At 34.8% G+C, this 247,500-nt stretch overlaps 15 protein-coding genes across 40 annotated transcripts in view; 8 read left to right on the top strand and 7 right to left on the bottom strand.

Moving 5' to 3' along the window:
• Positions 1-18,955: 18,955 nt before the first annotated feature.
• On the bottom strand, positions 18,956-20,439 carry ier5 (immediate early response 5). Its single transcript, NM_001007197.1, has one exon. The coding sequence runs from the start codon at positions 20,243-20,245 to the stop codon at positions 19,433-19,435; it is 813 nt and encodes a 270-aa protein (NP_001007198.1). The 5' UTR covers positions 20,246-20,439; the 3' UTR covers positions 18,956-19,432.
• A 3,116-nt stretch (positions 20,440-23,555) lies between these two features.
• On the top strand, positions 23,556-32,517 carry stx6 (syntaxin 6). The gene is given in 8 exon segments (NM_001017879.1): positions 23,556-23,737; positions 26,207-26,376; positions 26,455-26,549; positions 27,709-27,771; positions 27,849-27,977; positions 28,102-28,208; positions 29,235-29,329; positions 32,008-32,517. Coding segments are annotated over 8 exon segments (771 nt in total). The 5' UTR covers positions 23,556-23,702; the 3' UTR covers positions 32,085-32,517.
• Positions 32,518-40,321: 7,804 nt separating this feature from the next.
• si:dkey-121a11.3 lies at positions 40,322-72,228 on the bottom strand. Of its 11 annotated transcripts, none has more exons than XR_012397533.1 (12): positions 72,008-72,228; positions 68,445-68,834; positions 63,426-64,340; positions 57,850-57,919; positions 56,101-56,241; positions 53,479-54,671; positions 52,220-52,367; positions 49,924-50,182; positions 49,686-49,810; positions 44,316-44,488; positions 41,319-41,979; positions 40,322-41,169 (listed from the first exon to the last, which is right to left on the bottom strand). XR_012397533.1 is itself a non-coding variant. In XM_009296331.5 (11 exons), the coding sequence occupies exons 3-11, from the start codon at positions 64,303-64,305 to the stop codon at positions 41,786-41,788; spliced, it is 3,183 nt and encodes a 1,060-aa protein (XP_009294606.1). In that variant the 5' UTR covers positions 64,306-64,340; positions 68,445-68,834; positions 72,008-72,228; the 3' UTR covers positions 40,322-41,785. The 11 variants fall into 11 exon arrangements, 5 of the variants coding, with proteins under 5 accessions (XP_009294606.1, XP_009294607.1, XP_073792901.1 ...); XR_012397535.1 differs by having other exon boundaries at positions 63,432-64,340; XR_012397534.1 differs by having other exon boundaries at positions 68,725-68,834; positions 72,008-72,211.
• A 2,835-nt stretch (positions 72,229-75,063) lies between these two features.
• Positions 75,064-85,283, top strand: plekhb2 (pleckstrin homology domain containing, family B (evectins) member 2). The gene is given in 8 exon segments (NM_201002.1): positions 75,064-75,124; positions 75,415-75,470; positions 76,669-76,821; positions 78,126-78,228; positions 78,312-78,351; positions 80,077-80,163; positions 81,016-81,133; positions 83,706-85,283. Coding segments are annotated over 7 exon segments (672 nt in total). The 5' UTR covers positions 75,064-75,124; positions 75,415-75,433; the 3' UTR covers positions 83,840-85,283.
• Positions 85,284-87,080: 1,797 nt separating this feature from the next.
• On the bottom strand, positions 87,081-99,540 carry ankrd29 (ankyrin repeat domain 29). Of its 2 annotated transcripts, none has more exon segments than NM_001020760.1 (10): positions 87,081-87,653; positions 89,098-89,196; positions 89,283-89,378; positions 90,164-90,262; positions 90,353-90,451; positions 91,899-91,997; positions 93,593-93,691; positions 95,154-95,252; positions 95,976-96,086; positions 99,249-99,522. In NM_001020760.1, coding segments are annotated over 10 exon segments (897 nt in total). In that variant the 5' UTR covers positions 99,261-99,522; the 3' UTR covers positions 87,081-87,569.
• On the top strand, positions 99,145-111,301 carry cts12 (cathepsin 12). 2 transcript variants are annotated; one of them, XM_690333.7, is made up of 9 exons: positions 99,145-99,385; positions 101,670-101,790; positions 105,612-105,769; positions 106,049-106,171; positions 106,926-107,090; positions 107,576-107,797; positions 109,921-110,089; positions 110,626-110,731; positions 110,927-111,301. In XM_690333.7, the coding sequence occupies exons 2-9, from the start codon at positions 101,784-101,786 to the stop codon at positions 111,024-111,026; spliced, it is 1,050 nt and encodes a 349-aa protein (XP_695425.1). In that variant the 5' UTR covers positions 99,145-99,385; positions 101,670-101,783; the 3' UTR covers positions 111,027-111,301. The 2 variants fall into 2 exon arrangements, with proteins under 2 accessions (XP_695425.1, XP_068075084.1); XM_068218983.2 differs by having other exon boundaries at positions 105,612-105,801.
• A 3,181-nt stretch (positions 111,302-114,482) lies between these two features.
• Positions 114,483-135,679, top strand: lama3 (laminin, alpha 3). Of its 2 annotated transcripts, XM_005161726.6 has the most exons (38): positions 114,483-115,004; positions 117,738-117,851; positions 119,664-119,782; positions 119,881-119,961; positions 120,065-120,162; positions 120,236-120,277; positions 120,362-120,513; positions 120,609-120,719; positions 120,796-120,907; positions 120,998-121,159; positions 122,262-122,458; positions 122,724-122,840; positions 122,910-123,064; positions 123,146-123,287; positions 123,464-123,563; positions 123,685-123,801; positions 123,894-124,064; positions 125,018-125,169; positions 125,244-125,435; positions 127,273-127,421; positions 127,746-127,908; positions 128,076-128,203; positions 128,271-128,409; positions 128,490-128,594; positions 128,673-128,821; positions 128,978-129,092; positions 129,175-129,318; positions 129,953-130,083; positions 130,159-130,290; positions 130,365-130,512; positions 132,410-132,519; positions 132,588-132,765; positions 132,859-133,002; positions 133,084-133,246; positions 133,329-133,459; positions 133,923-134,013; positions 134,103-134,219; positions 134,929-135,679. In XM_005161726.6, the coding sequence occupies exons 1-38, from the start codon at positions 114,780-114,782 to the stop codon at positions 135,066-135,068; spliced, it is 5,136 nt and encodes a 1,711-aa protein (XP_005161783.1). In that variant the 5' UTR covers positions 114,483-114,779; the 3' UTR covers positions 135,069-135,679. The 2 variants fall into 2 exon arrangements, with proteins under 2 accessions (XP_005161783.1, XP_073792900.1); XM_073936799.1 differs by lacking the exons at positions 114,483-115,004; positions 117,738-117,851; positions 119,664-119,782; ... (4 more) ...; positions 120,609-120,719; positions 120,796-120,907 and having other exon boundaries at positions 121,116-121,159; positions 122,336-122,458; positions 134,929-135,447.
• Positions 135,680-140,329: 4,650 nt separating this feature from the next.
• On the top strand, positions 140,330-166,426 carry ttc39c (tetratricopeptide repeat domain 39C). Its single transcript, NM_001020568.3, has 15 exons — positions 140,330-140,667; positions 140,774-140,958; positions 146,510-146,558; positions 149,313-149,441; positions 149,521-149,635; positions 151,169-151,535; positions 157,169-157,337; positions 158,666-158,759; positions 160,185-160,292; positions 160,373-160,482; positions 162,636-162,759; positions 162,841-162,938; positions 163,187-163,291; positions 163,438-163,476; positions 165,459-166,426. Exons 2-15 carry the CDS (start codon positions 140,816-140,818, stop codon positions 165,546-165,548), a joined length of 1,740 nt encoding a protein of 579 aa, NP_001018404.3. The 5' UTR covers positions 140,330-140,667; positions 140,774-140,815; the 3' UTR covers positions 165,549-166,426.
• A 3,113-nt stretch (positions 166,427-169,539) lies between these two features.
• osbpl1a (oxysterol binding protein-like 1A) lies at positions 169,540-198,265 on the bottom strand. Of its 3 annotated transcripts, XM_021473457.3 has the most exons (30): positions 198,111-198,265; positions 197,930-197,997; positions 193,445-193,570; positions 193,273-193,358; positions 193,088-193,162; positions 192,134-192,245; positions 191,969-192,054; positions 190,711-190,855; positions 190,156-190,223; positions 189,937-189,981; positions 189,769-189,842; positions 188,879-188,942; positions 188,680-188,781; positions 187,560-187,682; positions 185,136-185,217; positions 184,937-185,043; positions 182,715-182,877; positions 180,064-180,256; positions 177,513-177,588; positions 177,281-177,415; positions 176,708-176,805; positions 176,036-176,218; positions 175,704-175,811; positions 175,532-175,621; positions 175,313-175,439; positions 175,109-175,222; positions 172,770-172,893; positions 172,598-172,688; positions 172,244-172,264; positions 169,540-169,951 (listed from the first exon to the last, which is right to left on the bottom strand). In XM_021473457.3, the coding sequence occupies exons 3-30, from the start codon at positions 193,566-193,568 to the stop codon at positions 169,849-169,851; spliced, it is 2,919 nt and encodes a 972-aa protein (XP_021329132.1). In that variant the 5' UTR covers positions 193,569-193,570; positions 197,930-197,997; positions 198,111-198,265; the 3' UTR covers positions 169,540-169,848. The 3 variants fall into 3 exon arrangements, with proteins under 3 accessions (XP_021329132.1, XP_021329131.1, XP_073792899.1); XM_021473456.3 differs by having other exon boundaries at positions 197,930-198,265; XM_073936798.1 differs by lacking the exon at positions 172,244-172,264.
• Positions 198,266-200,398: 2,133 nt separating this feature from the next.
• Positions 200,399-206,554, top strand: trmt13 (tRNA methyltransferase 13 homolog). Of its 2 annotated transcripts, none has more exons than XR_012397365.1 (11): positions 200,399-200,549; positions 200,676-200,725; positions 202,792-202,858; positions 202,995-203,054; positions 203,140-203,209; positions 203,305-203,411; positions 204,613-204,780; positions 204,877-204,945; positions 205,026-205,100; positions 205,185-205,581; positions 205,861-206,554. XR_012397365.1 is itself a non-coding variant. In NM_001014309.2 (11 exon segments), coding segments are annotated over 11 exon segments (1,374 nt in total). In that variant the 5' UTR covers positions 200,403-200,417; the 3' UTR covers positions 206,036-206,545.
• On the bottom strand, positions 206,072-209,840 carry lrrc39 (leucine rich repeat containing 39). Of its 2 annotated transcripts, none has more exons than XM_073936495.1 (9): positions 209,620-209,830; positions 209,318-209,483; positions 208,844-208,949; positions 207,458-207,614; positions 207,234-207,370; positions 206,998-207,143; positions 206,734-206,886; positions 206,502-206,644; positions 206,072-206,360 (listed from the first exon to the last, which is right to left on the bottom strand). In XM_073936495.1, the coding sequence occupies exons 5-9, from the start codon at positions 207,264-207,266 to the stop codon at positions 206,299-206,301; spliced, it is 537 nt and encodes a 178-aa protein (XP_073792596.1). In that variant the 5' UTR covers positions 207,267-207,370; positions 207,458-207,614; positions 208,844-208,949; positions 209,318-209,483; positions 209,620-209,830; the 3' UTR covers positions 206,072-206,298.
• A 905-nt stretch (positions 209,841-210,745) lies between these two features.
• On the bottom strand, positions 210,746-212,252 carry LOC110438299 (dynein light chain Tctex-type 5-A). The gene is made up of 2 exons (XM_068216443.2): positions 212,203-212,252; positions 210,746-211,273 (listed from the first exon to the last, which is right to left on the bottom strand). Exons 1-2 carry the CDS (start codon positions 212,206-212,208, stop codon positions 210,746-210,748), a joined length of 534 nt encoding a protein of 177 aa, XP_068072544.1. The 5' UTR covers positions 212,209-212,252.
• Positions 212,253-212,468: 216 nt separating this feature from the next.
• dbt (dihydrolipoamide branched chain transacylase E2) lies at positions 212,469-225,132 on the bottom strand. Of its 2 annotated transcripts, none has more exons than XM_073936487.1 (11): positions 225,054-225,132; positions 221,924-223,420; positions 219,742-220,417; positions 219,474-219,655; positions 219,272-219,399; positions 215,754-216,000; positions 215,501-215,667; positions 215,344-215,421; positions 215,079-215,270; positions 214,928-214,999; positions 212,469-213,413 (listed from the first exon to the last, which is right to left on the bottom strand). In XM_073936487.1, exons 3-11 carry the CDS (start codon positions 219,831-219,833, stop codon positions 213,246-213,248), a joined length of 1,326 nt encoding a protein of 441 aa, XP_073792588.1. In that variant the 5' UTR covers positions 219,834-220,417; positions 221,924-223,420; positions 225,054-225,132; the 3' UTR covers positions 212,469-213,245.
• Positions 225,133-227,137: 2,005 nt separating this feature from the next.
• On the top strand, positions 227,138-236,247 carry rtca (RNA 3'-terminal phosphate cyclase). Its single transcript, NM_199536.2, is given in 11 exon segments — positions 227,138-227,499; positions 227,646-227,746; positions 230,259-230,402; positions 230,512-230,635; positions 230,715-230,773; positions 230,862-231,003; positions 232,856-232,977; positions 233,068-233,126; positions 233,323-233,417; positions 235,183-235,287; positions 235,399-236,247. Coding segments are annotated over 11 exon segments (1,092 nt in total). The 5' UTR covers positions 227,138-227,454; the 3' UTR covers positions 235,495-236,247.
• Positions 236,248-244,302: 8,055 nt separating this feature from the next.
• The window catches only part of cdc14ab (cell division cycle 14Ab), a 73,897-nt gene continuing 70,699 nt past the window's right edge, over positions 244,303-247,500 (top strand). For 7 of the 8 annotated variants that reach the window (XR_012397457.1, XR_012397454.1, XR_012397455.1 and 4 more), the window contains exon 1: positions 244,342-244,613. Coding sequence is in view for 3 of the 8 variants with exons in the window: in XM_073936656.1 (XP_073792757.1) it covers positions 244,475-244,613 (139 nt within the window). In the remaining 5 variants the exon portion in view is untranslated. Of the gene's footprint in view, positions 244,614-247,500 lie in introns of all 8 variants that reach the window. The other variant, XM_073936655.1, reaches the window with a different exon arrangement.

Below are 247,500 nucleotides of genomic sequence, written 5' to 3'. Positions count from 1 at the left end.
AAACCAAGCAAGACAGTGGCGAGGAACAAACATCACCAATTGACGAAAGTGAAGGAAAAACTTTGAGAGAATCCAGGCTCAGTTTGGAACCACCATTTCTCCTCCGTCCAACCTTCCTATGCAGATTTGCAGTCTAGGAAACAGAGGGTGGAGAACGCTGGGCGTCTATCGTAGAGAAGCGGAATAGGTCATCAACGGGTGATCAAGATGGCTCACAGGATCAATGCGAAGACTCGTCTGTCACTGAGGTCTTTCAGGAATCAGTCTCATGCTCTCCACTCCTCCATGACCGCCACAGCATCTGCTCAGGATACGGTATGGTCCAGGATTATGGATACCTTGGCCTCATCTCTTTACAGTTCTTATAATGGTACTGAATTATAAGAGTTGTCATTGTTCTTATAATGGTCCTGAATGACTATACTATATGAATTTACGTTGTACTTAAAGAAATAGCCTAGTTCCATGTCCAACACACTACTGTAGTACTAGGGTGAAATTTAAGCAATTACTTTGAATATACCATGGTAATACCAAGGTAATTAGGACACTGTATTGTTGTTGTATTTCGGGCATGATAGCCTACAATGGTACTGTCTTAATTTATTTATTTTTTAAATAGAAGTATTAGCATATTATTTACCATAGTATCATTATGGTATTATTACTATGGCATTTTGCACATGGTACGTTAGTAATATCTTAGTGTTTTCCTAGCATGGTACCATAGTATGTTGTACATTTTTGTTTTTGTATTTTAAATGTACCATGGTATAAACGTTTGGACATGATAACATGTTTCTGTATAGTGTTTAATATGTGTCCTATGATATATTTTGAAGATGGTACCATTTTATTACAACATAGGTTTAATGGTATGTTTAGCATAGTGCTAGCATGGTATTATGGGCACATTACTATCATATTTTTCACTTGATATCATGGCACCTTCCACATATACCATTTTACTACCATGTAATTTGTACTAACATGAATCATCATGATATATTCTTAGAACTGCCATAGTACTTGCAACATTTTGTTTCGCCATGTGATACAATGAATGTACCATCGTACCTTCACATTACTTTTTGTAAGGGATTGACATGTTGCCATGTCTGAAATACCATGGTATCATTGTAATAATCCTGAAATTTGTTTTTGGTACATATAGAATGTACAAAATAACATATTATCTGTAGAGACAGGGAAAATTGTTTTTTTTTTTAAGGGATAGTTCAACCAAAACTGAAATTTCTGTCATCGTTTACTCAAAGTTTCTTCTGTCGAACACAAAAGAAGATATTTTGAAAATATTGGAAACCTGTAACCATTGACTTCCATAGTATTTGTTTTTCCTATGCCATGGAAGTCTTACATTTATCAAAAAATCTACAATTTGTGTCAGACAGTAGAAAGAAACTCATGTATTGAACCACTTACGGGTGGTAAATGTTCATTTTAGTGAATTATCCCTTTAATGACTCAACAGTATACCTTGCTATTACTATAGTACTAATCTAAAAACAAGCTAAAACCATGTGATCTTTTTAAAGTGTATGCTATCTTATGCCAGGCGATCGCTCCATACTCCTGCTTTTTCACGGTGCTCAGCAGCTGTTCTTTGTTCTCGATCTAACACACACACACACACACATCTCTATTTTTAAAGTGGCACCTTCCCATCAGCCCTAGTGGGTGGTCCAGGATTTCCTAATTGTGATCAACTTTCAGCCTGAGCTCTTGCTGGAAGCTTCTGCTCTCTGGCTCAGTCTGGGTCTTGCGTCTGAAATCCGCTAGTCTCCTTAGGCATCTGTTGACTTGGCATGTAGCAGGACATCGCAGCGAGCCGAGCCGCATAACCATAATCTGCAGGCCTCCTGTGGGTCACTAGAGCAGGAGGCTAATGTAAGGGATTGTGTGACCTGATGGACTGCCAAGCACTGTGGGAAAACACGTTTAAGAGGGGTTAAAGTTGGTGTTGGATTTAATGTCTGTGTCCTGCGTCAGTGCTGTAAGGACACATATGTTCAGGTGGACAAAGTGTGTATGAGTAATAACATTATCTCCGCAATGTTTTTTATATAAATATTTCGAGTAGTTAACAGGGCGTTGCTCGGTTTGAGAAGGTGTCCAATGAGATAAGAATATTTTGGTCTATGTTGGGAGATATAGGAGACGTCATGTCCACTCATTAGTGTGCATTTTTCTCTTATGCTATAAAGTATAATTGGGCTATAACATACAGTAAAAATGAATCAGAATGGATACTGTAGAAGAGTTACAGAGCTCTGTAAATGTATCTTACTTGTAGATCAAGTAGGGCTGCATGATATTGGAAAAATCTCATATTGCAATGTTTTATTTTTCTGCAATTAAATTTTGCGATACGAATACAGTTTCACAAGAATAGCTCTATTTGACCATTTTCTGTGGAGTCTAGCAGTATTCAAGTACAGAAATGGAATAATCACAATGTTTTTCTTACTTTACTTTGTCTCGTCTTACTGTTTTCTTTTCAAATTCAGAAGAAATGTCAAAATTAAGAGTTTTTATCCTTAAAACAGGCAAAATTATCTGACAGAAGTAAAACAATATTGTTTTCGCTATGAAATGTAGATAGACTAGTAACAAGACTAAAATACTAAGTAAAAGCATTTTCTTACAATTAAACTTTGTTACACCTCCAAAGACAAATTTTAAACATCTTGAAATGCTCAGTCGCAGGCCTTAAAAACACATGCAATACCTGACAAAAGTCTTGTCGCCTATCCAAGTTTTAGGAAGAGCAAATAATAACTTGACTTCTAGTTGATTATTTGGTATCAGAAGTGGCTTATATAAAAGGCAAAGGCCTCTAGATTACACCAAAATAAAATATGATCATGTCTTGATTTTTAATTATTTAGGACAGTGAGGTCTGACTTTGTGTAACTCCGCCGGTCCTACACCACCGAGCCCTCTCCGTGCTGGTGTCAAACCGGCAACCTTCCGCATGGGAGTCGGATGCTCTAACAAGGAGGCTAAAGACCATGGCCCCTAGCGTCTGTCGCTAGAGCACCTTTAGAGGTCAGAGGAGTGAGGTTTACCTGCACAGCACTTACTAGCTGGCCTCCGCTACACTTGCTTAGACAAAAGTTTTGTCACTAAACAGAAATAATGTACAGTAAAGAATCTCTGCAGTGACTCAAATAACTTATTAATAAAGTCAACTGGAATGGCAAAAGTGTTCTTGCAGGATTCCCAAAGTTCATCAAGATTTTTTTTGATTCATCTTCAATGCCTCCTTCTCCATCTTACCCCAGAGATGCTCAATAATGTTCATATCTGGTGACTGGGCTGGCCAATCCTGGAGCATCTTGACCTTCTTTGCTTTCGGCAACTTTCATGTGGAGGCTGAAGTATGAGAAGGAGCGCTATCCTGCTCAAGAATTTGCCCTCTCCTGTGGTTTGTAATGTAATGGGCAGCACAAATGTCTTGATAGGTCAGGCTGTTGATGTTGCCATCCACTCTGCAGATCTCTTGCATGCCCCCATACTGAATATAACCCCAAACCATGATTTTTCTCCACCAAAATTGATTGATATCTGTAAGAATCTTGGGTCCATGCAGGTTCCACTTGGTCCTCTGCAGTTTTGGTGAAAAATCTGCCAATTTTCCAAATGATCAACTAGAAGTTTAATATTTGTTACTCTTACAACTGGGACTGACGACATGACTTCTGTCATGTAGTGAACAAATGATAAACTTTTACTCTATTACGATAAAGCTTAGCAGTGACTCTACTTTTCACCTGGTATTAATGTGTGTTTTCAGTCATCTGAAAACAGGTAGTTAGCCAAAACACATGCTGTTTTGCCTGTACAGTATTGAAACATATTTAATTTAAAAAAGGCTTTTTTTTGGTGATGGCCGCTCAAAGACGTCTCTCATTTGGAGAAAGAATCCCATGAATTGCTCAGATGTGCTTTTCACAGACTTCAACAGAGTTTAAAAATCTTAATGGATCATGCATCTCGTCAATCAAATCTGATCTTTATTATGTATTTTATATTGGATTTAAGTCAGGTGATTGTTCGGGCCATTCTACACCTTGATTTTCTTTCACTGAAAGCATTTGAGAGTTTCCTTTGTTGTCTTGCTGAATTGTTTACCTTGGTTTCATCTTCATCATCCTGCTAATGTAGATGTTGGACTTAGGCCCCGTTTACACTAGTGCGTTTTAGTTTTAAAACGGCGTTGTAGAATGAAAACGATCCGCGTCCACACTCGCGTTTTACCCAGCGTTTCTAAACTGCTCTCCGTCCACACCAAAACGCTGAAAACGCACATCACGTGACCACACACACACTCTCGGGCAAGCGCTCCAGCATTTCTACCCAGATGAGAGCTCTGCTTGTCGGACTGCTCATCACGCATCTCCCGCTGGATCTAATCTCACTATATTTGCTAAACGTGATATTTCATTCATGTTGTTGTCTTTATCTAACGACATAGGCCAATTCCCTGACTTTGGTCATTGGAATCTATTAAGTTACTTGTTCACGGGTAACATGTTTTGGTTAGGCGCAAAGATAAGTTAATGATTAATCCAGGTACATTGACTGATCGCTTGCCTTTATTTCCTACAATGTATAAACTTATTGTATGTTATACTTTTATAATTATCGATTATTAAAACTGATATTCAGCAAAAGAGAGGGTGCGTTTCGTATTTTCACTGAAATTGAAAGGAGGCAGTTGTTATAGGCTCCGTTTTGTTATAAATATCCACACAGTGAAGATGACGCCCATATATGCAGCACGACGCCTCAACATTTCTGCTGTCTGTTAAGTTGCTAATATTAAAATGAAAATAGGCAGTTCCTTAAATCATGTTTACGTTTTATTGTTGAGAAAGTGAAACAACGTAGCCAAGGTGATGTGAATGAAGTTATAAAGTACACTGTTCCCTTTGAAGATTTACCCGTGTCCTCGGTATGTTTTCCATATCAAACTGAGAAAAGAGACTGCAGCCTTGATCAAACTTGCGAAGTCTGAACTTACAAGAAGAGGATGCGAGACTGAACTGTGTGTGTGGGCTACTTAATATTGAGGAAAAGCCCCAATCAGATAGGCGAACGTTTGCAGCCCCGCCTCCGTTTTCAGATGTCTCCGTCTTTCCCCATCCACACTGAGACGGAGCAGCAGCGTTTTAGAATGAAAACGGCCTCTCCAGCGTTTTCAAAAAGCTCCGTTTTCGGCGCTCGAGAACTCCGGCGTAGTGTGGACGGATGGCGTAACCGTAGCAAAACTTGTGCGTTTTCAAACTAAAACGCACTAGTGTAAACGGGGCCTTAAGCAGCTAATATTCATTTTCAATGACGAAAGGCAGAGGGTTGCTGAAGAACTACTGAGAGATTTCAGCTGCTGTCTTCGCCTTTCTACACCTTCCTTTCTTCATGTGTTCAGTACTTTTTCCCTGCATCATTTAATTTTATTACACAACTTCATTCATTTATTCATTCATTTTCTTGTCAGCTTAGTCTCTTTATTAATCCGGGGTGCCACAGCGGAATGAACCGCCAACTTATCCAGCAAGTTTTTACGCAGCGGATGCCCTTCCAGCCGCAACCCATTCCTGGGAAAACAACTTAATTTGTAATCAAATTAATTTAGTTTTCTTTGCATATATTAGTTTGTTTTGTTGTTACCAACATCCGCACCTTTATAAATATATTTTACTGAGAAAAATGATGTGTTCAATACTTATGTTCCCCACTGTATAGTTTATGATACACATGTACTATTCTGGACAAAATTTTACCCTTGCACATGAATAAAAAGTGAAGTGTGTTTTAAAAATGAGCAGAGAAAGCAAGTCAGAGGAAACAATGTTAATGGCAAATATCCTAGATTTTCAGGCACAAATGTTGGCAGGTATGCATAAAACTATAAATGCTTATTTTTGGTGGTCTTTCTTACATCATGTAAGGTTTAGGCAGAGAGTTGGTGGCCTTTTAGGACTGAATGGTTTCAACCACATGAGTAATTAATTACACTATAAAGGCAATTCAATCAAATGCGTTTGCGTCAAATATGGTGCTGTTTACACTCAAGCGTTTTTTTTAAAGCACATTTTGTTATGGTTTCGTCTGGCATCCATCCACAGTACTCCGATATCTTTGACCCATAAAAACTGAGCGCTTTGAAAACACCAAGATATATCAACAAAATATATAAGACTATTGCATATCCTTATATCCTTGCATATCCAACATAATTGTTTAGTTCAACCTACTTGAATTAGCAAAAACAACTAGGTTAAGTTCATTGATTTGTGTTTCGACAACATGAAGGAATTGTGTGGAACCCAGCGTTTTTTACAGTGTACGGATGCGAGCAAAATATGCACATGCCCGGTGAGCATGAATAGTCATGTATCATGCGTTTTAGGGTGAATAATGTGGAAGGAGATTGTTTTTCTGAAATGTAATAAAAACACTATTATTAATACCATTTTAAAACAAAAATGGATAGAGTAAATGGTACTTAAACTTTTTTTTTTTTTTTGCTGCTTGTTCAAAATACATATTTAAAATGAGCTGAATCAACACAATTCCTGAGTTTTTTTAGGGTCAGCTAAATTATTTTATATTTAATCTACTTAAATTGGCAAAAACAATTAAATTAACTCAATCGATTTGTGTTGGTATAACATGAAGGAATTGTGTGCATTTTTTAATGTCTGGAAGTTGTTTACACTTGTTTTTAACATCACCCAGAGGCGATTGATCGAAACAAATCTTAATAGCTGGATTAAACAGGACAGAACCTGCTCAGCTGTTTTTAAAATCAGTGTTTTGTTATCTGTCTTTAAAAGCGTCTATAACCAGACAACCGTTTTTGTCTGTAAAACCCATCTAACCTTAATTCCCCAAAAGATCACATCGTATCATGTTTCTGTTATGTTTGGTCCACTTTAGAAACAGTCGCCAAGTCAGAAGCAAAAGCTGTCTGCTCCCAAATGACTCCAAATGTTTGGAGTTTCCTCAGCAGCGGGCCAGAGAGAGAAAAAGGTGTCCTTTATAACCTCACTGTTTCCATACGGCATATGGCCTTATAAAAGCTGCTTGCTTTCTGGACAGAGATCACTTTACTGTATTGTTGCTAAGCACTATGGTTCAATGTTTTCTTTGTGCTGTCTCCCAAAAGTTTAAAGAACTAACTATAGTCATAATTACTCCCCCCGACAAAAAAAATATATATATCACCAACTACAAAAGTTTTATGAATGTTTAAAAGGATAAAAAAGAGCATTATTTTTATTCCCTAACAAATTCAGATAAGTGTTTTCATTTAGCAAATGCATGAATGGAATGAATTACTGTAAAAGTATGCGCAGTGTTCTAGCGAGCGCCGTTGTGTTTATTGTTGTGGCAGCTGCTGTTGGTTACTAAGCCACTTTGACTCTCCGGCGCAAAGCTTGTTTTGTCTCCCCGGTAACATTTGCCACAGTAGAATACTACAGTTACGTCAAAAGCCACATAACCGGAGGCTCTAACCTTGATTTTTGGACTCCTTTAGATAAGGATAAATGTGTGACGTCATTAAAATCCAGCGGCAACATTCTCATCGAGGAATCTTTATATTAGTGATTCCTTTTAGGGACAAACGGATCTGTAGATGTGAGATTGAGTCTCTGAAAAACAACAACAACAAAAATCACAGTGGCTTCATATCACTGTAGGAGTTTTTGTGGACTTTCATCTGTGAGTTGAGTCATGATGAGCAAAAATAAAAAGAAACTTTCCCTCAGCCTTTAAAATGAACTTTGACCATTTCAAGGAATTAACCTAGATAAGTACAAATATACTTCCTCTTTTTCGACACAAGTGTGAGGTCAGTCCAGAGCTTTTAATGCTCACAAGCCTCAAACCTTAGTTATGATTCCTATACATAGTTAAAAATAAGGTAAATATCACCTCATAACTGTCTTTATTTCTAAAATATGGCTTTTTTTCTAGCACTTTATCTCACAAGTAAAAATAAATAAACTTAGCACCCACGTAGCAAGATTCTAGCAACCATTAACTTCTCTGGAACCGTTAGAAACACCTTGGCAATGACCAGTGTTGGGGGTAACATGTTATAAGTAACGTGTTATATAATAATATTACTTTTCCAAAGTAACAAGTAATGCATTAAAATAAAATAAATAGTATTATTTAAGTTACTTTTTAAAAATGTAACTTGAGTTACTTTTTACCTTGTTTAATTGGCTTTAAACAACATATTGTAAAATAAAAATGATCATAGTCAGGTTGAATCACACACTCAAGGAGAGGGCGTACTGCGAAAGAACAGACAGTCAACTCGCGCTCATTATCATCATCAGGTCATGTTTTTCCACAACAGATGAGTCAGTTTACTGTTCTAGTAACTGAATAACTCAGGATATTGGTTTATTTTGGGTCAGGAAGTATCCAGTATGATAGTCCTTATTGAAGACGCAAACTGTTTTATGACAGCTGTGTTCAATTTAATGAACTCGATCAACCGGCTCAATTAAAAGACCTGGTTAAAACAAACGATTCATTCGCGACTCGCCTGTCATCACTGCCGACAGAAGGGCAGGCAGGAGACTCACATTTTTGCAATAGATTCTTGTTATTTTGAACTCATCGCAGAAAATAAGTGGACTGTCGTTAAGTGTAGATCGTGTAAGTAAAACTCTTGACAACTACAAGAAACAAAAAAAAAAAAAAAACTTGATGCGAAGCACTACAGTACACCCGCAACCCACCTTCAGCTTAACAACAAATGATTGACATCAGTTCACTTACTCCAGGTAAAACAATTAATTTGACTAAACTAAAAAATGATTATTGCTTTTATTGTAGAGGTGATGCAAAAATTATGTTTTGTAATATAGTAAGATATTTTATCTTTTGGGAAACGATTTACACATTTGTTAAGGCCATGTGAGGCAATTTATTTAAAGTATAAAGCTGAAAGATTTATTTTGATTTGGGGATGTTTTTATTGTCTTTCTGTCTATCTTGTTATTAAACATTGTAAAGGTTTAAAATCTGTTTTTGCCTAAATAAATTATTTATTGATGGTACTCTTAGGCTTTATTGCAATCTTTATCTCAACGGACAGGAAATTTACTTAATAACACAAAACATTGTAAGTAAAGTAGCAAACACGTTACTTTACATGCTTTCATTAATCTGTATGTACAGCATGTATATCTCAGGGCTCAGGAAGTTCTCAAAATATAGTTTTATCCTACATTTTTTGAAATAAAGGTGTAGGTTATTTAGGTGGTTATTAAATGCTGAGCTTCTCTATAAAAAGTAAGTAAAAAATAACTAAGTAATGCAGTTAGTTACATTTTGGGGTAAGTAACTTAATACTGTAATGTTCTAGTTTCAAAGGCAACTGAAAAAGTAAGATAACGCATTACTTTCCATAAAACGTGGCTAAGTAATGCAGTTAGTTACTTTTTTGGGGAAGTAACTCAATATTGTAATGCACTACTTTCAAAAGAAGCTTTCCCCAACACTGGCATCAACATCTTAAAACCTTAGCAACTGATCCTCACCAAAAACAAAGGAGCCCTTTAGCAACTAAGCAGATACAATCATTTAGAAAATGTTAGCAACTGCACAGTAGTGTCCTGACAAAAGATTAACCACATGTTAAAATAATAACTGGTAACATTCTACTTGAAGGGGATGTTCATAAGACTGACGTGACTCATGTGATGAATATGGAGGAAACTTTAAGCATTCTTATGATTACTCATTCACTCATTTTGTGTCATGTCTTTTTCTTTATAATGACTTGAATTGAAATTTTTGAAATAACCTTAAATTTCCAAGACAACAAAACTTGTCATAAATCGGTCATAAACATGACTGTCTTTAGCAGTGTGCGAATTGTGTAATACATCCTTCAGTCATTTATGTATTTATTTAAATTACATTAAATTTATTAAGTTTTAAGTGTTTTGTGGGATATTTAGGATATATTCTGACCTACAGTATTCTGTGATTAGCTATTTTAAAGGTTTCTGTAGGTCAGACTACAAACTTTATGTCTAACTTTACTTTTAGGCTATATGTAGAAACAAACATCTATTTTTTGAGAAAACAGTCTTGTGAACACTTACCGTGTCTATCGGTGCTATAGATTTGCAGTTTCAGCTTTCTGTTGAATGAATTTTCTTTCCTCGCATAGCGCAATTATGCATTTACAATGGAATGAACCATAATAGGGGTGGTCAAATGTATATTTATATTACCTATTAATTTAAATATTACTATTATTATTTAAAATACAGAACAGAGCGAACCATTTCTCATTATTAAAGGGCTGACCTCCCATACATCTTGTTTTCATGTCCTTCACTGGGGATAAAGCGTTAATTAGGAGGTGAATTCCCGCCAAACCCCCCTGTAATTCGCACCCTGGTCAAGAGGCCAATAGAACAGTGTTTTCAATAGTTTTCTTCACTCTTATTTAGTGGAAAAAATGTATTTCTCATTCATATTTCCCAGTGAAAGTGTCAATACTCTGTCAAATATTTTTAAAACAGCGTCAATAATATAAACAGATACAATAAATAAAATTGTATCACTGTAATTGAGGTCAATAAATATAGCAATGAGACTGCAATAAAATTCATGACAATTATAATGGCCTCGTGACAATCATGTTTATGACAGATTTATGACAGATTTTTTTTAAGTTATAGTGTCCTGATAATGTCAAGTTGTAATGACAAAGATAAAGACAGGTTGTGATGTATTTGGCTATGTCAAGTTGCCATAACAAAGCTAATTTAAACAATGTCATCTTTGCATTTTAAAAAACTGAGTGAATGTCGCTTAATATACATGTCGCTTGTCATAAACATGGATAAAATCTCATTCATATTTATTACATTTTAATAAAGGTGTCATATAAACACCCTTCAAGTAAAGTGTAAGCATAATAGCCATCCCAACTACCAAGAACATCCTATAGGAACTGCATAGCAAAATCCACTCAGAACACCCTATATAGCAAGGTCCAAGCTAAAACCCAACTGTATGGCATTCTATTACAATCATTTGGAGCACCACACCAATGCATAGAAATTTAGAAAATGGCTACAAGTTGTCCATGGATAAAACAGAAGTTGGGATATTTTAAAAGTACTTAGTGTGTGTGTTCATGTCTAACTAACACTGAATTTCTCAGTATTTTCAGATCTGGTTCCTGTTTGAACATATGACCCTCCTGTAACAACAAAACTTGCGAAAGGTATACCAAGCTTCTATATATTTTTTTTTTTTTTTTTTTTACACATGGCGACCATCTGTCTGCTCTAATTGCCCCAAGCTTCCTTTGCTCTTAACATGCCCTGACTTGCAGCGTTTGAGAAGACACCTAAACATCCACACAACAAGGCTTGTTGTCAATGCCGAAGCCTCACAGATCCATCCCGACTGTTTGCTATCAGTTTGCCGAGTCTATAAAGCTTTCGGAACTGTAATTAAACATGACCCCACGCCCCAACAGGAAACATACATCAATCTGACGTTTTGCGCGTGCACTTCGTCTTTTCTGGCCTGGTCCTACAAGGTGAACCCTTCCCCCCGATCTCCCACCCTCCTTCGCCATCCCAGGCTGCTCCTGTTTCAGGAAGCCCGGCCCTGTCACTGATCCCATGCTGGCATTTTTCCCAGGATACCCCTCCCCCGATCCCATTTTCCCTCCAACCACCTCCTCCTCCAAACCTCGGCACCCTCCCCCTCCCCCAACCCTCTTCCCTCTCCTGTCCTCTGCCAGTTTCCCAAGATAAACAAAGACTTTAGTTTGTCTGGGCTCCGGCAGGGGTCAAACGGAATGAATAGCGGGGCCACGACGAGGGCTCTTTTTCTCTCCCCTCCTTGAAAAGATCACTGGCGAATTGTCTTTGTGATCGTGTGCTCTTGTGCGGGGGGAAGGGCGTTGAGTCATTGTAGACCAGTTTCAAAGTTTGCGGTTACGACTTTCGGTTCCCTGTTTGGTTTTATTGCACACTAGAGCTGTAGTTTCCCTGTTTATTTTTGCAGTCTCACGTGAACAGCCTAATCTGAGGTGAATTTGGCATTACCTGCAAACTGATCTCAAATACAAAGTGATCATTTTGTTCACAACAAGAACCACGTCTGATCTTTTGGCAGATGACAGATGGTACCAAAGGTGTTTTGAAGGCTCCGGTAATTCCTACGTGTACAAAGCTGATTTGAATGGACAATGACTCCTTTAATCCGTCGTGTGAATATGGGAGATTTTACGTATTGGTTTGTGAGATTATTCTCACTCTCATTGCTCATCCTTTTGCTGGAGTTGTGTAAAAATATTTAATGAATATATCAGTTAGCCCTAAATAATGGGAGGATGAGTAACTCATTGTGGAGATTGACGAGATCATTGAGGAATTGCTTTGAGGGTCAATCAATGCAGAGATATCCATCTCGCTGAAAAGTTTTCCCGACTTTCTGTTTGCTTGGAACAAAAGAACTGCTGGGCTAGATCTTGTCTCTACTTGTTACCCAGACTGGTGTTTTGTTCAGACATCTCTCCACCCTGCTCTTTGGGACTGACCATGTTAAGACAGGGACAAGGCATGGCTCTCAGCGCACAATAAATCACTTAAACACCCCAAACAGTCCTTGACATCTTATCTTTATTGCTTGATAGTCTCTTTTTGTGCTCTAACGCTCCCCTACAAGCCTTGTTAATTGGCAAATATCATTAATATTGCTACACTGTCAAAAAGTCCTGGTTGCCTTAAAATTTTTAAGCTGAATTAAATTAACCTTATGAGTCCATTGAAGTTATTTCATGTTAAACTGACTTAAACCAGCTCGCGTAACTTATAAATTCAGTTAGAACATGATTAACTTACTTTAATAAGTTACAAAGACCTTAAAACATATGCTGTCAGGACTAATTTATCGTATAATATTTTACAGTGTAGCACATAAAATTATTTGGGGATTTGAAGCACAGACTTCAGTAATATGGATTTGGAATTCTTTTTTTGATAAAATGATAAACTTTTCATAATCAAATGAACAAGAAATACCTTTATATTTTATTTAGGTAATATTAAAGGATCAGAATATGTTTAAAATGATTTATGGACACTGTAAAAAATAGTTGCTTCTTTATTTTTTATTATTAAATCAAATGAACTTTACTAGTCATTTCAACTTACAATAATTAAACCAGTGTTGGCAGTAGCGTCACGACAAGTAGGGACACTACTAGCTTAACTACATTTCTCAGTAACGCAGCGATAGTGTAGCCTCTTTCTAAATCAAATAGCTTTTAGTAGCGAAGCTATTTTTTAGCCAAGTAGCGCAGTCAGTAGCGTCCACACAAGCTACATTATGCCGAGTTCAGACTGCATGATTTTCATAGATGCGTGTCACAGACGTTTTCACACTGCATGACTATCTGGGCTAGCGTTTCATCGCTGCTTTGTTTACACTGCAAGATGGATCGGCGACAGGGACATTCACATTGCATGACTTTACTATAGGAAGAATCGCCGACAACTTCGTCCAAACTACATCTCACAGCCTATAACACGTAGTATATCTTTTGTTATTAACTACATAATGAGAAAGAAGCCTTTAATGGGGTAGAACATGTACATGTTTGCTCACCTGGGTTTAAAGGGAATAAGCCATTTCTCCTCAACGTTGATAATAAACTAATTTCTTTCTGTATGAAACGTCAAACAGACACGGGTGCTCCTGAGTCCTGTCAAACCTCCACTAGTTTTCCTCCATTTCGTGGGTCCAAATAAACCGAAAAAGAGCGCTTTTAACCTCTCCCCCAGCCCCCGCTGGCCTGCAGCAGGTATACACACATGCAGACACAAGTGAAAGCTGCTCTCTCATTGGCTGTAGGCGATGGCTGATGTTATTTTCAGTCAAAACACAATTCACACGGCATGATTTGAATCGCCGACAGCTCCAGATATTTAGCATGCCAAATATCTCACAGGCATCGGCGACTCATCGGCAATTCTCTCAGATCGCGTCTTTGAAAGTTCATACTGTGTGATTGTCACTCACGTGCATGAGCAGCGATTTGCCTGTGATTTCAAGCATTTGTCGGCGATTTCTCAAAACCTGTCGGCGAGCCAAAATCGGGGCTAAAATCACGCAGTCTGAACTAGGCATTACCTATCGTGGCTCAATATGTAATGGCACCAACATTCACAGAGCTGTGAGGACATTGTCTAGCCTATATAAGTAAATCTATATGATGGCGAGAATGACGATTTCTTCTTTTTCCTGTTTTTCGGTGGTTGACAACAAACTTTTTGGTGCGTTACTGTCATCTCTCGCTTTGGTCAGTGATGTCACCAACCAATTAGGCTAACACGAGAATACTAACCCTCGGTAAACAGCGATGAGTTTGGTGAACTGATGACCTTCACGGCAAATCACAGTCATTTCTGGTGAGCACTGGTGAATACTATGGCAAATCAACAGTGTGTAAGAATGCACTCAGCTGTGCTTAAATGTTAGCGAGAAATGGACGATTTTAACTTCAGTACCATGAAAACACTGTTACAGACAACACGAGGGTCCACTACAGAGGACTGCATTGTTTTAGCGCTCACCAGGTTACATGGGCTGAAGCAGGGAAGAATCCCCACTGTGTTTACCTGGTGCCATGAACTGAAGCCTAGGAGGACACTGAAACGTATTTCTCTTAAAAAGATTGTGAATTAGTTTGATGCCTAATATGCTTTTAATTGTTTAAATTAAACTGAACTGAATGATATTAAAGTGATGTTTAAACCATATCTGCATTTTGAAATCACGGCAACAGCTGGAGGTTTGTAGTCCACAGCATGTTGTTGCAATGTTTACAGTGATGATCCTATACTTCCGGGTGTCTTCACTTTCATTTTTTAAAATGGCGGCCATGTGAAATAAGCGTATTGTTGTGATAGTTTTTGTTGACATGGTATTAGCCCCGCCCCTATGCAGCTGTGGTTGGACAGCTGCTGCATACAGCGTTTTTAACTGTTTTCGCACAATCATTTAAAACATGGATTGTTTTGACGACACTTTGTCGACTGTATGCATAACTTTTGGGGGCTGCAATAACTAGAGTAGTTTAATTTCAACACTAAGCAATTACATGACATTTAAAAAAATACAAATGTTGTTTTATTCATTCATTTTCTTTTCGGTTTAGTCCCTTTATTAAACTGGGGCCGCCACAGCGGAATGAACCACCAATTTGTCCAGCATATGTTTCACACGGCAGATGCCCTTCCAGCTTCAACCCATACACACTCATTTACACACATACACTACGGCCAATTTTGCTTACCTAATTCACCAAAACCACATGTTTTTAGATTTGTGGGGGAAACCGGAGCACCCGGAGGAAACCCACGCAAACACGGGGAGAACATGCAAACTCCACACAGAAATGCCAACTGACCTAGCCGAGGCTCAAACCAGTGACCTTCTTGCTGTGAGGCGATCATGCTACTCACTGCGCCACCTTGACTCTATATAGTCTAATTGATAATTGAAACCAACTTGCTATTACGTTTTTTTTCTTGTCTATCCTGGCATCCCATTACCTGATCATCAACCAAGACTATATGCGATTCCTGCTACATTTCTCTACTTTCTTTGACTCCACATTCCAGCCCCTCATGCTTTTCTACTGCACATCGGCAGGAAACGTCTTCACAACTTTGCTCTTTTCCTCCCACCCCCCTTTCCTTCCAGGACAGAGGAATGCAGGAGCGAGAGGCCAGTCAGGAGAGGACAGCTGCATGTGTTTAAGCACGGTTTGTGAAACAGCCAGCGACGTTGCATGACATGCCACAAACAGTTTTACATCTATATATGCTCATTTCATAAAAGGAACTGCAGAAATTCGAGGAAATGTCCAGTGCGGCCAGGAGTTTAACAGACATCAAACCCTGGCCTTGTCATCTGGCTGATCTGTGCTGCTTTGGTCAGCTGACTTGGCCGTGGCCGGGATTTGAATGACCCACATTTCTGAAACGAGCAGGGCAGGAGAGAGCAGCTTTACTCATGCCTTCTGGTCTTTCTCGGGGGAATGTGTCTATCTATAGCCGGCCATGTCTCTGTGAAAGAATGCAGCCGCACCGGGCACCAAGCTGGTTCTGCTGGAGCTCACGTCAGCTTTTGACGTAGAGGAAAAGTTATATATATATATATATAAAAGTTAAATATAGTATTTATAAATATAGCTTGATTTAAAACCTGAATATAATGTTGAAGGAGCTTTTTTATGTGGCTTGATCTTTAAAATCGTTTTGATATCAATATTAAGCTTGTGCTATAGATTATGCATGTCAATTATATTCGCTATTATATTATTTTCAAAATGTGTATTTGATATTTTTCTATAACATAAATTTGGATGTACTAGATTTTAGACCGTTATCATAAGTTATTTTGTTTGATAAACTCCAGATTTGGCTTCAGTACTGACTAATCTAATGTATATGCACAAATATATTATTGTAGAGCTTTCTATTAAAAATAGCTTCCTTTAAACCTGAATATAATGTTGAGGGAGCTTTGAAATGACCTTTAAAATGTGTTTATATTAAGCTTGTGATATAGATTTTTCTGATATAATATTAAAGTTACGTATAAGTATGTGAAGTATATTATTGTTTAAAAGATTTTAAAGATATTCTATAAAGGGTTCAGTTTTTGAAATATTAGGGACTATAATTTAAGTTGTTTTTGTTGTTAACTACTATTGCTGCTTATGTTAATTATATAATTTTATATATAACATAAAATAACTGAAAGTTATATGTAAAGTATACATAGATTAGTGTCATGCTCCACCCGCTATATTTTCGTTTTTCTCCTATTTTAGTGTAGGTATGATATATTTTTCTTTTTGGATAGTAAGGGTAGAGATTGGGCCAGTAGAATAGCTTGTTTTGTTTTGTTCATTTCTATTGTTTGGACGCCGCCCACGTCTCATCTCTCCAACTTTCCCATCTACCTGTTTGTTGTCTGTAATTTTCAATATATTTTGTAAATATTTAACATTCTTTATATATACATATTTTCACTTATTCACTATCTTTTGTAAATAAAACACACTTTATTGCATTTAGTTAGTCGTGGTTAACTTTGTCCCTCACTCGTTGATATTGAGTGTTTGCTCATGTGTTTCACCCAAAATGAATGTTACTCTCCCTCCCCTTGACTGACTATCTTTAAAATTTTTACTTTGTACTTAAAAGAAAAACTAATTTCCCATGTCTTTTAAACAAATTTTTCCAAAGGGTCATTTAAAAAAAAATATATATGTTTATATTATAGATTTATATTACTATTACTAATTGTTATATACTAAATAATAATCGATTTAAAATAACAACAGACAGGGAAGGGCATCCACTGTCTATATAACATATGCTGGATAAGTTGTCGGTTCATTCCGCTGTGGCCACTAAAAAATCTGATTATCGAAACAGAATTTGAAAATATTTGTATGAAGTTTTTTTTAAACCTTAAATGTTGTAGCTTCAACAATTGTTTATTATTGTAAATATTTTGCTAAATTGCAGGCTTATATTATAGATTTATACATGTAAATTATTATTTTTGTGTTTAATATATTAAATATCCAGTTCTAACCATATTTAATCATATTAACTCACTAAAGAATAATAATTATTTCCAAAACTTTGACTTTCTGTACATTTTATGACTTCACCTGGCATGGAAATGACACTTTTACCATTTTTGCTTTACAGGTTTTCTGTGACCATGGAAAAGCTTAAAGTAATTGCTTTGACAGAATACTAATTATTTCATTTAAATTGACATAACCAGCCATTTCTGTGAATATTACAAAACAAACTCATATTCAACTTTCCAAATTCCTGCGTTCTTTTCTAGTGAATGAAACAGATTTCTCTGTAATTGCTCATAAAATGAAACATTGTTGAGCATAAAGCTTGTCCTCATTGAAAATCATGAATCACATCTCCTCTATTAATAATGCAACACTGCTCAAGTGGTGTTGCAGCATGAATAAAGGTTTCGAAGTCAATGATTCTATTATGACTGTTCTCTCTTGCAGGAAAAGGCATGTCATGTTGAATAGCTGGGACTAAACACAGGCCCTGAGAGAAGAGACTGCAGTCTGCGCTGAAACTCAACCCTGCATACCACACATGCTTCAGGGGCACAATAGCGCTCTTTACAACACGCTGTAAAAATGGCTTGGAAGTATCACAGAGAGGAACAGCAGCTGAACATTCTTGTTCTTCTCAAACTTGTTGATCCAGCTAAATTAGTTTGTTTGGGGAAGCAGTGGTTGACATTTTCGTACTAATCCTCAATTTATAGTTGTTAGATTCAAATTAACCCCAAAAGATTAGATTATCTGTTAGATCTGCAGGTGATGGATACAAAATTATATTAAGCTTTGTTCAGTGGGAACCTGGAGTAGGGCTGGGCGATATGGCAAAAATGTAATCTTGACAATTATTTTCCATATTTAACGATAACGAGATATATATTTTGATAGAAGTTGGTAATACTTGCAGATTTAAAACAATGACAGAAGCCACAACAATTAGAAGGTCCAAATTGCATAACATTTTCGTCCGATAAATATTCGGTGGCCAAAAATTTGGTACATCTCAATTTTAGATTCCCATTGTAGGACGTTTCTGCTGTGTGATTGGCTCTTAGATCAATATAGAGTAAAAAAGTCCAGAGTTTATCGGTTACTGATGTAAATTTTATCACGATTTGATATATCATCAATTATCGGCCTACCCCTAAGCTGGAATTTTTTTATATTTAAATATAAATTAAAAGCTGACATCATTACATTAGTTTTGAATATTCATGAACATAAAGGACAGAAACAATATGGTAATTTCACATTTTTTTAATACGTGAGCTCCACGTAAATTGTCATGATACCAAAATACATAGATTCAGAATGCGACATTGGCGACAATATATACACACACTCGGATATTACAAAATGTACAGGTCTTTATAAAACAAAGACGTTAAAAACAGTGGCCTGACCCTCGTACAGTCAAGTTGATCGACCCTGAATTGTTTCAGCGACAATGTAATATTGACCCTTCATGACACGTTTGCATATTGTTGTAATACCATTCGCTCACATGGCTTTTGAGAGTTCAACACTTCAAGAACTGTTAATCCCAAAGAGTAGCACCAGCATTCAAATAGTTCCTTCACTAGAAGAAAGGCAAGTCCAGGCCAAAACGAGCTTGTGCTTCTGGTGGCACCACCACGCATGCTTTCTGGGAAGTCCCCCATAGTACGTTGTTGAAGCCCAGGCCTGACCACGTGTTATGAGAAGTACAGTACGATACAGTTAGAAAGCTACAATTGCTGTACTCCATGGGTTTAGGTTTTTCAACATTTGGTCGCAGCAGATTTGACCGCTTTCCTCTGCCTCGGCCTCAGGTTTGGTGCCATCTTTGCTGAGAAGTCCTGAGAAACTGGAACCAAATATTGTTATGAGGTTGGAGACGTTCCCCGTGTCCATCTCCTCGGCTTCTTCCTCGTCTTCCTTCGTGTTTGAGGAAGCAACTTTGGTCCTTTTTTGAGGCGCATCGCCACTTTCTGACTCCTCTGCGCTTCTTTTCCTGTTTGAAGAACAAACATGCGTTTTGGGTGGTTGATGTGATTCCCCGTTCACCACCACAGGCGTTGAGTCGCGTTCCGCTACTGTAGTGTCTGAGGGACTCTCCGTAGTGGTTTCCGTTGAAACCGAGTCTAAAGAAGAGTTTTGGTTGCTTTCTTGCTCAGAAGTGGAAGTACAATCCACTCGTTCTGATTTCTCAGCGTCGTTTTCGCGATATTCCCGCTCTTTCTCGCTCGCCTCGGGCTGTTCGGTGAGTTGAGGTTCCTCAGGGCTCTCTACTCGGTCACATTCCGTTGTAGAGGGAGGGAATTTCTCCCGCTCGGAGTCGGTGATGTCCCACTCGTTCCCTTCGCGTTCACTCTGAGCGTTCAGGCACGCGCCGCTGTAGTAGTCACTCAGATAGACCTGGCGCGCGCTTCGGAGGACCAGTGAAACCAGTAGGTTTTTATGCAGTTTAATGCCGCCTCGCTGAACGCGTGAGTTGTAGATCTTCCCTAAGGAGATACTCATAATCCGATGGGCCTCCACTTTGTATTCCATAGCTGGAATCGATACGTTTAAAGTTCACAAACGGTGCAAAGTTCGCCGGGCGTTTCGCCTTTGATTTCCTCTCTCTTCAAAACGTTAACGCGAAAGCCGTTAGTAAACAACAACGTCCAAGTGCTTTTCCGTTCCTCCTGTAGATCAAATCCCGTGTTTTGTTGGCTTCATTCTCATATACAAAATACAAGATCTTGTTATTGGGTGAGTGTAGGAGATTTTATTACCTCACACATTCTCTTCAGCACCCAACAATGGTCTAGGGAGGAATGAGACCGTTTCTATTTTTAACTCGCATTTATACTCCGGCGTCAGCGGCTACACTAGCCAATCGCGTTGCGAGTTGCGCTCTGCCACAGTTGTGAATCACACCCCGCCAAACAGGCGATAGCCAATGAAAGGGCGCTTCAGCTATGAGTCATATTTAAATACTAACGTGGGAGAACTGCTTAAAGGGAAAGAATTGTTTTCAAGCTAAAATAGACGGATATTTTTATATTTCTCAGTGTTTTTCAGGCTGTATTTGTTTAGAAAGTTAAAAATAAACTATATTTGAAACACAACACCGTTTTCACAAGTAAACAGAAGCTAAAACAAGCCAAATGTGACCCTATACACGTATACCAAAACATGATTTACATTTAACGTTGTTTTCCAGAATTATCCCTTTATGTAATATGTTTTGTTTCAAAATATTAACATTTCAGATATATCCATCGCTACATAATAACCATCACACGGTTTCCGCATAGTGTATCGTTGTGTTTTCTGGTAAAAGGGAAAGAAGGCTACTTCCCCTTTAATTTTTTTCAACTGACTTCCTCGACTGATGTAATGGTTTGTCTGCTACAGTCGTGTCACATGACTCTATTGTGCAAATCCACTGCGGTGTCTGGGCAAATGTGAATGGAGCTGCCCGTGGGGGGAAGGGCAATGTTTTGTTTGAAGAAACAGTTAGCAGCTACTCACGAACAGTGTGGGAGATTTTACCCTCAATTGAAGATTAAGATCACGTCGATGCTTTCGTTTTGCGTGTGTATGTCTGGTTCTTAAATGAATAATCCGTGCGTGTTGGTTTGTGAGTCTGCCTGCATTAAGATGTGGGTCATAAACAAACCTGACAGGAAGAGCAGGCTGTGACGTAAGACTGTTTATCTATATATAAACGATTACAGCCATGACTACCGCACAATTTATTCTGCAATGCTTTGTTTGAAGTAGCTCACACAGATAAATGAAAATGAAAGCATTATTATTTACTATCAGTCATAAATCAGCACCCTGTTGTTGTGTTAAGCTCCTGTTTTTAAAGGGGCGATTAAATTGTTGTTCATTAAAAAAAACAACGTCCATATAGACCATTTTGAGGGATGTAAACAAAAACAATTGTCCCAATGTATTTTCTGTTTCACATATTTATTCCTATAGCCTTTGAGAATCTAAAAAGATCCACACATTGATAAATAATGTCGTGAGAGCTGTTTTAATGTATGATTAAATCGCCTCTTGTTACAGTAATAGTTTGATAAGGACATGAACACATTGAAATGCTCTATAAAATAATCATGTATCCCGCTATCTCATCTAGTGCTGATTCTACAGTTGCAGTTCTGCGCGTTGATGGGAAACTGGCAACTGATACTATAAATAAAACCGGGAGTTGATTAATAATTTATGCAGCTTTACTTTCTAAGCCGACCGAGCTCAAGTGTTTCCAGCTGCTTTGCTGCTTTTACATCATACACGTCCTCTAACCAGTGGACAGCAGCACTGGTGTAGATAGTCAACTAATGAGCAGGCGGCGCGCTGTGATGAATAATGGATGAAGAACTGTGTTTCAGTACACAGACGAGCTGCAGATACAAGGATGAAGAGAAAGCAGTGGGAAACCCATAGTTTTGACCCCTATTATTTTAGATTATCTGTAATAAAATGTATAATTGTATTAATATTAATACACACTTATTACATAAGTGTTTAATATACTTAAATAAAGTATATGTTTAAATAAATAATAAATAAAAAATACCGGTGGCACCATAATACACACAATGGTATCAGATTGTAGCTCATTCATTCATACATTTTCATTCATTTTTCTTCAGCTTAGTCACTTTATTAATCAGTGGTCACCACAGAGGAATGAACCACCAACTTATCCAGCATATGTTTTGGAACAGCTGTTGGCATTAGAGCTGCAACCCAGTACTGGGAACCCTCCATACACACTCATTCACACACATTCATTCATTTTCTTTTTGGCTTAGTCCCTTTATTAATCTGTGGTCGCCACAGCGACTGAATCACCAACTTTTCCAGCATATGTTTTACACAGCGGATGCATTTCCAGCTGCAACCCAGTACTGGGAAACATCCATACAATCTTACATTCACACACATACACTACAAACAATTTAGTTTATGAAATTCACCTAGCGCATGCCTTTGGACTTGTGGGGGAAACCGGAGTACCCGGAGGAAACCCACACGGCATGGAGAACATGTAAACTGCACACAGAAATGTCAACTGGCCCAGCAGGGACTCGAACCAGTGACCTTCTTGCTGTGAGGCAACAGAGCTAACCACTGAGCCACCATGTCGCCTGTTACATTTTTATGTTACTATACAATTATTGTACACATACGTAAAAGGCTACACACACATATATAAATGTTAGGAGGACTATATGTATGTGTGCTTTTACAATAGTTCAAAATATCTAAGATCTGAAAACATGGATTTTATTTTTTATTTACTGTGAATTTTCTGTGAATAATAATATTCTTATTTTATGTTAATTTTGGTGGCAAATCAAAAGGTAATCATTTTGAAGTCGGTGTATAATGATTCAGTTAAATTTAATTTTGAGGACGTAGGTTCAATATTTTAGTATGTTATAAATTCCTTTATTCATTTTCCTTCGACTTAGTCCCCTTATTTATTAGAGGTCACCACAGTGGAATGAACCACCAACTATACCAGCATATGTTTAACGCATAAACTATAAATTAGCTTTCAATTACGTAAACATTTACATATAGTAGATTTATTATAATAATAATGGTAAGCTACTTTACATAATATTGCCTGGATGATGAATAGACAGAATGCTGACTACCAACATATATTTAAAGCATTATCTAAATTAAACTAATATCTCGTAAGTATATTTTATATTTAGGCATTTTGCATATTAGTGGCAACGCTTTGTTCTTTTACTTCAACAAACCAAAACAACCCGTGCTGCTGTTTATCTGCCCAGGCGCGTGCGTGTGTCTAGACGCTCGAGGACCCGGATGTGATTCCGCCGGGCAATGGCGGCTGAGCGGATCCGGGCTCTGTCCCGCATGTAAACAACACGTAAAGCGCTCTCCTTTGTCCAAGTAAAGCTAAACCAGCCGCGGTCAGGAGCATGAGATTATCGCACCCCACTCATCGACTCATCTGAGCAGCAAAATGTCGATGGAAGATCCGTTTTTCGTGGTGAAAGGGTGAGTTTCAGGGCTTAGATCGGAGACTAGGGGCGAATATAAGATGTCGAATTAGACACTTTCAGGAATCAGATTGGAGTAACGTTAATTATTTTAAACTTTACGTACATTAGCTATTTGACTTGTCCTACGTTGATACTCGGCACCATTTAAAGCAGCTGTTTCGGTAAGATCGTTATCGTGTTGTCATGGCAACCATAATTATCGATTTTTTTCTCAAACGCTTCATAGCGTTAATCGATATTTGTGTCGTCTTCCCTTTAAAGTGGTATTGTTTTGGGTTGCCAGACATCTGCGTTTTGCTATAAGTTAGGATTTACAAATATGTAACGTTACCATGTTTGTCACTTTTTGGGGATACATATTATGGTATGCTTTTGGATAGTAACGTAATAGCATAGTTTTTTCCATGTCAGACATCCAAAAGCATTGCATTATCATAGTAAAACCTTTCAATTCAGTTCATCTTTTATTTCTATAGCGCTTTTACAATCTAGATTGTGTCAAAGCAGCTTCACATAGAAGATTATAGTAAATTGAAACAGTGTCAGCTTATTTTTGTGTTGAAGTTCAGTTTAGTTCAGTCCATTCAGTTCAGTGTGGTTTAATTTTTACTGCTGAGAGTTTAAACACTGAAAAGCAAATCCATCGATGCGCAGCTCCACTGCTCCCAAACCATGCAAGCCAGTGGCAAGGGAAAAAAACTTCACCAATTGGCGAAAGTGAAGAATTAAAAAAACTTGAGCGAAACCAGGCTCAGTTGAGCACGACCGTTTCTCCTGTGGCCAAACGTCTTGTGCAGAACTGCAGTCTAGGCGCTGTAATAAAGTGCGTGCATAATTATTGTTTAATTGTACCGATTTCACACTTCTTAAGTGTTGATTGTATGATATTGGAAAAATCTAACATTGCGATATTTAGTTATTCTGCGATATAATTATCTGATTCAGATGATTCTGCAGAAAAGTGCATCTGCAATAATTATAATAAACTATCCACAAGCATAGATCAAACAATAAAAAAAGATAAATAAACAGTGTTTTATCATTTTTACGTCTAACGTTAACTTACAAATGGTAAAATTTTTTATGCCTCTGGTTTTAAAATCCTACTGTCCAAAAAAACATGAAAATGATAGATTATACTACAGACTCAACATTGCACAACCTGCGATGTGACTATTGCGAATGACTACATTGCGATATTGATGCTGAAACGATATATTGTGCAGCCCTAGTATTGATATTGTGTATAATCATTAATAAGTTACGTGTAATTTTTTAACAAGCACTGGGGGTGTAAGATAATTATATTTAGATGTGCATATTTATGAAGCAGGTTTATTTTGACATGTCAAAACGAAGGGACCAAAAGGAGGTGTAACATTGGGGAGGAAAAAAAAAAAAAAAAATATATATATATATATATATATATATATATATATATATATATATATATATATATATATATATATATATATGTATGTATGTATGTATGTATGTATATATATATATATATATATATATATATATATATATATATATATATATATATATATATATATATATATATATATATTTTCCCAATGTTACACCTCCTTTTTGGGCCCTTCGTTTTGTATATATATTAAACGACCAAAAGAAGATCACAGCATTAATAAACCTGTAAAATTAAGGTATTACTATTGAACGACAAATACTAACTAGGGCAGGAGGAAGACAGATACATAAGCTGTCCTTAAAAGAAATCAGTATTGTATAACACTTCAGCTATTGGTTTTTATAAAGTGGGGATTTATATTATTGGGGGTTATCTATTGTAGTTTCTCATCAAATATTCTGACCAATCAAATACTCTCTAGTGTCTGACATACCCACCCCCCTCAAGATGCTTTTCATTTGCTTTATCCATTGATGCATCTTTTTTGAGATCAACCACTCTCACTGGCAGAGCTGTGATTAAAAACGAAACACTCTTGGATGTTTTTTATAAAGGAGAGGGGCTACTCTATGTCCCACCCTGTCTTCATGAATTTTATTTCAGATTACAACGAAGAAATCAAATTCAAAATGCTAATTTTAAAGCACTTCACAGCACCTTTAATTTATCACATTTTTTATAGGATCGCATCCATTATTTTTGACTTTTTAGTGAGAGTTGCATCTTTTTTATGGGCTATTTTCCTGCTTAATGATTATACACATCAGACAGTCTATTAATTTTCAATTTAATAATAATTATTCTAAATAATAATACTAATAACACTTATTAATAATAAATTACAAGTAAAATATTTTAGTATTTGGCTAAGAACGATGTATTTGAGAACTGGTCAAATTCTCTTTGGAAAAAAACAATTATGATCATATGTTTATAATTTTCATAATTATCTGCACACTCTGTAGTATTCTTGTCTACATTGTAGTAGGTCAATTAACCTTGAGGCTTAATTGAATGTATTTGTCTTAGAGAGGTGCAGAAGGCTGTAAACACAGCTCAAGGTCTTCATCAGAGATGGATAGAGCTGCTACAGGACGCGGGTGGAGCCAGCAAGGAGGAAGTGGACTGGACCACCAACGAATTACGAAACAGTTTGAGGTCCATTGAATGGGACTTGGAGGACTTGGATGAGACTATCAATATCCTTTTAGCTTAGTCGTCATTGTTTGGTCTTGATGCTGTTTATATGTTGGTTGTAGCCTTAACCTTGTGTTTAAGTATTGTGGAGGCCAATCCGAAGAAGTTCAATCTCGACGCAATGGAACTGGCCAAGAGGAAAGCCTTCATCACTAGCACACGGCAGACAGTCAGGGTGAGCTGATCTGACCGACTGAAAGCACATTTACAACTAATGTTTTAGCATCCACAGTAAAGCCTCATGTTTTAAGTCAAAATAAAGAACAGGTTATATTTTTATTATGACGTCTAAGCCTATGATAAAAACTAAAATGTACTTTTCATTTAAAAATCTTGGTATGGATTTGGATTTTAAATTTGAATGGACATAAAGGTCAACGGTCAAACCCAAAATAAATGTTTCTGTGTCTATGAAAGCCTGTAGATTCATTTTAACTCTACAGACGTAGAATGTTTTGGTTGGAAAAATCTCATTTGACAATTATATATACTTATAATATACAATCATAATTTTAATGACCTCATCTGGCGACATGAACTGCAAATATATATACATTGCTATTATCAGATGCCCTCTTGATGACTGTTTTCTCAATGTTTTTTTTTTCTTTTGGCGTTTATTTTGTTGTTCGTATTCCTTTCATGTATGTGAAGAATGAATTCAATCTAAGAATAAATAATTTTTTAATTAAAAGTTATTGACTGCAGTTCACTTATTAAGAATAGCAGTTTTCAAAGCAGGATATATTCTGATAAAAATGCTGGAAATAAAGTGATCGTGAAGTTTATCATTGCTATTAGTCATGATTGTGGGTTGATTTAAAAAAATAAAATAAAATAAAAAACATTTAGAATAAAAAAAAAAACATCATCATGGTGTTTGTCCTTAATATTATAGGCCTGGACACTATGGAGTTATTTTGTTTCTTTATTATTCAATCAAAAATATTTAGTTTTAGGGAAAAATTAAATACACAGTGATTAAAAAATAAAAGTAAATAAACATTTTAAACAAGAACGTTAATAAACAATAAACAAGAAAAGATTCTAGATGTGCAATACATGACAGCAGATCAGAGAGCACAATGAATAAGTGTGCAATGGAAAGTGTGGTAACTGCATAATAAGTCAATAGTGTATGTTTTTCAATCCAAAATATTTTATCATCATTTACAAGTTTTTTAATTAAACGTTTTTAATTTATTTGCAATCTTTTACTTTTTTATTGGTGTATTACATTATTCCCTAAAACTAAATATTTTGATTGAATAATAAAGAAACAAAAATAAGTCCATAGTACACCGGCATTTATAATAGATTAATTTATTTTGCAGGAGATGAAAGACCACATGACCAGTCCGATGGCCATTACAGTGCCTGAGAAGAAAAATCGACAGGTTTGATATTAAAACCGGATTTAGCTCTGACCGTTTTTGTTGTATTTTTAAATTGACAATTTATGTTCCCTTATCAGACTTTAATGGGCGAAGGTGGATCCCGGGGCCCAATCTGGCAACCGAGTGGTGAAAAGTACACTAGACTTGACAATGAGCTGCAGACGGCAAATTCACAGTTCATTGAAGAACAACAGACGCAGCAACAGGTACTCAATAAAGCGGTTCACAACACTATAAACTGGTTATTAGTGCACAATTAGCATTTTTGGCAATATTGATGAGCATTTATCAAGAGAGTAAACTGTTTGTAATTGTGTGTTCACATGGCAGCTCATAGCAGAAAAGCAGGATGAGCATTTGGAGTTGGTGTCAGGAACTATTGGTGTATTGAAGAACATGTCTCAGAGAATCGGACAGGAGCTGGATGAGCAAGCTGTGTGAGTTATATTAATATTGATGAAGCAGGAATTTATATATTAATATATAATCTTATTTGAAATATTGTTAAAATTATATTTGTATATTATATATAAATGAAAAATGATTTCTAAAGAACAGTGTTTAATGTAACTGTGATATGTAAAGTATTACATACTCTTCACAGTATATATGGATAAATAAATAAATAAATATATATAGTATTTTTATTTATAATGTTTAGTGTGTGTGTGTGTATCTCCCTCTCTCTCTATTTATATATACTTTTATTTAGGAATTAAACATTACATTTCTATGGTTTACAAAATATGCAATATTTGAGAAAATCTAGTATATAAAAATTTTTGATAGGTCATTTTTATCACATTTTTTTATTTTTACTTGTATATTGTTTAAAATAGTAAATGTTTATTTCAATAATTCATATAAACGATTTAATATATAGAATTTCGCAGATCTTTTTAGCTCACCAAGTCTTTTTGATTTTATGTGAATATGTAAAATGTATTTATTGTTTTTATATTATATTTTATATTTTAGTAATGTTATTGTATTATATGCAAATGTTTATATGATTTATTTACAATAACCAAACAAGTGGATCTAATTGGCTAAAAATAAAAGTTAAAAAACATTTTTTATTTTATGATTTAGGTTTTTAGTTATCATTCTCCATTAATCCAAAGATTTATTTATTTTTTTTACAAAATATTTTATGCTGAAATAGCAACAAAAAATTTCTGCATATTCTGTAAAAAGCAAAAATGACTTGAATATAATCTTATATAAAATATATGCTGTGTAAAAATGACTTATACTTCATTTATATAGCAGAGCTATAGTAATGATATTTTAGACTTTACATGAATACAGTAAACTATTCTTGTTGTTAAAAACCTGAACACAACCTTTTAAAATGAACAAAACTGAGCTGTTCTGGCTGAACCCTGACAGATTTGTCTAGTCATTGCGGTTGAGTTAACAGACCTTTTCTTGAATGGACTGTGTGTCTGGACTGTTTTCAGAATGCTGGATGACTTTTCACATGAGATGGACAGCACTCAATCCAGACTGGACAACGTCATGAAGAAACTGGCTAAAGTTTCTCACATGACCAGCGGTGAGTAATACAGCACATACGCTTCATTTCACTCTTGCATGGTTAATACTGCACTTCAAATCATTCTCAAAATACATTCAGAAGTCATTGAGCTGAAACATCAGATTTTCATTTTTGACATCCTGTCTGACACACTATTTCACTTTTTTCTAAAATGTGACCCACAGTACTAGTCACTTATACATCATCTGAAAGCAGAGTAAATGCGTTTTGAATTGCTATATGCAAGGCTTGAAATGATCTTTTTTGATCACCGGCCACTGTGGCTAGTAGTTTTCCAACATTATTAGCCACTCTGCATATTCACTAGCCAAAATTTTGATGTTGCGAAAATAAATTTTATATGCATAAAATACTATTTAAATTTTAGACTATGTCCCCATGCCTCCTCATTCATTTCAGTTTTTGTGTGTCGTGTATGAGCTTGCTCAATGAGCATGATCAAAAGGGTCATGGTTTCTTAGTGTTATATTGCAATTAGTTTTTATTTCAGATGACTTTTCAGAGCTCAGAAATAAGGATTTACCAAATTTAACAATTATTATAATTATTTGGTAGCCACAAATTTTAAATGTGTCAAAACAAGCAAAATATAGCTGTATACTATACTTTTTATTGAACAAAACATTTCATTGCAAAAAGCAATTGATTTTTTTAACAAATAATTATTGTCATGTACCTAAAACTATGCACAGTAATCTGTCCTGGCTAAAGGTTTCTCGGATCACCAGTTAACTACACATAAATGGAGAGTTAATCTCCCATTAAAGCAATATTCTAAAAATGGTAATTAAACCATGTTAACAAAAAAAGAAGCAAATAAAACCGTAAGCAAATAAAAGCAGGTGAAAAACATATCGTGTGATAATGAAAGGATGATCACATGCACATGGTTAACTTTAGGCCAATAAATAATCTGTTTAAAGTGAAAGCAACCGAGAACTAGAGCAACGAGAATTGAGTTTTGGTTTGTTTACTGTATGAAATTTACTTAATGTTTTCATAGATCATGATTTTTCCTAATACACAAATGATTTTGGCATAAAAGAACAATTTGGCTTTGGCAGAATCTAAGGCTGGTGTTTGTGGTCCAGGGTCACACATTTAGTTGGTTATAGCAGTTTTAATATATGTAAAAGTGAAAACTGTGTCAATTCATAAAGTTGGCACTTTGCATAGAAAGAAATCCACCCTGCATTTCCTGTTCAGAGGACCCTTGGATTTCCTGTTGTAGCTAAAGGTGATTGGCTGCAGTGCCCCTTATAAGGCAAAGCATAAACAGGAAGTCCAACTTCCGGACCTTTTCAAAGGAAAGGTTTAAGGGTAAATTTCACCAGAAAACTGACACTTGTATGTCTCGATTACTATGTATGTGTTTTGGCAGTTCATTGAAATATTGGTGTCTTTATGACAAACCTTCAAATGGTATTTTTAAAGAATTTATCATAAGCGTAATTTTTTGGGGGGAGGGTATTTTTCCTAGTTATAAAGTAATGAATAAATAATTCAGTCCTCTTCTCTGTTATCTTTCCAATTAATTTTCTTGTTTTAGTTTATTCAAGCTGTTGTGTGTTTTTATTGTTGTTTTATTACTGATAGTGCCAGATTTAACAAACAGGGCAAATTTGCAGCAATGCAGAAAATGTATTTACTTTTATTCATCACAATAAATTGTTCAAGAATGAAAGTAAATACATTTATAATAAAAAAACGATTATTTTAAAAACTATTAACTTTCCTTTTCATCAAAGAATCTTTTGTAAAATGTATAAAAGATTCCACGATACTGTGAAGCAAGACAAAAAAAAATTCAGCACTGATCATTGTGAGAATCATTATTAGTGATTTTGTACCAATAATGACTGATCATAATATTATTATGATTTCTGAAGGGTCATGTGAACCTGTAGTAATGATGATGATAAATTCAGCTAAGAATCATAGGAATGATATAAATGAAATTTCAAACCACATTTAATAAGAAAACGCTTACTTAAAATTGTAATAAAAATTCACAATTTACCAGTTTTTACCGTAATTTACTGTAACTTCAAACCAATGGCTGGTGCCAAATGACGTGTGGAAAATCTACATGTTTTCTGTGGTCCTTCTCCAGCAACAACAACTGCAGCCGTTTTAAGCTCAACGTTTAAAGACAAGTTTTTTAGGCATTAAATAATGGTGCAAAAAAATTAAGATTCGAGCAGCGCAAACGTTAGTAAATTGCATTGCGCAATCTCCTCCGATGCAATTTGCGACTTCTACCAATGCATTCAGTAAGGTTGGTCGCAAAAACAGCTGCGTCCACACCGTTAAGTAGATACAACGAGGCAAATAAGGATTAAACGTGTCATCATTTTTCTCCATATATTTTCTCCATAAAGAAATCCATATATGCCAAAAAACACATCGAATTAGTTTACAAATGAAGTTATGCATAATAAAATGGAATGACACAGGGAAAAAGTATTGAACACATGAAGGATGGGAGGTGTAGAAAGGCAGTGAACACACAGAAAGCTGCTGAAATCTCTCTCGAGTAATGAAAACATCATCTTGGATGTCCTCAGAGTGAATATTTTAATAGTATTTTATTATATATTTGTAGTACTGCTTTAAAAAAAATGACTATGTAAATAAAATCTAAGTTGAATTTTACCCTTTGCTGATCTTCGCAGATAAACGTCAGTGGTGTGCGATCGGCGTTCTGCTCGCCATCCTGTTTGTGGTGATCCTCCTCTTCATTATTCTGTGATCAAACCGTCCTCTCATGAATCTTCACTCCAACTGAGGTGCTTGGAAAGACAGAACAAACTTTCACAAACAAAACTCTTTCTTTCCATATCTACTTCATTATACAGTAGAGCCGTTTTTTTTTTTTGTTTTTTTTTGTTCCTATAAACAGCTCAGACTGAAAACGATGGGCTTTAAGCATGGGCTATTTTTCGCAAATGCATTTCGGTTTCGCAGTAATGCAGTCTGAATCATTTTATATGTCCTGTAGTGTCGTAATCCAGGGTAATCATTTCTTTAGAATGGACCATGAGTTTAAACACTTATCTAATGTATTGTTTTTCTTTCTCTAGTATTGAAATGTACAACATTTCCTGAGCACTGCTTTAATAGTCAGATTAAACTACTGTAAATAATCAACACTAACTACAAACTTACTAAACAATGGAGTTTAACCAACCTGACACTGTTTAAGCGGGTATGTTACTGATCATACTAATGCAAATTAGTTTGTTTTTTCGTCTAAGTGTTGCTTTCTGTGTACTTTGTTTACTTTTTTTACATTTGAGTTATCGATAATTCTAAAGTGTGGTTTACTCACACAATACTGCTTCAAATCGTGTTTTTAACAGAAATGTTTATGTAAAACACTAAATTCAAACATTAGCTGTGAAATAGTGTGCTTTTAGTAGGCATTGAATACGAAAATTGCACGACAATTGATTACTTCGTAAAATATCCGGATCACTTCAGATGAAAGTGGATTTTGGATTTATTTTAGTGTTAAATGAGAACTGAATGACTAATGTTTAGGTAGTTACGTTCTATGAGTTATGGGTCACTAACTAGTCAGTGCCTTAGCACAGAAAAAGGCGAAGTTACATTTCATTTCACAACGCCGGATACTCGTGAATTAACTTACTTTCACTGCTCGGCGATTCATTTCAATAAATGATTAGCTTTCATATTTTCACGCGCTGTCATTTTTATTTACATTACTAAGTTAAATGGAAACGTGTGAAGCAGCATTCAGTGATATAAAAAAAAAAACAGTGTTTTTGTTTGCTTTTTGACAGCGCAACACTACTTATTCTGTGTAAAACACAAGTGTGTTTGTTGAAATAGATATTTGTTTTGTTTGTGTTTGGTTTGACTGATTTCTTGGGTGAATCACACAAACAAGTGTTGTATTTTGCCACAAACTCAAAAGAAAATGTGACATTTGCACTAGAGAATTGTTTTCACGTGATATTGACATGTTTGACTGCTGTGAATTATGTTATAATGCAATATGCTGGTAATTACATTGCAATAACACTGTAACAATGAAGTAATAACAAAATAAGTTCATCTGGGCGGTTTAATTAATCAAACTTGACCTTTTATGTTTGTTTAATTGACAAAAAATGGTTAAATTGCCTGTAAAATACAAAAAAGTATGATCTTACAATTACTTTTCTTATGTTTTTAATGCAAAATATGACTTCAGTAGATTTGTGTGATTTACCCTTTTTACAAAGTAAATTTGGTTCGATCAATTATACTTTTCTTTCGAAGTCAAGATGAGAAATACAGCGAATCTGCAGTGTTTTTATCTCTCCAACATTTTTGTTGGCCCATATAATAGTGTTCCAGATGATTCCAGTCACATGACTGAGTACGCCAGCTCTGATTGGTTCGAAGTATGACTGATTCCATTATGCAATTTTACGATACAAATAAAGTGACACAATTGCACAATGCCGGCACTGTTGCTGAGGCGCAGTGACGGAGCGGAGAGATCAGGGTTGTTAATGGACTCATAAACGCTGTTCTTCCTGATCGCGTGAGTTGTACGTGTTTGTTTGCGGTGTTTGTTTACTCCTGTTTTTTTTTATTTTTTTTTTTTTACCCCTGATCATTTCACTTTATCCCTCAGAAAACTGTCAAGTCACCCATGTACCCAGAATCCCTTAGTCTGTCACTGTGTGAAACTCTGAGCCCCATTAAATAAATCAATTCAAAGTGATGCCTGGATTGATCCTTGAATATAAAAGAAATTAATTAAATCAAATAATTTATATTATTGCATTTATATTTCATGTTTTTATGTACATATACAATTCTATTCAGAATTATTAGCACCCCTTTGAATTGTTTTCTTTAAATATTTCCTAAATGACGTTCAACAGAGCAAGGACATTCTCACAGTATGTCTGATAATATTTTTTCTTCTGGAGAGAGTCTTATTTGTTTTATTTCGGCGACAATAAAAGCAGTTTTTAATTTTTTTAAAAACATTTTAAAGTCAAAATTTTTAGCCGCTTCAAACTGTATATTTTTTCTAAATTTACAGAACAAACCATTGCTATACAATAACTTGCCTAATTACCCTAACCTGCCTAGTTAACCTAATTAACCTAGTTAAGCCTTTAAATGACACTAAGCTGTATAGAAGTGTATTGAAAAACATCTAGTCAAATATTATTTACTGTCATCATGGCAAAGATAAAATAAATCAGTTATTAGAAATGTATTATTAAAACTATTATGTTTAGAAATGTGTTGAAAAAAATTATCTTTATTAAACAGAAATTGGGGGGGAAAATAACTTCAACTATACTTTAACTATATTGAATTATGTACAAACAAATGTGTGTCTGTATGTATATTTAACTATATAAATAATATATTAATAACTTAATTAAATATATCATATTTTGTTTATGAATATTATTCTTACACAACAAATACAACAGTTAAGCCTGTTTACTAAATATTTTAATGTATGTATGTAAATATTTGTTTACATAAATTCTTGGTAAATTGAAAATTTTTTTTAAAAATGTGAAATATGATAAATATGCAATTTATGCAAGTAAACATATATTAATCAATATTAAAGAAATAAAAAATATATTACACACACACACAGACACAGTTGATTAAAATAATAGGTTTATATAATGTAATATGTTTTGATGGTGACATGTTGCTCTGAGTGATCTGTTTCCTATATGCTGAGGAAGCTGCTGTCGACTGAGGTCTGTGAGAATATGAGTATTGATTATAGTGCTAACGGTGATGGAGAATCTACTATTGATCCAGTAATCCAGCAGGAGGAGCTGATGATGACAGGCCTCTTTCTGAATCACTGATTATTCCAGATCAGCACCTGAGACCCACAAACCATCAGCAGTGAGAAGCATTCAGCCCGCCTGCACACTCACATTATATTATAATAATAAATTACACCGCACAGTATACTTCTCATTTTGGTCCCAGTGTTTGTCTGTATCATGATGTGAACCATTAACAAGTGTATAATAAGCAGTGTTGTTTATTATTATATTTATATATATATTATTATTATTATTATATTATAATACATATAAAAAATGAACATCTATTAAAAAATTAAAAATGTTTTTAAAAAAATTTGATGTTTTGGTGTTATTGTACAAAATGTAATTAATTTATTCCAAAATCTGACATTTCATAATTATACATGAAACTTTTGTGTGTTTAATATGTATTTTGAAAGCATTTTTGAAAATGTCAATTTTATATTATAACATTTTTATAGATTTTACTTTTTTTTGTTCTTTGCCAATTATCACTATTAAAGTATTTGTATATTTATTATAAAATATAATATTTCAATAATGCTGTGAATATTATGTAATGTATCCATTTCTGCATATATTATCATCAATATACTTAAAGGACCAAATTAATATTCATACAAAAATGTAATCAAATTAATAAAAATAATTTGTAAAACGTAAAACTTCAAATAAGAAAGTGTACGCACAACATGTCAAACCTTGAGGCGGATGGGTTACAGCAGCAGAAGACCACACTGGGTGCCACTCCTGTCAGCTCAGAACAGGAAACTGAGGCTACAATTCACAAAAGCTCACCATAATTGGACAAAAGATTGAAAAAACGTTGCCTGGTCTGATGAGTCTCCATTTCTGCTTCAACATTCGGATGGTCGGGTCAGAATTTGGCATCAACAACATGAAAGCATGTATCCATCTTGCCTTGTATCAACAGATCAGGCTGGTGGTGGTGTAATGGTGTGGGGGATCTTTTCTTGACAGGTTTTGGGCTCATTAGTACCAATTGAATCAAATCATCTCACACTGGTTTCTTGAACATGACAATGAGTTTACTGTACTTTAATGGCCTCCACAGTCACCAGATGTCAATCCAATAGAGCACCTTTGGGATGTGGTGGAACAGAAGATTCGCATTATGGATATGCAGCCAATAATTCTGCAGCAACTGAATGATGCTATCATGTCAATATGGACCAAAACCTCTGAGGAATATTTCCAGTACCTTGTTGAATCTGTGCCATGATGGATTAAGGCAGTTCTGAAGGCAAAAGTGGGTCCAACCTGGTTCTAGTAAGGTGTACCTAATAAAGTGGCCGGTGAGTGGTTTTTTTTTAATTAATAAAATGTATTATTTTTCATGCTGCCTATTAAAATGTTTATATGTTGTTGGATGGATTTTGCATCATTTATCAATTTCATATTTTCAACTGAATTCAATATTTTTAGAATGTTTATTATTAATACTCCATATTTTATTTATGAATAATAATCAAGAAGATCTGTAACAAACTTAAAATGGTAATATTTGTTGAGACATTCATATCCCGGTGGATTATAATACTGGTAAACAAGTTTACATATCTTACAGAATTGAGTGGTTTTTGTAAGAGGTAAGTGGAAGGAGTATACAGAATGTACAGTGCCCAAAAGGATGGTAAACCAGACATGCGTGTGTGAGTACGTGGGTGTGCGTGCGTTTGTGTCTGCGTGCGTGCGTGCGTGCGTGCGTGTGTGTGTGTGTGTGAGAGTGAGAGAGAGAGAGAGGCAGCAGGTGCAGCAGGGTGCAGGTTTGTTCGGGACAGCTGAGCCCAGGCTTGTCCTGTGGGGATGGTGAGTTTGGGGGAGGACAGGGACAAACAGCTGAGCTCACGACACGAGCACCGCAACACACGACACAAACCCGCACTTGAGAGCCCCAGTCAAGGGTGTGAAGGCCTGTAAATCAAACTTACCCTATGTAACAGCATCCGTGACCATCCTGAGCTCTTCTTACTCCGTGTTTACACCGGCCGGTACTCATTCCTGTCAGAAAAAACCGCGAACGCTTAAATACGTCACAAACAGTCCAACAGCATCCCATGTGGACACTAGCCGGGCGGTCATCCTCACATCCTTCCTCAAATTAAATCTTTTTCGTGTTCATAAAAAATAAATAAACTCCAAATGCGAATCCATGACGTTCGGACTGACAGGTACTCGTAAGGGTGCGAATTACAGTGGGACTGAGGGGGATTGACCGCCCAATTAATGCTTGATTACCCCTGAAGGATGTCAAAACAAGATGTATGGGGGGTCAGCCCTTTAATACCGAGAAATAGTTCACTTTGATCTGTATTTTAAAAAATAATGTTAATACGTAACAGATAATATAAAAATACATTTGACCACCCCTATAACGGTACATACCATTGCGAACGACTAAATAGTTCAACAGTATGAAACTGGCAGATCTAGAGCACTGAGAGTCATCAAGTGTTCACAAGACAGAAATAGGTGTTTGTTTCTACATATAGCCTTAAAGTAAAGTCAAATTAGACGCAGTTTGTGTAGTTTGACCTACAATAACGTCTGATAGCTAATCAGAGGAGACTGTAGGTCAGGATACACTAAATATCCCAAAAACACTGAAAACTTCAGTTTTATTAATAAACTAGATGTAATAAAAAATAAATACATAAATGACTGAAGCATGTATTACACAAAATAACCAAAAAATGTTGACCCCCCCACCCCCCCTTCGGGTGTTCCGGTTTCCCCCACAGTCCAAAGACATGCGGTACAGGTGAATTGGGTAGGCTAAATTGTTCGTAGTGTATGAGTGTGTGTGTGTGTGTGTGTGTGTGTGAATGTGTGTGTGGATGTTTCCCAGAGATGGGTTGCGGCTGGAAGGGCATCCTACTGGATAAGTTGGCGGTTCATTCCGCTGTGGCGACCCCAGATTAATAAAGGGACTAAGCCGACGAGAAAATGAATGAATGCAAAGTGAATTAACTTAACTAAAAAGTAACTTGTTTTACAATTTTAAAAAGAAACTTTATTAACTAATAACCAATAGTAATTAATAGTAACAAGTAACTAATATTATTACGTAACTCACGTTACTTGTAATGTGACCCCAACGCTGTTTGTTTCTTCTGAAAGTCATGATAACGTTATTGTAGAGGTTTTCTTTTTTTATTTGAGCAAATTAGAATGTAAAAAAAAAAAACTGTAATCAATGACACCGCTATGAATAGTGTGTAATGAAGGATATAATTGCTTATATCCTAAGGGCATTTTCACACCTTTAGACCGTTTGCTTTGTACTGATCCAGGAATTAAAACTGTTCCATTGTTTCATTTTCCTCATGGTTTGTTTCACGCTTACAAGGCAATGTTTATAAATAGACCAAATGTGCCGTTAAAGTCATTATTTGATCTGGACTATTGTTCTAAAACATTTTTCTGGCCAAATTTTAATAAGGCACTTTACATCGTCTCCAGGTTAACCTATGATTCATTCTGAGAGGCATTAGAAACAGTAAAGCACTGCTATTTTTCCCACACAGAGTACATCATAACATTTGTTTGTTGGTCTGTTGTGTTTCTCACCACAAGTGAACTGATTCATAGTTAATTTTAAAACTGGCTGAAGACCAGCTCAAGTGGTATTGGGTGTTTTTATGATATGCGTTTGCGTATGTGAGTGTGTGTGTGTCTGTGTTAGTGTCCAGGTTGGAATCAATCATTGTCTAATCAATAAGAGTGGACAGGAGGGATATTGACCAGTACACACACCTCCTCCTTACCTCGCACAGACAGCTGGACAAACTAAGAGCTTCATAAGGCGCGGATCAACTGACGTATTTTCTTTTTCGCTCTCCACTAAGCAGTAAAGACATATGAAATCCTTGAGGTGTGATATGTGGTTAGCAAAACATCCATTCTACTGAGAAAGATGTTTAGATGAACGTAGATGTAGAAAATACACACAACTAAATTGACACCTTTGAGAAACTGAAGTTAATATAGTAACAATAGGGACCTTTAGCAATATAACACTTGCAATAAAATGAGTAAATTTAATAAAATATGTCAATGGATTTCAGCTTTAAAGGTTTCCTCGGTGCACAAAAACACAGAAACATTGTAACACACCACTAATAAGGGTGTTTGGACAAACCCTGCAGTTTACCATTTCAGTCCTCGCCCACTAAATTAATTGACAGTCAGATATTAACATGTCTCCGTAGAAATGCGTATTATAATATAAACAAGACAAAACATGCGCAAAGCAACTGGGATTAAAAGATCTGTTGAGCCTTCTGTGATCATCACTCATCATCAAATGTGATCAAGAAGGACTACTAAGTGTCACCACAGCCACTTGTCTGTAAAAAGAAGATGCTTTAATCCTAGTTTATGGACATTAAATCAGGTTTATTCTGTACATTAACATAACGGATATCCAAACAGCAGTGGATTTATCCTGTCACAGTTGGCGTGCAAAACCAGTGTAAAGTTAAACGCCCAAGCTGTGTGTGTCTGTGTGTGAAATTTGTAATGACAATGTGTGTAACTCATCGTTGCAGAAAGGTTTGAAATAACTCCACAACAAATACATCAAATAATCATTGGGAACGTTCTTACTGTAGTATTTCTCAGAAACGTTACAAGAGATCTGCTTCCTTCATGTCTGTCACTGTGCTGTTTATCTGAAGCAGCCAGAGAATGAGGCACACTCTAACAGGCACATGGGAATGATGGGCGGTGAGAACATTTAGCATTAAAGGCAAAGGCAACAAACAGCTACATTGTGTTCAGAGCAGCAAATCCAATATTCTGAAAGGTATAATAAATAATCTGATAGATGTTTTGAGCTGAAACTTTACAGACACATTGTGGAGACACAAAATCTTTCTGGAGACAAAAATTTTCTGGAGACTTAAATCTTAAAAAGGGGTAAAATAGGTACCACTTGAGATGTTTTCATCAACCCTACCACAAATAAAATGGTGTAAATGGAGTCTTAAACATCTCGAGCTAGTCAACTTTCAACCACTTCGAGAGGCAGTCTAAAACAGATTTTACCAGTTTGCTTTCAACAGCTCAGATTTGTCTAAAATCTGTAATACTTCGTAGTTCAGCATATACAGGAAGAAAAAAAAACATGCACTCCCACAAAAGCCAGTTGTTTTATTTGATAGGAACACATATAAATAAATGTAACAAAATACATTAGACTGGTAGCCTTTTGCGTAGCATGTACCGTAATACTGATCTCCTTTAGGGCAGCACGCTAATGGTGTGGGATTTCACTGTAGAGGCATGGCAATGTGCTGGCTCATGGAGAAATATCCAATCAATATACTAAAGAGCTTTTCAAGCGGATGATCAATGCAATGCAGCGTGCGCACTGAGCCGGTGCGCGCTCTAGGAGGAGTATATGAAGCTCTTTTGATCGTGTACAGTATAGATCTGTGTACTCGTCAGCAGCATAGAGAAGGTACTAGAACCCACTGTGAAAAGTCTTTGAATGAAACTGAATGTTCTGAAGAAGTTAAAAATCCTGCTTCATTATGATAATACTTGAGTTTAGCTTTTGGTGCATGAAATATTCTTGTCCTTCATACGTAGTTATGTGTCATATTCTTTTGTAACAATATAATTTAATAGTATAGAATTCTGGTCAGAAAACACTAAATAAATGTGACTAAATCAGGTTTTTGTTGTTGTTTGTTTTTCAATGTACGACTGTAAATTAAACATAAAGGCCACAACAAGAATGATAAATATATTAGCTTCAACACTAATGAATGAAAACGAAGTGAAAATTGTAACACGGACCATCGTGCAAAATGCTCCAAATGGCAGATTATGGTTATAGCTACGGCTGATATGATAAACTATGTTATATCAAACCATCATAAAAATGATGTCATTAATAATGATAAGCTCTGAACATTTTTACTTTTTTACTCTATATTGAATGGTCTCAAACTCAATTCATAGAGAGCCACAGCTCTGTATAGTTTAGCTCCAACCACCTCAAACTCACACCTGCTTAATAGTCTCTAGTAGTCTTGAACACCTTGATTAGTTGGATCAGCTGTGTTTGATTAGGGTTGGAGCAAACTGCAGAGCTGTGGCTCTCCAGGAATCGAGTTTGAGACCTATGTCGTAGACTGTTGTGCATCATTACGCAAACAAAAAAATAAAAATAATGCTGTAAATCAATATAAATTGTATCCTTCATATCACAGATCTCCTCTAAATGAGGAGTCAGGAGTTATGTAAAACATTCAATGTGACTGGAATTAAATGAATAGCATAACATTTTTAAAAATAATAATTTTTATGCAAACTTCGCATTTTTAAAGGATCTTAAGTGTGCAAAAAGTGCGGTAACTCATATAGTTATCATCCTTGGTGTAAACACACCCCAAACACTGATTCAGTGTTTGAGTTAGTCCAAAAAAAATACCAGAACAATATGAATGAAATAAAACCATGATTTTTTTGTGTAATATGTCCCCATAACACAGCTCTAAAGGGCGGTAAAAAGTAATACTGCCTTTCACAAAAACTCATCTGACCTTCTTTTGATTACATTGAGTGCAGTGAAACATCTGGTCTTCAGTTAGCGTTGCAGACGTCTGTGTCGTAGCACACGGATGGAAGCGGTGCTGTTTTGAGTCATTAAACGGGTCACCAGGTCCAGACTGAGTCCCGCCACCTTCTCGCCGTTCACCTCTAAAATCTCGTCCCCGACCCCCAGCAGCCCCGCGTACAGTTTCTCCATATTGCTGTCGCCCATTTCTTCAACATACACCCCTTAAACATAAAGAGAGTCAGTTATAAAGGGGTCATATCATGTTCCTAAAAATAACAATATTTTGTGTATCTGGTTAAAATGTGTATACAAGCTTTATAGCACATTATTTTTCACATACCATACATTGTTAATGCTTGTTTCGACCTATCCTTTCTGAAACTCGTCAATTTTTATAAAGCTTATGAGTATTGTGCTCTGATTGGCCAATAGAAATGTTACGCCCCTAACCATATATGGAATAACCGCTTTTTAAAAGCAATGTTGATTGATAGGTGGTAATATTTTCAATTTGAGGCTGAGTCTGATCCAGAAAATGCCAATGATCAAGCTGATTGATCAAACTTACAGTGTGACTTTAGCAGAATGTAACTGGTTTTATTTTTACAAATAAAGTAGTTTTGCTTTCGCCATGAAACACACAACATCTCCACAACATGTTCTAACAGCATCAATTATAAAGTGGTACCTTGTTAATCGCTAGAGTTACGTTTTGAAAATTAACCCGCAAGAGGCAAAATCCGCCAACTAGTCCGCTTTATTTACAATTATTATAGATGTTTTAGGCTGTAAAACCCCTCACTACACACTTTATTCACCTTCCGCAGACAGACATTAACATTTTACACTTTTCTCTTTTGTTTAAACACTCAAAGTTCAAACCTTCGTAGAAAAATAAGTCCAGTATTATAGAATGATACCAAAGGTCAAAACTATTTGATCTTTATTTATTTATTCTGTTATGGCGCCCTACAGCTCCATCACCTCTACCTTTCTTTTATCGTGTCCAGAAGTTTGCTACCGCAGGTGCCTTTGACAGTTCCGAACGTTTCGTCGCCATTGTAGGGAGATAATTTGCAAACATACAGTACAGCACTTTAGAGTCACACTGCTAGCGATCAAAGATTTATGTAAATTTGGCAAGCTGAGCGCATTCTTTACTGTACAGGAGGCACGGCACGAAGGAGACTGATTGACAATGGTCTACAGCCAGTCAGGACGCAGAGCACAATGCAGTAATGAGGGTCTGTGCTGTAGAAAAAATGCAAAAAAAAATCAGCAAAACTGTGAGGCCGCAAAAAGTGAACCGGGTTTTAGCGAGCTACCACTGTATAACGATAATACAAATTGCACCTTCTTTCTTTGTGCATACTTTTGTGTGTGTTTTAGAGATGCACTGAGTTTTCAGTTGCTAAAACGAATTTTGGTTTTCGACAAAACCAAAAATGTGAGCCAAAATAAAAGCCTATGCTGTCAGTAGTGTTCAGTGCTTTGTTTTTTTTTACAAATCAATATTATTTAAGATTAGTTAAATTCAGGAAGTCTTTTACCTTATATTATTTAATAAAAATAAATCACAAAGTGTTTTTTGTCTCAGAATTCTTAGTTTCGATTTTCATTTGGATCAGTTGGAACAGTCTGTGAGTTGATGCACCGTTCCCACACCGTGAACGTAGATTTGTGGGGGTGTGTTTGAAGGAGGACAAGTCTCTGGGTTTGAGTCTTTGCAAATTTATAGATCATATACCGGCAAACCAAAAACATTTTCAGACACCAAATATAATTAAATGTTTTTTTTTTTACCTAAACACTATAGTTCATTTGTGTAGATGAGTTTAACAAAATAAAGCAAACCCTGACATTTATACCCCAAAATTCCTTTTACAGTCATTAAACATCAACAGGAAGTGAAGTTTCAGCGAGTCTCGGAAAATATTTAATTTGAATAATTTTAAGATGATTGTAAGCCATTGTATATGGAACCTTTCTATTATTAAGTATGTGATATTATTAAGATGAATTTGTTTAATTTTGTCTATTTCATTCTGAGTTATTGTCATTTTTCATTTGCATTTTCTAAACTATCCACCTGTTAATTGTGACGTCACGCGAATCAGCTTCCGGGTCCAAGCGCTGTATCAAACTGTACGGGTATCAAACTGTATGACTTATCAAATGGTAATTATTATGTGTTTACAAAGAAATGTAATACTTTTGAAAATCACGATCGCAATATATATACATCCATGCCTAATATCCGATGGCCAGAAAATTATAAATTTTGTATAAATTGTTAACATTTTGGTGTTTGTGATGCAGCAAGTCCAGAGACTGTTGTGTACACCATGATTTTATATCAAATTACTTTAATGTGTGATACGTCATGACTTAACAAGCGGATTGCAAATAAATTGTGATAATGTAAAAAATGTATCGCCTATGTGCATGAACTTGTAACATACAAGTTCAAATACAATGGAAAACATGAAATCACACCTTTACCCCTTTACAAGTTTAGGCTGTCAGAGACGTGTTTAAACAAGAACGAGTCATTCACCTGAGTCTGGCCTGCCTTTTCCTCTTGAAATGAGAAAGCCGAAGGGTCCGTTCGGGGGTCTGGAGAGCTCCAGCAGGATGGTGCCATCAGGGAAAGCCTGAGCCACACGTCCCACCGGCCGAACCGCACTGGGACGTCCCACATCCTCCACACTCAAGGCACGCTGAAGATCCCTAAAACACACACCAAGAGACAAATGCAGTAGAAGTGTTCATCTGACAGATTATATGGTCTGTTCATTATTATTAGTTGATTATATAGTATTTGAATTATATTTTTACAAGAGTGGATCTTAATCCTGAAAAGCTGTATGGTGTTGTATGTATCAGTTGTTTTTTAAAATCTGCACTATGCAGTTTCCAGCCTGTTATAAGTGGTTATTAGGTGGATATATATTTATGTATTTACAGAATATATACAGGAATCACAGAGTAAATGCATTTTAAAACCTTTTTAAGACTCTTTCCATACATTTTAAGACCTTATAAACTACACAGCATCCTGATATTCGCAGATTAAATTCAGGAAACTTTAGCATACAGTCATACATTGCATAATCAAAAATGATATCATATTTAATACCTTGCAAAAAAGCATTTAAGATTTTTTAATACTTTTTAAGGGCCCTAAATTTCTCTACATTGATTTATCAACTATTAAAACTTTTTAAGACCCCACAGACACCCTGATTTAATCTTTTAATAAATCATTCATCAGATGCTTTAGCTTAAAAATATTTACATATTACATTTTTTAGATTACATTTGACCCATTTAGATTTATTTACAAATTGTATTTTGAAATGTCATTTACAGAATCCCAGACTTCCCTCTCCTAAGACACTTCCTCCAGCTCCTCCAGAGGGATCCCGAGGCATTTAATTTTTTTTTAATATTTGCCAAATTACATTTAAAAGAGCAAGAATCTTTTTCATAGTATTTCCTATAATATTTTTTTTTTTTCTGGAGAAAGTTTTATTTCGGCTAGAATATAAGCAGTTTAAAATGTGTATGTGTGTGTTTGTATATATATCTATAATATTTATATATATATATACACATTTACCGGTCACTTTATTAGGTACACCTTGCTAGTACTGGCTTGGACCCCCTTTTGCCTTCAGAACTGCCTTAATCCTTTGTGGCACAGATTCAACAAGGTACTGGAAATATTGCTCAGAGATTTTGGTCTATGTTGACATGATAGCATCACACAGTTGCTGCAGATTTGTCGGCTGCACATCCATGATGCGAATCTCCTGTTCCACCACATCCCAAATGTGCTCTATTGGATTGAGATCTGGTGACTGTAGAGGTCATTTGAGTACAGTGAACTCATTGTCATGGTGAAGAAACCAGTGTGAGCTGATTCGCCCTTTATGACATGACGCATAATTCTGCTAAAAGTAGCCATCAGAAGATGGGACTCATCAGACCAGGCAACATTTTTCCAATCCTATATTGTCCAATTTTGGTGAGCCTGTGCGAATTGTAGCCTTAGTTTCCTGCTCTCAGCTGACAGGAGTGGCACTCGGTGTGGTCTTCTGCTGCTGTTGCCCATCCGCCTTAAGTTTGGACGTGTTGTGCATTCATAGATGCTCTTCTGCATACCTCGGTTGTGACAAGTGCTTATTTGAGTTACTGTTGCCTTTCTAGCAGCTCAAGCCAGTCTGGCCATTCTCCTCTGACCTCTTGTATCAACAAGGCATTTGCACCCACAGAACTGCTGCTCACTGAATATTTTCTCTTTTTTTCACCATTCTCTGTAAACCCTAGAGATGGTTGTAAGTGAAAATCCCAGTAGATCAGCAGTTTCTGAAATACTCAGACAAGCCTGTTAACCATGCCACATTCAAAATCACTTCAATCAGCTTTCTTTCCCATTCTGATGCTCGGTTTGAACTGCAGAAGATCATCTTGACCATGTCTAAATAAATAAATGCATTGAGTTGCTACTATGCGATTGGATAATTAGAACATTTAACAAGCAGTTAGAAAGTTGGACCTAATAAAGTGGCCACTGAGTGTGTATATATATATATATATATATATATATATATATATATATATATATATATATATATATATATATATATATATATATTTTTTTTTTTTTTTTTTTTTTTTTCATTTATAATGTTTAGTAATTTTACACATGTATTTTCAAATGTAGAGCCTGAATATATTTATCACATTTACTTTATTTTTTTAAAATAAAATATTAAATATAATAACATAATATAATCGAATTTCACTCAGACCTGGAGGCAGAAAAACAAGACACAAGCAGAACAGTTTTTCTAATGGTAGAAGGTCAAAAAACATCAGTGTGCATTGATGTATCTCTCTCTGTTTTTTTTTCCTTTTATTCCAGCTTCTCTCTTTCTCAGCCAATCACAGCTGGTCTCTGAAGCGATGCTCTCTCTCCAATTGGCTCTCAATGAAGATGATGTAAGTTTTCTCTGTCTTTCTCTCCTTCACCTCAACACACATTCACACTCTCGAACACACATGCAATTGAATCCCCACACCATTGACAAACACACACTCTGCTAATGCCAACAACCCAAACACACACACTTAAAGGCCAGCGTTGAGTAAAACATTCAAGAGGCTCAATATAGCAGCAGACAGGCTGATCATTCCCAGCATTCCTTGTCTGTCTTTGGCAGACACACACACACACCTCTATTTTTATCCTCCGTCTCTCTGTGCTGCTGTTTCTGAGCCAGTCAATGGAAAATACTTATCCTGTTGCACAACGCGACAGCTGTCTGAACATTACAGGAACAGAACGCCTGCTTCGCTGAACATGTCAAGCTTAAAATTACTAGCGTTCAGAATGCTAGAAGGCTACAGTGGTAAACAGGGAGATTTATGGAGGGTGCTGTGACAGGGTAAATGTTATGATATAGGTCAGTGGTGAGATAAAAGCAGACAACATGCCTTTAGATTTAATTTAAAGTTTCTATATGTGCAGCTATTATATAAACACACTAGTGCTGCACAATACATAGTTTCAGCATTGAAATATCGCAATGTGATCATTCGCAGTAGTCACATCGCGTGTATATGCAGTGTTGAGGCTGGATTATAACTGATCATTTTGCAAGTGTTTTTTGAGTCCTGTGACTTTGTGAGAGATTTAAAAGCATTCAGGCATAGGAAAAAATGTACCATTGTAACTTAGAAAATTAATAATTCATTTTATTGAATTGTTTATAAAACGAAGACTGTTTTATATTTGATTATTCAATTCCTGAATACCCAAAAAAAATTTGAATCTTCCAAAAACAATTAAATGCAATGTTTATTTAATTAGCATTTTCTTTATTGAATTTATCTATGCTTGTTGATTGTTTTTAATATATTTTATACACTCCCATACAGAATTATCCCAATCAATCTAAAATTATAGATTCTTTACAAACATTTATTCAACTCATCTAGTGAAATTGTAGTCATATGCAATATATATATATCACAGAATAAAAAATATTGAAATGTGTAATTTTTCCAATATCATGCAGCCCATAATACAGTTGAAGGCAGAATTATTAGTCCCCCTTTGAATTTATTTTATTTTTTAAATATTTCCTAAATAATATTTAACAGAGCAAGGAAATTTTCACGGTGTGTCTGATAATATTTCTTCTTCTGGAGAAAGTCTTATTTGTTTTTATTTATATTCCGGCTAAAATATAGTTTTTAATTTTTTAAAAACCATTTTAGGGACAACATTATTAGCCCCTTTAAGCTATATTTCCTTCAATAGTCTACAGAACAAACCATCATTATACAGTAACTTGCCTAACTACCCTAACGTGCCTAGTTAACCTAATTAACCTAGTTAAGCCTTTAAATGTCACTTTAAGCTGTAAAGAAGTGTCTTGAAAAATAACTAGTAAAATATTATTTACAGTCATCATGGTAAAGATAAAATAAATCAGTTATTAGAAATGATTTATTAAAACTATTATGTTTAGACATGTGTTGAAAAAAAATCTTCAATTCATTAAACAGAAATTCGGGAAAAAATAAACAGGGGGGCTAATAATTCAGGGGGCTAATAATTCTGACTTCAACAATATATATATATATATATATATATATATATATATATATATATATATATATATATATATATATATATATATATATATATATTGACGCAGAAGTATAAATCAGCCCGGTCAGTACCTGAATCGGAGACCACATGCTAGGTCGCTGCTGCAAGTGGTGTTAGTGAAACCAGCGGGGGGCGCTCAACCTGCGGTCAGTGTGGGTCCTAACGCCCCAGTATATTGATGGGGACTCTATACTGCTCAGTGAGCACCGTCTTTCGGATGACACGTTAAACTGAGGTCCTGATTCTCTGTGGTCATTAGTTTATATAAAATAAATATTTATATAATAAAAATCTAAACATACTCAATTGCAAAATACAATAAGGCATGTTATTTATTATATTAACATATAAATTATAATATTTATTTTATTAATTGTTAATTTAATTTACATACAAGTTCATAACTAGTTCACATCAAACATCACCCTCACATCGCATCATCCTTATTCTTTTAAACATCTTTTTATTTAAAAAATCTTGAGCATCCAAAACAAATTATATGATATCACATTGGTAGTAAATAATCATATATTTATCAATCATTTATTAAGATATTTAAAAAAACAATGTTATTTTTATTATATTAATTTTATTGTCACTTCAAATAACATAACTCATAAAATATATCAAACATTGACATTATGATTATATTATATATTTAAATGTATTTTGTAAAATAAGTAGTGTATTATTTTATTCAAAATCTTTTTTTTGCTTTTATAACCTAATGTAACCCAAACATGGCAAAATGTTATATTATATTATATTATATTATATTATTAATTTTCATTCAGTTTAATCCCTTTATTCAGCGGAATGAACCGCCAACTCATTCAGCATATGTTTTACACAGCAGATACCCTTCCAGCGGCAACCCATTACTGGGAATCATACATACACACTCATTAACATAGACACTACGGCCAATTTAGTTTTATTCAATTTACCTGTACCACATGTCTTTGGATTGTGGGGGAAACCGGAGCACCCAGAGGAAACCCACTGGAACACGAGGAGAACATGCAAACTCCACACAGAAATACCAACTGACCCAGCGGGGACTTGTACCAGCTGTGATGCGACAGTGCTAACCACCATGTCACCCATTATATTATATTATATTATATTATATTATATTATATTATATTATATTATATTATATTATATTATATTATATTATATTATAAAAGTGATGAACCAAATCAAAGTGTTAATAATTTATATAATGTATAAAATATGTACCTGGTTAATACAGGACTACAAGGTTGTTCTCCTGGAGTGTATGCAGAAGAGCGATCCGTTTTTTTCCTAGGGATTTGGAGGTTTTGAGCAGAGGAAGATCTCCTCAGCTGGAGAAATGGAGACCCCTAGTGATAAGAAATGATACTGTCAGTTCAGCTCACATACTATCATCATGATCTACCAACAGTTCATTAGTAGCATGTAAACAGACATATCCAATTTTAAGGCAGATGCTAACCAGTCGTATCGTCTGCAGTGACGGGGCTTTCTTCAGCTGGTGGTGGTGTCTGTGTGTGGGGCTGGGGGAGGGCGAGGGCGACGTGGGCCTGGAGTTTTGGTTTAGGTTTGAGTTGGGTTTGGGGTGCAGGCTAAGCTGATCCATGCTGCTGGATCGACCCTTTCCCAGCAACCCCACACTGTTCAGCCCCATGGCAGAGAAAAACCTCCGCAGGGAGAGCTTGGGTCGACCTTCCCGTTGATCAGCATCTGTTACCGCTCTGGAAAAGCCATAACAGGTCATTTCAGTGTGCTTACTTTTCTTTTCACATTCAGTCCATTCAGTACATTGATGACAGTTTTTAGTTCTCTGACACGATTAAAGCTGCGGTCACACTAGAGTTTGAGTATTTTGCTTTGAGTGGTCAGGTTTTGATCCTCGATTGGTCTCACACATTCACGTGACGTGAATTCACAGGTCAGAGTTTAGCAAGCTTGAAATTTGGGATGCAGCGACATGCAAAACTTGTCACATGAGCATCCTTTTTCGGCCTGCTGGGTTCACATGCGAATGATTACACTCCGATTAAGAATCTACCATGTAAACAGTTGAAAGTGTGAAACTTTGCTTGGAACGTTGATTGAAGTTACATGGAGACATAATGACACCTTTACTTGATTTATGTGCAATAACATGTAAAACGGGAACATGGAATCTTCTAAAATCAACACATGTAAACACATTCCCATGTATATTTCGGCAGCTAGCTCTCTGCAACTCTCACATGGCTGCCAATGACGCTAAAGCCTGGTTTATACTTCTGCGTCAAGTGATCGGTGTGACCTGCGGTGCATGCAACGTGCGTAGCTGTGCATTCATACTTCTGTGTGCTGTTTCTGTTGCTCTGCAATAACACTTCTGAAATGCTAGCTAGCAGTAGGTGTTTATGTTCCTCTGTGTCGAATTCCTTTACTGGTGTTTTGTTTTTTCTGAACGCTTCCTTAATGTACAGGTGGTTCAAACCCGCTCATTTTGAGGCAGGAACTGGCGGACGTGCAACAACTTTAACCATAAGGTAAACACAAAGCAACATTCTCCATCCGGAGCTCCTTGTAAACAGTCGAGACGTGTAAACACTCACTCTAATGAACTCGCGCAGCTCTCGGTCCCCCCCACACTCGTCATCGCTTCCAAGCCGACCAATCACAGAGCTTGCGCTACGCATCGTTGCAACGTGTAGTTACATTTTTGAGAGGTGATGCCAACGGCCACGACGAGGGCTATGCGTCCACAAGTAGGCTGCGCCGTAGCATACGCGTGCGCTTGACGCAGAAGTATAAATCAGCCTCAAGCAGGGCTGCGCCCAGTCAGTACCTGAATCGGAGACCACATGCTAGGTCGCTGCTGCAAGTGGTGTTAGTGAGGTGCTCAACCTGGGGTCTGTGTGGGTCCTAATGCCCCAGTATATTGATGGGGACTCTATACTGCCCAGTGAGCACCGTCTTTCGCATGAGACGTTAAACTGAGGTCCTGATTCTCTGTGATCGTTAGTATGGGTTTAACCCCGGCATCCTGGACAAATCATGGCCTCCTAACCATCCCCATATGATAATTGGCTTTACAATCTGTCTCCTCTCCACCAATCAGCTGGTGTGTGTTGTGGGGTCTGGCACAATATGGCTGCCGTCGCATCATCCAGGTAGATGCTGCACACTGGTGGTGGATGAGGAGAATCCCCCCATTGTGTAAAGCGCTTTGAGTGTCGAGAAAAGTGCTATATAAATATAAAGTATAATTATTATTATTAATATTATCTTATCCTGAATAAACCGATGTCCATATAGATAACCGATGTCCATATAAACAAACCCACTGACAGCATTGCATGCTTTGGTGTCTTTTTAAAAAGAAGAGGTATAGTTAATAATTCTATCATGTCAATAAATAATACAGAGATTAAATTTAACCTCATATTGTTTTGTTCAGAACAACACAAAACCTATAATGTTAGTAAAAAAAAAACAAGAATATTTAAAAATTGTTTATGCGATTGTGATTCCTAATCAGCAGGTGGCAGTGTTGTAATAGACATAAAGATGTTTGGCCCACATCTATCCTGACCTACTTTGAGCCTGTCGTGCCAAAGCAATCTGTATGATTGTGGTCTGCGGAAATTAAATCATTCGATGAAAGGATTTAACATTTTAGTAAAGGATCTGGTTTGTAAAAGTCATGACCAAAAAAAAAAAAAAAAGATCACTGAAAAGCGTAATGACGTAATGACGTAACATTTATGAGTTCCACTCTCTTTACTCACTGTGAAAAGTTTGGGCTTGTTGCCCTGTTATGTACTGGTCTGATTGGCCCTCGGACGTGTCCGTCATTGAGACGAGACTGGGGTGATTCAGCACTGCTGGATGTTGCATCAGATGCTAGCTGTCCTGTTACCTGGTGCTGTTCCACATCTGAGGAAGAACAATGGATATCAAAGCATAATGGATGAAAGATATTGTGTAAACTTTAATTGTGATACTGAATCATTAAATTTTATGATAATGTGTGAATCTTAATAAGTAACATCTCATGTGACTGAAATGTAAGAGCCAGAATGTATTTCCAAGCTGCATCATACAAGATGCAAAGTTGTTGAAGAGGGTGGTTGCTGATCACACTAGCAAATGGCCCACTGTGGGATTACTTCACTAGGACAGAACAGATCTGCTGATCTGGACAATCCCCACTGGGACTGGAACGCAGTGAGGGGAAGCGGACATGCGCACACCCAAAGGTGACACCTTTCTGACTGGAGCAGGGCTCAGACAGCTACCTATTACTGCCGCTTGATTCTGGGAAAAGCTATGATTCATTTTTAGATTGCATTATGTAAGCTTGCGTTTAAAACTTAACCTTCACAATGCTAAATATTAGCTCAATCCTTTCCAGCGTGAAGCTCAGATGTGTATTAAAAATGAGTTTCAATTAGAGAAGACACTTGCGTAACACATTAATCCATTGTTAGTAATGCTTAATGAATTGCAGATTATTGATTATCTTCCTGAAAAACTCCTTTTCAGTCGCTCAGTGTTAGTAACCAGAAGGATGCTGGTATAGATCTGTCAGAAGGCAACCACCACTAATCACTACCACTTTTAGACAAGGCACTAAACTAAGGTTTATTTTGGGGGAATTGTCTCAGCAAGTGTATGACAGGGTGTCTTAATTCTGTTCCTGAAAGGCCATGGTCTTGAGGAGAGGCTCTCAATTCTGCCCTCAAGATCCACTTTCCTGCAGATTTCAGCTCTAACCCTAATCAAACAAACATGAACAAGCTAATTAATGTTTTCAGGATCACTAGAAAGCTACTGGGAGGTACGTTTGATCAGAGTTGGAGCTAAATTTAGTAGTAGGTGATTAAGGACTTGCTAAAAACAAGTAGGCAGGTGTGTTTGAATCCCAACTAAGTTGGGCCTAAGCTCTGCTGGCCCTCTAGAAGCAGGTTTCAACACCCCTGCTATATGGTTGCATGCTTTGGACTAAACATTCTATTCAGTAACTACTGTATGTAATGAAACTAACCTGTTGACCTTTCTTCCCCTTGTACAGGAAAATTTCGAGCACACAGAACTGGGCTCGTCCTGAGTAAGGCTCCAGGGGTGACCATTACAGATCTGTCCTCCCAGTAACCCAAAACAGGGGGAGTCTGCTCCTGAGGACAATTGTCCACAGTGCCCCCAGCGTCTGTGGAGTCCAGATGAACCATGTGGTACTCTGACGAAGGCATAATTGTGACAGTCCGCGGATCATTAGTGCGATTCTTGGAGCTGGATTTCAGGGCTGATTTTTTGGGTTGTAGAGGTGGAGGGGTTGGCTGGGCTGGCTGAGAACTGGGTGGCTCTGCTTTGGGGGGTAATGGAGGTGCCACGGGACCTTTGCTGGATGTGGCCGGGATTCTCTGTCCAAGTGTATCTGGGGCATAGGGATTGAGTGGCAATGCTACTCCATTCAAGAGATACATTTGAGTTCCGTTGGGTGTTGCAAGTTTGTTGCAGTCCAGAGGTGATGGAGTCCTGAGGCCATTTACATACAAAGATTCCCGCTTGCTGTCAAATTTTCGAACCTTCTTCTTTAGCTTCTGAAATGTTCCTCTACCATTACTGTTATCCGAAGGGCTGCAGTGTGTTCCATCGCTGTGCACAATAGCGGGACTTGTCCCAATGTATGTTTCCTTAATCTGTTCAATCCGGACAAGCCGGTTGGGAAGGGTGGGAGCAACCCAACATGGTATCTTCTTCCCTTCAACTTCCCCATTAGGTAAGGACAGAGTATTTGAGTTCAAGCTAGGTCCTTGAGGTTCATTTAAAAAGATCCCACAAGAGTTGCATGACCTGTTTAGTGCCTCAGGACTTTTGCCATTTAACAAACTCTTCTTGGCTTTTGTCTTCCAAAATATTGACTCATGTGACCCATGTCCAGTCTCTGCCTTTCCATTGATGTAAGAAGACAAGGTGGGTTTTGATACCAACAAGCCCTGCGCTCTTTCTCCAGCCCTGCGTCTTTGGCGTAGCCTCTCTAGGTAGCGCACCTCTGCATCCTTCTCTGATTCATCTTCAAAACGCACACGAGTTGGAGACTGCCCGTGTCTCCGGCGGGTCCCGCCAGCTGAGTCTCCACTGGAGGAGTCACTGAGGTTTCCCGAGACAACCGCCACGCCCTCCTTCCCCGCAAGAGGAGCCTGGTGTAGGGGTACACCAACCCAGGAGAGCAACTCCCTGTACACACATGCACATATATGAAATTAATTGCATTCCTTTGCACTGAGATACGCAAAGAAACAGATGCATGCCAGAGTAGTTGGCAGTCTATCTCTCAGCATGAAGACATGGGCAAATTCCTGAGGAAATTTTCCCTCTGCTTTGGCTCCTCTGTGCACATTCCTGACATGTTTTTACTCCGTTAAGGAAGGTCATCTTCAGCATGCCAGGGATTTAAAAAATATCAGCTCTTTTTCAAAGAAAAACCATAACTTGCATATTCTGTTTACTAAGATGTAGAATTGCAGGAATAGTAATCTACAGGTGTATTGTTGTGCACTGGGACTTTTTATGCCCATTAAGCTTTGTGCACTGTTCTGAAACCTATGGGACTTCATACAGCCGCGAGTTTGTTTTAAACAGTCAATCTCGAGAGGCCGTTAAGTGTTAAATTTAACCCCAGCAAGCTGACAGAAGTGTATTCAACATCACCAAGCTGTTTTTCCCATAAGGGAGAAGCAGGGAGGGAATTAGGGAGAATGAAAGTAACAGCTGGCAGACATGACAGGTGTAGCAGAGCAGCACGCAGAGCAGTTTCACCAAAGCACTCATTTAATTAAAAACAAAGGAAGAAATTGAATGTCTAATTTACTATGTTTTGCTTTCTTTCGAATAGATTCTTTATTTATTTAACACATTTTCATCTCTTTGCTCAGTGCATGTTAGGTTTGTTGTTGTGACCTAATCTGTTCCGGATGCTGTCATGCATTGCACGCCGCTTGTCTTCATACCAAACAAGGAGACAGCCGTTTGGGGCAGCTCACCCATCTGTCTTTGTGTGAAAATGCTGAGGTAGAGAACAGAGCGGTGGACAGGGAAGTAGGATTTAGAGGCACCAGCTGTGTGTTCACGTTGTATAATTCAGGTTGTCTTATATAACATGTGGCAGAAATAGAGAAGAAGAGTTTGGAGAAGGACGCTAGTGCACTTAGTTGAGAAGTTTAAATTCAGATTACCATTAGCATTGTGCTGTTTTACTGCTATCAATGAGAAAGCATCTATGATGTAACGATGAATACAATCTTAATAAATATCTTTATATGTAAGTTTTGTGCCCTGCAAAATGGCCTGACTGAAAAACGGAGCACCTGTTGCTTCTGAATAGAGATTTGCCAAACACTCCCCCCCTCTTTCTTTTTATCAGTTTCCCAGCGGACCAAAAGACAATTCATTCCATGACCGAATAATGCCGTTCAAGAACTACATCCTCCAAACAAATCCTCAAGTGTGAGCAGGCGAAGGTTTTTTTGTTTTGATATGAAGAGAGCCGTATTTAGTAGACACCCTCCCTTCCCATGATGCCTAAGCCTCTAAACCCCCACCCTCTCAGCTAAAACCCCAACAAGCCAGAAAACAAGCTAGAGAAATATCACTGAGGAAAACTTACGGGTTGTCCCTCTGGACGGGTAGGATGGTGTGGTCGGCTTTGAGAGGGTTGGACCGGGCCTTCATACGCGCTCTCTCCAGCAGTCGTTTGGCCTGCTCGTGGCGAGGGCTCAGCGGAAGGTCGTCGCCCAACACAAAGGCCCTGTGAGCCGGCCAAAGAGAGGCACAGAGAGAAAGAAACACGTCAGCTCCTGTGCGGAGTGGGGGGATTAAGTGGAGCAGGCCGTCATCACTAATTAGGCTGATGGACGTTGAGTGTGTGTGGGGCTTGTACCTGATTATGATGCACTAGCTGGGCTTATGCATATGTTTACATTTTCAAAGACTTGAATATTAACCTAAAAGAGGAATGTGGCCGTACCGTTGTCAAGAGTTAGAATGAATGTGTCAATCGTAGAAACCATTACACCTCAGGACAGATATAATTCAAAGGAAACTTTCATTACCTTTACCAATATATTTATAGTATATAATGTAAAGGATAAACACTAAAAAAATAATTGGATTAATTTTATATATTTATTAATATTTTTCTATTTGTTTGATTTTTATTTGTATTTTTTGCATTTCATTTAAAGTATACCCCATATAATAATTTATGTACAACCAAAAGTTCCTAGGAATATCTTTTGTTTTTTGTTTTCTTTGTAAAAACAATTTTGAATTCCTTTTGTAGGAATTTATGGCATCTTTTTTTAGTTTGGAGAAAGGGCTGGGCTATTTCCTTTATTATACATTGCTTAGGTGGAGATTAAAAGAGAGGCAGGAAAAGCCGATGATATGATCTCATGCCTTTGCTTATGAAAAGCATCAGCAGCTGTTTTCTCCTGAGCTCACATTCCCCATTTCTTTGTATATTCAACCAACTTTATGATGAAATTACGGAGTCTAAGGAAGCTGAAATAATACATCTTTAAAGGGTTAGGTCACTCAAAAATGAAATTTCCTCACCATTAACTCACATTGAAGTAGTTTTAAAGTTTATGAATTTCTTCTGTTAAACACAAAACAAGTTATCCTAGAAAATGTTGAAAAAAAAAAACAGCCATTGACATACACAGTAGGAACAAAAAATACTATGGAAGTCCCAACGCTTTTCAGTATGTCTTTCTTTAGGTTAAGTATATCGTCCTTGTAGCTTTGGAAGAAAGAAACGCAAACAAGTTTGAAACAAGTGAAAGATGAGTAAATGATTAACATTTAATTCTGAGGTGAACTACAGTTAAAGTCAAAAATATTAGCCCTCTTGTGGATTTTTCTTTCTTTTATTTTTTTTTCTTCTTCAAATATTTTCAGAATGATGTGTAACAAAACAAGAAGTTTTCCACAGTATTTCGGATAATATATTTTTCATTGGAAAAAGTCTTATTTGTTTTATTTTGTGTAAAATAAAAGCAGTAAAAAAAAAAGTTAAAAAAAAACATTTTAGGGTCAAAAATATTAGTCTCCTTAGGCAATATATTTTTTTGATTGTCTACAAACACTAACTAGCCTAGTAAACCGAATTAACCTCAAGCCTTTACATGCCACTTTAAGCTAAATTCTAGTATAAGGAAAAATATCTAATAAAATACTATGTACTGTCATCAAGGCAAAATAAAATAAATCAGTTTTAATAAATGAAAAATAAATATAGGGGGGCCAATAATTCTGACTTCAACTGTATCTCATTAATCAGCAATGAGAGATGCTACAGTAAATGTATGGTGAGAGTGACAGTAATGTGAGTGCATCAGTCTTTGCTGCCCACCTTTGGCTGTGTTCACTACCTTGCAACGATATCCCAGAATCCCAATCACTGTCATTCAAGCCACTGATCCCTGTGGAAACACATGCAGAGGCAATCAGGGTGCACATTACTGAGGCTTTGACCTGTTAAATTAAATATAGATAACATATTTAATTTAACTACCTAATGTGCCTTCTTTTCGAGGTAATTTCAGAACTTTAAGTTATAATTTGTAAAATCTGAACGATAATAACATTATTTCTGACCAAAATCAAGTGTCTCATCAATAGTTCGTCTTGATCTTTTTTTAATTAAAAGGCACAATATGTAATTTTCCCACTAGATTTTGCAAAGTTTGGCATAGATTAATGATGCTGTGGCTGAGTGTGGAATCATGGGAGTTGTCATCTTCATTACATCCATACTGGACTCCTGCTAAAATCATGTTCATGAATGAGCTAAAGTATTCAAAACTTATTATGAAGCACAGTGTGAGTGCTAAAGCAATAGAGACAGAGCGCAACGGTCATAATCTGAAGGCCACGCCTACAGAGGGTGGATACAATCCAAGCCTCTGTCATTTCTGACAAATAACAACAACAAAACAATGTCTAAAAACTGCTATGTGACAAGTTTAACAGTAAACAAGCTAAAAAAAAAAAAACAGAACTGCATTTTTATAAGTGGTCGACTTAAGAAACAAAAGAAATTAAATCACACCTGATATCAAAATAAACCATTTTGATTTTGTTTGCTCACATAGTTTTGTGGTGAACAAATCATCTGTGCATATCATTAAGAAAAAATATAATGTTTACCCTTGTAATCTTAAATTGAAATCTAAAAATGTGCATCCTATGTCGAATTGCGTCTGTCTGAGGTACTGGGCACGATTAACATGGCGAGGAGGAGGTGTCTGTTAGATTGCAATAACTCTCACGAAACCCTTTTCCAGATCTTTCTAAATGGCATGCATACTTTGCTACATCAAATCAGATCACAGTAGTAAACAAGCCACGCCCACTGTGTTGTTTGCATTTAATATTTTGTTTCTCAAAGAACTGCGTCACAACACGAAAAAAAATGCTCCCAGTTTCTCGTTCATACAAACTTTAGGGACACAAAAACACGGAGCAACGTGTATTAGATAACAATTTTGTGTTTAATAGATGTCTAATACACACCTAAATGTAGACAACTTAGCTAAAACAAGCCTAAACTTGGGCTGTCAGTGAAAATCGAATAGACATCTAAGAATAACCCAAAACTAGACTAGTCATCAAATAGACAGATTAGACAGACTTTATATGTGTAGTCATTCATTTCTGTTTATTTGATGACTAGTCTAGTTTCTGCCTATTCTTAAACGTCTATTAGATGTTCACTGACAGCCCACATTTAGCCTTGTTTTAGCCAAGACGACAATGTTAAGATGTCTATTAGACATCTATTAGACATATTTTAAAAGCAAAAAATTTTGGAAAAATTATCCAATTCAAGGGATTTAACTACTACCTATACCCACATTTCTCTCTGTAAAGGCTGGGTTTTACAGTTTGGTAGTTTAAAAACTTTATGTTTGCTGTACACTATGTCAGACTGTTCTGTATTTTGTAAGTCAGAAATTATAGGAAGGCAACCTTAACCAATAGAAAGCATTTCTTATGGCACAGTCCACTGCTTCAGTCTCTTCTGGTCATTATCACATGGAGAAGTACTGCTGTCTTGTCATACATCTATCGTGTTTCTGTATTCTATCAAACTAAACTGAAAAATTGAGGCTGTTTTAAATGTGAAATCGAGGCTGCGGTGGGAAGAAACTCTGAAGTTTTGCTTGAGTCATACAGGAACGTTGTGTACTTGGCTGTATATCTTATGAGCGAAGAGAAACTGACACCAATTTGTCACTTTACTGCCTTCCGAATGACCCGAAGGTCCATTCTGAATGGATAGTGAAAATAAAAAGGATATCGGACCTCATTTTCAGCTAAGTTAGGGAAATGGCACTAGTTAGCAAACGTTTTCTTTCCCAAACACACATTTTAGATGACATTTATGAAACTCAAGTAAATGAACTGAATCGTTCACTATATTAGACTTGTCATGATAATGAATTTCAGTACAGAAATTAATAAAAAATGGCAATTTCTCGCTAACCTTTCAGCAACGTTGAGCGCGTTCTTAAACACAACCGATTTGCCAATGTATTCACCAGTTCTCAACAGAAATGACTGTGATTGGCAGTGGAGGTCATCAGTTCACTGCACTTCACCAATGTTTACTGAGTGCAAACACAGACGAGCGATCCGCTAATGACTCGACTGATCTTTGCGACTTTTTAAACGCTCCAGTGTCCTTGTCTCTGAGTGTGCACTCGGTGAAGAACGGTGAACTAATGACCTTCATGGCCAATCACAGTCATTTCTGTTGAGCACTGGTGAACACTATGGCATATCAGCTCTGTTTAAGAACCCGCTTAAATGTTAGCGGGACAACACTATTACAGACAACATGAGGGTGCGCTACAGAGGACTGCATTGTTTTTTCGCTCACTGGATTATATAGACTAAGGTAGGGAAGCGCCCAGGTGTTTACCTGGTGGCATGAACTGAAGCCTAGGAGGACATTTAAGCGTATTACTCTTAAAGAGATTGTGATTTAGTTTGATGCCTAATATGCTTTCAATTGTTTAAATTAAACTGAACTGAATGAAATTAAAGTGATGTTTACACCATTTCTGCATTTTGAAATTGCAGAAAAAGCTGGAGGTTTGTGGTCCACAGCATGTTGTTGCAATGTTTACAGTGCTGATCCTATACTTCCGGGTTTCTTCCCACTGCAGCCTCTTTCGTGTTTTAAAATGGCAGCCGCGTGAAGTAAGCGTATTAGCATGGCCACACAATACATCGTTCATGTGTCTAGTTACAATGGTTTATTTCTCTGGATTCTTCAAAACATCTGGGCCAATGTAAGCATACAAGTCAGCAAAATATATAAAACTGTTCTAGTGGTTTTTGGATAATGCAATGAAATTTAATGGAATGCTTTCAGAACTGAGCAGACCTGCATTTCAAAAAGACCAAAACTCTACACCATCCACAATTTGACTACAGCGCATCATCCGTTTCAACTTGAATTAACTGTGTTTGCTGACAGCCAAGAAAGCAGTTGTTTATCTCTCTTGACAAGGTCATCTTGTTAGTGTCAGCATCTGGTGTTTCTATAGTGAGGGGAAAAATGCACCGCAGGGTCTCTACTTTTTTTCTCATCTCACAACCTTTATCGCGATAAGTTGTTTATAATCAGTGTAACTCTCATTCTTATCCTTCTGTGCCCTCATATCTGGATTATCCAGCTCTCTCGTCTCTATGACCTCTGCTTCATTAGAGAGGTCATGTGCGTCCATTGCATATAATCCTTAAACGTGCTAAAGGAGACAATGTCATCGCATCACATTTGTCTGATAGCTGTGGATTAACGCTGCTACGCATGAAATCGCACATGACGTTACATCAGTTAAGACTGATAACATCTCAGCCTCCAGAAAGAAGATAGTCAATTTTGGGCAGAGTTTGAAAAAACACGTGTGCCAGGTCTTAATGAAAGGCTTGTATTGATTTGATACAGTTCTGAAAACATTTTCAACCATTTTTAAAAAAGGTTTTATTTTGATTTTATTTAGATTTTTCCTGTAGTGTCACTATCCAGTAAAAATTAGTAATGTAGTCATCTTTAACCATTATTGGGGTTGTGCGATTTGGGGAAAATATCTAATTGCGATTTGTTTTTGTTTTTTCACCGATATTGTGATTTGATTTATGATTTAACCCAAGCTTTAAACTGATTTTAATTTAATTCAAGCTTCAGCTCAATAAACTGTAAGCATTGGCAACAATTCTGCGCAAAAATGAACTGTTTTTGTTCGATATCTGTGACTTTGAAACCAAAATATTCCCATATTATTATGCTGTTTGTCTTTGATATTACTTAGTCCATAAATGCCTCTAAAGCAGCAGGTCCCATAATCCCACTTGTCAGCCCTTTCCTGTTTGTTTTCTTTTTTTTATTGTGAGGATAGTTTAGTTCAAAACAAAAGTGTGCTCACTCAATTGGTTAGTTCTAAAGCCCCAGTAAGATCACACGATTTCAGCATGATTTCCTTGACGTAGGGTGTCCTGGGAGTCGTATATGATAAATGGATATCGTGACACAAGATTCAATTATTTCTTCTTATGTAATGTGGCATAGTTCACGACAACCACTATCATATCTGCGATGCCTCGCAGAAAGTCTAGCATGTTTCATTTTCTGAAGCATAGCGGACTGGTTTTGAAGCACTTCACTTCAGATGTTATTCATTATTCTTTTTTTACATATATACATATGTTTTATATTGCAGCGTCTTGCAATTAAATAATCGCAATCACAATTTTCGATTAATCGCACACCCCTAACCATTGTTATCTTTTATTTTTTTAAATATTTATTGTTGTGCCAATAGCCTTGCAGTTAGTGTCACATAGCGCTACAGTGCTTACAGTGACCTGAGTTTGAGTGCCCAAAAAAGTATTATTGTTTTTATTATATTATTATTTATTATTATTTTATCAAAATAAGTATTTATAATTAAGTTTATATATGATTTTAAAAATATATATATTTCGCAAGGCTACTTTAACTGGACAATATTTTTACTTTAACTGGACATACAATTTTTTTAAATTCCTTTTTATTTTTGAAAAGATTTATGTACAAAGGTCAGTGTTGTCAAAACTATCTTTATTCACCAAAATTGCAAATGTTGCTTTCAATACACAAGACTTTGCATTGTTTCCAAAAATTTATTTTAGCAATTAATTACATGTACATTACAATGTATTAATCATTGGAATTTTAGGATTTTTTTGTGGACGAAATTGTGAAAGTATCTATAGATTTTGTTTTTAGAAATATCCTGAATTATTAATATCTAAAATCTTTTTGAGGGGGAGTCGCACCTTCTTTCTCTCACACCTTCACACAATCTGAAATAGCTTTAAAAATAACAAGGTCTGCGGCACGGTGGCACAGTGGTTAGCACTGTCGCCTCACAGCAAGAAGGTCACTGGTTCGAGGCCCGTCTGGGCCAGTTGGCGACTCTGTGTAGTGTTTGCATGTTCTCCCCATGTTCATGTGGGTTTCCTCCTGGTGCTACGATTTTCCCCACAATCTAAAGACATATGAAATAGGTGAATTAAATACACTAAATTAGCTGTAGTGTATGCGTGTGAGTATATGTGAACGTGCATGGATGTTTCCTAGAACTGGGTTGCGAGTGGAAGGGCATCTGCTGCGTAAAACATATGCTGGAATGTTGGCGATTCATTCCACTGTGGCGACCCTTGATAAATTAGGGACTGAACCGAAGGAAAATGAAACAATCAAATTAATGACAAGGTCTATCTACCTGTATTTTTTGAGTCTATTTTATAGAGTAATTTGAATTTTAAACACAGCTCAACCAATCAGGACTGGAACTATCCATTTCATAACTGCAGTTTCGACATATTTCAGACAGACAAAAAACTGCATTGAACCAATGTGTTGCATTTCTTTACCTTTACCATTAATGTGTGCCTGGTCCTCGAGCCTCTGTCCTGGTATGTGATCTTTGTTCTGGGCTTTCTGCAGCATCTGTTTAAGAAGTCCACGGTTCATCTCGACTCTCTCGGCCAGAGACAGGGAGCTTCCATTGCTGCACATGCTCTCCAAGCTGTCGGCTCTCCACAGTCCACTCTGTCCCACCTCACCATGATTGTACTTGCGCAGGTGACTCTCCAGACTGTCAGACCTTTGAAGTTCCCTTGGAAACTTTTGCATTTTGGCTCCACCAGCCCAAGGTAAGCTTCCTCCATCTTTCCCCACCGGAACATCTCCATTTGGAACCGACTTCTCTTGTCTAATGGACCTCCAGAAATACTTTGGTGGCATCCAAGGTTTATGGGATGTTGAAGAGTCATCTTGTGCTCCGCAAGCATCATTCGAGAGGTTCTCCAGACTCGCTCCTTCTCCAAGGCCACGGGGAACTGCCAGGAAGGCTTCAGAAGAGATGGGATCATATTCAAGTTCTGGATTGGAGTCTCGGGTGAGGAACATCAAGGGTTTGCGAGGTTCACCGTCTTCATCGCTGCTGCTGGAGCCCCAAGCATCTGTGAGGGCGTATCCCAGCCTGAAGGTCCCAGGAACCACCCACTTGTCCTGGTTCTTGCTTCCAGGTTCTTTCCAGACAACTTTGCGCTCTGAGAGGGCCTTGACTTTGGACTGCAGGGCTGATACGGCAGAGCCATGAGTTTGCTGATTAGAGGGAAAGGATGTGGAGCCAGGCTCCGGGCTAGTGCTGGAAGGACGCCCATCCTCTGGCTCCGCATCATGGATGTCTGTGTTTTTGGAGGATGCAGTCAGAGGTTCAGCATCCTCAGAGGGCACTGCGTCCTCCATGGTTGAATCAGGGAGTCAGTTGAACATTATGGTGGCTGAGGGGAGGGATAGAGACTCCATTAAGAGACAATCATTGACTAATTACTGGGATTATTCATATGAACATATGTTCGAATGCTTGCAATGTGAGAATTTTCTGAGAGCTACAACTTTTTGGATATGACAACTGTACCATGTGAACCACCCTGCCAAGATTGTTTAGGCACTGATAGTGTCACGAAATGCATCATTTCTATTGCAAGAACGCAAGCAAGTAGAAAGTTTGTCATCTTGAAATTACAGTAAATGCTGCAGTTGTCACATAATACACAAGGCATCCACATGCACATGATTTTCTTCAAATCGTTAGTTTAATATTAACAGATTTGGAGTAGCATAATGAGATACTGCATTATGTTAGTAATTTGCATGAAAAAAATGGCCAAATTATCTCCAAACACCATAAAAAAGGCTGGGTTGTCATAACCCAATTTTGGGTCAAATATGGACAATCCCAACCATTGAGTTAAAATTTGTAACTTAAATTTAACGGAGAAAATTAATCAAATGCTGTCACAGTTTTGCAAAAATTTTGGTGAATAATAAATTGTTTCTAAAAAACTTATATATGCAGATTTTGTGCACATTGTGAATATACTTATAGTTGATATTTATTTATGAAAATTCCTTTTAACACCCTATATGGACGACTAATTTTCTATTAAACAAAATAGAAAGATAGACTTTCTTTAGCAGTAACAGTACATTAAATATAAGACCAATTTTTAAAGAAAATTTTGTATTTGTGCAATGATGATACAAATTAGACTTTTTAAATTACTATTATTGCTGCTGGATAAACTTATGAAAAAAAACTTGGTCTTGTAAAAGAAACTTGTTAACAACATCTGAGAAATGAGTCTTAAGTATTTCTTCTTAAGTATTTTTTCTTAAAGATTTTTCTTAAGTATTTTTAAGTAATATTTTCTTAAAGATTTTTAACTTGTCAAAAATGCTTATAAAGTATTTAATTGGTGCATTTGCATTTTTGAGAGACATTGAACATGAATTGAGAAAAATAGTGCACTGCAAACTAGTATCACTTACTGTATGATATACAGTATATGAAATCAAAGAATCTTTTTAAACCCATTAGTAACCACATAGGGTTTAACTGTCCTCAGATCAGTGGAAAGCACATTCTTCATTCAGCCAAATTTTGATAAATCACTTTCTGCTGACAAAAAGAGTTCTGCGTCTATCATTCTTTCCAAACGGCTTTGGCCAAAGCTTGACCACAGCTATACAAAATATGTTTTTAAGTCACAAGCAACTGCTTGCATGTCACTGTGGCATTAAAACTGGATTTTCCAAAGTCTGAGGGAAAGCAATGATTGTTAAAGTGTGTCACATAAGTTTCTACTCTACTAACGCCACTGATGTAGAACAAATAGTTTCACCAGTAACTGATACAACACACTAACCTGTTCTGAGAATAATGTAGGGCTTGTTGATACATTATCCACCTTTTAGCGTTCATGCACTATCATGCTTTTAAACCTGTAATCTTTGTTTCACAAAGCACGGTGTCATCAAACTAACATCTGAAAGCTTTCAACTTTTAATTAAATTCAATTTTATTTTTGTAACTGGACTGAACTTGGTTTATATATATATATATATATATATATATATATATATATATATATATATATATATATATATATATATATATATATAAATATATAAATAAATATAATATACAAAAATATTAATATAAAATTTATATTCCCCACCATATAATTAAAAAAAGCATTTCCTTCATTTTTTCCATGTTTTTTAAAATAACAAATTACAGTTATGCACCCAAAGATCATGTATTGGCAAATTAAATCTCTTATCATTGAGGGCGGAAAAGTTAAAATATTAAATTAAAAAAACAATTTCCCACAGCAATTTAGTCAAGCATAAAACTAAAAAATAAGAATTTTATATTACTATGAGTTTACTGTAACTTCAGCAGCTTCGTGCACTGAACAAAAGTGCCAATCTGATTGGTGGAGAAGGTTTTGATGCGGTGCGTTAAAAAAGAAAAAAAAAAACTAGCATGAGGCGTTTCTTTAAAAATTATGCTTTTAGGCCTGGCGTTTTGCGCGTTGGTGTGCACGACCACATTGGCGCCTTTTATTTAGTCACGAAGCGATAAACACTGATGGAAAATGCGAACAAAAAGCAGTGTGCATATGCCTTTAGTCTGTACAATCCAAATAAGTACTATAGCACAAGCATACAACTCTTTCTTGACATAAAACATATTTTCTCTTTTCTCTTTTAATTTTTTCTTTTCATTTTCCTTTTATTATTATAATCATTATTTATTTTACCTAATACACCATGCTGCCAACCTCAACTTTTGGTACCTGTTTATATGCTAAATTTGTGATATGAATGCACATCATAAATTGTTTATACACATTATATACCGTGTTGCACAATATGAGGGTTAAAATGTGGTTTATTTATCTATTTATTTTTATTAATTTTGTACTGTTATATATTATGTTTTCTACTTGTACTGTCATTTTATTTTACTTTTGTCTGATCACTGTCACAAAAATCTGATAAATAGATCCTTTAAAAAAATTTGCTAGAAAAGTTTTGATTGAATGAATAAATAAAATTATTATGCTCATGTAATGAAAACAAAACAACCGTAATGCTCAGTATGAACATGGGACGATAACCGTTTGTAAGGTATACAAGGAAAAGTTTCAAAACTGCAAAAAAAAAAAAAAAAAAAAAAATCTGCAATACCGTTCCAAAGGTATTTGTAAGATTTTTTATTCATGTTTTTTTTGTTTTTGTTTTTAGGGGAACAACCTCTCCAGCAGAAAAGATGCCGTTTCAAATTCTGTGTTTTTGAAACAAATGAAGACAGCAGAAGTCAATAATTCATTTAGCCTGACATGTTTACTGTTTCAAAATACTTTCAATGTTTCTCAAAATAAAACATTCTGTCTTTAAAAGGGAGAAAAGTGTTATATTTTACCCATACATTTAAGAAGAATATATTTTAGAGCAGTAATCACAATACCGTGATATTTTTATCCAAGGTTATCACAAAGTCAGCAACCCATGCCTAGCTCAGTATCCCAAATTCTTTTCTAGGTTATATTTTACAGTCTATGGGTTACACTCACAAAGAGCGTCAAAATATCTTAGAGTAAATCATATAAAAAAGAACAAAAAATATTCAAAAAATATTTTATAGAAATTTTTTATGATTATTTCTAAACAATATAACTTTTTTATTATAAAGAGCCTGAATATTCCAGTACATCTTAAATAACAAAATCTGTCATTGATGGAAAAAACTACAGGAAATGAGACTATTTGAAAGGAATGGCTAGCTTAAAAAGAAAAGAAAAAAAAACTCATCCCTGGTGCTTTCTTAATGTCTCACTTTGAGCTCAGGTCAATCACATCAGCCTAAAATCACTTGTCACCACATGGGGTTTTAAGTGTTGACCCTCAAATACACAGGGGTCCCAAAGCCCAACAAGCAATGAAAACAGTCATCTCGCGCGGGACCCCTTCTCTCTCATCCGACATTTATTTAACACCAAGGCTAACAGAAGCACAGGTCAGGAAAACAAAATGCCAACGAAAGCTTAGCAAACTACTTTTAAAGACGGCGAAAGCTGTTCGTTAAATCTGACAAATCACGCCACAGCTCTCAACTAACGTAAAACAAACAAAACTCTTCTTCAAAATCCTTACCTCCTTCGTCCTTCTGCTGTCTATCCTCCACAACATCCACATTAGCTCTTAGATTTACTTTTATTGTTGTAAAAATAATAATACTCGGTTACAAGGAGTCAGCAAAAACAGCCAGTCAAATCCCATTTTGCTCTAGATTCTGCTTTCAGTTTTGCGAGTCCCAAATCTTCCCTCTCCCTCTCCCTCTCTCTCTCCAGCTGTTTTGGCCCACTCAAACGTACAAACAGCACACTCCCACTTCAAATTTGGCCCACTAAACATCTGCATTTAAAACATACTGGCTCTCGCACACTCCTCCAGCTGTTAAACTGGATTGTACATGTGGAAAGATAGCGACGTTGCTATGAAGACAGTCGTGACCACCTTGGAGACGAACTGACCTGTCGAGCGCTCCTATTGGTGGAGAGGCGCGTTAGCTCCGCCCGCGAGTGCAAGTAGTTGTAATCCTACCCTTGAATTTGGGAGGAAAGGAGTTTTTAAACACTGAGGAGAGGAAGCTCGCGAGTCTCCAGACACATATTCCCGCTGCCAAGGAATTTCCTTTGTTGATTGTGCTGATTCCTGCACGTTTTAGGGTTTAATAAGCTAGACATCTCTCGAGTTTGATTTTGTTTTTTTAAAACATGTAGACACCATTTTGTAGTCAGTCAGACTTCATACGTGTTTATTTGTTCTGTTCTGGGGCCAGTTCTGAAGCAGAGCCAGATGTAATAGAGAGCACTGGGTTGGGTCTTGAACTTCATGCACGGTTGGGTCCAAGGACGCATTAACTGCAAGACAAAAAAAATATGAATAGACCTTTTTATTTGTGTTAACACACCCAGCTCTGCCTGCCTGTAGCGAGAAGTAACCCATAAAATGTATGCTTGGTCGCTGTTTTAAGGAAAAGTGCTTATCTGAGTTTTGAATCGTTTATCACGTTCACCGAGTCCTTGTATGCACCAAATCAACAACTGTTACTGGATGCTGAAGAGAGCCTGGAGGTTCACCAGGGCGAAATGATGATATATGAACGATATTTTTAGTACTTTCGTTTTGTCTGTTGCAGGGAACACCCATAGACATATTTTTATTATATTTTAAATGCAAAATAAATTTTTTTATAACTATGTAAAATATTATACAATATATTAAATAATAAATATATATATACTTTTATAACATTGAAATTATTGTATTATAATTAAAAATGCACAGTTAGTAACAAATTAATTGTACACACACACACACACAACAGTTCTGCCTGGATAATGCCATTCCCAATGGTTTAAAAACTTTATTGAAAGGACTACACACTTTTAATTTACCAAACAACCCAATCTCAATAGAAGGGATATCAATAGTTGATGATAATTTTTCTAATCGTATGATGCAGAATTTTAACCATCTGGCCAGATATAACATAAATCGGGACGTCACTTGGAATCTTCCACATAAATATTTGCTAACAAACAAAGTAAAATAAATGACAAATAAAATATTACATAGATGTTATCCTTGTAATAGCTTACTTAGTAAATATATGATAGATATTGAAAACAAATGTACTTTTTGTGATTTGGAAAAAAACATTCACCTTTTTTGTGAATGTACTTGTGTGAAATTATTTTGGACAGAACTATGTATCTATCTCTCAGAAAAGGGAAATGTTGATATTTGTTTAAATACTTTTGACATAATTTTCTTTTGTTACAACTCCAAATCTTGCATTCTGTACATTGTTAATCTTTTTATTGTAATGGGTAAGTTTTTAATTCACAAAAGTAAATTTTAGGGGAAAAAATCTAATTTTGGTTATTTTTTTATTATCATTTATTTTTTATTATATTTTTTTTAATTGACTATATGTCATATATTTTGTATTTAGTGGGCATAAAAAACAAAAAGTCTTTTAAAAGTAAAAAAATGGCTTGTATAACCTTATATAATTTCCCCTCTAGTCTCTGTTTTTTAATTTTATTTCTTTATTATTATTATTATTATTATTATTATTATTATTATTATTATTATTATTTTATTTGTTTATTTTTTTGTTTTTCTTTCGTATTTTTATTCTTTAAATTGTATAATGCAGACTCTAACAACATCTCAATTTTTTTCTAATGTTCCAAGTTTCTGCAATTTATTGTTAACTGTTATTGAAACCATTAAAAAAAAAGTTCTGCCTGGTTCTCGATTCTGATTGGCTGATAAGTGTGAGATACTAAAGAAATATCAGCACTTGTACATCCTCTTCGCTTTTGTGTATTACTCCACCCATACAAGAGGGACTAAACAACACACTACAGTTTGACAAATATTGCAGCTGTTGGACAACATAATATACTTTTGTTTTGATTTTTAGATAAGGATGTAGTTGTTAAGATTGCAACTATGCAATTTATTTATAAGAATGATGCCTATTTTAAATATTTATAATTTCAGAAATTCAGTGCATCGGCAGCCATTAGCATGTCATACTGAGCAGAGCACAGACGGTTGACATTCTGTCACAAGATGGCGACAGAGATCTCATAATAAGTCCTTAGAGAAGAAAAACTTGGTAAATTTCAAACTACAGCTGATAAAATCATTATAAAACATTTAAGTAACACTCTAAGTCTATCTCTCTCTTTTGTATTTTGTATTGCTGTTTTTATACAATGTTAATCTTGTAGTGTTTATTTGGCCTTGGCTTTTTCTGGTTTAATTATTGTGATATCCTGATTGCAACAGAGAAATACTGGGAAATCTCTCTAGACTGATGGCATTTCATGCTGTTCAGCCTTACAATCTGAAAATGTGAGCAAAATCACCTGTTTTGCCATCAATTTAGACATTATGCTAAAGAATCATTCAAACACTAGCTCTAAAGTGACGTGTGTGTGTGAAGTAGCAGTGGTTTCTGCTGTTCTGACGTCAGCTGCAAATTTTAAGGAATGGCGGAAGAAAGTAGTTCTTCATACAACAGAATTTTTAGACTCTTCTTTTTTGATATTCTTTTTTATATACTCGATTGTACCGTCAAACTGTTATATGAACCCAATATCACACTTGTAGCAGTGCAATATGGCTGAATATCGGCACTGGTGGGCACTCGGTCTGCAGCCTCAAGTCAACACACGCCTCCCACCAGTCTGATCTCACGAGGAAACATAAGTTTTTTATGTTTTGTCAGTTTAGGGGCTAATTCGTACAAATTCGTACGAGTCCAGTTGTTCAAAAATGTACGATTTTAAAAAGGAGGTGTGGCACCTAACCCCAACCCTCATTGGGTGATGAGCAAATCGTACTAAATTATATGAATTAGATCGTACAAATTCATACAAATCAGCCACTAAATCAAAAAGTGACAAATTGGCTTGAGATTGTGTTGGATATACAGCAATATATGGCACTATGTGATATTGCTCATATATAGATATAAAGTATATATTACACAAACTGTCCATATAATATAATATGATATAATATAATACACACCATTAGTTAGTTGTACATATGCAGAGTTATGTAAAAAGTAGATTTATAACATTTTAAATATTATCAGGTAAATTAGCTTGAGTATTTTATATTATATACCATATCATTTTGAACCATTTATCTATTCTGATAATTATTTATTCATTAATTTTTGCATTGAAACTTGCTACTTATTTCAAACTATTGAAACTTTGCAAACAAAATTGTACACGAAGACAAACATATCAAATATAAAAATGTTTAATTAAAATAAAATGTTATATTATAAATTGTACTAAATTATGAGCAGTGTACTAATTAGGTTTTATAAATAAACCGAAAAAACTGAATAAATAATAATCAAAAACTTGAATATAATTTAGGTAATATTTATTTGATCTACATAATACTGTAAAACATGCTACAGGACATTATCTACATTTGTTCACAATAATACTAAACAGCACAAGCACTAATGAATGTAATCTTCTGTGACATTTACCTGTCAGTGACTGCAGTCATGTGCACAGCCGACCATCATAATATCCATACAAAAATCAGTTTTCAGATGAGCAAATGTATTTACTGTATACTTCCTCGAGAGCAAGATGAAGTGTGCAGGGACTCAGTTTTGAGTTCACTAGTTCTCTAGTACTGTGCAGAAGCACAATTGGTTCGGTTGGTTAATCTGCACAAAGATTAAGACAAAACAAAATCCGCAACAGCCAACCACTGGCGGGATATTGTTGCGTAAATCACTCCAATCTGCCAGCCCACTGAGACTGAATGAGGCTCAGATGAGATTATTTCACCCAACTGACTTCCATTCAGTCTAGAAATGTATTTCAATATTTTTAAAATAAAACTTTTGTATTTTCATTTCTACAAATGTCATTTTTGTGCATTGTTTAAAAAAAACTACAAAATATATATACATTTTAAAAGACTAGCTGTAATATTGCACTTAACCCTTGATCTTCTGAAACCTAAACTGCATCACAAACCAGTATGCAAGTGTGAATGCAGAAATAATGTGAATTCAGTTTTGCTTCATTAACTATAAATAAACTGTGTTCTTCAGCAGTTCAGCAGTTGAGTATGAATTGGTTTGGATCATCATTCACTAAGCTGACAGTGGGAAAGGTCACTGGGGAACACATGAGCTGGATAAGGCTTATGCTCAATACAATACTGCATACATTACTATAGTAGATACTATAGTAGACACAGGTCCTCATATATATATATATGTATGTATATAGATATACATATCTTGTGTGTGTGTTATTTAATAGACAATAGACAATCTGTAAGGGTTTATGTGCATAAATTTTATAGTAATGCATGTTTTTTCTAATTGCAGGGTAAATGCACTCAGTTTCCAGTGAAACTGCTCTATCTAGTGGTGACATCGAACAATAACAAGTGAAATGTGTTCATGTGGTTGTTACTTTGAAATTATTGACACTACAATTGGATATTTCAACTGTTTGTTGCAACATTTCAGTCTGTTACAAATGTTAACAATTATGCTTTTAATAAAGCATGAAGATATGTAGCCTACTAATTATATTAAATTATAATAATAAAATATTTTATATAGACATACTCAGGGGCGATTTAGTGATTTTGGGGGCCTAAGCAAATCCAGCTATGAGGCCCAAAAGTATTAAAATGCAACTTTTGTACTAGATTTTTTATATATTTATATAAATTTTACTTTTTTAAAATAAGATTTATACTTATATCACTCAATCTACTTTTCTACATCCTTTTCTACATTCTACATATCTTAATGCAAAATAATAATAACATGTAAACAGGGGTGGATTTGGTGATTTGGGGGCCCTAAGCAACTCCAGCCCTGGGGCCCAGGTCCTGAAATGCACTCTTTCTACTTTTATTTAATTTTATTTATTTAGCGTTTTTTTTTTTTGTCACTCAATCTTCTTTTCTACGTTTTATCTTAATGCAAGCTCTACATTTTAAATGATGCGTTTTCTTAAAACGAATTTACAACAAAGAGTACTAAAAATATATATATTTTACAAATTTGAGAGCTGGATTGCTCCAGTGGTGGATATTTTATTTTAATTATAAATATTTTATATTATATCTACATAATATAACATTATTATAAAAATATTATGTGTAATTGTTAATTAAATTATATTTAATGATGTAAAAATTTTATTTGTTTGACTCATATACAAAATATGATAGAAAACGATGTTATATTTAGTTTATAGGTATAATTGACACTTCTAGATATTTTCTTGGGGCCCTCAGATGTCCTGGGCTTACCTTGCTTATTGGTTAAATCCGCCCCTGCATGTAAAGCATAACATCTTCTAAAACCTTTGAAATTATTTGTTTTCTTAACACGAATTCACAACTAAAACTTAAAAGAGCTATTTCGCTTTTAAAACTAAATCTTTACTGATTTGACTGCTGGACTGGTCCAAGATTGAAGGTGGGGGACACAAATTAAAATGTTTAGAGCCTCACTGTACAAAATATGATAGAAAACAATGCCATATATATAATTTAGTTATAATTTTTGCTTCTAGGTATTTATTTGGGGGCCCTCAGATTTCCTGGGGCCCTAAGCGGCTGCTTACCTTGCTTAGTGCTTCAATCCATCCCTGGAAAAACATGTAATATGTAATTATATATATATATATATATAACTATATCATAGATAAATGTGCACTAATATATTATATTATATTATATTATATTATATTATATTATATTATATTTTATTATATTATATTATATTATATTATATTATATTATATTATATTATATTATATTATATTATATTATACTATACTATATTATATTATATTATATTATATTATATTATATTATATTATATTATATTATATTATATTATATTATATTATATTATATTAGGGGCGAAGCATTGGCGCAGGTAGTGCTGTCGCCTCACTGCAAGAAGGTGTGTGTGTATGTCTATGTGTGTGTGTGTGTGTGTGTGTGGATGTTTTCCAGAGTTGGGTTGCGGCTGGAAGGGTATCCGCTGCGTAAAAACGTGCTGGATAAGTTGGCGGTTCATTCCGCTGTGGCTACCCCGGATTATTAAAGGGACTAAGCCGACAAGAAAATTAATTAATGAATATATTATATTATATTATATTATATTATATTATATTATATTATATTATATTATATTATATTATGCATTAAAGGTTTGTCAATGTTTATAATAGGTAAATAGATTATGTATTATAGTTTATAACAAAATAAACAATGTTAAATTTAATTTATTGTAAATTTTAATAATAATATATATGTATTTTATTTCTGTAACTTTTTAATAGCTGCATCATGTTTATTTCGAAAACACTATTGAAAAAATGATCAAAATAACCTTAAATGTTAATTTAAGATAACTTTCACGTTCACACCTTTTAACTCAATTTGTTTTGAAATCACATCAAAACGAGCTATATAAACTTAATAAAAGTCTTAGGAAAGCTTAATAAAAGTCGAGTTGATCATCTGATACAGTGACAAAAGCGTCAGCTGAGCGGAGATGCTGCTGATGTCACTCTGCTAGTCGCGCATACAAACGACAACACAGCGAAAGAGGGTACATTTACACTTGTAAACCAGCTAATGCAACATATTTGTTACAAGCTCAGTGTTTACATATGTTTAATGTTGTATTCAAAAGCCTTGGGGTGTTAATTGTGTCGGTTTGTCGTCATTTTTTTTAGCGTAAAGGCGCCGCAAACGCAAAGCTAACGTTAACTCTGAAACTAAGAGTCGAAGTTCGACCGTGAAATTAACATTAATGTAAAACATAGGCGATATTTACACATATATGAGTTTTAATATATATGTAGAGCATGTTTTAAGTGAATTGTTTTGTTGTTTTAGATTGTGAGTTTCCTAGAGGATGGCGTTTGTGAAGAGCGGGTGGCTGCACAGACAGAGTGAGTGTTTATTACATTTATTATTTACACCAAAGTCTTTCGTTTTAGTTGTTTTGTGCCTTTTAATGTTGTATTTGTGGGTTTAGTTAATCATATCAAAGATTAAGTAGCACTTTTATTATTTACAGTTGCTTTCTGGGAACTCATGAAATATAAATGAAGTGTAAGAAACCTTAGGTTGAAATGTTTTTCAAATGCACAAATACTTTCTTTTCCTCTTTCTTGGCGTGAGTTATCTTGGCATGACTTCTTTAAGGAAGTTAGTAAACAACTCTTAACTGAACTTGAGCTTACTATTTATCAACGTGGAAAAAAAACTACAATAAGTTATAGTAAGTAGGGTACTATTGTGTTTTTGAACCATACTGTATTAAAATATATGGTCAAACTGTACATATTATAGTATTTGCAACACATTGTTAACGACTGCTACAGCATAGCCTACTCTATTATTAACTATAGTGAACTGATAAACTGTAAAACAAACTGTGATGAATATTGTAGTGAAATTTACCCTATGGAAAACTGTAGCATTGCGTAACTTGTTTATATTACATATGCTGTATTTGCAATAGCAACTTTAAAATTACCAAAACATAATAATTTAAGTATTTTACAACAGTATTGCTAAAAAACACTTTTCTTTATGAAAATTTACTATTTTGTGTGCGTAAGTTGCAAATTTTTATAGGTCTTTCAATGTTTTTTTCATTGTTGTATAATTTATTATAGAATAAATGAGTAAATAGAATTCGGTGGATTTTTTAAAAGTTTACAATGCATAGTTTAAAATTATATTGTTTTGTATATAAATTATAAGTATATTTCTTGAATCATTTATTGTGTAATTGATTGATTTAATGTTTAATTGATAACTTAATAGTAAATGCATGAAATAAATTGTATATATAAGGATAAATTAATTATTATGAATCGCTATTATGAATTAATATCAAATATTTATAAATAAATTTTTATAATTTAAACGTACAGATTATAAAATGTATCATTAAATAAAGAAATTATATTTGTTTAAAATATAATTAAGATATATAAATATAAACTAAGTTTATAATGAGCACATACTATAAAATATACAAGTAGAATTTGATGCATACATGAGTACAAATATTCATAAATATAAATTAATTAAATAAGTAAATACAGCCTGTCTCTGACCAGAGTTGTCTCCTCTCAGGCACCATCTTGCGGCGCTGGAAGAAGAACTGGTTTGACCTCTGGTCAGATGGACGTCTCGTCTTCTACGATGACCAGCAGCGGCGGGACATGGAGGACGAGATCCACATGAAGGTGGACTGCATTAACATCCGCAATGCCAGTGCTTGTCGAGGTCAGTCTGAGACACACACCAGTCTCCTTCTGATCTACAAAAACCTCAGAAGTACAAGCATGCTCAAAAAAATTGCTAGTTTAAACTACATATTTAACATGTGTTGACACAATTGTAAAGTTAGTTTTAGGACAACCTAATTCTTTTATGTTGAATCCACTTATATTTGTACAAATGATTAGGTTAACATAATTGATTTGTGTTGGGACAATTTGGTAATCAATTAGAAAATACAGAAAACTACTGTAGTGCCCTATGCAATCCATTTAATGACAAATTCTGTATTCATTTTTATTCATTTTAATTGTTTTATAATTTTTCAGCTGAATACATTTTATAAATTGTAAAATAAAAGCATGTTCAGTTGCAACAATTTATAAAGTTATTACACAGTAAAAAAATCAAGTCATAAATGTTTTTTTTTTTTACATTATTTTAACATATTTTATTTAGTTAGTTGTGTTTTAACAAATGTTTTTTTTAGTTATACAAAGTTTAACTACAAAGCTTTGTCAGTTTAACTGATGTGAGTTGGGATGACTAGTAAAGTTTCAACTGAAAGATTTTAAGCAGTTTAATTTCAGTTTTAAGCAACTTAGGATTCATATAATTTTTGTTCTTTAGATAAACTAATGCCTAAAATTTTTACATATTACGCTGAAAAAAATGATTCGAAGATAATTCCTTGAATTTACCAAATTTTTTTAAGTTAAGTGGTTGTAAACAATTTGTTTATGTTGAATTTAAATAAGTAAATTAAGTTGAACGTTACTAAATTTAATTTGTTTGTTTTAATTCAACACAAATAAGTTGTTTGCAACAATTTGGCAGAAAAAATGTTTTCAGTGTACATATTTACATATTTTTACAGGTTGTATTAAGGATGCTGGAAAATCTGTGTATGAATTATGTGACCGTATCCTTTCTTATATAAAACTGTAAAATGCAGATGAAGAGACTCATGTCAGCTCTGGAAATAAAGTTCATGTTTACATCCTCAAAAAGTAAGACTGTAAGCATGTCAGATTTTGTGTAGTAATCCAAACTGCGCTATTAATTTAAACAAACACACACAAAACAAACAGATTTTGTATTTAAATTGTTAGAAGCAGTTTGATAATTACAGACACTAATCCAAATCACTATTTTATTAGGTCCACAGCAATACTTTACGTTTATTTCTCCAAATACAATGCAATACATGTAATTCAAACATATGACTGGATTCTGCAATTTGTCCACGTTTTTAACACAGCAGAAATCATAGTGTCCAACTGAAAAGGGTATGTATTGTTTATCTGCAGAGCTCACTCCTCCTGAAGGCAAAGGCAAAGACTCGCTCCTGCAGATTGTCTGTCGGGATGGTCGAGTGATCAGCATCTGCGCAGACAGTGCAGACGACGCGCTGTAAGGACAATTTATTATCGTCTTTTATGATTTGTGCTTTATTATACAATTTTATGTTACAAACTTAGTGTGTTTTCTTGTAGGGCTTGGACAATGGCTCTCCAGGATGCAAGGCTTAACACTGTGAGTTACACAAGTGCATTATGGGTGGGGAAAATGCATGCTTGTTTACTAGGGATGTAACAATATACTTAAAGGAGTGATTCACACAAAAATGAAAATGTACTCACTATTTACTCGCACTCAAACCTTTGAGTTTCTTTTTTTCTGTTGAACACAAAAGATGTTTGGAAGAATGCTGAGAACCACCTGTAACCATTGACTTCCATAATAGGGAAGTCATTATTAAGATACAGGTTTCCAACATTTTTCAAAGTATCTTCTTTTGTGTTCAACATAAGAAAGAAACTCATAAAGGTTTGAAAAGAGTAAATGATGAAAGAATTGTAATTTTTGGCTGAACTATAGCTTTTACTCGCTATTCAATTTGCGAATTTGATTTCATGATTAGATATTTCTCCTGATTTATTTATTTTTTACATAATGAGATTAAAGATATTATAGAGTCAAAAGGGGTCCTTTTATTACGCTATTGCTTCCAAATTGAAATATAACACAAATAAATGTACATTTTAAATCAAACCCCGAATCAAATCAGTAACATACACAAATAAAATAAGTCTCTTAATACAAATAAAAAAAATAGGGCTTTGCCTGTGTTCGTTCTTATTTATAATCTAGCGTTTCTCAACCACGCTCTTGGAGGACCACCAACACTACATGCTTTTAATGTCTCCTTTGTCTGTTATGCTCATTATAGGTTTTTCAGTCTCTGCTAATGAGCTGATGATCTGAATCAGGTGTGTTTTGTTAAGGAGACATGGAAAATGTGCAGAGCTGGTGGTCCTCCAGGAACATAGTTTAAAAACTCTGCACTAGAGGGCACCACAGCAATTTGATCATAAACTGAACAAAAATGCATTTTTTTTTCGTCTAAATTAAACTATAATTTCAAAATCTGAAGCAAACACAGAATCTCCTGACTTTCGTTTTGTGAAAATGATTGGCCTGCTGCTTAAAAATTAGAGGCATATTGACTCTCTGCCAGCAGGTGGCGCTTGCGAATGCCAGTAATATTTATAGCGTTTCTTGTGTTGCATTAATGCACTTTAATATTTATCATTCAGAGGCAAAACAAACAGAAAATACCATGTAAACAATTCTAAAGACAATTGCCACCAGATTCATTTATATAAACCTCAATTGCATCGTAATCGATTTCCATCTTAACTGAATTGTAGATAAGTATACGATCAGTTTCAGCTGCTGAAATTCATTGCACAGTTAATAATTGTCTTATTCAGAATAAGGTAAATGACTAGATTACTAATGTCCATGTACACATACTCAATAAGTGCGTTCAGTCCGAAAAGTCATAATCAATGCATGTAAACATGTCAGCGTAAAACTTACTTAATACCGTTTATTTATTGAATATGACAATTGTCATAATGCAACACTAGGAGTTCCTCGCTCACTTTCCTTCGGTTTATTTTCTGCGTTAATTTTCCTTGCCACAATGGAATGAACCACCAATTATTCTGGCATATGTTTTACACTGCGAATGCCCTTCCAGAGAGTACATCCTACTCACACTAGGAGTTACATTCTCAAGTAAACCGCAGTTTACAAGAATAGCTCAACATATCAATCTGTTCTTGTAAACACAATTTACTCGCACCAGGTTATTGGTTTGCATGTAAACCAGGAAAACTGGATATTAACATGTTTTGTGAGTTATCTAGGTGTTGGCGTGCATGTAAACGTGCTCAATGTTGTGTTTTGTAGGTTGTGGCTCCTCCTCAGATGGGTTTTGTGGAGGATCCTGTGGCATCGGCTCCTCCACCATATTCTGAGCTAAACCCAACTCCACAGGTATTTGTGTAATTTTTTTATTTTATTGAAGATATCCAGGTTATTTGGTTGCATGTGTTTTCGTTTTGGGTGTCCTCATTGTTTGTTTATGGACTGCTTTGACTACAGAGAGCTATTGAGGTCAGATTACATGTACAAGCAATGACTGAAGGTATATTGGCTGCTATAAAAGTGTTATCAGCAAGAAATAAAGCACAATAAGGCCAGTGAAAGAAAGAAAAAACTGCACATGTAATTTGTTATTTTGATGTTATGGCCATCAATAATTTTCTTTTTCTAAATGTCATATTTTTTTATTTTAATTTAATTTAATTGATGATGTTATATATCAGAAAAAATGCTTTTGGTTTCTTAATAAATGATTTGATTACATTTTATAGTTGGGAAATTTTTGTTTTATTAAAGTTAAAACAATAAAATAAAACAATATAAATGTAAAAGTTTTAAATGCATAAAATATTAAAGTACTAAAAATCATCAGTAAAATAATCACGAAATGTTTTAATTTAATAATATTTCAACATTATAGATTAACAACAAAAGGTTTAGATTCAAATAGAACATAATTTAATTGCTTTGAAAATGTTTATGTAACAAATAAAAAACATTAAAATGGTTAAAATATATATATAAAAAAAGCATAAATATTACAAATTCAAATGTATAATATAGTAGATTTATAATATGTATAAATAAACATTTTTAGCCAGATGGTATTTATTTTACAACATAATGAATGGAAATAAATGATAAAAAGATCATAAAATAAATTATCTAAATAAAATAAATATGAGCATCCAATGATACTATGCAACTAATCTCTCATCTCTGATGATTTTCTCATTGATGCAGGTCTTTTATCCTGATGGTTATGGCGGTTACGTTCCTCATCCTCCACCATATGCGACACAGATGGTTTACTCAGCCGACGGGCAGCAGTATGCAGTCGCCTACCCTTATCACTATCAAGGTAACCCTAAATGGCTTGACATTTGTCCTAGAGCTGCACGATTAATCATTAAAATGTGCATTTTTATTCAGTGTTTGATGTAATCTCAACTAAAACACAAAACGAGGGCAGGACATAGTAGCTCCTCCCTTTTTAAAAAAAACACAAAAAAAACAATAGTGTGCCGTTTACATCACAGCTGTGCCAGTCAGATGTATTTTTCCCCTCTGGGCTTGCCGTAGATCAACGCTGTTTGGCAAACGTTTATTAATTTTTTTATATTTGCAAGTGTTTTGGTGAACACTCGGTTTGAACGCTCTTTGACATGAATAAATGACCGATTTTACCATGTAGTGATGATTAATAGAGTTTCTTCTAACAATCAACCAATGCTGGCATAACATAATGAATCAACTTGTAGTTTAGCATTTTATTCCCCCAACTTTATAATTATTGTAATATCAATTATTTGAATGTTTATGTGTGTATTTATTTATTAATTGTTTTTTATACAGGATTTTTTGGATTTATTTATTTGTTTGCTTATTTTATTAATTGTTTTTGCAGGTTTCGTCCTCCATAGTTTAGGTGAACTCTCGGTATGAATGCTTTTTTATCTAAATAAATGATACATTTTAGCATGTAATGATTTGCATTTTTTTTCTAACAATCAACCAATGATAGCATAAAGACCACCTACTGATGATTGATACACACCCTCATTAGCATGTTGAGCTGAGGAAAAGTAAATACGGAACTACGTTCAAAAATTAATAAACGTTTGAGGTGGTGATGGATTTAGCATTTTTTTATTCCCAATATTTGTGTTGTTTATTTAATTATTTTTCTGCATGCATTATTATTTATTTATTTATTTATTGTTTTATTTATGGAGGAATTTGTGGATTTTTTTATATGTTTGCGGATTTATTTATTTATTGTTATTTATGCAGGAATTTGTGGATGTATTTATTTGCGGATTTATTTATTTATTGTTATTTATGCAGGAATTTGTGGATTTATTCATTTATTTGTTTGCTTATTGTTTTATTTATGCAGGAACTTGTGGATTTATTTATTTATTTGCGGATTTATTTATTGTTTTATTTATGCAGGAATTTGTGGATTTATTTATTTATTTATTTTATTTATTTATACAGGAATTTGTGGATTTATTTATTTATTTTTATTTATACAGGAATTTGTGGATTTATTTATTTATTTGCGGATTTATTTATTTATTGTTATTTATGCAGGAATTTGTTGATTTATTCATTTATTTGTTTGCTTATTGTTTTATTTATGCAGGAACTTGTGGATTTATTTATTTATTTGCGGATTTATTTATTGTTTTATTTATGCAGGAATTTGTGGATTTATTTATTTATTTATTTATTTTATTTATTTATACAGGAATTTGTGGATTTATTCATTTATTTGTTTGCTTATTGTTTTATTTATGCAGGAACTTGTGGATTTATTTATTTATTTGCGGATTTATTTATTGTTTTATTTATGCAGGAATTTGTGGATTTATTCATTTATTTGTTTGCTTATTGTTTTATTTATGCAGGAACTTGTGGATTTATTTATTTATTTGCGGATTTATTTATTGTTTTATTTATGCAGGAATTTGTGGATTTATTCATTTATTTGTTTGCTTATTGTTTTATTTATGCAGGAATTTGTGGATTTATTTATTTATTTGCGGATTTATTTATTTATTGTTATTTATGCAGGAATTTGTTGATTTATTCATTTATTTGTTTGCGGATTTATTTATTTATAGTTTTATTCATGCAGGAAGTTGTGGATTTATTTATTTATTTGCGGATTTATTTATTGTTTTATTTATGCAGGAATTTGTGTATTTATTTTTTTATTTATTTATTGTTATTTATATAGGAATTTGTGGATTTATTTATTTAACTCTCGGTATGAATGCTTTTTGATGTGAATGAGTGACCTATTTCAGCATGTAGTAAAAGCTTTTTGAAGGGGGTGTGTCCTGTCAGATACTAGAGAGCATTGATTGGTCAGAAAATATGACGAGAAACAGAATTATGCAGTCATGAAAAAAAAAAATTCTTAATACTGCCGAAAGTGACCAATCTCAAACTTTGAATGTTTATTCACTTTAAAATGTAAAAGTTTTCACTACTTCAAAGCACATAAGCTTATAGATTAATTTAAGACTAATATGTTGATACTTACACCTAAAAAACGTACATTTTGATTTCACTGGGACTTTAAAAAAATTGTACTCCCATGGTTCCCGTATTACCCTGATTGTGTCTGGAATGTCTTTTTTTATTTATAGAATTAGTTTTCATTCATAAATTAAAATATTTAAACACAACCAAGAGATATAAAAGATAAATATAATATATATATTTAGGAAATTATATTATATTATTTAAGGAAAATACAAGTTACATTTAACTGCATTCTTACAAAGGGAAAGAGGTAAGTAAATTACAATAGTTAGAAGTGTATGAAAATAAATGAATGAATTAACAGAATTACAGCAAAGCTATCTAAATCTGATTGGAGTCAAATATTTTGATCATCATTTCTTCTTCGTCTCTATCAGGTGGATTCACTCAGCCCGTCAACCATGTGATTGTTCAGGAGCGCCGGCGCGAGGACACGGGTGATGTGGCTCTGGGCATGTTAGCCGGCGCTGCTACTGGATTAGCCCTCGGCTCTCTGTTCTCCGTGTTTTAATTACCCCCCGGGTAAACTTGGCTAACTTTAACTCACTTTGCGCCTCGAATAAAACTCACAGCTCGGATACTGTAGCAAGGCCGCGGTTGCATTCACTTTATTGTTTTCATCTTCCTACCAAAGCTTATGTATTTCCATTAGGCACCGACAAAGGTGTTCGCTTTGCTAATGTAATCCGTGACTTCTAGAGATGTACACTAAAATCTTGCCAGCTAGTTTTGAGATGAGAGCAATTGGTGTGACTTGAGGATCAGAAGAACACTGAAGCGTCTGAAAGTGTTTAGAGTTTTGCTAACAAAGTTCCTGTGTAGAAATGATACACAGCCTGGTGATGATTAGCAAGCAGTTCGGGTTTTTCTGTTAGTTCCTGTTATAGTAAACATTCAGTGTTGCTTGCTGTTGCAAATGTAGAATTTTGCAGTATGAAACATGTTTGGGACTGAACTTTGGAACGGAATGGGTCAAATTGATGATTGGAAAATAAACATTTTGTCAAGGTTATAGTTTTTTAGTTGACAGAGTAATAAATATGTTTGTGATATTTAAAAGGAATAGCTCTCTCAAAGCTCAAAATTCAGTCTCATTCAGTTTTTTTTTTTGTTTTAGTAAGTAATTTTTCAAAAAAAAAAAATTGAGAAAGTTAATTAAAATCAAAATTAAGCTGAAATCTGTTTTTTTTCACAATATAATTTTTTTCTTTCATAGTTTAAATGGAGGTTTTCTCAAATTTTCTAATTAGTTTTCTCAATTTAGTTTCTCAAATTAGTTTTCTCAATTCTCAATTTGTTTTCTCAAAAATTCTCAAATTAGTTTTCTCAAAATTACACAATTTTGTTCCCAATTTTGTTTCTTCAAATTCCATTTTCTCAAAAATTCTCAAATTAGTTTTCTCAAAATTACCTAAACATTAGTTTTCTCAAATTCTGTTTTTTTTTTTTAATTCACAATTTTTTCATAACACAATTCACAACAAAATTAGTTTTCTCAAAAATGAGTTTTCTTAAATTAAAATCATTTTTGTGTTTTATATTTTATAATTGACTTTTTGGACAGCAAACTTGAATTATTCCCTTTAAATGTAACAATTGACAAACATTTAGTTGAAATCTGTTTTTTATTAGTATTATCAATAAAGATGGACTTCCTCGAAAAAAATGTTTTTTGCATTTTGCTAAATAGCTTGACTTAAAAATCATGTTTATTACTAGATGGTGATGATGATGACAAAAATGTAATTTTCTCACATAATATATTATCAGAAAGCTCATTTGACAGGGAAAATTGATGATGCTTCTTGATCACGCTACGTGTTATCCAGCAAAGAGATTGTCCTTAAATCCAGTGCACTTTTTTCCTATTTTTCTCCATCGTTTGCCTTCATTGAACTTGTGTATTGTTTACTTGTACTCAAGTGTTAAAAAGAGTTTTTTCCCTTTTTTGTGGAGACTTTACACTTTCTTTGTGAAATTATTTAATGTATGTGATTGATTTTTGTCTTTTTATGGGTAAACCAGTTTTTCATATTAACTGTAAAATATGATAAACTAGCACAAATATTCTTCATAATGTTTGTTATGGGATGTGAAAAGGGAACCTTCAGGGAAAAGTTGGATAGACTTGGGAGATACAGTTGATGGAGATGCAGTTTCTGTCACTTTTACTCACTGGTATATATGATTATTTGACTTTGTTGTGTTTACAAGCTGTAACCGGTGTAATTATGAGTGTTTACGTAATAGTAATCATAATTGCAGGGTGCATTAGAATGGATTTCAGGTCATGGTTTAGTGTTTAATAGACCCGTGATTCAGAAAAATGACATTTTATCATCTGAGATCATGTTTGGTGTTTAAACGCTTTCTAATGTGGTTTCTTGATTTCAAACCTCCAAACACATCATTTACATGTTGCTTTATCAAATGTAACATCATAATAATTGGTGCGTTTATAAACTATTAAACTGATCAAATAAGATGTGATGCGTGTGGTCAGTTTATTTATGTAAAAAAAAAACATGAAACATTAATCTTCATTTTCAAATAAAATGTCAATATGAAAAACAAACATACAGCCCAAATCAGAAATATTTGGGACAGTATGAATTCCCAAATAAAATAAAGTAGTGATTTCCAAATTTACCTTGTGTATTTCATGGCAGACTCTATGAACAAATATACAAACAAAATATTTTATGTATTGTCTGGTTAACTTCATTTCATTTGTAAATATACATCCTTTCATGTCATTTAGACCTGCAACACATCCAAAAAAAGTTGGGACAGCTGCAATTTAGGACTAGTAATTATGTAAATTTGATTAAACAATGATCTGATTTGAAACAGGTGTTGTCAACAGGTGATTATAATTATGATCTGGTAAAAAAGCTAGATTAAAGAAAGGTCTGGTCCTTTAGGAGCAAAGATGGGCTGAGGATGGCCAGTCTGCCAACAAATACATCAGAAAATTATTTAAAAAGTTGTAAAACAATGTTCCTCCATGTAAGAGAGGAATACATTTGGATATTTCACCTTCAACAGAGCATAACATAATAAAAAGTTTCAAGGAATCAGAAGGAATTTCAGTGCGTAAAGGACACGGGCATGAGTCTAAGCTGAACAACCGAACATAACAGAATTTCTTATCCCTCTGGCCGCACGCAGCCCTCGTCAAGTACCATGATATGTAGCTACATCCACAGACGCCAGTAAAACTGTACTGTGCCAAAAGGAAGCCCTATGTTAACATTGTCCAGAAGGGCGATCGACAACTTTGAGTTCTGAGGCATTTTGGATGGCCCATCATACGATGGAAACGTGCATTGTGGTCAGATGAATTTTAGGTATTTTTTGGGAGAAATGGAAGAAGCCACTTTCTGCACAAATTATAAAATTCTGGCTGCAGAGGAAAAAGATACGGGTACTTGACTGGCCTGCCTGCAGTCCTGACCTGTCTCCAACTGAGAATGTGTGGCACATTTTGAAGTGCAAAATGCAAACTTGAAGGCGCCGTACTGTTGCCCCCCTTAAGACAAAGTTGATAAATAGTTAAACAAACATCAATAAATACACCTGAAGTTATTAAAAATACCACTAATATAAAGATAAATATTAAATAATTAAGCAATAATTATATTAAAAAAATTACCTCAACCAAAAATTAAATTTCAAATGAGACAGAAATATTGCAAATCTGTTTTTACAATCAAATTTTTTTTTTATAAAAGACATCAAAAAGCATGTTGTTTTGTAACATTTATTGTTTTGACAGTTTGACTTTTTCTTACACAGACAAAAAACAAAAAAATGCAAAAAAAAAAAAAAAAACATTTAAACTTTTCAAAGAAATATCTGAAGTCCAAAATGCAGAAAAAACAACTCTCCAATGAGCAAACATGTACTTCTTAATCTAATATGCCATATTTATTTGGTTGTGACTGCAATTTCTCTGATAAGACCGTTTAAAATAAAAACATGCTATTAAATTAAACATCTGCAGACTTGAAGACAATCCAGCATTAACAAAATAATAAAAAAAGAAAAACTCCGTCTTATAAAATATGCAACAAAAAGAGACTGTTACCTGACGTCATAACATTACCAGGATGAAAAAGCAGCTGTTTGTGTTGAAGTGAAGCTGCAGGCAGAAGCACCGCTGGAGTTCAGTCTCCATTCAGCAGGATTTAGTGCATTTATTTCTCATGAGCTGGAAAACTCTCTCCATTGGCTCATCATCAACTCTCTCCGTTCATCAGCGGCAGACGCAGGACTCGCAGGATCCGCTCGCTCTTGGTTAGATCGCGCGGCAGCTCGTTGTTCTGGACAATTGTTTACAAACAACAGCGTCATTTAAAGAGAAATCTGAAAATCTGCCATGCATTCATTATCCTTCAGGACATCCAAGATAATGGTGAGTTTTTTTTTTAAATTTTGTAGAACACTGAAGAGGATTTTTAGCTGAAAATTTGGGCCAAACAAACCCAGTGCATGGACAACGCACAATTAATACCCAAGATAATCAGTGATGCAAACGGTAGACATAGAGTTAGTAATGTTGTAAATATTATCCAGTTTCTTGCACAGACTTATCATTTTTTTTCATAAGACCTCAGAATGCACATACATATTTTATTTTCTCTGTATTTGTTTTTATTTTGACTCTTGATGGGTTGACACCAGATGTGAAGTATCGCATTACTTGTAAGATGTTTTAACCCAAATTTTTGGTTCGAGTTTAACTTTCAAAACTTGGGTGAAAGACGCAATTGAGATGAATTCCGCACATTCTCAGCAAACATATTCCAAATTTCACGTCATTCACACCACCCGTCATTATTTCGCCTGTTTTCGACTATATATATGTAAATTACATGAGCAAATCCCAAATTTAAACCCAACATTATGCTTCGTCTACACTATTCTGGATAAATATGGTCTAAAAATGCTCCACGTCCCCACTATTGTTTTCAGTTGATTCCCAAAATTTGGTCGTCCTCACTAAAGTCTAAAACTCATTCTTCCATGTGCTCCACATGCGTTAAGATGCTTTGTGCTGCATCATTTTAGCCTGGCATTTATTTGCGTTCTGGCTCTTTGAAATGTCAAGCAAAAGAGTTTATATACAAAGCTCCATGAACACTTGTGCAACAGTGTCTTCTCTTCCAATCTATTCTTCAAAGTCAGGTAAGGACCTGCATTTACTATTGTCAATATGATGTACCGATACATGCAAATAGAGGCAAATTTCCACTGGGTGGCGCAAAGGTGTAAATTTTGCTTCTATTGTGTCTTCCGCACAAGTTCAAGCTGAATATTTAGTGTGAGGTGAAAAAAATCCTGTGAGTAATCAAGAGCTAGTGATTCAGTGCATCGCATCTGGTGTGAAAAGAGCACCCTGTGTCAATTTTACTATTTTTTTTTTTTTTTGGTTATGCTGCGTTCACACTAGAGGCAGAAGAAGCATCAAGCCCGAGTGATTTATATTATAAGTCAATGCAAACAGGCAAATAAACACCCTGCGGTGCAATACGCGCGAATGATGTGGCGAGATACACACGAATGTTGCCATAAACGCGAATGGCATAACGCATTTGAATCGCTCAACGCGCATTTCGCGCGAATCGCTCAAGTTCGAAAATCTGAACTTCAGCCAACATTTGGACTGGACAGAAAAGAAAATGAATGAACGAATAAAGCAAATAAAACAAAAACAAAAACACAATAAAACAACTATTATTAATTATTAAACAACATCATGCTGACCGTGTTTGGTAAAGCAGGATCAGCGTTTGCCTTCAGCAGAAGATCAACAGCTTTCAGACTCCCACCCATAACTGCAGCATGAAGAGCAGTGGAGCCGTTCTGCACACACACAAACGTACACAGTTATCGTGTGTTATTAAAATTAGAGGACTTATTTTTGAGGCACTTTTGATTCATTTGTGCACCTTGAGGATGCCGAGTGAAGGAGAAAACTTGAGGAGCTCCTCCATGACACTGCAGTGACCTTTATGAGCCGCTTTAAAGAGAGCTGTAGACCCGTCCTGAAACACACAAAAGAGAAGAGACGTGGAGTCTGGCAAACACCTCATGCATTCATAATATACTCCCTGTTCCATCTGACTTAACAGTTTGATCCTGAGTGGAGACTATGCGAAAATATAAATAATTAATTTCATTACAAAATAGAATAAAATGAGCTGAATAATAAACATTGCATACAAATATAATCAAATAATAAAATTAAAAATTAATAAGCCAATTACAATATTTAAAATTAAATTAAACTAAATATTAATAAAAAACAATATTAAAACGTTACATTATTACATTTAATAATGTAATAATCAGAAAATACAGTAAATATTTTAAATTATATTACATCAATAAAATAATTCATTAACAGAAATAAATACTAATAAACTAAACAATGAAAACAAGTTACCAATAGTTAAAAAATCTATTTAACAATAAAATACAATAAATGACTTAAGCAAAGTTAATAAATTAAACAATTATAGTAACAAATAAAAAATGTAATCACAATTAAACTGATTAAATAAAATAAAATCTCCACAGTTTGTAGATAAAACTCCAGATATATAATGCTAATTTGAATTTACAATAACAAATATAACAAAGTAAACGATGAAACCAAAAATCAAACAGAATTAAGTAAACTGTTATTACAAAATACATTAGATTAAAAATAACTAATTTAATTGAACTAAAAATAAAATGCAAATCTAAAATATTAAATTCAAACTTCACAACATAGATATGAATATAAAGCTGATGTGAACATAAAAAACAAAGGTTTTCTACATACTTTTCTGTCTGCATCTCTGTCTGCACCTCGTAGCAGCAGAACTTTGACGACCTCGCTGTGTCCCATCTGAGCCGCCATCCAGAGTGGAGCGGTACCATCCTAACCATATAAACAACACAGAGAACAAGATAAACAGCAGGTTTCCCTAAACGCAAACTATCAAACATGAGTCATGATCATGAAGCAGACCTCTCGAGGCTGATTGACTTTAGCTCCCGATGACAAAAGCTGTCGAATGAGGTTCACGTGACCCTCCTGAGAGGCCAAAAACAGCGCTGTCGCACCATCCTGAAACAAAAAGAGGTTTGGCTGGAATAAAATAATTTATAGTTAATAGTTTATATAAATTATAGTTTATAGTTTGAATGTACAAAAATACATTTTTATGGTTAATTTTTATTGCCCTTTTTAGATTTTTCCCAATAAAAACAAGTCACTGTTTTCCAATGACTTACTCAATTAATCGAACTTGCCTAATTAACCTAGTTAAGCTTTTAAATAGCATTTTAAGCTGAATACTAGTAAATGTACTGTCATCATGGCAAAAATAAATAAATAAATAAATAAATTGGTTATTAGAAATTTGTTAAAAAAAACTATTAGGTTTAAAAATGTGTTTCATTCTCAGTTAAATAGCACTATGGAAATATTTGGGAATTTATTTAAAAAAAAATCACTAAATTCTAATCCTTTTGGCTTTAACTGTGATTGCTCTCATCTAAATTTGTATTTTTAAAATAATAATAAAAGTAAATCTTTAAAAATATACACATAATTACATATAAAAATAGTAATCACATTAAAATAATGTTACGTTGATCCAAAAAAAATCTAATTAAAGAATCAAACATGCTACAGAATGAAAGAAAACAAAATTAAAGGAATCAATGAATTTGTTGAAGTATTACATTATATTCTATTAAATATAAACTATAACAACAAACAAACACTGAATCCCCAGCAGAAGCACAAACTCGTCTGGCAGGAGCTCTGCCTTATGGGACAAACAGACAGACGGACATTTAGTTCGCCATATAGACAGAGATGGAGACAGATGCACATATAGGTGGACATACAGACAAAGTCAGACATGCATATAGACAGACAGACATACATATAGATAGACATTCAGACAGATAAACAGACGGACAAACAGACATATAGTCAAACAGACATGCATGTGGACAGACGGATAGACAGACAGAAGGACATATAGACACACATATGGACAAACAGACATATAGACAAAGACATATAGACGGAGGGAAATATAGACAGACGGATAGATATACGAATGAACATAGACAGATGGACATACTGTATAGATGGCCATATAGAAATATATGGTCAGACAGACATGCACACGGACAGATGGACATACTGTAAGGATGGGCATCTAGACAGACAGACATATAGACGAACATACAGACTGACAGACGGACATATAAACAGACAGACATCTAGATAGACATAAAGACAGATAGATGGACAGACCTAGACAGATGGACAGAAACACGTATGGACAAACAGACATATAGACAGACAAATGGACATATAGACAAAACAACAAACAGATATATAGACAGGCATGCCTATGGATAGACAATATAGACAGATGGACATATAGATGAAAGGACAGACAGACATACAGATAGATGGACATATAGACAGACATATGGAGAGATAGACAAATAAACGGACATGTAGACAGACAGATAGAAGTGTGTTGACTCACATTGAGCTGGTCATGTACATTGGCGCCGTTTTTCAGCAGAGTATCCACCACTCTGGAGTGACCAAACTGACAGGCGGCGCAGAGAGCTGTTCCTCCATCCTGACAAAACATGAGCACATTCACTCACAGTCAACTACTCGCCCAAATCCACTATAATTCATTCATAAAAACACCCAGGAGGCCTTGAATAACACTGAGAAACCATATATTGCCACAAATGTGTTTATTGTCATCATGTTTGATCAGCAAAACCATTTTACCTTATTTTTACTAGCAATAGTAATAGCTGGATGTCTTTACTCATGTAATGCAGATTGTTTTGCCCTCTCGCTAAGATATTATATTACATACAGTATGTTCTCACCACACCCTGTTTATAGTTGAAAACAAATAGGAAAGATAAAACTTCACTCTAATGATACAAAACTCTTGTTTTCTCTCTCAGTGGATACATAAGGAATATTGGTCACTCATATGGTTTTTCGCAGTAAACACCAGGAATTATCACCCATTCATATTACCATACAAACATATTAAACATTACTGTACTTTAGGGAATAAAACAGAAGTTATGTGGAGGAGCCAAACAGCTTTGGCCTGTTTGTTTATGCTAAAGTATTAAGCTTAACGTTATTTTTAAAATGAAGAATAATAATGATACATCACAAAATCAAATGAAACTCTGTCCATTGTTATTTTAGTAAACAAAGACTAAGACTATTGGTCCAAAAACTATTTTGTTAACTGAAAATTAAAACTTCATTATAAATGAAAAACTAAAACCATGTGAAACTAGCCACGGTCACTGAATAAGTATCGGAAAAATTAACAATATAAATACCGTAATAATTGCTTTCAAAATGAATAAGCACTCGTTCTGTGGCGGAAACTCTGACTTGCTGCTGTTTAGAGAAACACCAGTAGATGGCGCTTTTTAAAGACGAACACATTTTCCTAATTTGCTTAAAAATGTAAGCCAGCCATTGATATTGATTTATTTATTTTTATTTTTGTATTGAATTTGAATGGGTTCAGTGCCTGTTTGAAATCCTATTATAGCACTTTTCTTGCTAAAATAACACCAAACTTTTCTCCAGTAGACACTGGATGTGTTCTTTTTTTATACTAGAATTACTAAAAATAAAATTCAAAAAAGTAATACATCAAAACTAAATAGAAATTTGTTCGCAAAATAAAAACTAAGTAAACCCAATCTAGCAAAACCAACGAAACAAACTAAAACTACATTAAAACTACTATAAGCAGTCGAGTTAAAAATGTGAAACTATAATAACTTTGCCTCTCATTTCGTTTTTGCCATGTACAGCTGGACTGAAGCAGCTAATATTAATTTACAATGACAAAGGGCAGAGGGTTGCTGAACAACTACTGAGAGATTTTAGCTGCTGTCTGGGCTTTCACTGCCTTTCTACACCTTCCTTTCTTCATGTGTTCAATACTTATTCCCTGTGTCATTTCATTTTATAACACATACCTTCATTTGTAAACTAATTAGTTTTGTTTTCATTTATGGATTTCTTTGGCTGTTACCAACATGTTGACATGTTTAATACTTATTTCCCCTGCTGTGTATGGAATATTTTGTAGCGCAACTTTATTCAAAATGATTTGAACAGAGAGTGCGACCCATAATTTGAAACGCACTAGTAAAAAGGTGAATTATGATAGCTCACCTTTGTCTGAAACTCAGTGGACGCCCCGAATTCAAAGAGGAGCTTGACAATCTCATTGTGGCCCTGCTGTGAGGCGAAGAAAAGGGCAGTAGAGCCTGTCTGCAGGAGAGGTGACATCATCAGTGACATCATCAATTGGCACTACAGGAGTGATAGATACTAGCAGAGAGTACTGTAATATTAGGGGCCTGTCATTATATCTGTAGATATATTTAGAGCAGACGGATGAACTTTCATGGGTTATTTCTAGGTAAATGTCAACAGAAATGCTAGAGGGGGGCAACACAGCTAAACAAACTGAATATTACATTACATAACCATCATAAAACAAAATCTTATTAAAAATAAGACTTCAGTAAAACTGCAAACAAAAAAAATAAACAAATAGTTAAAATTAGAAAAAAATACAAATAAAAAAGGAAAGAAAGAAATATATTCAAGGTAAAGAAATGGAACAAAATAAAAAACACAAACAACAAATAATTAAAATACCTAATATAACATAAGAAAACACCTAATTAAATTTAAAATAATATACATAAATCCCCAAATATATAGAAATCCCCAGAAAAGGCCCATTTTAACATACTTTGTTTAAAGCTTTTTTACAGACTTATCCCATGGCAGCTAATAATAAATAAATTAGTAATAATGATGATATACAGTTGAAGTCAGAATTATTAGCCCCCCTGTTTATTTTTTATTAACTAGGTTAATTAGGTTAACTGGGCAGGTTCGGGTAATTAGGCAAGTTATTGTATAACAATGGTTTATTCAGTAGACAATCAAAAAAAATGTACAGCTTAAAGGTGCTAATAATTTTGGCCTTAAAATGGTGTTTAAAAAATTAAAAACTGCTTTTATTCTAGCTCAAATAAAACAAATAAGACTTTGTCCAGAAGAAAAATTATTATCAGACATACTGTGAAAATTTTCTTACTCTGTTAAACATCATTTGGGAAATATTTAAAAAAAAAAAATAAAGAAATTCAAAGAGGGGCTAATAATTCTTACTTTAACTTTATATATTTATGGTCACAATCACCAGCGATCTAACCAAATGATTTAAAACAAATACTTTAACTAACCCTCCTTTTTATTAGGCTGTAATAAAAGCAGTTTTTAATTTTTTTAAAAAACATTTTAAGGTCAAAATTATTAGCTCCTTTAAGCTGTGTATATATATATATACATAACTTGCCTAATTACCCTATCCTGCCAAATTAACCTAGTTAAGCCTTTAAATGTCACTTTAAGCTGTATAGAAGTGTCTTGAAAAATATGTAGTCAAATATTATTTACTGTCATCATAGCAAAGATAAAATAAAACCGTTATTAGAGAGTTATTAAAACTATTATGTTTATTATGTGTTAATAAAAATCTTCTCTGTTAAACAGAAATTGGGGGAAAAAATAAACGGGCTAATAATTCAGACTTTACTATGTCAAGACTCTAAATGATCACATAATACAACAATTAAGAATAAAAAAAGTTACATACTGTAAAATCATAACACCAATTATAATTGTAATAATCCAGGCAAAACAAAAGCTTTCATACCTCTCTCTGCAGATTAATATCCGCGCCCTGCATGATGAGCTCCCGAACACACTCATAATGCCCACTATATGATGCCACCATCAGCGCTGTGGTGCCGTACTGCCAAAACACACACTGTTAAAAAAAATCCTGTAGAATCTACAGTAACTTACAGGCAGCAGTTCGCCATTAACTTACTGTAAATCAATTACAGCAAAAATACTGTATTTGCATTATATACAGCAGCATTTATCTTGCTCAATATTTATTTATAGAATTGTATGTAAAATATACAGTATATTTAACAATGCAACTTTAAAATACAGTAACGTACTGTGTAACTGTCCTACAGTAAAATACAGTTCATTTTACGGTTAAATACTGTGTAATTTACAAAAATCGTTAACAGTGCATTATCATATGAGATTAAAGTTTGCGTGAACCGAAGGTTGCCGGGACTTTTATTTCAGTTTGTTGATGTACTTCCAACATAAACAGTATATTGAGTAGGGATCGGAGCTTTTGAGCAGCATTCCCTTATAGCAAACTTACAGTAAAAGGGGCGTGGCTTAAAATATTAAGGCTGAAGTCGTCAAACTGACATCATCAGAGAAGAATGGCTTCTCAAACGTGGAAGCACATGTTCAGACTTTGATTTAAGATTACCAAAACCAACTTTATTTTTCCAATGGATTAACTTGTACAGATTAATTGTTCACCTAGAGAATAACAATGTGCGCTAGCAAAATACACATCATAAATTTTGATTTCACCCCCCCCCCCCCCCCTGAATGAGAGTACGGAGCTTCTTTTTGCACTACGAGTGAAAGGAGAGCCTCATACAGCATCTTTGCAGTCGACATCCACTCGGCCGCTGTTCAATAAAAGCTGAAGCAGAGCCAAGTTTCCTTTCCTCGCTGCCCAAAACACAGCGTTGGCGAGCGGAGTCTCCTTCTGTCAGACATACACACACAAACAAACAAACACATGATCACACAGATAGCACTGTCAGAGCTCAGTAAAACACATAATGTGCTGTTTATTTATTTCAAAGGTCTGGCGAATCAATTACGAAATAAATCTGCCTTCTAGTTCCTATAGTCAATACTTTCTGAGAGTCAGCAACATTAGTAAAGTAATGTTGGGGAGTATTTTAACATTAGGGTTTTGTTTATTATTAAAAAAAAACATGCTGATTAAAAAAAACACGATTATAAATACATAATAAAAGCAAACTAAAATAATAAAATTAAGTATAAATAAATTAAATTAGTATAATGTAATAGAAATGTAATTAAATAAGACAATAAATAAAAAATTTGAGAAATAAATAAAATAAATATTAAAGAAAAAAGACTGAATTAAAAAGCAATAAATTATAATATATAAATAATAATATATTTTGAAAGGGTGGCACGTTAATGGGCATAGCCGTACATTTATACTTCTGCGTGCTGTTTGTGTTGCTCAATACCACTTTCGAAACGCTAGCTGGCAGTAGGCTTTTATGTTTCTCTGTGTTGAGTTTCTTTGCGGGTGTTTTGTTTTTTTCTGAACACTAGCTTAATGTACAAGTAGCTAAAACTCGCTCATTCAGAGGTGGTAATCGGCGGATGTGGAACAACTTTAATCATAAGGTAAACACAAAACAAAAGTTTCCATCTGGAGCTTCTTTACAATACTCAGCATTTGTAAGCAATTGCTTCTTCGGGCCCATGGCTATCACCACCGTTCACACTCGTCACATCTACCAAGCCGACTAATCACAGAGTTTGCACCACACGTTCTGGCGGTTATTTATATATATATATATATATATATATATATATATATATATATATATATATATATATATATATATATAATATATATATATATATATATATTAGGGATGCTCAAAGTAATCGATTAACCGTTAACTGAAAGAGTGCGTTTGTGACCGATTAATGCTATCAGTTAAACGATTAAAATTATTATTTTATATATTTTTTGTTTGACTGCATAAGGGGCCGATTGAATGCGCCTTTGCGTTAAGAGGGGCATCTTTTGCACGCGGCTCATCCCAGAGCAGCAGTTCGTGTTGTCAAGACAACTACAGAGAACTTTTTAAGAGCTTGGTTTCCGCTACATTCATTCTTCATGGCGGGGACCAAAATTCATCTGTGCGCTCTCTGTTTAATCCTTTGGCGTTACGCGCTGACAGACTGACTGACAGGTGCACGATGCGTGAGACCAGCAAACACGCAGAAGCTTTCAGTTAAGATGAACACAGTTTCTATAGTTATACTTTATTTATAGATAAAGTATGACTCTGCATATAATCACTCTATCTTGCTGGAGTTTATAGCCGTTTCGCTTTACTTCAGGACGCATTATTGCTGCTCTGAAGGTCTAATCGCTGTTTTAAGTTATCCAGAGCTGTATGAACGTACAAATCTTGAATATCATAATATTATTAAATATTACAATTTTAACAACATAGACAGCAACACTTTTGCACAATCGATACCCAGCTGATTCAGTCGTTTCATAAGAGGACCGCGCTGATTCTCTTCTTTTTTCCTTGTCAACATAAAGGCAGTGAGGTCCGCCTCGCGTTTTTGGAATGAAAAAAGCACATTAGCTGTGGTCGGCCACTAGTTCAACTGCAAGACATACTTAACTTGTGGGACGATAACGTATAACCCGTGCCTACAGACACATTTGCCAAAGAAGCAAAATGGAAGAAGAATATTGCTGTATAACAGACGTGTTGATGCCAAAAAAAGCGCTGATGTTGACCTGGATCCACATCATAAACGCAACAAATAGGCTTTACCTTTTATTTTATAGCATATAAAGCATGTATGCACATTAATGCAATGTCATATTTAAACAACAAAACTGTTTACAAAAAGTCAACATATGTGCGCGTGTTGTTGTTGTCTTTTCATCACGCAGCGTGCGCACTTGAGCCGCGATGGAGAGAAAGGAAACCACGTCAAGACATAATCTTTAAAATAATGATTTCTATTAAAAATGTAAAAAGGTTTCGTGATTATAATAATAACAGCGGGGCATTAAATAAATGCATATTTTCCGTAGAGCGGGCGATTTGAGGAAGTTTGCTGTTTTGTTTGACGGAAGACAAAAATATGATTGGAAAAAACAGCCTATGCCGGTTATTAAAAAAATCAGTCAGTGTTTTCAATTTGTTACATAAATTAACTATTTAAGTGAAAATAATTTAGAGCAGTCCTATTTGTTTTATTCATTTTATTTAGTTTATTCTGTTCTTCTGTGCTAAACACTGCAGGTGCATGAAAATGCTCTGTCGTATTGTTCTATTATTAATATGCTAGCATATAAAAATAAATCACCATTTTAAAATGCAATATTTAATGTGTCAGACACAAAATAGACACGTCAATTTGTTTAATATAAAATTAATAGTAATCTGACCAGTTAACCGTTAATAACCGATTAATGAGCATCGGTTGTCGGTTAGCAAAATTAATCGAAATGAGCATCCTTAATATATATATATATATATATATATATATATATATATATATATATATATATATATATATATATATATATATATTACATTTTCCTATAGGCACACGTCAGTGACGGTGTCAGACTCAGCCATGACACGTGCGCTTGATGCAGAAGTATAAATCAGCCTTAAGCCGAACCGAAACTTTATGAATATATATTTGAAAACAAACTTATTAAAAATGTAAATACACACAAAAAACAATAAAAATAAATAAATACAAGCTAAAAGTAAAAAGTCTTACCTAACAATATAGTTTAAAATCAATATTAGCATTACATTAAACAAAAACAAAATCAGATATACAGGAAAACAATGAGAAAACATTAACCCAAAATTGTAGAATATGAGCGAGACAGTAATGCTGATATTGCACCATCGTAAATACAGTATACAACAGTTTTATCATAAACTACGGTTGCCATGGTGATTTTTGGAAGGGCGGGACAGGCGGACAGTCGTCATAAGGCCACAGAGACGCCAGTGACTGACAGAAAAACTCCATCAATTCCTTTTTCCGGCCACACGTTTGCTCATATATGTTGTGTTTAAGCAATGAAGACATTCGTGTTTACCTTGAAAGACATCCTGGAGTCTCAGGCGAGCTTCATCCTGCTGGTTTTGCGCGGTGTCCTTTATAACGTCTGTCCGCAGCGCTCATTCATCGCCCCTGAAGATCTGAATGAACGGATCTACGCTCTTGTTTACCGCAGTGAGTGTTTACCGCGCACGGACATCAGCGAGGGGCTTTTACATCAACTGTCTATTCTCGTGTATCCCTCCTCCTCTTACTGCTTCAGGCTCGATCATAAACACACACACACACTCACACTCAGCTGCTGCTCGAATCCTGAGCGAGTTGTTCTTGCGAGTCGGATCTATCATATGAATCAATTGAACCAGGAATCAGTCTGAGCGGATCTCATTATAGCAAGTTTATAACCCTTTAAAGTCCAATTGAAATCCCAAAAATATTTTAGGTGTAAGTATTAATGCCAAGTCAGTGTGTGATCAAAATGTATAATGTTAATTTTGTTAGTGCACACTGTTATAGGTGAACAATTATCCATGCAAGTTAATCCATTGAATAAAACTGTTTGTTATGGTAATCTTCAATCAAATTCTGACCATTTGCTTCTGCGTTTGTAGTAGGCGGTCCGTCTCTGTTGATGTCAGTTTGACAGCTTTAGATGCAATATTCCTAACCACACCTCTTTACTATTAGCTGGCTCTGGCCGATTGCACCAGCAGTGCGTATTGTGATCACAGTATTGTGATCACTGTTCTAAAATACATTCTTTTTAAATGTCTGGGTAAAAAACAAAAACTTTTTCTCTTTTAAACACAAAATACTTGTATTTTAAGAAACATTTATAATATTTTTTAGCAGTTTTTTTTTTTTTTTTTTACAAATTTAAAACGGCATCTTTGGATATATTTTTTGCTAGACATACTGTTGTCCTAAAAAACGACAAAAAAAAAAAAGTAAATAAAAAATCGTACACATACCTTAGGAACGGTATAGCAGAAAATTCTGACGGTTTTAAAACCTTGACTTTAATTTTGTGTATTCATTCGTCTGTTATTAGTGACTGACAGTAATTTAATGTACTATAAAAAGGTAACTTATAATTTCATTTTCATATAGCCATATATAGATGCATTTCTTTGCATTCATTCTGAATGTTTACAAAACGGCAATTCGCCTAGCCATAGCACCCAAAGGAAACCAAGACAAACACGGAGAATATACAAACTCCACACAGAAGGCCAACTGACCCAACCGGGGATCAAAACAACGACCTTCTTGCTGTGAGGTGACAGCGCTACCCACCACGACACCATGTCGCCCAACATATAAACGTAGAACTGTAATGCTCAGCTATATCTACAGCCAAAATATATTTTGAATTATAATTTTTTATACGTTTCGCATATTTTATATACCGTTGAGGTTATTAACCGCTGTTTATTTTTTCCCCCAATTTCTGTTTAACGGAGAGCAGATTTCTTCAACACATTTTTAAACATAATAGTTTTAATAACTCATCTCTAATAACTGATTTATTTTATCTTTGTTATGATGACAATACATAATATGTGACTAGATATTTTTCAAGACACTTTCTATACAGCTTAAAGTGACATTTAAAGGCTTAACTAGGTTATTAGGTTAACTAGGCAGGTTAGGTTTAATTAGGCAAGTTATTGTATAATGATGGTTTGTTCTGTAGACTATCGAGAAAATATATAGTTTAAAGGGGCTAATCATTTTTACCTTTAAATGTTTGTTTTTTTAATTTAAAACTGCTTTTATTCTAGCCAAAATTAAATAAGTAAGACTTTAACAAGAAGAAAAAATAATATCAGACATACTGTGAAAATTTCCTTGCTCTATTAAACATCATTTGGGAAATAATTTAAAAAGAAAAAAAGTTCAAAGGAGGGCTAATAATTCTGACTTTAATTGTATATACTATAATATAACATTTTATTTAATACATAAAAAGTGAGCAAATCGTAAGCCTATTGACCTGTACCTCCCCTATGCATAGACTGTCTAATGAAAAACCCCAAAATATAAGCTGTAGAGGCAATCATGGGATGAAGTGTAATAACGGGGGTAAATTATGACAGCATTATGAAGAGCACACTTCTTGTCTGGAAATGGAGAAAGACGGATGAGTCAGCAAACACCCCAGTAATAAAGGCCTTGCTGTGGTTGGTCTATACTTTGAGGATATAACATCAGTGCTGGTACGTTCATTAAATCCCAAACTGAAAAACAGCTCAGACCAAGCACTCTCAGACATTCAGACATTGCTGAATCAGTCATGATCTCATAACAAAAAGTACAGATATCATATGAACATCATATCTGATTTCCTAGAAGGATTTCGGGATGGCTTATGTATAGAAATGTTATTGTTTTGGTGACGTTATTGGTTATGGTTACACTTTTAACCATTTTGTTAATTAGCACCTTCCTCTTGCAGGATGACAATAGTGTGGACACACCTTCAGCTTGATGCTATAAAACACTGAAGACATGGGTCGGTTTCATTCCCAAAACCTCCGACAAACACTTTCAGCAGATCCTGCTCTTCAACATGATCGGTAAGTCTGGAAGAAATGTAATCTTTAGCATGGTATGAATATTACGATTAAGATTTGTTTAGATATTTAGGGTCATTTCACTTGGATATTCTTAAACATGAATAGTGATGAAAGGAAATATATCAAATTTGACCCTGTTCTGTAATGTTGCAGGAATATATTAGTAGGAATAGCCAGAAATACATTGTATGAGTCAAAATTATTGAATTTTCTTTTATGCCAAAATTCAATAGAATATTATGTAATTCATGTGTAATGAAGACATTTTGTTAATTTCCTTCCATAAAATTTTTGAAACCTAATTTTTGGTTAGTACTATGCTTTGCTAAGAACTTTTTCTTCAATATTTTACATTAAATATTTGTATTCATGTACAGTTGAAGTCAGAATTATTAGCCAACCTGAATTATTAGCCCCCCTGTTTATTTTTTTCCCCAATTTCTGTTAAACGGAGAGAAGAGTTTTTCAACACATTTCTAATCATAATAGTTTTAATAACTCATTTCTAATAACTGATTTATTTGACCTTTGCTATGATGACAGTAAATAATCTTTGACTAGATATTTTTCAAGACACTTCTATACATTTAAGGCTTAACTATGTTACTTAGGTTAAGGCAGGTTAGGGTAATTAGGCAAGTTATTGTATAACGATGGTTTGTTCTGTAGACTATTGAAAAAAAAATTGCTTAAAAGGGCTAATAATTTTGACCTTAAAATGGTTTTAAAAAATTAAAAACTGCTTTTATTCAAGCCAAAATAAAACAAATAAGACTTTCTCCAGAAGAAACAATATTATCAGACATACTGTGAAAATTTCCTGGCTTTGATAAACATCATTTAAAAAAATATTTTTAAAAAATTAAAGGGGGTTAATAATTCTGATTTGAACTGTAAATAAATATAGTTGATAATAAATTGTTTGTTATACTTTAATTGTATTTAATTATACAGTTATTATTAAAATATAAATGTGTTCAGGTTATACTTGAACCAAGAAATCTTACTTAAACTAAGAAACTTTATTAACTTTGACAAAATTATTAATTTAATTCTCGTAAATGAAAATAACAATTACATTGTATTTTTGTCAATGTTTTTGTCACAGTTATACAGTTTTGATTTAATTTAAAATGAGAAAAGTTAACTTTGATTTTTTATTCAAACATTCTATTTAAATAAACATTTATAACCAGTGTGCAAATTATACATTGACGATGAGGGGGCTCAGTTTTTATGTAAAACATGCTTCAGTCATTGATGTATTTATTTTTAGTTACATCTAGTTGAGTAGTAAAACTGAAGTTTTCAGTGTTTGAGGGATATTTTGTGTATCCTGACAGTCTCCTCTGATTAGCTTTATCAGACGTTACTGTAGGTCAAACTACACCAACTGTCTAATTTGACTTTACTTTCAGGCTATATGTAGAAACAAACTCCTATTTCTGTCTTGTGAACACTTGATGACTATCATTGCTCTAGATCTGCCAGTTTCAGACTGTTGAATTAGTTAGTCTGATCGGGGCGATTATGCATTCGCAACAATCAATGTCCCCCAAATCCCCCTGTAATTCGCACCCTGCTTTATAACTATATTATCAACATGATTAACATATATAGCTTGTCCGAAGAGGACAAATGGTTATTTGCTTTGTCTCTTAAACATTATTGTAAGCTATATATATTTTTTAATTAATTCAAAAAAACTTATTCTTTACAAATTCATTCTCAAATAAATATTGAACACAATTTATGTTAAATTGTGTGGGTAAACTCTTCAGTTACTCAAGAACTTTATTTATATTAGATGTTTATTTTGTCTCAAAAAATGTTATTGTTGCTAATGACTGATGTTGTGGTCCAGGGTCACAGATAGTGATAGTCCATTATTTTAGGAATTCAAAATGACAATTTTCATCATTTAGAAAGACAACAGCATCATTATTATTTTTCACAGACATCAGTACAACTATTTGCAAAATCCATTAACTTTAGTCATCTTTATTGCTTTATATGTCAATGGTGGAATGGCAAAAAGCTGAAAAATATGGAGAAAAACACTATTTGAGTTTTCTTCTTTTCCCAAAGTTTAAACACCTGAAACTCTAGAAGTCTTAAAAATGTCCTATAAAAATCCTTTTAGATTTTGTTTTTCAACTATTTTCTCTTTTGGCACTTTTATTTTTAAGGTCCTATTTGGTTTAGTTCCACTGATATTTGAATCTCAAATGTGTCTCTGCCTCTAAAGTGAATATGTATCTTTTTTCCTTCTATTGTTTCCTTCGAGGAAATAAACTGCACATATATCACACCTCTGGGTGCAAAAACACTCATTTTTCAAGGTGTGCGTGCCTGTCACTCAAGAAGTGTTAAAGATATCTTATTAGGATTTTAGATGCTGGTCCTTAGCAAACTTGACTTTGTGAATCCTCATTTTCAAGGCATTTTTTGGTTCATTCCAGTAGATCTGGGGATCTCAATGTTGCAGTTTTTTTTTAATAAAAAGTTTTTTTTTTTGCATCTTTTAATAGTCCAACACCAAATATTTAAATGCTTATTGTATTAAATTAAGAAAATAATTCAATTAATTTGAAAATAAGTCATGTTAAAAATGGAAAGATAAATTATTTCATCTATCAAAACAACTGGAGTGACAGAAACACAATGGCATTCTCAGGTTGAGGCTTATTAACTTAGTATTGTAACTTATATACTTATGAAAATGTCACTTATAAGGAATTCTAAATACTTCTTGAGTTACAGGTAAGAAGTTTTCAACATCAATGTTCAACATTACTGATTTTTTAGACTTTCCTTTTTATATACAATAAGTATTTGTTACTGTCATGAGTTACTGGCATAAAAACTTTTTCTTATTGTTGAACTGTAAAAGTTAAACTAAAGATGATTAAAGTCTACTCGATTTACCAGTAGACCTACCAATCTGAGGAAAAATAATGCTGACATCTTTAAAAAGTAATTTGGCTCAGGTGGAAATGATAATTTTTTAACAATGAGTAACAAAATAGTAACAAAATCAAATAGTAACAAAATCAAAATTAACAAAAAGGTTTTCATAAATTGTGGTCAATATTTCTTTATTTATTTGGTAAAGTGAATCGGGTAATAATAAGAATTTTAAATATAATAATAATCAAAGTTTATTAGTATTAACAATCAAATTTTAGGTGATAAAGGAATATTTAAGAAAGTTATTTGTGTTAATTATTTAGTTAAATATTTAAATGATTTAAATAGAATATAAATAATGGTCATTTTAAGTTTAACCAAAGTATTAATTTAATTCTCAAAAATAAATTATATGGTTTGTTATTATATTTAGTTAATAAGTCTAAGAATAAGGCTTTTTAGTTCAAGTAAGCTTACTTGGTTCAAGTAATATTTGAATGCAATTCTATTTTAACAATAATTTATTCATTTACTTCTTCTTGTACTTTGGGTTTAGTTGGGTTTAAGCATTTGACAGGATTAAGGATGTAGACTGACATCATACAGAATATGTGCTTTATAAGTAATAACAAAAAGCCAATATCCAAATAATAGGCAGGTAATAGATTTGTTAATTAATGTAAATTATTACCATCATTTCTATATTTAAAATACTATCAAACTTTTTATTTTAACTCTTTGTGAATATATAAATGCAGATATTATAAAAATGTATTTACTTTTAATCTCTGAACCAAAAATAAAAGTAAAATGTTGCCCAATTTGCTTTAAAAAAAAAAAAGGAAAAAAAAGTAAACTAAAGTTCAAAATTCTTACAGTTTTGAGGTCAAAGCAGTTTTTCTTTTGCACAGACACTTATCAGTCCAGCTGGGTGGCGCTGTTGGGCAGAACGGCAGTGTTTGCCCTCCTGGTGTGGGCTCCTGTGCAGGTGGCATCAGAATCGGAAGAAGAAGCCCCAACTGAGTGGAATCTGTGGAAGAAAAAACACGAAATATCCTACGACGAAGAGGTCGGTTATGGTCAGCTGGGCATGACTTAAAGGTACAGTACACCCAAAAATGAAAGTTCAGTCATTATTAAACTCATATATTGAGAGCATGAGGGTGACCGAATGTTCAGTTTTGGGTGGACTATTCCTTTAATTGAAAGGTTTGAATGATTGTTGTGCTCTGGGGATACTTAACCCTGTATAAACATACAGTTTACGTGTGTTGTTAAGATGATTATATGTCGCTCTATACACTGAATGTTTGTGTATTTCTCATGACGTTTGGCTTTTTAACCACAGAGTGAAGATGTTCACAGAAAGACCATTTGGGAGACCAACATGCAGAAGATCTGGAAAAACAACAATGATTTCAGTTTTGGATTGTCAATGTTTAAAATGGCAATGAACAAATATGGAGACCTGGTAAGTAAATCGGAATTAAATATCCATTTATCTGAAAATAACCACTGAAAACCATTTAATTGGATAAGTAATAATATTTATCATTATGTTTTTTGTGATGTGAATCTTCATTTGAATGGATCTTTATACTAGTAATGTTGATATTTATACTAGTCGTATGAATTTCATGCAAAAAAAATTTTTTTTTGAGAAATCACACCTGTTTGTCATTATTATTACAGATTTGATGTTCAATTTACTTTTCTCAAACAATTAGAATGATTATTAAAACTGCATAGTTGTATTTATCGTTATAATTGTTGTGATTGATGCGAATTCCTTGTTATACTGACACCTAGTGGTGTGGAGTAATTAATATGTGCAAAAATATCCATTTCAGCTATAATGTTGTTCTGTAATTTTTTTGCTTAATCTTTAAACCAACATTGACAACTGAAATAAAATGAAAAATGGTGACCTCATAAGTAAAACTATTTTTTACTTACATTCTGAGCTTTATTAAGGAATTACCTACTTGAAAACTGAAATTATTGCTAAACTTGTAACTATATTAGCGACCGCACCTAAGCTCAATATTTGCTTTATTGCTTTAGTTGTCTGACGAATAATTTGAATGATTATTAAAACTAGCTACATGCACATTTATCATCATATTTGTCTTGCACTTATACTGACACCTAGTGGTGTGGATGTCATGTAAAATGTACAAAAATTGACACGTTTGCTTCAGCATCATGTCTCATCTTATTCTCAGACAAGTGTGGAGTACAAACGTTTGCTGGGAAGCAAAATCAAAGGCACAGGGAATAGAAAAGGAAAGATCACGTCTGCTCAGATGCTCCGCCTCAATGCCAAAAGACTGGGAGTGACCAATATCGACTATCGAGCGAAGGGATATGTGACCGAAGTCAAAGACCAGGTGCGTTTCAGCTCTGTTTTCATATTTGATTTAGATTTAGTCATTAAGCAGACGCCTTCTCCAAAGCAACTTACAATTAATGAGGCATTCAGCGATTCAACAAGAAGAGGCAATACACACAAGAAGTGCTACTTATACAGAGGAACTATTAGTTCTCAGAGAAATAAGTGCTAGAGTTAGGAGGGAGGAGTGTTTTTCTTTTTTATAGAGAGAGCAAAGAGTGTTTCTACAGGTGGTTTGTCAAGCCCACTCACCTGTTTGAAGCAAACTTCATAAATCCATTTTTTATATGGAGTGACTGCAAGAATGTGTCTGGTGCGAATGTGCAAAACTGGTTGGTTAATGTGTCGGAGAGAAAAAAAAGTGTGTTTTCTGCGGGTGGTTTGTCAAGCCCACTCACCAGTGTGAGGCACACTCAGATATGGATGATGCATTCCATATTGTATATTTTCTGTTTACAGTCTGATTTTGTTGTTTTATTTCAGGGATACTGTGGGTCTTGCTGGTCCTTTAGCACTACAGGGGCTATCGAAGGACAAATGTACAAGCATACGGGACGGTTGGTGTCGCTCAGTGAACAGCAGCTGGTGGATTGTTCCAGGTCTTACGGCACGTATGGCTGCAGTGGAGCCTGGATGGCAAACGCTTATGATTATGTGATTAATAATGCATTGGAGAGCTCAGACACTTACCCTTACACATCAGTGGTAAGTGACTTCTTCTTTGCTTATACACCTTTTTTCCTATGCCCCATGGTGTGTGAATTATAAGGGGTACATTCTGTTAAAATGTTAACAAACAATGTGAAAGGGACCATACATTTTTTTCCATTCCAGTTACTTTGACCACTGTTTTTCTATATAAACATGCACTTAATAGACATTGATGACTGTTACACTCATGATCATCACATCTTTATATTCAGCATGTTAGGATTTTTAATTTAAGATAATACACGCAGCGCCAATCATCAACGTCAGTTCCAAAGCAGTTGACCAATCGAAAGAACTCAGGCAAGGTAAACATTGTGAGCTTCTGTTAACAGTAGCAAGTTGGTGTTATTTGCCGTTAAAAAAATATTTCTGAGCACTGTGTCTAGTACAGAGATGCCCAAAGTAGAGCCTGCGGGCCAAAGTTGGCCCACGGTATTAGTAACCTTTTGTGATTTGGTCCACCATCCCATCTGAGAAGAGATTTAGCATAAATGTTGCGGGAAATGCCTCCAATAGAGATCGTCATTTCTAGTTAAACATAACCTTTTGTTTGTTTGTTTGTTTGTTTAATAAAAAATCAACTAAATTGAAATGTTTTATTAATTGTGCATGAATGAGATTTTTAAATATGTAAATACTGTCACTCGAAGATGGAGGAAAATACACAAGACATCGACGAGCAAATCAAGGCAAAGGCAGGTTCAGCTTGACTCATGTATTTAGTATTGAACACCATTGTGTTATAAAATGTGTTTGTTTATCTTGTTTTTGTAAGAGGTTCATTACAAAATGTAAAAAGTATCATTATTTATACTTTGTGAAGTAAGTATTCTTCTATTTATTTTTCAATATTATTAAATTAGAAAATTGGCAGCTTTAACGTAATAAATTGGTGTATTTACTTTCGACCCACCCCCTTAGTCAAGTTTGATTTTTGGCCCTTCATTAGAAAAAGTTTTTGCACCCCTGGTCTAGTGTTTTTAAACACAAAGATACGTACTTTTAGCAGACCACTAATAACGGCAAAAATTTGAAATGTCTTTCCGCAGCAGTATTACAGATGCCCTAAATGCAACTGTACTATATTGTAGCATTGTTTTTAAGATTATTATTATTATTATTATTATTATTATTATTATTATTATTATTATTATTATTATTATTATTATAACCTTTATTTTACCAGGAAAGACACATTGAGATTAAAAATCTCTTTTACAAGAGCTTCCTGGCCAAGATTAGGCAGTCCACAAGTCACATGAATCCAACAGACAACAAACAAAAAACAATTTACAGTTAACATGAATCACACTGACAACTATTCAAAACATCTACAAACCTGTGTTTCAACTTCTAAAACTTTTATATTCTTTTTAAAAGCATGTAGTGAAATCAAGTCTTTGAACTGCAACTGTGTCTGCAGATTATTCCAAGCAAAAGGTGCTGCGTACTTTAAAGCCTTTTTTCCCATCTCACTCCGCACTTTAGGGACAGATAGTAAATAAATATCCTGTGACCGAAGACCATAGTTAAGAACAGGCTTTTTACAAATGTAATTCTGGAGATATGATGGGAGTAAACCCAGTATGTAAACAAGAATATAAAAATGCTTGAGCCTACCAATGGACAAAGCAGACCAGCCTACCCTAATATACAGCACACAATGATGAGTAAGGGATTTAAAATTAGTTATAAATCTTAGTGCACCATGGTAAACAGCATCCAATGCATTCAGACTTTGAGACGAAGCATGCATATAGATTACATCACCATAGTCCAATGTCGACATGAATGTTGCCTCAACCAGCTTCTTTTTAGCTCCAAAAGAAAGGCAGTTCTTAATTCTAAAATAGAAGCCTAAAATCTCTTTTAATTTTTTCAAGATGGATAAAAATATAGTACAAAATCAAAGGTACCTCTTACTCTGTTTCACTATAGGAATATTTTATAGCACAACCTTATTATTTGATGTGATTTATTTTGGTTATTTTGAATGGAAGTTCCTCAAAACAGGAAGTGCTACCCATGATTTAAAATAAAAGTCATGCTCGGAAATTGGTGGATTTATGTATTAATTTGATGTGGTCATTCTTAATCCACATTTTTATTTTTATTAGGACACTCAGCCCTGTTTCTATGAAAAGAATTTGGCTATGGCTGGAATCAGTGACTACAGGTTCGTCCCGGCTGGAAATGAGCAGGCATTGGCTGATGCAGTGGCAACTGTCGGACCAGTCTCTGTTGCTATCGATGCTGACAATCCAAGCTTCCTTTTTTACAGTTCAGGTCAGATTTTACTTCTAGACATTGTAGTTCCACTCTGAAAAGAATTAAATAAACATTAAATTGTTTTATATTATATTATATTATATTATATTATATTATATTATATTATATTATATTATATTATATTATATTATATTATATTATATATTAAATTATATTAAATTATATTAAATTATGTTATATTATATTATATTATATTATATTATATTATATTATATTATATTATATTATATTATATTAAATTATATTATATTATATTATATTATATTATATTATAATATGACACACAAAAAATAAAAAATAAGACACATTTTAGCAAAAATAGTAATGAAACATTAAAATTCTTATTAAAATCAGAATTGTATAATATATAATCAATTTCAAACAAACTATAATTTTTTTTTACAATTCTGTAACACTTTAGAATTAGTTTTAAAGGACTATTATTTTAAAGTGTTACCAAAAATATCATCATTTTAAGCATTGTTTTATTTTAGATTTGTTTATTTAGCTTAAAAACATTTTTTATTCCACAGGAATCTACAAGGAATCCAACTGTAACCCTAACAATCTCAACCATGCTGTGCTGGTGGTTGGTTACGGCTCAGAGGAGGGCACAGATTACTGGATAATCAAGAACAGGTGAGAGAAAACGCCCTTCATTTACATTTGTGCCACAACATTAGCAATGCAACCCAAACTAGACCACTTTCCTTTTTATTATCATGCTCTTACAGTGGCCTTCATTACCCTAAAACAGCCACTTCACAGAATACTATGCTGTGAAAGTGTGCCAATTCTAGGTATCTGATGTTTTGTTTTGCTGTCTTTTCTCAGCTGGGGAACGGGATGGGGTGAAGGAGGCTACATGCGGATGATCCGCAATGGCAAAAACACATGTGGCATTGCCAGCTATGCTCTTTATCCCATTATTTGAAACAAACGATATGTTTTACAATAAGGTCTGTGTCACAAATCAGTGTATTTAGCGGGTTTGACTTGTACAGAGCCGCACTTTAGTCTTGTTTGCAGTCCGACTTTAAGACAAGGCACTTCAGGTGAATTGGGTAAAAAAATAAAACTCCTCCAGTAGATTAAGTTAAGAATTCCAAACTTTTTTTATTGTCATTTTAATAAATGCTATATTTAAGTATGCAAATGAGGTTTTATTTCAATAAATGTGCTAATTTGCATACATTTCTAACATGGAAATCTGACTCTTATTTCATTTTTGTCTTCTTATCAAAAACAAAAAGTGCTACAGAGTTCTTTGTTTCTGATTGAATTACGAACATGCAGTTATTTTCAGATAAACACACAGCTGAAGTAGTTCCAGGCAGGTTTTGACCGCATTACAGTTCAGTATCACTACACTGATCCAAAAACAGTCAAAAGGCTTTGAAGGAGATGCGTAAGAAACTACTTCTACACCCAAATCTCTTGAAATGCAACATCTGAATTGTCTGTTGAATTATTAGAAAAGTATGCACAGCTGAGCTATAACAGCCAAAATGCAAATTGGAGTCACCATCTTTGAGGGTGCATTATTGTCTGGTAATCATATACTAATGATTAATATTATTAATATTATATTAATATGTGGTCAGTTATTCCTTACATATATATTAAAGCTTATTATGTAGGAACACGTCGCTCTGTAAAAACCTTAAGGATAGAGATATAAGTAAAACTTATACTTATATCTTATATATAAGACATGCTCTATGAGTGAATTGGGTGAACTAAATAGGCCATAGTGTATGAGTGTGAGTGTGTGAATGAGTATATATGGGAGTTTCTGCAATACTGCGTTGCAGCTGGAAGGGCATTCGCTGCGTAAAACGTATGCTGGAATAGTTGGCGATTCATTCCGCTGTGGTGACCTCTGAGGTAGGGACTAAGCCAAAGGAAAATGAAAAAAATAATGAGTGGGACTGTGACACATTTAGAAAACCACATTTGGAGAAAACTGTTTTCAAAAATATGCACTATAATTAAAATCTAAGACACAAATTGATAAAATGTGACAAAAGTAACACTTAAAAGTGCATTTTGAGCTAGAAATTAATGGACTAACATGCAACAAAAAGAGAAAACCTTTACACTGTATCATACTCTATGCAATGTTATACTCTTTAATTTAAGAAAAGTTTTCAAAAAGTTAATTTTCTTCACTTTATATGGAAAAAAAACACTTAATCAAAAGCCCGCAATCTCAAAATCGACTGGTTTTTGCCTACAGTCTTGATTTAAAGTGTGCTTTGTCATTTTTTTCCCCACCTCCACTTTGCAGATGGTTTTCCTCCACATACGGTGTGTTTGCACACAATAGGCTGCTAATGGAGAGCAGGCTGAATGTGTTGATGTTGTCTCTGCCTGAGTGTGTCGATTAGCCTGTGCTTTTGTTGTGCACTGTTGTGGAAACTCTATTTAATCAGTGCTTTTTATACGCATTACATGTGCGCAATTGTGTTTTAGAAATATATGATAAAACCTGTAATAATAATGAACAAAAAACATTGCTGTTTTTAACCATTTCAGTAATAATAACTGCAAAAATCAATCATAAATATAAGATAAAGATAAGATTTGATAAATCAGCACACGTTTTGACAAATAAATACACACCTAAATAAATACTTGTTTAAAAAATTGATTAAACATTAAATTCAAAACTAATTTAAGTTGCCGTTTTAACTATTTAAATGAAAACACAAAATATGATAAAAAAACACAAAATATGATAAAATACTATAAATTAATCACAAAAAGTTTATACAATTTTAAAAAACAATTTAATATGTTTATTCAACCATTATTGTCACAGAATGTCGGCAGGTTGTTGGCAGAGACAGATATTTTTGTTTTACTATTTTAATGATTATGTATGATTTTATTCTACAGGTAAACACTTCTACTATTTAATTTATAGGTGTTTTTACGAATGGATGAAAAACATTTAACCATTTAAAAGAAAGCAAAGAAATATGACCAAATACAAATAACTGCTGAAAAAAAGCTCAAATAAATAAATAAAATAAAAATAACATAATTTATATTATAATAAATAATAAATAATAAAGAATTTTAATATTCTAATAACTAATAATATATATAAATAGCGAAGCAGTGGCGCAGTAGGTAGTGCTGTCACCTTACAGCAAGAAGGCTGCTGGTTCGAGCCTCGGCTGGGTCAGTTGGTGTTTCTGTGTGAAGTTTGCATGTTCTCCATGTGTTTGTGTGGGTTTCCTCCGGGTGCTCCGGTTTCCCCCACAGTCCAAAGACATCCGGTACAGGTGAATTGGGTAGGCTAAATTGTCCGTAGTGTATGAGTGTGAATGAGTGTGTGTGGATGTTTCCCAGAGATGGGTTGCGGCTGGAAGAGCATCCGCTGCGTAAAAACGGGCTGGATAATTGGCACTTCATTCCGCTGTGGCGACCCCAGATTAATAAAGGGACTAAACCGAAAAGAAAATGAATGAATGAATGAATGAATATATATAAATAACTAATAATTGTATAATAATTGATAAATTTTCAAATGTATCGTTAAAAATCTAATTGGTCGTTTATTTGCATGATCAATAATTGATACGTAAAATATTCTGTCTCAATTCAAAAGTTTTAATTTTTTGTTAAATGAATCTAAAGATGCTCAAAAATTCAATAATTGTATTTTTATGTCAGTGATTTCATTGAGTTTTGTCATTTTTATATACATTTTTGTTGTTTTTTATAGATTTTTTTATGTCATTTTATACAATAAAATGTATTTTAGATTTCAGTTGACATACAGTGCTCAGCATAACTGAGTACACCCCATTTTTAAAATGAATATTTTTCTCCATTTCTCAGTGAATATAGGCAATGTGTTTTGCTGCATTTAAACAAAATAGATTTATTGAACAGATATATTTATTTAAATTAAATTTTAGTCACCAAACATATTTAAAAAATGAAAGATAATACAATTAAATTGAAGCAAAATGTTACAAAAAAATTACAACCTACAAAATGTCAATTAAATTTTTAAGTTTTTTTTTTTGGCTTCTCTTGATTTTTTTCCTTTTTTCGTTTATTTTTCTATAACATATAAATTTGGCTTTACTAGTTTTTGTACCGTTATTGATAAGCTCCAGATTTGGCTTCAGTACTGACTAATCCAATGTATATTCACAAATATAATATTGTATAGCTTCCTATTAAAAATATTATTGTAAAAGAGAGATTTGTGAGGGGTGTACTCATATATGCTGAGCACTGTATAACTAGCTGTAATAAAATAAGTCTGCTTTTTTTAAAATAAATGTTATTTTGTTTCAGTTAAGGGCTATTCTGTTTTACATAACAAAAATGATTTATGTCTTAAGTTCCAGTTATCCATTACAACCCCGATCAAAATAAATCAGTTCTAAACAAATGTTCTTATACACGACACATTGTTAGAGCTGAGCCATAAAAAATTAAAAAAGTTAATTATTTCTGAAGTTACACAGATATTCTTTGACTCACCCATTGGTTGTGCCGGCATGAGGGTAAAAATCAAGCCCTGCCTTTCCTCTGTACACACTGCTATCACACACCTGTGAAGGAAACCAGGAAGAAAAGAGGACTGTTGAACTTTGCCAAGAGTCAAGAACACACAGGGCTTTCTTGTCTTCAAATCTAAGAGTGCGCGAAGCTGCAGTTAATGCATTTATGGCACTTGCGTCTCGAAATGGCTAAGTTGTTATTTTTTGGAGTTCGTATTGGTGTTTTGGTGATGCTTTTTTCTCTGGAACTCTGGGTATCTGCGGATGAGATGGGACGTCCCACGACGTTCTGGTGGGACAGCGTCAGGCAGGTCAAAAACAACAGCAGTCAAGAGGCACTGAGGCAATTTTTCAGAAAGTATTGCGATTCTTCACACATTAAGGTAAGATGGTGTGATTGACCTGCTGTAATAAACAAAGAAACAAATGAAAAAACAAGGTTCAAAAGTCTAAACTTTTAACAAAACTTTGAACCAGTGTTTAGGCTGGATTTTGAGTGATTTTTAAGTTTATTTTAACATATAATGAAGGTATACTATATCTATTTAAGACGCAGCCACTGACTCACTGCACGGAAAAAAAAGATTAATTGCGTTTACTACATATTTTTCAGGTAAGTGGTTGCAGATGATTTATATGGGCTGAATTAAAACAAACAAATTAAGTCAAACGTTACTAGATTCAATTTGTTTTAATTCACCCTATATAAACTTTTTGCAACCACTTAACTTAAAAATATTTAGTAAATGCAATTAATCATTTTTTTCAGTGAAATCTGTATCATTTGTATTATTCGTACTAAGCAATTTATCGAATTACCGATTTATCAGAAGAATTTTCGAAAAATATTTAACGTTGCAGGATGGAAGAATCGATCTGATCTCATAAGGAAACGTAACTATTTTACATTTTTTCAGTTTAGTGGCTAATTCGTAAACTCACCCATAAACTCAACCATCATTGGGGATAAGCAAATCGTAATAAACTGTACGAATGAGATCGTATACGATTTCGTACAAATTAGTCACTAAATCAAAGTTTCAAATTGCCATGAGACAGCATTGAAAAAAATTGTTAATATGCATTACCAACCATTAAATTTTCATCTCAAACTTGCAAGGTATAAACTTACGATTATGTAAAAACATTATTGTAATATTCATTGATTTGTTTATTTTATTGCAATTTTGCAAGTTCTGATTTTCTAATTCAAAATTTTCAAATATATAAACTAGCGTTTCTGAGAAGAACAATCAGAATTCGAGACATCAACTTGTCATTCTTAAGCCTCATTCACACTAGCGGCGACTGTAGCTGCCTGTCGCTCTGGGTGGCAATTTGCTGCAAACGCAGGTCTGTGAAGGTCTACAGCACAGAGAATACCACCGGCCTCTGAGCGAGCAGAGAGAGGATCACATGGGCTCTTCTGGTTCTGCTATTTGCTGTCGTTCAAAAAACTCGCTCATCATTTGCATAAAGTTGAAAAATTCTCAACTTTATGCTCGACACAGCCATCTGGTCGCCAATGGTTGATCTGGTCGCCATTAGAGGTTGCCAGTAGTCGCTTACTCTACATTAAAATAAATGCTCGCTAGTTGCTTAGCTGCTGCTAGTCGCTCGTAGTGTGAATGAGGATTTATTGTGATAATGATGCAACTAAAACGGAAACATATTTTTTCCATCATATTTTTACTAGTCTGGTGCCAATGGTGAGACATTAACTCGCCTATCTTATTGTGCGTTTACATAAGTGATGTAAAACCAGAAACGTTTTTTGCTCTTATTTAAAAAAAAACCTTTGTGTAGATATTGTGATTAGCTCGCCATTTTAATTGTGTTTACGCGATAAAGATGTAGTAAAAAATATTTTTTTTATTTTGCGTACACCATAAAAATTGTAATGACAAAGTCAAGACGACTAAAATTTTTTATGTTGCTTTAACTTATTTTAATAAGTTAATCAGTTTTCAACAATATTTTCTAAGTTATACAAAGTTTGACTTTTATTTTAATTTTTATTTTAAGTTGAGTTGACTAGAAAAATTCATTTGATTGAACTAAAAATGTATTAGTCTGAAAAGTTGTTGAGCTTAACGTTTTTTGTGCGTTTACATCATAATGATTTAGTAAAAAGCGAAACGTTTTCAATCGATTTTAAAAAACATTTTGTAAAGATGTTGAGCCATTAACTCACCATTCTTACTGTGTGTTTACACTATAGCAATGTAGTAAACTGCAAATATTTTTCCATTGTATTTTTGCAAAGACATGCTTGAAATGATCCCTGTTAACACATACATGAAAATGACCACAAAAAAAAACATTTGCATGCCACGCCAGTAGGGGTTGATGTCACTTTGTACAGAAACACCACACGACAGCACAAATACGATCCTGTTTTCCCCCATTGTTGTTTTGTTTGTCAACTACTTAGAATAAAGACAAAATATATGTACATGACATGACAGTTTTCATTTACTCTAATGGAGTCAATAAAGGAGACATAAACTAGTCCGTTCGTCCAAAAAAAGTATAGAGTAAAATCCCACTTAAAATGAAAGTCAGAAATGAGTGAGGTTTAAGTCTCAATTCATATTTATCATTCAGTGATAGAAACAAGCTTCCTTAATTCATTGATTCAGATTGTGCATTAATCCACATGCAGTAGTGATAATGAAACAAACACACCAAGGAAACGTTCCTGCAATGTGTTTAATTTCCAGCTTGTATCGCGTTTCAAAAACGGATCATTTACGCATGCAACCACAGTATATGCAAGAATCAAGAGACCCCCGGCCGAACAGGTTCAAGCTTGTTTTTCTTTAGGTATGTCAGATAACAGATTTAGCTTGAATGCCCTGGCATGCGGCCAACATAAACAAACGTGAAAACGACATGCACCGTAGGAAGCCAAGACCCTTTACCCTGATTTGGAGTCAAGTTGTTGCAGTTGCTTATCTGTCTTTTATATGTCAAGTTTGTAGAGTAAAACGCACCTTCAGGGTTAGAGTTCAGATTTGCAGCTCTAAACACTAAGTCTTTATGGATTCACTAAGGTCTTAGAAAGCTTTAAGTCTCTTGATTATTTCTTTTTTATTCTATTTGTTCCATTACAGGACTGCGATCGTGGTTATTACAGGGAGAGAAGTGGACCGTATAAGGGACGGTGTGTCCCGTGCAACTGCAATGGCCTGTCCGGTGACTGCGACCCACATACTGGGAAATGTTTGGTATTATGTGTTGTTTATTATCAGTTTGAGAAAGTTAGCCCTCATCTCCACTTGATCTCTGTCATGTTGTGCCCTTCATTTTGAACGTTACTATATGCCACTTGTCCATGAAAAGATGTCTCACTGATTATGATGAAGAATGCATTTCGGATAAAAGAGGCACGCTTTGGCTTGGAGTGTTATTTTCTTCCAGCCATCTAAAATTCAAGATACTAGTATTCAGCTTAAAATGACATTAAAAGGCTTAACTAGGTTAATTAGGCAAGTTAGGACAATTAGGCAAGTAATTGTATTAAGATGGTTTGTTTTGTAGACAATCAAAAAAAATATTGCTTAAAGGGGCTAATAATTTTGACCTTAAAATCGTTTTTAAAAAATTTAAAACTGCTTTCATTCTTGCCGAAATAAAACAAATCAGACTTTCTACAGAAGAAAAAATATTGTCGGAAATACTGTGAAAAAAATCTTTGCTACTGTATGTTAAACATCATTTGGGAAATATTTGAAAAAGAAACAAAAATTCAGAGGAGGGCTAATAATATTGACTTCAACTGTACACTTAAATATTTTACTGCTTGTCAACACAAATATGCAATCAGCTGATACATTTAGGCATGTAGAAGATGGAACCAAGCATCAAAAGGATCTACTGTGATTGTCGAACTCTATAGAGTTTAGAGATGATTGTGTGTAAAAAAATGCCTAGTTGATGGTGGAGATATGAGGAAAATGGACAGGCTAATAGAAAAGTTCAAGCTAATAGAAGGATAATAACTCAATTGAGCACTTAACCAAAGTCTGCAGTAAAGCATCTCTGAACACATCAAACCTTGAAGCAGAAGAGCTACAGCATCAGAAGACCCACAAGTGTTAGAAAACTGAGGCTACAATTCACAAAGACTAAACCAATTTAGGCTATGCAATTGGAAAAAGGTTGGTTGTTCTGCTAAGGCTCGATTTTTGCTGCAAAATTCAGATAGGTCCAGAATTTGGCATAAATGACATGAAAGCATGGATCCACACTGCCAATGATTAAAGGAATACTGCACCTTTTGGAAATAGGCTCATTTTAAACAGTAAAACAGCTTTTTTCACAATTTTTTTTTCATTCATTTAGATTTTTGGGTGATAAATTAGAGCGTACTAGCTGTATCGACCAAGAAAATAGCAACTTTTCATTTTCCATTGGTCTTAGTACACAATGCAACTACAGAAGAGTCAAGCTGTAAATAGCAAAAAAAAAAAAAAAAAAAAAAAATATATATATATATATATATATATATATATATATATATATATATATATATATATATATATATATATATATATATATATATATATATATATATTTGTTTTCAGGTAGATGCTAATGGTCTAGATTGACTCAGTGATTTATGCTGAGCTAAATTTCTGATTTCATTTCTTTATTTCTGATAGTAGAGCGAAAAAATAAACATGGCATCTCAAAATGCTGTTTGGGTGTCAATCTGTGTGTAAATGTTTAGTTTTGACCAACGTTTTCCACTTTTGATACCATTTCTGACAAGAAGCTCTCTGTATTATTTTGTTATACTAACAAAATCGTTATGTTAAATTGTTATTCTTTCTCAGAGGTATGTCTGAAACCAACTTTAAATCCATTTTGAAACCCACAAACACTGCCTCCAGAGGCAACAAGTCAGCTTTTGGACGCAGACTTGCATCTTTTTATCATTGTATTTCCAACAGGATAAATTCTGATGTCACATCATCTCAAACTGGTTTCTTGAACATGGCCTCCACAATAATATAACACTGGAATGTTTTTCACAGAACTGCCAGTTCAATACAGCGGGTGACCACTGTGAACGTTGTATGGAGGGTTATTATGGCAGCGCCATTTTGAGAACCTGTCGTATGTGTCCGTGCCCCTTAACAGACCCAGCGAAAAGGTGTGATGCCAGCTTTTTTCTAAAGCAGAACTATATAGTTTAGTTTCAGGATGACTTTGTTGTTTATTTACTGAATATTTGTTTATTCATTTGTGCAGTTTTGCTGTTGGATGTCTCGGAGTTGGAGATGAGTTTGAATGTTTGTGTAAACCTGGCTACTCTGGAGTTCGATGTGAACGGTCTGTCTGCCTTTTGAAACATGGTCACATTTGGTTTCGATTGAATTAATGATTTAGGCAATTTAATTTAATTGAGTGTTTTCTCATTTACTCCACATTATAGGTGCGCGCTTGGATACTATGGCAGTCCTTTGGCAGAAAGAGGAAGTTGTCAACCATGTGACTGTGAACACGGTTACGTGTGTGACCCGTTAACAGGCGGTAAGCAAATTCTCATGATTTACATAATAATAGTAGTAATGATATTAATGAATCCATTTGTTTGTCTTTATAGATTGTTATGAGGCTGATGACCCAGACACCGACAACTGCTTTGGTTTGTCATAACAGAAAAAAAACATGAATGTATGTATGGATGAACATTACTATGATTGACTAACTCCAGTCTCTCTCCCATTAGACTGTGATATCTGTGTGGTTAAGTTAATGGATGATCTTGCAGCGATGGATGAGGAGTTTGCCAGACTGATTGATCAACTTGGGTCTTTTAGTCCGAATGCTACTTCATATACGGGACTTGAAAAACTTGAAGATGCCATTGCTGATACAAAGGTCCCTACAACAATTTTCCTAAACAATTATTTGGAATGGCTCTAATACACTGTTTATGTTTGTGCACAACTAAAAAAGAAATTCCACTTTCTTAGGTGTTGGTGCAGAAGTATACTGAATCTGTCTTCAAATTGAAACCAAAGATTTCAGAGCTTGAATCTCATCTCCAAAATGTCAAAGATGACCTAACTGCTCTCAATGACAAGGTACGATTACTATTCAGAAGGGTTTATCTTTATGTTGGCTGTAAAATAGATTTCAACTTGTGTTTCCTTTCTTCAGGCTATTGAGATGTCCTGTTCTGCAGTTCAGTTGCTCAAGTCTATTGACCAAACCTATCAAAGAGGAGACAACCTGCGATCTGAGAGCGTAAACCTCTTACAAAAAATACAAGGTGAACTAATTTGATCAAGCTGAGATTTCTTCATCAAATATCATCTTCCCACAAGGTCATTATTTCACTTTCACTTCTTGACCCACACAGAGTTCTTGGATAAGCTGAATCGGTCAAACAACACAGGTGGAAACACAGAGGATGCAACCAGGATGTTAAAAGAAGCCCAGAGGATGCTGGAGAAGATGCGAAGACAGACCTGTAGGGTTCAGAGAGAGCTGGTCAATGAGGAGTTGAGAAAAGCACACATATGTGGGTGAACTGCTTCCAAATTGCACTTGACCTATGTAAGGTGTATTTATGTAGTGCATTTATTGTGGATGACCATACACCCAGCATTTTACAATCATGAGGGGGGTCTCTCCATACCCCCACCAGTGTGGTGCTATGGAAAATATAGAAAAAATATAGAAAAAATGATAGAGCCAATTCGGTGGATGGGGATGATTGGGAGGCCATGATCTGTAAGGGCTGATAGTGGGAATTTGGCTGAACACTGGGGTTACACCCCTACGTTTTACGAGAAGTGCCATCTCATGCAACATCTCATCCGAAAGATGGCGCTCACTGAGAGTGTAGTGTCCCCTTCACTATACTGGGGCATTTGGACTCACTCAGACCACAGGTTGAGTGGCCCCTGCTGGCCTCAGTAACAACATTTCCAACTGCAACCTAGTTTTTCCATGTGGTCTCCCATCCAGGTACTGACCAGGCTCAGCCCAGCAGGGTTACATGACTGTGACCTACTTCTTGTGGGCCAAGAGCTTGCAGGAAACAGTCAAACATTCCCCAATTTGCCTATTTTAAGTGATCTGTAAGACATTGATTAGCTGGTTCAGTTGTTTAAATGAATTTGGAGCTAAATTATTCAGGATAGTTGCCCTCCAGAAGATAAACCTGCTTTAGTATTTTGTTTTAGGTTCCTTAAAGCCGATTTATACTTTTGCATTGAGTGCACATGGTAAGTCTTTTGTACAGTCACATATCTTCACCATACCCTAACGTGCACCATTTAAAAAAATGCAATTACACATTGATTTGACTTGGTGCACAAGATCTTTAATTGGTCAGCCAAGAAGTGTTGCCAATTGTGGGCGGGGCGAGAGCCGTGGGGATGGACTATGATGGTAAGAGCATTTAACAAATGTTGAGTCCCATGGACAAGCTCCAGATAGATATGTTTTGGAATCACTTAATAATTAATTGATTGATTATTGGTTTGTGCAGCTTTATTCCTTGAATGAGTGTGAGTTTAAGCTACTTCTACAGTATTGGTCACTCGATGCAGAAGTGTAAATCAGGCTTTATTTATCACTAAGCTCCTTTATGGTTTTGAAACTTGTTTCTCTTACAGTGCTCAGCCTCATTTTGAAAGACCTGATTTTTCCTTTGAATGGTTCTTTGATTGCGGCTGATCGTATTCGTCAGGATCTCATGGATCGGGCAGAAGATCTTCGAGATATACAAGAGGCAATAATAGATGCCCAACTTGATGTGCTCAAGGCCAATGGAGTGAACAAACTCAATGAGGAACAGCTGAAAAACATTTTGGTAATTGATGATTTTTCTCGTGGGGCATCATGGGATAGCGTAGCGTAAATACGATGCGCACTTCAGAATCTTGCCCGAAGCAGAAGGTCATCTGGGTACTTCTTTGATACTGATTTCGTATTCTATGAATTCAGACATACTACTCGGCTCGCATACTGATTTTAGCGTATTATATAGTATGGAAGTATGCGGTTTTGGATGCAGACGTTGTGTTTTGAACTTTAGCTACCATTGTTAACTTCTTAAACGATTGTTTGTTCAACAGAAGCATTTTAAGGCGTTAAGGAAGAATCAAGGAAACATCATAGCCAATTTGAACATGGCCAGAGGGACACTAAAAGACGCATCTGATATTCAGGAAATGATGGATGAACTAAAAGAGGTGATTAATAATGGTATTTTTGTGTAAAACAATCACTTTTTTGGATAAATACCTACAATTCTCTTGCAGAATATGACTCATCTTGCAGCTTTGATCGACGGGGCAAAATACAATCTTGAGGCAAAACTCGAGTTGCTCTCTAATGCAACAGCTAAGCAGGAAGTCGTGAGACAGGCTGAGGAACATGCACAAGAACTTACAAAGCTGGCTATAGACTTACAAATGTGTGTCAGAAGTCCTCCAATGATTATTAAATCAAAATGTATTTTTTTGATAACGTTTTAATGAGTACATTTGTCTTTTAGGGTCATAATGAATATTAAGAACTCAACTGCTGTTCATAAAGCAATTGAAGCCATCAATGCATTCACAGCCATCACCGCTGCCATAAATGAGGCAGAAGCTGCTGCCAAACTTGCCAAAGAAGCGGCGGACCATGCTTTAAAGGTATGAAAGTCATTACTTTAACTCTCAGTGAAGATTAGATAATGGCCAAAAATAATCTAAATGGAGCTTGAAAACATCTAAAATTGGCTGATAAATGATATGATATTGATAACTAAACAAAAATCTTTGCCTTTTTTCCTGAATCAAACTTTTGTCAATTTATTTCATGTTCCCAGGATGTGCAAAAGCAGGATCTTCAAAATAAAGCCAAGGATCTTATAAATAATGCAAATGCTCTGTTGGTGAATGCCAAGGAAGCATCAATACAGCTAGAAGGTTGCCATTTTTACTTTGTAATGCAACTACAGCAAATTGCATCTAGAGCAAACACAGCCCTAACCCATGAGTATTTCACTGATGTGTTCTACTATGTAGTAATAAAAACTGCCGCCTACAGATGTCGCACAGAAATGCGAAGCATACAAGAACCTGATCCAACAGGCTGAAGACAAACAGAAGCAACTCAAGCAAGTCATGCTGGATGTGTTGGAGAAGATGAACAACATCAAAAGAGGTGAATAGCTTCATTATTCTAGATTATTTTCATATAGCAAGTATTGTAATGGTCTTGTCAAATGAGCACTTTGGTGGTGGAATTTCTTTTAGGCGATATTGACATCCTCATCAACCAAGCCAAAGAAGGTGCTGCAGGTGTGAATGCCACAGCGGCTGATGCGCTAACCAGAATGCAGAACATCAGTGAAGATCTGAACAAAGTCAACATTTCCACTCAAGATCAAAACCTTTATAACTTACTTGATGGTGTCAACAAGACCTGTGAGTCTACTTGGTTCTTCTTTCCAGATTATTGAATCAATATAATATAATATTAGAGTTAAAACAAACATTTGGCTAGTCATTTACATACAGTGAAAATAAAAGTGGGCCCAAGGCTGAACCTTCTGGGACACCTGCAAAAAAAGAAATCACACTTGATTGACGATTCTTCACTCTAAGGGCGCACTCACATTATGGTCAGGCTTATGCTCAGGCTTAAGTATGATTCTACCTATTTGATGCTATTTACAGAAAAGTTAATGCATTAAATTTAAAGATAAAAGATGGCAGTATCACATAAAAATGCTTGATGTTGATCCACACACATAATGAAGATGCTTGCAAAAAATGTATCAAATCTCTAGGATAAACTTTTATTCAATAAGAAAACTGTGCATAAACTATTATAAAAATACATTTAACAAATAAATTCTAGCATGCAAATTAAAAAAGTCATCATCATCATGTGATAACAAATATTAGTATGATGGGATGGCATTAATGGACAAACCAGCAGACTGACCACATTCTAAAATATATGAAAAGTCATTTTGCTCATTCTAAAATCCCTCAGCCAAAGGCCATCATCAAAGTGGTTCAGTATTATTTCTTCCCAAAACTGTCTTGCACTCACAAAGTAAGTAATGTGGTTTTTCAATAAAAGCATCTTGTGCCTCCAAAAGCCATTGTTTTTATTGCATTCTGCCTTTGTCTTTGTGACATTGTGACTTCTACTATAGGAAATCCATTTTAATTTTTGAAATGTGGCATCAGTTTATCAGGATTTGATGATTTTGTTCTCTTTGATTCATTGAATGGAAATGGTGCTTGATTTGCAAATGTTATATGCAATATTCCAGTTTTTCAAAGTTTTAATCTGCATGTTAGGATGGAAACAAAGCTATTGTTCTTAAAGTCTGAATGTTATATATGGTTTCTTTTCTTTCATGCAGTGACAGAACTTGATCAAACTTTCCCTTCGTTGATTGACAAACTGAATGATGTGGAGAACCAAACAGAGCACTTGCCTGGTCCAACCAACCTATCAAGCAGCATAGAGAGAATCAAAGTCTTAATCGAACAGACCAGAGACGCAGCCAACAGAGTAAGGGCTCAATAAAGCAAAAGAGATGTTTCCTCAACTGCCTTTAGATGTTAAACCTCTTGCTTGTCTTCTAGATCAGAGGGCCAATCCTGTTCTCTGGTAATGCTCACATTGAACTTCGACCTCCTAAAGACCTGGAGGACTTTCGCACCTTCACAGCTCTTAATTTTACACTGCACCAACCAAACACCAGAGGTGATGGAAGGCGTAGACGGCAGCTGGATTATACAGATGGCCAGTTTGTTCTTTACCTTGGAAATAAGCATGTGAGGTCACTTTCGTTACTTAGTTTGTTAACGATTCTCAATATATCAGTACCCATATTGAAGATTTTAACATTTATTGATATTGGATATATAATTGTTTATGTTCATCGCCACTGTTTGTACATTTAGGCTATGTTTACTTGTGTTTTTAGAAGGTTTCACTTATGATAATGTTTTCAAAATGGTTATTGTTTACACGTATTAACGGAAACTGCCAAAAGTGTCAGTTTGTTAGAAAACAGTAGCTGTAGGGAAGTGATAATTATCTCTTTTTGAGTGGGAGTTTGTGGGCTTGTTCTCTCAGGTTTAATCTAAAAATGCCTTTAAAAAGATGTGTCGCTAGCACTGATGTTTATTTAGGATTTGGCGTGAGTGTATGATGTGTCTCTGCTGTTGGTTCTAATATTGGTAGAGTAAATCTACACTTTTTGGGAACATAGGCTTATTCTGAAAGCCTAGCCCAACATACATTTCTGGAGATTGCGAATTATGTAGCCTGAAGTACATAAGGCTGGATTTTGCCTTTAAAACAAGTGCTACGGGGTGGTATGATGCAGTTCCTTTTCCCGCTTACCAGTTGACTGCTTACTTCCATGTGGATAGCTTTCCCGCTGTTACCAGTTTGTCCAGTTAGCTTGCCATGTACGTCGTAATTTGAGATACAAAGAGGAGTTGACCATGATGACAGGATTCGAGTCTGGTGAAGAACAATTCCATAAAGCTGGTAAGACAAAAACAGAAGCCAAAAAAAAAGAAAATAAATAAGTAATTAACAGTTTGAGAAAGTTGTAAACTTTGCAAATGTAGTAAAAAGGTGAGAGCTTTTCTTTTTCAGGACTGCTTTCGAAAACTGTCGGTTGAGTTTGGGGAAGTGGGTGGGCGGGTCTATCTGTGCTTTTGAAAACACTATTGGTTGGGTTTAGGGAAGGAGCAGGATGGGTCAGTCATACAGTCAGTTGACAGCGGCCTCGGGTGGATTTAAGTGAGAACAGCAGGAGCAAATGGCACTCAAGAGAGAAATTTGAGATTTGAAAAAGCGTACACAACGGACTCTGGTTAATTGGCAAAAACGAAAACTGCAAAGAATTGTAGCTTAAGGGACGTATTTGGTGCTCTCCAGAAATGTATATAGAGGTACATTTTCAGAATGAGCCTGGGTTGCTATATAGAGAGGCGATGGTAAACTCTTGAGCAGCAACAAAACAACCATGTACTCTGCAATTAATGTATATGTTTGTTTGCATTTGCTTTTACATTTGAACTATACTGTGCATATCTACATATCTAACACATACTATGCACACATATGACTTCATTGTTTTCAAAGATATCCTTTGTGGGTGTTTTCGGTCCCTAAAACACTGTTGCATAAACACTCCCCAAAACTCTGTTATTGAACTAAATGCATAAAGTTTCCAATTTTTGGCTGAAAACATTGCCATATAAATGGCTTCTTAATACTTTTCAGTATACATTCAGTATGAATTACTGTTAATATCAGCCAATCATCAGTTGGGTCAGTTTCAGCTATCAGTATTGCTAGCAGCTAGAATTGTAATATGTGTGCATATATTACACATATTCAAGCTGTATATTGTAGGACAGGGGTGTCCAAACTCGGTCCAGGAGGGCCAGTGTCTTGGAGAGTTTAGCTTCAACTCTAATCAAACACACCCGAACCAGCTAATCACGCTCTTTCTAGATATACTAAAAACGTCCTAGCATGTGTGTGGAAGCAAGTTGAAGCAAAACTCTGCAGGGCACCAGCCCTCCAGGACCGATTTTGGACACCCCTGTTGTAGGGCATCATTTTATTTGTAGTTCTTTTGACCAACAGGAAGTCAAGGATTTCATTGGCCTGGTTGTAAGGAATGGTGTTCTTTTTTGCCTCTACAAACTGGGTGGCCAACTTCATGAAATAGAGACGAGTGAAATCACCAAGTCCAGCAATGATAAAGCCTTTATGGATAGGGTGGATTTCCGCAGGTAAACAACGTCTTAGTCATTGTAGATCCCCTGTTCTGTCGATTTGTCCTACCTTGTCAGATTGTCCTACCACCTTCCATTCAAAAAGTATTCAGTAAATTTTGATGCTACAAATCAGATTTGGCTACCAGTGTAAATTTTAATGTGGAGTAGTGTGATATGAAGCTGTAATAACACCCTAACCTACCCAATCCCTAACCCCAATCTCAAAACCATTTAAATACAGTGTTGGTAGCATATTCTGAGGGGTGGGATAAAATGTCAGGACACCCCCAAAGAGTTCATTTGGTTTTCTGAAAAATATTTTTTTTTCTCCTAAATTAGAGTTTATCAAGATGCACAAGTCATATACACACATACTTTCACTTCAACTGAACCCAACGAGCTGCCAGCAAGGATAAATCAGCCTAAAACCATGAATGGATTGCTCGATCTGGACCCCAATGATGTCGTTCTTTATGTTGGAGGATACCCAAGGGATTTTACGGTAAACAAAATAAAAGCTAACAGCTTTCTTGAAAGATTATAATATGATTAGTTTGTTCCCAGTTCTTTAAATTGATAAATAACAAGCATCTAATATGTCAATGATGCATTAATGCAGCATTTTTGTTAACATTTCCCTCATTTAAACTCTATATTTTTGACTTCCAGCCTCCAGTGGAGCTTCAGTACCAGGGATTCAAGGGCTGTATTGAGTTTTCTTCAATAAATGATCAAATCCTCGGCTTATACAACTTTCAACGTGCTGTCAACATAACCAAAAATGACCTGTGTCAAAGGTACAAAGTTGTCATAATGTTTTGATCTTTGGGTTTTGGGTTCCTATTTCCTATTTTCTGCTCCTAGAGGGAAAGTCCGCACATTGGGGGATTATTTCGATGGCACGGGTTTTGGAAAAGTGGATATATTAAGCCAGAATTCTTTCATTAAGTTTTTTGTTCTGAGTCATCAAATGGATGCTGTGCTTTTTTACATGGGAAATGAGGTGACTATACACGCTTTGGTTTGATTTGTGACAGCAAATGAGTACTTGTTGATTAATGACATATATTTTTTTATTTAAAGAACTCGTACTTCTTCATTACACTGGAAGGAGGCTATATTGTTTTGCGAGGTGTAAACAATGACGCGATCATTTTTGAAAGGTCCAACGTTAAAGTATTTCCTCAAGTAAGTATCAATTGTTGTTATATATTTTTTCATATTATTGCAGTTATAATACAGTATATATTTCATTCCTTCCTTTAGACAAACTTCATCCAGATCAGACTGACTATGAATGATGTGAGACCAGTAACAATAACGGTCACAGACTACGTCAACATTTTTTTAGGATACGTCAAAGGACTCTTCAGGGAGGCCTACATTGGGGGTGTTCCAGCTGCAATCCAGGAAAAGTATATATATATATTTATATATATATATATATTTGTTTACTGTGCATTTTTTCAGTATTTGTTTTATTAGAACAGTGCAAGATGAATGAAAGTAAAGCCTGTTTTAGGAGAAATGGGCACCTAATGACTTTGAAATGTTGCATTTTTTCCGGCCAGATATAATGTTTTTCTTCCGTCACTCAGAGGATGTTTTAAAAACATTCAGGTAGACGTAACAACTACTTTTACAGAGGAAAACGGAATCGTCCGAGGTTGTCCAAATCCTTTACTGGTAGGAATTCTGTGGATTTTCTGACAACATGCATGGATGACAAGAAAATACATTTAAACGTTTTCTACTTGGTGGTTTTCAGGGCTCCCGAGAGGCTACTTTTGAGTTTGGCAGTTCTTTGTCGATGTCCCCCATTGTTAAGGATACAGACTTGGGGACAATGGTTTCACTTGGATTTAAGACCTCTGAGGAGAATGTTGCAGTTTTAATACAGACTGGTGGAATGGTTAGTTCTACTATTTTTCTCTTTGTTGGAAAGAACATAAAACAATTAAGATGTCCCACAGGATTTCTGCCGGTTTCATCAAGTCAAATTTAAGACTTGACCCTTTTAAGACCATTAAGAATAAAATTGTAGACTTATACAGGGTTGAACACTAAGGATTTGTTTTCTAATGACCCGGTTTTAACATGAGGTATCATTTAATTGCTTTTAGTTTTCTTTCTCTGATACAGGAATTTAATGGGAAATTTTCTGTAAAATTGTCTATAAGATGTTGTGAATTGTATCTCTTTGCAATAAAAAATGTAAATATAAATAATAAGGTTTTTTGAGATGTACTGTTGGTGATTGGATAGATGTCAACCCGATTGAGTAGCTTTACTTGGACAAAGCAAAACTAAGATCTGTTTAAAATAATATAACCTACAACACAATATTTCAGTGAATTTAAGACTTTTAAAGGCCTGAAATATAGTTTTTGAAATTTAAGACATTTTGAAACCCAGCAGACACCCTGGTCTAAAAAAACACTTGTTTCCACTGATTTTAAATAAGTTGTTTGAACAGACGGCAAATGAGTCTATATTAGTTGGCTATCTTATGTTTGATGATGCCCTTTTTCTACTTTGGCCTCCAGAAGAATGAATTTCTGCTGTCTTTGAAAGACGGCTTTGTGGAAATGAGTGACAGCAAGGAAAAGTTAACATCCTCCACCAAATGTGAAACTGGAAAATGGCATTACATAACAGCTTTCAGAAGCAGTGCGGGGTAAGAAGACTACATCTTAGAAAACCTACTTGCAGAGGTGCTTTTCAGTACTTCATGTTGATCATTTGCCATCAGGATGCAGCTAAACGTTGACAACACAGATGTTGGAGATCCACCATCTCCATCCACATTCCCTGAATTCGCAGAAAGTGTTATTTTAGGTGACGGATTATTTGGAGGCTGTTTGAGGAACCTGTATATGCGGAGGTTTGATTTTTATCTTATTGGATTATTATGATGCATACTAGAACTAAGCGACTAACAACAGCCTTGTGGTTCAGCATACAGAGTGACTACACTCCAGCCGACTTGAGCAGTTTCAATCAGACTGGAAGCGTGTCTTTGGGATTCTGCAAAGCAGAGCTCCCCCTTCAGGACATCACCATGAAGCGTGCAAGACACGCGGGAATTACATCCAACAGCTATTCGGTATTTGGAATTATTGAGAGATAGTTCATGCAAAAATGAAAACTCTGTCATCATTTATTCACCCTTTACTTGTTTCAAACCTTTCAACCTTCTGGAAACCTGTAACTATTGACTTCCATAGTAGAAAAAACAAACACTATTGAAGTCAATGGTTAAAGGTTTTCACCATTTTTCAAAATATCTTCTTTTGTGTTCAACTGAACAAAAAAAAAAACAAAAAAGGTTTTAAACATGTAAAGAGTAAATAAATGATGACAGAATTTTCTCTTTTTTAATGTGAACTTTCCCTTTAAGCTCTGTGTTAAAGAGAGATTAGGTCAAGTGACAGTCCACTGTATTGAGAGAATCGAGTAAAACTGCAACCATGACACATAATTACTCGTTTGATAAAAAATATATCTGCCCATTATAACAACAGTCTCACACTGGGTGAATTTTGTTGAAAGTATTTAGCACATTTATGAACATTTTCAGTCTCAACATATGTAGTAGTAAACTGAATCTAGTTTCCAAATTTCCAAATTAATGATTAAATATGGCAACCTAGCCCCAAATTTACAATGTGGTAGCTATTTCTCAGTTGTTTTTTTCTGTGGTTTTCATAGCTATATAATTTTATTTTTTCATAAAGCAAGATCACCATGTTGAAATATAGTCTAGTCACGTGTCTAGATGTAACAACTTTATTTTACTATTAAACATTCCCACATGACAAAATACTACAATATTTAATAGGAAATACTATAGTGCAGTGGTTCTCAAATTGTGGTACATGTACCACTAGTGATACGCGGGCTTCCTTCTAGTGGTACACAGAGGAATCCATAATGTCATGTACATGCAACATATGTTATAAAATTTATCAAAAGTGATTCATATATGAATATTAAGACATTTAGCCTAAATTTATGGGATCAAATCAACATTTCCAGGTTTTGATGAATAGGATACTATAGGTTAACACTTTACACTAAAGTACAGGAGTTTTTTTTTTTTTTTTTTTTTACTTAACAGTAGCCAACCATTTTTATTAACTTTGAAAAGCACACTGTAATTTAAACGTTGATAGTTTTTTAATATAAGCACTGTGCAGAGCTGTAGCTGCTTTACTGAGCCTACTATACTTTATTTCAATACTAGTCATTATGGTGGTACTTGGAAGGACAATTTTTTTTGAAGTGGTACGTGGTGAAAAAAGTTTGAGAACCGCTGCAATTGTGTTTTTGAACCATATTTAAATTAATATTTTGTGGTAATCCTATAGTTGCTATTGTAATACAACAACTATAGTGATATAAATAATTTACCCAGTGTACTAAGTTTTGTACTTACATTATGAATATGTTGTCCATTAAAATTATTCATTCAAGGACAAAAACGTATACTGCTACCGCCAACTATTCCAGCATATGTTTTACGCAGTGGAGGCCCTTTAAGCCACAACCCAGTAGTGGGAAACACCCATACACTCTTGCATTCACTCACGCACACATACACTACGACCAATTTAGTTTATTCATTTCACCTATAGCACATATCTTTGAACTGTGGGGGAAACCAGAGCAACCAGAGAAATTCCACGCAAACATGGGGAGAACATTCAAACTCCACACAGAAATGCCAATTGGCCCAGTCGGGAGTTCAACTAATGACCTTTTTGCTGTTAGGTGACAATGTTAACCACTAAGCCACTTTGCCACCATTAGGAACTCTAAGTTCCTGTAAATACCCAGTACAAAACTTTCCATTGTTGCATGATGCTGCCTCCACAACACTAGATGTCAGCACTGAGTGAAATCATTAAATAAATACACATTATTATTATTATTAAGTGGAAATGATTACGATGTGAAGGTTAATCCCATTTGTTAAAGTCTATATTTGCTGTTTTTAAAAGGAAAGCTCTACACAAGACTGCAGAAACCCAAAATCCATCAAGCACACCTACCACATTGGTTCCAGAAGCAAAATGCAGTTTGAATTAGATCCAGAGGAGCTCAATAACAGGTAAATTATGTTCATGACGTTTATTCTTAATTTTGCAGCACCTTTATGAGACCTTCTGCATCCTATAGGCCCCATTTCTCTCTAGACGTCCAGACCACATCATCTGAAGGACTTTTACTCCATCTCTCAGGGAAACATGGTGTTCCTCTTGTGGTCTTGTATTTATATGAAGGAAAAGTCAAACTTTCTGTTGGGGAAGATGAAATAGTTTCCTCTCGGAGGATCAATGATGGTCAATGGCACAGTGTATGTAGCAAACTCATATATATCTTAACCCAAACATATATATCTGCATAATCCCAAGTTTTGGTTCATGTTTTTGAAATATTGTGTTAACAGATCCAGTTCACGGTGAAGAAAAGATCGTCTCATCTTGCTGTGGATGACCTTCGAACACTCAATGGACAGCCGTTGAAAGGATTCACGCAGGATTTGCAGTCTCCTGTCTATGTGGGACAACTTCAGACTCGTCACCAAACATATGTATGAATGCTTAACGCCCTTTTTTCAGGACACAGGTAAACCTCAAGTTTTGTAAACCTCTAAAAAGGCTTTTTTCCTCAGAAAAATGTCCCTCAGAAGAGTATAATCGGATGCATTCGTGAGCTCAGAGTTTCCAAGCTTCTCCTCATGAATCCAGCTGTCAATCAGGGAGCCACGCCCTGTTTTAAAGGCCGGACTGAGAAAGGGGCGTATTTTGCTGGAAATGGTGCACATTTAGTCTTAGGTATGGCTCTTCATTTTGGTACATTAGAGAATAGAGACAGAAAAATATGCTGAAGGAATTAAGAAATCTTTTTTTTTAACAGAAAAGTACTTTATCTCTGGTTCTACGTATGATTTAACTTTTGAACTTCGGCCAAGAAACCTCACCGGCCTCATCTTCCACAAAAGAGACAACCTTGGACAGACTGTCACACTATTTCTCAAGAAAGGAAAGGTGAGTGAAAATATGGTTGAAGACATCAGTATTTCGCAAATTAGCTAATTGATTTGTATAAAAAAATTAAGGATAAAGCTAAAAACAAATATTCAGGTTGCTAATGCTTAGCTAATACATAAACTTAGTGTACTATGATGGTAAAAAATATCAGAATTAATCAGCATAATGACCAATTATAGCTTTAAGCATCTCAACATTTTTTAATCACTTAATTTACCTTCACAGCATTGATGTACATAAAAACTCATCCCCGTTCACAGTGTTCTGCAAAAGAACAACAACAACAATAATAACAACAACAATAACTTGATACTTTTGCGCCATTCGATTTAGACTTTATGCTAAGTACGTTCAAATAGAGTGTTATATGTGTGTTAATAACTGCTATATCCGTTAGTCAACACTGACATTGCAAATGAAATAATAGACTTCAGTAATTATAATTATGCTGTTTTGTTAGGTGGTGGTAAAAGTGAACGATGGAAAACAACGCTATAGCACTGCGGTGACTCCAACACGACCCCTCTGTGGTGCATTTCACAATGTGTCAGGTATTTCATCATATTAAGGTGGATTATAAGAGATTGCTTTCACAATAAATGTAAGTGAGATTTCATTCAATTTGAACAATCTATCCCAGTGTCCATTCGGCAAAAAAGTATCGAGCTGAGAGTGGATGATGCAAAATCACGAATCAGACGACGGTCTATAGCTCGTCTTTCAGTTCATGAAGAAATCTATATTGGTGGGCTTTCAGGTAAATCACCTAATGATTTAGTTAAAATATGAGCTGTAATAGTACACTTACTGTATTCATATTGTTTATGTTTGCAGTTTTGACCTAACAAATACAATGCACATTTAACTTTATTTGAAACATTTAGTTTTATATATGGCCACAAGAAAAAAATACATATAATTTAAATACTAGAGTATTTTTGAATCATACTATATATAATCTACGCAATAAATACAACAACTTTTAATGAATGCTATAGTATTAACTGTTGTGAACTGATAAACTATAATAAATACTGTAGTTAGTAAACTTTAGTTTTTACTACAGTATATATATATATATATATATATATATATATATATATATATATATATATATATATATATATATATATATGGTTGGAGAAAAGACAATATAGAATTATCACAACAGATTCAAGTACTTTAGTATGGTTTAATAACACCTTCGTATTTATAAATAATAATAATAATAATAATAATAGGATATTTACTACAAATTACTCTGTTTTTGTTTTACTTTATGGTATGTTTAAGTGTTCATGTTAACTTATTGATATTGATTTTTTGAATCCCAAGATCAATCTTTTTAGGGTTTTTAAAACTTCAAAACTTCAAAAAGATTCATACCAAGCAGTCATTTTTGTGCACACCACACTCCTTGAGTAAATAATTAATTACTGTACATTTCTTGTTTTTTGTTAATGCAGAGAATCGGAGTGAAGGAGTCGAGATGCAGACCTCTTATGAGGGATGTTTGCGGAACATAAGGATTCATCAAAATCCTCTCTCATTTGATAATGCGAGTATATTCGGCCCCATAAACACAAACGAGTGTCCGGCAGAGTGACTGAAGTATGAAACGGTGAACAAACACCACTCGTTGTTGAGTTAAACAGTCTACCAAAAATGATAAAAATGGATTGTTTAGGGAAGGTTATTGATTATTATATATCTACAAAATAGGCAAATATACCAAATTTGGGGATTTCAAGAAATAGTTAGCGCATTTCATTTACTACAAAAAGTGTTAGAATGAGTGTGTATGAAGGTTTAAAATAAAAAAAAATGTGACTTTATTTTACAGTTTGTGTACTTAATTGTGTGACCACACTGTAAAGACATGTTATTACTACAATGATTATTACATGTTATTACAAATGATTAATCGTGATTAATCGCATTCAAAATAGAAGTTCATATTTACTAAATATATTTGTGCATATGTGTATGTTTTGTGTGTATAAATATTATTTATATATAATATTTGTATATAATACAAATTATACACCCAAAAAATGACGTTTGCTGTTTGTTCAAACTACTTATTTAAAATGAGCTGAAACAACACAAGTGTTGCATTTGGTTTGTGCAAACTTACTTGTTTTATGTTCAGTCCACTTAAATTTGTAAACACTAATAAGCTAACTTAATACCTTCATGTTGTCCTAACACAAATCAACTGTGTGGAACCCAGTTTGTTTTACAGTGTAAAAAATGCAGGGTTCCCCACAATTCATTCATGTTGTCCCAAAACAAAATAAAGTTAAGTGTTAAACTTTAAATATATATATATATATATATATATATATATATATATATATATATATATATATATAAATTAAAAGTTAAGTTAAAGTTAAACTAAGAAAAGTTCATTTAAGTGTTAAACTTTAAATATATATATATATATATATATATATATATATATATATATATATATATATATATATATATTAAAAGTTAAGTTAAAGTTAAACTAAGAAAAGTTCATTTAAATAAAGTTAAACTAAAAGTTAATAAAATTAAGTTGTCCCAATGAAATATCAAGAATGATGTTGTTTCAGCTTTTTTAAATAAGTGGTTTAAACGAGCAAGGAAAAAAAAATTGAGTGTATATAAACAGGGTGTGAATTACAGGGGGTATTGACCGCCCTAATTTAAGCTTGATCCCTCCTGAAGGACGTTAAAACAAGATCTATGGCGTGTGTGGGGTGAGGGAGGGGGTCCATTTGAATCTGAGAAAAAGTTCACTCTGATCTGTATTTTAAATAATAATGTAAATAATTAAATGACAGATATGCATTTGACCACCCCTATAACGAGCCATACCATTGTAAATCATGCCGATCCGTCTATTCCAGAAAAAAAGTCATTCAACAGTCCGAAACAGGCAGATTTAGAGCACCCATAGACACCACAAGAGTTCACAAGACTGATTTCTCATAAAATAGGTATTTGTTTCAACATAACGCCTACAAGTAAAGCCAAATTAGATGCATAGTTTGTAGAGTTTGACCTAAAGTAAGCCAAAAATAGCTAATCAGGTCAGAATACACTATATAGCCCATACCACAAAACACTGAAAACTGAAAACTGAAATCAATTTTTTTAATAAATTAGATGTCATTTAAATAAATACATAAATATGATTTACTGAAGCATGTATTACACAAACTAAAATTACCCAAAAGTTGACCCCCCTCGATCGTCAATGTATAATTCACACACCATATATAAATATATACTCTGTAAAAATGCCGGGTTCCACACAAGTCCTTCATGTTGTCTCAACATAAATTAATTAAGTTAACCAAATTTAAGTTGATTGTACATAAAACAATTAAGTTATTCCACAAAACAATCAAGAATTGTGTTGATTCAGCTCATTATAAATTAGTTTGAACAAGCAGCAACATTTTGAGTGTATGTAAATATATTTACGCTGTATTTTATGTACAGTATGTGTGTGTATTCAAACATATAAACATTAATATACACAGTACGCATGTATGTATTCTGTAAATAAGTGTATTTATCTTGGACGCGATTATTTGTTCGACAGCACTAGTTATTACACATTTTAATGAATATGATTTGCAAAACAAAACTGTAAAATAAAGTGCTACCAAAATGTGTCTGGAAATAAAGGATTTTCTTCTTGTTCTTCAATTGGGATGGCTTCTCCTCGTGGCTCATGTATGTATTTACACAGCTGCTGCATCGCTGCTCTGTGAACCGCACTAAGAAGTTCAGAGCAGAAAGACTGAGACGTCTGGCTGCACCTTCATCCTTTATTCATTACGCTCATAATGTGTGAATAACACGCACTTCCTCATTCCCAGGCCACGCAGAAAGCTCTCTTCCTCATATTTCTTTCCTGTTTGCATCTTCAGCTTTGTCTCATGTCATACATCATGTGATGTGAGTGCGGTGATGATGAAATGACAGAATCCATCAGTCTAATAGGGTTGAGTTTAGATTTATATTAAATTCACAGCTTATGTTGCGTCTCTCTAATGTTTGTATATAGAGGAGCTAGTTAAAGGGATAGTTCACCCCCCCAAAAAATGTAAATTCTGATTTCGATCCCCGAGACCTTCATTCATCTTCAAAATACAATTTTAGAAAAGCTGTCTGATCCTCTGTAGACAGCAAGGGCTGTGAAACGTTCAAAGCCTAGAAAAATAACAAGAACAGAGACAATTCACGAGTTTACACTCACAGATATTTGACTGGATGGAATATGAGCTCTGACTCGTGTTATTCCCCTTATAAGAAAGAAATAGGGGTCTGATCACAGTGTCCACCCCAGCTCCAGAATGCTCCCCCTCCAACTTATTTTATGTAGGTATGAGGTTTAAAAGTGTGGAGCTGGGGTGGTGGAGGGATGCTGAAGTCGAGAGAAAACAGAGGTGCTGGACTATTGAAAGGGGTTTGGTCTTATGCTGATTGGATAATAGAATGATTGATAATAATAAATTAGACTCATCAAAACTGATCGTGCTTCTCCCAAAATTCGTTTATAAAACATCACCAAAAAAGAGAAAGGTTCAACCGCAATTTTATGAAGATAAACAATACCTTTTAAAGCAAATGCTATTTAAAAACTAGCTGAAGGCTCTTTTTCCTCTGTCTTATTCTCTTAGAAAGCTGCATTGAAACGTCAGTGTATTAGTCTGAACCATTGAGCAGGCTGTGTAATATATTTTTCAGCGTTGTTATAGGGTACATGTGGAAGGACTTTTGTCAGTAACCTGAGTTAAGCACGTCATGTGAACTGTATGTCTCTACAAAATCGGCGCATTTAAGGTCAGTTTTCTTTAAAAATCAGTGACCTCCACTGGCTGAGTAACCCTGACTGCTCCTCCATGACATTGGGATACAGGTGATACAAGGTTATCTATATTAAAGAACTGCAAATAAGCAAAATATTATAACAATGTATTAATTAACACACACGCCTCGTTCTCTCGCTGTCCAAGGCTGTGGTTTGCTGATCAAATGAAAAACAAAAGACGGGGAGGAGCCGAATACTGCTGCTGTTTTCATATCAAATTTAAAGGCCACAGGTGATAATTCAGTGTACAGTTTATAAGCTAATCGCAAAAGTTTAAGGGGGGCTACACACCCACCTAAAATAGGCCTAGCAACACTCATGAGTCACATTAACTGTTCACCTGAAGTTTATCAGTATACTGATAAATATATATGATGGTGTCCAAACTCAGGCCGTACTCACACTATGTACAGTTGCGTCGAACCGGGCCAAAGCACGCTTGTCCCCCCTCCCGTCTCCCCCGATAGCCCGCACTCACACTACAATCAGGCCGAGGCACGCTTATGTTATCGATGCTGCGCTGTTCAACGAGCGCTCTCGCTCAGCACAGAGGAGATTGCTCTTGTTATATCGTGTCAGTCGTTTGATATGCAGTGACATGCAGTCAACTATTTCACCAAACAGTCCTTAGGGATGCGGTGACACGCAGTCAGATATTTCGCCGAACAGATCCGCCACTTTTGGCGCTCATAAACAATCATAAAGCTCTCGTGCCGCAGGAATGAGGAGGTCTGCTGAAGGTGCGCAGCTGTCTTGCAGTGAGAGGTTTGCGTATTTAATAAACTGCGGCAGTTTGCGTTCATTGAACAGTAATTGATTAATAAATCTACATAAAAGAGTCCCTTAAAAGTCACGTCTCGCTTTCAGTTTCAGGCTTTGGCATGTTTTGCACTCACACCACAAGCGTACCGCGCCAAAGCCCAAGTCAACCGCGCTCAGGCCCACCTCTTCCAACCGGGCCAGGGCCGGCCAAGTGAACCGTGCTTTAGCCCGATTCAGCGCACTCACACTTCTCAAACGATCCGGGAAACGGGCCTGGGCACGGTACGGATGGCATAGTGTGAGTAGACCCTCAGTCCTGGAATGCTGGTGTCATGACCGATGTCCTGCAGATTTTATTTCCAACTTGCAAGGATGGTTCTAGATTACCTAGTAAGAGCTTAATTAGCTAGCCCAGCAGCAGGTGTGTCTGATTGGGGATGGAATTAAACTTTGCAGGACACGGGGCACTCCAGGACCGAGTCTGGACATCCCTGCCCTATAGTCACATGGAGTCAGAATTATAATTAAACAGCCACCACAGTTTGGAATATGTGATTTGGTAAAGTTCATGTTCATGTGTGTTGTGACTTCATAAGATTTTAAAGCAAATTTAATGCACGGGGCACAAGAAATTAGTTCATTCTTAGCTTTAAAAAGGATTGAATTATTTATTTGATGCCCTGCAGCGTTATTTCACATTTATTATAATCAATTTATGTGCCTAAATACTGTTAGACCAGCCAGAAAACCATAAACTGTTTATCTTTGCTTTGTTGTATCTATCTATGCAACTTATTTCATTTTGAGTAGATGCGCTACCCTAAAAAATCGTCCCAGTCAATCTAAAATTGTGAATACTAACAAAGGTCAAGTCATTAGGTGAAAGTGCATAGGCTGTATCACAATATGTATCAAAGAAAAACAAAAATATTGCAAGAAGTCCACAAGCCTATTTGGATAAAAATCCTAGAAGGTTTTCCTCAAAACATTTTTTCAACTGAAGAGACTAAGCAGCGTAAAGCTGAATTATATGTACAATATTATTCTTCATTTTTTTTATTATACTCCTTATCTGTTACTATTTATTTCATGTTGCATTTGTATGTTCATTTTTATACAAACTGTTATACAATTAACAACAAACACTACAAGAAATTCTGTGAAAAAAAACAATGAACGAATCTTCTTAGTGAAGCGACACAAAAGCTTCAGATCATTCAGGGAGTAAACGGGTTAAAGTCTCAGTGGTTTCCTGGTTGGAGCCAAAGGGCGTGTTTCTGTCAGGAGGAAGCTGTCAAGCGTTTGCTTTCCAATCCAAGCCGAATCGCCTGCTGTCTCCTACAGCACCTCGGCGGAGTGAATCAGTCGCGGGACTGTCGGTCACGTCACTGACGGTTGCTCGTTTAAAATATTGCGTAACGAGCGAACAGCCGGTGGATGCTCCTCTGCTCGCTGATGGAGGGGCACGACTACGCATCTAAAAACATCTTAGCACTGCATTAGGACACGGAAGAACTCAAATCATACAAATGCGAGTCATTCCAGCGGTCTGCCGTGCGTTTTATTGGTAAGCGAAATATCATTTCAGTCGGTAATTTGTTTATTCGGCGCGCGGAATACCAAACAACCGGACTGTTGTTTTTTCCTCATTTTCCTCCTCGTTTTATTTGCAGAAGAGCGGGTTTCTAGGTTTGTGGAGGAGAAAAGGAGAAAGGATGGCGGGCCCAGATTCCCCGCAGCAGCAGCAGGTTGAGGAGAAAGCCGAGCAGATTGACGACGCCGAGCTCGCCTTTCAGGGCATCAATATGCTGCTCAATAATGGCTTTAGAGAAAGCGACGAGCTCTTCAGGAGATACAGGTCACATTCATATTCAATATTCACTTTATGCTCATGACTGGTGATATTATTGGGCTGTGTTTGGTTTTTGCTTGAAGTGGGAGTTGAATTAATTTGGCCTTGTTACTGCCTTCGTTTACCAAAATGGACTTTGATACAAATAATAATAATGAAAACAAATAAATTCTGTTTGGTTTTTATTATATCTATATTAAAGGGATGTTATTGGACTTTGGTTTTGCTTAAAGTAGGAGTTGAATCACTTGGCTTCGCTGCTGCCTTTATTTTCATAAATTTTTTTATGACCAAAATGGACCTTGTAACAACATTGGGGTAAAAGTTTGGGTTTTATATTCGCACATTCTCCTTAATATATATATGTATGTATATATATATATATATATATATATATATATATATATATATATATATATATATAATTTCAGAAAAGGGTTCTTTGCTAATTAGAAATATCAATATCATATTAGCAAGCCAGTGACAAGTACGACATTGTTTAAAGGGGTGGTCCAGAGTGTATTTTTAAGGCTGTGTTGTGTTTATGGTGTGCAAAACAATGTGTGCTCATGCTTCATTTGTAGAAAATCAGGTTATTTGTTCATATATCTTACTTTGATTATATACAGCTACTCCGCTAACATGAAAACGACTATCATATTTACTAATTTCTCTGAAGACCCGTCTTCAAGAGGCTCTGATTGGTCAGCTAACATAATGTGCTGTGATTCACAGATCAGCTCTACATCACCAAGCATCTCTGCCATAACATTGCAGCGCCTCTGGCCAAACCCTTCAGGGCTCGAAATTAACAACTATTTTTCTTGGTAGCATCGATGCTCCTAACTTCAACAATTTAGACGCACCAGACAAATTTAGTCACACCCACCAAAAACTATGAGCACAGTTAAAAAACGTTTCATATACACAGATTTATTGCATTTGAAATCAACTCTAATAAAAACTAACAAACAAACAAAAATCTGCATGCACCCACCGGCCCCTGCACGCACTGCTTGACGTGAATGAGATAAACTGAACTAACTATAATACCTGCTGTTCTCACAGGTGGTGTCTGATATTGCACAGATGATCTTGACATATAACTTATTTGCATACGTCATCTTAATAGCAAAAGCGGTCTTTTCATGAGCTGCAATATTAGTTTCATCTCAGTGAATGCATGCTCTTTAGCGAAGGTAAACGCGGTCAGTCGCACGACTAACAGCATTATGACGATTAAATGTTAGAACATCTCGTGCTTAAAATATGCAGATTCGGTGGCAAATGCTGTTACCTGAAAACTCTGTCCCACCCGCTTTACAGTAAATGCTTTAGTCATTTTCATAGCAGACTTTAACCACTAGAAGTTTTTTATCCACTCTTTAAAAAGTGCAAATGCTAGATTAACAATCATTACATGATCACTTATCAGATGTGTCATTATTTGTAACTTTATGTGGTTTCTAAAAGGATTAATTCTGTCAGTTTTGTTTTTATTCTCTTCTATCCAGACCTTTAAATTTTGCGGCTGTAGCTCACTGTCATTGGAACTGAGTGATTGACAGCTGATATTAACCAATCCATTGGCGTTCTGTTCTAGCGCAGTGAGCCAATAAGAAGAGCCTGAAAGCGAAGCAAGCATTGCGGGCTTTGTTTACTACAGCAAGTTGACATGTCAACTGTTTTAAACCATTCCTGGGTGCTGCGTTGGGTGTTTTTAGGTGCAAAGATGCTTAATGTGGGAATGCCTCCTAATTTCGCGCATGTGTTGAACATTTTGCTGTGAAAACTGGTCGCAAGACAACAATTTTATGCACTCGCACAAATACTCCCAAATATATTTTGAGGTCGCATGAATAAAAATTTTGGTGCATATGCTACCAAAACGGTCGCAATTTCGAGCCCTGCCCTTTTACTGCGCGTGGTGTATGTGCGTAACCTGAAGGGTTTATGACATTATTAACCTGGATTTTTTTTTTTGTAGTCCCCAAACTTTGTTCACTGTAGGCTTCGCTAAGCTAAATCTGTAAAAGCCAATGTCTTTGCATTGAACTTTAAGCATCTTAGATTCAGAGATGTTGTTTGCTCACACAGCTACATTACACATCAACTAAAGTTTAACATATTATGTCGTAGTGGACCACCCCTTTAATTCAACTAAATAGTGCTAATATTGTTTTAAGTCATACTTGCTATTTCAGACTGAATATTCAATGCGTGGTAAACAATGTTTCACAAGTTTTCACTTTGTTAAAAAAATCAACAAATGTATGAATATAAAACCAACTTAACCTCTATTGATAATACTACAACTAATAAAAATAATTCTGTCTGGTTTTAATTCTATCTATATTAAAGTGGTATTATTGGACTTTGGTTTTGCTTGAAGTGGGAGTTGAATTATTTGGCCTCGCTGCTGCCTTTTAATTCTTTGCCCAAAATGGACATACTACTACCACTAATAAAACTAAATAAATATGTTTTTATTATGTCTATAAACATTGAAGTGATATTATTAAGCTTTCTTTGGTTTTGCTTAAAGTGGGAGTTATTTGGCCGGCCTGCTTCCTGTTTCCATTCTTGTTCTGTTTATGTGACCAAAATGGACCTCAAGACAAATGACATTTGATCTGTTTCATTTTTATTTTAGATCTAAACATTAAATTGACACGTTTAAACAACCAATCTGAGACTTTTTATGTATTAATTATTTAAAATGTATGTACACATTTTATATGGTGACCCTTAGTTTAGGTTAAGGTTCCATAAGAGAATGTATTTACTAACTTGAACAAACAATGAACAATAGGTATATTATAGTATGCATCATTGGTAACCTGAGGTAATGGAAATAAAGTTGTTAATTTAATTGGCAGTGCATTAACTAATGTTAACAAGCATGAATTTTGATAATGCATTAGTAACTACAGAATAAACTATGGTTTTGAATAAATGCTGTACGAGTATTGTTCATTATGAGTGGATTTTAGTAAATATGTTAGCTAACAATAAATAACGAAACCTTATTGTAAAGTGTGACCATATAGTGTGTCTTGTGTTGTAACTAACATATATATTTATTTATTTTAAGTATATTTGATGGGAAAATTACAAACACTTTCATCTATATTACCTTTTTATAGGACTTTTTAGACATTTTTGGATAAAATTTTTACTTTGCTTTTTTTTATATATTTTGTAATATTTTTTCATTGTTATATTACTTAAAATATTTAGGTTTTCTCATTTCATATATATATATATATATATATATATATATATATATATATATATATATATATATATATATATATATATAAACAGTTTATTTATTTTAAATATTTTTTTAGGAGCAAAGCAAATAGATTTTGTTTTGTTGTTTTTTATTTAAAATTTTATTGGATATACAAATTTTTTATAACCATAAAATCACACATTTTTTTTTCTACAGTTTATTAATATTACATTTATTATTATTATTATTATTATTAAAACTAAATACTAACAAATAAAATAAATGAACATAAGTTTACTTTGTAATGTATTCACATTATTTGTTTAAATAAATTTACTAAAATAACAAAATTTACTTTAAAAAGATTAATATTTTTACACTATGTATTACTGAAATTTTACAATTGAACTATCATAAAAACACCAATTCAAAATACCAGTACAGACTTTAACATATCAAAGAAATTCATTTGAGCTGTTTTATAACTTATCACATGTCTTAATAAACTGATTTAAATATCAGTTTAATATATTGTGAATACTTCTGTGATTTGTAAAATGAAAATGTAAAATGTCTGAGGTATAAAAGGTCAAAATCCCATTTTAAGAGGGTTAACAGTAGTTAAATTAACTACATTCATTTAATTTCATCAAACAGATTTAAAAGTGCTCACAACAAAAATCATGGGATTTGTGCTTCTCATTATTTTACAAAAACATTTCAACATTAATATAATCCAGGCTGTCCTTCTGGCGCTTCGTGAGCTTCTAGAAAACTCTCTGTGTACAACAAATAAATATAATGATGGGCACACAGATGAATGGTGTTTGCCTGGTCGATGTCGCCTCAGGCAAGAGTGCAAACTGAACTCAATAACATCGGCTGATAAAATACACACACAGATGAGATTAGAGAGATAAAACACACTTTTTTGAGTGGAGAAAGCTTTTTATGCATCGATGTGTCTGTTTGCTGATTTACAGTTGACTAATAGTAATTAATATATTTTATAACTCACATCTTGCAGTAAATTGGAGAAATGTGGTGCACATTTTATACGTGAAGCCTGAGGGTTTAAATATCAGAAGAAACTGCTTTAGACATTCTTAAGGATACAGATATTCATGGATTAAAAGTTAATTCCATAAGCAGCTTATTGCTTCGGCTTCATATGTGGTAATTCCTTGTTTAACGTGAATTATAATTTAATAAATGTAATTTAAAAAAATAAAAGGGCTTTTTTGCACATGTACCATGATTAAGGCCTTGCCGTTTTTGCTGTTGAGTGATGTGTGCCTGCAGTTGAAAAAAAAAACTCAGAAAAAGCACACTTCGACAGTTGCGTATTTTTGTACATTATCCAATCGAATGAATGCAAAGGCATTTTTGTAACACTGTATAACAATAATTAATATTTTTACAGTACTGTGACCATTAGGTTTAGGGTTTAGGTAGGGGTAGATGTTAAAAATATTATTATATTATTATTATATTATTGGGTAATTTAATGAATAACATAAATAATACACGATACAATTACTGTTTTTACATTTGTGTGACGGTTAGGGTTAGGGTAGGGTAGACGTAAAAAACACAATTATTGGGTAATTTAATGAATAACATCAATTATACAACTACTGTTTTTACATTACTGTGACTGTTAGGTTTAGGCTTGGGGTAGGTGTGGATGTTAAAAATATACAAAATTTATTGGATAATTTAATGAATAACAATACTTTGTACAACTACTGAAAGAGAGACTACACTGTAAAAAAAATGTGATCAATTAGTCATGACAGCATATGTTTTTAGTTAATTGTAACTTATTTATCTAAGTTGATCATGTTCTAACTAGTTTAATAGGTTGTGCAAGCTCTTTTAAGTCAGTTTAACAATATAAGTTCTGTGGACTCAAAAGGTTAATTTGATCCAGCTTAAAAATTTAAGGCAACCTGGACTTTTTTTTTTTTTTTAAGTGTAGTGGTTACTGTTTTAAGTTATCTAGAGCCGTATGACATCACAAATTGTGAATACCACAATATTATTAATTATTACATTTATAACAATATCAACAGCAGCGCTCACACAAAATAAGCAGCTGATTTGGTGGTTGCTTAGTAATATAAAAAGCACAGCACACTTTTCTTCATGTCAATAAAAAAGGCAGTGCGGTGCGCCTCCTATTCTCAGAACTAAAAAGCGCATTCGGTATGATCGGCCCCTAAATCACCAGATTTTTTTTTTTTTAATCTGAATTAATCTTAAAAACTTATTTCATGAAGACTTGCCTTATCCCATGCTTCTCTATTCTGTCTTCAGGACCCATAGTCCACTGATGAGCTTCGGTGCCAGTTTTGTCAGCTTCTTGGTAAGTGAACTCAATTCAATGATATTTTGAGAGCATTTGCAGTATTTGCTACAGCTTAAAAGTGAAAGTGAAAGTTGCCTATACTATCAAATAATGCAAATACTAAAAAATAAAGTACAATTGTATGTATTTTATGCTGTAATGCAGTGTTTAGCAGAGAGCATGCTGGGAAAATGGACGAACATAGCTGTGCCGTCCAAGGACATTTTCTTATGTAATTAGTCTGACATCGGCCTGTCGTTCCTCGTCCATCTCTGTTATATGACAGAGTCAGCGAATGCTCTGAACCACCGCTCTGCTCCGGTTTCATCCACACATTAACAGGAAGTGAAGTATTGGAAAGAAAATGAGACAAAATTTGAATTCTACAATTAATTAAACAAGTTTTATCATTTTATTTTATTTAATAGGCAGAGCAGTCTAACGCTATTTGTGCAAATAGTTTTTAACTATTCAAAGAAAAAAAATACCTAAAGTGATATTTTATGTTGTCCAAGTAGCAAAAAATATTTATACATTATATATTAGTATAATATTAGTATATAGGAGAATAAAATACAAAAATTATCTTTATTAAAGTTGTATGCTATTTTATATGACATATTTTATATTACAGGAATACAGCAAATAGTTTTAAATGCAATTGAATGCTTCTAGAAAATCTAGGGAAAAAAGTGCAATAGTTGTTTTTTATAACAATATTTTAGAATATGTTTGTGCCATTAGTGTGTAATAATAGCAGTGTACATTCCATATACATGTTTTAGTGCGTGCCAGTAATACCCACAAGGCATCTGTTTTTCATTGTGTAATGAGCACCCTTTCATATTCTATTTTTAAATAATAGTAGGAGGTGTTCGGAGTAATATAATACACTGTGCAGTGTGCAGAAAACTGTGAGTTTCTCCTTAAGAGTTAGGGAACAACCTTGTCAAAACCACTCACATCAACTCCAGTGCTCCAGGACGTGGACTGTGACGTCACTATGATGTCAACTGGCCCTTGGGAAAACAGAGATAAAGGATAGTCAGCACTACTGCGTCATCAACAAAGGAGGATTAGTTTAACAAAAGACCTTCAGATGCATTTGAGTTATTATGTTGGCTTGTAAATGCTAACACGCTGCCTAAACATGCTAGCGACATGCTAAGTCATGTAAAAACATGTTATAATAAGTGTTTGCAACATTAATTCATCTTAAAACGTTTTAGCAACATGCTAATTCATGTTAATGGTGTTAACCATGATTGCAGTGTGCTAATTTATTCTAGTATAACATAGATGAGGTTGTGTTATTATATTGGTTTGATAATTGTAATTCACTTCTAAAAACATATTAGGAAAAACAATGTTAATTTATGTTAGAAATGCGCTAATTTATGTTAATAATAATTAGGGCTGCAACAAGGAATCGATCGCTAAAAGCGTTGGCAACGAATTACATAATCGATTCGCTGTGTTGCGCGACGCAGAGAAGTTTGATTATTAAATAAACTTAAGTTGAGCGCGAAGCAGATTGAAAAATTCAAACTGAGGTTTGGTGCGTTGGCTGGCGCTGAGCCAGAGAAAGACGTGTCATATTATAACAATTATGCAGTGTTTTTAACCACCCAATGCTTATTTTATGTATTAGACATGCAAATACACACAAGCACAAGTAAAATTTGTAGCAAGTAAAAAAGTACATTTAGAGTTTGTAAAACATACAAGAAAGTCTATAGAAGTCTAACCATCCATTCAAATATAATTTGCCTATGTGTAATATTCATATCAGATACACGTAGTGAAAGTAATGTGTTTTTAAATAAATAGTTCGAAATGAATGTTTTTCTTTTTTTTATATCCGATTCATCGATTAATCGGAAGAATAATTGACAGATTAATCGATTATTAAAATAATCGTTAGTTACCCATGATCGCAATTTACTAATTGATTCTAGTGTGCTAATAAAATGGCTCAATGGTACCTGAACGTGTACCACAACATGTTAAACATGACACAAGCAAGTTAAAAAAACATTAATAAAGGTTTTTGTTTAGAAACATATTAAGAAAATGTTAAAACATGCTAATAGTAGGCAGACAGCATGTTAGCAACATTCTATAATGTTTACAGTGCTGAATCATGCTAGCATGTTAGCAAAATACCAACATGTTTCAAGTATGGCATGAGTTTATGTGTTACTAGCATTGTCTGCAGCAGGCAGGGCTAAATAAAATGATGCTAGGACATTTGTAGTACAGGTATGATTAACATGTTGCTGATCATGAGCATTTACAACAGTGTGCTAAAACAGGCTAGCAACATGCTTAAACTTATTAGCATCATGATAGCAACATGCAAAAAATTGTAAAAAAAAAACAAAAAACAAAAAAAAAAACATACATTTATTATTATTCGTTTTCTAACAACTTGTTGGTAAGTTTATAAAATGTTGACCGTGTAGTAAATTAGGCTAAAAATGTGATTAAAACAGGTTATTTTTTTGGTTCCTCAGTTTTGTTGGTTGAAAAGTTAAATATTTAATTACATAATGTTTATTAATTTATAATTTTTTTTACTAAAATAGTTCTTAGTTTTACAGCATTTATTACATTATGTATTACAACATTTTATGAAATGTCCCTATAAGTCATCTACTTCTGATGTAACTTACATTTTTCCATATATTGCAGAAAATGAAATATTGCAGTGCTAGTTGTTTTCCAGTTTCACACAGCCCTATATTACTGTACATCTGCAATATATTCTAGAATGCCATGATGACGTTCGAGGAGGAGAAAATGCAGATGGCGAGCGATGACCTGAGGACTACTGAAAAGCTCTGTGAAAGCGATAATGCTGGCGTCATCGAGACCATCCGCAACAAAATCAAGAAGAGCGTAAGTCTGTTTCTATCACTGTGCGCCATCAGTCGTCTGATTCTTCACATTAACGTGTTGCTTTTTCTCTGGGCTCCAGATGGACTCAGGGAGATCAGGAGTGGAGATTGTGGATCGTCTTCAGAGGCAGATCATCGTGGCTGATTGTCAGGTTTATCTAGCTGTGCTGTCATTCGTCAAACAGGAGCTCTCAGGTGATTCCACCTGAACTGTCAGAAATGTCTTTAGGATGCCATTTTTTATATTTGAATGTTTATTATAATTATTATTATTATTATTTATTTATTTATTTTATTTATTGATTGATTATTTATAGATTTTTTTATTTTAACAATTAAACTTGCTTTTAAAATATTCAAGGGTTAATTTTATTAAATATATTATATATTTGTGATGTCAATTTATTTTATATTTTTATTTACATTTTATTATTATTAAATATATAATTTATCATATATGTAATATTTCAAAATAAACATTAACTAAGATTATTACATTTATTCAGTTTCACCAAAATGTTAAGAACATCAGAAATAAAAATATAATTATTAATATAAAAAATTGTATATCTGTATACATATTTTTATTCAAAGATGTATTTCAAGTAAATCATTATTAATTAATTTTTCAATAATTAATAATTAACAAATTTGTGCTAATAAAATATGCTGCTTTAACTTGATCATATTTTTTATTTTATTGTATTTAATTATATATATATTTTTTAGAATTTTTTTAATGAAAATTATCATTTTTTATGAGCTGATTATTTTCATTTAAAATTTCACACCAATTTTGATTATTACAAATCATTTAGCATTTTACCAAAAAAAGCTTCCATAATACTTTAATTTTATTTTTAAATTTAAAAATTCATTTTTTTTTTTTACATTTAATTTGACCAACTGTCATGCTGCAGAATATTAGGTTATGATGGTTTAGAGCAGAGATGCCCAAACTAGGGCCCACAAGCCAAAGTTGGCCCATTGTAACCTTTGATTTGGCCCGCCTTACCATCTGAGAATGATGTGGATGGTTTAGAGATTGTCATTTCAAATCTAATGTAACCTTTTGTTTGTTTGTATTATTGTTAAAAGCTAACTGAAATTAAATGTTTCAAGTAAATGCTGTAAATGAATACAATTTAATTTAACTGTACATACTGTCACCTGATGGATAGAGGACGATGCAGAGACTTTGGTAAGCAAATTAAGAGAAAGACAGACTCTGCTTGACTAGTGTATTCAGCTTTGAACTCCACTTTTCACTGTCATGTTTTTATTGCAATAAGTTTCTAAAAGTTATGCTGCATTCATTTATACGATTTAAAGTAATGTTTTTATTTATTTATTTATTTATTTTTTAAATATTATGAAATCAATTAGGAAATTACCCATGGCAACTTTAATGTTATATATTTGGTATATGGTGCTATAGATGTAATAATGATATTTGTTTTTTGGCCCTTTATATGAAAAAGTTTGGGCACCCCTGATTTACAGCATAGGTCTCAAACTCAATTCCTGTAGAGCATCTAATCAAAAACAAGCACTTGGTGTTCAAGGTGTTCAAGCCAACTAGAGATTATAAGCAGGTGTGAGTTGGAGGTGGTTGGAGCTAAACTGTGCAGAGCTGCAGCCCTCCAGGAATTGAGTTTGAGATCATTAGTTAAGAGTCATACAAATACTTTCCATCCTTTAACCTTGTAATTGGCTGTTCCCCTTCAGCATACATCAAAGGAGGCTGGATCCTCCGCAAGGCCTGGAAGATGTACAACAAATGCTACAGTGACATCAGTCAGCTTCAAGAAGCCTGTCGCAGACGCTCCTCTGACCAGCAGGGGGCACTGGCCTCTGACCAGGCCAACCACAACACCTCGACCGGCAGCGGCGGACGGGTAACAGATGAGGTTCTAGACCGCCTGAAAGGCTCAGTCAGTTTCGGCTATGGGCTCTTTCACTTGTGTATTTCTATGGTGCCTCCACACCTGCTGAAGATTGTGAACCTGCTGGGCTTCCCTGGAGATCGACACCAGGGTCTGGCCTCTTTAGCGTATGCCAGCGAGAGCAAGGACATGAAGGCGCCCCTTGCCACGTAAGATTGTGTTGTTAGCAATTATTTGCAATTTACCTGCCTTCATATAAAAGTGCAATTGTGATCCACTGTTACTGCATGCCAAACCAACAGGCGGTGATACAAGTCTTTTATGTTTGGTTCATACGAAACTCAGAATTAAATATAAGCGTGAATAAGTTGCATACAAAGTCAATGCATTTACATCATTACGTTTACATTTATTCATTTGGATAACACTTTTGTCCAAAGCGGCTTTTTTAAAGAGAACTCAATTGAGGAGACATTCAGCGATCCAACAAGAGGCAATACACACAAGTGCTTATTATACACAGGAACTGTTAATCAGATATTCAGATAATCAAGTGCTAGAGTTAGGAGGGGGGGAAGTGTTTTTTTTTTTTTATAGAGAGAAGCTCACTGACTGGTGTAAAGCATATAAATATATACCGGGCTTAATAATAATAAACTTTTTGTTTGGTAGCACTGGTGTTCTTAACTTAAAAATGTAGTCACACCAGCCAAAATGTAGGCTCACCCACCAAGTATTATGTGCACCATTAATACAAGTGTTATATTAACATATTTATTGCGTTTAAAATCAACACTAATTAAAACTAACTAACAAAAAAAAAAACATTGGCAGGCGACCACCTGCACAGACTGCATGAATAAGATTAACCGAGTTATCGATATTAACTCTGATGTTCTCACGGGTGGTGTCTGATATTTGCATACGTAATTTTAATAGCAATAATGGTCTTTTCATGAGGTGCAATAGTTGTTTAATCCTAATGAATGCAAGCCTTTTTGAAAAGATGTAAGCGGTGTTACATTTTACATATAGTTGCCACTTGCATGGCCGACAACATCCTAACGGTTAAATGGATCGTCGCAAAAAGCGCGTAAATAGTTACCTGCAAACTCTACCAGACTTTTACAGTGTATGGCTGTAGGAGTCTTATCCTCTCTTCGAAAAGTGTATCACTAAACAGATGTGCCATTATTTGTAACTTTAGGTGGTTTCTAAAACAAAATCTGTCAGTGCTTTTCATTCTCTCTTCTTCAGCGCTTTAAATTTTCGCAGATGTTGCTCCCCGTCACCTGAACGCAGAAAGCATTGCCTGACTGATTGACAGCTGATATTAACCTATCCATTCCGGTTTGATTCTAGAGCAGTGTGCTAATAAAAAGAGCTTAAAGGTAGAGCAGGCATTGCATGATTTATTTACTGTAGACATGACAACTGTTTTAAATTATTCCTGGGCACTGCGTTTCACATTTTTAGGTGCAAAGATGCATTCTGCATGATTGTCTCCTAAATCCGCACATGCAGTAAACATTTTTCAGTCGCATAGCAACAAATTTATGCATTTGCACATTGGATGCATATGTGACCAAAAAGGTTGTAAGTTTGAGCCCTTTGTACATATAGTTGAAGTCAGAATTATTAGCCTTCCTGAATTATTCGCCCCACTGTTTGTTTATTTTTTTTCCCCAACTTCTGTTTAAAGGAGATTTCTAAACATAATAGTTTTAATAACTCATTTCTAATAACTGATTTATTTTATCTTGATTACAGACAGTACATAATATTTTATCTATACAGCTTAAAGTGACATTTAAAAGCTTAACTAGGTTAATTACGTTAACTAGGCAGGTTAGGGTAATTAGCCAAGTTATTGTAGAGAGATGGTTTGTTCTGTAGACTATCGAAAAAAAAATAGCTTAAAGGGGCTAATAATATTAACCTTAAAATGGGTTTAAAAATTTTAAAACTGCTTTTATTCTAGCTGAAATAAAATCAGATTATCAGATATGCTGTGAAAATTTAATTGCTCTGTTAAACATCATTTGGTATTTAAAAAAAAGAAAAGAAAATTCAAAGGGGGTTAATTCTGACTTCAACTGTGTCTGTCTGTCTGTCTGTCTGTCTGTCTGTCTGTCTGTGTGTGTGTGTGTGTGTGTGTGTGTGTGCGTGCGTGCGTGCGTGCGTGCGTGCGTGCGTGCGTGCGTGCGTGCCTGCGTGCGTGCGTGCCTGCGTGCGTGCGTGCGTGCGTGCGTGCGTGCGTGCGTGCGTGCGTGCGTGTGTGTGTGTGTAAAAACTGGTGCAAGTGTCAGTTAAAGTGTCAAGGAGATGAGTGTGTTTTCTACAGGTGGTTTGTCAAGCCCACTCACCTGTGTGAACCACACTCAGAATTGCATAATGCAAATGTGAATGTGCAGAATTCACCTTTATCACGTCTAACGTGTTTGCTATAAACCCAACATTAGAATAAAGCCATATTGGCCAGTCAGAAAGTTGAAAACGGTGATGTTGTCGTGTAAACAAACAGACAAAATATATTAAAAGTGTCCTGGTTTTTGAAACAATGACCTTAGAAATGGCAGTTCTTGATTTTTCTTGCTTCAGCTCAAATACTGGAGTGTGGCATTAGCAAGGGCAAGGTTGTGGTTTGATTCACAGGGAAAGCAAGAACTGATAATTGCATACCTTCAATGCAATTTCAGTCGCTTTGGATAAATGCGTAAATGTCCCTCAGTTCAAGTCTGATTATTAGAAGTGTTTTGTGTTTGCTGGCCAGAAGTAAATCCCTCTGCTGATTTACTGTGCACAGTGACGCATTTTTGTATGCGAGCACATGCTGAACCGGCTTCACACTGCGGTTACATAATTGATGGCATCTGAAAGGTTACAATTAGAGATAAAGGGCATTAGAGGCATAGATTGCTAGGGGATGTTGATGATGCAGACACAACTAGAGAACATAAATATAGCTTTAATGAAGAATTAAGTTTTTTTTTTAATTCATTTTAAAACTATTAAATATATGATGATTCTGTTGTTCATTTATTTTCACCAACCAAAAGACTTTAGAAGCAATTGAAAGAAAACTACTTTGCAGGTCTGCTGTTTTACATATCATAAAGCAGTCATGTTAGCAGCCACCTAGAACAACAACATTAAATATCTTGACAAACACCCAGAAAACAGCCTAGCAACCACTCAGAACAGAACAACCACTTACTATTGCCTTGGCATAAAGCCACTGCATCTATTTTGGCGGCGAGAACATCGATCTCACCTTAGCAACCAGCCAGAACATCTCAACAACATCTTTGCAACTAAGCTGAATGGCCTACCAAGCACCCTGAACCATTTTGAAACCACAATGTAACAGCCTAGCAACCACCTGAAACATCCTAGCAACTACCCGAAACACCAGTTAAAGTGCCAAACACAGCAATGCCCTGGCAACAAGAACATTCATAACAACCTAACAATAGCCCAACAATCATCAGAACATCCAACTTTTGAGCAAAACACTGGCAAACATTCATCTCATGTTGTAAGGCCACCCAAAACACCTTATTAACCATTTTAAAAATCCAAACAACCTCTCAGAATACCCTGCCAATGCCTTAGCAACCACCCAAACACCTTAGCAACCTCATACCAACCTGGCAACCATCCACAATAAAAAGCATAATGGTAGCAACACCATTCAAAACACACTAGCAACCACTTAACACCACAGCCTGAAAACAAGCACCCTAGCAACACTCAAAACTTGACATCAATGACACCTTAGAAACACCAAGCATCTGCATAGGTTGCTGTACCATCACCAAATGTTTTATACAGTCAAACATTGTTCATATTTCATCTTTTTACTTTTATTTAGTTATAGCTTCAGAGTCCGCTCCATTGTTCCTAACCCTTGTTTCACCTCTTCTAAAACTCATTGTTCTGGGCAGTTTGTTGCCAGCGGCTGACAGATTGCGGAGCCTCTCTAATAATAGAGATGAATTTAAGCATACTTAATCCAGTCGGGGACAAAACCTTTCCAATTTGTTCTTCAGATGCTGCTTTCCAATCTGTGCTGCTAGAGCAAATATATTTTCTGAATGAAACCGTAACCATTCATAAGTACTGTTAAAGACCATATAGAGTCAAAACTGACTATTCAATAATGCACAGTTAGTGTTAGTTAACTTATTCCACTAATCAAAAAAAAAACAACTAATTTTGGTAATCTTTAATCAAAATCTGACCAATTTTCTCTGCTCTGGAATGACGATCCTTGGCGGCTTAGGTGAAATATGCTTAGCCATGCCGCTTTAACCAGTAGTTTGCTGCCAGTGAAAGATGAGAGGAGGAGCACAAAAACAAATGCCTCCTAATCAGTCAAGTTTGGTGAAGGAAAAATCATGGTTTGGGTTTAGAAATCTGCTAAGTGGATGGCAACATCACCATCCTGCGCTATCAAGTAGAGCTGAACAATTCATCAAAAAAAGATTGCATTCTCGATTCGACCCCCTAAACCAGGGGTCACCAATCTCTGTCCTGGAGGGCCGGTGTTTAGCTCCAACTTGCCTCAACACACATGACTAGATGTTTCAAGTATACCAAGTGAGATCTTGATTAGCTTGTTCAGATGTGTTTGATTAGGGTTGGAGCTTAAATCTGCAGGACACCGGCCCTCCAGGAACAAGTTTGGTGACCACTGCCCTAGACGATCTTAATTCAGCATTTCTACGATTCTGCCAATCATATTTTCAAGTTCAGGAGAGAAGCAAAGATGGCTGCACAAGTCTTCACATTGCTTTATATACGTTGTTCAGCAACATGGACACCAATTTTGTTCAGTGGTGTTAAAAGAGTCACATACTGTAAGTTCTGTCTTAATGTAATGATGTATTTGGGGCTGTGAAATCACAAGTGATGTGAGCTGGTTGTGACCTGTTACCACAGAGAGGGTGGTATTTAGTGTCTGTTTAAGTCCACAATTTCAAGTCTATAGCAACGAAATTTAGCATTTTAACCAACAGTAGACCTACGCATAATATTATTATAGTTTTTACTGTATGTTTAAGAAATAACCATAATAATAGCCATCTCATATTAACCTTTATTTTACATCTACAGAATCGTGAGAATATCGTGATCTTTATATTAAGCAAAAAAATCACAATGCTCATTTTAGCCAGAATTGTGCAGCTCTAGTGTCAAGACATTTGTGCTGCCCATTACATTACAAACCACAGGAGAGGGCAAGTTCTTCAGCAGGATAACACTCCTTCTCATACTTCAGCCTTCATATCAAAGTTCTTGAAAGCAAAGGTGGTCAAGGTGCTCCAATATTGGCCAGCCCTGTCACCAGATATAAACATTATTGAGTCTTGATACTAGAGCTGCACGATTCTGGCTAAAATGAGCATCGAAATTTTTTTTGTCTAATATAAAGATCACGATATTCTCACGATTCTGTAGATGTAAAATAAAGGTTAATATGAGATAGCTATTATTATGATTTTTTCTTAAACATACAGTAAAAAACTATAATAATTTTATGTGTAGGTCTACTGTTGGTTAAAATGCTAAATTTCGTTGCTATAGACTTGAAATAGTAAGATGGAGGCATTGAAGATGAATTCAAAGAATCTTGATGAACTTTGGGAGTTCTGCATGAACGCTTTCTTTGCCATTCCAGATGACTTTATTAATAAGTTATTTGAGTCACTGCAGAGATGTATGGATGCAGCTAATGGGGGTCGTACACAATATTCATTGTTTTTCCACTGCACCATGACTTTTATATTCTGTACAGTACATTATTTCTGTTTGACTTCTTCTACGTTTTCTCTCCCAGTTTGGCTCTGTTATGGTACCACACCGTGGTTCAACCGTTCTTCGCTTTAGATGGCTCAGATTCACGTGCTGGGCTCCTGGAGGCCAAAGCCATCCTTCAGAAGAAGGCCATGGTTTACCCAAACTCCTCTCTCTTCATCTTCTTCAAGGGACGCGTGCAGAGATTAGAGGTGAATTGAAACTAGAGCTTGAAAATCGATTGTGTAATTGAAATAATGGTGCGGTTTATGCTTCAGCGATTATGTGTAATTACTATGTTACTGTCTTTAAGTAGTGGGAGTGTTGAAGACGATAAAAGGTATCCAAGGCCAACGGTTAACATATCAAACATCTTGAAAACTAATTTCAGACTGCCTGCAGTGTCGAGCTGACATTAGACTGCTGCTAGAGGAAAACAAATGCTCTTTTGAGAAAGGATGGCAGGGTTTCATGTGGCCTGACTTAAATGAGACTACAGGGATGTGGTCGAGAAAAAGCAATTGAAAGGAAAGCCAGCCAATTATAAGATTCATTACAGAATTGCGGGTACATTTAAAGCATTTCCATTTAATTTTTCTTAAACTGGAATGATATACAACTAGTGTATAATTGACAGTATTTTTTATGTAAAATGTGAAAAGGGAACATTTGATTCTGTTACTAATTGTTGTTTAACTTATTGTTAAACATTTTAAACCACTAACAGAGTTGACACGGTCACCATTTTGTGCTTTAGCTCAAGATGCTAACCTCAAACTAGATACCACATGTCATGTCTAAAACAAATTTGTATGTATTTTGATATTATTGTTTTTAAAAAGTCAATGAGATATTTACTGAAATATCACAGTAGCAGAGTTGACGTATACTTAATCTACTGTTGGTGTATCCTATACAAATGAATGAGAGAAGAATACTGACATTTCTTCACAGCGTCACATGCTTTTTCTATCAGTGCTTAAAAGATTGTTATAACCTCTTTATAACAGGTGTAACAGAGTTGACCAGAACATAGTGGCAGAAAAAAAAAAAAAAAAAAAAAATATATATATATATATATATATATATATATATATATATATATATATATATATATATATATATATATATATATATATGAGATTACAAATGATACATAAAATAAGTATTTCATGCAAATAAACTTAAGTAATAACAAAAAGATAACAATTAGATAAATATTATTACTTAAATAGAGACAGTCTAAATTTCTATAAATACACATACCTGTACAAACATTTTTAGAGATCACTTTATATAATTTTTGTCTTATTCTACTTTTTAGCTATATCTGTGTATGATATACACAAAGCAACTGTAATTATATCAGTATTAGGAGTAATTGTATTATGTTGATAAGTTCAAATGTTTATTATATTTTAATCATAGTTATAAATGATTTATTCTATATAGACAATGGTCATGCAAATCTAATTGGTCATTTAATCACTGCCCATAATATATGCTATATAAATTATATATAATTTTTGCTCTTTTTCAGTGCCAAATCAACAGTGCGCTGGCATCATTTCAGGATGCTCTGGAGTTCGCCTCAGACCAAAGAGAGATTCAACACGTGTGCCTCTATGAAATCGGTACAGACTTGTAATCAGCTTACTAGCTGTATATCGGCACTGGTGGAAGGCGTGTGTTAGTGTCCCACCAGTGACAATATATAGCCATATTGCACTGCTACGAGTGTGATATTGCAATCATACAACAGTTTGACAGCATAATCGTGTGTAAGAAGAAAATCAAACACAGAGTCTCAAAATCCTTTCTTTCGCCATTCCTTCACATCTGCAGCTGACGTCAACAGCAGAAACCGTTGCTTATTCAACGTCATTTTAGAGCTAATATTTGAATGATTCTCTAGCATAATATCTAAAGTGATGACAAAACAGGTTATTTTGATGACATTTTAAGATTTTAAGGCTGTAATGCCATCAGTCTAGAGACATTTCACAGTATTTCTCATTTGCAATCGGGATATCACAATAATTAACCCAGAAAAAGCCAAAACAACACAAAGACTACCATATGACTGTTGTGTTTGCAATGAGGAAAAACCCTGAACACATGCAGAATTTTCTTCTTTCTGTCTTTTTACTGAACTAGTCTGCAGTAACAGTAGACTCATTAGAAACAGATGACCAACCAAAAAGTGACTCTGTGTTATACATAGAGTGGTCAACACAAAATGCATACATTTCTGATATGCAAGTCCCATCTCACACTCAATACACTATAATTACTATGGTATAAATGCAGCACTACAACATACAAAAGAGAGGGAGTTTGATTTAGAATGTTACTTACCAGTTTAATAATCATTTGATCAGATGTTGTTAGAAATTACATTGAGTTTTCACCTCTAAGGACTCATTATTATTACATCAACCGTCTTTGCTCTGCTCATGACAGGCTGATAAATCCCAACGCGCTGTATCTTCAAAAATATAAATATTTCAAATAGGCACTATCCTTATAAATAAAATGCATAGTTGCCATCTAAACTTCTACATTCTCACCTCAAAAGCCTCAAAAGTATACTATGTTGTCCAACAGCAGCAATATTTGTCAAACTGTAGGGAGCTTATTCATTTGCTGTCACTCTATGTGGGCGGAGTAATACACAAGTTTGAGGAGGTTGTACGAGTCCTGTTATTACGGAATTATCGCACGGCTATCAGCCAATCAGATTCGAGAACCAGACAGAACTGTTGTAAAAATAAATATATATGTTTATATATATATAGTTTTACCTAAGATGAAAAGTACCTAAATTAACTATATTTTTGGTTGTTGTTTTTTTTTTGTTAACCCATTAAAGATGTTTTGAAGAAGCTTGGTAGTAATTGACTTCTATGGCAGGAAAAACAAACTATGAAAGTCAATGCCCACCAGTATCCAGCATTCTTCAAAACATCTTCTTTGTTCAACAGAAGAAACTGAAGGGTGAACTATCCCTTCAAGAACAGTGAATAATTCATTGCTTTCTGTGTGTTGTGTCTGTTCAGGATGGTGCAGTATGATCGAAATGAGTTTTGAAGATGCCTTCAGGTCATTCGAGCGGCTGAAGAACGAGTCCCGATGGTCACAGTGTTATTATGCTTACCTCACCGGAGGTCAGATCACACCCTTTCTCAAACTCTCTCATACATCTCTATGAAATGAGCCATTTATTAACAACTTTTCCATCTCACAGTATGTCAGGGGGCTTCTGGAGATCTGGAGGGAGCCAAGGGGGTTTTCCGAGACGTCCAGAAGCTTTTCAAACGCAAAAACAATCAGATTGAGCAGTTTGCATTGAAAAGAGTGAGCTTTCTGCTTTAAGTAGTTTCACTTAAACATTCATAGATAAAAGGAACATTACAAAATGCTGTTTTTAGACTGATGAGTTTAAATCTAGCAGTTTAAAGACATACAAACTCATGGCTATAATGTAATTTTTGTATAGCAGTTTGTAGATTCAATTATTGATATTAAACATTAAATACTAATATATTACGCTTATGCAATGATATTGAATGTTTGTTTTAATTGCCATTTTGTTTTTATAATTGCAGTTACTGAGTTGTAGCTTGTTTTACAACGTAAAATCAATATTTAAATGTTGATTGTGTGATATATTTGTAGCTATTATATAACTAGAAAAGTAAAGTTTGTAGACAAACTTTATGGTGTCTTGAGAGCCTCGTCTGAAAGTTTAAAGTGGTCACAAAGTTTAAATAATTGAAGTAGTTTAAGAAGTTTGAAACAGTCGGCATAGAGAGATAAATGCATGTTGGCATGTTCTATTATGGATTGGCATGTTTCTGGCTAGGCTGTTAAAAGGGGGTTCTGAGTGGTTGCTAGGCAGTTGCTAAGACGTTGCTAGTGTATTTTGACTGATTGTTAAGGCGTTGCTTTGTGGTTGATAAGGTGCTCTGAATGGTTGCTAGGCAGTTGCTTAAGTGTTGCTAGGGTGTTCCAGGTAGTTGTTAAGTGGTTGCTAAGCTGTTGCTAGGTGGTTGCAAGTTGTTGGTATGCGGTTGCTAGGGGGTTCTGAGTAGTTGCTAAGGCATTGCTAGGGTGTTTTATGTGGTTGCTATGGTATTCTTAGTGGTTGCTAAGGCAGTGCTAAGCAGTTGCTTATTTGTTGCTGGGCGGTTTCTAGGGTGTTCTGGGTGATTGCTAAGGTGTTGCTAGGCGATTGCTAAGTTGTCCTAGGTCAGTGCTTAGGTGTTGCTTGGTGGTTGCTAGGGTGTTTTGAGTGGCTGCTAAGGCCTTGCTAAGGTGTTGCTAGGTGGTTGGTAGGGTGTTCTGAGGGGTTACTAAGGCAATGGTAGGCGGTTGCTTAGATGTTCTAGGTGGTTGCCATGGTGTTCTTAGTGGTTGCTAAGGCATTGCTAGGCATTTGCTTATTTGTTGCTAGGCAGTTTCTAGGGTGTTCTGGGTGATTGCTAAGGTGTTGCTAGGCGATTGCTTAGGTGTTCTAGGTCAGTGCTAATGAGTTGCTAGGTGGTTGCTAGGGTATTTTGAGTGGTTGCTAAGGCCTTGCTAGATGGTTGCTAAGGTGTTGCTAGGTGGTTGCTAGGGTTTTCTGAGTGGTTGCTAAGAAATTGCTAGATGGTTGCTAAGGTGTTGCTAGGCGGTTGCTAGGTGGTTGCTAGGGTGTTCTAAATGGTTCCAAAGCAGTTGCTAAGTAATTTTTAGGTGGTTGCTAAAGTGTTGCTAGGCGCTTGTTAAGGTGTTGCTAGGTGGTTGCTAAGGTGTTCTGAGTAGTAGGCAGCTGCTAACATAAATTAGCATAGTTCTAGTAAGAGTTAGCATTCTGCTAGCATGTTTCTAGTATAAACTAGCATGTTGTTGGCATTAATTTAGTATGAATACGCATGTTTGAAGTATGATTAGTATGTTTCTAGTATAAATTGGTACAGTATGTTGTTAGTATGTCCAATGTGAAGTCAATGGCAGTATTTTACAATGAAAGTATATGGGACAGTTGCTAGTGTGCCGTAAGTGGTTGCTAGGGTGTGGCTAGTAAATTGAAAGGTCATCAGCGATTGGCAGATTGGTAGTCTGAGTTAAATGAGCCCAAACTTAAGTCTGTCTGACCGTCTGGCGCAAAGTTATGAGATTTCAAAATCTGGTCCAAGGTTAAGTCAATGGGATTTTTTTTTTTTCCGGGTCAGTTTTGGGTAAACCATAAGTTAGAAAAGATATTGCAACTTAATTCAGTTTAGTTTGGAGTTAGATTGGTGTTTGTAGTATGAGCGGTCTAGGAGGAGATGTGTTAAGAAGAAGAAGACGGAAGAATATTAAGTTTATGTAGTATAACAGTATGTTGGCTTTCTCATGCCACCATAAGAACTATACTAAATGGGTTTATTAAAATAATTATGGAAATATGTTGAATCTATTAAGCTATCATTATAAAAACAATGTACATTAAAAATATTTATATTCTGCTGTTCTTTCCTTACTAGGCAGAGAAACTGAGGAAAGTGTCTTTAACGCGAGAGCTGTGCATCCTGGGAGTAGTGGAGGTGCTGTACTTATGGAAAGCTCTTCCGAACTGCTCTTCCTCTAAACTCCAGCTTATGAACCAAGGTAAGGAGAGTGTTGAGAGTGTGCGTGAGTGTTGAGCGTCTCTTTCCCTCATGATAACAGTGATGTTGCTGCTGTTTTCAGTGCTGCAGGGGCTCGACGACCAGTCAAGCATAGGCCTGAAACACCTGCTGCTCGGTGCTATTCAGAAATGCCTGGGAAACATTAAAGACGCTCTGCAGGTTTGTTCGCTCCTATATGCTGAGTTGACAATGATCACGTCACTAGCGCTAGATTACTCGGGGGATGTTTTTGTCCCTTTTCAAATTTTCCACTTGAGTTGAATTTTCTAAACTTCGAGGTAGCCAAAAAAGCATTTTTGGAACAAATGCAGCAACAGAATGCAGATTACAGCGCATGTTTTAAGCATATTTTGTTGATTCTCTCATATTGTGTGTTAATTATTGCTGTTGTTTGTTTTTGCTGATAGTCATTCCAGCTGGCAGCGCAGGATGAATACGGTCGTCTCAATAACAGCTACGTTCAGCCCTATGCCTGCTACGAGCTGGGCTGCGTCTTACTTGCTAAACCTGAGGTAAATCAATATATCCTCAAATTTCAACTGGCTAAACTACATTTAAATATTTCTTCATTTCTTTGTGTAGCTGATTTGATTTAAACTGACTCTCATTAAAAAGATATGAGAGGATTCGTTGTTAACTCATATTTTTCCCCTCCAAGACTTTGAGTAAAGGAAGGTCATTGCTGCTTCAGGCCAAGGTAGGATATGTTTAATGCTACTATTACCTGACTGTATACATTTTCAAATATTTTACAACACATTGTTTTAAACCTAAAAGTTTCTATAACTATTGTGTTTTTGCCCTGATTACAGTACATCATATTTTACTAGTTATTTTAGAAGATACTAGTATTCAGCTTAAAGTGGAATTGAAATGGTTAATTAGGTGAAGTCATTGGACAACACTGGTCTGTTGTGCAACCAATCGAAAAAAATAATTGATAATATTGACCATATTGACCTGGAAAATTATTTTAAAAACTTTAATTACAGTCAGTCTAAAAGAAATAAGACTGAAATAGAAAAATAGAACAGAAGAAAAAACATTAAATACCGTAAATTCCTTGCACTTTTAGGGACCGATCACACCGAACACGCTTTTACGTTTCACAAACGTGAGGTGCACTATGCTGCCTTTTTTGTTGACAAAAAAGCACACCATGCTTCTTTTTTTCTTGTCACGAAGGAAAGAACTGTATCAGCTGCGTATTGTGTGCGAGTGTTGCTATGGATATTGTTATAATTGTGATATTTAATAATATTGATATTCAAGATTTGTAAAGTCATAAAGCTCTGGATAACTTGAAACAGCGACAACTAGTCTCTCTGGCTGCATTCGAAACCACATACTTCCATACTATACAGTACGCTTTAATCAGTATGCGAGCCGAGTAGTATGTCCAAATTCATAGAATTCGAAAATTAATATGCAAGAAGTACCCGGATGACGTACTACTACCAACGAGATTCTGAAGTGTGTATCCTTTGCACGCTGCACTATCCCATGATGCCCCGCGAGAGAATTCATGAATGGGAGTGAAGCGACGCAACTGGGTAGGTCACATGACCATGACAAAATGGCTGATGTAGAACATTTAAATTCCATTTATACTGCTCACATTCAAACGGTTTAGAACATGCTTTTCTAACGGCCGAGTAGTACATTTAAATTCATATGCAGTACCTACTGAGTAGTGGACGCAGCCTCTATCTTTTAAAGTCTCCATAGTCGTCTTGACAACACACACTGCTGTCAGCTCAACAGAAACTCTGCCTCTTCTTTCATTTGATTGGATAATGAAAGAGGCGTGACTGACGTAACACGCTTTTTCCAGTCAGAGTAACTTTATTCAACTGCATGTGCACAGCGCGTAACAGCAAAAACGCGTTGAAACATAAGCAGCGCAGAAAACACTCACAGGCATTAGTAAACCATTCAAAAGATGCGCCTCTCAATGCAAAAAGCGTGTTTGGTGTGATCGGCCACTTAAACAACACTTGGGAAATAGATGCATGCACACATACATTATATATTTTTGTTAATTTTACAGAAAAAAAGCCACGTCCAGCTGAAAATACTAATGAAAAATTAATACATCTAAATTAAATTACATATAAATAAAAAAAATATCTAACTATACAGTTTTGAACTATACAGTGTTTTTAGCAAAATTATATTACACATTTTTCCACTATAAATGCAAGTGTGCTCATTGATTTAAAGTGGACCTATTATGCCCCTTTTTTACAAGATGTAAAATAAGTGTGTATGTGACGTTTCAGCTCAAAAAAGCCCACAAATAATGCTTTAGAACTCTTTGAAAGTGCCTCTTTTAGGCTTTGATCCTAATTGTGCTATTTTGGTGACTGTCGTAATTCGAATGAGTAATTCACTGTGGTAATTCAAATGAGATTCTGCTCCCAGCCCTCTTTTTGAAAGATGGTGGAGCTATAAATGGCTATGTGTTAGCATAGTGGCAGATTCAAAAACAAGATGGCTGCCCTATGCTAAGGTGGGAGAGCTCATTAAATATTTTTCCACAATTTGAAGCTGGTTATATTCACAGACTGTTGCCATTCAACTGTGTTTAAACTCCTTATAAAAGTGATTTTTGCATAATAGGTACATTTAACATCTCGTATTCTGTAATTTCAGTTCACTCATTACCTTTGCTTACAGGAGAATTACGCCGGTTACGACTTCGAGAACCGGCTGCACGTGCGAATCCATTCTGCCCTCGCCTCTATAAAGGAAGTGGTCCCTCACTGACCCCGTCCCGCCTCAGAAGTGGACCGTACTTTGACTGCTCCTGTCCAGCACTTTGAGCCGAAAGCCATCTGAAGCAATCCTGCTTTCCTAGAGGCAGAAGCTGAACGTCAGCGGACTTTCAGAGGACGCGTTCGCCAATATTTTCAGCCTGGTATTGAAGGAAAGTTCACTATTCATGTAGCCATTGGTCCCAGTGACATCTGATTTTCACATTTCCACCCACACCATAGTGCAGAAAAACAAGGATTTTGGATCGATCAGAAGTGCAGAAAAGTGTAACGCTCACAAAGAAACACGATATAGCGAGTAGATCAATTGTTAGATCCTTTCCCATAGCTTGCGCAGTCATACTAAACACATTAGCATGGGGATAGACCTGTACGTTAGATGACGGTAACGCATAAACATGAAATATATATTGTGTAACCCTTTATCTCAAAGAAATAATATCCAAACTTACCTGTATGTCAAATCAAGATTGTATGCGCCGTAGTAAAGTCTAGAGAAGTGATCGACTGATATGAGACTTGAATAAATTAATAAGTCCAATTTGCATAAATAACGAGTTCAATCAATGATATAGAGAGCTGGAAATAACATTTGTACATTTATTATTGGTAACATCTTATAATACAGTTGTTCTTTACACATTACATTTAAGTATTATAGTAATTACATTTTTTTATAAATGCATCAATGCCACAAATGCATAGTAATATTACTAGCACTTAATGGTAAAGTTACAATAAAGCTATATATAGGCACAATCTCTTGGTAAAAGGGGATACATGTATGTGTTAAAATATAACATTTTACACTATATATATATATATATATATATATATATATATATATATATATATTTATATTTATATAATGTGTAAAATATATATATGAAATTGTGAAAAAATATGCGGCGTAGACAAATTTAATGAAATATTTTTGTCTATATATAAAAATATTGTGTATTCTATTAAGAGGGAGATAATTTTACTGAATTGGATTCAATTTTACATAAAAGGATATGTAATTACAGTCTGTCTATAGTCAATTTTACACTCTAATGATTAGTAATAGTTTTAATAATTTTACTAATGCTATTTTTTCTGTTCACCAAGGCTGGATTTACTTGAACAAAAATACAGTAAAATGGTTAAAACAATTTCATATGACTGAAATAAATTTCAATTCTGGAACAAATTACTTTTAAATATATTCAAATAGTAAACAAAGATGAAGTTTCAGTGTCCTTAAAGCAGTTTTCAGTGTCACCTGATCTTTTTTTAAAGTGCTGATTCGTTACTGAAGAGGCATTAATTATTTTCTTATTCTATCTTATGTATCTTAATCTTATTCGCCAACATTTAAAAGTTCAAATTAATTCATTTTCCATAATATTAATATTTACTGTATTTTAGCTATTTTTCCCTTTTAAATAAATGCAGCTTTGGAGAAAAGTAAAAAAAAAAAAAAAAAAACTGCCAAAGATCACTGTTTGAATCCGTCTGCATGATATATCGGTCTATCACTACTCTAATCGAAGAGATTTTGCAGGTTAAAACGCATCGTATTTACATTTGGCTATATTTATAATATGCATTGCCAAGATCCATTTTAACACTAGACCTCATGTTTATTTCATCATTTCATCTCATTTGTATTAAGTCTGAGAAAAGCCTCATATTTGCCATAACTCTCATGTCCTCTGCTGGTCAGCAGATATAAACCATGCACAACTACCTACTGGTCTTCCTCTGGGCCAGAGGAGGTTAATTTATTTCGTTGTTGACGAGTCGTACGTTGTATTTATTTCTTACTTTGTGCCAGATGTTCTGTAATTAATATTCTCGGCCCAAGTTTATCATTAATAGACTTTTAACAGCACATCAGTAACTCTTTTTTTTTGATAATGTTGCCTCTGAATAACTTGAAAGAAATTAAGTTGGTGTATATATTGTGAAATTGTTGTGGAACTTGCACCTTCTGATTTCCTCAGCCCCGTCGATGTAATGCGTCTGTCCCTCCGATGGGCTTTATTCACTACTGTACATGATTCTCCACCGATCTGAAGCTCAAATCCTGTCTTCACTGTGAAACGTATCAATATTGGATGTTCAGGGTATTTAAACCTTGTGAGGACAATAGAATTAGGAAATGTAATTAATAAAATAACGAAACTTGCCATTAAACATGCTGCGTGAGTTCGGTGTGTTCTTTGAATTAAGACATTTTGTGTTATTTAAATTAATAAAGTCAAATTGCAAGAAAATTTTAATGTAAATGATAAAACACTGAACTGCTATGGCGTCAATTTTAACCATCACTGTTTTTCAAATGTACATAACAGACTTTCAATAAAACATTCAAGCCTCCAAGTCATTGACTTTTACTAAAAATGCCTTATTTACAATTCCCAGATATTAAAAGTTAGATATAAATAGGTTAAAAAGTGGGACGATTACACCTATAAGCAGTTCAAATTTACCCACTATAAAAATGCTTGTATTTATGCACCGCTTATGTTTGAAATTACTCACCAATGACTTTTACTAATTCACTCACTGAATTAGTGGTTATAATAAATGAATAAAGTCACAATGACGAAGGCGATTTGTAGAGCTATTACAAACAAAATGCAATGAATGATGGAGAGTCTGGAGAAAATAAGTTATGCAGCAGAGTATGATGGCTCAAATTGAGATATTGTAACCTACTCATAACCTACTCCTAAAATAATCCTGTTATCCTAAAAAATAATGTCATGAGTCTAGACACTTTTTGTTTGCAGTGGCGAAAAACAGAGAAATAGTATGTTAGCAATTTCTAAACATAATTTTAGCAGGGTGAAATTGAATCTTTTTCTTGTTTGAAACTATATAAAACACTTTATACAGCATAAAATAATCGAACACGTTTTTTTATTTGTATTTTTATTATTCAGATGTAATTACAATGTGTAAAGGTACAGTTCACTCAAAAATAAAACATGTGTCATCTTTGAAGACTGAAGAATGTCGTCCACTGACTTCCATAGCATTTTGTTTTCCTATTGACCACCAGTTTTCAACATTCCAACATCCAAAATAATGGTTTGGAACCAGGTGAGTGTCAGTAAATGAACATTTTCAGTGAACTGTCCCTTTAAAGTCTTTTCTGTACAGATCTATTCTGTTAGACACCTGTAGGCATATTTGTTTTCAATAAGATAAATCTCTAAAAAAAATATACACTCAACAACATGTAACACTCTCAAACACAATGTAAATTCATATAGGGTTAAAAGTAGAACTCATCAACCGAAAGCTCAATGTTCCTGTTCAAGACCAACTTAAAAAAAACAGACGAATAACAGACTCCAAATAAATACATAAAGTAAGATTGTTATATTATTAAATAATATAACAATTTATTAGTCAACATGTGAACTCTTTAAATCAACATCACAACAAAGCAGCAGGAATGCACTATCCCAATACTGAATTGTAAATAGAGACTTTGAAGTGTGAATTTGCATATTAAAAGTTAACATTTAAATGTAACAGTCATTTTTAGAACCTGTCAGGTTTTTTATCACAGTATGGAAGGAATGTATGAACTTTCTAAATTTAGTAAACAGAAAACAAAATGGTCTCAGACCTGAGTCTTGCTGGACACCTTAAATCTACCATTGTTAAATCCTTATTTCATTTTCTCGTCGGACTAAAATAGCATATTATTGCCATTACAGTACCCTGATATTGCTATGGTATATTAAGGCCAGCTTGATGTAATCCTCATCATCATATGTCACAATCTGCAATTCCTAAAAATCCTTGATTGTTGCATGTTTATTTAAATATGAACATTTGTAAAAACTAAAATCAGCTCTGGGTGAATTTAAAACAGCTCTTGCTTAACAAACTATACAGTTGAAGTCAGAATTATTATTAGTATTACTTGCCTAATTACCCTAACCTGCCTAGTTAACCTAATTCCCCTAGTTAAGCCTTTAAATGTCACTTTAAGCTGTATAGAAGTGTCTTGAAAATGATCTAGTCAGATATTATTTACTGTCATCATGGCAAAGATCAAATAAATCAGTTATTAAAACTATTAATGTTTAGATATGTGTTGAAAAATGTCTCCGTTAAACAGAAATTGGGGTAAAAATAAACAGGGAGCCGAATACTTCTGACTTCATCTGTATATAATAATTGAAATGTTGGCCTAGCCAACCAGTGCCGAGTTGGTTTTAATAGTTATAGTAGATGTAGTTTTTACTATACAGTTTATCAATGACAGTGCAAGATTTTTGTACAGGTCAGTATATGTCCGGTACTTGGGAATAATCACGGTCCCAGTAGCTATTGGAGAACAGCCAGTCCTGAGAGCCATTGTGTGGATTCGGACCTTGATGAAACCACCTGTTTTGTGGAACAAGAAAAGGCTGTTTAGCAAACATGTAACAGCGCTGATAGTTGATCTAGTTTTGTTGCATGGATTCATTCAACTCAAAAACCAAACATGCATAAAAAATGCTTCTTTGACCCCCATTAGAATAGTCTCATTCTTAGTTCAACAGACTGTGTGGAGCATTTGGCTGTAACACTTAAACCGGGAGTAAAGTTACACCATGCTCTCTCAGTAGAAGGCCAGAGAGCTCTGTTTACATCGTCTTATTCCACATTAAAAATAGATCGTCTAAGGGGGACATAAAAACCCAGTCCTTTGGTGTGAAGTGCCATTAGCATATGAAATCTAAAAACAACTAACTTATTTTAGTATTAAATATCCTTGTGTCCAGCCAATTTCACAAACAATTACTGTTTAAAGTTGTTTTATTGTGTTTTAGAAATTTATTGTGGGCTCATGACAAGCTACAAAATTTGCTATAACTGTACGCATACGCTAATGTTTTTTTCACACTACTGTAGAATCATATTAAAAACGTATACAGTTTATTTTCATTTGTAACTTTTCCCCGGTAGCACAGATTTGTGAGATACAATGTTACAACTAAAGAAATGACAAGTTAAATTTTTCATTCAATTAAAAAGAAACCAAAACGGACTGAGCCTTGCAAGATACACATATTCTAGGCTTTTTAATAAATCCAAGGGAATTTCATGGGAATAATACTATGTATCAAGGCTAGCTGCAAAACTGTTGGCAATCTCCACATTCATAAAGACCTAGGTTGTTTAATTTTCTTTTTATTTGCATTAACTTGTTTATGATTTTATCACCTGCAGGGCGGATTACTGTAATGGACTCCTCACTGGCCGATTATTGTGTTTCATTCCAAACACAACACAGCAGGAATTAACACTGGGCAATTTGTCTTAAAATCAAAATCTCGATTAATTGAACATTTTAGCTCGATTACAATTAATAAATATTTTTTATTTGTTTAATTATCTTTTTTGCCCTCTCTGTGCCGCCTACACTCTTCAACGCTAGCAAGCTGACCAATCACAAAGCTTGTGCTATGCGTCGTCAAAATGTGTGGCTACATTTTTTGAAAGGTCAGCATCAGACACAACGAGGGGTATGCGAACATTTGAAGGCTGCGCCAGACCATACGCTGCGTTTAACACAGAAGTGTAAACAGAGCGGGGTCAGGTGACTTCACACGCGGTAGGGAAAATAATTGAAAAAATTGACTTGAAAAAGTTCTATCGATTATTCAGTTAATTTCCGATTAATCACCAAGCTCTAGCGGGAATGTTGCCAACTATAGAAAAGCAAGTTCTTTATCTATTTTCAAATTAACAAAAAACTAAACGAACCCTGAATAGAGCCTTGGGGGTCAGCTATGATCTATTTTTACTAACAAACCCTTAAATCAAATTTAAATGATGGTAGTGTTAAAAAAAATTTATATCAAAAGGCCAATAGCTACGTTTCCATCCACCTATTTTTCTGCACATTTTGGATGTGAGCATAAAATATGATTGATAGAAACGTCAAGATGTAAATACGTTTTGAAAATGCACATAACAGAGTAGGATAAACTTTTTATTTGATAAAAAAAGATGCGCATAAACAATGATGGAACTACTTTTACCGAACAAATTCCAGTATGCACATTAAAAAAGGTCATGTGATTTTGTAATAGAAGATCATGTGATGAAGAAAAATGAATTGTCAAGAGCGTCTGTGCTCCACGTCTCATGCCTTTAAACGTCACCACGCATTCACTGCATGTCGGCATTTGTCTTTTGAGGCGCAAGTCATTTATTTAATAAGGAAAAGACTTAAGCAGCTTCTCCTACTACAGCAAATTCCAATTTTAGTGTTGATATTTCGCGTCAGCTAATCACGAAGTGACGATTTTGTTCACTTTGACTACTTGCATGAAAACGCTGCTTTATTCGCATATCTTTTACACAACATTCCAGTTTTGCACATAATTTGATTTGCATGTTTTGATGGAAACAAAGCTAATGATATATGAACTATGAAGAATTAAAAGTGTTCTAGTTGTGTTTTACATCATAAATGCTCAATCTAATAATCCTTAAAAGCTCACACACACAGAAAACAAGTGTTTTACCATTATTACAAGTCTATTCAACCAATGTTGTTCTACCACAATTAGTCCATCCTATGCTATAATTATAGACTGTGGTTACCCACTTGCTCAAGGTAAATAAATTATGAAACCGCAGAAGAAGCTGAATGTAAAAGTCAGAGCAACAAAGCGAGCATCAAACCTGGGGCCTGAAGCGATGTTTCTGCTCACCGCAGCAAAGTCAGAGGACAGATGATAATGCCAAAAGAAACAAAGGAGGAAATGGGGTTAAATGCAAAGAACAATGAACCAGGAGTGCTGCTAAATGTCAAGCGGTTACTTTAGTAGCAATTTGGTGTGCATAAAACTATTTATAATGCAGTTAGTCACAAGCAAACCCAAATACCAGTAGTTACTACAGTTATATTTTACACACGTTTGCCAACCCTTCATAAACTAAATTGTTTGCTGATTATTTAGTACAAACAACAACTGTAGTAACTTTTGGAGATGTAAAAGTGTGAAAATGTGAAGCCGAAATGAATTATTTCTGCACCTCGCCTTCCACTCATCATCTGACTTGGAGCGGTTCTTACGTGCCGCCCTCTGTTTCTCCTCCAGTCTCTTCTTCTCTTCGCTGGCCATGTCTGAGATGATCCAAACAACATAAAGTTAATATCTGAATATTTCAATGCAGCAAACAAAGTGGCACATGGAAACAAGCATACCGATGTCTCCGTTCTCCATCGCTCGGATATCTGGCCTTAGTCTGCTGTCCGTTTTGGGGATGACCGATTCAATCTCTTTATCCAGCTCATTGAGTTGCAGGGCAAATGAAGTGAAGCTGTACATCTTTTATGTGCCAATAAAAACAAAACAAAGATACAAAACACTTTACTCAACATAATCTGTCTCAATGTTAAGTACCACAAAATGAAATTGCTTGTTGGAGAAAAGTAAAGCTTTATAGTAACACAAGCTTCTGCACTATTTAATCCTTGAAATCGTTTAAACATTTTAATTGTCATTTTGTTATTTATTGTGTTGTCATGGCACGCTACACATTTTGATATAACTCTAGACAGAAAATGCTAGTTTTACACTAGAGTCTCTCCATGGCCTGGCCCCTGAGTATATTTCTGAGCTAAATAAAATACACCAACCAACTCTTCTCTCTAAAGATCGACTCTATTTGCAAGTTCTGCGATCATGCCTGAAATGTCGAGGTGATAGAGCTTTTTGAGTAGCAACTCCAAGACTTTGGAACGATCTTCCACTCTCCTTAAGAACATCTCCAACTTTGAGTCTTTTCAGAGGTCACTGAAAACAGGCTTATATTCTTTAGCTTTTAATAATGTGTTTTCAGTTTAAGTATTTTGGTTGTATGTTGGCATGTATTATGTGTTTTCATGTAGAGCACTTTGGTACCCATTGTGGTTGGTTGAAAGTACTCTAGAAATAAGTTGAGTAGAATCATTTTAAAAACGTATACTGTTGATTTTCATGACTGTACTATTAAAACCTTTGTTTTTCCATGGTAGGACAGATTCGTGGAATACACTAGTTGGTGTTTATGTACTTTTAAGTCATTACCTCGAGCTGTAGATTTTGTTAAAGGGGTGATACAGAGTGTATTTTTAAGGCTTGGTTGTGTTTTTGGGGTGCAAAGCAATGAGTGTTTATGCTTCATTTGTAGAAAATTACATTATTTGTTCATATATCTTTACTTCGATTAAAAGATACTCAGCTAACATGAAAACAACTATCGTATTTACAAGTTCCTCTGCAAGGTTCTTCCTCAGGAGGCTCTGATTGGTCTGCTAACATATTGTGCTGTGATTCGCAGATCAGCTCCACATCACCAGGAAGCATCTCTGCTATAACATTAACATCTGGCCACACCCCTTCGCTGCTCTAGGAGTATGCACGTAACCTAAAGAGTTTATGACATCATGACCGTGGATGTAATTTTTTGTAGTCCCCAAACTTCATTGGCTGTAGGCTTACAGCTAACTCTGTAAAAGCCAATGTCTCCCTTTGTGTTGAACTTAGAGCATATTCCATTCAGAATTGTTGTTTATGTTCACAAAGCTACATTACACAACAACTAAAGTTTAAAAGATAATATCGTAGTGGACCACCCCTTTAAAATTCTTAAATATATCCCAATACTGTTATATTTTTATCGTTGGCCACAGAAATTATATAAAGGAGATTGGTAAAATACGATATCTTCTATTTGCTCGACAAATTGATTCAGTCCGACTCAAGTGAGTCGAATCAAGTGATTTAAATCTTCAACATTTAATTCCTTGAAATGAGCTAATAAACCCTGATGATTCTTTTAAAGTAAGTTGATCCCCTAGACCATTGGTGTCCAAACTTAGTCCTGGAGGGCCACTGTCCTGCATAGTTTAGCTCCAACTTCCTTCAACACTCCTGCCTGGATGTTTCTAGTATACCTAGAAAGAGTTTGATTAGCTGGTTCAGGTGTTTACTTAAGGTTGGAACTATAATATGCAGAACACTGGCCCTCCAGGACCGAGTTTGGGCACTCCTGCCCTAGACTACAGGAATGACAAGTAAAATTTTTGGATTGAATAAAACAGAAACTAAAATAGACTCAGCACTGAGCCTTGCAGGACACCCATAATCTACTCTTTTTAATAAATCCGTGAGGGTTTCATGGGAATAATACTATATATAAAGGCCAGCGCAATCTCCACATTCATAAAAACCTAGATTGTTTCATTTTCTTTTTATTTGCATGAACTTGTTCATGATTTTATCACCAGCAGAGCGGATTACTGTAATGGTCTGTTTAGCTGTGCCTTCACTGAATGAGCACTGTGCTACATCCGACAGATCACACTATTATGCCTTTTTCTTTTTAATCTTTTAAGACCTGTTTTTAAACACAATCTGTTTTAATTATTTTTATTATTTATTGTTTTTATTTTTATAATAGTTGTTTCTTTTTTTCCATGTAAAGCACTTTGAATTATTGTGTATGAAATGTGCTATATAAATAAACTTGCCTTGCATTAAAAATGTAATACAGCTATACCTGTGCAGAGTTGGCAGGTCTAGGTGCTATTCTCCAAAGCAGCTGACTTCCTGGGATCACCTCCAGTGAATCTCCACCTGGTTGAGGTGTTTCTTCAGAGTCTGATGACTGAGACTGCCGCAAAACACCACATAAAAAAATTATAAATCATATTAAATGTCATATTCAAATCAAATCATACATGTCTCAGTCATTCAGAAAAACCTGTTTACTGCTTTTCTTCTCTTCTGATGCTTTCTTATCATTCTTCTTGTGAGTTTCGAATGTTGCTGGGTCGACCAAATACATGCACTCCGTCCATTTGCCATACAGCACACATACTTTCTTTTTGCTGTGTGGAATCCACAAATAAACAATATAAAACTAGGCCGTGGCGATGGTGAAGAACATTCATTAGGGTAATTCGACTTACAAGCCACTGACCTCTTATCTAAGATGTAGCCTTCAACCTTATGTAATTCCTTCCCAAAAAGGCCACATGGTTTAAAATTCAGACAACATTTTTCACCAGTTCTGTTGGCAAATACAGTCAATATGACAGCATTAGATATGTTAAACTAGAACAACTACATTTACAGAAGAGTCTCACTGATACCTGTGGTTAATAACCTCAACGTTGCCGTACTGTTCAATCCACAGCTGTCCCACAATGATGTTGTGGACACAACACGTGGGGTTCGTCCATGTGTACGCCTCATTATGCCTGCAACGGGATTAATTTGGTACATTAAAACATGAATATGCTTAGAATGCATAAACATTTCAAAATGTTGATGATTTACCAAATATATTCATAATAAAACTGCTCCTAAATTTACTAATTTACCAAAAAAGTAGACCCAAACCAATTATAAGCAACAAAAACAGTTACTATTGAAAAAAGGTGTCTATTGATATTAATAAACAAATTATTGCACAAATGTTTACTTGGGAAGTTCAAGAGTTATGATGCCCTTAGGTTCAGCCTCCACGCTCTTGCCCCAAAACTTCAGTTTGGGATAGATGGAGCCATGAAACACAAAGTTCTTCTGCAAACCCTCAGCATGGAAGGCGCTGATTGGAGGATGGTGGCTCACTTGTTCAGATATCAGCCGGAAATCAAGATCATCCCTACAAAGTTGAGGGGCATGGTGAATATTCTCAACCGCACAACAGACTGATAAACTCGGACTGCTAAGTGAATAAAAGTCACACTAATGATAACCAAAGTTTTAACAATAGCACATTTACAACGAACACAATGGCTAACAGTATTGCTAATGCTAACAGTAATGTTAACATTTTTACACTTGAAAAAACTAAATAAAACTGCCAATATAATTGATGCATGTAAAAATGTTAGCATTAGTAATGTGTCAGCAATAGTATTTGTGTTGTAAATGTGCTAAGTGTATTTGTGACATTTAGCACATTCGCTAATTTAATGCATTTTTGCTAACATTTTCATGTTTTTTTTTTTTATTTGGAATTTTAATGCTAACCATATATGCTATATGCTAATAATAATGTTACTGCTTTAACTTTCAAAACAGCAAATGTGTAACATTTGCACCTTAGGTGGTAAAATTAAAGCCAACAAATGAACATTCAATCTCTTACCTGACTAACTCGTACGTTTCTCCTAGCAGGGGGTTGAAGGGTTTACCTGTCCTTTCCCATTGAGATGCCACAGCCGATACAGCAAACGCGGCCACACACTGCATAAAAAAACACAGAATTTAATTTATGAATACATATAACATGGAATTGCTTATCAATAGGATGTGGCAAAGATCTTACAGACTCTTAAATGTTTGAAACCGCTAACTATTAGCAAGTGTAGAACTAACACTAATTCTGATGCTAACAAAGGTTTAAAATATTAACATTACTACTATAAGACAATTTCCAATGCTAAAACTGACTGTCTGAATAGCTAAAAAGGCATGTTAAAAACAGCAAGCCACATTAGCAATTGTAACACTAATGCTAATAGTAATTTAAATGCCAATGTTAAAAGTAATGATAATCTTTTATTGTTCAGAACAATAAAGAGGCACATATGCAATGCTAGCTCTCATGCTAACAGTAATGCTAAGCATTTAACATTCCAAACAGCAAAAAACAAAGATCACAGGAGGTTATACATCATACTGTATTTAGTGTTTTAGGGCCAAACCCGTTGTTTTTCACCTTCATTCTCTCAATGGAGTTTTCTGAAGAATTAGCCTGATGGATGAGGTATGTGTGCTCCATATATTCAGTCAGTCTTTGGAGAAAACTGAGCGGTTCATTAAAAATAACTGGCATGGTGATCTTAGACAGCTCCTGAAAGACAGGTGAAGAAAACAAATCCATCAAAATATGGTACTTGGTTGTATTCTGAGATATATAAAAAAAAAAAACAAGACTCTCGAAAGCTCACCATCCCAATGCACTTCCTTAGGATGCTCCAGATACTGAAGTCATTTCTGGAGAACATTGGGGCTGGTAAACTTGTTCTGGAGAATAAAAAAAAAATCATAGTAACTCATCAACTTATCTATACGCGTTTATAACTAAAGGGGACACTATTTAGCAGCTTCTATGAAACACGTCTAGACTTTCGTTATCAGTCAAGTAACGGAAGCTTTATATCTTATTTAGTGAAGCGAGGCCAGTAAACCGATCCATTTCAGAGAGCTCAAGATACAAGAAAACCTGCTGTTTTTGTATTGTAGCTGATAAATGTAAACACAATAATGAGATGTGCTGTAGTTTTGGTATGTACAGGGCTCTGAACTAACTTTTTGTACTGATGCATCAACTTTTTTTCTTGGGTGCACCAGCTCAAAAGTTAGGTGTATCCAAATTTTTGAACACATCGCATTTACCATAGCTCCTTTCATCTTGCACATCTCATAGGTTTAAACCACGACATGGGCCTAATGTGAGTATCTGCTGAACCACAGTCACTGAGCCTATTTTTATTCATTTACTTTTCGTCTGAATGGCTGGTCGCACCTGTGCAACCTCAGATCGAGTGTGACCTAATTTCTCATATACACACACATATATACATATACATATACACACACACACACACACACACACACACACACACACACACACACACACACACACACACACACACACACACACACACACACACACACACACACACACACATATATATATACACACATATATACACACACACACACATACATACATAGATACATACATACATACATACATACATACATACATACATACATACATACATACATACATACATACATACATACATATATATATACACATATACATATACATACATATACATATATATACATATATATATATATATATATTGTGTGTGTGTTTGTTTATGTCGTTTACGAGTACACAAAATTGTAAGACATGAGTATAACCTAATTGTACACTATTAAGGTAAAGGATTAATCCAAAATGCAAAAAATAAAAATCATACTCAAGTCTTTTGACATTCATATTTTGCAACATGTTTCCTGTAAAGTTTGGGTTTATGGGTAGCAGTAGGGTAAGGCATTATAATAAGCGTTTTTTACAGTAGAAAATACATTACATCTATGGAGAGTCCTTGTAAACCAGATATACATGTATGCATGTGTTTGTGTACATGCATATATACTATAAAAATGAATACATAGCACACTAATATTAATAATTGTTCAATAAAAGCACAATATTATACTAATTAAACTACAATAAAACTAAATAAAATAAAAATGTATATATATTTATTTTACAAGATAATTGATATCAAATCATTTTTGTTAATATACAATATCAATGAAATAATATTTTATTTTATTTACATTTAGATTTATCAATGAAACAATATATTTTAAAGTATTTTATATTATGAACATGATACATTTAGATGTATGATTTTCATATATAATTAAAAATAATCTAACTTTATGAATATGTTTCTATAATACATATTTTAAAAATATATAAATAATAAAATAAAAAAATCTATGATAATATTCTCTAAAAACACTTTTTTTACTTTTCTAGATGTCGAATAAAACAACACCTATAATCGGATGCAGAATCAGTCAACCATCCATCAACAGGCCATCCATCGACATGTCGAGCCTTAAAAGTTCAAATTACGGTGTTAAACTCAGCAGCCTCATCAATCTTTTACTGTTTCATTATGAGCGCCTCTTCTGGCCTCGACTCGCTGAATAATTCACCACAAGATACAAACCAAAACAAAACACAAAGAAGAGATGGCAAAGAAACTCAACAAATGATAACTAAACAGCATTTAATAGATCACAATAGATTGCTTTTATACACGGTTTATTTATAAAAGTTCAGAAGATTTTTTTAACTTAAATGTACAGGTAATTTGTGGTTTGAATTTGAAAGTAAAGTAAAACACTTTATTCATACAACAGGCATTGTTGAGATTTTGAGCTTTTTGGCGGGATTTTCATAAAGAAAACATCTGAAAGACACTTTCTTTTGTCTTACTTTATCTTACTTAAACATTTTTAAATTCCGTTTTAACATTTTTCCCTCCATTTTTACAGCACTTACATTCAACAAACTATATTTGTAATCAAATCTGTATTCTGACGGTTTTAACGGAGGGATTTGTTCAAACAAATGTCCTTTATTCTAAATAACATTTTATTCTAATAATAATGTCGATTTTTTTGTACTTTTGATGCCTGTTTGCTATATTTTCAAAACGACAAAATGGTAAAAAAAATACTTGCTAAAAACTCTCCGTAAAAGCTTTATCCAATGTTCAGATTTTTGTGCTCAAAATTTATGCAAATTAATGCATTACCATAATACAACCTCATTTGCAAATTAAAACAACATTTTGAAAAACTTGCAATGCTATTCGATATTTATTCAGTCAATTTTTAACGCTAATCACCTTTAGTATCTTAAGTTAAAAACACACATTTTGTGATTGCTTAAAATCATACCTGTGTTTCCTCAATCCGTTAACATTGGCCACCTCTTCATCATCCTCTTCCTCTCCTCGACGCTCTTCTTGGGACATCCTGCCACTGTGTTGTCCTGGGATGCTGCAGTAAAGCTCAGACGTGAAGTCGTCGTGGTCTTCGTGTGAGTGTCCGTCTGTCTGGAAGCCGCTCAGCACAGGCTCCGAGTCTGAATCTGTTGCGAGGGAACACAAACAGACATGCTTTAGAGGAACAATGCTGGTCCGACAGCAACAGGCGCTCCGAGGAAATCTGAGCAGGGGATCGGGTGGCGTTTAATGGGGCCGGAAGTGACTGGACACGTCACTGAGAAAACGAGGTGTCTTATGATTATCAAGCTACATTTCACATTCGCAATCGGTAAATTTAAAGAATCGTGACACGAGCATCAGAATTATTAACTTTGCCTGAATTGTTTGAATTGCTGAGCTTTGGTGCTTATCTGGGAAAAACAGGTTCGATTTTGGTGTAAACAACTTAATGCTTTCATGTATTCATCAGTATTTCTATTTTTTATTACATAAAATGGCAAAGGTATACATTATTGAAGTGTTCCGAAGTAAAAAAAAAAAAAAAAAAAACATTTTCTCATTCTGTACTACCATATCTGCACAAAAAGAAAGACAAATATCCAGCAAATAAATAAAATTATATTTTATTTGATTTCTGTTTAAAAAATATAATTAGTGTTTTTCCACAAGAATTTGATGTAAGTTTTACAGATAAACATGGCCAAATTATTTTATGAATATATTAATATTAATAAATTTAGGTATAATAAGTGATCTAAAATGTGTATAAAATTAAAACACTTTAAACATTAATGAGCAGAATTATTAAAATATTAAATTAAGATATTATATTACAAAAAAAGCTAATTAAATTAAAAATATCTAAATTGAGAAATAAAATGTTTCTGAAATAAGGCGATTTTGCAAAAATTAGTCTAAAAACATAGTAAAAACAGTAATATTGTGGAATATCATTACATTTTTAAAATGACTGCTTTGAATGTAATTGTAAAATAATAAGATAATCCCTCTGAAAAATTATTCTAATGTGAAAATTGTTCAAATTTATTTCTTATATTATTATCAATGTTAAAAAACTGCAAATGTTTTAGTGGAAGGCTTTACGCATTACTTGTTAAAATTCTTTGACTAATACAAATTCTCATTTGAATGCATAATATTTTTGCCACTAGAGGGTGCACATTTAAAACAAACAAAGGCTTATTTTGATGACTTGACTGAGTGTGGAATCATGGGAGTTGTGGTCTTCATTACATCCTATAGGATCCATGGATGAGCTAAAGTATTTAACACTTACTATCATGGTAGTATGAAGCAGAGTAAAGGCTGAAAGCTGTCAAAATAAACAAAGTAATGTAATGTATTTTTTATTTAATGCCATGTCAGCAACCAAGGCTATTTTTATGGCAGGAATCTTTCAACAATAAATAAACAATAAAAAAAAAAATCAACAAACAAAATAAAACAGAAATTAAATAAGATTTTTGAGTTAATAAATTATAAGAAATTCTAAAATATTTTCTGGTTTCACTTAATTTCATAAAAAAGGCTTCTGGAATCAGTAAAAGCAGGACAGTCCAGTAAAATGTGTTTTATAGTAAGAGGTGTTTTGCAGCACAAACACTGAGTAGGGTTTTTGTCGAAATAAACAAGAGCACTGAAACAAGGGGCTATATGCACAGCTAGTGTTTTTCAAACTTCTGGTGAAAGCTTTATGTGACTGTTTTAAATTTCATAAGGTTCCTTTGACAGTATTGATGTTGTAATGTAATTAAAATATAATCAGTTAAATAGACTTAAGCATCCATTTGGTTGCTTAAAAAAAAACGTTTAATATATAACCGCAGACTAGTGCAGCAATTTCACTGAAAATACTGGGGTAAAATTAATTTCCATATTTTAAAGACATGGTGCGGAAAGATAGAATTGAATGCAGTGCTTCTTGTTTGGTCTGATACCCACTTTATATTGTCAGCTAGGCAGTGAAGATCAATGTTTTTTTAAAGAAATCAGATCTTAAATGTGGTGATTTTGTATGGGATCACAATTAACTGGAAGCCCTGGGGCTGACTGACTGTTTGAATGAAAAGTCCATGCGCATATAACCCATTGCTGATGAGAGATGTGCAAGACGCGGCACAAAAGCAGCAGAGTTTTTATTATGGCACAGACAACCGCATCTGGTTCTCACGACCACATGGAGAAGACGCAGCGCTCTTTTATCATACTAAACACACTTTAGGGGTCTGTTTTAACGTTGCTCTTGCTTATATAATACATGTATATTAAAGCATCATTGGTGTTTCTATGTTTAATATAAATAAAAAACAGAAATTTAAGGTGTATGACATCATTAGCAGGTCACTAGTTAAAATTGCTTATTTCTCAAGCTCTGGATTTCACTATTCTTCAAAACATTCAGGATAATGCAGGTATGTATGTCAGCAAATAAGCCACTTTTCTAATGTTTTGGATAGTTAAAAAAAAACAGACATTTTGTGTTTCTATATTAAGTAACGTTATAAATGTCCAATGCATGAAAAACATGTACTGAGCCTTATCATTTCAGCCATTAGTTTAGTTCCTCTCAGACATACACACCAGACAGAGCATCGTAGAACTCGTCATCGCTGAGGACACTACGCGGCGACGAGCCTTTGACCACCGACTGCTCCAGCTCATGATGTTCAGTGGCCAGAGTCTGCAGAGCCTCCGACAGGATTTTATTCTTCTCCACCTCCTGCTCCAGTTTCACACTGCGCGCCTGTATATAAACAGACACACTCTATTAATAATAAAATCAAGTAGATCTCATCAAATCTGACCTGACAAAAGACTGAAAGGACTGGGCGATTAATCAAAGGGGGTATTTATTGGTGTTTTGTCAGTAAAGCTAGTTTTATAAAACCTTTCATATTGAGCAGCATTTACTTCACTGAGTTGAAGTTCACTAACAAGCAACACAATATCACGATCAACATCGAAATCGATTTAATCAAACTATAATGATAATTGTTTTATGATAGCAACAACTGCTTCTCAGCAAACAATAGCTGTGTAGTAAACGCTGCACGTTAAAAATACAACATAAAATAGCAGGTTTTTATTCCAAACTCACTTTAGAACTTTTGGTTAATGTTTGAAATTAATCCTCATGTGAGATGATTCAGTAGTCGTGTGATTATTAGTCACGCTGAAATCAATGACAGCAGTTAAATCTTCTTTTTACAACACAATGCTATGGAAATTGTCCTGGGTTTCTTTTTCATTTTGTTTGGAGTTTCCACACAAGAGCGCCCTTTGCTGTTCTTTGGAGATTTACAACTGATCACAGAACCATGTTTTCCTGACAAGATGTGCATGACACGACCAGTTTTTAAAAATTAGTTTCGATTAATAGCTCAGCCCTCAATTAGGTTACGGTAACTTTTTATACGTTTTACATTTACAGTATGTCGACATTACAAAACTTATCAAATTATTCTGTTAATGTTATCTTGGGTGTCTGTTTTCAGAAATTCACTCACAAACCACATTATCCAGTTCATCTCCTCACATCATAAATAGGTATTTTACCCAAAATCTAAGTAATCTAAGTTCATGCATCATTCGAGCCGAAGGTCAGCCAAGTAGTTGTCCATGCACTCAGCAGCTGCCCGCATTTTAAGAAATATACAAAAACAAACCAATCTACGATGGCTCAGTAGTGCACAGCACAACAACATTTCAAAAACCAAACTTTAATCTCACAAAACAAAGACATTAAGATGAAATTGTAACAATATTTTAATAAGCAAACATTAAGCTTACAACACAATGGAAATTCTCCCATTTACTAGGTGGCAGCGAAACACCAACTACTACTTCTTGTTCTGTTTGAATGGCGAGTTACAGTTATTACCCAATGACGCCACAAGAAATGTGTCACAATACATTGCTACCAAGGTGTAAGAAGCGGGTTTTTACCCCTGGGCATACCCATCTGCAATGTTCACAAAATGAAAAAAAAATATTTGTGAGATGCGCGTACAACTGTCCGTTTGTGGACTAACAGACACCTAGTGGTTGGGAGCACTTCCATTTTGTTATGAGCTTAATGTCTTTGTGTTGTGAGATTAATATTTGCTTTTTGGACTGTTTAATCCACTTTATAAAACATGCGTTAACTCTGGCCAAAGAGCTTAGAATCACCAAGAGGCGACATTCAATAGAACGCTACATTGCAACAGCAGCGCCCAGCAACAGCCCTGCGATTCCGCCATTTTGGAGCGAAAGCGATCGGCCGTTTATTGGATCTTATTGCTGTCGCAATGGCAAGCAGCTGCTTTGTTTTAAAATTATTTATTTAAAAAGCCCATTAAAGCTGAGTTACATGACAATACAACACTTACTATTACAATCATCAGCACTTTCAATAGTTTATTTTATAGACTTATAATATGCTGTTTTTCTTTTAGAATTTTTATTCCAAAATGGCCGCCGCGTGACACTAGCGGCATCTAGTGGCTGTTTCAAAATCGCACTAGAATGTCGCCTCTTGGTGAATCTATGCTTTTTGCTTTGGCTTAGTTTTACGTTGGATTTGTGCGCTTTTGGATGCTTCAAAATAAACACCACTGTCCAACACAATTAAACAGTGTGGAGGAGCCAGGATAAACATTAAAACTACTCTGACTGTGTTCCTCTTACAGAAGAACATTATATACTGTATACAAGGATGGCTTGAGGGTGTGTAAATTATGGAAAATTTTTCACTTTTGAGTGAACTGTCCCTTTAACCACTCCACATATCAATGTATGCGTGCAGTGAAATGAACACGTACTCCTTCTTGTCTGGAAAAGAGCTCCAGACACCGGTGCAGTGAGGAGCAGCTTTCACTGGAGGCTTCACAGACATCCTTCAGCTTCTGAATGACCGTCACAGGGATTTCTGTAAGAATATAAAAAAAAACACTGCAGCTTTAAAAATGTCGATTTTTTGGTTTCAGCCAATCAGATGCTGTGGATGATTTAAGGTCTTACTTTCCGCCAGGCCGTCTTCTTTTACCATGGACAGGAGACTCAACACCTCCTTCTCCAGTCTCTGGTGACAGGACTCGGCCCGCTGCCAAACAAAAGAGGAACAAAACAACAGAAAAACATAAATAGGATGTTGTGGAGCAGAAAGCGTATGACTGCAAGAAAGGGTCAGGGTTAGTCAACTTCCTAGTTGCCACTTCCTGCGGTTAAAAAGCGAAAAGGGAAGCTAAGTGAATCTTGTTTTTACTGTAGAAATATTTAGACATGAGACATAACCGTGTCTATTTATAGCACATTTTTGTGCGGGATAGAATTTTAGTTGCTATGATTATGAAATGTAATTAATTAATGTAATCATGGCTAATTAATATAGTTAATTTATAATATAGTACTGTTATTAAGATAATTATTACTAGTTAATTTACTTTAAATGTTTTACACGTTAACAGATATTTTTAAATAAAATCTGTACTGTATTCAATTTAAGTCCTACAAATATTGAATAAAATGAAAGCAAAATTTTAAAATACATTAAACTTTTTATTTTTTTTTTAATTTAACTTTTTTTATTTAAAACTTTTAACGTTTATATTTCATTCAAATTTTTTATTATTAATATTATTAAGTAATTTACTTTGAGTCATTTTAAAATAGCATCTACAGTGCATCTGGAAAGTATTCTTAGCGCTTCGCTTTTTCCATATTTTTTGTTACAGCCTTATTCCAATATAGATTCAATTAATTCATTTCCTCTTTCTACACACAATACCCCATAATGACAATGCCAAAAAAAGATTTTTGAAATGGTTGCAAATTTATTTTAAAAAAATACAAAAAAATAAAAAATTCACATGTACATCAGTATTCACAGCCTTTGCCGTGAAGCTCTAAATTGAGCTCAGGTACATTCTGTTTCCACTGATCATTCTTGAGATGTTTCAGCAGCTTAATTGGAGTTCACCTGTGGTAAATTCAGTTGATTGCTTGATTGGTTGATTTATTTGAAAAGGCATACACCTGTCTATATAAGGTCCTAGGGTTAACGATGCATGTCAAAGCACAAACCAAGCATGAAGACAAAGGAATTGTCTGTAGACTTCAGAGACGGAATTGTCGAGGCACAAGTCTGGGGAAGGTTACAGAAAAACTTCTGCTGCTCTGAAAGTTCCAATGAGCACAGTGGCCTTCCTCATCCGTAAGTGGAAGATGTTTGGAACCACCAGGACTCTTCCTAGAGCTGGCTGGCCATCAAAGCTAAATAATCTGGGGAGAAGGGCCTTAGCCAGGGGTAATCAATAGCCAGATGATCACTCTGTCTGAGCTTCAGCGTTGTCCTGTGAAGAGAGGAGAACCTTACAGAAAGTCAACCATCTGTGCAGCAATCCATCAATCAAGCCTGTGAGGTAGAGTGGCCAGAGGAAAGCCACTTTCCACCTGAAATTTGCCAAAAGGCATCTGAAGGACTTTCAGACCATAAGAAACCAAATGCTCTGGTCTGATGAGGCTAAAATTGAACTCTTTGGAGTGAATGCCAGACATTAGGTTTGGAGGAAACCAGGCTAATACCATCCCTACAGTGAAGCATGATGGTGGCAGCATTATGCTGTGGAGACGTTTTTCAGCAGCAGGAACTTGAAGACTAGTCAGGACAGAAGGAACGATGAACACAGTAATGTGCAGACACATCCTGAATGAAAACCTGCTTCAGAGTGCTCTTGACCTCCAAAATATCAATGGAGTGGCTTCACAACAACTCAGTGAATGTCATTGAGGGGCCCAGCCAGAGCCCAGATGTAAATCCTATTCAACATTTCTGGAGAAATCTGAAAATGGCTGTACACTGTGGCTTACCATCCAACCTGACAGAGCTTGAGAGGTACTGCAAAGAGGAATGGAATTCCCAAAGACAGGTGTGCCAAGCTTGTGGCATCATATTCAAAAAGACTTGAGGCTGTAAATGCTGCCAAAGGTGCGTCAACAAAGTATTGAGTGAAGGCTGTGAATACTTCTGTACAAGTGGTTTTTCAGCTTTTTTTATTTTTATTAAATTTGCAACAATAACAAAAATCTTTTTTTACATTGTCATTCTGGGGTATTATGTGTAGAATTTATACTTAACTAAATATTAAAATTGTTGAAGTAAATTAAGTTCAGTTTCAGCCAGACTCAAAAATCTACAAATTAATCATGCTATTTAATTCACAGTGCTGAAAGTAGTAATAATAGTAGTATGAAATATAGAACGTAAAACCATTACCAATGGCAAAAAAGTCACCTTAGAAAACAAATATAATAAACTCAAAGCGTCGCATGATTAAGCTTTCAAATCAACATCTACATCTTTTCACAGAAGAGAAAGGAAAAACAGCCGCATGCGTATTTAATCAGCTGATGTGTTGATTTATCTGGACTAATGTGATTTCTCACCTGAAGTGACTCAGAAAGCTCATTCACAGACACAGCATTGTCCTCCTCTTCCTCGCTGTCAGGCTCCTGTGAGCAGTAATGAGTGCTGAAGGCCGAATGCTCCTCGATGGCCTCCAGCCACATCTGAAAAACACAACACACATTACTGAGCATGTTTTTTTACATGCACACTAATACACTTATAACTTAAAAAAACAGATTAATGAAATAACATGTTGTCACAATTTACATGCAGACTAATAACCTCCTAATGCAAGTAAATCACACATACAATACTTCATTAGGGAGAGTCTAGAATCGTAGGTACAACTGTTTTGTATAATAACACAATCTAGTCATGTCTTAAACATTTTTTATAAGTGTATTTAGCAACATTTCGTTTTAAAAATATTAACTAAAAGACTTCCAAAAAATGGTTAAAAGTCAGTAACAGAATCAAATGTTTTGCCTTATTTTGCATTGAAAATGAATTCAGTTTACCATCATTTTTATATATATATTATTCAAGATTAAATAAAATGATGGAAAATACTTGAAATGTCTGGAATCTGGACAAATCTGGAATAAGTCAATAACAAAATGAATTATTATGCCATAATTAAATGTCATCTACCTTTATTTGCTATATCAGTTGTCATTTTTAATAAATAATTTAATGTATTTACATTTACATAAGCTGATCATGCTTTGTAAGCTGATAATGCATGTGTTCATTCCATTTTAGCTAGATTTGTCCCTTACATTAATTTTTCTTAGCATATAAAAGTGTTTATCTGCTTTCTGTACATTAATGTGTGTCAAATGGGACCGAATACGTTGCATTACCTCACCATTTACTAACACTAAAGTGGTTGTAAACTTTCTTTCTTTTGTTGAACACAAAACAAGATATTCTGAAGAATGTTGGGGGAAAAATGCCACTGACATCCACAGTACAAACTCAAAGAGTCAATTTTTCCCAAACATTCTTCAAAACATCTTCCTCAACTGGTTTGCATATTTTTGGGTGAACTGTCCCTTTAATCGGGTTCAGAATGTGCAATTATACACACTCATTTTTTCCAAACCGACACAATACAGACTGTTCTGGACAAAATAAACAGGCCGGGAGGAATCTCACTTTTCTGCTTTCTTCAGGGTTGTTCTTCTGGGTCACTTTGAAATGGTGAACGCTGTCGTCAAAGCATTTGACCGTGAAATAGCAGTTATCTTTCGCTTTAATCTGAAAGTTGCACAAATTTAAAAAGAGCAGATGCGTTAAAACAACAAAACAAAAATGACTAATTTATAATTGACACAGATGATTAAGTGAGTCTTACCATGCAGTGTGCTTGTGTTAGTGGTTTACAACCTTGCCGGCGTGTGTTTGAATCCGCATCCGTCCTTGAGGAGATAAATTGAAACAAAAAAAACAGCAGTTTATTGAAAAAAACAAAAAAAACAATAGTAGTATAATTTACACATATTTATTTATAATTGATTAATATAATTAATATAATTATTTTTATAAAAAATAATAGTATAATTTTAGCAATATAGGTATTATCTATTCAGAAGTAGATGTGTAAAAAAGATTATAACATTACAATGATAATTAGTAGTTTATAAGTGTAATTACTTTTTATTATTATTACATTTCATCATTACATTTTCAGAAATGTGTTTTATTTTGTATTTATTGTGACGTTAATGCATTAGAAAGAATCAAACACTGCAATTAAACCATTTTTAGACGGTATCTTCTGTAAATGTTTTGTCTTTAACTGCCATCATTAAATGCTATTTTCTTCTAAGATCTTGATGCAAAAACAGGATGAAACAAACAAAAATTAGTTTTAAATATTTTTTTAGCACATTTTGCAATTTTTCTATACAGCTTAAAGTGACATTTAAAGGCTTAACTGGGTTAATTAAGCTAACTAGGCAGGTTGTATAACGATGATTTGTTCTGTAGACTATAATAAAAATATATAGCTTAAATAGATTAATAATTTTGAAAATGATCTCAAAATGGCTTTAAAAAAATTTTAAACTAATTTTATTCTAGCCAAAATAAAACAAATAAGAGTTTCTCCAGAAGAAAAAAAATATTATCAGACATACTGTGAAAATTTCAATGGTCTGTTAAATAATATTTTAAAAATATAATAATAATATAAAATAATAATCTTGATGTTTTTACAAAATACAACTGAAGGAAAATACGCACTGTTTAGGGTACCATGACAAGACCCCGTCTTGAAGAACCACCCAGTAGGAGCGCCAGCCAAAAAACCTTGAACTCTGGAAGATAAAAAAAAAACTTACACAATAAAAAATAATATAAAAAATACATAGCCAAATACATAGCCATACTATAGATAAACACTTTAAATACCTTCCAAAGAGGCCCTTCAAACATTTTAACATGCCGTGTCATGCCCTGCCGGATTCAAATATCACAAAAAAACAAATTCATTGAAAAAAGCAGTCAAATTCGCAAAACAAAGAATGTTTTAGTATGATATGAGAAGGACAATGGTGTTTTAAAAGCGCACAACATGCATCACATACATTTGTGACACTGAGACAGAGCTCCCTAGCTTAATCAACCTACTTTCACAACATTTCCTGCAATGATCTGCTTCATTTCTGCATCGTTAGTCAAGTCAAAAACAGTCTGATCTGAAAACAACAAGTGCATGAATTAGCTTCAGCTCAGCTTCAACCCAATCAAAAGTCACATGATTTTCATGAGTCACAAAAAATAGTAATTACAGATGTAAACAAAATCTAAAACATCTGGAGCTTTTCCACTATAGCTCTGTTTACACCTAGTATTAAAATGCATTTTAGTAAATCCAATTACAGCAATTGCAGGTATTAACAGTGTATATAACATTTGGAGTCGGTTAACACTTGAACACTACAGCCCTGTTTTTAATTAGTATAAGATGCACCTTAGTAAATCCAATCACAAGTGGATGACACCAAACACCTGGTGACAAAAATATCCAAAACATCCCTGTTTTCAATTGGTGTTAATATGCATTCTGTCAGTCCAATCATAAGTGAATGATACTAAATACAGATGATATAGGATTTAAACCATTGTGAGCTTGTCCAATTCTAACCAATTCTACAGCTAGTCAAAAAGGTAGACACACGTTACCGTTTTTATTCTTGACGTTAGGATTGGCCTTGTGCTGCAGAAGTTTGACAGCGCACTGTTTCTGGCCTCTGTAAGCGGCGCAATGCAGTGGTGTGTTTCCCAGCAGATCCGTGCAGTTTATATTTGGAGGTTTCTTCAAGTTCAGCTACACAAATAAACAAGAGTTACAGTATGCAGGTCATACCGAATTATTGCTAAATGACGGGTAGAATGATAACAGATTAGAACAGGATAGTTTTAATTCAATATTTATTTATGTATTTAGGTTTTAATGCCATGTCAGGCTATATTCATGGTAAAACCTATACTAAATAAACAATATAACATGCAATCATATCGGCTTATTAATAAACATCCACTGTACAAACAAAAACACTAAAAAGAGTCAAATACAATATTTTAGTTGGATTAATGATAAATATTCTACAATTCCTCCAGAAAATACCTTTTTATTTCCCTTAAAATATTTCCTGAATAAAAACGTTCTCTAATTTCCTTTAAAAACACACATTCTATTAAAATATGTTTTATCCACAAAATAATCGTACACAAGTTACAATTAGGTTTTTCTTCCCCTTTTAACAAGTATGATAAGTCTTGAGTGGCCGATTCTACATCTCGTACGTACATCCTGATCATGTCTATTTTCAAAGTGGTAATTATTTCTCAGTTGTTTTGAGTCAATAAATGCCATGCGTGTGTAAATAAAATATTACTATCAACATTTACAGCTGATTTGATCATTTTTCTATTTCAAACTATACATGTATATGTTCTGAAATAAAACTTGAACCAAATCACGTCTAACTGTTAAATGTTGATAGTAGGGATTGGATTGCACCTAAATGGAAATGAAAATGATCAATAGACTTGACCAAAAGCCAAACTAAAAAATGCTTTGTAATAATTGATTTAATGACTTTTTATTATTATTCTTTTAAAAACACAAGCCAATAAAACAGTTGCATCATTTTACCCACGTTGGCATGGCAGCACAGTAGCACTATTGCAAACAACAATAAAAATTACAACATAGAATTGTTTTGTAAGTGCAATATTTGAGAAGAGTTTTTTTTCCCGGTGTGTGTCAACACAACTTTCTGAACTTAAAAAGATTTTCTGAACCCAGAAACCATCCACCCAAAAAAAAAGTTCATGCATAGATATGTGCTTGTGTGTGTGTGTACATATATACAAACACTATTATTTTGCAATATAGCAATTGAAAAACTACACATAATAAAGTTAGTAAGGTTACCAGTCTTGTGAGTGTAGATACGGCTCCTTCTCGCGCCGCTTCCAGCAGCTGCTCCTCCAGTTTCCTCTCTTCTGTCCTCTCAGTAGCTAGTAAGTTTACATTTAATAGTTTAGCAACAAAGGTAGATTCCACAGCACTGTCATTCTTTGTGTTGTTCAAGCTTACCCTCCAGCATGCTTTTAATCTCGGCACTCTGTGTAATGTCTTTAGGAATCTGCGCCATCCCATTGATAACCGAAGCACAAGCGTCATGCTGAAGGAGCAACATCACAACCTCCTAAACAGCACAATCAGCATTCAGTTAGTATTCTCAGTCCAATCAGTGTTCAGGATTCAGCATCCAATCAGTGTTTAACATCAAATTAATGTTAAGCATTCAGTAAATGTTCAGCATTCTAGGTATATAGGTTAAACAAGTCATTCCCATTATGAATATTATATTACTATTTAATGACTACTATGATTCTAAGAAGAGAAAAATATTACTGATTAATAAACTACGGCAATTAATTTTGTACAACAACAATAAAAAAAAAAATTTTAAATAATAATTATAATAATGATAATAATAATAATGATAATGATAATATTAATAATAAATGTGCAAAGTATGTATGTATGTATAAAGTATTAAGAGTATTTTACTAAAAGTATTTTTACACTAATAATTGCAATATTATGAACAATATTATGATATTTATTACTATACTAATTTAGTTTTCACTATAAGTATACAAAACAAGTAGTTGTCAATAAGTCTGCAAAACTATTCTTATACCTGTAATATTATGATTTCCATAATAATAATAATAATATTAGAAGTTTTGTAGTTGTTATTACATTATAGTTGCTATATTTATGTTTAATCAAATTAAGATTGATATGATATGATGCTAGTTTATTTCTATGCCCATTGTTTTGTGTAACCTATATTGTATGGTTGATTTTTTTCATGATAATAATTTAAAACATTATTAATAATTAATATTACCAATATTATATTAATAAAGCTCAATTCCACTGTTGAATGTTTATAAGAAACCCTCCAAATGGGACCATACATCTCCATTAAACAATATTATAAAACATATAATGATATATGACGCCATAAATACACACTTTTCTCCCTGTGAATGCTGCTTTATGGAGTGGTGTATCTCCAACATTATTTGGCAAATTGGCATCAGCTCCAGCCTGTAGGACATGCAGATGAGCTTAAATTAGACAATAAGTTCATCTTCAATTCATAAACCAACACATATATAAGAAAGCGTCTTAATATCAAAAGCCTGAGACGATCACACCTTCAGTAATGCTTCAACAACATCTCTGTGTCCAAAATAACAGGCCAGATGAAGCGGTGTCCAGCCATGATTTGATTTGCTCTTGCCTGAAATGCAATACAATGCTTTTAGAGGTGCTCTAAAACATCTGGTACATTATGAATGGTCAATTAAACCTAAGGATGTGTTTTACCCTTGCAGTTGATGTCGATGTTGGCCTCCTCCTTTATCTTGCACATGAGAAGCCTCTGGATGCCTTCTAGGTTCCCGTTCCTGGCATCCCTGAGGAACTGCTCCTCCGGATCCAGCTCCTCCATGACTGCAGAGATTAAATGTGACAGCATTCAAACTAAAGACCTGAGCCCAGAGTTAATTAAATGAAGAACAGGGGTCATGGATTACTCAATTAGCTGGATTTAATTATTGACTATTTGACATGATCCAGAATTGTTTCGTTCTTCAACACTCATTCGAGAGCTGTTGTCATAAAAACAGGTCCGGTAGCTCAAACCTGCTCGGGAGCAGGCTCATTTCATATACAGGATATATATAGTTTAAAACTATATATTAATAAAACCTATGCAATCTGCGCTCCAAAAAAAAAGAACAATGAGAAAGGTAGTTTAAAGATACGAATGTGTACAATCGCTTTCGTACAATTTGTGTATGATAATATCCACAATATTCTACTTTTTTTAAGCAATAATACACTTATGCAGTCATGAACATGTTTTGACACCTAAGATGGTGATTTGATGTTTCACAAAAGTTGCAGACACCTTTACCAACATAAAAATGCTTTTGTGATGCTAAAAAAATTTAAATATACAGTTATTCTTTACACCGATTAAGAAAGCAGCTACTCTATACTACTATGGCTACAATAATAAAGAACATCCGCTCTAACTGTAAAACTTAATAATTTGCTAAATACTCGACGGATGCAAGTGCAAAGCCTGCAGCCCACAACAAAGGTGGAAAGTTATTGCGTATCATATTTAACAAACCGTTTCCTATGAATTTTATGTTATTTTGCTCACATGGATAATTGAATATTAATCAGATGATGTCATTACGCTGATGTGCTGTCAGCCAATCGTTGCAATGCTGATCATGATTTCAGGGATGGATAGATCTGTCCTTCATAACACACGGAGCGATCCCAGATCAGTTCATCCAGACATTTTAATCTGATTCACAACTTGTTTGAAGAACCAAAATTAGCCAGAGATCAGTTATCAAGATGAACAGATCCAGGATCTGCCAAATCATCTTACATCAGGGGTGTCAAACTCAATTCCTGGAGGGCCGAAGCCCTGCACAGTTTAGTTCCAACCCTGCTCCAACACACTTACCTGTAGGTTTTAAACAAGCCTGAAGGACTCAATAAGTTTGATCAGGTGTGTTTAATTAGGGTTGGAACTAAACTGTGCAGAGCTGCGGCCCTTTTGGAACCGAGTTTGACACCTGTGTCTTAGATCATTTAAGCGAGGTACGCAGAATGAACCTCAGGACTGCAAGGACACCCTAGCAAGTTAGCAACTTCATAGCAACATGCTAAATAACGGTCATAACAAGTCAATAGCATCACACACAAAAAAATCCCTTACTTCTTAGAAACTACACAGAAATGTGTTACATTACATTTTAACAGCTACATAGCAACGCAATTAAAAAACAAACACTCAAAACACCTTAAATTCATTGCTACAAAAACAACTGTAATCCAGCATGGTAATAGCCACATTTATACATTCTGTCTGGTTCTTGAATTGGCTGATAGCCGTGCAATATTCTCCCAGTAACAGCACTCGACAAGCCTCTTCAACTTTTACCCTTGTGTAATACTCCGCCCACATACAGCAACAAGCAGAGGACACTCTACAGTTTTGACAAATATTGCAGCTTTTGGACAACACAATGTACATTTGAGGCTTTTTTTAGTTAAGAATTTAGTTGTTTAGATTGACGCTTTGCAGTTTATTCATAAGGATAGTGCCTATTTTAAAATATTTATATATTTTGAGAGAGAGCACATTGCCTGTCTTTGAGAAAAAACGGTTGTTGATGTTCATCCACAAGATAGCGACAAACTGCATAATAAGCCCTAAGAGAAAACCAGCGTAATTTCAAACTACAACTGATCAAATCAATATTAAACACACACCTCCTTACTGTAAGAACACCCCAATAACCACTGAGAATAACATAGCAACTCCATAGCACCCCAAAAGAATAACAACATGCTGAGAATTAGTTTTTTTAACAACTGCATAGCAACGACACTAAAAATCCTCCAGAACACCTTAGTAACTCCCCTGTAATAAGGAAAAATACATGTACAGCACCCTAGCAACCATATCGCAAAAAGCTAAAACATTTCAAAACATAATCTGCATCTGAATGTCATTAATACTCCAATTTATTTGCCTTTCACTTTTTAACAGGAGGAATTAAAACTAAAACACGAAGACAAATTCAAATTCTTTGAAGCAGCTGCCATGTGATTTCCTTGTTTAAATGGGAGGGAAAAAGAGAGCAGCACATGACACAGCCTTGCTATGCAGGAATGTTCTGTAGAAAATGCTCTGTGCTAGCATCAGGAACCCCCTTGTAATATATAAACCACCAGAGAAAACCTCTATGACATTTTAGCTAATCCTAAGAGCTCAAGAAGCCAGCTTGCTCAACCAAGCAGGGAAAAAAAGGCTGGATATGCAGATTAACCACGTCACTTTTAACGCAATACCAGTTTATTAACACATAAAGCTTTCTTTGTGTTAAATTTAGGTCAACACCCTAAAGCTAACACTTATTTACATGCCAAACTGAGTCTTAAGCACAACTTAACTGTGTGAAACGGTTCATTTATGCACACCAGTGTTTCCGATATGAATCAAATACATCAAATTCCTACATCTGAACTAGGTATGGCTGTCGATTATTTCCTGAAGGAAGTTACACTACAAGTTTTGCAAGCTTGTAACGGCTGAAACTAATAGACAATAAGCTGGTAATGATTACAAAACTAATTACATGTAGGAATATGTTGAATTATCATAACTGTCATGTGACTTTCTAGACATCTCAAGCCTTCCTTCAAGCACATCTGAACATCGCTAAATATCCTGAACAATTTAATTAAAATGTTTTTATTGAATACCTAACGTTTGAGTAGAATGAGATAAAAGCCATTAAATGGAGGCTTAGGTTTCAAGTTCATAAATGTCTTGTCACCAGGATGTGGGTTTATCACTTATGACTTCAGAGTTTAGTGTCATGAACTGAGCTAAAGTTGGTTTTATATTCGCACATTCAGACATTCTCCTTAATAATATAATTTCAGACAAGCATTCTTTCCAATATCTGAATAGGGAACTCATATGATCAGCCAGTGACTATCACAATAGTCAATTAAATAGTGCTAATGTTGCTTTGAAGTCATACTTAGATGGGATTTCAGACCCAATATTCAAATTACCCTGGTAAACAATATAGGGAGAGTACAATGAACGAATATGGGAGTAAAAAAAACAACTTTAACTTAATGACTTATGAGCGGCTGGAGTCAAATATGTATGCATGAATGTAGCATTATTAGAAATTAATACAAAAACTATGAATATGTATATTATAGATCAATTATATAGTTCTTAAATCATATAAACCTGAGCAAATTTAAAGTAATATTCAGAAGTTTCAAATATAACTTAATAAAAATGTAAATAAGAAGAATTTTAAACTTTTTAAGGCAAATATAGTTATATATTTCAGTTTAAAATATTAATAGAACATGTAAAAGATTTATTATACAATATATTATGATGTTTTGACATTTTAGAAATGTAAATATGAAAAACACTTGCCTGACTTTGGAAGTTAAAGCATGGCTCATATTATCAGCCAGTGACTATTACAGTACAACATAGTCAATTAAATAGTGCTAATGTAAACGATATAATAATGTAATGTTAACAATATAGGGACTGTAAAATGAACGAATATTGGAATATAACTCAATGACTCATGAGCGGCTGCAGTCAAATATGTCTGCATGAATGTAGCTTTAGTAAATAAATAAAAATGCATATTATAGATCAATTATTATGTTCCAAGATTATATAAACCTGAGCAAATTTCAAGTAATATTCAGAAATTTTAAACATAACTTGATAAAAAAAAAATGTAATAAAAATAAAATAAGAAACATTTTGAACTGTATCAGGCAAATATAGTTATATATTTTAGTTAAAAATAATAATAGAACATGTAAAATATATTAAATAATACATGTATAATGATGTTTTGACATTTTTTAAATGTAAACCTGAATAACACTTGCCTGACTTTGGAAGTTAAAGCATGACTCATATGATCACCATTACTAAAAGATTTTAGACCCAATATTCAAATTACCCTGGTAAACAATATAGGGAGAGTACAATGAACGAAAATGGGAGTATAACTCAAAGACTCATGAGTCATGAGTGGCTGAAGTCAAATGAATACAACTAATGTAATAAAATTAAAAAAAGAACTTAACTGTATACGGTAAATATAATTATATATTTAAGTTTAAAATTGTAATAAAAAAAAAAAACATGTAAAACATATATTTAAAAATAGACGTATAATGATGTTTTGACATTTTTAAAACGTAAATATTAACAACACTTGCCTGATTTTGTACGTTAAAGCATGACTCGGTCCTCCAAAAGATGTGTTACCACCCCTTGTCAAGAATCACTCCGGAACAAATAAATAATAATAATAAATACATCACAATGTTCCATAAAACTGTGCTTTTATCAGAGATTTGACAAAGCATGTGATGAACTCTTCCCGTCTGTGTAACTCACACATTTGAGGCTTTCCTAACAGAGCAAAGTTCTTTAAAAGCATCTTCAGCAAACATCTTTTAAGTCTGTTGTGCAACTTTCTTGTTGCTCGTGAACTGAACGCACACACAAACTATCATACGGCAGCATGTAAATGACCAGCTGACTGACATAACACATGATGACGGTGCACTTCCGGTTTTGATAAAGACCGTAAACAACTACAATAAAAGTCAACTACTACTTCTACTACTTTTACTACTACTACTACTACTACTTCTAATAATAATAATAATAATAATAATAATAATAATAATAATAATAATAATAATAATAATAATAATAATAATAATAATAATAAATGGCTTATTAATAGTAATAATAATAACAACAACAACAACTGTATGTTTGTTTGTATCAGGAGTGCGCAAACATTTTGTTATAAAGGGCCAAAAAGCAAACTTGATTGAGGCTAACGCTAGTGGGCCGAAGGTAAATATAGTTGCCATGGGTAATTAATTTCCTAATTTATTTAATAATATTTAAACATGATTAGGATGATATATACTAACCTTAATAATATACTAATCATTAATATAGGATTAATATAAACACATCACATTTACACATCATATAAACAAATCACATTTTATAATCAACTTATTACAGTAAAAACAAAACACATCTCATTTATAACACAATTACACAGTTTTTGCCTTGATTTGCTCTCATCCTCTGTCCTTTGAGTGACAGTATTTACATTTAAAAAATCAGATTCTACCTTTTACTGAATCCATCTTGTTTATTAGGATTGATAACAAGCATTTATGACATTTTGTCTAACAATTGCACTTCTGCCTGACTAGGACTTGAGAATATTTGGGAGAAGGATATTGGCCAAACTATTGAAGAGAATGACTGGGACATTGTTTGTGATAATATATACCCGAAATATACCTCTTTTGGGATCCATGAGCTCAATTTGACATTTTTTTTTATCTTACACCAGTTCGTATAAAAAAAATGTGTGCCCATGCCACAGACTTGTGTTTCAAAACTTAAAGATTGCTCTAAAATGGTGTGATTAAGCTTTCTTTATATTTTTTATGTGTTTTTTATATTAATTTCTTTGTTATTTTCCATTTTTAGACTGTACACTCTGTAATGCATTTCTACATTTTTATGTTAATTATTTGTGAATGTGGGCACACGATAAAAAAAGTCTGATTAATTTATAACATTTTATTGAAACATTTAATTTCAGTCTGCTTTTTTGTAGCTCAACAATAAAAGAAACAAAAAGGTTACGTCAAATTAGAATTGACGATCTCTGTTACTGGCATTCGCCCCCCTCTTCATCATTCTCATTCTCCTTTCAGATGGGTCTGTAGGCCAAATCAAAGGTTACGGGTCAACTTTGGCCTGCGGTTTCTACTTTGGGCATCTCTGTTGTTTATGAATTTATGAATGAAATTATATGATGAAATTACATCTATTTACATTTAAACCAAAAAGCAATACAGGACTATATTGGATATAATCTGTTAAGAGGTTACAAAGGTATAGTCTATTCAAAAATCTTTGTAACAAATTAGTAAAATGTGAGCACAATGTACCTGAAATTTAACATATACGAATGTAAAATTGACCTAAAAGTAGGTAACATCTGTTTATGAGTTACCTAATATGGCATTAGTGAAATGTGTATAGAATTTACCAAAAATGCAGTTACATATTAGTAACACATATGATTTTCTTAAGTGAAATATGTCCATGATTTACCTAAAATGAGGTAATGTATTAGTAAAATGTACATAGGATTTACAGAAAATGAGGTAACATATTAGAAAAATGTGCAGTTTAACTAATTGATAATGTTTTAATAAAACACATGCAGTATTTAAATAAAGTATTAGTAAAGCATGCATACAATTACTGAAAATGAGTAGTAAAACATACTGTAGATAGCACAATAACTCTGTAAGACATATTTTTATATAATAAAATAATAATAATAATAAAAATACATATATTTAATCAAATAAGATTTACATAATGCTTCATATTTTTTTTTTTTTATTTAGCTTTTCTGTTTCTATTGTTACCATATTGTGTAATCTCCTTTATAACATGTTCACAACTTGACTTAGCTTTGGCCCATTTCTTGATATGTATATGGAATTTTCCAAGTAACATTAATAGCTGTATAGGAAAATAAGATGTACATTTTGAGTTCATTCGTTAACATGACACTTTTCCTGCATGTCATGCAAACACGACTCTTATTATGAAATGTTTTTGCGGAAGTTAGTTAGTGACGTCATCAGAATGGAGGGCTCCACAGCTGACGGCGCGGCACCTTTACCTGGACGATGTGCTTTTTATGTTGTAAAAAAGAAACGATATTGCAAGATGATAGTTGGGAGTGGGAAAACCTTCTGCGGGGAGCATGCAAATGCTGTATGTAATGAAAATATGTCATAATACCAATGTGTATCTACTCTGAATGAATGCGACCAATGAGTTGACCAACGTTAGGTACATTTCCGAACTGTTTGTTCAAACCTTTATTTTACCTTCACGTAGGGTGAAGAGGGTGAGAGAAAACGGATACCCTGTCCTTTGGACAACAAACAGTAAGTTATTAATTCTTCTAACGATTTTGAGAAAGTTTTTGTAACTTAGTTTAGAGAAGTATGAAGTGAAGAAGTGGTGCTGTCCAAACTAAATGAAGAAGATGTTTTAGCACTTTAGATTTAAGGTATGCGTAAAGAATATTACAGCAGCTATCAATTATTTAAAATCATGGCAAAGTTTTTATTTGTTTTTTGCCAAATCTGGAAACTGTCTAACGAATTGTTTCAAAATATTCAGCTTTGTCCGTTTTCAAGTCATAAATAAACTATTGTCTTAACGGCTTTGGTATATTAAAATAAATGTAAATATTTACTGCTTTATTAAATAATAATGTAATATAATACATAATATTAAATAAATGTATATTAATTCCATGTGAATATATTTTATACATGTGTGTGTGTGTGTGTGTGTGTGTGTATATATATATACACACACACACGCACGCACGCGTAGAATAACCTTAATTTTTAATCGAAAAATCTCTAAATTCTAATATTTGATAAGAAATGTTATCAGACCAAATGTTGCCAGATACAGCAGACTTTTTCCCAAACGCACAAAAAAATTATATATATATTGAAAGAGTGTGCGCGCGACGTGTCTGAAGAGCGAGGAGGGATCCGGTTGAGAAAGGTGCGCAACTTATTTGAGGACCGGGCGGGAGACATGCGATTTCCGGAAGATTATCACTCGTGTGCAGGCATTATGATTCCAGCAAATGCATAGAGACTCCCGGAACTTCCGGGAGACTTGGGATGTCTGAATATCATGTTTAACAACTATAATAACATGCGATCCAGCCAGCGGTACATCCTTGATAAACTGTCTGACGTGCACTGCTCTCTGGAGCTCAGTGGAGTGCATGACACTGTGTGTGTGTAGCTGTGTGTGTGTGTGTGTGTGTGGTCACGTGATGTGCGTTTTCAGTGGATGGGGGGCTGTCCAGAAATGCTAGGTAAAACGGTATGGATGTGGGTAATTTTCGTTATAAAATGCCATTTTAACATTAAGAAGTATTAGTGTAAACAGGGCCTGAGTGTCACGAGCGGGTTTGTGACGGAGGCGGGCGGAGGATCGGACGATGGCATCATCTATTGGCCCAACCCTAATAAATATAAAAAATAATATATATATATATTTTTTTTCTTTTTTTTTTTAAACCATACAGTAACCAACCCCAGCAGTCACAGAACCTTAACATAACCAGATCACATCGAAACACTGCCCCCTCTCATCCACACACTGCACTGCAATTTTGTGTAGATTACACACCTATTAGAGCAGTGGTGTCCACACTCGGTCCTGAAGAGTCACACCTGAATCATCTAATAAATCATGACTTGATAGACTAGAAACCTCCAAGCAGGTGTGTTGTAGCAAGTTGCAGCTACACATAGCAGGGCACCGGCCCTCCAGGACCGTGTTTGGACACCCCTGTATTAGAGTATGTTTTACTTACAAAATGGGGTAAAACTTAGTCCCATTTAGCATTTTAAATTCTTTTGAACATAATTAGGTGCTGCTTGGCAATCAGACAACACTTCTATGTTTGTTCTTGCTGTTAATTGTGGACAAAATGATCAAGTGTCATAATAAACTGCTGTGAGTTTAACTGCAGGTCATGCACGTGAAAAGGAGATTGATTTGTCCATAGAGTCAGATTTTGATATAACTTTCCTTCTAGTCTTGTGGGTGGTCCACGTGGTTTGCACTATGCACTGGTCACCACTAACTGAATGGAGTTGGAGCAACAGTTTTGTTTTGGAAATAATTTGCATATAAAATTTATGTTTCAAAATCGCCCAAGTTTTAACCCGCCTATGCCATATTTTACCCACACCATCAAATTCAAAACCGCCCAATCTGGCAACACTGATCATCAGACCTGTATAGTATAGTATAGTATAGTTTCAAAGGTTGTTTGAAGTTTATCTTTAAAAAAGACAAATGAAACTACATTTATGATAATCACTGCTAAATTGCAAAATAAAAGTTTATTTTTAGGAGGTCTATGTTTTTTACAATTAAAAAATGGATTAATTACTGTTTGTGTTTTGAACAGCACTGTATTTGAAGATAATTTGACTAAACACCTGAAGAAGTGTAACTCCAAGGAGAAACCAAAACCTGTATGTATAAGTAACACGTTGTGGCAGGATTTTTTTTAAATTATGTTTTCCTTTCAGTATTATAGCAATATTAAGAGTCATGTGGTATAACACCATGCTTGTTGTGCTAATGGCCTTTATTGTTTGTTCATACTAGATTTATTACGTAAAGGATATTAATGCTGGATGTGCAAGTGAAGATGAAACGGTTAAAGAGGTGATTTGACTTGTTTAAAGCTTATGCAATAAACTTTCCTTGTTTAAAAAAAATAAATGTGTTTAATGATGATTCTTCAATGCAGATATCCATTGCTGATCGAACCAAAGAGGAACTGGATGACTTGATTGTGAAGCTCAAAAATGCATTGCAAGGTTTGCAGCTGTCATTTGGTTTTTAGTCACATGATATTAATTCACGCATTATTAATTCAGTTCAAATAAACATTTTTTTTGTTTTGCTTCCTCAGGACTAAATACTAAGCTCATTGAAAACACACTTTCACATTCTGCTCTACACGAGTCTCTAAATGATCCAAAGAATGGAGACTCTGCCTTTAAACACCTCAAACAACAGGTAAAGCACTGCAGTGGGGTATACCAAAAAGCAGGTTGAAAGATGTACTCAGATAAGTTTGAGGATATTTAAATGGGTAGTATCTGGTTCCAAACAGAAGTAACTTTTAGAGTATAAAATACTATACAATTACCAAGCTTTAAAGTCCAAGTGAACCTCAAGTTCTGAAATTGACTAAATATTTATTTCAGTATGTTGATGTGCTTCCAACATAAATTAAATATTGAGTAGTGGGTGGGGCTTTCTGTTTGCGCATCATTAGCCCCTTTCACACATACAGACCTTTCCGGAAAATTGACGGCAATTTTCCGGAAAGGTTGTATGTGTGAACAGGTCCTTTTTGAAAATACCGGTAAATTCGTTCTTGCTATTTTACGGAAAGAGAAGTTGTAACATTACCGGCAATTTGCCGGAATGCTGCGCTGTGTGAATGCAGAAGGAAGATTACCGTAATAAGCGTGTGCACGTCTAGAACGTGCTGACGTGAGACGTCTGCTTTAGCCAATCAAAACAGTCAGACGCATTTACGTCCGCGCGGTTTGTGAGAATAAAAACCTTTGAATATTTTTCCAGACACATTTAGCTGCTAGAAGTTAGTCAGATCACGTTTATATGTTCTTCTTTATGCCAACTGTGTAAATAATCATCGATGAGATGCTTATGATAAGCCGTTGTTTGTTTACCTTTTAGCTTTGCGTGTGCCTTTGAAACAGCCTGTGAGCGCCTGCACACGCACATATTATGAACATCTCGACATGAGAAAGTGATCCTGCGAAAGTTGTTCACAATATTGATCATCCACAGAGTTTGTAATTTAGTCATATGTTTACAAATACAAGCGCAGCCGTTTAAAGCTCATTTGTGGTGAATGATGTCAGAATTTACCGGTATTTTGGAATGGATGTGTGAAAGCTCTTTTCCGGAAAATTTCCGTACCGTCCTCGCCTGTGTGAACAGCGCTTTTTTGAATATACCGGTAAAGTCGTTACCAGTATCACTGTGTGAAAGGGGCAATTATCTTGTAGCAGACTTGCATTAAGAGGGGCATGGTTAAGAATAGAGGTAAGCAGGGTTTAGCAGATGGTAAATTAGCCTTACTTTCTGGAACACATCCCATAACTGTCACATTGTTTTTACCATGTATATACGGGTTTGGTTTATTCTCATTTTCAAGAAATATTCATAATACCTGGTTTCGCAGGCTTCTATCCTTGGAAACATGGAGGCTTTGGAACTGCTCAGCCCAAACAGATGCTACATAGAGTTTGGAGCTGGGAAAGGAAAACTGTCCCACTGGATTCACATCGCTCTTAAATCAGCGGAAAATGTCCATTTCTTACTTGTGGAAAGGTCCAGTACTCGCTTTAAGGTGTGGTTTCATTCACATGAAGCTTTCCTTTCGTCATATACAGAAAAATATTGCTCTTCCTGCTCCAAGTTGAAGTTTCATTCCTTATTAAGGTAGACGGAAAGCACAAAAATGCAGACTCCACTTTTGACCGGCTTCAAGTGGATATTCAGCACCTAGATCTGCGTGAGTATGGTGTTAATATGTTATGATATTCTGTCTTGATCTTCATGAATAATATATTTCCTCTTTATTTTCCATTTCAGGCAAAGTTCCTCTCCTGAGAGAAAAAGGACTTCCCGTGATTGGTGTTGGGAAGCACCTCTGCGGTGCAGCAACTGGTAAAAAAGAAATTCAATAAACCTTATAGCTTGACTATGGTATCAGTACTGTACGACTGATCCAGTATCAACTTATTCCCACAGATCTGGCTCTGCGGTGTTTATTTGAGCACAACTGCACCAGCAAGGATGATGAACCTCCATTTAAGCGTGTAAAACTTAATCAGGCAGAGGGTGCTGGTGGAAAAGATATGAAGCCTGTTCCCTCAACTGAAGGCAGGGAAACTGGTAAAGAGATTGTAGTGTCAGGACTGGCCATTGCTTTGTGCTGCCACCATCGGTGCGACTGGAGACATTATGTGGGAAAAGAGTTCTTTAGGGAACGAGGACTTGGACCTGAAGAGTTTGCGGCCTTCCAGCGCATGTCGAGCTGGGCCACTTGTGGGATGAGAAAAGCAGCAGAAACGACAAGTGAACATAAAAGAGACGAAGAGAAAGAACATGAGATGAGCGATGAAGCTGTATTGGATACCCTCAATGGGTGAGTTTTTTTTCTGAATAACCAATAGTATGATCGTTGCCAATGGCGTAGGGGTTAGTGTGTCAACATAAGGCACTCCAGTGTTCACGGCGACCCGAGTCCAATTCCCCCCCTTGAGGTCCTATGCCAATCCTTTTTCTCTCTTTGCTCCCCACACTTTCTTGTCTGTTATTTTTTACTGTCCTATAAATTAAAGGTGAAATCCTTGAAAACATATATCTAAAAACAATGAACTATTATTAAGATCATGATCTCATTTGTAAACATTCCTTCTTGCAGATTTATGTCAGTTGAAGATCGGGAACAGATTGGACGGCTTTGTAAACGTCTGATTGATCATGGACGAGTGCATTACCTCCAGAAGAAAGGCTTTAAAACAAGCATGAAGTACTACACCAGCAGAGACGTATCATTGGAGAATGTGTTACTAGCGGCAATTCCTATAGTTTATTAGAACCAAGATTAATCTAAACCACTTAATACACAAAAGCGCAGGACACATATGCTTCTTTTTATTTGTTCAATGTTTATGGATTTTTATATTTGATTTTATTTTGGTTTTAGCATATCCACAAACATCAGTTATACTAGCAAGATCAAACAAAAGACTCAACAAAACAATCAATACAAAGAACACAGGACTTGACGAAACTTGACACGACGGACTGGAAGATCAGCCCGGAAAGCGGACAGAAGCCAACATGCAAGTCACAAAGACTATGCCGTTTCTGACACACCCTCCAGCATCACATTTAGCACTGAAGTGAAATTTTGGGATCCTGCAATGGACATATAACACAAGAGATGGTCATTAAGTCTCTTAAGACTTTAATTTCAGCAACATTTTATTTATGCAATGATTTAATGATAACATTTCTGTTAGCAGCTTTGCACACAGTACATATTGAGTATGGCATAACCTCTTTTCCGGGCCTCTTGGATGTAGAAGTTCATAAACTCGCGACCAAACATCTCCCTGTCGTTCTCTTCCTCCTCTACATCCTCATTTAAATCAGGAAGTGTCACGTCATACGTCAAAGGGTTGTCTCGAAAGTTCACAAACCTGCAGAATGAGAATTTTAAGGCTCAATAATCGTGTTAGGTTCAGTCTTAAAAATATATAAATTCACATTCTTGCATTGGCTTATTTACCTGAGGTTGCTCATGCCCTCCATAAGCGGAGGAATGTCTCGTAGTTTATTTTTGCTCAAAACTAGCGTGTCCAGACTTTTCATGCGACTGATATTGTCTGGCAGGTATTCAAGTTCATTTCTTGGAAGCCACAGTGTGTGAAGTTTCTCCATTCTAGAATAAAGTCGACAAAGGTTATCGAGTCCATTAGACATTATACTTCTATTTTAAGAAGAAGTAGTGCTTGTAGTAATATTTTAATATTAAAATATTGTAGTAATATACCTGTGAATATTGTCTGGCAAAGTCTCCAGTATGTTGCTGCCCATGTCGAGCCACTCTAGGGAAGGAAGGTTGACCACACAATCTGGAATGGTGGTGAATTGGTTCATGGAGAGGTCCAAGTGGGACAGCTTCTTTAGATTGCTAAGCTAAGAAAAGTAAATCAGAGCAAACACAGATTGTGTGGCTATATGGAGTTATAGACAAATTACATTGTGCATATTAAATGTTATTAATACCTGAGTGGGCAGCTCGTCTAGATCTCGATTCATTGCAAGTTCCAGTTTTTCCAAATTTTCACAACAACCAAGCTCTTCTGGTACGTAACTCACTCTGTTATAGCTCAACAACAGCTCTCTTAACCGCGTTAATTTACCTGTTAATTATAATTGCACAAGAGAAAATTACTAAATCCCTAGAAGCTCATTCAAATTTGTAAGAAGTGCACTAGTTTCTTACTAACCGATCTCTTTAGGAATCTCTGTGACTGAATTACGAGACAAGTCCAAGACGATTAGGCTCTGAAAGCTTGAGATAAACCGTGGGATTCTTTGAAGTCCAATTCGGTGTAACTGCCATTCTTGAATCTGGGAGAGTTGGACCAGAGCTGGAGGAAGAGTCTGCAAAAAACAAACATCATCATGAGTATGAACCGCACTACTTAAAAGACTTGCAGCTGCAATTGTTTCAGTACTTTGATGGTATTGTCCTTGGCCAACTGATAACTCTTTCAGAAAATGTACCATTGGTGGGCAACTCCAGTAGTGATGAGTCGTTCTTAAACGATTGATTAATTTTGAACTAGTATTTTTGTATGACTCGAGAACGATGAATCCTCTCAGGAAGTGATTCGTTCATTTGCGCATGTGCACATTTGTGCAGGTGGAGTAAAAGATTAATTCATTTTTTCGAGTCCTTTATTAGGTTTGAGTCGTTCCTTCAACACATGAAAGACAGAAGCCAATCATATGCATTTAGAGCCAAAAATAGATTTGATCTGTTCATTTGGTGTAGATGCGTTTTGAAACAACTCCTATCATTTTAATAGTATTTTGGCAAATTAACTGAAATGACTCAAATTTGTTTATCTCACTGATTGAGACTCAAAAATCTGAGTCAGTAAAATGTTCTGAACTTCCCATCACTAAACTTCAGTCCTAGTTGACAACAAAGTTCTGTTTCTAATGTTCTATTTTAATGTGTTTCAAATAGTATACAATGACTAGTGCCACTGTCCGTCAGATGTTAGGGTCCCTAGTTTGAATCTGGGCTTGTGAACCTTTTCTGAACCTGAATCTTCTGTCTCCTCTCTAACTATTGTTCTATCAAAATAAAGGCCAAATTTATTTATTTTTTTCAGAAATTGGTGCTTTAACAATGTAAAGCAAAGCTGTAGGAACTTCACCCTCCAGAATCAGTATTGAAAAGACAAGCGGTAAGTGTTTTAGAGTGTTAACATTTTACAGATTATTATTAATTGACGCTTTAATGTGATCTGAGAATAATTCATAGGACGTTCAAGGCAAATATTAAATAACCTATGGTGAGACTGTTTAAACTTGATCCTAGTGGGTATGTTCTTGCAAACTTCAGAATTACTAGAAACCTCTGATCAGGTATGATGGAGCAAACGAGGTAATCTCTGCACAAATCTGGCCCTTAAGGAGCAGGATTGAACACCACTGCAGAGCAAAGGTCACTTGGACACAAATCTTTTGCCCATCGTTTAGGACATGAGATGTATTTTATTAGGATTCAACAATTATGCACCACCTTTTCTAGATAACAGCTGTGGTTATTAACCTCATATTAGAAGAATTGAAACTCAAATAACAGATCAGAGACTTGCCTTCCACTCCTCTTTTTCAATACGTAGGATAACACGTCCTTCTTCTGTCACAATTTTTTCCTTTAGCTTGGCCAAAATGATTCGATCCTCCCAGGCACCTGTCAACCTACAACAACAACAACTTTAAACTACTTAAAAAAATACTTTATATAACACGTGTTAAAGAATTTCCAGGATAAACAAAGCACAGCTGGGGATTGGTTTTTACATCAGGATATAGAGTTGACATTGGACAATGTTTTTAAACTTTTTTTTTTTTTTTTGCCTACTTTAGTTTTTTCATTTAATGCTGGACTTCCCTCTACCAAGTAAATAAATCACATTCATTCATTGTATTGATTGACTGTATGCTAAACCTTTGATGAAATGTTAATCATTTTTAATGATCATCATTTGGTTTTAGAGACCTGGGCACCTTTCTTTTAAAATAAGTCCTTATAATAAGGAATACAAGACCGTTGTGCACGTACCTACCCACTGCTCTTCTGTCTTTTTGCTCCTTCTCTTTCTTCAGGTCATCTTTGGTTTTCTTTATCCTGGTTTCCCATAGAGCCTTGATGGAATTCACTGTCCCACAGCACACCGTGACCCCCGTCATGATGATACGGAGCCGCAAATTTCACTTCACACTCACATTGTGCTAGGGCAGCAGATAAACCAATTTAACAGTGTAAGTATTGCACTTCAAAATTGTTGGAATGTTTGATTGGATCCATATGAATTAGGACTCTGAATTACTTTAAAGCAGCAAGCTGTATGGATTCGCCAATACTTACCACTCTCATTGGGTAATGTTGTCCTTCCAGTTGTTTTGTATCATGTTTGTATGTCGATTACTCCCATTTGGTACACATTAGTTTAGTCACCAATACTACACCAGCTGTAAAATTCCGCTAACAGTTCCAATTATTGTTATCAGTGTTAAGGGACTTGACTTTAAAGCAATTATTCTCTTACTGGTTTTCCCTCTTGAAGCGCAACTCTGCCAAGAGTCTATATTTAACTAGAGACAACACTGGGAATGGTGTGCTGGTCACATGTTAAAGTTGGCACAAGAGCAGCTGTCGGCTTTTGAATACTTTAGCAACAGACGTATTCAGGAATAGAGTGACATTACCCTGATTAACAACGACGCTTTGGACCATTTAAAAACATCAGTGGTTGTTAAAAACTATGCCCACTGCTTTAGTAGATCATTTTATCTGTTTGTTTAAATGTTGACCAGAATATATTGATATGTTCAATTTCAGGAAATTATGTTTCCCATTTTTATCTAAAAGGTCAAATCAAAGACTTGATTTTCCTCACAATTCAGAAAAGAAAATATAGAATTGCATGATTGAAGACTAAATAGACAAGGTTAGCCTACTTTGCATTAGGCTAATTACTGTGAAACAAATTCTGAGTTTATATATTGGTATTGCAAGAGGTAAACTCCCAATTGCAAGAAAGTCAGTATACACCACTATGATTTTGTTGTTTTTATTCCGTCGTGAATGTACTCAGGATCATTTGCCGAGGCTGTGGGCTAAGGGTAATAATGTTGTCAATAATGTCAGTTTATTTTTGCACAAAATCAAGCATTTACTTAGAAGCCATTTGTTTTTAATATACCAGTTTCAGCTGAAATTAATCTTTAATGTTCCACTGAAACATCACTCATCGTATAAATACATGTAAATTAACAGCAAACTGTGAGCTAGGCTATCTAGAAGGGCTCTATACTGTAAACATATTTGACAATTAAATGGCTTTATCTTGTGTTTTTAACAGTTTAATAAAACCAATTAGAAAGATCTACAGTAGTCATGTTTAATTTATTGAATATGTGATGCATTTTCATTGCTATCAATATTCTTTCCTGACACAAAACTAGCTAGCCTGCTTTATTTGACATTTAGCCTACTCTTTATACACCGCAAACAAGATGCAGACAGCAAATAAAGATCTGTTTTTATAGATATATTCAGTAAAAGTGTCAGAAGTGGGACACCAGATGGCTCTACTGCCGCAGTTCACCATCGAGTCCTTCAGTTGTCCGATGGTCACACAACAGACTAGTTTATATCGATCGTACATTAACTTCTTTACTGCCGCTTTAATGCAGTCGGAGAGCTCTTTGGCGGTAACCGCGCATGCGCAGCTGTACTCGACCGTCTCCAGTCTTTCGTCGACAATGCGTTTTATTATTTCATACGCCCGGTCTCTGGAGAAGCGTCTTTCTGGGACGGACTGGTAGATGAACTGCTCGGCTTTGACTTCTGCTAACTTTTGGCTTGTTGGTTCCTTCTTTAGCGGTTCTTTAATTTTCTTTTGCATGGGATTTAATGACGAGGTGCTGCTTTTTCTTTGAGCGTCTTCCTTGGATGTTTTACTTCTGAGGGTGGTTTTGCTTTTTTCTTGTGGTCCTTTCCATTGTTTCTCCTCTTTCTTGGGAGAAAAAGTAGTATTTACTGTCATTTGAAATTGTTAAAACATATCCTATCTTAACAATTAACTTTATTTTAAAATCTCGCAAAGGCTGCACTTTGAGGAAAAATACAGCAATATATTATTGGAGTTTAAAAATATCAGTTTACAGTTTTAGTAGACTGCAAAATATAATCTTTTTTTCGTGACAGGTACATTTTCTGCAAATTGTTGACATGTTAAAAGTCCTCAAGGATCACAGCCCTAAAATAACAAATAAATGTTGTCAGGTCTTCATTTGATCTAATATTTCAAATCTCTAGGTTTATCTTTGTATACAATACATGTTTGCACTTCTGTTTATTTATGATCACTTATTCCTTGATATATTTTAAGTACAGTTCAGGAAAAGTTTCATTTTTTAATGTTTTGATGAATGAGTGAGCAATATCTTACGCATATTTTGGTTATCTTATTTTCTGAGGACATTTCGACGCATTAGGCAATTGAATTGCATTTAGTTTTGTTTATAAATTAAAAATGTTACATTCTGTCTCTGTACTAATTTTGAATGTTTAAAATCAGTTCATTTGAATAAACCAAAGTTCTTTAATGTACATTTAAAATATTGAATTAGTATACAATTAACTAGGTGTAAAATAAGTTTCTGACGAGTTATTTTGACGCAAGACATTTTACTTGCATTTAGTTTTACATGTTTATAAAATTCAGAAACAAAAATATTAATTGTCATAGACAGATGTACTAAATTTGAATGCTTAAAATCAGTTTATTATGAATAAACCAATTTTAAATGTATATATCTACTTATTCAGCAACTAATTTAGTTGCTGAATAAGTAGATATATAAGTTTAATAGTTTAAATGTACATTTAAAATATTGGATAAGAATACAATTAACTAGGTGTAGCTAAGAAAATCTGTCTTACCTGCATTTTTTTTCCATAACAGATGCTTCACAAAACCCCACAAAATCTGTGCTGAAGAGATGGAGACACTGGAGCTTTAAACTGAGCAGAGAATGAGACACAAGCTCCGCCCCCTACTAAACACTGTTTGACTTGTCAAAGAATCATAAATCCTACTAGATTTACCAGCTGAGTTCATCAGGGCTCCTACAGTTGAGTCTTGTTTTAAGATGGAGTAGTAACACACTCACTGTTTTACAGTTTTAAATGGTCTACAATACAATGGCTCCTTAAATGTACAATTTATTAAAACACTAATTTGCAGATTCGCACACACACACACACTCACACAAATATCCAATGACGAATTTCCCATCATTCAGGAGTGGCAGAACACGCCAACTAAATCATCACACTGGAGATGAGAAAATGTCTCAATGCAGATTCCCCACAACCATTTTGAATCACATATATTTAATAAAAACAATGACTGGAAAGAAAAGCAGCACTGAAAAAACATGAATCATGAACATGTCTCATTCCCAAAAAAGAAATTATATTTTGCGTCAAGAAGACATTTTTAAATACAACGTTTTAAAAAGACATAATAATAATAATAGTAATAATATTTCTATAAACTTTCTTTTTACAAAATATAATTTCTTTTGTTTGATTATAGGGTGACATTGTAGACATAATTGCTAGCTCATAGCTGATTTTAAAACCCTTGTGCAACACCATTGGAGATTTTAAAGTATGTAGAAAATGAAAAATTGTGGGTATGCGATATTGCTACATTAAGTTCATATTCTCTAACATTCAACAGTTCACAATACGCTCTGGTAGATGTAACATCTTTTATCAGTAAGGCAACGAGAGGAGAATAAACCACAAGAAAAAAAACAACAAAACGCCAGTTATTAGCTTGATGCCGTTGTGGAAATTTTCTTCAAACGTGTCATGAAGATTCAAAAAGCTCAGTGTCCCAGTTTAACGGAAAAACTCTTTAGGGGCGGGATATGGAGTCACACGGAGTCTAGATGTGGTTGGAGGATGTATGCTTTCTATTTCAGATCGAGGACCATGGAGGCAGGGTTCTCCAGGTACGATCTCCACAGGTTGGAGAAGCGACACATGGTGGCTCCGTCGATGATTCGGTGGTCTGCAGACCAGCTGACGTTCATGATGTGTGCTTTCACTACCTCGTCCTTGTGGTTAAAGCGAGGTAAAACCTGTAGAAATGCAACATGTAAATTTAAAAATTAGGCTCTGTTCTAAGACATAGTGTACCTACTGCATATTTAGTTAGCTTACTGAGTAAATGCAATATTAAGTGAGCAATTTGGGACCAATTTAAAATTTAATTTGCACAATTCACTTTTGACCAAATGCAAAATTAGCATGTTGCCAAGTAGGGTTGGGTTGATAGATGATGCCATCGCCCATAGCCGATTGCCAATTGACATTACGATGCTGAGCCGGCATTACGATCCTCCTTCCTTCCCCTGTCGCAGCAGCAACCCTCTCGCAAAAAAAAAAACACACGGCCCATTTACGCTAATACATCTTATTTTAAAATGGCTCCTCATAAGATCTCTCTAGCGACACTATACTGCTGAAAATGCACATTATGAGACCACACAAACACACTCAGCACATGACGTTTGAGCTCCAGCAGTCAGCGGGTGCTTTAAACACAAAACCCCAGACACGTCGGACAGTTTATCACGGATGTATCGCTGGATCGCTTCTCACTATAGTTGGTAAACATGATATTTAACTCATCTTGTCTCAGTACACCACTTCAATCTTTTACTTTCACGCTTGTACTTAGTAATTTTAGCGAAAACCTCAGATACTGTTGGTTGGTTCCTGTTTGACAACACCATTATAACGACACAGATCACTCCTAGGCCTATTCATGCCAGTGGCCTGCGGAAAAAGTGATTGACAGGTGGAAATTTGTGTGTAACTTATCTTTATTTTATTTGTGATTTGGTTATGGGTAAAACAAAGACCATGCGGGTCAGGTAGATAAAACAGTAGGCTACAAATAATTAATTAGTTATGAATGAATTCATTATTCATAAATAATTTACTCACCGTCGCCTACAACAACATCGGCCATCGCAATGTTTTAGAATAGACATCGTACGATGCCAAATTGGTTGACATCGCCCAACCCTACTGCTAAGCTAACTGCAATACTGTAGTGTGGGTTGAAATGCAGGAAACATGAAGCATGTTTGAAAAAACGCAGTAGCACTGAGTGAATAATTACGCAAACAAAAAGTGAATTGCTTTTGTTAGCCATTTAGGATTTTATACCAACCCTGTCACGGTGCGTTATCTGATTGCCTAAGCATATGATTCTCCCTTTAATCTTGATGAAAATTGAGCCATTCACATCTAATTTCAAGTATTGAATAGGACTGAATGACAGAGTAATTTTGCACTCAACAATTAATTATGTAATTATGTATTGTTGGCCATTTTGTTTTTGTTTTTATTCAAACCTTATTACAGTGCATTATAGAATTAGCTTAGCATAATTGATTCTGCCTTAGACCTTGGCCAAAAATGACACCTTAGATGACAACGAAATGTTTTCTACATAGGGAACTGTGTTTTGAAAGTGATCCATAGACCAACAAGGTATAATAATAAGCTGTATTATGAAACAATTTTTCATTATTCCAAAGCCCAATTCACAAAGCACAAAAAGAAGAAATTCAACTTTACACACCTGAATTTTCCCAAGAGCACCAATAGCAACCTCAGGCGGCAATATGACCGGCTTTGCATAGGTTCCTCCAATCTGTCCAAAAGCAACAACATTATTAATGTTAAGTTCCAAACACCCCTAATTTTCACCATTCCTGCAGCCCTAAACCTACTGATCCAATGTTTGAGAGTGTGAACGTTCCCCCTGTGAGGTCAGAGGTCCCCAACTGTCCCGATGCTCCCAATATCTGAAGGCGGTTGAGCTCCACTGCGATCTCAAAAACACTAAGCATCTGTATGTTCTTGACATTGGGAACCAGAAGACCTTGACTTGTGTCCATCGCCAGTCCGATATTATGAGCAGCCTGGAGAAGACCGATGGTCAATGATCTACCATGTCTGAGTCCAACTGATCTTAACCTGGAAAAAAAACCTTACCTTATAGGTGATACTTGTGCAGTTTTCATCCAAAGACGAGTTGAGAATGGGAAAATGGAGAAGGGCGAGTGACGCTGCCTGTTTACAAAGAAGATACCGATATCAAGAGAAAGCATGATCAAGGGTTTTTCCCACAACAAATTGCTTTCTTTTGTACCTTGATGAAGAAGGGCATGTAGCTGAGCTTCACTCCTCGTGATTCAGTCAGACCTTTGAGTTCAGAGCGCAACCGGACCAACTGGCTCAGATCTACTTCATCTTTATAGCCGAAGTGAGGGATCTTCAGTGCTGCTGACATGGTCTTAACCATCGCCTTCTGAAAGCCTTCGTCAAACAAATTTGTAAATGAACATGTTTGTCAATTCAGTAAATGAACCGAGTTACAAATCAAAACAGGCCAGCAAACAAACCTTTAATAGGTTCAGTGTGGTCTTTGCCCGTAAACACAGGTTTAGGGATCACAGGAATAGGTACACTCGGTGGAGTTGCCTTTGCAGATGGAGTTAAAGGTGCTGCAGCCGCAGGAGGTGGAGGACGAATCTCCTGGAAGGGTGCTGGAGGTAAAATGGCCCCAGTTTGTTTGGCGATGAAGTTCAAGATGTCTTCTTTGAGAATGCGTCCATCTTTTCCAGTGCCGACAACTTCGCTTAGTTTGATCTGTAAGGAAAAGACATTGATGCAAATGGAGCATTTTTGAGTACATACAACAACTTGCATTACATATCAACAAGACTGAAAAAGGATAAATACTGCTAATATTAGTCCCCTGTATGTGTATGTCTTGTTACACTAAAACACAGCTGCTGTTTTGACAGGCAGGCACTCACCCTATTAATATACACTTATTTCAAATGTAGTTCCTCACTGAGAGGCCAACAGGTCTGATGTGCGTGATGTTGACCAATAGGAGCACAGAAGCTTTTCTGTTCACGGTTTTGTGGACATGGGGCTGTCTGAAATCTCCTACTACTCATTTTGTCGTGATCATGTTACCCATCCACGTCAGTTGCGTCGCTTCAATCCCATTCATGAATTCTCTCACGGGGCATTATGGTATAGTGAAGCATCCATTCGATGCACACTTCGGAAGTAGTAGGTCATCCGGGTACTTCTCGCATACTGATTTTCGAATTCTTCGAATTTAAGGGTCACGAAAAAAGTGAAAATTGGTTGTTTTTGCGTTATTTCGAGCAAATTCGTTCTTCCGGTTTGAAACAAATTTTTGAAGCTGCGTCTCGGCCATGAGATTTTAGTGTGTATTCCAGCGTGTAGACTGGACGTCTGTACCTGGGAGTACCTTGTTATGTCTCTGAGTGTGCTGCATTCATTCATGAATAAGACTTGGTTCAAACCAATCAGCGCCCTCTATTGTGTATGCGGGGCAACTTCATTAATATGCATGCTAGCTTCGAAGACTGTTTTACCTGAAACAGTGTTCAGACGGCAGAGAGACGACATGTTGTGTTGCCAAAACAAATGGGAAAAGAAGATAAATTGTTTGGAGATACAGGTCGTCAGTGTTGCTTTTTTAATGTGCTGCAACAAAGGTTTTGTTTTCATTTTCCAGCTATGAGAGCACAACTGGACTCACATGTGGATCAGTGCATGCGACGTGGCAGAAGTACGTTTGTACGGAATATTTTTTACCCCAGAGCTTTCCGACCTACCGAGTGCATTTGAGTTACCGAGAAATGCAGAGGTTTTTTATCTTATACGACGTGCAGTATCAAACATTCCACTGTCGTTAAACACAGTCACTATCTTTCCCCCTGTGTGTGTGTTTGTTTTGCCTCTGTGAAAGTCAGCGCATGCCCAAATTGAAACTCCCATTTTTAATCAAATCTTTCCCTCCCCCGACACTCCGACCTAAACAGAGCTAGACAAACCCACTTTGCTGACTTTTTCCAAACTACAGGTGTGAAAACACCCTGCTAAAACAGGGGGGTTTCATGGCCCTTTAAACCTCCACAAATGTCACTGAGTTACAATAGTTACAACTATTGTTACTTGTAACTATCATAACTAAAACCTTAATATATGAAATAAAAAGTAATACCTTTTAAACGTATTTAATGTTTACAATGCAAATCCAATTAGATCCACTTTATTTGGTAAAAAAAGCAAGTCTCATTATTATAATATCTCTACTAAAAGACAGAAAATATTACTTCACAAACTGTATTGTGAATAAATCTGATGAAAATTTTCATTTTAGTCAATAATATTACTGTATTTCATTTAAAAACTGAATAAATATAAATGTACACTCATTTACACAAGTAAATAGACTCAACGATAGGCTAGAAATCTGCAGAATTCTGGGCACCCAGACTCCGTGTGGGCCTACAGATGGGCTAAACGGATTTATTCTAGATCTAGGCTTGTCTGATTTGCTACACACTTCACCCTGCCCCCTACTTGTGGCCATGGTAACAACACCAATTCCTCTAACTATGTGATGCTGACAGGCTAGCCATCTTATTTTCTAGCACTCTCCACAGAGGATGTATGACTGTCTATAGAAAGAAGCTACATCTCATGACGCTGATTTATAATGCTACTCCACTGCCTAGCAACTTCCCGTCCTGCGCTCGAGTTTACGACCCCTGATGACAACAGCAAACAAAAAAACCCCACCGATGCTGATTTGATTTCTGTTCGCTAATGCCCAACTTTCAAATGTAGTTTATATTAAAACATGATGTAATTGAGATTGAATATTCAATGGGAAATAAGGTAGGACTTACTTAGTTTGATTTTGCTTAGACTTACTTGGTTTGATTTTGCTTTGGTTTTTACATAATAATGCTGTTGTTTTTAAATGTCTGTTTTATTTAATATAATTTAAGTTACCCTTTTTATTTGAATATATTGATTTTCAGGTTTTAGTTACTGTGTAATTACACTTATATATATATAGGCCTAATAACACATCTTGTGTTCCAATATATATAATCTCTTTAACTCAGATATGCTTCAAATATTAACAAATACAAAGCTGTAATATATATATATATATATATATATATATATATATATATATATATATATATATATATATATATATATATAACAAGGTTTCATGAATTAGTTCATTTTAAGCTCACCGGCCACTTTATTAGGTACACCTGTCCAACTGCTTGTTGACACTAGTTTCTACTCAGCCAATCACATGTCAGCAACTCAATGCATTTAGGCATGTAGACATGGTCAAGATGATCTGCTGCAGTTTAAATTGAGCCTCAGAATGGGAAAGAAAGCTGATTTAAGTGACTTGGCATGGCTATTGGCGCCAGACGTGCTGGTCTGAGTATTTCAGAAACTGCAGATCTACTGAGATTTTCATGCACAACCATCTCTAGGGTTTACAGAGAATGGTCTGAAAAAGAGAACATATCCAGAGAGCAGCAGTTCTGTAGGTACAAATGCCTTGTTGAAACCAGAGGTCAGAGGAGAATGGCCAGACTGGTTTAAGCTGATAGAAAGGCAACAGTAACTCAAATAATCACTTAGTTAACTAACTAAATACTTCACTAATGTATCATTATTTTAGTTACAAAGTTTTTAAAACAAATGTTTGTTTTTTGCCAGCTTTGTTAACTAAAAGACAGCTAAAAATGTAAAATAGAAATATTTTATAAACCTATAACACACAAATAAAAAAAATATAAAATAAGAACAAATAAAGTTAAAATGAGGTACGGAAATTAACCAAAACAAAAACAATATCTAAATAGCAATATTTAAATTAATAAAATTAATTAATTTCCTGAAAACAAATAGCTATGTTTTGATAAACTAATATAAATAAATACAATCACAATTACACATATAAAAATACTGCATGTCTTTAACTTTAAAATAAACTAGATGTATGTAAACGTTTTTTTTTTTTTTACATTTACAACCAAATCCAGCATTTACGTACATTATTCTCCATGGCTAGGCGTCTGACCGCAGGAGTGGCTTGAGTCTTGTGTCCTTTGATTTCCTGATGCGTGTGCTCTTCCTGGGACACAGCAGGCGTCTCCACCACGTCCTCCTGAGGACTTTCAGCTGCAAGAGCCAAAGAAAATCTCAAACAACTCATTACAAAAACCAACACTTACTCAAAACTGTCAACTGCTTACCCTGACCGCCGTCCGTTTCGATGTCCACGAGAGGTTTACCGACGAGGGCAATGGAATCGACATCGTAGTAGAGCTTGCGGATTACTCCGTCATATCGGCTGGTGATGGTGACAGAGGCTTTGTCACTCTGCACTTCACAGATACTGTCAAACTGAGAGACTTTATCGCCTTCTTTCACATACCTGATGATGGGAGTATAATAATGTGGATAATGGCGCCCACTGCTGGTATTTGTGTGTAAATGAATTTATTAAATAATAAAACTGACCATTCTTTAACCGTCACCTCCATAATTCCTTCCCCAATGTCGGAGAGTTTGAACTGTACAATTGGTCGAGCTGTGACTGCAATAAACAGCATAAAATTATTATAAACACATTCTGCTAATTAGAAATAACGTTTTTCACAGGTTTTTTAATGAGTATATTAGGGCCGTATGAAATTTGTAAAGACTTTTTAGACATTTCCTGTTTTGAAAACAATTATGTGATAAAGCTACTTTAGGTGTCAAAAATGTTTCTTGTACACATTTGTAAATATTATAACATGACAAAAACTGTAGGATATAATTAACCTCTAAAATTCAGACAGAGTTTTGTTGATAAAAGTGTCTGTGTTCCAGCTGACAAGGAAAATTTAATTATTTTGTCTGTTGAAAGTGAATAATTATGCTGGTAAAATGTGTTTATTTTTGTTTTGTGTTTTTTGTTTTGTTATATTAAAAGTGACGACGCAATGGGCAACGCAGTTGTGCAGTAGGTAGTGCTGTCGCCTCACAGCCCAAAGGTTGCTGGTTCGAGCCTAGGCTGAGTCAGTTGGCATTTCTGTGTAGAGTTTGCATGTTCTCCCTGCGTTCGCGTGGGTTACCTTACAAGTCCAAAGTCATGCAGTACAGGGGAATTAGGTAGGCTAAATTGTCCGCTGTGAATGAGTGTGTGTGGATGCTTCCCAGAGATGGGTTGCCTCTGGAAGGGCATCCGCTGTGTAAAAACGTGCTGGATAAGTTGGTGGTTCATTCCGCTGTCGACCACGGATTAATAAAGGGACTAAGCCAACAAGAAAATGAATGAATGATTACTGAAACAAAAATATATTTTTGCATCATAGTTTTTGACGTAATTCCAAGAATTTCTTGATTTTCTTACTGAATGAATAAGAAATATTGCATGACACTACACAATACAGTACGGCTCACTTTTCCACTACATTTTGTACCTAGTAGTGCTTTTATAACTACCTCAGCTGAGATTTCAAACAGGCATGGGACGATATAAGATTCTGACAATATGATAACCTTGGATAAAAATATCACGGTTTCACAATATTGCAATCACTGCTCTAAAATAAGGTGTTATTAAATGTCTGGGTGAAAAAAAACTATCTTTTCCCCTTTAAACTCAATATATTTTATTTTGTGACATTTTGGAACAGTAAACATGGCTAAATAATAATAAATCATTGACCTCTGCTGTCTTTATTGGTTTTAAAAATACTGATTTATTTACAACTTAAACGCCATCTTTGGAGACCTTTTCCGTTGTAGATACTATTGTCCTAGAAATTGTACAAATACCTTAGGATTGGTATTACAGAAAATTTTGGCAGTTTTAAAACCTTGACTTTTCCAAACTTCGGTATACCTTGAAAACAGTTATTGTTACCATGCCTAGTTTCAAGTGAGCTATACCATTACCATAACGCGATTTATACACCCTGCTAATCACAAACTGGTCTGAGAGAATTGTCATTAACAGCGTAACCTGATTTGTGACATGAGATACCAAACCTTCTGTATTTAAAAATACCACAAAGTACTTTGAAATGTGTATTTTTGTTCGACGTGTCACAATTTCAACTGAAACATGAAGATTGGGTGTAACCAGAGGTATGTGGAGTAGCTCCTACCCTTTTCAAAACTAAACAGCCAATAGCGTTTTGTTTTAGTAGTTGAGCTCAAGGACATCAAACGAAAAACAACAGAGAAGAGTCTTGAAGGGGCGGGCATGTCAGATCCTAGAGAGCATTTGATTGGTCAGAAGGTTTGATGAGAAACTAAAAGTATGAAGTGACGTCAAAAAAAATGTTGATCCATTTAGTTTATTGTTTATTTCTTCTAAATGTGACTTTGGTCAGTTTTAGAGCGCACTAGCTTAAAGATAACCTTAAGACTGACAATGTTAACAACATCTAAATAATGTACTTTGACTTCACAGGGACTTTGAAGGCCCCGTTTACACTGCCAGTTAAATGTGACCCAATTCCGATTTTTTACTCATATGTGACACAGATCGTATCTGTTCTATGACCGTGTAAACACGAAAAAAAACCCGCATGCATTCGGATATTCAGAGATCGGTTTCAGGCCTCCTTTATATGTGGAAATAAATCAGATATAGATCGTATATGTGACAATGCGACTGTCATGTAAACAGGCAGATCCGAATTGAGGCATTCCGTTCCGTTGTGCTGCGATGACGGCCCTTTCCCACCTCCGCCTCAAAATCATTTTAAAGTTGGCCGAACTTCGTGTTGTAACTTTTGCTTTTTGTCACTATTAATACACACACTGCAGGCTACACATAGAACAACTTTATTCTCTCTAACACCAGTGCGCACACAGGCAAGGCTACATCTTCAACTACACACACACACATCAGGGCTATACCATTACATAAACTGCGTGGGGGTAAATCTGGACTAAACCATTCACTGCTTAAGACTGATTTATACTTATGCTTCAAACGCACGCGCATGCTACGGCGCTGACGCATAGCCCTGCGCAGTGGCCGTCGGCGTCGCTGACGTGCACTTCTCAAAAAATGTAACTACACGTCGCAACGACGCGTAGCGCAAGCTCTGTGATTGGTCGGCTTGGTAGCGCTGACAGGTTTGGGTGGGACCGAGAGCCGCGAGAATGGCGCGACCCCGATGGAGTGATTGTTTACAAGTGTGGAGTCCTGTGAAGGAGCTCCGGATGGAAAGTGTTGTTTTGTTTACCTCATAGTTAAAGTTGTTGCACGTCCGCCGGTTCCTGCCTCAAAATGAGCAAGTTTGAGCCACTTGTACATTAAGGAAGTGTTCAGGAAAAGCAAAACACAGGCGAAGAAACTCGACACAGAGGAACATTTACACCTCACTGCCAACTAGCTTTTTGGAGGTGTTAATGCAGACCAACAGAGACAGTGCGCAGAAGTATAAATGCACAGCAATGCGCGTTGCATGCGCCATGGGTTACGCCAGTCACTTGACGCAGAAGTATAAACCAGGCTTTATACTACACTTGGCATATTTCGCAGAGCTAAAAACAAGACAATTTCTTCCACCGTGGCTAGTTTGGCACAGATGCTAGAACCCGCCTTTATACATGCGTGACATTGTAATTTGTATGGCAAGTGTAAACCCATGAATTGGATTTGGGTCACAATTAAAACAACGTCTAAACAGACAGGCAAACAAATCAGATATAGGCAACAAATTGGAATTGGGCATCAAGACCTGACAGTGTAAACGGGGCCAAATAGTCCACATCAGCCACAGCTGTATTGTTGGTTTGAACGGCTAACCATTTTTGCATTAAATCAGAAGGAAAACAATTGAATGAAAAAAACAAATGGAAACGTTTTTTAGGACATCACGACAGCAGAAGCCCTACTAAACTGCTGTAGAAATGCAGTATTTCTGAACAACACTGTGGACAAGCAACAGAAATGTAACTACACTGTGGTAAAAACGTTCACATTGTAAACGTTTTCATTTTTTCACGTTCACCATATGGTTTTGAGTAAAAAAGAAAAACTAGGCTTAAAACAAATGACTTCAAACTCACCATAGCTAGTGTGAAAATAGCGATGCTGCCTTCCAGCAACGAGGGAATACGAGTGAGGTCTGAGTACAAGACAAGCGGCTGGCAGTTTAGAGCAGCAGTTTCTGTGCAGGCGTGCAGAGACCTGAAATACAGCACAGAATAGTATAAATATACACGTTTACAAGCACTTTTAAATCAAAATTGCGGTTTTAACTAGTGTCTGTACATGTTACTCTACAAAAATAACAATTATTTAACAGAAGAGTGCACTTTTGATGATTATGACAACATATTTTGATCAAATTGGGTTTATATTCGCACATTTGTTCATTTTTTTAACAGTAAAAATTTTCCCAGGCTTCCTTTATTGATTACCGTGATAACTAACTTTAAATATTCGGTCATAAATAGCATGCAAGCATAACTTTATAACAACATTAGCACAATTTAAAGGGTCACAGAACACCAAAACACATTTTTTGACAGTCATATACGTGTCCCACGTTGCTAAGAACACTATTAGGACACATCTATTTCACTGAAAAGTAAAAATCTTCTTTTTTTGCGTTATTATTACAAATTCCTTCTTCTGGTTTGAAGATACATTATGAAACATCATCACGGCAATGAGATCATTTTATAAATTCCAGCGTGGAGATTAGCTGTCTATACCGGCTGGTGCAAACAAAGTGGTGTCATAGAGTCTTCATCATTAATTCTAGAGAAAGACTTGGTTCGAACCAATCAGCACGCTCTATTTTGAATGAGGTGCAACTTCATTAATGTGCATGTCAGCTTCGAAGACTGTATTAACCTGTTACAGTGTTTAGAAAGACGCCATGTTGTGTTGCATTTATAAATGTGCCGCAACAAAGGTTTTGTTTCCAATTCATCATAATGAGAACAGAGCTTGTGTGTGGATTACAGTGCTCTGCTAACACGCGACAAAAATATGTTAGTAAGGAACCTTTTTCACCCGAGGGCTTTTCGCATCTGGTAATGGTCAAATCTGGATTTGCCACTCGTCTCCTTTTAAAAAAAGACGTGATTCCAGTTAGTGTTGATTGTCCTGTCTCTACATATTTGGTAAGTGTGTGATCAGTGTTCATTGTTTATGTTTATTCAGATGGCAAAGTTAATTAGTATCGTCAGCAGTCCCCTTTCAGTTTTTAAAGACATAGCTTAGTCAAAATGATTTAGTTACTAATACCTACTAACTACAATATTATAGGCTGGAAATCCTCCACTTCCACACAGCTCTCACATCTGCTGTAATTTAGCTTTAACTGACTTTGAGCAATGTTGTACTTTGACAGTCGTTGGCTGCTAATATAATTTCCCTGTTTATAATTTTCCAAAGAATGCTATGCTAAAATTATATTATTGAGGAGTAAGTCTGAATGTGCGAATATAAAACCAACTTTACCTCAGTTAATAATAAATGCCACAGGATGTGCTACTCTTTACCACAGCATGAATAATAAATGCTCATAAACACTATTTGATGACTAACTAAACACTTAGTTTAAGCATTTATACAAAGTGGACTCATCATTTTTGAGATGTGTCATTATCAGCAACAGTTTGGATTTCTTAATGTTGTTTACACCTTGGCAAGTCTCCACAGCTCATGCATGCCCAGTGTTCGTCCCTTCTCTTTTATACTCGCTTAAAGACGCTGATTTGCGTACAAATTGTGTTTTAATTTAAGCGCATGCGTTTAGACATCATTGCAACTGTAATGTGCGTGCAAAATAAATTGAAAAAAAACTTACCAGGCGTCTCATAAACACGAATGGAGCCCGCACAGTAATGACCGCCGCCATCTTTCCCCAGCGATTTGATGCAACCGGAAATGACGTCACTCGCACGCCCCGCTTTGCTGACCAATCCGTGAGTTTTTTGGCCAAGGGCAAATTTTTTTCCAGACATTTCTGATATAATAAAAAATACTAATAAATAAAATTTATAAATAATGAGCAATTATAGAGAATACATCAGTAGATGACTAAATGCATTTTTTTAAAATTTTGCAGTCATTCTATAGTGATTATTTAATATATAATGAATACCTCTTCGTTGACTTTATATTTATAATATAAAAGACATATTTGTTGAAGTATCGCATCAAATACATATATTATTATCATTAAGGAATTCGTGTATTAATTGAACGAATAATAAAAATGAACAAATATAGTTTAAAAAAGCTTAAAAATAAACAATCTAATACACACATTCTTAAAGCAATGAAGGAACATATAATAGTGTTATCAAAACAATAAAACATTCAATAAATATTCAATAAATATATTCTATTCTATGTAAATAAATATTGATTTTAATTAATATATCAAAAATAAACATTCAAATTGAGACTAAAGATTGAGTCCTAATAAAATATAAAAATGCATGTGAATGGAAAATTATATAAATAAAATTGTGCGGTGCAAAAATTAATCTCAATTAACGACATCCAAAATAAATATTTGTTTTGGCATAATTTACAGTAAGTGTGTGTGCTGTATTTATTTATTATTTATATAAATACACACATGGATGAATATATTTGAGAAAATGTTTATTTATATTTAGATATAAAATGTATATGATACAAATGATATATTAATATAACTCTCTATGTAACAAAATGGTTTTGTTACTGTCTCTATGTTCGTTCGTATCACATATACATAATAAATATATACAACACACATATTATATCAAAACAAACTTTTATTTTGAATGTGATCAATCACGATTAATCAGTACTAAAATAAAACATTATTTTCTTTAATTTAATGCATAGATTTTTTAGCAAATTACTAAGAATTAATGATTAAAATGTAACAGAAAGACCAGACATTAAATTAATACAAAATAAAATAAATATCGCTTACTAAATCACTTACCAAACAGTTTAGTGAGCTGGTTCATATGAATCATCCACAAGATTAACCTCTGACCAGCACTAAAAGAAAACATAATTTTCTTTAATTAAATACATGCATTTTTAAGTAAACTACTTAAAATCATCGATTTAAATATAACAGAAAGGCATTAAATTAATATTAAATAAATATTGACAGAAATATTATATAAAATATTCTTATAATTGAATATATATATATATATATATACATGTGTGTGTGTGTGTGTATTAAATTAAACGTTATTATTAAGTACGTTTTAATTAAATGAAAAAAAGAAATAATAAACAAAGACAAAATTATATGAAACAAATCTATTATCAATAATACTATTTTTCTAAATGAATGCAAATTCATAAACAAAGACGAAATAAGTAGAAACTCTTAGCTGCATGATTAAAAAAATACAAAATAAACAGAAAGCAAAGTTTAAAAAAAATGTTAATAGTTAAAATATCTAACTGTTTTAATGTTATACATTAAACCATATTTATTTGTCAGAAAATATAGTTCAAATTGATTCTCCTTCAATTGTCTGTTAATTACGAATCGGACAAAGTTTCGGTTCACTGAATCACTCACACTAAACAAATTATTTTTGTTGTTTGTTCAAACTACTTATTAAAAATGAACCGAATTATTTATTTATTTATTTATTTATTTGGTAACTTAATTGTCATGTGTTAAATCCACTTAAGTTTGTTAAGTGAACATAAATGGATTTGTGTTGAGAAAACGTAAATGATTTGTTTAGAACCCAGCATTTTTAGTGTGGTTCACAAATCGCTCACCAAATTCTACTGAGCCGAACGGTTTGGTGAACGGGTTCATACGAATCACCGAAAAGATTCAATTCAGCAGAACGACTCGTCAACGAGTTGGTCCTCGCTCATCTGCGCATGCCCAAAGCCCGTCCACCATAGCAGTGTGACTGGCAATACTAGTTGCCAGAGTGTGACCGTGCTGCCAGGAAATTCGCTCATTTCTTATTTGTGGGCAAGTCAAGTCCGTCTGCGCTTATTTCTGTCGACCCAACTGCGCGTCCAACTTTAATTCTTCTTTAAATCCAGAAGAAGAGTTCATCTCGTGCCTCTGCTTTTGTTGAGGAGTTCGCGTTTATAGCGGCATTGTTGCGGCAATAAGCCGGTTTATATTAACTTTCACACCGAGTAAAAGTCGCGCTCGGTCTTTTCTTATTTCCACTCGCACTTTAATACATCCTTACAATTTCTCGGTTTTCTCGAAAATGGCCGCAACTACGTTTGAGATGGACGGAAGTGTAATGGAAGGGGTGAGTAAATTTCCACTCTTTTTGTTGTTTAATATCTTCCTTTAAAGTTTTAAATTGTTCGCATGTAATCATGGCATCACCTACATTTGATTTGCCTGGTGTCGCTAAATATTTGGATAACTAAATTTCGATGTTTGTGTTGAAAGGGAGGACAGATTTTAAGGGTGTCTGCGGCGCTGAGTTGCATCCAAGGGGCGTCAATCAAAATAAATAAAATCCGAGCCGGTAGAAGCACACCGGGTCTGAGGTAATGACCATTTTGCTTTATACATTGTAAATTTGTATTCCCATGTAGTTTTATGTGGGATTAAACAGTTGGTTTTGTGTGTGCCTAACATCCTCCATTTGCTCCCCCCTTTCCTATTCAACAGTGAATCATGAAACAAAGCAAAGTTGGTTGTTGGAGTCTAGTTACTCAATTACGCGTTACTTTTACCGTCAACCCCATAGATAAGTGACTGCTTGTCAGTTAAAGTTGTTTCATGTTGGTGTTTATCCGACAAAAATGCTGTTAAATACTTTTACCATGAATTTTTAATGGGCTCCTTTGTTAGTTGGCACTGAGGCACATGGCTACTTTCCATGTTGAGCTTCACATTTATCTCTTTAAACGATCTGTATTTGTGTCAGAGCTTTTTTTAACAGCCCATACTTTGTTGCTTGTTATACATTATGCCTAAATTTAGATATGTTGTCAACCTGAAGAGTTTGAAACCCAATGTGGAGTGATTCACTGTCAGCAAACAGAATTAATTAGGTTAAATTTGTAAGATTTTGTTATACTTCTGATGCACTAGCTAAGGTTCCAGAACCCTTCAAATTGTGTGAATTGAAACTGGTGAGTTAAAAATGCACCCAATGGAAACAAATTTCTTACAAAAAGTCCTATATGCCTATTTCACAAAGTTTTTCATTAGCATATTGTGTTTTTACAGCCAAATCGAAGAAGAAATATTTCACAAAAGTGCAATCGCACCAGTTTTGTTTTCCTGACAGATGGAAAAGTCAATCATTTTATGTTTTTTTTATCAACGTAAAGGTATAGTTTAACCAAAAATGAAACTTCTATCGTCATTTACTCAACATTTACTTAATTTAAACCATTATGAGCTTCTTTCTTTTGTTGATGTTTTGAAAAATGTGTGGAAGCCTGTAGCCATTGACTTCCATAGTATTTGTTTTTCTATTAACTAGTTTTCTGATGGTTAGAAAACTATGAAACCATAGAAAACTACGGTGTTCTGTTCTAACTGGTAGTCGGTGGTTTTCAGCTTTTTTTCGAAGTGTCTTCTTTTGTTTTTAGCGTAAGGAATAAACTCCTAAAGGTTTTAAACCACTTGAGAGAGTAAACTTTACTTTCTAAGTGAACTGTCCCTTTAATGAAATATTGCAACAGTTTTGTCCAAATCTTTCATGGAAATTTGGCTTAAATATATACAACAATATACAACAATAAAGCAAACAACATTAGCCCCATTTCCAATTGCTCTTCAAAATTACCAAATTAAAAGAATACCCAATGGAAACTACCATATATGGCAAAAAATAAAGTTTTTACACTCACTTAAGATTATTTTTCAGGAATTTTTAAAGTATATTTTCCAATGATTTTTGCAATGACTGATCCTGAGGACAAAGGTTATTTTAACGGCATAACTTTGGTCAATGGAATAGTAATTTTCCAATAATTTTTAACTATATTCAGAAAACATCAGAGAAGTTTTTCGGAAATGTAAATGTATTTATTTGTGTTTCAAGTACAGACTACAGCATTGTCAAAGCGATTTCCACTCAAACTTAACGACAAATACAACTAAAAACGTTGGGTTGTGCACGCTACGCCAGTAGATGGCGATGTACCGCTACACGTATGTACGTACACACGTACGTACAAATGCAATTTTTACATTTTTTTTTTTTTACAATGTTTGTTGTGGTTTACACCGCAACAATAAAGTGCAAAACCAAACAAAACGTGCTTAGGGCTAGCTTAAATAATGTGTCTGTGTTTTTTGGGTAAAGGATTAATCAAATAAACAGTCAGTCCAAGGTGCTCAAAATGTGAAAAAAAAATATTAAAAGGCTTTTATTGACATGTCTATTCTCTAAATCTGCATCAACACATTTCGGCAAACACTTGCCTTCATCAGGGTAACGGAGATCATGTGCATCTGGAGTTTTTTTTTTTTTTTTTAACACTATGATCTCATGACTCATTAGAATATCTAAACAATACTAAAATAGTATATTGAACACAAGGTCAACTCAACCATCAAAATTACCTTGTTTTTGGATTATTTTGTTGGTATAAATTGAATGTAATAAACCTTTTTGATTAGTTGTTGCTATCTATGTGATTCATCTTTATTATTACTATTTTCTGTATATTTTTGATTTATCTAAAACAAATTATTCTCTTTTTGTCAGTGGTTTGGTTGATGCATGTTTTGTTCTCCCGTATTGCACAAAATTGTCACAATATAAATGTTACGTATTTCAGTCCCTAGATTAACATTGAGGAGTTGTAACAACCTGTCAAAACAAAATAATAGCTGTTTTAAAACAAATGCCATTTTGAGGCTATCAAAACAGCGTTGTCCAGTAAATCAATAGCCAAAATAAAAGTTTTCAGTTGTTCTTTTGAAATCTGTTATGTAAACACCCTCCTCAGTTTTCTCTTCAATTGTTACCCCCCGTCACACACACACACACACACACACACACCCACCCCTCACCCCTTTCCTATTCAACGTCACCAGGCCTCAGCATCTGTCAGGTCTGGAGCTGCTGAGGGACATGTGCAACGGCAATCTGGAGGGAGCCACAGTGGGATCCTCCGAAATTACGCTCACTCCGGGGAAAATCAAGGGCGGGAATCACATCGCTGACACCCACACGGCTGGGTAAGACACTTTTCGTTTTTTTAATCCCCACTAAGCCATACTTTGTGACACCATGACAAAGCATTTTTTGAGGGGGGGAATAAGTCTGCGTTTGTGGTCTGTCCTGTAGAAGTGTGACTCTGCTGATGCAGGTTTCGCTGCCGTGTGCCCTGTTCGCTCAGGGGCCATCAGAGCTGTGCCTGAAGGGAGGAACTAACGCTGAAATGGCACCTCAAATCGACTACACAGTGAAGGTATCTGTAGATGTAAATTTGCATATTGGCTCGATTCATCAGTCGGATGTCCTTGTAATTCTTGTTTAATCCTTCTTAGGTCTTTAAACCAATCGTGGAGCGATTCGGAGTTCAGTTTGACTGCGATTTAAGAATGAGGTATTTAAAGAGGATTTTTGTTTTATTTTAATTGGATTTGATTGTAATTGTTAAAACTGAAAGCTAATTTTTTTGTTGTTAAAAACAGAGGTTATTATCCGAAGGGAGGTGGTGAGGTGGTGCTCAAGGTGAACCCGGCAAAGGAACTGAGTCCTATTAATATGACAGAAAGAGGGAACATCACTAAGATCTACGGCAGGGCCTTTGTGGCTGGAGTACTGCCATTCAAGGTAGAATAACAGAAACTTTTTATTTAATTAAATTTAACGTAAGTATATATATATATATATTATGTTTTTTTAAATATAAATTGGCTACAAAAATGCAACCACAACATTTTTTAAACTTATTTGAATTTTCGGTCCCACTTTATATTAAGTTGCCTTAACTACTATGTACTTGCATCAAAAAATAAATACAATGTACTTACTGTGTTTATAATGTATTTGAGAACACTTGTGGTGCTTTTGAGTTGGGATAGAGGTTGGGTTATGGACAGGTTTGGTGGTATGGGTAGGTTTAAAGGTGGGTTGAGGTGTAAGAAATGGTCAACAGTGTATTTACAAATGTAATTATTAAAGTTATTACACATGTAATTACATGCATGTATTTAATTAATAATAAGTACATAGTAAATACATGTATTTACACAATAAGTACATTGTAACAAACCATTAATTCATGTGTAAATACATATTAGTTAAGGCTGCTTAATATAAAGTGGGACCGTATTAGAGAATACCACGTTGCATAGAGTACAATACAATGCAACCGTTTTTTTTTTAATGCATGTTAGACCATCGATTTCTAGCTACCTAAATGATTGTAAATTCATGTACAGAACAAAAAAAAAAAACATCCTTAGGACATATAAAAGAGAGAAAACAATTATAATAGATAAAAAAACTATTAATACAATAATAATAATAATTAAACATTTAAAAAAAAAAGCATAAAGTGGAGAAAGGAAGAAAAAAGTGGCCTCGCTCACCGATACTCCTTAGGTTAACTTTAATTATTGAAGATTTAAAGACAAGACAGGAGAACTTCTCTTTAGGAAAGTTGTTTTGTGTCCTATTTATGATCTAAACCATTTCTACAAAATGAACTTAATGGATCCACAACAATAAAATAAATACATAAAACAGTTTTTTTATTACTAGTGACTTATCACTTGGGTATAATTTACAAAATACTGTGTGTACTTTATTTAAATTTTTAATTTTACGTTTTTACATTTTTAGCTTTTTGTCATTTTGTTAAACTTTTTTTTTTGCTATATAAGCAAATAAAAATGCTATATAAGTTTTATTTATTTGGGTGGAACTTCTTTTTTATGTAGCATAAGGGCAAAAATCAACCATAACTTGAATAACTTCATAATTTACACAACATATTGCAGATGATTGAATGATGGACAAATTTGTCAGTATGATGAACTACTATAGTCATCCCCTTTTTTGATAGAGTCCAAGCATGTGCTAGCTTAAGATTAATTAAGTTACATTAAGTTAAGTTAATTAAGTGTTACAGAGAAAGATAAAGGAAGTCATTTTTATCAACAGTTATCAGATTGTAGAACCAAAGTCATACTAGTTGCATTATGCTGAATTGTAATGGCATTATATAATGAGTAATAATAATTTATTTGATCTATTTTTTAGTATGGAGAGCTCTGCTGTTAATGAATTTCCCTTTGGGATTAATAAAGTCTAACAAACAAACAATAATTTAGAAAAAAAACATTTATTTTTGTAAATAGTTCTTTTTTTTTTTGTATATTGCCCAAACAACACATTATTAACCTCCACTACATAATGTATCTTTCGTAAGTGGCTTTTTAAAACGCTCAACATGCTTTTGTTTTATTTTTCTAATGAGATAATTAGCATTTCGTTCAACGCTATCTAGCATGGATAACCTCGAAAAAAAGCATGTTAACCCTAACATGCTTTGTCTTTTGCTTTTTAATCAGCATTGTTTAGAGAAAAGGCCATAGATGTTTATAAAACACTCCACATATTTTTCAAAACTGCTCTTAGCTTCGATATCAACTTCAGTCGCTTTGTTCTTGATGTTCAGCTGGCGAAGGACATGTCGACGGCAGCCATTCGCACTATCAGGAAAGAAATTAAGGATTTGTACATCAACATTCAGTCTCTGCAAGAGAAGGACAAGGCCTGCGGCAATGGCAATGGGATCATGTGAGTTCATCCCACTTTAAAAACGTCCGCCACAGTTGTTTTGCGGTTTAATTTTTAACTAACGTCTGTTTATTTTCCGTCTCCTGGCAGAATAATTGCAGAATCATCCACCGGCTGCATATTTGCAGGCTCATCTCTTGGCAAAAAAGGTAAGTGTTTGTCTGCCTGCCAAGTCCTGAAATTAATTCAGTGTCGTAGTTTTGGCACTAGAGGGCAATGCGTTACAAAGAAAAAGCCTGCGGGCCAGAGGACAGCCTTCAACATGTTCTTCTACTGATTTATTCATTTTTTTGTTGTGATTAATTGAATTTAAGACCGTTTAAATTCAACTTTACTTCTCTTTAGGTGTCTATGCTGATAAAGTTGGCATCGAGGCAGCAGAAATGTTGCTTAGGAACATCAGACATAATGGTTGTGTGGACGAGTTCCTGCAAGACCAGGTTAGAGATGCAAACACCCGAACAAAAATATTGTGCTTGTCTGAGGAGTTGAGCTGTGTTTCAACGTGTATGACAATATCCTAATTGTTATAATCATGTAAAATGCGAGTTGGCTTTTCCTATAAATTTTGCTCAAAATAAACATAAACACCTCTTGAGACTACTAAAGTATTTACTCCTTTATAAAAAAGTAATACATTTATAATACGATAATAATTTTGTTTGAATTTTATGTATTTATTTATTTTTTATATCATTTTCAAATGTATCCATTCACAAACCCTATAACTCTTACCAAGATTAGAACAAAACATAGCTGTCAATTATTGTAATCTACAATAATGGTAAATCAATAATAAAAAATATAGGTCAGGATAGTATCATCTGCAGTAAATAAATGGAGAACTTTTAAGCAAGCGTTACTGTGAGTTAATAAAAAGTTAAACGTTTTATTGAGATGATTTGTTGGCGATTGGTTGGGTGTTAATGGCCAAATTAGGTAGCTATACATGAAAAAAGAAAAATTAAGCTGTTAAAAAAAAAGATTTAAGACCTATAACACGACATTTCAGTAGATTTAAGACTTTTAAAGGTCTAAAATTTAGCTTTTGAGATTTAAGACATTTTAAGACCCCGCACACACTCTGTATAATGCAATTTTAATTAGCCATAATTTGTTATGGGAGCAAAAATGTCCCTGAAATGTTGAGAGATGATGGTAAAAGGAATATTTCAGTTTAAACTAAACTTTCTGACCCTCAAGCAGTTTTCTTTCTTCTGTTAAACACAAGTGAAGAATGTTGAAAACCAGACAATTGGTCCACAGTGAATTACAAAGTGAGGAAAAAAAGCCTACCATCAGCTGTTTGATAGACAATATTTTTAATATTTACTTCTGTTTAACAGAAGAGAAATACTGGAACAAATGGACAGTGATTAAATGATGACCGAAAACACAGTGGGTGCTGTATTGATTTGATACAAAATTTCAACAGTCAAAACAATACTGTGTGTGTTATGTTTAAGACATAGAATTGACTATTTTTTTGTGTTTAGACAAATCAGCAATGTTTAAGGTCCTTTCCAAATTCTATTTTTGTACCCCTACCCCTTCCCTTTAGCCCTTACAATCGAGGGTTAAGGGGAAGGGCTTAAAAATTTACCCCTAAGAATTAGGACAGCACTACACCACCTGCACACGTCATCATGTCCTCGCGATCTGATGCTTCATGTGAGATTAGACGATCGCGACAGCTGTAGTTATTCCAGTTGCGTTATTTTTTGGTATTTATCTTCAGGAAATCACTGAAGGCATATATCATGTCATCATAACAATATAATGTGGCAATAAAATCGTAACTATACTGTGTATTTACACAGTGGCCATATTCATCAATGTAAACACACCAAAAACAACAATAACATTATAGCAGACACTAAACAGCTCATTCCCAGCCACTAGACTTTTCTGACAGGGTATTCCAGTGTCATCGAGTGTCAGAATGTTGTGGGACTGCTGTACAGAAGTGATTATTAGGGATTATAGAGCTTTTGATGTGGCGATACAGTTGCCCTAATAAACTAAATAAAATAGTCAAAGCAATAGTCAAACTTAAATGTACAGAAAGAACGGTATAACGGAAAATGTTGGTGGTCTTAAAAACCTTGACTTTTCCAAACCGCAGTAAACCTTGTAAGCGGTTATCATGTCATGCCTAACTGCAAGTTCATAAAGTTTTGTAATTAATTTTTTTATTTTTTACAGCTTATTATTTTCATGGCCTTGGCAAACGGTACATCCAGAATGCGAACAGGACCAATCACTCTCCACACGCAAACGGCAATCCACGTCGCCGAACAACTGACGAATGTAAGTGGCCATATTTAAACACAACCATTTGTTTATTTTAATCAATTAAATTAACTAATTAATACATTTAATTATCTTATACTTAAGTTCTGATTTCTGTATGTTTTACAGGCAAAGTTTGCTATTAGCAAAGCGGAGGACGAAAACGCCAACGACACCTACATTATCGAGTGCCAGGGAGTGGGCGCCACCAATCCTAGCTTGTAAACGCACAGATCGCTCGTCAAAAAGGAGGACTTGTAGCACAGACACACTACTACTGTAACTGACTGGATGATGCAAAGATATCTTTACGTTCTTCGCGATTGATGATTAGTTTTGCTCTGACCACCAAGTCAGTCCCTATTTGTCGCGTCCCCCTTTTGTTGATACTCAGGGTTTTGCCTTACACTGTAACGAAACATCACCTTCAAATAGTTTTCACGCAATATTCGCCAGTCCGATTTGCTTTTTCGCACGCTAACATGAGCCTTAAAGTTTCATTCAACACTTCAGATTCTGCCGTTAACTATAACGATAGCATAAGCATTTTGCATGGCGTAGTAAAATACATGCATGTCACTGGTAAATTTAGTGCACTGTGTGTACAAGGAGAGAAAAAAAAAGATTCCCATTAAATTTATGGTTCCATGTAGCTACTTTTTTTTTTGTTTTTTATATTTGTTATTTAAGGCCTTGCGTTGGTAATTTCCCAGATTTCATTGCCATCTCTTTCTGTGCATTGAATTTCTTAGACATGCACAGTTGGGATGTTTGTCATTTTGATTCATTTGTGGTAAATATTTTTACTTGTTATTTATAAGATGGAACTGCAGACGTTTCAGTTTTTTTTTGCGCAATTGTTTCTGTGCCTTTTTCTTTGGTTTTGCTACTCTAGGTGACCATGTTCATTTGGTATTTGCATTATTAAAAAAAAACTTTGGAGGAAAAAAATAAAAATAAAAAAACAGTGATAGACAACATCGATTCTGTCATTTATTCAGTTTAACTGTATTTTTAATACTTTTATTTTAAGGGTTTTAAGTACAACAGAACACAACAAACAAACAATATTGTCTTGGAATATAAACACTTTGCAGGTAAATATATGAATTGCCAAATATGGGTTCAGCTGTTGGGGATACAAAATGTAGCGTTACACAGTATGTAGACATTAAAAAGTCCTATAAGGTAGTGTGCCAGTCAGTTTTCATGAAGGCTGCTGGATTTGGATAGAGCACGGTTCAGGTCTAAGTATCCAAAAAGAAAGGGTTCCCAGGTAACAAAGAACTTTTCTTTAGAATTAGACCTGATAAATCTGAGCCTTTCCAAGTGGATAACGGAGGCCATATCCATTATTAACCAGGTTCGAAAAGGAGGTAAAGGAGATTTCCAGTTTATTAGTATTAGCTGCTTGGCCACAGTCAATGCTAGAGTAAGAGCTTGTTGTAGATGTTTTGAAAGGGTGAGGGAGTGTTCTGAAACCAAAAATACCAAGCTTTGTGTCCGGTTGGAGGGAAATATTATAGGCCTTGGAGAAAAAATCAAAAATGTTTGTCCAAAAATTAAACAAAGTTGGGACATCAAAAAACATGTTTATCAGGCATATATTCAAAATGACAAATTTTAGATTTCACATAGTGCCTTATTTGCAAGTAACGCAAAAAGTTTAACTGTATTTAATACTGCTTGATAATAAGTGCGAACAAAACCTAATCTAGATTAATATATCTTTATTAATTAATTATGTTTTGTACGTTTATTTATGGTTTAAAAGATGTGGTTGAAATGGTTTCTTCCGTATTGCTTATGTTCTTCAGTTTATATCCAATCACTAATTGAGTCTTAATCCAATTCTAATAAAGTCTTTTTGTGTATGGTAAACTAAGATCTAGAAAGGTACTTATAACGGTTACATTTTTGCACAAGTCCATAAAATACGGAGATGTACATCAACCTTCCCAGTTCCCACATGTTCTCCAACAAGTTTGAGGTGTGGACAATTTTAATTTTACATTTTTTTATAAAAATTTTAATAAAATAAACGTACCAGATTTTTCCAAGCAAATTCTTTCCACCTCTGCGAACAGGTATGTTGTATCTTACAGGCAGAAAACCATTTTTCAATTGGAATTTCTTCCGCTAATTCTCTTTCCCAAATCTGCCTAATGTAGTTTGTGGAATCTTTTCCACTCTCGCTAAGGGCTTGGTAAAAAGAAGAAATTCTTTTACAATTGTTTTTCGTATTAGTTTTATTAATTCATTCAAATCTGAAATGTCCTTTGCTCTATCTATATTCCCTTTTCAGGCCCGCCAGGGGGGATTGGGTGGTTCTAAAGACCTACCGCAGATTTTTAGCCACTATTTTCTCATTTGTCCTATTTGTCCTGACTGCTATCATCAATTATGAAAATAACCCATTGAAGGTTTTAAGACCACGCAGAATCTGACAACTGAATTCAACATACGCTATTGACCTAAATAGAAAACACATTTTACAAGGACTTTTATTCTAAATCTTGGAGCTTATTCTTGAAAGCAAAATTGAAGCACCAAAGGTGTCCCATATTAGAGTTAATTTTAATCCTAATTAGGCTGTTGTTCATAAATTTTCACAATTTTCCGGACAGGCTAGAAAAAAGCATGACACTTTACATTATTGTTATTATATTTTTTATAGTTTTTATTCAAATAGCCAAATTCTGACTGAGGAAAGTTGAATGTGCTGGCCAGTTTGTTATTTGTCTAATAAATGACAACAGGATTTTTTTTCTAATGATATATGATGAAATAAATTAGTATTTTACAGTATTTTGTATTTTTTCATATTTCTTTATTCTACATTTTTTGGAAATATTTTTGGTACATCAAAAGTTGTGGTTTTGATGACCATTCGACAAACTAATCCAGCTATAATAGAGGCACTAAAGATTTAAACCGCATAATTAAATAGAAAATGAGGCGAATAACTGCAAAAACTTACACTTTATGAGAAAAAAAACACTGCTTTCACCAGGCTGGCTACCGGCCTGCCTTTCAAAGTAATCTCAAATTAAATAGCGGTAAAAGTCTTTATTATCCAAATTATTATCAATTTTTAATTCTGAAACACATTTAAATTGTCCTTGAGCCACAAATGTGCATAAAGCAGTTAATCCTTGGTTTATCCATCTCTTGAAACCGGCAGACCCCATGTAAAGTTATGGTCCAATGCCACCCATCTTAGCATTATCTTAAAATTATGATTTTTTTTTTATGGTTCATTGAATTTATGTGTTTTAATAGTTTATTTTATTTGTCAAGCAATGTAAAATAAGGAATTATTTTAACTTACAAACTTTAGAAGCTAGTGACTGGAAAATTCACTACATGAAAAACATAAGTGGAGTTAATAAAAACTAATGATTAACTCATTTTTATTTATATCATATTTTATCATTAATATAAATACATTTTATTAATGGTTAAATTTGTCAATTAATAATCTAATTATTTTTATTTTGTATGTTTGTGGCTTTAAGAGCACTTATAAAGGACTTTTATGCGTCTCAAATAAGAAGCAACTAAACGACTTGTTTGTGTTAAAATCTCCACATCGAGCTCACCCCAGAGACGGTCTACAAGTGTCAGCCGGACAGGAGAGTCTTTCGTCGGCTCTTTTGTGCCCTAGACCGGCACAATTACAGCCGGCAGATGCCAGGACAATAGCAGGAGCAGAAGAGAATAGAAAACCCTTGTGAGAAGCCTTGAATATTCATTGAACCGCGGGTCTGGAAAGGCCATTTCGACATTGTTAAAGCGACCGGCTCCCGGTGGGGGCCGGGCTGTGGGCGGGGCTTCTTGAACGCATTCTGGATGATCATTGGCTCCTTGACGCATCTGTTGCGGCCTAGAGTAATTAAATACTGGAGGAGATGAAAACAACATTTGGTATGGGAGATCACTCAGACAAATCATTCATTCATTTTCTTTTCGGCTTATTAATCAGAGGTCGCCACAGCGGAATGAACCGCCAACTTATCCAGCACGTTTTACACAGCGGATGTCTGTCTAGCTGCAAGTGCAACCCATCCCTGGAAAACACCCATTCACACACATACACTATGGTAATTTTTTAGCACACCCAATTCACCTATACCGCATGTTTTTGGACTTGTAGGGGAAACCAACGTCAACACGGGGAGAACATGCAAACTCCACACAGAAATGCCAACTGACCCAGCTGAGGCTCGAACCAGCGACCTTCATGCTGTGAGACAAATCAGGCTTTTTAAAATGTAACAATTGTATAATAAATAAATATAAAATTATATTATATTGACAAAATATTTCATAATTTATAATACAACACAATACATTTCAGAATGTTTATACGTATTTAATTTGATGTAATTGTTAATTTTCAGTTAGAATTATTTTAGCACTAAAAATATAAAATCCATAATTACATCAAATTTTATAAAAGTTCTGTGCGTAAACTTGTGTGAAATAAGTGTTCATTCATATTTATATTGAATTTAACTTAATTGTTTAAAATCACGAATAAAGCAAAACATATAAAATAAAATACTGAGATTTAAAAAAATTTAATTAGTTAAGTTTATGATTTTTATAGACTATTTATTGCCTTTAATCGATTTTATAATTGATTCATTCTTTTAAAAGAATGTAGACCTAATTAAATATGAGAAGTTTTCCTGACATAAATCTTTGCAAATAATACAGCCCTGTCTTATGTCATCTCCACGTATATAGCCTACAGTACAATCATGCAATTATGATAACGCTGTGGTCGGAGTGAACATAAACTACTGTGTTTTATGAGTTTGCGGTTTAGTGCAAACAGATGACGTCACGGGTGAAGGCTAATTTAGACACGACCGGTTACGTCACTCTGTTTTATTAAACTCGAACAGTGTGTTGGTTTTTAATAACCGTATGGACTTCACTCTTGATGTAGATTGGATGTGCTGACAGCAGCACCTCACTGTATTTACCACCCTGCTGCCTAGGCTGATTGGCTGGTTTTAGCTGGTCGACCAGCCTGGTTTTAGAGGGGTTTTGGCCACTTCCAGGCTGGTTTCCAGCCATTTCCAGCCTGGTCTTAGCTGGTCAGGCTGGGAGATGACCAGCTAAAACCAGCTTGACCAGCCTAGCCAAGCTGGTAGTCCAGCCAAAACCAGCTATGTCCAGCTTAAACCAGGCTGGTCAAGCTGGTTTAAGCTGGACATATCTGGTTTTGACTGGACTACCAGCTTGGCTAGGCTTAAGTCTCATTAAACTCACGAGAATGTAACGTCTGGCAAATGTTTTATTACAATAAACATTTACTTACTTTTTTAATTTGATATATATACCATACCATATATATATATATTTATACTTGTTAAACAGTTACAGTATTTTTTTTTTTAAGCCCCGCCAATCGGCAGAGCATCAAAAAATTAGTTTATACTCAGTATTCTTCCCCATGGAAATCTTTAGTAAAAGGTATATAATCTTTAGTATAAAAATGTATACGATCTGAGGAAAAACATGAGTGTACCAACAGTAACTCATTTTAAATGTGTTTTTTTAATTGTGTGTGTTTTTAATTGTGTTGTTTTAAAAATTGGTTAAACTTGTAACTAAACCACCTAAATTAACTAGCATGCTCAAACACAAACATTAGACTTTTCTGTAAAAGACCACAAAATACACAATAAATCCTCTTTCATCTTCGCTAACTCTTTCAGCACCTCCACAAAGCCCATAATTTACTTGTTTGCTAGCTTTTCCATGACATCAGAGCAGCATGTGTACAGAACCAAAACAAAAGCTAGCATGCTAGTACAGACATACTATAGATACAGTGCCTCACATACTGGCACCCTTGGTAAAAAGGCATTTGAGTTTGTTTTGGATCAAAATAGAGGGGTTTTTGTGTGACTCTTTTAATTTGCTGTGATGTACGTGAGGTCATGTAGAAGATTTTCTGACCCAATACCCAAACTTCTGAGTTCTCCAGCTGATTTTATAGTAATTTTGGCCAGTCAAACTGTCCTCCTGACAGTGATAAAGGTAAAACACAGCCTGTTCTAGCTAATTCATTTAATATAATATTCATATTCATAATAACATTAACAGTTGAATGAAATTTCCCAAGGGCCAAAATTCAAACTTGATCGAGAGCTATGGGCCGAAAGTAAAAATAGCAAGCTGTAAAAAGTTGACATGGGTAAATTCCTAATTTATTTCACAATATTAATCAATAGTAAAATTTACTTCAACCGTATTAACTAATGCATTATCATTTTTTGAAAATATATTACTTTAACAAACTTATTACAATAAAATAATTTGTCCATTTGTTAAAGGACAGTATGTACATTTTTTTAAATCTTAATCTTTTACAACATTTAATTGAAACATTTATTTTCAGTTTGCTTTTTTTTTTTTTTTTTTGTAGCTCAACAATAAAACAAACAAACAAACAAACAAAAGGTTTGTAGAAATGAGAATCTCTGTGTTCAGGCATTCCCTAACCCTTCCCAATCATTTTCCCTCTGGTGGGCCAAATCAGTGCATTCAAAGAGCCAACTTTGGCCATCTCTGGTTTAAAGGGATAGTTCACCCACAACTAAAAATTGTCATAATTTACTCAACTTTCCCTTGTTTACCCTGTTTGAGGTTTGTTGTTATTGTTGAACACAAAATAAGTAATAATGAGAAATTAGTAACCACTGATTTAATTCCCAGTTAATGGGAAGTACATTTTCATTCTTGGGTGAACTATCCCATTAATAACACTCAATACAAGACAAAACAAGACACAACAGATCTATACAGCGCTTAATAAAGATACAATAGCTAAAAATAAATTAATTTAATTATTTAATAAATAAAATATGAATAATAAAATAATAAATAAATGTATCTTCTGTATACACGAGTTGACACAGAGTAAATATGAGATACAATACAAAAAAGTTATACACTATGATCATAATTTCAGTCTGCTTTGGTGTATTTTTTATATATATACACAATAAAGTTTTTTGTCCTTCATATTTACACCCCTGTGAAATAATAGGTCGTGGTTGAACATTTTCCCTTGTATCGTCACCAAGGTATACAAAATGATGGAAAATACCAATGGAAAACACTTATATTGCTCATATAGTGGTTTTACACTGCCTAACACAACCATTTGCTCTTTGATAAAACTGTGTTGCTATTATTAGTTTTCAATGAGTTTTTGTTAATATTATAATTTCAAACAATTAAAATCTGCTTGAACCAGGTTCATGAGAATTTACTTCAGTATAATAATATATTTCTGTAATATTAGAAGCAGTTTTATTTTAAGCTTCTCCTCTCTCATCTTTCACTCACAAGCCCCTTTCACACATACAGACCTTTCCGGAAAATTACCGGCAATTTTCCGGAAAGGTTGTATGTGTGAACAGGCCCTTTTTGAAAATACCGGTAAATTCGTTCCGGCTATTTTCCGGAAAGAGAAGTTGTAACATTACCGGTAATTTGCCGGAATGCTGCGCTGTGTGAATGCAGAAGGAAGATTGCCGGAATAAGCGCGTGCACGTCTAGAACGTGCTGACGTGAGACGTCTGCTTTAGCCAATCACAACAGTCAGACGCATTCACGTGCGCGCGGTTTATGAGAATAAAAGCCTTTAAATATTTTTCCAGACACATTTAGCTGCTAGATGTTAGTCAGATAATGTTTCTATGTTCCTTCTTAATGCTTAACTGTGTAAATAATTATCGATAAAATGTTTATGATAATCCGTTGTTTGTTTACCTTCAAGCTCTGCGTGTGCCTGTGAGCGCCCGTAGCGCCAGCAAACACACACATATCATGTACATCTCGACATGCGAAAGTGTTTCTCAATAGCAACTTTCACACAGTGATACCGGTAAATATCTGGTAAATTTCCAGAACGACTTTACCGGTATATTCAAACAAGCACTGTTCACACAGGCGAGGACGTTACGGAAATTTTCCGGAAAAGAGCATTCACACATCCATCGCAAAATACCGGTAAATTCTGACATCATTCACCACAAATGAGCTTTAAACGGCTGCGCTTGTATTTGTAAACATTTGACTAAATTACAAACTCTGTGGATGATCAATATTGTGAACACCTTTCGCAGGATCACTTTCGCATGTCGAGATGTTCATAACATGTGCGTGTGCAGGCGCTCACAGGCTGTTTCACAAGCACACGCAAAGCTTGAAGGTAAACAAACAACAGCTTATCATAAGCATCTCATCGATGATTATTTGCACAGTTGGCATTAAGAAGAACATATAAACGTGATCTGACTAACTTCTAGCAGCTAAATGTGTCTGGAAAAATATTCAAAGGCTTTTATTCTCACAAACCGCGTGGACGTAAATGCGTCTGACTGTTGTGATTGGCTAAATCAGATGTCTCACGTCAGCACGTTCTAGACGTGCACGCGCTTATTACGGCAATCTTCCTTCTGCATTCACACAGTGCAGCATTCCGGCAAATTGCCGGTAATGTTACAACTTCTCTTTCCGGAAGATAGCCAGAACGAATTTACCGGTATTTTCAAAAAGGACCTGTTCACACATACAACCTTTCCGGAAAATTGCCTGTGTGAACAGCGCTTTTTCGAATATACCGGTAAAGTCTTTCCGGAAATTTTCCGGATATTTACCAGTATCACTGTGTGAAAGGGGCTACAGCAAACTAACGGTTGGAGGGGCGTGGCCAAGCAACAAAAAAAAAACCGGTTAGAGGGGCGTGGCTAAGCAAAACTGACATCATCAGAGAAAGATTGCCTTTTCAGAGCAGAAGCAAAATGGTAGATTTTGATTCGTTTTTGAAGAAAAACTATATTTTCAGTGGATTAACTCACAGATTATTAGTTCACCTTAAGTCTTGCAATTGCAAAATAAACACTGCCAATTTTGATTACTTGCAAACTTTTAAAAAAAACCTTTCTTACTCAGATATTGGTCCAAATATTACATTGTATAACAACATGCAGAGGAAGAAACTTCATAATAGCAAACGTCGTTCGGAAAAAAGTAACGTGAGGAACCTTGAAAGTCACACCTCAGCAGGACTGAAACCCGAGCGGCTTGTGAGGAAACCTGAGCAGCCCAGTGAACCGGATCCTCCCTGTCCTGTTCCACTGGCACATGACGTACCTGTGGACCAGCACACATTCGGATGGTCGAGGGTCCAGAGCCGGTTCTGCTGAACCTCCATGAAGGCATGTCAGACGCTGGATCCTGGAGGTCCCAGGAGAACAGCGAATGGAGCCAGTCGCCTGCCGCCGTCCACAAGGTCTGGATCTCCTTAATTGGTGGTAAGATGGACTTTATTTTGAAGATGATTCTTGTTTGTATATAGAGAAATGTGTGGGCGGAGCTACATCTGAGGATTGCTGAAGCTCAAAACATCCTGGTTTGAAGTTGATTTGATGACTGTCTTTGTAGATTTGATTGAGATTTCTTTTAATTTTAGAAGTTTTTTTTATTGATGAATATAAGTAAGTTTCCTAGTGTTGGGTTGCAGCTGGAAGGGCATGCGCTGTGTAAAACATGTGCTGGAAAAGTTGGTGGTTCATTCCGCTGTGGTGACCCCTGATTAATAAAGTGACCAAGCCGAAAAGAAAAAGAATAAATATAAAATAAGATTAGTATTTTCTAAATTAGAGAAAGTTGGCTCATTAAATTAATCCATGTTTATGTTTATAAGTCATGTTTGGACTTGCCTATTTAACATAACTTGTCTACACTGTAAAAAAAAAAACTGCCATTTTACAAAATTTTACCATTTTATTTTACGTTTTTTCACATTATTCTGAAATACAGTTAAACATTGTTAAATAATTACAGGAAAATACTGTAAAAGTACCTATCCAGGGTAAAATCACATGAAAAACATGTTAATAAAAATATTTTTGAAGATTTTTTTACATAACACCAATATATCACACACACACACACACACACACACACACACACACACACTGAAACAGGGTGTTTTTGTGAATTATGGGGACTTTTCATAGGTTTCCATTGCTGTATATTTTATATATTTCCTAATATTTTATTTTCTGACTAATTATTTTTTGTAAAAAAAATACTTGGCTAATAATTTATACTTCAAATGGATATATAAATATTGTATATATTGTATGATAAGACTGGGTGAATTTAATAGACCATTCTGAGGGATGTAAACCAAAACAATGGTCCCAACGTATTTCCTGTTTTATATTTTTAATTTCTATAACTTTCGAGAATCCAAAAAGAGCCACATATTGATAAATAATGTTATGACAGCTGTTTTAACATTAACCTATGATTGAATTGCCTCTTGCTACAGTTATAAAATAGTTTATGGACAAGCAGGAAATGTTTAAGGGGCAACGACATGACCACAATAAAATGGTCTATAGAGACGCTGATATTATTTGATATTGATAAAAATGTACATTGACTAATACTTATGTAACTTTTATATATTATCCATAATTTATGTTACTAGAAGCTACTGGAAATAAATAACTGTATCAAATCATTTTTGCATGTGTTCTGAGTGATCAAGCTGATACATTTTAAAACATGATTACTAAAATTCCATTAATTAAATACATTTAAATAAAAGTTTTATTGTTCATTATTTTATCATAATTGAGATTTTTTAACTTTTTTATCTTTTATTGCTAAAACATTTATTCAGTTTGTTCTATTTGAAAACTTTATAAGAAGGCTGTATTAGTTAATGTTAGTTATTGTATTTACTAACATGAACAGACAATGAACAATACATTTATTACAGTATTTGTTCATGATAGTTAATGTAAGTTGGGTGATGCAGTGGCGCAGTAGGTAGTGCTGTCACCTCACAGCAAGAAGGCTCGGCTGGGTCAGTGGGCATTTCTGTGTGGCGTTTGCATGTTCTCCCAGCATTTGTGTGTGTTTCCTCCGGGTGCTCCGGTTTCCCCCACAGTCCGAAGACATGCGGTACAGGTGAATTGGGTGAGCTAAAACTGTCCTTAGTGTGTGTGTGTGTGTGTGTGAATGAGAGTGTATGTATATTCCCCAGAGATGGGTTGCTGCTGGAAGGGCATCCGCTGCGTAAAGCATATGCTGGATAAGTTGGTTCATTCCACTGTGGCAACCCCTGATTAATAAAGGGACTAAGCCAAAAAAAAATGAATGAATGAATGAATGAATGAATGACCTAATGTAAGTTAATGAAAATACAGTTCATTACTTCAGTGTGCTTTAACTTAATTTAACAAGCATGAATTTGACTGCTAATGAGGCATTAGTAAATTTTGAAGTATATATAATAAATGGTGTACAAGTAATTAGTTCATGTTAATGAATACATTATCTAATGAAACCTTATTGTAAAGTGAGACCATCTATTTTACTGTAAACAAAAGATATTTTAAATACGTTTTTCTTTAGAAAGTAAAAATTTGTTTGTCTTCACTTGTATGCGTTCCAGAAAAAAAAATGGAGGATGATACAATTTTCATTTTTTGGTTGCATTCAACACCACCTACCTTTACTACACTGTTAATAATTTCCTGTACAGTATCTACAGTAACTTACTGGCAGTAATTTGCCTTTAACTTACTGTAAATGAGCTAAAATACTGTATTTACATTTACAGCAACATTTTTATTTCTGAATATGTATTTAGTGCTTAACTTTACTGTAAAATATACAGTAATTTTCCTGATGCCACTCTAAAATAATGTAAATTACTGCATAACTGTCCTACAGTAAAATACAGTTCATGTTACAGCTAAATACTGTGTAATTGACAAAAATCGTTAACAGTGTAGTACAATTAGCATGCTAACAACAAAAACAACAGCAACAAAAACAACCTCTCTCTGTTTCCTCTAGCCAAAGGGCAACAAGTTCATCATGTTGTTTACTCATATGCAGATTATTCAAATCCAGTGCATCAAAACATCCAGGCTTGCATTGTTTGCTGCCTATAAGCACATAAAACAATACGATCAGACTGAGCTGTCATGAATGGAGCACATTATTACTAATCTCTTTCATGATGTCCATCTGCTCAGACTGAAGAATCTGAGGCGGCTCTAGCCGTGATGTGACATGATCCTCCAGCTGCTGCTGTGATGACCCCAAAAAACACACTGACATTTGAGCTCACTGTTACAGTGTGTCTGAACGCTCATGTGTTTGGGTTCAAAGATG

Source organism: Danio rerio, chromosome 22 (genome assembly GCF_049306965.1).
Source record: "Danio rerio strain Tuebingen ecotype United States chromosome 22, GRCz12tu, whole genome shotgun sequence".
Taxonomy (NCBI): domain Eukaryota; kingdom Metazoa; phylum Chordata; class Actinopteri; order Cypriniformes; family Danionidae; genus Danio; species Danio rerio.
The sequence above is the reverse complement of the archived record's forward strand: the minus strand, read 5'-3'. Positions and strand labels throughout refer to the sequence as shown.

Coding starts and splice junctions, on each gene's coding strand:
- dbt (XM_073936487.1), bottom strand. CDS start 219,833: ATGCTGTTTATTGCAGTCACAGCTCGACCAATTGTACAGTTCAAACTC. Junction 215,668..215,753: donor CCACACTGAACCTATTAAAG/GTTTGTTTGCTG, acceptor TGTTTGACGAAG/GCTTTCAGAAGGCGATGGTT. Junction 213,414..214,927: donor GTGCTCTTGGGAAAATTCAG/GTGTGTAAAGTT, acceptor GCATTTCTACAG/GTTTTACCTCGCTTTAACCA.
- osbpl1a (XM_021473456.3), bottom strand. CDS start 193,568: ATGGAGGAGCTGGATCCGGAGGAGCAGTTCCTCAGGGATGCCAGGAAC. Junction 182,878..184,936: donor TCTTTTCCAGACAAGAAGGA/GTACGTGTTCAT, acceptor GTTTATATACAG/GCGCGCAGTGTGAAACTGGA. Junction 172,894..175,108: donor GACCTGCCAACTCTGCACAG/GTATAGCTGTAT, acceptor GGCACATAAAAG/ATGTACAGCTTCACTTCATT.
- ier5 (NM_001007197.1), bottom strand. CDS start 20,245: ATGGAATACAAAGTGGAGGCCCATCGGATTATGAGTATCTCCTTAGGG.
- cts12 (XM_690333.7), top strand. Junction 105,770..106,048: donor AAATATCCTACGACGAAGAG/GTCGGTTATGGT, acceptor TTTTAACCACAG/AGTGAAGATGTTCACAGAAA. Junction 110,090..110,625: donor CTTCCTTTTTTACAGTTCAG/GTCAGATTTTAC, acceptor TTTATTCCACAG/GAATCTACAAGGAATCCAAC.
- ttc39c (NM_001020568.3), top strand. CDS start 140,816: ATGGCGGGCCCAGATTCCCCGCAGCAGCAGCAGGTTGAGGAGAAAGCC. Junction 160,293..160,372: donor TTATGCTTACCTCACCGGAG/GTCAGATCACAC, acceptor TCCATCTCACAG/TATGTCAGGGGGCTTCTGGA. Junction 163,477..165,458: donor CATTGCTGCTTCAGGCCAAG/GTAGGATATGTT, acceptor CTTTGCTTACAG/GAGAATTACGCCGGTTACGA.
- lama3 (XM_005161726.6), top strand. CDS start 114,780: ATGCATTTATGGCACTTGCGTCTCGAAATGGCTAAGTTGTTATTTTTT. Junction 128,204..128,270: donor AAAAATGACCTGTGTCAAAG/GTACAAAGTTGT, acceptor TTCTGCTCCTAG/AGGGAAAGTCCGCACATTGG. Junction 133,003..133,083: donor AGACTCGTCACCAAACATAT/GTATGAATGCTT, acceptor TTTTTTCCTCAG/AAAAATGTCCCTCAGAAGAG.
- ankrd29 (XM_005161708.6), bottom strand. Junction 93,692..95,153: donor ATATTAATCTGCAGAGAGAG/GTATGAAAGCTT, acceptor CCTCTCCTGCAG/ACAGGCTCTACTGCCCTTTT. Junction 89,379..90,163: donor ACAGAGATGCAGACAGAAAA/GTATGTAGAAAA, acceptor TGTGTGTTTCAG/GACGGGTCTACAGCTCTCTT.
- si:dkey-121a11.3 (XM_009296331.5), bottom strand. CDS start 64,305: ATGGAGGACGCAGTGCCCTCTGAGGATGCTGAACCTCTGACTGCATCC. Junction 49,811..49,923: donor CACTGCAGACGATACGACTG/GTTAGCATCTGC, acceptor TCTTATCACTAG/GGGTCTCCATTTCTCCAGCT. Junction 41,980..44,315: donor AAAAGGCAGGCCAGACTCAG/GTGAATGACTCG, acceptor TTTATGTTTAAG/GGGTGTATGTTGAAGAAATG.
- lrrc39 (XM_073936495.1), bottom strand. CDS start 207,266: ATGAATCGAGATCTAGACGAGCTGCCCACTCAG. Junction 207,144..207,233: donor TAGACGAGCTGCCCACTCAG/GTATTAATAACA, acceptor TACTTTTCTTAG/CTTAGCAATCTAAAGAAGCT. Junction 206,887..206,997: donor TTGCCAGACAATATTCACAG/GTATATTACTAC, acceptor ACTTTATTCTAG/AATGGAGAAACTTCACACAC.